At 40.5% G+C, this 288,358-nt stretch overlaps 1 protein-coding gene across 3 annotated transcripts; it reads left to right on the top strand.

Annotated features, from left to right (window-relative positions):
- The first annotated feature begins 98,434 nt into the window (after nucleotides 1-98,434).
- On the top strand, nucleotides 98,435-280,658 carry SLC44A1 (solute carrier family 44 member 1). Of its 3 annotated transcripts, none has more exons than XM_087419364.1 (16): nucleotides 98,440-98,698; nucleotides 149,003-149,092; nucleotides 158,196-158,338; nucleotides 185,633-185,769; nucleotides 199,045-199,138; nucleotides 206,269-206,438; nucleotides 208,320-208,409; nucleotides 211,930-212,069; nucleotides 213,229-213,415; nucleotides 214,900-215,065; nucleotides 215,812-215,968; nucleotides 216,680-216,763; nucleotides 227,007-227,144; nucleotides 233,948-234,184; nucleotides 236,557-236,637; nucleotides 280,629-280,658. In XM_087419364.1, exons 1-16 carry the CDS (start codon nucleotides 98,663-98,665, stop codon nucleotides 280,641-280,643), a joined length of 1,965 nt encoding a protein of 654 aa, XP_087275490.1. In that variant the 5' UTR covers nucleotides 98,440-98,662; the 3' UTR covers nucleotides 280,644-280,658. The 3 variants fall into 3 exon arrangements, with proteins under 3 accessions (XP_087275488.1, XP_087275490.1, XP_087275489.1); XM_087419363.1 differs by lacking the exon at nucleotides 280,629-280,658 and adding an exon at nucleotides 239,607-241,960 and having other exon boundaries at nucleotides 98,441-98,698; XM_087419362.1 differs by lacking the exon at nucleotides 280,629-280,658 and having other exon boundaries at nucleotides 98,435-98,698; nucleotides 236,557-237,500.
- The last annotated feature ends 7,700 nt before the right edge of the window (nucleotides 280,659-288,358 follow it).

The raw sequence follows: 288,358 nt of genomic DNA, 5'->3' as shown, positions 1-288,358 counted from the left end.
GGGTTGCTGAACCAAGAGAAGTCACATTCAAAGCTGCTTGAGAAGAAGGAAGATCACCCAGAGATTTGGACTTGGAGCTAAATTAGCTGGTAAAGACTACAAATTGTTTTTGCTTTGGGGAGGCGGTGAATATATTCTAGTGATCTGTATGATGGCTGTGTTATTTTGGCCTGGAACATTTTTGGAATATTATTTGTAAGACGAGAGTTTGTATTAGTCTGAGTAGTCAAGGGGTAGATAACAGTAGACGGTGGTAAAATATTTTCCCTCCCAGGAAGCTTTCATATGTTCCTTCTATTAAAAGATTCCACTACTCTGGCCATGCGCTGGGCAAATGATCCAGGTCTGGCCAATTCTCCCGGCAATAGTAATGGTTCAAGGTGCACCATGGGACACAAGCAAAACCAACTAGAATTCTTCATCAAGACTGAAATAGAGACTCTGGGAGAAAGGTATTTTTTTCTTTTCTCTGAGGTTTCTAAGCTAGGACTACCAGCAGCCATGTCCATACGGAAAAGTAGGAGACAATGACACCAACACACAAAGAGGAGCAAATGCAAGTAGAGACAATAATGAGAGGAGGAGAAAGAATTCCTGGTTGTATGGAGGCCTTAGCTCTAGTCCCTGAAGCCTTGATTCTTACAGTTCTTCCTTCAGTTCTGTGAACTACTCTATCCCTGCTCTGTGATCCAGAAAACCACCCACCTTGCCTGTGGAAGCTAGTTTAAATTGGCTTCCATCACTTTAAAGAGTCCTTACTAATAAATGCCCAGAATTATGTGGTACTCAGAGAAATAAACAAAAGTTTAGTTTTTTTTGTTGTTTTTTCACCAAAACTGTAATACATGCCTAGGGTAAAAATTCAAACAGTACACAAAGGTATATTATGTAATTATAAAATAAGTCTTCCGCCTACCACCCCCAGAGCCCCTCTGCAGAGGCAAAAACTGTTAACAATTTCTTGTGTATCCTTCTAGGAATTTTCTTGAATTAACTTTATAGCACTCTAAAGGGACAGGAGGGAAGGAAGGGAGTAAGATATATGGTTCCCAGATCTAGCTCATCAAAGCAGAGATGTATCAATATTATCTCTATTTTTTCCCTTTTCTGATTATAATGAGTTTAAATTTGCAGTTGTAAGACTGTCTTACCATGAACTTTTATGTTTTATATTTTCAAGGAAAATCTCAACAGGGAAGTACTAGCTAATGAGTTTTGTTTTGTCATCATGTAGGGCTTTTACAGCATACTTTAAAACACCCAACATCTTGAAACAATTAACAAAACCATTGAACTTCACAGAAAGTTGGTTTGTTTTTTTAAGGCCTATAAACATAGAGAAATTTATTTTTAACTCTGTATCCATGCTGCCTAGTTTGAGATTTCTCTCCTGCAAAATAATCAAGAGATCAGACAATCTATGCTGTCACTATGGTTTCATTTTTTTTGTCTTTAAATTTGAGGGGCAAAAGAAATTGCTAAAAGACCATATTTAAAGGTACTGCTGATTAAAATACATTATGCAAGTAGTTACACAATACACACACATATGACCAAAAACAGATGCTGCACAACACCGTGAATGTATTAAATGCCATTGAATTATTCACTTTAAAATCGTTAATTTTCTATTATGTGAATCTCACCTCAATAATAAAAAAAAAATGATGCTTAAGAGAGTTTGACATTTTGTAAAGCAAATCTAAATTAAAAGATTTTTTAAAGTCATCATTTATGACAAAAATAAGAACTAACCTTTGTTGAGAACCTACTCTGGGCAAGACTGTGCTAAAAGTTTTCTGATAAACAGTAGACATAATAAGTAGATTATTATAGTATGTTAGAAAGGATAGCTACAATGAGGAAAGAAGTAGAATAGGGTAAGAAAGATTAGAATAGACAGGGGGCAGGGGACAGTGTTAAATAGGGTGGTCCTGGTAGGCCTCATTGAGAAGGTAACATTTAAGAAAAGACTCAAAGAATGAGAGGGAGTTGATCAAGCTGATATCAGATTTCTGGGAAAAGAACATTCCAGGAAGAAGGAAGAGCCAGTGCAAAGGCCTTGAGGTAGTGAGAACATGTGGGACATGACTAACATGTTCAAGAAACAGCAAGGTCAGCATGACTAGAATGGAGTAAACAAAGGAGAAAGTGATAGGAGATGAGATCAGAGAGGCAATTGAGGGCCTGAAGCCCTTGGAGGCCATGATGAAGACTTTGGCTTTTACTCTGAGTAAATTGGGAAGCCAAAGCAGACTTTAAGAGCCATGGCTGAAACTGAAGACTATGCTGAGAATAAACTGGAGGGAGGGAAGAAGAGGGGGCAATGGTAGAATCAGAGAGACCTAGTAGGAGGCTATTTCTGTACCCCAAGTGAAAGACAATGATAGCTATGACCAGGAAAGTAAAAATAGAGATGGTAGAAATGGTCAGATTCTCAATTTATTCTGAAAATGGAGCTCACAGAATTTCTGATAGATTGGATATGAGGTGTGAAAGAAAGAGAAGAGTCAAGGATGAGTTCAAGGTTTGGAACTTGAACAACTGAAAGGAGAGAGGTGCCATGCACTAAAATGAAGATGGCTTTGAGTGAAGCCAGTTTGAAAGAGGGATGGGCAGTGGGAGGGGAGGGGGCAAGAGTAATGATCAGAAGTTCCGTTTGGGACAAGTTGGATTTGAAATGTCTATTAGAGGGCCGGCCCCGTGGCTTGGCGGTTAAGTGCGCGCACTGTGCTGCCGGCGGCCCGGGTTCGGATCCCGGGTGCGCACTGACGCACCGCTCCTCTGGCCATGCTGGGGCCGCGTCCCACATACGGCAACTAGAAGGATGTGCAGCTATGACAGACAACTATCTGCTGGGGCTTTGGGGGAAAAATAAATAAATAAAAAATCTTTAAAAAAAAAAAAAAAAAAGAAATGTCTATTAGAAAAACCTGAAATGTCTATTAGAAAACCAAGTAGAGATATCTGAAAGAATTGAGGTGGCTTTTGGAAGTCTTGAGCTATTCAGTCCCTAAGCCTCCTTATGAAGCAATAATATTTAATTATGGTGATATCTATCAAACCCAATGCTTTTTTTTTCCCTAAAGATCAAAGTCCTGACCCCGATCTACTGTCAAATTGTAACATGGTTTTTCCTTACTTCTCTTCACTTTGCATCCCCCTGCTTGTTTTTCTAGATGGAAACATTAATTTATTTGAGCCAATGTGTATCACTCTTTTTAAAAAGATGCTACTGCAACTTACTGCTATTTTAAGAAAACTATGACTAAATCTTTTACAATTACGTTAAAAGAGTCTATAAATGGTGGTTGTCGAGGTTTATTTTCCCAGACTGTACAAGAGATCTAGCCCAGTGAAGTGTGACACCTCCCAAAAGGAACCTAGCCTCTTATGACTGGGATATATCTGACATGAGTTAGAACAACTATATTCAGTCTCCTAGGAGGCAATATTTGGAATCTGACTGAATGTGGGTAAGAAAATTGGTAATAATAGAGACAAGATGAATCAATAAAAATTACCCCAACCATTAATCCGTAGTTTATGCAATTAGTTTCAAACTTTCTTCCACACCAAACCTCTTAAAAAACAAAAACACAATACAATGAAACCAAATGGATTTTCAGCTTGGGTATGCACAAGGCACTGTGAGCATCTCACAGCCATGCAGAGCAGGCAGAGCAGACAAAGCAAAATTCTGGCCCTGGATGTACACAGCCCGATCTTCAGCAGAAGGAACAGGCCCAGCTGCAAAGGCAAATACCAGGCTGGCAGCCAGATGAGTGAGGCACAATGGCCAAAGGACAAGGCACAAAGCCCAAGCATGATTGAAGCAACTGGTCCAATCAAATGAGTGGAGCACAAAGGAGAAGAATCCAAGCGTCCTGTCTGCTCTCCCTAGGCAGGCAGGCAGGCAGACAGGTGGGAGGTTATTTGTCATCAAATTGTCCACGTGCAGCAATAGACCGGTATACAGATCCAGTTCCAGTCCCAGGGAGAAGAGTTGGCAAGTGCCACATAGGATGTCAGAGCCCAGTCCCAGGCTGAGTTCAGTGCCAATGTCCAGTCCTAAAAGGGGACAGCGACTTTGGGCAGGAGAACTAGAGATCAGGTATAAGCCAGATCTGTGGTTTGGGCCAACAACGGACAGGGAGAAGGACAGATGTCACTTGGAAAAATATGTCACTAGACCATCAAACCCCAAGTTCAGGTGGATGACAGGCCACCAGGTCCTACCAATGGCACTGAGGTGGTTGATCTACTTCCTACCTGAATTGGTTTGGACTCAGAAATAGGGAGGTGGGGGTGGGGAGCAGGGGCAGAGATGGAGGGCAATTGAAAGTGAAATGCATCAATGGGCCCAAAAGGGAGCAGCTGGGCAACATAAAGACATGGAAACTGAGGCAGGAGACCAATAGGTTTGAGTTATTCTGCTTGCTCATGCATCATGCCCCCTCTGATAGAGGTGCTAATGGGAAAGAAATGGTTACAATTGAATACCCACTTGGAAATCTAAGGGGGTAACATTAAGAAATATTCATTCCACCAACATTTATTGAGCACCTACTATATTCATAGCTCTTGCTTTCGAGCATGCAAAATGCCACAGACATGATGTCTGCCCTCAAGTATCCTACAGTACAGCAAGCATGATAAAAGATCCACAAAAATAACCATGTGATAAGTCCTAGCCAAATGCTGTGGAGCACAGATGAAAAATGAAGCCAGTCAAAAGAACAAAAAAGTCTCATAAGCTTCTTAGGAAGAGACCACAGCCATTTTTGCCTGGACAACACAATTCTAGCTGTTGTTCTATCAAAGATTTCAATAGCCTCCATGTGGTACCAACTGCATCTAACTCTAGGTCTGAAGTCACAGCCATTCTGAGTTTAGCCACATCCACCTCAACTATCTTTAAGTCTTGGGCATTGTGGTCTTATAACAGAGGGAGCCCAAAACTCCGTATAACAGGACTGAAAATTCCTAGCTCTGTCACTTACTACATAAGTAGCCATGTCCACATTTCCTAACCTGCCTGAACTTCAGTTTTATTCCCCATAAAGCAAGAGTAAAGACAACACATACTTCAAAGGGCTCTTTCAAGGATTAAGTGAAATAATGTATGTGAAAGTGTTTTGTGAACTGAAAAAACACATCATTTTAATGGGGTCCCAACTTGAGCCTAAACTGAGTTCAGCCCTACCTGATGTGTTTGATGAACTGGTACATGGGGTGTGGGGAGTCACTCCACGTGAGGATGAGGAAGTGTTTTTACTTATATGCCAGAAAAAGGGACAAAGATGGGTGGGAAGCTTCAGACACCTATGCCCAGCTGGCACCAGGGCCGAAAGTCAGAGCTCAGTGGAGAGAAGGCCTCCATGCGGAAGCTGAGGGAGCTGTTTCCACCAGGCGACACTACTGCTTTAGGGCCTAATGACCAACTAAGATGCAAAGTAAGGCAGGAGTGGAGGGGCTGGCGGGTACAGGTGGGAAGGAGTGAGGTGGGGAGCGCTCTTCCCAGCACAGGGAGAACTCCAGAGCATTCAATGCTGCCTAGTCACCTGGAGAGTTTCCACATGAGGGGAAAGTATTCTTGGTGCAAACATGAGCACATAAGGCACCCACCACACCTCACTCCCAAGCTGCCAAGTGATCAGAGATATTGCCAAAATGAGTGTGAGAGGAAGAATGAAAGCAGTACTTGCGAGCGGCCATGAACTGCTCCTAGCGGACGAAGTCTCAGAGGCAAGAGTCAGCAATATATAGGTCATTGCCCCTAATATGATCCCAACAGTGATACTCACAGGTTGGTGAGGCCTGGAGAAATTCAAGTCACATCATTACGAGGTTAGACTGAGTGTTCGATGCCATGTGAGTTCAGGTGCCTTTATATGCCGTTTCTAGTCACTTCTATTGCTTCGTTTTTTCATTCTCAGGGAGCCTGAGAATGGAGGTGTGTTATCCAGGAAAGCTAGAAGTGCCTTCTCTTGATGAAGACCACCCAAAAGTGAGCCAAGGCATTGGAAAGCACCCAACTTATGCTTTCAACAAATGCTGCTGAAATCAGCTGTGGCATCCAGTAAACCATTTCTCCTGGCTCTCATCTCAGTGTTTCCAAGTCCGGAAGAAGAGGGAAGGGCAGGTAGAAGGATGTGTGAGATTATGACATGGGAGCTGCATGGTGGGTTGGCAAAGGAGAGAACAGAAACAACAACTGTATGCCAGCAAGAAAATGTGAAACATCCCTTTTAAGTGGAGATGGAGGTGGAAGGACAGTGCAGGGAGCTAGGGGCAAAAGTGAGCCAGAGAAAACAAAATGCATCCCCTCTAAAGATACGGCAGGAGGTCTGGCCAAGGGTGGGGACGCTGGGTTTTTATTCCTTCCCTGCAGCCCACCCCCATTAAGTCTAGAATTCTGGGTCAAGCATCTCAAGGGGTGCCTCGGACGTGCCCAGCATTGGACATACCACACAGACGCCTGCATTCACTCAACAAGGAGAGAGTAAATAATTCATCCAAGGTCTGCCAAGATAGCTCTCTGGCACTATAATGCTCTCTGAGGTTGAAGGTTGGCTCTTGCCAGACAGGGAGGAGCCCAGCAAACAACAGAGGTCTCCTTAGCAATTTGGGATCTCTGTCCAAACGCCAGCTCACAGGCCACCCTGACCAGTCCAGCAGTATCTGTGTCCCTCCAGTATGCCTTGGCTCAGCTTCATCCAGCAAATTGCTGCCTCTGACAGAGTTGATGCTCATTTCCCTGGCCCATACTGGGTGCCAATCATGGTTCTGAATAAAGGAGACATGGCCCCTGACTGCCTTGGAAGAGCTCAGTCTTAGGACAGATTAGGTGGGAGGTGTCAAACCCATGGGTCCCAAAATGGGCAGTGAGTGGCTAATGGGTGAGTGGACAAGTGTAGGTTTGGGGAGAGAGTGGGGTTTCATGGAGGTGGAGTTATTTCAGAGGAGTTTTAAATAGTAAGCCGGAGCTCACCAGGCAGGAAAGGAAGTAAAGAGGAATAACTAACTTTGGTAGAGCTTACTATGTGCCAGGCAACGTGAAAAGAGCATTTCAGGCAGAGAGAATAGCACGTACAGTCTTAAAAATGTGAAAGTGCATGATATATTTATAGAAGGTGAACTCTGTGTAGATAATGATTAGTGCATTGTCGAAGCTGTCAAAAGATAAGGCTAGAAAGGCAAATAGGAAGTGAAAAGGCCCCCAAAATTTAAAAAATACATATATTTATGCATAGGTCTAGAAAGATAAATACCAGTATGCTAACACTGGTTATGGTGATGAAGATTCTGGTGAGTTTCATATTTACTTTTTTAAGTATCTATGTTTTTTTTCCTTTTCTTTTTCACCAACAAAAAGAAAAGAGGCTGAGGAGGTGGGCGGGTCTGAATAACATCTTAGAAAGTGCGCACTTGATTCTTCAGGCACTGGGGAGCCACGGAAATTCTCTGGGGGAAGACTGAGTCATCAAGAACTGCTAAGGTGGGAGGCCCTCGGTGACTGACTTCATCCATCTTTCCCCAGCACCGTCTTCCTTGTGCCACCTGCAGACGCAGAAGTCAAGCCTGTAGGATTAAACCTCTCAGGCCATGAGATGGGAGGCCGCCGGCAATGAGCAGAGGCACAGTCAATGGGAGCGCATTTGTCTGTCCACACAGAGTCCGCAAAACTTGACAGTGGGCACAAAACAACCTGGCTCTGCCCCAAGCACAAAAACAAGAGGGAAAAAAGGACAGGTGGCAAAGCATTCACAAAAGCTAGAAAAAAAGGCAGATTATTTTTTTCTACAATGTAGGACCTTTTATTCCTAGAAAATAAAATCCTGTCTGAGCAAATGCCAGGAAAACGATTAAGGGCTCAATTTAGACTGGGAGGCTTGGCCGGGCACTGCTGAGCAGAGAGCTAAACAATGTCAGCCCCACTCTCTGTGCACATCACGTTTGGGGTGAGTGGCCCAAGCCCCAGCCAGGCCTCTCGCCGCCAGTTTCGCAAAATTACAGTTAAGCTTTGGCCACTTGGTTTCAGTTAAAAGGACTGTGTGGAAGGAAGGATAAAAGGCTGTTGCGTGTAGACTAGCTACTGCATCTGAGGACTGAGAAGAGATGCAGGATGGTGCCGGGCCCTGCAGAAACACTTCTTCTCTGCGGTTCTCAGGCTCTCCAGCCTGACCCAGGAAGGGCACGAGATGAGGGAGCAGTGTGGGCTGGTTTTGGAGTTAGACAGGCCTGGGCTGAAGCCTCCATTCTACTGCTCATGGGGAACTTTAGGCGAGATTTTAATTTCTCCAAGCCCCAGTGTCTTCATCTATAAAGTAGAGATAGTAATTTATAGAATTATTGTGGGGATAAAATAATATGATATATATAAATTAGGCAATAAAGTAGGCTCTTAGTAGCTAGTAATTTCTTCCTTTCCCTTTTTTTCTCCAGGACCTCCTAAACCAAAGATTCGTGGTGCAGTGGGAAAAGCATGAGATTAGAGGTTGGGAAACTAGTGTCCTAGTCCTTGGTCAATTACTAATGAGCTGTGGTGGCCTTGGGCAAGTCACTCAGTCTCGCTGGGCCTCACTTTCTCCTGCTGAAAAATGTGGGTCTTCGATTAAATAATCTCTAAGGGCCCCTTCTAGCCAGCTCTGGTGGTCTAGTGGTTAAGATTCAGCACTCTCATCTCTGTGGCCCAGGTTTATTTTCTGGTCAGGGAACCACACCACCCATCTGTCAGTTGTCATGCTGTGGTGGCAGTGTGTTGCTGTGATGCTGAAAACTATGCCACCAGTATTTCAAACACCAGCAGGGGCACCCACGGTGGGCAGGTTTCAGCAGAGCTTCTAGACTAAGACAGACTAGGAAGAAGGACCTGGCCACCCACTTCTGAACCAGCCATGAAAATCCTATGAACAGCAGCGGAGCATTGTCTGATAGAGCACCGGAAAAGGAAGGTGAAAAAAGACCAAGCAGGGTTCCACTCTGCTTACACAGGGTCACTAGGAGTCAGAATCGACTCCACGGCACTACCAACAACAAAAGGCCCCTTCTATCTCTGACTTTCAATATTAATTATAATAACTACTACCATTAAGCAGTTGCTATGTGCCAGGCATGTTGCTCAGCAATGCATATGCATTACCTTATCAAGTATGATTATCCCTATTCTACAAGTGAAGAAAATGTGGTTTACAAGAGCTTAGGAACTTGTCCCAGATTGCATTGCTAGTAAGGACAGGCCAGGAAGTGTTTGCCCTGACTTACTTTTTTTAACTAATTAACGTATCTCCAGGGTTCCAAGTCTTTTTACTGAACAGGTAATAAAATCCAACCACTCTGCAGGCTCTAGGTCAGGTTTACACAGCTGCCTATTCTTGGAACTGTAGCTGGGATTTCAGGCCTGAGGAATACTGATCCACTTGTAGCAGCGTGAAACAGGCCCCACAGAGAGAGAAACTCATATCAGGAGGTGGAAAGGAGGTGCTACAAATGAAAGTCCTGGGGCTTTCAATCGGGCCAGAGAGAGGGCATTGTGGTAGGGACCCAGGGAGCTAGGCAGACAGGCAGTTGTCAGCCAAGTGAGCAAGCAGTCAGCAGTCAGGGTCAGCACAGCAAGGCTGGCAGAGGCCTCTCAGTGGCCAAACACGAGTTCAAGCAAAGATGTAGACCATCTGGACTACAGCACTGGAGAGTAAGTGGGCAAGAGGGAGAGCTGTGACTCGGTAGCCAGCTGTTCTCCCTGAGGACACAAGGGCTCAGTCTGACTGGCAACAAGGAGACTCAGGAAGAAATATCAGAGCCCAGAACCCAGGAAGGGAACCCAGGCCATGAAACTCAGGGCTGAGTAAGTGATGGTTGCTAAGCCCTATATCAATTGTCTATTGCTCCATGACAAAGTGCCCAAAAACTCAGTGGTTTAAAACAACAAAGATGTATTATTTCTCACAATTTTGCAGGTTGCCTGGGCTCAGATGGGCAGTTCTTCAGCTCCATGTAGTGTCAGCTGGGTTCACTCACGTGGCTACACTCAGCTAGGAGCTCAGCTGGGGCTAGACCATCAAAGATGGCTTTACTCACGTGTCTGGCAGTGGGTGCTGGCTGTCAGCTGAGACACCTCAGTTCTTTGTCACATGGCCTCTCATCTTCCAGGGCCTCTCTCCAGATGGTCTCTCCACCAGAATAGCCTGGACTTCTTTACATGACAGGTGGCTTCTAAGAGGGCAAAATCAGAAACAGGTCAATATACAAAGAATCAATTGTATTTCTTTATACTAGCAATGAACAATTTGAAACTGAAATTTTAAAAACAGTACCATTGGCAATTCCAAAACATGAAATACTTACGTATAAGCTAAAAACTATAAAACACTGATGAAAGAAATTTTAAGAGAGTTAAATACATGGAAAGATGTAAATACATGGAAAGTTAAATACATGTTCATAGATTGGAAGACTCAATATTGTTAATATGTCAATTCTCCCCAAAGTGATCTCTAGATTTACGGAAATCCAAACATTATTCCAATCAAGGATGAAAGTTTTACAGATATTTACAAGCTGATTTTAAAAAAAGGCAAAGGAACTAGAATAGCCAAACCAATTTTGAAAAAGAACAGCAAGTGAATTCTTAAAGATTTTTTTATTTATTTTTTTTTCCCCCCAAAGCCCCAGTGGATAGTTGTGTGTCGTAGCTGCACATCCTTCTAGTTGCTGTATGTGGGACTCGGCCTCAGGATGAACGGAGAAGTGGTGCCTCGATGCGCACCCGGGATCCGAACCCGGGCCACCAGCATCGCAGCGCACGCACTTAACCACCAAGCCACAGGGCCGGCCCGCAAGTGAATTCTTAAACAACTTCTAGTACATCCATACAATGAAATATCATTGAACAATAAAAATGAATGACAGACTGAAGTACACAACAACTTGGATAAATCTTAAAGGCATTCATTATTCTAAGTGAAACAAACTAGACTCAAATTTTATATACTATATGATTCCATTCATATGCCATTCTGTAAGAGGCAAAAATATAGGAACTTACTATAATCAAGACCATGTGTATTGGGGATAGGATAGATAGACAGATCAATGGGACAGAATAGAGAGGCCAGGAAAAAAACACATATGGTCAACCGATTATTGACAGAGGTGCAGAGACAGTTAAGTAGAAAAAGGGTAGATATTTTAACAAACAGTGCCAGAATAACTGAACATCAATATACAAAAACATGAATCTTGACCAACACTTCATACCTTGTACAAGATTTAACAAAATTATAGATATAAATGTAAAATTAGAAAACTTTTAGGGGCTGGCCCGGTGGCACAGCAGTTAAGTTCGCACGCTCCGCTTCAGTGGCCCAGGGTTCACAGGTGCAGATCCCAGGCGCAGACCGACGCACCACTTGTCAAGCCACGCTGTGGCGGCATCCCATATAAAGTAGAGGAAGATGGGCACGGAGGTTAGCCCAGGGCCAATCTTCCTCAGCAAAAAAGAGGAGGATTGGCAACAGATGTTAGCTTAGGGCTGATCTTCCTCACAAAAAAAAAAAAGAAAACTTATAGGAGAAAATATTTGTGACCTTGCGTTAGGCAAAGAGTTCTTAGTAGGTCAACAAAGCACAATATATAAAAGAAAAACATTGATAAATTGGACTTAAAATTAAAAATTTTGCTCTATTAAAGACATTGTGGAAGACATCATTCTGGAAAAGGCAAAAATACAGGGGCATAGACTAGATCAGTAGTTGCCAGGGGCTAAGAGTTGATGGAGGGTTTGACTACAAAGAGGTAGTATCAGGGAATTTTGGGGAGAAAACTCTTTATATTCTGACTGTGTTAGTAGTTACATGACTTTGTGTACTTGTCAAAATCACAAAACTATACAACAACAACAAAAGTAAATTTTACTGTATGGATATTTAAAAATATATATATATCTTAAATAAAATTCAGCCAAAAAAATATCAAGTCAATATTCTTCCAGACCCACCCTGGAGAGAATACCGAGTATTATCCCCATAGCAAACAAATATTTTGAAATGTTCAACCTCCCTGTTAATAAAAAATAAAGATTTAATCTAAGAAATGCTATTTTGCCTCTCCATTACACATATTTAGAAACTTTTAATAATACCCAGTACTGGCAAAGGTATGATAAAATGGGCACAATCAAATGCAATGAGTAGGCATGTGAATCGGTACATCCTTCTTGGAAGGCAAAATGGCAATACGTATCAAGAGCCTTAAAAGTGTCCTTACCCCTTGGAAAAGTAAAGCCACTTGTAAGAATCAATCCTCAGGAAATCATCAGAGATTCAGATGAGGATCTTTATCTTTTCCGCATTGAAACGCTATCTCCCTCATCACAGGGATAGATGTGCAGCGGGTCCTAAACAAATGGTGCCGACTATCTGGATGGCAACTGACTTCCCTAAAACATCTGCTTCCAGCCAGGAGCCTAGCAGGAAGAGAAGCTTTCTACCACTTGGGCCTGTTTGATCAGGATGCTGCTTCTATGTAACAGCGTTCAATGATCCTCTACACTCACTGTGAATGACTACAGCAGTGGTTACATTCCTAATGAGTTAGCAAGTGATGCCCCTGGCCATGCCCATAGAGACAGCAGGGATCCTCATCCAGACTGACTGCTTCATGAGAGACAAACCTAGGAGACCAGATGGGAGACAATCAAAGAGGCAAGAGAGTTGCTTCAGCAAACACTGGGGACTGCTGGGAAAGCCAGGGAATTTGGGCTGAGAGGACACTTCAAGATGGAGAAAGACCCTGACATAGGACACAGGGTCTAGGCCTTATGTCCAGACCCTACCAGTGATGCCCATGCCCTAATAACAATTGCTTTCTTTAATCTCAGCTAATGTTCCATTAATCCCCTTGCTCTGTTATTATCTGGACACTGCAACTCCACTTCCCAACTCTAGCTGAGTGGCTGCCTTCTACAACAGCCTCTGCCCTGGCCACAGTGCTTCAGGGACCCTGTCAGTCCTGCTACCTGGCCTTTCTCCTCTGCCCCCAGGCTCCTCCAGCCCTGACCCTACCCACCATCTACCCCACGCACACCTTTCACGCTCCCTTAGACATTACAACAGGCACTGTGCGGGCTTGATTGATGGGACCAAGCTATTGAGGAAGCAAGGAATCTTTCCATAATAGTGTCTGTTAAATTGGAGAACACTGATTCTGTATACTGACTGTAATGACAAGAGTGACCATTCCTAACATTTATTGAGTAAACACTCACTGTGTGCTAGGCACTGTGCCAAGTGCTCTACATGCATTATAAATTATTACAATTTAATTCATACAGCAATATTATGAGGTGGGTACTGGTATTATCATTATTAACATCCTCATTTTACATAGAAGGAATTGAAAGCTCAGAAAGGAATTTTCCCAGAACAAGAGGGCTAATAAGCAAACCAAAAATTTAACTTTCAACACATTTAGGAAGTATTAATAGAGGCCAGATGATACTATGCTAGGCATGTGGGCTGTAGGGTGAACAAGACAGATCCAGTTCCTGCCCTCAAGAAACCCACTGTCTAGTAGATCAGGTAAACCTCTACAGCTGCCCTAATTAGCCACAGAGCAAGGATTCAAAGGCATGTTTTCTATGCCAAAGCCCAAGCATATACATACAACGCTTTCTGCCTCTCTCTTACTGGAAATAGTCTCTTGCTGAGAAACATAAAGTCCTGGAAGTTCTTGGGCTGAAGTGAGCTACATACCTGTATGACCAAGTGTTGACAATGAGTATATATTGTGTATGAAAGTACAGGACACATGGAATGTTTTTTTAAGGCTTTGCTCAAATGTCACCTTCTCTATGAGGCCACACTAACCATGTGCCTCCTATCAGTACTTTCAACCTGTCTTTCCTTGCTCACTTTTTCCATCATACTTATCACTTTCTTTTATAACATATTATTTATCATGCCTATTGTTCACTATGTGTTTCCTCACACTTTAATATAAGCTCCCCAGGGGCAGAGAATCCTTACCTGTTTTGTTCACTGAGTTATCCCCAGTGCCTAGACCAAGCCTGACACACAGAAAGTACCCAGTAATTATTTTTCGTGTGAATCAATGAAGGTGAAAATTATGTACAGGTTTAGCAGACAGATGGTGCTAATTACACGGAAGCCAAGACCTGGAAAGAAGAATCGAGCGGGGAACTAAGTTCCCAGTCGGTAGGATGAGAGTTAACCTCCTAACAGTCAAGAGAGGTGTGCAGGGAGAACCAGAAAGGGATGGCCAAAGCAGATCACAGCTAGAAAGCAGGAGACTCTGCAGGAGGTGGAGTGGCTATGCTTCTCTGTACTCAGAAGCACGTCAGATCTCTGACAGCCAGGAAGCCAGGGTGGATCAGGAAGTGTACGGCCATCTGTGTTCTGCAAGAATCCAGGGAGTCAGGGGGTCAGATGAGCAGTCAGGGTTTGGGGATCAAAGCAGGCAAAGGCTGAAATCCAGGAAGTCTGGAAGGGCAAGATAATAGTACCCATCCACCAAAACACAAAGAAGAGCTTAATCTGGAGGCAGGGAGTGTGGGAGCTAAGGTTGCTTTCAAGTTTTCTCCCAGGAGGTGTGTGGTCCTTAGGACTGCAGGAGTGAGCAGGGAAGGGGGTATGGTTTAATGGTATGCTACAGCTACAAAGAGCTGATTGTGCTCTCTCTTCCCAGCTTCAAGTTTAGTGGCTTCACATCTGTAGCATAAAATTGACCATGGTGGAAGTATTGACACCATGGAAATTGGCAAATGCTATAAATCAGGGATTGTTTGCTTGTTTGTTGGGTAGCTAGTTGTTCAGTTTACCAGCACACCACTGGTATAGTTTATCATAGAACTGAGGCTGCAGACAGGCTCTGCTCCTGGCTGGAAGAAGGGGATGGAATTGCAGGTAGGTACTTAGGCTAAGGCACACTCCATGGAAAGCACCTGTGCCCTTGGGTAACTGCAGATAGAGCAAGGAACCAACTTAAAAGAACCCTTCCCTGGGGTCCTCCTATTCACTATAGAACTTACACAGGGATTCTTTTTCTTAAATTTGGAAACCAGAGATTCATTTGAACCCATTTATTCGTGCATTCAACAAGTACTGATAGAGGACTATCATGTGCTAGGCTAGCACTAGACTGTAGGGGGAGCAAGACAGATTTGTTCCTATCCTCATGGAATTTATTACCTAACATAGAAGACCACAAATTATGGCCCGAGGGCCTCATGTGGCTTGTGACCTCTTTTAATACAGCCTTCAAGTTAAGGATGGTTTTTACATTTTTTAAAAGATTATAAAGAAGAAGGAAGGGGAGGAGGGATAGAGACCACGAGTGGCCTGCAAAGCTGAAAATATTTACTATCTGGCCCTTTACAAAAAAAGTTTGCCAACCTTTGGTCTAGCAACTGAGATAAACCTTACTCCTACAGCTCCCCTAATCAGACGTTAAAAAGGCAAGGTTTGAGCCAGGACTTGGCCTGAGGAAAGAACCACAAGTAGAGGAGGTGATGCTGACACTTACAAGAAGTGAGGCTGGATGTCTCCTGGGCTACAGCTCAGTGTTAGCTGATCAGAAATGTGTATTTGTGGGGCTGGCCTGGTGGCGCAGGCAGTTAAGTGCGCGGCGCCCGGGGTTCGCTGGTTCGGATCCCGGGTGCACACCGACGCACCGCCTGGCAAGCCATGCTGTGGCGGCATCCCATATAAAGTGGAGGAAGATGAGCATGGATGTTAGCCCAGGGCCAGCCTTCCTCAGCAAAAAAGAGGAGCATTGGCAGATGTTAGCTCAGGGCCAATCATCCTCACAAAAAAAAAAAGAAAGAAAGAAACGTGTATTTGCAAATATTTGGCTGGGTGGGCCAGAGGCTAAGACTGAGGCATAAAACTTGAGCTCAAGGAGAGTACAGGTTGGGGGTCAGTCCAAGAACACAAGAGGGAACAAAGTCAGATGACCCTAACTGGAGTGAATAGTGAAGGGAGAAATCAATAACAATAGCTAACTCTTCTAGAATGCCTACTATGTACCACATGCTGTTCTAAGCACTTTACTTATATTAACGCATTTAATCCTCCCAACAGCCCTATGAAGTTGGTCCTACTATGACTCCCATTTGACAGATGGGGAAACTGAGGCACAGAGAGGTGAAGTAACTTGCCAACAATCGCATAGCTAATAAGTAATAAAGCCAGGATTTAAAACCAGATAATCTATTTTTAGGATCTTAATCACAGACAGACTCGTAGAGGAAGGAAGGAAAGCAAGCAGAAAAGAAGAATGGAAGAGTGTGGTGATAAGCTGCATCTGAACCCAAAGGATGAACAGGGAAAAGCAGGTCCAGGCCACAGTCAGAGGCAACAGTGAGCATTTCTGAAATCCCTCGACAATCATGGCGGAGCCTTCTCTGTGCCAGGCTCTGAGCCAGATGTTGAGGATACAGAGATGACGCCGACTCGAGCTAGAGGGGAGGCAGTGACAAGTAAACGGGCAATGCTAATACAGTCTGGATTAAGTCCTATAGATGACTGTTGGGCCCAGCAAAGAAAGAAACTCCACCCAGTAAACTTGGGAGCTGCGCCAGTAAGCTTGGAGCCAGGTGCAGGGAGGGATGTGGAGCTTGGGCTGCCTAGTGTCACCTGGATGAACCACCTCCAGAATAGGTCGCAAAGAGAAAGGGCTCAAAGGACAGGTCAGGGCCGGCCCAGTGGTGTAGTAGTTAAGTTTGCGCACTCTGCTTTGGCGGCCCGGTGTTCGGAGGTTCGAATCCCGGCACAGACCAACACACCACTCATCAAGCCATGCTGTGGTGCTGTCCCACATACAAAATGGAGGAAGATGGGCACAGATGTTAGTTCAGAGCCAATCTCCTCAGCAAAAAGAGGAAGATTGGCAATAGATGTTAGCTCAGGGCCAATCTTCCTCACCAAAAAATATAAATAAATAAATAAATTCTATATATTAAAGACTTAAATGGAAAAAAAAAATTTTTTTTTAAAAAGGACAGATGAAGGGACCACTGGAGAGTCCAACAAACATCCTGTGCCAGAAGAGAGAAGCAAAGGCATAAATCCTGAAGAAGGTGGCTCAAAAGCCCAGCAGCTATTAGAAATAGGGGAGGAGGAGCAGGCAGCTAGGGAGCCCAGATCACCCAGCAGAAGCCAGAACAGAGCAAGCAGAGATGGCACAAGGGGACCTAGGCAGGTCTAGGTCTTCATACCATGCAGCCTTCCCTACCTCACAGCTTTATCCCTCATCTTATTTCCTAACACAGCCTCTCCACCAGCCTTATGAACCAGGAACTTGGTGCCCCCTAGTGCTGGGGAAGACCCGTGCAGAGTTAAGTATTTGATGCTAACACTCTTCCCAGGATGAGCTAATAGCCTTCCTCTAAAAGAAAGTGTCAGACTCCCTTTCTCACTCACATTTCTCCCCAGCAACATTCCACCCAGAGCTTAAGGCTGCAGGTGACCTGGCAATGCTGGTGACTTCACCATTCTCCTTCTGAGAACTGAAGTGACTCAGCAGTCATTAAGACCAAGATAATAGTGCAAGTCATCAGCAGTTCTTTGCAGGGCAGAGAAATGTCAGGGTTGTTGGGTGCCTGAATGGAGCCGCAGGTCCTGGAGTTAATATAGCAGAAAAAAATGACAGCGTACAGAGTTGCAGGCTAGTCCAACAATTATCAAGTCCCCAGGGAGCAACAACCAATAAAGACTTGTTGATTCTGCTCTAACAATAGGAAGGGTGGTATGCTAAACCATAGTTCTTCCTTCCTGATTTTCAGCATACGACCAACATGCCTATACAGAGCATTATGGTGCACACAGTTGCTGCTGTGCTATTATATTGGACATCCGTGGGACTGTTTGCCCAGAACTCCCTCCTCCTGGGAAGTACTCACCCCACCCCTACCCACATGGCATCTTCCTATGTGGCCTTGTCTTCCCCCACACATTTGATCAGTCAGGGGTGAGCACTTGACCCAAGGTGGGCCAATCAGAGCCCTTCCTTGGATTCTCCCAACTGGAACAAGAGAATCAGTCTCTCTTTGGTGGTGGAAGTTGAAATATGTAAACTTTAGGAGCTTTTAGTAGCTACATTTACAGCCAAGTAGAGAAATACTGTCTGCAGGAGAGAAGATTAAAATGCAGAGAGAAGCAGAAGTCAGGGAGATAAAAGAGATGCTTGGCAACATCCAAGTCTAGGTACCTGGTTGTCCCTGAGGCCAAGTTCCTGCACTTTGGTTATTAGATTGGTTATTGGATTCCATGAGCAAGTAAATTTGTTTTCTGCCTAAGCTACTTCCAGCTTGAGTTTCTTCTAATTGGTTATAAACAGTGTCTGAATCAACCTAGACTTCTGGTGCCAAGGACTATGTGGCAGCAAGGAAAAAGCAGAGCTCTCCAGAATGCCCCTAAAGAATTCCCTGCTTTGCTCTCTTAAAGAGGGTGCCAGTGTGTAGTGGCAGTCAGTCCCCAGCCCAGCCAGACCACACCAAGTCCAACATGTAAGGAACAAGAAGCATCACCTTCTCCACGCTTATCCACACCTCACAGACCCATGCTTGCTCTAGCATCTCTCTAACTGCTCATTTGCTCAGGCACTCCAACTGCTGTCTACTTGGTCTGTTGCTCTGCATTCCAACTGTTTCATTCCCGACTATTTCTTTCCTTTTACCATGTCTTTGAAGTATTCAAACCTTCCAGCTGGCAAGCTAAGTTAGCCTCTGCCACACAGCATCAAGGGCTGAGCCTAGGTAAGCACAGTCAATCAGTAAATGTTCAATGGTACAGCATAGACTAGAACCACCACAGAAGTCAGAAAAGGAAAAAATCAGTGTGGGGTCTTGTAGAACAAATGACCTTGAATTTGGAGAGATAGAAAGTACATTCCAATCTGGAAAAGATAAACAAAGACATTGAAGCAGAAAAGAGCTTGGGAACAAGAAGACTGGAGACCAGAAATGAGCCTGCCTGGAGTGACTGTTATCAGAATGGGATCAGCATTTACCTGAGAGATAAAATGTAGTCAGATTACACAGGGTCTTAACAATAAAGCAGAGGAGATTAGACCTGATATGTAGGCAGGTATTATGGTAGGTGTTTGATCACAGAAAAGAGAAAAATGATATTTTAGCTATGTATTTCTCATAGAGGATGAGAGAGAGAGCATGTCCCTAGTTTACAAAGAAGACAAAAGAGGGTACAATTCTCTTATTCTCTCTACCAAAAGCATTCTTCTTTTTCCTAAAGGATTCATCATTGATTATTTTGAGACTTTTTGCTGTTGGGGACTGTTCAACAGAGAAATTTAGAAAATACAGACAGGCAAAATAAAAAATGAAAGTTCTCCCAAAACTTCACACACAAAATAAGCATTAAGACATTTATATACATCTTCCCAGAATGATTTACTATATATTTATATATACACACTAATAAAAATTGATTTATGTTATAAAATATGTTTCTTCTGACTTAGCAATATATTTCCCATTGGTTGCTTTTGAGTGGTAAGTTCCTCTATTATATTTAAAATATTATTTGATTCAAAAAAATTAAGTTTACATGTACCTTTTTAGAATTTTATTCCACAGCTCAGATCAGCATTTTCCTAAATTTGTTCTTGCAACAGTTAGAGCTATAAGATATTCTGCCCCAAATAAGGGGGTTATGTTTAGGAGAGGCTTCATCCCTCATGGAAATTAAAAGTTCTTAGGTGTCCTACAATGAACTGATCAAAGCTAAATAAAGTTTGCTCCAGAAAATATCTTCTCAATGAAAATTCATCAATATTAGTATAATTCTCATTGAAATTAATGTATTCAGAAATAGAGAGTTCAAAACACAGTTCTGGTCAAAATATCCTACACCCAACAAAATCATCAAATGAAGCCCCACTTGCTAGGACAATGGTGATTGCCCCATCACCGGAGGAGGCCAGCAATGGCCTCATGGCCACTTCACAAGGACATAGAGACCAGAATTCAAGCATCTGCTTGAAGTTTGATACAGAATTGCTGAGACCTGTGAATATTCATTGAGAGCATTAAAAAAATCTTTCAAATCCAATCACTCATTTGCCAGCCTCAAGCAAGCCATTTCTCCTCTCCAGGTCTCAGTGTCTTCATCCTGAAGAAAGGTCTTTGTGTGAAACCAGGGCTGCCATCCAACTCTGGCCCACAATCACTAGATCCCCTTGGGGTCCCTTTCAACAGTGACATATTCACACCCCCCTGGTCTCCTCGTCTCCTAACTTCCACAGCCTCACTCAGGACCTCCATTCTTTCTCTTTGTGGAGGAAGAAATGGTATAAGCAAACAAAATCAAGAGTTGCTCACGTGTGCACACAGAGCATAAACCCAACAGCTGGAAAACAAAGAAAGTGGGTGAAAGGTGAAGTTGTTTTGCTGAGTGGGTGTCAGAGGTCTGCGTACAAATCCACAGGGAGGATGAAAGCTCCCCAGAGGGCTAACACTTGCTCTGAAAAAGCTGTACACAGAACTTTCATCCCAGCAGCCCAGCCTCACATCCCCTAGCTGGTTTCTTCTAAAAGGCCTAGAAGCAAGGAAAGTCTTGCTTGTTTTTTTTCCCCAGGAAAACAAACAGAAGTTTAAAAAAAAAATTTTTTTTAAGAGAGTAAGGCTCAATCAGAAAGAGATGCTCCTTCCTCCTCAGGAAAAAAACCCTCAGCTGTTCCACTGCAGCCCCAGGGCCCCACACGATTTGGCTGCTCTGAACCCCAGGAACGGTCTTGTTTTGTGTGCTCCTCAGAGCTCAAAGAAACCAATTCTGTGCCCTTCTTTCCTCCTGGTGTTGAACAAGAACAAGGGGAAGCTAAAGGGGATTTTATCTGGGATGTTTTGTAATGTGGAATAAAATATCTTTGAGTGGTAGTCACTTCTTGAGGTGACCTTCCACCCATCCTCCCGGCAAAAATTAAATCTAATTAAGTCTAAGAAAGGCACAGAGCTGAATCCCCGGCTGAACCCCTGAGGATAGGCACTCTGCTCTGAAACCCCCAGGGGTCCTCACTGGCTGCAGAACCGAGCCCATCACTTGTGCCTGAATGAAGTATACAAATTCAACAAGCAGTCTAATATTTTTGGTGCAGTGCCTGAGATCTAGTGTTCCTTTTGTCCATAAAGGCTGTCACTTGAACCTACTGTAAGGTTGGCTGGTTCTGTCACCGTGATATCCTTATGTCCACTTTAGAGAGAACCTGTAAGGCTAGTCCTAGTGCCTAAGGCAGAGAATGGGTCTTCCCCAAAGCCTTAAGAACCAGTTGTAGGACTGTTCTTGTACCTGCTGGCTAATAAACACTCACAGCTTTAGCGGAATTTTGTCTAAGACCTCACCTGGTGTGGAGGTTGTAAAGAAGGGGATCTATAGCCCCCACCAACCTGTAACCACCAGAGGTATGGAGACCAACTCATCCTGGTTTGCCCAGGACTTTCTCAGTTTTAGCACTGAAACTCCCATGTCCCAGAAAACCCCACAGTGCCAGGCAAACCAGGACATTGGTCACCACGTATCTACCAAAAGAATTTCCCAATTGCTCAATGCCAAATTAGCTTGAGTCAGTGTAAAATATCTTGTTTCCCTTCAAATAGCTTCTACAGGCTTAAGTTTCCAAAGGACTAATGTTTTCCTTAAGGACTAAGGGAAAAACGAGGTCTAGAGCCTTGCTACTCAAAGTGTGGTCCACAGATCAACAGCATCTATATCTCCCAGGAGCTTGCTATAAATGCAGAGTCTCAGGCCCCACCTCAGACCTACTGAATTAAAATCTACAATTTAGCAAGGCCTCCAAATGAGACTTTGCACAAGGGCTCCATGCACTCACCCAGAGTCATTTATTGTTTCCGGGTGTGAGGGATGGGAAATAATCTGGGAAAGCAGGTTGGGGAGAGACTGTGGAAGCCCTTGAATATCAGACTGAAGTATTAGCCCTGTATCTTCCCTACTCTCTCTCCTCTCAAGGCTCAGTCAGCTACTAAATCCTTTTTTATTTTCTGAAAGCTAAAGCCCCTCTCTCCCCCTGGCCTCGTCGTCTGGCAGCAGCTGGACTCCCACAGTGCTAGCTGAGAAGGGGGAAGACCCTCCCCCAGCGCTGCATTCAAGTTCAAGCTCTTCTCTCCTGGGACCTTTGAAGGGTCAGAGCCCTGTGTCTTTGGCTTTGGGAACTCAGTCTCTGACAGGGGAAGGCAGAAGAGATAGCCAGAAGTTAAAGGGATGCAGAGCAAGGATCTCTGTTTCCAAATGAAAATTTAGCAAAATGAAGAAAAATGAGAAGTCTGGAGCAATTCTCTTCCATTCTGAGACATAATATGGAGTACTGGTTACTTAATCACTTTGTGCATTGGTATCCTAAGCCACACAATAGGGATAACACTTGTACCAACCTCATAGGTTGTAACGATTCAGTGAAGTAATGCATGCAGAGCTCTTAGATCAGTGCCTAGATCCTACCAGGAGCTCCCTAGAAGGTACTGTCTTGAATTCAACAATTGCCTCTGTCATAATGTGGGAGTTGGAGACATGACTTGCTGAGTGGGGAGCTGGGATGCGGCAGCCAGCCTCCAAGTCCACCCAAGGGACTGTCATCATAGATGCTGGCATTTGCAAATACATTATTCTTTGCTACTTAACATGGTCATCAAATACAGAATGCTAATCAATCAAACACAGGGTGAATTGAGACTTACTGTGTATATTAGTCAGGGGACAGTCAGAGAACCAGAGCCATGATGAGTGATACAGAATAAAGGATGTATTATAGCAGTTAGACTTCAAGCAAAATTGGCATACTACACAGCCACCACACTGTGTATCCCTAGCTTGGCTGGTCAATTTTGAGAACTTCACCAAAAAACTCTTATTCCATATACGACTAAAGCCCAGGAGGCCTCTCTGGGAAGCCTTTCCTTTAGTCCCTCCCTCTTGGAGGCATATCACACACCGCCCTTGGTACACAACTCCAATAGAACCTTATTACTTGTGTTCCAACTATTTGCGTCCACCTCCCCCCCTGGACTCTGTAAGCCCCTTCAGGCCAGAAGCTGTGTTTCATCTCTGTTTCTCCAGCTCCTGGCACGGCTCCTGTCGTATGTTACATCAGACCATGTGAAATCACTGCTATTTTATCACCTTTGATCCGCAAAAAATTGCAATTCCATAAATTTCAGAGTATTAGGAGGCACTGGGCAAATGTGTGCCAAATAAATGAACACAGGACAACCAAATACCCACAAATCCTGGTAAGCATCAAAGAAAGAAAATACTTCAGGTTTTGGTGTGGCCTCAGGCTCCTTTTTACATACCTCAATTATCTTTGTACTCCTGAATGTGGAGGTGCCAATGAGTGATTCCCAACAGGTCAAACACACAGATTTTGCACCATTTTCATGTTTCTGGAGCTTGGCAGTGTCTCCACACAGAAGATGAATGATTCCCCAGGGGTCAAATGCAGTTTTCTGTACCGTTTTAGTGTTTTTGGAGGCTGGCAGTGTCTCCACACAGCTGATAAGTGGCAGATTCCGAGAAGGATGAGATTAACTTCTGAGATGGCAAGAGTCCAAGATGGCTCAGAAGCAGGTGCCGAACTCCGCTTGACTTTCAGTCCCAGCATTGCGGGACAGCAAGGAGCCTCAGAGGTCATGGATCTCAACCATATATCACTTGGAACTGAAAATTAACAGATGCAAAATAACTTTTTTAAAAATCAAGACGTGTCAGTGAAAGGGCGTTTAAAAAATAAGAGGAAAGCAAGAAAGGAAGGAGGTAGCTGGTTACAAACTCCTCAGCACTAGGCAGGTGCACCTGCCAAACACAGCCCTTGGCTTCTACTTCTTCTGGTTCTAAGAGGTCTAAAATTGTGGGGTTTGTCAGGCTCCACCATCCAAACGGACCCCAGCGGCCACCATTTGAAGTTGCAGAGAGGCCTGAGTTGGTGGGTCAGGGAGCGGCTGTTCTGAAACTGCAAAAAAAAGAAAGCTCCAGAGAAACATTATCCATGGAGATGTGCTCCTGCCTGGGCCCAGCCCTGCAATTCCCTGGGTTCTGGCCTCCCTCCTTTCCCCCTTCCCGCTCCTTAGTCCCCATCTCCCCTGACCATCCCTGCCCCCTGCCCTTGGGTACGTGATGATTTGACTCTGGGCCTCCAACCTGGGTCCTGCCTTTTGGGCCTGCCCTAGTTATGGGGACAGGAAAAGTGAGCTAAGAGGAGCTAGTTGCCTTAAACAGGCTACCTCACTTCAACTTCACAACAAAATGCTGAGAGGTAAGGATTACTAGCATCCTTTTAAAGATGAAGAAAAGTTAGGTAATCTGCCTAAGGTTACACAGCTGCTAAAGGATGAAAGAGGAATCAAAACCCATTTGTATCAGGGGGCCGGCCCGATGGTGCAGCAATTAAGTACGCAAGCTCGGCTTCAGCGGCCCGGGGTTTGCAGGTTCGGATCCTGAGCACGCACCAATGCACCGCCTGTCAAGCCACGCTGTGGCGGCGTCCCATATAAAGTAGAGGAAGATGGGCACGGATGTTAGCCCAGGGCCAATCTTCCTCAGCAAAAAGAGGAGGATTGGTAACGGATGTTAGCTCAGGGCTGATCTTCCTCACACACACACAAAAAACCCATTTGTATCAGACTCCAAGGCCATATTCTTTCTACTATGCCACACTGCCTCTCTTTCCATGCATCCTTTCCACCTTTCCTGGAGTCTCATGTGCAGGGTCCTCACCTGATATTCATTCTGACTCCCTCGTCAACCTACAATTCATCCCTTCATCTCCAGCAACTTCCCCTGCTCAGACTCCAGCCAACTCACAACATCTTCCAAGATAGAAGAGCTGCCCACCATTTGTAATCCACAAATGAAGTGAGGGCACCCCTGATCACACCTCACCTGCCTTCCTTGAGTTCCCACTGCTACAAGAAGGGTCCAAATATCTCATCGTGGCATAACTGCGATTCACAATGTGGCCCCTACAGGTCCCTCTGGGCTCACCTCTCACCTGGCTCTTCTATCTTCTCCTTTTTCCACCAGATTTCAACTACACTAAATCTCCTCCCTGAACAAGCTGACTCCAAGACCAAGCAGACATCCGGATGGCCTCCAGTACTTATTGTAATAAGATGGAGAGCTTTTTTTTCTCCTCCCCCAAGTCCCAGTACATGATTGTATATCCTAGTTGTAAGTTGTTCTAGTTCTTCTATGTGAGCCACTGCCACAGCATGGCAACTGACAGACAGGTGGTGTGGTTCCACGACCAGGAAGCAAACCTGGGCTGCTGAAGCAGTGAGCACCAAACTTTAATCACTAGGCCATCAGGGCTGACTCAATGGAGAGCTTTTTATTATCTTGGCATCTGGTACTAGAATTTCTCTTTGGGCAGAACCATGTTTATTGGAAGAATTTCTTGATAACCCCCACTGGTGCAGAAGTTGAGGTCCCAAGGGTCCCAAGTGTGGGTAGTCTGCAGGCTGGGCTCTCCAGAAGTAGATGCTGAGATGGAGTTTGGGGTGCAAGATATTTATTAGGCCAACTCAAATGTACATCAACTGATGAATGGATAAGCAAAATTTAGTATATTTTTATTTCTATACTACATTTTGGAATATTATTCATCCATAAAAATGAAATACTGAAACATGCTATAACATGGATAAACCTTGAAACCATTATGCTAAGTGAAAGCAGTCACAAAAAGCCACATATAGTATGATTCCATTTATATGAAACATCCAGAATAAGCAAATCTATAGAGACAGAAAGTACATTAATGGTTGCCAAGGGCTGAGGGAGAAGATAATGAGGAATGACTGCTAAGGTGTATGAGATTTCTTTCTTGGGAGTCATGAAAATATTCTGGAAATAGCAGTGATCGTTGTACAACTTTGTGAATATATTAAAAACCACTGAGTTGTACACTTCAAAGAGTGACTTTATGGTATGTAAAATTATATCTCAAAGCCTTTTTAAAAATATATTTATTAAGGGGCCGGCCCCATGGCTTAGTGGTTAAGTGCAAGTGCTCCACTACTGGTGGCCCAGGTTAGGATCCTGGGCGCCCACTGATGCACCGCTTCTCCGGCCATGCTGAGGCCACATCCCACGTACAGCAACTAGAAGGATGTACAACTACGACATACAACTATCTACTGGGGCTTTGGGGAAAAAAAAGGAGGAGGATTGGCAATAGACGTTAGCTCAGAGCCAGACTTCCTCAGCAAAAATAGAGGAGGATTAGCATGGATGTTAGCTCAGGGCTGATCTTCCTCACCAAAAAAAAAAAAATATATATATATATATATATATATATATATATTAGGGGTCGATACCTATGAAAAGGAGGAGGAGGAGGCAGGATTGGGAGAGGAAGAATCTGACCTGTTAGCTGACCCAACAGAGCCTCAGCTAAGCAGGCTGGGAGCTCCAGAGCAACTAGTTCCCATCAGACTGTCTCACATGAGGTTGAACTGGCCCAGGCTTTATACCCCCATCTCACTCAGTCATTGGATGTGGGTCACCCTGGGAATGGTGTGACTTTGGGGAAAGTGGCAGCCTGCTGCTGAAGTAGACCCTGAAGGAGCTAACAGTGGGAGACTGTCTGCTGACCCACTCCTTGGAGCTGGGCAACAAGTCCTTCTTAGAAGAGAGTCTGGGTGTAAATACCCTGCAGGCCACTAAGGAAGGAATGCGACAGTTGTTCCAGAAAGGAAAAAGAAGTTGACAGAAGAAAAAGGAGTGAGTGAGACAGAACCAGTGAGATGGCAGAAAGCTGTGCCGTACACAACAGGATCCCACCTTATAACTCCTCACATTGTCACCTAAATTAAGGCACAGACTATAGACCCTTAACATTTTGTCAAATAAGTAATTCTACTCTAACACTCTACCTTTTGCTCTTAGGCTTTCACTTCTCCCTGAGTTCCAGCTACCTGGAGCATTTACTCAACAAAATTTTTTTTTTTTAAGTTTTGTAGGAGAGGAGAGCATCTCCTTTTATCCTTCTCTTCATAGCCTTGTTAAAAGACATTAACGTTAAGGTATAATTTATGAATTAGAGTCAACACTATGCTTAAAATCTACGAACAGTGGTGAACAAGAGGACCAGTGAAAGAAAAAACAAGAGGAAGTCTACCACCAAAACCAAGTTGGACTTAGTATCAGGCGTTGTCTATTAGCTTTTCATAAAAAGCACATCTGGAAAAGCTGCAAGAAGGACTGTATTTCACATATTGTTTTTGGTTAAAACAAGAACAATGGGAAAACCAGCAGGGAAAAATGTAAACTCAGACATCTAATAATAAAAACTTACTTTTGCAAAGGTGCTTTCCATATATCATCCGATTTAGTCCTCTCAACAACTCCCTAAAGTAGGGAGTCCAGAATTATTACTAGAATCATCATTTTATAGGTTAAACTGTAACGTTCAGAGTTTAAGCAACTGGCTCAAGTTTACACAGCAACCAACTAACGGCACCAGGACTTGCCCCCAGAGCTAGTGACTCCAAATGCAATACTCTTTCCATGACTGCACCATGCTGTAGCACAACTGCCGCCACTTCCCTACCTTCTGTGCCCAGAGAAGTAACCATGAGCGAACAGAGAGAAACCTGCTCGCAATTCAAATGCATTTTCCATGAGGCCACAGCCATTTGAGGATTAACTTCCTAGAGGAAGTTTTTCATTAATTAGCATGGCTTTCAGACAACAAACAGAATGAACAGAACTACCTTCTAACTAACTCCAGGGATGAAAGAACTCATTTGTGTGTGGTCTTCAAAAAGTTAAACAGTAAAACCCCAGATAGGCAACCAGTGACCATTTTTAACCCCAGCTATGGCAGGAAGAGGAATTTTAGATAGCAAGATAGAGGACGAAATCATTGAATAAACGGCTTCTATAGAACAGAGTATCATTCAGCCCAGAGTTTTCCCTTCCCAACAAAAGTCACTACAACCACCCTGGGAAATCCAGGGCACTCATGGGCAGTGATGGTAGACACATTTACAGAACTGGAGGAGAGTGATACATCCAGCATTGATACGGATTGTGCAATTAGCAATGAAGAAGAGACAAGATTCCTTGGACAAAAAATATGTTTGAGAAAATAGGACTCAACCAAGTTAGATGGATTTCTTTATTCCAGGACTTCCCAAGAAGGCAATAGCTTATGCAGCAATTTGAGAAATGGTAAGTTGGAGCAATAAATATAGTTGGTGTTGTTTGTAACAAATGCAGAGAAAACCTGATCATTCTGGACTAGTATGACAAATACATGGCTTGTTCATTTCTCCCTCCACCCCCATGGCAGGCATGACTAATTAATCATGTACTCTTTGCCACTGATTCAGATACAGCCTCATAATCTTTAAAACAGCACTCCAAGAAACTGCTACTAGTTATACATAAATGCATTATCAGCTTTGAAACAAAAAAGCCTGGCATAAACTAGCATGGGATGAAGAAATAGACTAGATATTCTTCAGAGTGCAATGGATGAAGAGCACCCAGATCAGGAAAACCTGCTAGGTAACTCCGACAGGAGGAGTTAAGGGACCAGGTGTCATTATATCCTCCACACCTAGCACAGTGCCTGACATATGGTAGGCTCTGGATATGTTTGGTTAACTAATGAGTTAACTCCAAAATCATATGGTAGTGATGATTTTACATAGTCCGTAGTTACTATATATGTATATTAGCCGCTAGGAAAAACGTATATAATTGTTCCCTATTATGGGCTCAGTTTCTTTCTCAGCTATTCTTTCTGCTATCTTTATAATAATCCTAATAAAGAACCTCATCCAGTTTAAAGAAGCACTGTTGGGGCCGGTCCCGTGGCGTAGTGGTTAAGTGCACCCATTCCACTGCTGGCGGCCCGGGTTCAGATTCAGGGCACGCACCAACGCACCACCTGTCAGGCCATGCTGTGGCAGCGTCCCACGTAAAGTGGAGGAAGATCGGCATGGATGTTAGCTCAGGGCCAGTCTTCCTCAGCAAAGAGAGAAGGATTGGCATGGCTGTTAGCTCAGGGCTGATCTTCCTCACACACAAAAAAAATAAAAAAATGAAATAAAGAAGCACTGTCACAGATTAGGCACCTCAAGAAACTCAAAGGTGGGTTTGGAAGCAGTTAACTGTTTTTCCAAGTTGTTTCTTTGCCTTTTCTGTGTTATTGAGATGTAACCACCAACCCTCCTGAAACTGACCAAGCGAGAAACTCAAGGGAGACCTAACCACCAACCATCCTGGAACTGACCATGCCTCACCACAAGAGCTACGCCCATGACCTTTGCCTTATTTTTAATGCAAAGATCTCTGCAGGAGGAGCTTAGGCCTCATTATGTGGAAACATATTCCCCAACTGAGCCTGTGCAAGCAAATACCCGCCTCACCCTTTTGAATACTCATTCCCCAACCAAAATAAAAATTCCTGCTTCCCTTTGTTCAGGGACGCCATGACTTTGGAAACAATTTCTCATGGGCTCCTATTTGCTGCAAATATACTTTGCTTTGTGAGACAACTTCCACTGGTGTAGAGTCTTACTTAACTTAGCAGGAGGCGAGCCCACTTGGTTTGGTAATAGCGTCAGGAACCACAAAGGCTATAACACCAACAGACCTTGGTCTGAATTCGGAATCTACACTTATTTGCTATATAACCTTGAGAGAATTACTCCACCTCTCTGAGCTTCAGTGTCATCAATTGTAAAAAGAGGATAATAATACCTACCTTATGGGGTTGTTATGAGAATTAGGGATTTACTATGCAAAGCAACTAATACAGCTCCTGGTTCTTTTCCTATTTATGCCTCTCCTTGTTTCCAAAAGGATTTAAAGTGGCTTAAAAAGTAAACTACAGGGGCTGGCCCGGTGGCACAGCAGTTAAGTGCACACACTCCGCTTTGGTGGCCTGGGGTTCGCAGGTTCAGATTCTGGCGCGGACCGACGCACCACTTGTCAAGCCATGCTGTGGTGGCGTCCCATATAAAGCAGAGGAAGATGGACATGGATGTTAGGCCAGGGCCAATCTTCCTCAGCAAAAACACGAGGATTGGCATCGGATGTTAGCTCAGGGCTAGTCTTCCTCACAAAAAACAAAAAAAAGTAAACTACAATGAAGTAAAAAAATTTAAATAAAGAGGTAAAAATTTCACAGCAAAGGGAAAACAAGCATCGTAAAAAATAAGAGTAAACAAGGAGTGAGTTACAGCATCTTGCACATAGTAGGCATAAAATAAAATGGTGGTGGTGGTGGTGGCGGTACTAATTTGTTTGTACTAATTTATTAGTTTGTACTAATAACATTAGTCATCATTGCTGCTGCCGTCATTTCTGCCTGGGGAATTCCATTGATCCTTCAAGTCACCATCTGGAGACTAGCCCTACCAGATAGTAAACATAACATAAAACCTCTAAAATTAAAACAGTACGGTACTGGTACATGAATAGACAGACCAAGAGAACAGAACAGAATGTCCATACAAGATTTTAGTATATGATAAAGTTGCATACGTATGTTCATAAAGTTTACGATAAAGTTTAGTCTATGATAAAGTTGCAAGATTTTGAAGACTTCAGATAAAGATGTAGAAACTAAAGCAATGAAAAGTTAAGCAACAAGTTCACAGAGCTAGTAAATTATACAACTGGGATTTGAATGCAGGCATCCTGATTCCAGAGTCCATTTTATTAACCACTAAACAACAAAAGCAAAATGCAGACTAGAAAGACTAATACGCTGCCTTTGGGGTAAAAAGAAGGGAAAAAGAAAAAAAGCTTATTTATGTTTGCTCATGTATGCATACAGAAATTCTGGAAGGATATGCAAGAAACTAATAGCAGCAGTTGGGAGAGCATGGGGATGGGCAGAAGAGTAATGGGGGTTGTGGGAGATATATAAATTTATAAATTTATTTTAAAATATATGCATATACATTTGAACTATATGAATGTATAACATGATCCAAAACTAAAATAAATGCAAAAATAGGAAGAAAATGCTCACCCTGGGCAAGCCTTTTCTGACCCGCCTCCCTCCCATCCCACCAAGCATAGTAAGCCCACTCCTCTTCTATGTCCCTGTATCACCTGTGCCTACATTTTTTCTGGCAAATATCACGTTGCTCTGCCTTCATTTATGCTCCACTCCCCTGCTCACCTCGCACCCAGCCAAGGTGTGAGCTCTTCAAAGACAGGGTTCTGTTTCCTTCATTCCTGTATCCCCAGCAGACGGTGCAGTCCCTGACGTGTGGCAAACATTCAGGACATGGAGAAGTGGAAGTGGGAAAAGAGAAGTGAGGCCAACCAGCCAAGTTTGTGGTATTAGCACTGTAGAAAGGGGAATCAACTGGGTCCTCCATGTAACAATGGGAGTCTGAAGAGGAAGTGAAGAAAGAGGAAAATACAACAAGCCTTGCAGAAAAGGTGTACCCAATCAGCTAACGCAAACAGGTAAAAAGTTACTGTGGGTCGGTGCTAATTACGAGGAAAGGAGGAAGGAGAACCCCCAGCTGAGGAAGAGGTGAGAGCTGAGACCGGCCCTGGAAGGGCAGGAAATGGAGCACACGACTGAGACCCCAGGAGCCAGGGCTCCCGGCCACAGGAGCTTCAGCTGAAGACTCTCCGCCCCTCTGATGACTGAAAATGGGGCAGAGGGCATGTGAAAGATTGACACTGGAGGAGACTCTGAACTTGTATATGCCGACCACACAGTCGGTCTGTTGCTTTCTGTTCATTTCAACTCTTTGCATACACTCATCTGAGGGCTGAAAAAGAGTTCCACATCGGGTCAGGGATGTATTTTCCCCAGCAGAATACATCTCAGATTCCATAGGAAGGAAATTGGCCCACTCCAGGCAGACCACACCCACCCTCTGCAAAGCTGGGCATCTGTAACTGTGCATATCCTTATACTATGAGCCACAGGAATATATTGTTATTTGATTGTGTTAATCATCAAAACCACAGATTCAACAGTCCTTATTTTAGAGATACACACTAGAATTGGTACAAGTGAAGTGAAACAGTGGCTGGGATTTGCTTCAAAAGAATAGCAAAGTAATATGTAAAAATATGAAACTTGGATTGTCCAAACAGTAGCCCTTAGGAAGACAATGTGCTTTATGTTAAGAATGCTTCCCCCTAAGAGGCAAGCCAGTTAAATGAAAAAAGTAAAATCCTGAATAACTATAGGAAGTGTTTGCGGGAGGAAATTTTATTTCATTGCCTCAGCCCTAAGTGGCATTAGCAAATACTGCAAAGTAATGAAAGAGGTCATTAGCAAAGAGCTAGAAACACCTTCCAACATTATGGAAAAAATTCTGACATCTTAATTATATTCTGCCACCTAGTGACAAAGGAAATTTAACATACTTACTTAGCCAGGCTCCAAGAGCAGAGAGGGCTGCCCGCCACCACCTGGACACCAGAGCATGGCCTGACCACTCGGGGACAAGCCTAACCCCGCAAGCATTTGGTGCCCGGCGTCCTCGCGCTGCTTCTGCTCGCAACTCAGAAGACGCTGCAAATACGGTCAACAGCCGAAGGAACTGCTCAATCTGTGGCCGACAGACTTCACACGGAGCCAGAAGGTCCACCCTCTGCCACTAAACACAGTCCACTGGCCCCTTTGCTACCTCCTGCCCATTGCTAAGGGCTTCAAGGGGAAACAAACAGCAAGACTGAGAAGACAAGCGGAAGCTGGGCATTTTAATCCTGAAGTTCTACTGTGAGGAAGGAGAAGCACGAGTAAATGCTTTTACCGCCTTCCTGGGAAACGGGATAACTTTTACTCACAAATCTTTGAGATCAGACAAGATGACGGGCACAAAAACTATTAATTCCCAAATATAAACTGAAAGAGTGGACGTTTTAAAACTGCATTCAGGTTCAATCGCACGCGCCCACCTTCCTCTCAGCGAGCTTCGCCTGACTGGACGGCGCCCCATAATGCATTGCGAGGCGGGTAGGCGGCTGGGGGTGATCCATGGCCGGAAGTAGAACCGTGGCCGCTCTGGCACTCGAGACCATCGAGTTTCTGTGCAAGTAATGGACTCCACAGGATTCTTCAGAGGGCTTGGGATTTTCCTTTGTCGGTCTTCCGGCTGTGTCAGTTTGTGGAAGACCATTCGTGTTACAGTAGTGGCATTTAATACGGAATTTGATCCTGTACAGAAACTCTTCGTTGGCAAGATTAGAGAATATAAATCTAAGCAGCCAGCATCTTGAGGACCTATTATATTGGCCCAGAGGATCAGCAAGAGCTGGAGAGGGAGCGTTTTTAAGCTTAAACAGATGTACAGTAAGGCAGATATAAATATGTTCATTAACTTCAAATTTGAAGACCCCAAACTTGAAAGCATCGAAAAACCCCAGCCCTGAAGAAATAACATAAAATTAATCTGGTTATTTGTTATATATGGATTAGTTGTACAACTAGTAAGTATCAGACTAAACTTATGTTTCACAATTGTAAAAAAAAAAAAAAAGTGCAGGGCCAGCCCCATGGCTTAGCGGTTAAGTGCACATGCTCTGCTACTGGGGGCTCCGCTAGTGGGGGCCCGGTTCAGATCCCGGTTGCGCACCGTCGCACTGCTTCTCCAACCATGCTGAGGCCGCGTCCCACATACAGCAACTAGAAGGATGTGCTGTGACATACAAATATGCACTCGGGCTTTGGGGGAAAAAAGGAGGAGGATTGGCAATAGATGTTAGCTCAGAGCTGGTCTCCCGCAGCAAAAAGAGGAGGATGAGCACGGATGTTTGCTCAGGGCTGATCTTCCTCACACACACACACACACACACACACACACACAAAAAGGTGCATTCAAAGTTATTCATCTTAGATTTATTTCTAGCCCCCATCTTACCCCCTGCAAAGGATGTAAGGGACTTAAAGCAAGAACATACATAATGAAATTTCAAATTATAAATTAAAGCAGAAACCAAAACCATGTAAAAGTAGAACATAAACATAACAGTTATAAGGAAAAACATAGCTGAAAGACAATTCAGTGATAAGAATCATCTGGAGAGAATTTGTTACCAAAATATTGATATTCTAGGAACTTGCTGCTCGAATTGGGGTCACAGGACCAACAGTATCAACATCACCTGGGAGCTGTTCAGAAATTCTGAATCTCAGGCCCTACCCCAGACCTAGTGGATCAGAATCTGCCTTTCAACAAGATTCCCAGGTGACTTATAAGTACATGAAGTTTGAGAAGCGCTGGTCTGGCCCTGCCCCCCATCCCCCCCATGCCCCACCCCCCATCCCCCAACCTAAGACTGAGATTCGGGAGAGCTGTGTGGAGCTCAGGAACCTGTAGTTTTTTAAGCACTCAGAGCTGTTTCTTATTAGGCAAGTTAGGAAATAGTGCTGTAGGTGAATATCAAGTATAGTTTTGAGCTTCCTGGTATACAAAGTAAAATCAGAAAAAAGTAAGCATAGGGGGCCAGCTGGGTGGCGCAAGTTGTTAAGTGCACGTGCTCCACTGCGGCGGCAGGGGTTTGCAGGTTTGGATCCCAGGCTCGCACCAACGTACGGCTTGTTGAGCCATGCTGTGGCCAGTCCCATATAAAGTAGAGGAAGATGGGCACGGATGTTAGCCCAGGGCCAGTCTTCCTCAGCAAAAAAGAGGAGGATTGGCATCGGATGTTAGCTCAGGGCTGGTCTTCCTCACAAAAAAAAAAAAAAAAAGTAAGCGTAATTAGTTCCTCAATGGGAAGCCAAGCATTTTAAGAAATTTTTCCTGTGGGACCTTAAGAATTAAGCACATAATGATCCAGTGGAAAATGTTCTCAATGATTTTTTTGTACCATATATCGCAGCAAATATAATTCTATTATTTCTTATAAATTAATAATTATAATAATAGTATAAATAATAATTATACAATTATTATATAATTATATAAAATTATAGTACTAATTATAATTTCTTATAAATTAATTATTTGGTTATTTCTTATAAATTAATAAACGCTGAAGGTTTAGCATCAGAATAAAGCCTCAATGAAGGCAGTTCTGAGGTAGGGTTAAGCTGATTGTCTAAGTCATAGATCAGCAAACTACCACCCTGCTTTCTAAATAAAGTTTATTAGAGCACAGCCATGCTCATTCATTTACATATTGTCTGTGGATGCTTTCACACTATAATGGCAGACATAAGTAGTTGCAACAGAGACCAAATGGTCTGCAAAGCCTAAAATATTTACTATCTGCCCTTTACAGAAAAAGTTTGCCAACCTGTGCTATGTATGAATTACCCAGGGGAGAACACGGCTTTTAGCCTTTCACGATCATCACTTCTCCCAGCAGGCTTCTGATAGGAATTAGAGATTGTACAGTGATGGAGGTGTAAGAATTCATTTTTTGGATTATTGGTTGATAAACTGCCACTCAAAAAGAAAAAAGGCCAGACTTGTTAAGTTTGCCAATTTCCATGGTATAAATCAAGGTTTTTCAACCTCAGCACTATCAATGTTTTGGGCTGGATAATTCTTTGTTAAGGGGGGCTGTCTTTTGCATCATAGGATATTGAGTAGCATCCCTGGCTTCTACCCACTAGATGTCAGTAGCAACTCCCCAGTTGTGACAACAAAATATGTCTCTAGAGATTGCCATATGGCCCCTAGGGGGCAAAATTGCCCTCGTTGAGAACCAATGGTGTAAATACTCCTGCTATGACCAATTTCAAGTTACCAACTTGACATCACTGACCATGGATGTGGGAAGAGATGTGCACAGTCTTACAAGCCAGAGAACCATCTCAAGCATACCACTGGGTGAGAACATACTTAAAACAGGTAGTAATGTCCTCGCCCTATTTTAAAGATTGAGGTACCTAGCCAAGATCTCCACTTGAATCAAAAGTTACCCCTTCTCGTCGGCCCCGTGGCTTAGCGGTTAAGTGCGCAGCTCTGCTACTGGTGGCCTGGGTTCGGATCCTGGGCGCACACCGACGCACTGCTTCTCCGGCCATGCTGAGGCCATGTGCCATATACAGCAACTAGAAGGATGTGCATCTATGACATACAACTATCTACTGGGGCTTTGGGGGAAAAAAAAAAGCTGTGTGACCTTGAACAAGTTCCTTAACCTCATCAGGTCCCAGTTAAAAAAAAAACAAAACAAAAAAAGTTACCCCTTCTCTACAGAGATGAATCTATTGGCAATTTTTTTTTCTTCCAGTGGTGGCCTGGATCCCTCCACACAAAGTTAGGTCACACAAAGCATGGTTGAGATTATTCTGAACTAGAAAATATCCAAAGGTGATGTTAACAGTCACCCCAATGGTTATTTTTTTTTCCCCCCAAAGCCCCAGTAGATAGTTGTATGTCATAGTTGCACATCCTTCTAGTTGCTGTATGTGGGACTCGGCCTCAGCATGGCTGGACAAGCGGTGCATCAGTGCGCGCCCGGGATCCGAACCCGGGCCACGAGCAGCAGAGCGTGCGCACTTAACCGCTAAGCCACGGGCCGGCCCATCCCCGATGGTTATTAAAAACTCTCAATAATGTATCAGTGAATCATGCGGCTTCCCAGTGGATTTGGCAGGATGAATTAGCCCCAAGAAAACTGAATGGTTGGACTTGTTATATAGATTTGGGTTCAGTTTTATTGTAATTGTTTTTGTTTTGTTATTTATTTAAATAAATTTTGGGAAATGTTTGCTTTGGAATACTTTGCATCAAAAGCACTGACAATGGGGGGGCCAGCCCTGTGGCACAGTGGTTAAGTTCAGCGTACTCCACTTCAGTGGCCTGGGTTTGCACGTTCAGATCCCAGGTGTGGACCTACACCACTCATCAGCCATGCTGTGGCAGCAACCAACATACGAAATAGAGGAAGATTGACACAGATATTAGCTTAAGGCAAATCTTCCTCACCAAAAAAAAAAAAAAAAAAAACACTGACAATGGTTAATTACTCAGAACCAATTACTGAAGCCACTCTTGGGCCATGACATTAAAACTATATCATCAGCACCCAGGAGGACTGTTACCCTCCTGTTCTGGGAGGGCAGGCATCCACATTTACGTACGGTTTCAGGTCATTAGGATATAAGACTATTTCTATTGTGGGGGAAGATGGGGTATGGCCCTCTGCCCTTTCCCTTAAGGTTCTTCTGGCTGGCCAAATAATTAACAAGACAGGTTAGCAGGAGAAAATAATACCAAGTTTAATAACATGTATACATGGGAGAAACCAGGGACACTGGGTTTCTCAACACAGTAGCAGAAATTCTCATCTTAAATACCATCTTCAGCTAAAGACAAAGGAGGATGTTGGAGATGGGGGGTGTCAGTTACAGGAGATTACCATTAAAGCACAGTAAACAAGAGTAAGGTTATTATGCAGATTTAAGTCCTCACCTTCCACATTGATAAGTTTCTAGAAATGAGGTCGTCCCCCTTCTTCCCAATACAGAGGGGGAGATATCTTTACAAATGGAGATTTCCCTTATAAATGTGAATGCTTGTCTGGCAACTCCTCGCAGGGCCATCCAGAGAATGTGGCCAGAGAGACAGAACTTCCAATAAGATGGGCCTGTTGGTGCCTTTCCTATTGTAACATCTATTTTACATTATATTACAGCCATCAGATAGAAGATCTGTCCCAGGAAGGAGTTACTATGTCAAATTCTTTAGTGGGGGAGGTCAAATGTCCGTCAGAGAAAACAATCAAGGTAAAGAGATATATTTCAGGGTGGCCAAATCTTGATCTCCCACACTATCAATCCTGAATTCTTTAGCAGTATCAAAATGCAGATTTTATAGAATCATCAATAACAGAGTGTCTATATTGAGTTCATGATACTTAGAGTGACAGACCAATGGAAGGTCAATAAAGGCTGCAGTTATATTATTCTTGCATATTTCTGCATAATGATCAATGTTACCATTTCTGAGATTTCCTTTCCTCTTCCTAGCTGTGGCCTCCCTGGGTTCCTTGGATGATTAAAGAGACCAAAAGCAGTTTGGATCACAGAATCATAAGAATTTTATCCACTTTGTGATAGCCCCTGGTATCATGTGATTGACAATGTAACCAATTAAACCCATCTCTAAATTCTAAAGATGCACACACGCATGTGCATTCACACACACACACACACACACTCTGAACCATCTACAAATTTGAAGTTCACCTCCAGGCTGGAGGTACTACTGTTCAAGGGTCTCATCTGATTATTTCACCTTCTTATGGGATCTTGGCATCTTGTGACATAGTGTTAACACCTACTCACAAGCATCGAAAAAGTATTCAGGTGGATCTCAGTGCTCCCAACATCTTGGTATCAAGATATTACTTAAGTTTTCATGTCTTCTCCTATAATAACAATAAATAAGATAAGTACCAAAATCTATACATCAAATTTGGGAAAATTGAAGAATCTCAACTTGCATTAGACAGGATAAGTACAAAAAACAGAGATGTTCTAATTATCATAAGGTGACCTTATACAGTGATTTTACATACATGAGCCTGCTGTTACTGCTCTGCTCAGAAACGTCCACAGCTCCTTAGCTTCATTGATTTAAACATAAACTTCTCAGATCCTCCACAATATTGCCTCAATTTATTTTTCTAAGCAGTTTTTCCATTTTTATTACCCAAATATAGGTAAACACCTTTTCAAAAAAGTCTCAAAAAATTCAGAAGTGTGTAGAAAAAAATGTGGTAGCCCCACTTTAGCCTCCCCCACTCCGTTCTCCAGAGGTGACCACTCTCACCAGTTTAGTGGGTATCCAGTCAAGTCTCCTTTTAATGCATTTACCGTATATATGTATGAAAATATGGAAGTCTGTTTTTATAAATGTAACATAAATCCTAACATAAGTCGTATAACTGTCCAACCTCGTTTTTGAGCAGAGCAGAGCAGTATTGTTTGGACAGATGCCAAATACTATGACACATATGGCATTATTACTTAACAATATGCCTTACCTTCCCTTTCAAAATGTATAGATCTGCCTCGTTCTTTTTAAGGACAAACTGATACTCATAAGGTGGATGCTTTAAAGTACAGGACCATCATCCTTTATATGCAATTCCAGATTCCAAAACATTCTGAAAACTGAAAGTTTTTGGAAAGTTTGTAGCAAACATTTAGTGGTAAAATTTGACCTTAATTGACATGAAGCTTTTTAGACATTTTGTTTATCTCATTTAGTAAATAGTCATGATTTTCATGGCAGAAATAATGTGTTTGATTAGAGGGTGTTGCCCCAGACCCCACTAATGATGTTGCATAATAAACAACCAAAAATTCTGAATTATGAAACACATCTGCCCCAAGAGTTTCAAACAAATGATTGTGACCCTATAGTTTGGGGGTTTGAGGGGGTGTGTATGTTTGCAGTTTCTTAAGAAAAGTTTATGAAATATGTAAAACTTACTACTACTAATTAACATTTATTGTGTGCTTATTATATACCAAACACTGTTCCAATGCTTTCCATAAACTAATTAATGCAATCCTCACAACAATACTATAGTGTAAGTAGTATTATGATCTGCATTTTACAGATAAGAAAAACTGAGTTGCAGAGAGGCTAAGTAATCTGTGCAATTTCTACAGTTAGTAATTCACGCAGCTAAAATTGAATCTAAATCAGTTTGGCCCCAGAGTGTGTGCACTCAACCCATCGTGCTATTTTGCCTTAATGCCTTCTGAGAATAGTATAGCAAACATCTAATTAGATCTTAACATTTTGCCCCATTTGCTTGACATCATTTAACAAAAATAAAATCTTACAAATATAATAGACACCCTTTTGTATTGCTGTCCAATCCCATTCCCCTTCCTTCTGTCTTCAGTTTGGTGTTTATCATGGTATGCATTTTTTTGTACTTTTATATAACAACTTATAGTATTGTCTTTCATATTTTAAACTTTACATATAGCAGGGAGGGGGATGCAACTGAAAAAAGACTCATAGGACTTCAAATTACTAGTGTTCTGTTTCTTAAATTAGATAGTGAGTGTATGAGTGTTCATTTCATTGTCACTCTTTAAACTGCACATGTGTTTGCATTTGGTGTTTTATATGCACGATGACTTTAAAAGTTTTAAAGAAGGTTAGTATTAACATAAATAATATTGTAATATTAAATATTGTACCCATTTATTCAATCAAACACTAGTGTTGCTCTGAAGGTATTTTTTAGATGTGATTGCCATCTATAATCAATTGACTTTATATAAAGGAGATTATCTGACATAATCTGGGTGAGTCATATCTAATCAGTTGAAAGGCCTTAAGAACAGAGCTGAAATTTCCCTGAGGAAAAGATATTCCATCTTTGGACTGTAGCATCAGTTCCTGCCCCAGAGGTTCCAGCCTGCCCTTCGTGACAGCCTGCCCTACAGATTTCAGACTTGCCTAGTCAGCCCTCACAATCAAGTAAGCCAATTCCTTGTAATGAATTTTTTTATATTCACACATATCATACTGGACACACATCCTGCTATATATCCTACTAGTTTGTTTCTCTGGTGGAACCGTGACTGATACAGGACAGAAAAAATTATTGGTAGATAATAGCCAAAAACTTCCCAAATTTAGTGAAAAACATTAGGTCACAAATCCAAGAATCTCAACAAACCCTGAGTAGGATAAACAAAAAGAACACCACACCTAAAAGAGTTCAAAGCCAAAGATAAAAAAGCACCTCATCAACTCACATTGATAGGACACATGGAAGAGAATCAGATCTGGAGTGCATTCTGAACTGTTCTGTAGGGCTTGAAGCGGCAAGCCCACCTGGAGAGACTTGCAGAATTCCTAAGGCACTGGTCTAATTTAAATAATCTAACTTGGAGAAGTAGTTAGATCCTGAGGTAAATTCAAGCCCTAAGGGTAAGTGGTACTTCCTCCAAAATGGGGAGAGATTTAGATGTTGAAGGTTTAAAGAAAGAAACATACCTTAGGATGGGATCAAGGGTAGGAACTGGTATTAAGTGCCAAGATACAATGCACCTCCCAATACTCTCTCCCAGAACTTAACCTACCCAACCAGTCACAGAGAGAGCTGGACAACCACTGTTCTCCCCCGCATCTCATGCCCTCCAAAGGCTTACTTTGTGGCAGAGTACAGAAAGCCTGCATTCCCAATAATCTACTAGCTTAGGAAGAAAGAAGGAAAAAGGTGCTGAGCCACCATAATGGGTCCCTTTGCCCAAGCTCAACAATCATGTAAATTACTCTTCCTCTCTTAGGAAGAACAAGAAAAGAGATAGAAATGTTCTACCATGGTTGTGGAGTGGAAATTTTTTCCCCTCTATAGAAATATGGGGAGTGAGGAACAAATTGGTCTCATCTCCCAACTAGATTGTAAATTTCTTAAAGTCCAGGAAACTGACTTAATAAACTTCTGCATCTATCACAGTTTGGAGCAGAGAGCTGGACATACAGTAAAGAGTGAGCAAATATGTATCAACTTGACCATTCCGTACCAAATGTGTGTGTGCTATAAAGACTAAACATAATTTTAATGTATTCTAATTTTACCTAATATTTGAACAGTGATATACAGTTTATAAAACATTTCCGTATACATTATCTCATTCAATCGTCAAAGCAACAGAAGCTGGGTGCCTGAGGGTTACTGTAAATATTCAATAAGAACATGATTACCTTTTGACCTTGCTCCCAACACAAGAAGTAGATGAAAAGAAGCTAATCTTGTCAATTTATTGTTTTCTCGTTTAACCTGAGGGGTGACTCAAGGGTCACAAGGATTTATGAGTTTGTTTTGCAGAAGAAAAAGAATGCCTCCAAGGAAGTTATGATCAACAGATAACCAGCCCCTTGCTGCTGTTGATGCACAGAAGTCGGATTGCCCAAGGACTTATCTGGAGTGAAAGAAACGTAGATTAGCCCTTTCTTTCTCCAAAACTCCTCCTGCCAAGCCCCTTGGCTCTATAAAACCCCCTGCTTTCTTCTCTTGTTAAGGAGGATTTGACAGAACCTATCCTCCTGCCTTCTCATTTTGGCCAATTTGAATAAATCTTTCTCCATCTCCAAGCAAGTGTCTCAGTGATTGGCCTACTGCACATCAGACACACGAACTTGAGATTAGGAGGTTCTGTATCATAACCAGTATTATGAATGAGGAAAATGAGGCTCAGAGGGGAGATACCAGTTGCTCAAAGTCATACAGCTAATAAGAACCTGAGTTGAGACTCAAATTCATATGATCTGTCTCAGATCCAAGTCTATCTCCTTGTGTTTTTGTGGTTTTGTTTTGTTTTGTGAGGAAGATCAGCCCTGAGCTAACATCCATGCTAATCCTCCTCTTTTTGCTGAGGTAACATCTATTGCCAATCCTCCTCCTTTTTTTCCCCAAAGCCCCAGTAGATAGTTGTATGTCATAGTTGCACATCCTTCTAGTTGCTGTATGTGGGACGCGGCCTCAGCATGGCCAGAGAAGCGGTGCATCACTGTGCACCCAGGATCCGAACCCGGGCCGCCAGTAGCGGAGCGCGTGCACTTAACCGCTAAGCCACGGGGCCGGCCCTCCAAGTCTGTCTCTATCATCATACCATGACTACTTCACTATTGCTATTTCTTTGTTAGGCATTTTGACCTCCTTAAAGAAGAGGAGAATGTTGCACATGAAGTCTGAGCCAGCAGCTGTATCCCCAGCTGTCTGAAATGCCTCCACCAGGTTTGGCAACAGCTGTCTCAGCTTGACTTCTCACTGGGTTCCTGTCAGAGCCCCACCTTGGGGAATGACAAGTTTAATGAAGAAAAATCCAACCTTCCACCTGAACTCCTAGCTTTGTAAATGCAACTGACATCTGACAGGCTTGGAGGCACTCACGATAGGGAATGGGGTGACCCCAGCCTCTCAGCTCATAGATTATATGTTTGGCAGCTTTCTCTGCAATTGGCTGGCAACTTTTGTGCCTTCTCCAGATCTTACTTCCTGGTCCCAGTGGTAATTTAGATGCAATTAAAACAAACACTTACTAAGTATTTCCTATATACCAGGCACTGGGGATATACAAAAAGATGAGTAACATACCATTCCTGCCTTGGGGGCACTCAAAGTCCTATAGAAGAGTCAGAAACTTTACACTGCCATTATTTCTATGGAGACAATACCCATTGCCATGGCAAATGGGCCCCTTTTGAAAAGAGAAACTCTAGTGAGACTGCTCAAAAAATTAAATACCATGTTGACTATTTTGTTTGGCAGGAACAACAAGCTCAAATGCCAGCAAGAATCTCAGAAGGGCAAAGGGGATTGAAGAGCTGTGGAAGTGGCACTTTGAAATTAGTATTTGAGAACCAGAGCCTGGTTTTTTAATTTATTTATTTTTATTTTTTTTTTTATTTTTATTTATTTATTTATTTTTCCATCAAAGCCCCAGTAGATAGTTTATGTCATAGCTGCACATCCTTCTAGTTGCTGTGTGTGGGACGCAGCCTCAGCATGGCCGGAGAAGCGGTGCGTTGGTGCACACCCAGGATCCGAACCCAGGCCGCCAGTAGTGGAGTGCGTGCACTTAACCGCTAAGCCACAGGGTTGGCCCGAGCCTCATTTTTTTAATCTTAAAGAATAAGACAGTGATCAGCATGAGCAAAAGCTATGTGAAAGCATGTGGTATTTTAGGGGAAAACAAACAGGGCTGTATCTTTGGAGGACAGGGTACAGGAGGTGAGATGAGAAAGAAAGGTGGTGAAGAGGCTTCAGTCTCACACCAAAATGTTTAGAATATATTCTAAATGGAGCTATAAAGATTTACAAGTTGGGCTTGAGTGAGCATGAGTAGGCATGTGATTTATGAAAATGATGCTAGCACTTAGAAGAGAAACAATGTTGGGAGACTAGTCAGAGGAAATGTTAGAATGTCCCAAGTGAGAGATGATGAGGGCCTAAACCAAGGAGGTTGTAGGGGAATAGAATTCTCTACCTGAAAATGTCTCTCTTTGGATTGATTATTTTTAAGAACAAAAGAATCTGGCAGAAACTTTGACCTTCCTCCTAACCTTCTAAAAGAATTTTTAGACAGAAGGCCTGTTCCAGAAAGGAGCTCTCGCCATATATAACTATAATACAGTATAAACTAGGTGTGGTAGACAGGGAGGAACCTAGCAAGGCCCATTTGATCAAAGTCCTCTCCATGTCTCATTGTCTTTGCAAGGCATGGCAAACATTTGTTTAGCAAACATTTGCTTCCCCATCTCCCTGTGTATTGCCTTCCTCCCCTTTGAAGTCCCAAACCACACCCCCCACATCCTTCTTTGTCTTCAGCTGAAGATGGTGTTTAAGGTGGTGACTTCAGCCATTTTGGTGAGTTACTAAGTTTTCCTGGGTTTCTCCCTTGTATTCATCTTATTAAACTTTGATTTTCTCTTGTTATTCTATATCATGTTAATTTAATTCTTAGACCAGCCAGAAGAACCTAGAAGGGTAGAGGAATATTTCTTCCTCCCCTACAAGGTGGAAATGGAAAGAGGCAAAGAATCAGAAAGATCATTTGGAAGTGGAATAGTCAGGTCTGGGTCAAAGAGAGGTATAAGATATCTAGCCATGTGACTGGGCACTAGGGAAGGTCTGAACTGAGATAGGAAACCCAGAAGAAGAGGTGAAGGAGATGGTTCAAGGGGAAGCTGCTGAATTTGGTTTAGGCTTGCCGTGCTCAATGTGAAGTACATACAGACATCCCAGTGAGGACACTTCATGGGCAGAAAGAAAGTATAGCCCAGGAGTGGAGCAGGCTCACAGATTAAGCCATGAAAGTGCATGAGACCAGGAAACGAGCATAGAGAGAAGGAAAACATGTGAAGGACAAGGCCCTCAGGAACACTGACATTTAAGACACAGATCAGGAATCAAAAGCAGGAAACAGAGAGCAGTCACAGGAAATAAAAGGAGTACCCAGAGACAGCCAGGGCAGAGAAGGAAGGGTGAGCAATAGAAGCAAAAACTGCAGAGAGATCATAGAAGATTAGAGCTAAAATGGGACCTCTGGATTCCCTCTGGAAATTGATAGGTCATTAGATTTAGAAGGAAAAAAAACAGGAGAGGAATAGATGAAATAAGATTGGCAAAATGTTGATCATTATTAAAGCTGAGCCACAGGTACAAGGGTGTTCATTATAATACTCTACTTGTGTACATGGTTGAAGATTATTTTCCAAATAAAAAATTGAAAAATTAAAAACAAATTAATACATAAAAAGAATAAAATAAGGTGTCGTTATTGGCTTCTACAATGAGGGTTTCAGTTGAATATTGAGTAGCAAATAAAAAACAAAGAAGCGGGGCAGCTAGTACTGAATGTCGTATTTTGAGCTTTGTTGGCAATGTGATATAGAGTTGGGGAGGAACTGGACCTTGTGCTTGTATCATTCATTCAGTGTCACTACAGGAAACAGATACACTCAAATTAGGATGGTTCCCCTCGCGTTGAGTAATGGGAGTATTTCTGGTGCAGGAGCAGGGTGTAGGGAAAGCACAAGGAATACTGCGTAACCCTGGTGCTAGCAACAGTGGGGTGTTACCACCCTTTATCATGCAATCTCCGTGGAATGCAGCAATAAGCATGTGTTTCTCGTGGTTGTGTGGGTTGACTGGAGGTCAACTGGCTCAGCTGGGGGCTCTGCTACAAGCTGGTGGCCAGCTGGGCTTGCCTCCTCTCCAAAGATCAAGCTCTGATCTGTTCCACATGGGTTCATTCTAGGGCTCATACTGAAGAGGCAGCAGTGCCCAGGAGAAGCTCTTCTCATGGAGATGGCGGAGGCACAAAAATGGCACACAGAAACATAGCATGCTTCTATAGGCCTGGGCTTGAAACTCACATAAACAATTGGTTCCAGTCACATTCCATTGACTAGAGCAAGTCATAGAGCTAAGCCCAAGGGCAGGAGACAACATACTCCTCCTTTTATGAAAGTAATTGTCACCGGTGTATGGCCTAAGTGGCTCGAAGGAAGGCTTAAAGGTACTTAACACTTCCTCAAGGTTGTTTTTCAGAGTTATGTTAGAGATACCATCATCAACTGGCCTGAACCAGACTGAGCCCCACTGCAAGAGCAGCACCTGTGTAGAGAGCTCGGCGATGACCTAAAACCGCCCTCTGCCTAATTTTAATACTAAAATCTCTGCTCCAGGAGGAGCATAAGCCTTATTAGCATCACATGCAATGTATGTGAGAACATGTTTTCACACTGTGCCTGCGCAAGCTAATACCCACCTCTACACGTGATGATAAAACTTCCATTTTAAATATTCATTCCCCATCTGAAACAAAGGACACCTGCTTCCCTTTGTTCAGAGAGCCACAACTTTGGAAATGATTCCACATGGTCTATTTGCTACAAATAAATTTTACTTTGTGTGATAACTACTTCTGGCGAAGGCTCTGATTTCAGCTCACCAGGAAATGGACCCACTTTGGTCCAGTAACATAACTACAAAGTCACATCAGGCAAAGAGCATGGATACCAGAAAGGGCAAAGAATTGGGGCCAATAATTTAATCTATCGCATGTCCTAGGATCAAGGGAGGGAGTGCTTAGCAGAAGTCAGAAAGAGTCGTGAGAAGAGGGCCCCCTTGAGAGGAGCTCTGACTTTCCATCTGAGAGAGCCTGAGGAGATCCCACAGGGAGGACACTGGGGGAATAAATATCCTGACCTACCCTGGGTCTCCTGCCCAAGCTTCTCACCTGCTGGACCCAGCTGCAACCCAGAAAGCAAAGGAGCTTTCTTTTTTTTTGTTTTTGTGAGGAAGATCAGCCCTGAGCTAACATCCATGCTAATCCTCCTCTTTTTGCTGAGGAAGACCGGCTCTGAGCTAACATCTATTGCCAATCCTCCTCCTTTTTTCTTCCCCAAAGCCCCGGTAGATAGTGGTATGTCATAGTTGCACATCTTTCTAGTTGCTGTATGTGGGACGCGGCCTCAGCATGGCCAGACAAGTGGTGCATCAGTGCGCGATGATCCGAACCCGGGCCGCCAGTAGCCGAGTGCGAGTACTTAACCACTAAGCCATTGGGCCGGCCCAAAAGAGCTTTCTGATGGGGTCCAAACAGGTCTGCCTCTCAGGGCAGGGAGCAGTGTGGGGAAGAGTGAGAGCAAGTCTGGTGGGACCAAAAGAGGATATGGACACAGCACTGGTCAGCTACTAGAAGAGCACAAAGTGAAGGCAGATGGGCAGGCTTGTAGGAGAGGCTCAGCATGTTAATAAAACCCTCATCTTCCTCCAGTACAGCCCAGGAAAATGCGGAACCTGGGAGCTCAGAAGTTGCAGGAGATCCTCTAACCGGCCACACTGCCATCCTGGGCATCTGATCCAGGGGGATGGGCAGGCACTAAGCCCTAAGAGAGAGGTTTTTCCTCTCACAAGGCAGAGGCACAGCTGGAGGTGGAAACAGGCAATTAAGACTGATTGTCTGACTCAGCAATAAAATCAGGCTGCTACAAATAATGATAGTCAAGGGGCGGCAAGTTGCTGGTGGCAGCAAGAGCAAGCAATCAGCGTGGAGATTGACTCTTGAAAGGACCAGAGAAGAGGCTCTGTGTCCAAGGGCTCCAGGGAGCCACCTCCAAAAGGGCACCTTTTACTGAGACCAACCAACACTCCCCCAGTAGGCTGTAAGGAAGCTCTTAATGTTTGTGCTGGTTATGTTTCTGGAGACAAATTAATATAGAATGGAGCCAAAGTAATAATAACAATTGACAGTAAATTTTTAAACACAATAAATATATTATTTTATAAGCAAAGAATCTTTACTACTGGGAGGGGGATTAAAATGAGCCCCTCGAACTAAGTTCTAGATTTTTATATCCAGAGCCCCAAATCAGGGCTACTTGCTTTATGAGGTCACAAAAAAAACTGAAGTATTGCCCCAAGCAGGCCTTAGAAAGGCAGACGTTAGATTACAGTCATCAAGAGCGTGGACTCTGGAGTAGACCACCTGGATTTGTTAACAGTGCTCTGGGTTCTTGTCGTTCCCCAGGATAGAAATCAAGAGAGACCACAGGCAGGAGTGAGGAGTTAGAAAGTTTATTAGCTTGTGCACAAGGGAGCCAATCACGAATAAGGGAGGAAGGGAGAGAGAAGCGAGTGGCTCCCCAAACAGCCGTACTGTGGGGTTTTTATCAGGCTGGGGCGGGGGATTGATACTGAACCTCTTAATCTCAAATTCGTGTGCCTGATGCACAACAAGCCAAACATTGAGGCATCTGTGCTTGGAGATGGAGAAAGGTTTATTTGAATTGGCCAAAATGAGTAGGTGGGAGCTTGGATTCTCTCAAATCTACCTCCTCAAGAATGGAAAGCAGAGCGATTTTATAGAGCTAAGGGGCTTGGCAGGAGGAGCTTTGGGGAAACAAAGGGGTCACTCCCTATAAGCTCTTGGGCAATCTGACTTCTGGGCTTCAATGGCTGCTGATGGCCAGCCATCCAGTGATCACAACCTCCCCAAAGGCATTCTCTTTTTTCTGTAAAACAAGCTCACAAATCCTCTAGACCCCTGAGTCACCCCTCAGGTTAAACAGGAAAACAGCAAATTGACTTAATATCTACAGCAACCCTCAGGTACCTGGCTTCAGGATGTGTCTTCCGTCATGGCATGCAGAGGTGGGGTTGTGCTTGCACCTGCACTCAGGATGTTACTACATGCGTTGCATGTATCATTAGCATGCTAGCTCTCCACCCCTGGGTGCGATTTTTACTATGGTAATGAGGCAAAGGTCACTTTCAGCCAACTCCTGGGTGCTAGGGTGCATGCATAAGCCAGGGAAAGTCCTGAGGCTGTGGAATGTGGATCTTGGTGGTCTCGCTCTGATTCTCCTAGCTTGCTGGTTGGTTAGAGCCTTATCTTGTTAGGTCAGGTGCCTTGCAGTTTCAAGGTAGACGACTCTATCTCGTTAGGCTGGTTCCTGTCTCAGATTCAAATCCCAGCTTGGCTGTTTACTCAAACTTTGAGCCCCAGCGAGTTACTTAACTCTGTGTCTCGGTTTCCCCATCTATAAAATGGAGGTGATAATAATACAGCCTAGAGTTGCTGTGAGTTTAGTGAGTTAATAGATGTCAGCACTTCCTAGGTGTTGGGTACTTAGTTCATGGTATTTGAAGGTTAGCTCTTATTATTATTGGCCCCACTCAGCAGACTCGGGGACAGTCCCCTGCCCCAGATCCAGACAGCATCCCTATCTTCTGCCACCTCACCCTGTGTCACAGGTGGGAGCCTGGGGATAGAGTGTTCCCACCTCTATCTGAGCCTAGCTTTCACCTTGGTTTCAGCTCAGCACCGAGCACCTGTGAGCCAGGATTGCTCTATCACCTAAGGTGGAACCCAGGGGAAATTTCCTTTCTCATGTGCGCTCTGACCATCCCATCCAGCATGGACTTAAGGTTGATGAGAACAATTAAAGGAGCATGAAAGAGGTGCTAGCAGCTGAAATAAATCAGCATTCTAATGGAAGGCATAACAAACCTACTAGAATGACTTTAGTCCAAGGAAAAGGAGGGATTTGACAAAGGCAGTTAGCTCCCTGTGGCCCATACTTCCTGAGTGGTTGAGGCTCCCTGTGTCCCTGAAGCTTTCTGTCTCTGAGCTTTTGCAGGTTGGAGTCCCTCCTTCTTTCCCTCACGCCCTTCTTTCTCCTTCTTCACCTTTCCTTCTATCCCTTCTCCCCGAGCTCCCTCTCTCTTTCTTTTCAAAACCTGCTATACATTGGTTTTTATATACACTTGGCCCTTGGCTGTCTGAGGATCCATAGTTCTCAGTACATAATTTTTTTCCTTTCAATTACAACACCTGGGATCTATTTCAGCTCTGTCACTAACCCACTGTATAATGTTCAGCAATAATAATAGCAAACATATATTATGCTTAATGTGTGTCACTCACTCTTCTAAGTTCTTTATGTATGAAATTAGCTCATTTAGTTGTCAGGGCTACCCTTGAGGTAGGGATTTTTATTACCATTATCTTCATCTGTGGTAAACTAGATTATTATTTACCAAATATTTTGGTTTCCCTCCCTGCGGTGCTCCTGCCTATAGCAGATTTAAACATCTTCACCCCGTTGGACCAAGAAATGACTGTATAATTTTCTTTAGCCAATAAGATAAGGGCAGAAGTGTCATGTGTCATTTCTAGGAAGAAGCTTTAAAAACCAGTGTGTGTGGGGCCGGCCTGGTGGTGTAGTGGTTATGTTTGCATGCTCTGCTTCGGCAGCCCGAGGCTCACTGATTCGGATCCTGGGCGCGGACCTACACACCACTCATCAAGCCATGCTAAGGCGGCATCCCACATACAGCAACTAGAAGGTTGTACAACTATGACATACAACTATCTGCTGGGTTTGGGGAGAAAAAAGGAAAGAAGCAGGAAGATTGGCAACAGATGTTAGCTCAGGGCCAATCTTCCTCAAACAACAAACCAACCAACCAGTGTGTGCTTTGCCATGTCCCCTTTTCACTGTGCCATGATGACTGGCAGTGTCCCAGTGAGTGGCTGCTCTGTCAGCCTGGGTCTGAGGATGAAAGCAACATGGAGCAGAGACATAGCCAACTCACGAAGGACATGCGGTGTGAACAAGAAGGGAGCATTTGTTGTTGCCCGTCATTGAGATTTTTGGAGTTGTTTATTACTGCAGCATAACCTCATCTATCCTGACTCACAAATGCCCATTTTCAGGTAAGGAAACAGAAGCACATTTAGCATGTGTCAGGGAGTCTGGCTCAGATCTGAGCTCCTAACTGCTACACTGCGTGACCTCTGTGAGCCTCAATTCCTGGTTTGTGAGGTAGAGTAATCTGCACCCACGTTGAAAGCAATGACTGCTGTTTCTTTCAGTCCCATCCATCTGCTTCTCACACATTCCATCGCCTGCTTTCTTTTTAGCTTTAAACATGTTAGGCATATTTATGTTACAGCTGATGCTGGTTAGACTCAAGGGAACTGGCAAGTTCACAGCTGCCTATGGATGTTCCCATCATGTTTATAAGCCGAGATCCCTACTTTCCGTGTTCCCAGCTCAGGACCACCTGAAGGAAAGACATGCCAAACCTCTTCTCCTCACCAGGCTTCCTACCTTGGGTGTTTTGGGAGGGATGATGATTGCTTAATACTTGCATTTATTAAGTAACTGCTATGCTCCAACAACTATTCAAATACGATTTCTAATTCTTTTTGTTTGTTTGTTTGCTTTTGTGAGGATGATTAGCCCTGAGCCAACATCTGTCACCAATCCTCCTCTTTTTGCTCAAGAAGATTGGCCCTGGGCTAACATCCGTGCCCATCTTCCTCTACTTTATATGGGAAGCCACCACAGCATGGCTTGACAAACAGTGTGTAGGTCTGCGCCTGGGATCCGAACCTGTGAACCCTGGGCTGCCAAAGGGGAGCGCACGAACTTAACCACTATGCCACAGGGCCGGCCCCTATGATTTCCAGCTCTTAAAGCCACACTACAAAGCAGGTATTATTCCCATTCTTCTTGGCGAGGAAACTGAGGTCCAATAACACTAAATAAGGTGTCTAAGGTCACACACCTAGTATGTTTTAGCCTCCTGATTCCACTTCAGAGCCATCTGACACTAAAGCCTGTGTTCTCTCCACCAGCCTGTTGCAGCAAGCACTGCTCCAGCTGCTCTTCTGGTGCGTTCTCATTTATCATTTGTGACCTTGGAGATATCTCTGTCTTTCAGTATATTCTATGCTAAATAATATTTAAAATACTTCTGAAGAAGGAAGTAAAGGGGCAGTGAGCTGAATCTAGGCAAATTCCTAGGAAAGCCTTAATGTAACAGGAAAACAGAGTCTTGAAAAACAAATAAAATGGCCTTAGCAGTTTGAGGTTTTGTATTTAAATAATAGGACCGAGCACAGTGCTGAGGAGTCTTTGATTCAAATCTTTCTGAGCAACATTAATGCAGCAAACCTCCAAGGGAGGCATCCCAATTAGCCCTATTTTCCAGACGATCAGACTGGGACCCTAAAGTCCGATTTCCTGCCCCTGGTGCTTACCTTGGGACAAAATTATCCCTATTGAGAAGCTATGCACCAAATACCACAAGTACAAATAATTCCCTAATTTTTCCAACAGGTCTACGTTGAGCCATTGATCTTCATTGTGCTTCAATAAATATTTTTTCCTGATAAGGAGCCAATTTGTAATCCAAAGCCAGACATTTTCAGGCCTGGGCTCTTTTAAAAAAAAAACTGTATCATCATAATTATTATTATTTGCTATTGCCATCTGGGTCGCATTTTAAAAAATAAAAGGCTTTCTTGTGCTTCTGGAAGCTACTTCGTCCGGAATACTATGTCCTCAAGACACCCCCTCACAGCATGGCCTCACAAATAGCAAGTCATTAGTGTAGACTTCTCAAAACACTTTCTGCTACATAATCCTATTTTCAACAAAACTCCCAAATCGTAATACCCCCTTATTCACACAGCTGCCATTTACAAGGGCCTACAATATGCCATGCCTAATGCCAGAAGCTGTGAAGAATGCAGAGCTATGCAAGGCACAGTGCCCTCACCCCTCAGTCTAAGGGCATTAAATAAAAATTAGTACTATTATGTGATGTTAAAATTTGGAAGCCATGGAGAGTATTTCACTTTCCAGAGGGAAATCAAGGTTTCTTCTACTCTGCCAAGCCTTGTTGTGCCCCCACAACCAAGGAAAATGGTGTTGGTATGGATTGATCAGGCTTAATATTTCTTGGAACACAGTGCGAAGAAGTGGTGCTCTTGGTGTGAGAAGGAAGGAAAGGAAAGTGCTAGGGCCTCCTGGGGCTCTTTCTGGCCCCTCTTTGCAATCTTCTCACTCCCTAGACTAGAGAGTAAGAGAAGCCTGGGGCTACCTGCCCCCTCCGAAGGACCTTCTGTTTCCCAGAGTGGAACCTAAGGGAAGGCCACTAGGTCAGCCTAGGCTGGCAAGATGCATGCTTGCAATTCTTCAGGAAATGACATTAGGGTATGAGTTGTTAAGAAAAATTATCCAAAATGTGATAAGTTCAAGAGAGTGCAACCTGTCCCTTCAATGTCATACTGAACCATTGTTTAACAGGCCTGTCCAAGAAATATTTAATTTCTCATGAGAAGGTACCATTCTATGACTTTGCTATTGACTATTAATTAAGGCTCAGACTTGGTGACAGTGCATTTTAACTTGTAGATTTGTGACTAGTAGAGATGCAAATGATTTCTGCCTAGTAGATAAGATAACCCCAAAGGTTGTGGTTTTATTGCCTGGTAGGACATTCAACCAGTTTTGTATCTAACCCAGTGATATTATTCTTATGTTCCCTTTTTAAAATTGTCTGCAAGTATCCTGTCCCTCAAATACTCTTTGAACCAGCTTTACCATCTTAATGGTTCCCACACTAATTAATGAGTTAAATAAAATCTCTGATGTGTTTATTCTATATTTTTAAGAGAGCCATGTTTTCAACTTTTGAAATTTATACTTTGAGAGAGACCAGAGATCATTTGAGTGGTAGGGAGAATTCCTTTACCTGGCTTTGTCATCTGGCATTTGTGTCCCTTGGGAACCTCAAAGGGGAGTAGCTGTGGCGGGAAAGGACTCCAGTGTTGGGATCTTAGGTTCTGGTCAAATACCACCCCTATGTCATCTAGTCAAAACCACAAGCAATATATTATAAAAAGCAGAAGTCTAAAATCAAATTATGTGCAACAAAGTAAAGTACTATTGGATAATAACCCAAAATATAAAATAAATAACCGTGAATTCAAACCGATATAAATAAACAATTGAATAAATAAATTAATGGGGGAGAAGAGACAAATCTCCTGGGCAGAAGAATTTCAAATAATTTACATAGGTACTCTGCCCTTAAGGAGGGGGAGCATATCTCCCCACTCCATGTGTGGGCTGCACATGACTTTCTTCCTAAGAGTACAGTATGAAAAGTTCAAAAAAAGAGTAAATTTACAGTGGAGAAGGCTGGTAAACACTAACTCAGCCAGATGATCCAGGTTAACATCAACAGTGATAAGAGACCAACTTGCTTTAACTATACTCAGTAAGTTGTCTGTTTGCAAAAGTAGTTATACAATGCATTAGTAAAACCCACCCTATAGATAACATCTCTGACACTTGGGTCACCATGATAATGGGTGCTTAAGTTTTTCAGGAACTGAGAGTCGACTCCTTGTCCAGTTCAGGCTGGTTAAGACCACCAGACTCATCAACTGGGCCTGCATGGATGACTGATAGGTGACTCTTTGACATCAATGAGCTGAAAACTCTACCCTCAGATCATGCAAATGCTGCCATTTTGTGAACATGTCCTATGAAGAGCCATGAAGCTTGACTACACTTGTGTAGATCATCAATTCCCTCACTTCTCCTTACCTCCAATCATCTATTCCCACACTTCAGACTACCCTGCCCCCTTATCCCATAAATACCCCTAATCCCCATTTTTGGAGAGGCTGATTTGAGATTTGTTCTCCCATCTCCTCGCTTGGCTGCCTTGTGAATAAACACTTTCTCTGCTGCAAACTTGCTGTCTCGGTGTTTGGCATAATTGTGCAGTGGGCAAAACAAACCTGGTTCAGTAATATGATGTCATGAATATGGCGCTTTACCTCTGTAGTCTTCCTCCCCAAAATATATAACTCTGGTCTAATCATGAGAAAACATCAGACAAATCCCAACTGAGGGACATTCTACAAAATACCTCACCAGTACTCCTCAAAACTTTAAAGATCATCATAAACTAGGAAAGTCTAAGAAATTGCCACAGCCAAGAGGAGCTTAAGGAGACATAACTACAAAATGTAATGTGGCATCCTGGATGGGATCCTGGAACAGAAAAAAGAACGTTACAGAAAAACTGAAGAAATCCGGACAAAACATGGACTTTAGTTAACAATAATATGTCAATATTGGTTTATTAATTGTGACAAATGTACCCTACTAATAGATGATAATAATAGGATAAAATGGATGTGGGGCATATGGGAACTCTGTATTATCTTCATAATGTTTCTATAAATCTAAAACTGTTCTAAAATAAAAAGTTTCTTTAAAAATAAATAATAATATCACATACAGATTTTTAAAAAAAATCAGATTAACCTGATTTGACTCCCAATTCCACAGCTTATTGACTATGAACTTGGATAAGTTACTTAATGTTTCTAAGTCTCATCCATAAAATGATGGTAATATTATCTGCTTCACGAGATTGTTATGGGGCTGACATGCAAAAACACCTGGTTCTCTCCACTTTGACTTTAGGTCTATTACAATGCACTTGAATGAACCTGGCAGGGGGAATGCACTCTTTTGCCTGGAAACAGATCTCCTTTGTACCTTCTTGAAACACTCTTTAGCAGTGCCAGGTACAGGGCCCACCCAGCACAAAGCTGAATAAGTGTAACCTCGATTCCCAAAATACAGTTCTAGTGCCCCTGCCCCTGTCTCTGAGGTTCTTGACCTACCAAAAAGAAAGGGTGGTGTGCAAAATGTGGTTGAGCCTGCCTGTGCTTACAGAGAAGAGCAAACCCTGAGTGGAGTATGGTGGGGGAGGGGCTGTCTTCACTTAGATTAAGCCTGAGGGTATTTGGAGGGTGATTAGCTAAGGAGACCAGCCAAGCTTCTTCCCCAGGAACTTCTGTTTGGATGGGAGAGTCAAACAGCACACATCGGGCTTGGAATTTGTTGGAGCAGGCTGCTGGGCAAAGCTGGGGTGCTTCCTGGCATGCCTTTCTGGGCCATGAACTGGGCAGTGGGAAGATGTTAGTTAGATGTTTGATAATGTGGGGGATCAGAATTTGTCACCCCAAAATGTGTCTCTTTGGCTTGATTATTTTTAAGAACAAAAGGCTCAGGAAGAAACTTTGACCTTCCCCCTAACTGCCTACAAGAATTTAAGATAGAACGCCTGGGCTGGCGTCATGGCTCAGGGGTTAAGTGCGTGCGCTCTGCTACTGGCGGCCCAGGTTAGGATCCCAGGCGCGCACTGACACACCGCTTCTCCGGCCATGCTGAGGCCACGTCCCACATACAGCAACTAGAAGGATGTGCAACTATGACATACAACTATCCACTGGGGCTTTGGGGGAAAAAAAGGAGGAGGATTGACGATAGATGTTAGCTCAGAGCCGGTCTTCCTCAGCAAAAAAAGAGGAGGATTAGCACGGATGTTATCTCAAAGCTGATCTTCCTCACACACACACAAAAATGATAGAAGGCCTGTTTCAGGAAGGAGCTAATATCATAGATAACTGTAGTATAATAAACTAGGTGTCATAGACAGGGAGGAACCTAGCAAGGCCCATTTGATCAGAGTCCTCCCCATGTCTCATTGTCTTTGCAAATGGCAAATATTTGTTTACTAAGCATTTACTTTTCCATCTCCATGTGAATTGCCTTCCTCCCCTGGGAAGCCCCAGACCACGACCGTCAACATCCTCCTTTGTTTTTAACTGAAGATAGTATTTAAGGTGGTGGCTTCAGCGATTCTGGTGAGTTACTCAGTTCTCCTAGGTTTCTCTCATGTATACCTGTTGCTAAACTTGTTTGATTTTTTTCTGTTATTCTATCTCATGTCAGTTTAATTCTTAGACCAGCCAGAAGAACCTAGAAGGTAGATGAATATTTCTTCCTCCCCTACAATAAGCTGTCCCTGATAAGTTGTCCCTTTTTCTTATCCTGCTCATGTTAATGCTGTTACTGTGTGCAATAGGTTTCTCACTGCACATTTTAGGGAACTTTGGATGTGGTGGAACTGGTCAGTTGGATCTGCTTTACTCTAAAGAGAAGAGACTCCTGTGCTAGGTTGGCATCAATATTTCCACAGTTTTGTTAACCAGGATTCAGACAACCAGATCCTTTCTCAGAAAGGGAGTTGTACTTACACATGCCTGTTTTATCAGAGATCTACACCAGAGGGCAGTATGGGTGCTCTGTGCTGGAGACACACTTTTCTCCTAGAGAGTACAGCTGAGTAATGGGTCTTCTCTGGGTGTTTTCCTGAGTAATGAAAGAGGAAGGTAGGTGTATTCATTTTCTATTGCTGTGTAACAAATTACCAGAAAGTTGGTAGCTTAAAACAACACCTATTTGTTAGCTGGCAATTCTGAGAGTCAGAAGTTGATCGCTTTCACAATCACAGATACAAGGCAACAGTAGGTGTGTCTGGCTGGGAGAAGTGATTCAGGAAACTAGACTATTTACATTTGAGCCATAGACTTGGCTAGTGAATTCTCTCATGCTACAGCCATTTTAGTCAAGGAAAAGAAAAGGACGGGATTCAGAGTGCTTGTGAAGAGTGCCAAAGAGCAGCTGAATTGGGATTTTGCTAGGTTTGCAAACTTTCCTGGGTGTTCCTGAAATCTGACTTCAGATCAAAGTTTCATTTCCTATAACAGGATACTTGGGACTGTGTTCAATACATCAGCACACTGAAATTTTTCTAAGTCTCGGAAAAAAACCATCCTCACACTAGAACCTTTCTTCTATGATCTAGACTCCCTTGAGGCTGCTCTTTAATCTCTTTTCCAAGCTACCCAGGAAGATCAGGGCTTCAAAATGCAAAAACAGCCAAAATCCTCCCTCCACTTTCCATTGCTGTTGCAATAGACCTATAAATTTTACTTTGGCTTAAAAGGAGGGCACAAGCAGAATTGGGTTTAGTTGTACTGTTCCAGCCTACGACACAGAGAACTTGAAGACTGCCTTTCTCTTCTTAACTTTCTCAAACATGCTGCATTTTCACTTATAAAGAGTAGAAGCAGGGCTGGCCCCGTGGCTTAGCAGTTAAGTGCGCACGCTCCGCTGCTGGCGGCCCGGGTTCGGATCCCGGCGCGCACCGACGCACCGCTTCTCCTGCCATGCTGAGGCAGCGTCCCACATACAGCAACTAGAAGGCTGTGCAGCTGTGACATACAACTATCTACTGGGGCTTTGGGGGGAAAAAATAAATAAATAAAATCTTTAAAGAGTAGAAGCAGCTGAAGTTAGGTCTGTGTTCTCTCTTGGCTGGAGACTTTTTTTACGACCAACTTTGTTAACCAGTAAGGAAGCTTTACTTCTCTCTTACTTGGTATTTAAGATATATGGTGTTCCGCTGTGGAAATTTGGTGAAAAATCATGTGCATTTAAGTAGTACCTTTGGTTCCAAGATGTCAGGAGAGGCCGGATACCTCTATGTCAGTAGATCTTGGGATCCAGTTACCAGGCAGTCACAAGAGAAAGAGAGTGTGAATGGGCTCTTTAAAGAGAAAGAGCAAAGGCTCCTCTTTCTGCCTCTCCGAGTAATAGTCCCATTTATGGGATACGGTTGTTAATCTACAACAGGAAAGGGATGCTAAATCTGGTGAAGAGTGGAAAAGATATTACAATAAGGGAAAAGGATTTAACCAATAAATACTTTGTGGGGAAAAGGCTTATTACTCTGAGTTGACTTTGAGACATTTCATTGCCTACTTCTGTGCTGCCAGCTGGCTTCACACGGAAAATAAAGTCTCCAAAAATACTTTGTGTAAGATTGTTGTTTGTCTTCATTAATTTTCCCTGGTGACCCCGAGTGAGACCACCTCATAAGGAGAGGTAGAGTCCCAGGACAGCCATCTAGCCACTCACTGAATTACCAACGGCCAAATTCTCACAAATAGCCAGTTACCCACTGCTTCCTTTTTGGCAGCCTTGCCTATGGTTGAGGCTACACCCTACTTCCCTACCAAACCTGACTTTGTATTTCTCACTTGTATCTGTGCATTCCCACTCAGAAACCAAGCTGTCCTTGGCCAATGGCACTGTCAGTCCCTATGCCAAAACATAGCAGGCACTTAAGATTCCTTAACTAAACACAACACTGCCTCCTTTATTTCCAAATTATCATTTTCTCTCAGCTGGATGGGATGTATTCCTTCCTTAATGTAGATACAGTTTTCTCTGACTCTGTACCAGGACTTGCTACATGAGTAAAGACAAATTATCCCCACTTTCAATGACATTGCCCCACCTAGGTGTCACATACTTGTAAAGATCCTAAGCATTCATTTTGTTAAACCCACCTTGAGAATAGTTATTCATTAAGCTGTTGCTCCTCAGTTCTAAATGGACATTGGGCTTATTTAGGCCCTTTCTGACAAGTAGACTATCAAAGCATATGGCTCTTTTCTTTACTGACACCACAGCATCTCTCCTTCAGGTTGACACCAGAAAAAACACTTTAAACCTCTAGACACATGAGGGCCCTGAGGAGAGGGAGGAGAGAAGAAGAAAAGGCCAAAAAAGAGGTAGAGTATATTGGAAAAAATGAGATTATGCTGAGAAATAATCCCAAAGCAGACAAATGCCAGGTATAAGAAAAATGTTATTGGCATTCTTGCCTTTCAAAATTTGAACAAACTAAGTGCCCAATATTAGAGGAATGTTTAGGTAAATTACAATCTATCCGTGCAATGGAATATTGTGCAGCGATTAAATGTTTATTTTGAAGAATGTGTTGCAGCAAAGAAAAAATGTTTATGTAAAGATAAGTGAAAAAAAGCAAAACAGAAAATCATATTGTGCTATAATCTACTCATCAATTTGTGTGTCTGTACTACCTTTAGACTGAGAGAAGGGTAAGAATGTGGAGGCAGTCAGATCAAGGGTAGAACCCTGAGGAACCCTGATATCTATGGAATGTTCCAGGAAGGGGCACCTTCAAAGGAGACAGAAAAGATGAAGCAAAGAAGCCATGAAAACGAGTGAACCAAGAGAGCACGAGGTCACAGAAGCTGGGAGAAGATGGCATGTCCAAGGTTGGACACCCTATATCCATTACCACACCTAGTCCTTAGCAAAAGTGGGAGATCCTATTATAACCATTTTGCTATGAGCAAACTTTGAGCAAAGTTTCAAGAGGAACTTAGCAAGTTGGACAACATCCCAGGATAAGGGAGAGAAAGGATTTGAGCTGAGGTCTGCCTCTAAGCAAAGCCCATGCTCTCTGCTTTACGCCAGGCTGCCTCCCTGCCATGTTAGAAATATCTCCTGAGTGTATGAGGTCATGGTTTATGAGGGAGCAGTCAGTTGTATGTTCTGTTCAATAAGTACACTTCTGCTGCAAAGACAGAAGTGGCGAAGAAGGTGAGAGATTGGACCCCAGGGTAATGGATTAGGATGGGGATTGCAAACACTGTTGCCTACAGAGAGGGGAAGTAGTGTGGCAAACTGGAGCATGCACACACTGTCTCAAGGGGGCACAAATTCAGGAATGTGACTCACTGTTGTCAGATATTCCAATTTGTTTAGAGAAGGCAGAAATCTGGATTTTATCTTTCTCTGTGTCATTTTCAATTTTTAAATGTTGGCTTTTTTGTATGTGTGTGTGAGGAGATCAGCCCTGTGCTAACATCCACCAATCCTCCTCTTTTTTGCTGAGGAAGACTGGCCCTGGGCTAACATCCATGCCCATCTTCCTCCACTTTATATGGGATGCTGCCACAGCGTGGCTCGACAAGCCGTGCGTCGGTGCGCGCCCGGGATCTGAACCAGCGAACCCCAGGTAGTTTGTCTTCAGGAACTACACCTTTAGTTGTGCTCATTCTATGCAGAGCCAATCCCAGGCTAGGAGGAAATCCCTGAGCAGGCCTGGGGCGGAGAGGTGGGAGGGGGAGCTTCTCTTTCCATCTTCCTTCCCCGGCTTCTCTCATTGGGCCTATCACTCAACTTTCCATGATGAATGCTTTGTTGGGTTCTGTTCCATGGAGTTACAGGAGCATGGAGTGTCTCTCATCAGAGCCCTTCTTTTCTAGGAAAATAAATGGCCAGCTCTCTGGAGTTGGGGATTTTTTATGTAATGACTTTCCTCTACGAGATTTATTGCAGCAGCTTTGTGAGAGATTTGTAGTAAGTAGTGTTCGGGCTGTAGGTCTTAAATCCTCAATGCCACAGTCATAACTCTGCAGGAAGGAAATGATAGAAGATCACAGTAGCTAATATTACATTATGATGATACTGTCTCCGCAAAAATGATTGCCGTCTTGCTGCTGCTGTCTTACTTAGGAAACGTGAGCTCTTCAAATGTGCTTGAGATATCTATCCCGGTGGTGCTTTGTGAGATCCAGAAGAACCTGCAGACAAGGGGAAGAGAGCAAACATTTACTGAGTGTCTACCACTCTCCTTTTCACATATGGGGAGACTGAGGCTCAAAGAAAGTAAATAATTTTCCCAAGGACCCCAGCTGTAAATCATCTCTGATTTCAAAGCAGATCTTGTTCACCATGCCACGTGGAACATATTTTTACATATAAGAGAATGTCTAATGAATCAAAGTTGATAGGAGTGAATGATGAAATATTTTTTATCATTTTAGGTTTAAACTGAATTGATTTCACTTTTAGACTTAGTGTACAGTGTACGGGAAGTCCAGGAGATAAACAGTCTAAATGACACCATGAAGAAACAATCAGACAAACCCAGACTGTAGAATAAAGACAATCATTCCGGTCACTTCACAAAGTCAATGTCATGGTGAAAAATGTCAGAGTACTCTTCTAGATTAAAAGAGATTGAAAAGACAAATTAACAAATGCAACATATAAACCTTATTTGGATCCTGGTTCCAAATGGAACTATACAAGATATTTTGAGAACAACTGAGGAAATGTGAATATGGACTAGATGTTAGATGATATTAGAGATTATTATTAGTTTTCTTGAGTGTGATAATGGTATTGTGGTTATGCAGGAAAACAACCTTATTCTTAGGAGATATGCGCTAAAGTATCTAGGAGTGAAGTATCATGATGTCTGCCCTTTAATTTCAAGTAATTGATGAAAAATTATGTGTATCTGTATGTGTAAAATATCAATTGTTGAATCTAGGTGGTGAGTATGTAGGTATTCACTATACTATTCTTTCAACTTTTCTGTGCATTTAAATTTTTCATAGTATAAAGTGAAAATATACAAATTTTAAAAACTTGATTGGATTAAGTTGCCTCAGAATGATGGAGAGGGGGCTGCGCTGAATAGGGTAAAAGCATTTTGAAATTCCTTTAGAAGATCAAAACTATGGGCAAACTTACATAGCTTAGATTATGTAATTCTAGAATAGTAAATGTAAGAAATATTTTAAAAGGATAAGTGTATATAATTATAGCCATGTAAAAATACATTTGCAGGTAGACAAGAACTAGAAATATATCTGTTAGGTTAATGGAACTAGAGGTGATCTTTTTAAAAAAATTATGTACTCTTGCTACATCATCTTTTCTATTAATATAATCATCAAAAAGTATGCTCATAGACCAAGATAGAAAAAGATCATAACTCTTTTGCTATGGTGTGGGGTTATAGATGAATATTTTTCTTTTAAGAGTCATCTTTGAATCCCATTGCAAAGAAATATTCTGCATTTTTATAATCTGTAAATGCACTGAATTTATTGCGTTACTAAAAGCAAATCATTGTGGAAACTTCAGCTCCATAATTCTAGCATGGTTAAAAAGATCTGGGAAGGGGCTGGCCCAGTGGCCCGCTGGCCCAGTGGCCCATTGGCCCAGTGGTCAAGTTTACACGCTCCACTTTGGCAGCCTGGGGTTCTCTGGTTTAGATCCCGGGCTCGGATCTACAGACCACTCATTAAGCCACACTGTGGAGGCATCCCATATACAAAGTAGAGGAAGAGTGCATAGATGTTAGCTCAGGACCAATCTTCCTCACCAAAAAAAAAAAAAAAAGATCTGGGAAAAATAACAATAAGTGAAAATTAAATTGTTAAAAATACAAAACAGCTTCAGAAAGCTAGAAGTTTGGGTCATGAATGGCCAAACAAATAGTTTCATCTAAATTAAGAACAACTGTCTAAAACAGGGGTCTGTAAACACAGGCTGGCCACTTGTTGTTGTAAATAAAGTTTTGTTGGAACACAGCCATGCTCATACATTTATGTATTGTCTATGGCTGCTTTCACGTTACAATAGCAGAGTTGAGTGGTTTTGACAGAGACTGTGTGGCACGCAAAGCCTAAAATATCACTCTCTGGTCCTTTGTGAAAAGTTTGCCAAACCCTAGTCTAAAGTATATATGCATATGAAAAAGATTAAACGAGAATATGGAAAAGTAAAGTTGATTTATTATGGTGACCATATTGTTGTGATTATTTATTCACATTCAAAAAATTTACATTGCTATAATGTGGTTTGTTCATTAAATACATATTTTAAGGAAAAAATAATTGAAGAGACATTACTGTTTTAAAATGCGTGAAATGTGATGGGAGAAGCAAATAGCAAATACATATTATATAGTTATTAAAGCCTGACGTGGAAATTCTAATCCTTAGAGCTGAGCCAAAGAAAATAATCAGAAGTACACGGGGACATTACCAAGGTAATTCTCATAGGATTGTTCATAATAACAAAATAGTGGAAATAACAGGGTGGCCATTAAATAAATGATGATGTGTCTATATGATGGAATATTACACAATCACAAAAAATGATACTCTTTAAAAAAGCATTTATTACTTTTGTAATAAGAAAAAAATATTTTTTAAAGGAGAAGATAATGGAAAATGTTCATGATAGTGATATTTAAGTAAAATAAATTACAGAACATTTCAAAATATCTATTTATAAGTATTAGCTACATAAACTTACAAATATATAGAAAAATGTCTGGAAAATGCAAACTATCCCATCAACAGTAGTTTAGGGGCTGGCCCCGTGGCTTAGCGGTTAAGTGCACACACTCCGCAGCTGGTGGCCCCTGTTCGGGTCCGGGCGCCCACTGCTTCTCCGGCCGTGCTGAGGCCACGTCCCACATACTGCAACTAGAAGGATGTGCAGCTATGACATACAACTATCTACTGGGGCTTTGGGGAAAAAAAGAAAGGAGGAGGATTGGCAATAGATGTTAGCTCAGGGCTGGTCTTCCTCATAAAAAAAAAAAAAAAGGATCCAGAAAATGTCAAAATATTAAGTGTTGCTTCTGGGTGATGGCATTGTGGATGATTCTTGCCTTATCTTTTTACACTTATTTCTATCTTCCTGATCTTTCTACAATGACCATATGTTACCTGGATAATCAAGAAATGATTTTAGGGCGGTCCGGTGGTGCAAGCGGTTAAGTGTGCGCGCTCCGCTGCAGTGGCCCGGGGTTCACCGGTTCGGATCCCGGGCACGCACCGACGCACAGCTTATCAAGCCATGCTGTGGCGGCGTCCCATATAAAGTGGAGGAAGATGGGCATGGATGTTAGCCCAGGGCCAGTCTTCCTCAGCAAAAAGAGGAGGATTGGCAGATGTTAGCTCAGGGCTGATCTTCCTCACACACACACACAAAAGAAATGATTTTAAAGTAAGAATTTGTTAAAATAAATTTTTAAAGGAAAAGAATATTATTATAGCTACTACCAATCCATGTTACTAGACTTTTGAATCCCTTTACCTCTGTCTCTGTCTCTGTCTCTCTCTGTCTCACACACACACACACAAACACAGTAATTCCTGACAATAATAATGACTTCTACTATTAAACTCTACTAGGTCATCTATTTCTGTCTCACACTTCCTGGCCTCCATCTCTCACAACTTCGCAAAATCTTATGTATCATTTGAAACCTATGTGTGAGAGAGAAAGGAGGAAGAAGACAAAAGCACAGGCACATATTACCTGCAAGGCTCCTGATATTATGGAAAGGATAAAATACTCAAGTCCTTACAATGGCCAACAAGGCGTACATGATTTGCACTCTCCCCACTCACCGCTACCCCCCGACACACACACTACTCTGATCGCATCTCTCACCACTCTCTGCATCACTCTTACATTTCCTTCAAGTCCCCACTCAAATTTTATCTTATCATGGACACCTAACTTGGGCTTTCACCAACTCCACAGACTTGGTTTCAAGGTATAATCAAAATATGCTTTATTAAGGCTGAGTGAAACTATCATAAAAATGAAAAATTGCTGTGATAGTCAGCTCCCAAGATGGCCTCCTGACATTCACACCTTTGGATAGTCCCCTCCCACACTGAATAGAGCTTATCTGTGTAACCAGTTGGATGCTGCAGACATGACAGACTGTAGCTTCCAAGGCTAGGTCATAAAAGACATTGAAACTTCCACCTTGTTCTCTTGGATCACTAGCCCTGGAGGAAGCCAGCCACCATGCTAGGACACTCAAGGAGCCCTACAGAGGGATCCATGTCGTGAGGAACTGAGGCCTCCTGCCAACATCCAGCATCGACTTGCCATTCATGTGTGCAAGCCACCTTGGAAGCAAATTGTCCAGTTCCAGTCAAGCCTTCATATGACTACCATCCTGGCCAACATTTTGACTAAAATTTCTTCAGTGACCTTGAGCCAGAACTACCCAGCTAAGCTGTTCCCAAATTCCTGACCCACAGATACCATGAGGGATAAAAAAAAATCCTTATTGTTGTTTAACCCACTAAGTTTTGGGGATAATTTATTACACACCAGTAGATAATTAATACACTCACTAACCTAACTCTCAAACTCTTTTAATCCATATAGCTCTAATTCCTTTAAGTGACCCACCCATCCACACAAATCCATACAAACTCAAGTAAAGAAATAGACCACTGTCCCTGGGATTTGTCCAACATACCACTTTACACATCTTCTGGGCCACTCTTTTCTTTTCCTACTTCCCTATGTCTCTAAGCCCCATCTGTCTCTACATCTCAGTGAATAATACTCACCCCAGGCCTATTACGCTCTTAAGGCAGGTTTGGGGCAGATTTCAATCTCCACCCTCTCCCATGATTCTATTATTCTCCATCCAGAACCTCACCCTAAAATCTCAGGGAGGAGACATTTCTCAGTTTTGCCCCCTCCCCTCAGGATCCAGGCAATGTAGGCTGGCCATACCTACCCAGCCTCCCCTGGGGACAAGGATTGAACAGTTTACATGGGAAGTTTATCTTAATGAGTCTCAGTCAACCTGCTGGGTAGATCAGATTTCACAACCCAAACTACTGCTAGGATAGACAGCAATCCCCTCTCCACCAAGGAAGAACAATTTTCAGGTAGAAGAGGGTCAGTCTTGCCCTGACTGTTTCATCATCAGTGTTCTTTAGTTCTCTCTCAGCACACTTCTACTTTCATCATCTACTTCAAATTCCATCGAGAAGCATCCTCAGTATGTACAGAATGAGCCCCTAATTCTAAGAGACATCATGTGTGTGTATCTGTATGTATGGTGTGTATGTGTGTCTGTATGTATGGTGTGTGTGTCTGTATGTCTCTGGGTGCATGCATGTTGTATGTATGTCTGCATTGTGTTTTATGTATATCTATGTCTGTGTATGTCTGTATGCGGGTGTGTATATCTGTATATATACTTTGTGTGTGAGTATGTTGTGTGTATCTGTATGGATGTCATGTGTGCATGTGTGTTGTGTATATCTGTATTATTTTGTGTGTCTGTTGGGTGTATGTGTTTGTGTGTATGATACGTGTGTAATGTGTGTGTGTGCTTGAGCATGCATCCAGCTTCACCAGCCTGGGATTTGTACAATTTCCTTCCGCAAGGACACCTAAAACACAACAGATTCTTAATTTTGATAAGTGTACCACAGTTATGTAAGATGTTGGCATTAGCTGTATACAGAGTACACAGGAATGCTTTTGTAAATCTAAAATATTTCAAAATAAAAAGTTTAAAAAAACAGTTGCCCAGATTAGCAGAAAATTCAAACTTCCCCTCTTCCTTAGGTCTAACACTTCCCAGGGGTGCTTAAGTTTTGTCCAAAGGCGCCATCCTGGTTGTGACTTCCTCCAACTGGAGTTGGAACCAGGCCTGATGCCTGCACAACCACAGCCCAGACGGACAGCTCTCTAACTCAACAAGTTGGCATTCCTACTTGCTAAGCCTGTAATGTGATCACCAACGATTCAGATCCCCTTTCAGACTTGTATACTAAAACATTTAAAAGAAGATGAAAATACAAGAGAATTCTTAGAAAAAGACAGAGGGAAGAAGTACAAATTGAAGGGCCAGTGGCTGATTCAGGCCATAACTGCATTTTTAAGGGAGCAGGGGGTAACACGGGCCTTCTGCTCGACTTTGATTCTGAGAATCTAGGCTGGGCAAAGGGGAGGGCCCAGAGGAGGAGGAGCAGAAAGCTGCCTGCTTAGTGGACGTGGGTCTTAGATATTCAAATCCTCCCTAGACCTGTGTGTGTTGCCATGGGCTTGACATTTTACAGATGGCTATTTGGGGTTTCAATATTTTTCCCTCTACCCCCACCCCACAAGTCAATTAAGACTTCTTTGGGGAACAGTGGGTCTGCCCTGCCCTGCTAGGCTGGAAACAGTGTTCGGCTCCTGGGGGGAATATGGTCTGTCCTCGCTCTCAGCTCACTAAGCAACCTGTTGACGAGCTTGTAATTACCAGAACTGTGTGCTACACAATGAATGTTCTTGGGGATTTTAATGATCGAAGTGAATGAATATGCTTCAACATTTGGAAACATGCTTGCGAAGAATAATTGCTTTAAAGTGTTTCATAAATTGTTGCTAGGAGACCACATCAAGATGGGCCTTTTTACTTACAACTTGAAGTTCAACTGGCAGGAAATTCTCCCATTCAAAATATAGATAAGCAAACAGAACAATTCAAAAAAGAAAGAAAGAAAGACAGAAATTTACTGGCTGTTAGAGAAAATCTTTCCCCCGAAACAAAATGGAGAACAAGAAGCAAGACGATGTTGATGGCAGGTATGAACTTGCATCTCAGTTCTTACTAGTTATTTGATCTTGGGCAATTCTTTTAATGTCTTTTAGTCTCAGTTTTATTATCTGAAAAATGGGGCTATCAATAGCTCACTCATAGGATTAGAGATAACAAACATGTGAACGTACTTAGTACGTAATACTCAATATTTAGTTTATTTAATTATTTATACTCACTTGTTCCAAAACATTCTGAGGGAGCTTACGGAATTATGTCCTGTTTTAGTTTCTGTTCCCCTCAAAGTAGCCCCTGACGCAAGCAATTGGGTACAGGTGGCTATTTGGGAGTTAATGCCAGGAAGTTCAAGTGAGACAGTGAAGAAAGTAAGAATGGGAAGGGAGAAAAGTCACTAAAAGGTGCATCAATGAGCAGGAAAGTCCATTACAGATCAATCCTGCTGGGAACCCTCTGAAGAACCATGGAGAACACATCTCAGAATTCTCCTGCTGAGGGATCAGGAAGCTCAGGTATATATCCCTTGACTCTCGTCTCTCAGCGCCTCCACAATGCCCTGAGAAGTGTGTAATTTGGGGAGGAACAGAAAAAGACCCTCAGGAGGAGAAGCAGGAAACCACAGGCACATGAGGTGGGAACCTGCCAGTGCGCCCAAGAACTATCCCACTCCAGCTGCGTGTGAACTCAGAGGTGGGCCAAATGGCTATGGGGTGGAGCATCAATGAATTCTGCTACACGTAGGATTCAACAAGGTAAAATTAGTTAATGAAGAAATCAAGATCAAATAAAACAGGTGCTCTGTAAATGTTGCTGAATCTATCAAAAGGTTATTTTGTAGAAGCCTGGCTGTCATGACTGATAATATTTTTTTCTTTTTTCTAGACTCCAATCAACCAAACAGCCTGGAACTTGAGCAAGGGTACCATATTAGGGTGGACAATAAATGGTTGAGCAAATCCCTTATATACAACAGTCCCTTGTTGACCAAGATCTAGGGGATCTGAAACATTCTTATGGGGTTTAACTAGGGCTGGACTTTAGGCTTCAAGCATTAAATTTGAACTTTGGGCATCAAACTGTATTTGGAAATTACATCCCATTCTGCATGGGTCAGGAAGGAAGTACTTCAGCTGCTTCCGTGTCTAGCAGTCTCTCCCTTGCCCGACAACCATTTGCCATCTGGATCACTAGCAAGTCAGGCAAAGTTCAAACTTGGCACTCCCTAGTGTGGAGAAGCAAAAGCAGCTAAATGTTACCCTCCAAAGTTTTCTTAGCATGTCTGTTCCCCATTCAGCCCTGAGAAGAGCTTTAGGGGCACCATGATGTCCCCACAGGAATGGAAAGCCATTTTGATGGCATAGACAGGAAGCAAGGGGATAAGGCAGGGCAGTACCCCAGGAGGGGTAAGAAAGGCTGGCAATCCCTCCCTCCAGCCCCCCAACCTCCAGCTCCCCTGCCAGGAATCAGCAAGATAAGATTGTTACCACCCAAAGGGGGTCGTCTGCCCACTGCAAGACATGCCAATAGTCAAGAGGTAATGTGGTAGGAGAGAAAGGGTTTTATTACAGCTTGCTAGCAAGGGAGAGGATGGCTGATTAATGTCCGAGAGAACCATCTTACAGAACAAAGATTCCAGGCCACTTATATAGGGGGCTGGTCTCTGGTGTGTGAGGCATCTGGTCTTAGTTCCTGATAATCTTTTGTTTTGCTGGATATGTATCAGATACCGGAGCAATGCCCTATACCCAGATCTTTCAGTTGTCATTGATGATGGCTATCAGCATATACGCTCTGCCTAGGGGTCATCACATTCCTAAGGATCTCAAAAGAACAAAGTTATTGACTTATAGCAGCTGGGAGGGGCCATAAAATCTACAGAGCATGTATATCTCCCAGAGGGTGCATATCCAGCTGTAGTTAATCAGAGGTCATTCAAAGTTACAGTATGGTTTCTTTTATACAGTATGGCTTCCCTTATGTCAACCTTGTGTTGAGCTGGTATCAACATATGGAAAGGAAAGAAGGAGGGAAGTCAGGAAGGAGGGAAAAACAAGCAGGAGAGAGAGAACCAGACATTATACGCCTCCTGATGGAAGAACACAACACCACTTACAAAGCAGTCTGGCTGAAAAATTGAACTTGAGTTTGATCAAGACTCTAGTTTTAACTACCGATGTACAAGAAATGCAGAGGTTGGAGTAACATGTTAAATGCCACCACAGGGATGAATGCAAAATCCAGGCTGTGGGAAACTCTACAGAACAAACAACCAGGTTTCAAGAAATAAAGATAAACCTACAGAATAAAAGATATATTAACTAACTGCAATGTGTGGATCTTATTTAAATGATAAGGATGATTTTAATCTTCATTCAAACTATTAAAAAATTATGAGTTTATGAGAAACTAAATTTGAATACTGATTTTTTTTTTTGTGAGGAAGATCAGCCCTGAGCTAACATCCATGCTAATCCTCCTCTTTTTGCTGAGGAAGACCGGCTCTGAGCTAACATCTATTGCCAATCCTCCTCCTTTTTTTTTCCCCCCAAAGCCCCACTAGATAGTTGTATGTCATAGTTGCACATCCTTCTAGTTGCTGTATGTGGGATGCGGCCTCACCATGGCCGGAGAAGCGGTGCATCGGTGCGCACCCGGGATCCGAACCCGGGCCGCCAGTAGCAGAGAGCATGCAATTAACTGCTAAGCCACGGGACCGGCCCTGAATACTGATTGAATATTATGATATTATGAATAATATCATGATATTGTTAATTGCTTGGGTCATGTGATAATGGTATTTTAAAATAAAAAGAGTCCATATCATTTATTTTTTATTTTTTTATTTTTTTAAAGATTTTATTTATTTATTTTTTCCCCCCAAAGCCCCAGTAGATAGTTGTATGTCACAGCTGCACATCCTTCTAGTTGCTGTATGTGGGACGCGGCCTCAGCATAGCCGGAGAAGTGGCGTGTCGGTGCGCGCCCGGGATCCGAACCCGGGCCGCCAGCAGCAGAGCGCGAGCACTTAACCGCTAAGCCACGGGGCCGGCCCAGAGTCCATATCATTTAAAGATCCATAATTAAATATTGATGGTGAAATTAAATAATGTCTGGAATATTCTTTAAAAAGAATGCAGGAGTTGGGAGTGGATGATCAGGCTTGGTCATGAGTTGATGATGGACACCTGGGGCTCTTAAGCTATTTTTGTCTAGTTTTGGGGGTGTTCGACATTCTCCATAATAAAAAGTTAAAAATACGAAACAGGGCCAGCCCCAGTGGCCTAGTGATTAAGTTCAGCGCACTCCACTTCAGCAGCCCGGGCTCAGTTCCTGGGCACGGATCTATGCCACTTGTCTGTCAGTGGCCATGCTGTGGTGGCAGCTCACATACAAAAAGAGGAAGACTGGAAACATGTTAGCTCAGGGCAAATCTTCCTCAGCAAAAAAAAAAAAAAAAAAAAAAAAGTACAAAACAACAAAACCCAACAGGAAAGTGGGCTACCTTCAGGACATGACCAGGAGGCACATGAAATGTTTCAGCAAGAAGTGTATTTTGGATCTGAGGATGTATTCTGCTTGTGAGGAAGCTTTGGTTTTTCAGCTCTGAAAAGGATCAGGGTGAAAAACAGAGTGGGGGGAATAGGATGCAACTTCTCAGATTGATGCTGGATCTTAGGGATCCAGCCCCCTGCCATGTGGCCTTCACTCCACTCTGAGGGGACCCACCTTAGGTTTTTCATTAAAACAAGTTTTCCACCCCAGACATGTGAGAGTGCCAGGAGTTACTCCTGCAGGCCTGGCTACGTTTGTGATTATGATGGACGTGGAGTGGAATTCATAAAAGAATTTGATGGGGCCGTGGCATAATGGTTGAGTTCAGCACACTCCACTTCAGCCACCCGGGTTCGCAGGTTCAAATCCTGGGTGCGGCCCTATACCACTCATCGGCCATGCTATGGCGGCGAACCACACATAAAAAAATAGAAGGAGACTGGCATGGATGTCAGCTCAGGGCTAATCCTCCTCAAGCAAAAAAAGAGGAAAATTGGTGGCAGATGTTGGCTCAGGGCCAATCTCCCCAGGCCAAAAAAAAAAAACGAAAAAAGAATTTGGAGCCGTTTACATTTCATTACACTAAAACTACATCAGGAAGCTAAAAAAATTACCAAGAAAATAGTATTATAATAATAACAGTCATAATAATGGCAGCTAACATTTATTGAGAAATGACTTTAGGCTAGGCACTAAGCTACACACTTTATATGTATCATTTATCACAATATCCGTTTGATTACTATCCCTATTTTACAGATAAGGAAAGTGAGCAGTAGAAAGGTGATGTCACTCATCTAAGGTCGCATAGCCCAGATGTAGCTGAGCTAGAATTCAAACCTGCTATATGAGTTTGCTAGGGCTGCCAGAACAAAGTATCACAGACTGGGTGACTTAACAGAAATTAATTTTCTCACAGTTCTGGAAGCTAGAAGTCTGAGAGCAAGGTGTTGGCAGGGTTGATTTTTCTAAGGGCCATGAGGGAAGGATTTGTTCCAGGCCTCTTTCTCTTCCAGGCACAGCCATTTTGATCTCTGAGAATCTCATCACCTGCCTCAGCTCCCCTGATTCTCATGCCTCTGCCCTTTTGCACAAGCTAACCCCTCTACCTGGAAGGCCTTTCCTCACACATCTGCCTAATTCCTCTTCATCTTCCAAAGCTGACAGCAAGGACCCCCTCCTTAGGGAAGCCTTCCCTAACCTGCCAGATTCTTTTTTTTTTTTTTTTTTTTTTTTTTGTGAGGAGATCAGCCCTGTGCTAACATCTGCCAATCCTCCTCTTTTTCTGTTGAGGAAGATTGGCCCTGGGCTAACATCCGTGCCCATCTTTCTCCACTTTATATGGGACGCCGCCACAGCATGGCTTGCCAAACATTGCGTCGGTGTGCGCCCAGGATCCGAACTGGCGAACCCCGGGCCGCCGCAGGGGCGCTTAACTACTTGCACCACCAGGCCGGGCCCCCTGCCAGATTCTTCTGAGCTTCTCTAATGCCGTAGTTTTGTTACTGTGTCCTAAAAATCTCTCATCCAGAGAGAGGGGAGCAATGTCTTAATCCCTATGGAATCTCCAGCAATGGGCCTGGCACCTCACCATGTTGAGGAAATGTTGGACAATTTCATCCTCTGCCTCACTCAGATCCCATAGCATGGGCACACCCCTGAGTGGTGATTGTTTACCTGGACCTTGAACAATCCCTGCAGCCTTGTCCTTCAGCCTTTATAAGTTGTTGGTTTCCATTGTCTAATCATCCTCTGACTTGTAGCTGCCCTAGCCCTGGGCACCATGCCCATTTCTTCAAGCCTGCTGGTACCCTAAGCCTGTCATGTCACAGTATGATAGAATAATCCTCCTTTTACCTGCCTCCACCCAGTGCTCCTTCTCTATCACAGTGTAGAGGAGTAGGACAGTGAGTGTGTGTGTGTGTGTGTGTGAGAGAGAGCGAGAGAGAGAGCCAGATTGGCTTAAGCAAAAAAGGGATGTCATGGGCTTATGAAAGTGAAAAACTCAGAGATAGTGTTCAGCTTCAGTGCAGATACCAGACTCAACCTCTTCACCAATCTCCACAAGATAATCATGGATACTAAACATTTCCTTCCTCTGGCATATTTTACCAAAGATTCATGCATCCCCACGAAGGGTTACATTGTGCAGTAGGCATCTCTCTGCTGTTGCATTGTGTGCACTCGTCCCTCCATCCTCCCGCTCTCCCCCTTCTCTGCCCTCTCTTAGGAGCAATACAATTCCTCTCCCTGTCTCATGCAAAGCAGTTGAGCAGACATTGTTTCTTGATGGAGAAGGCCCTTGGGACTTCACCTTCCACCCCAACTGTCACTTCAAAGTATTTCTTCTAATCAAATAGAGAGCTCTCCCTAAGAGAGTTCTGGTGACCAACATTTTCTCCACCTCATTACTTGTCAGGCCTCACAGTTCTGCCATTTGGCTGTGGATAAAGCTTGTACCTCAGGCCTCAAACCAGAAGAGTTCATGATTAATAGAGCAGAGGGCTTACTCACAGGAAAGCGTCCCTTGGGCCAGGAGCCTGTCCGATTCATCCCGCTGAGTAACCACAGTGTCTGGCACGAGTAATGGATATTTTATACTGTTTCTGGAATATGGAGTAGTTTGAGTGACTAACCAGCATCTTTTATGAGTCAGGGAAAAGATGACGCACAACACATGGAGAAAAGCAAGGCCTAGAAGGGCCTAGAAGGGCCAGAGGCCAGGCAAGATGTACTCAAAGGGAGTCATTTACATGTCCTATCTTGAGTGGAAGGTGACTTCCTGTACCTAGAAAATGTGCCCATTTCTCTGTTTGGTGCTGTCTGTAACTATATATTTCCTTTATATACTTGTTTTTTATTTCATCATATATCCTATAACTACATATACATATCTCTGTTTTTATTTCATTCGTTTTGGAAATACAAGCCTGTAGGAGCTATTTTAAGGGAAATCAAGATGTTCTGAACTGACCCAAGCTAATTTGGCCACTCAGCAACTGCCAGGCTCTTTGGGTAAATATCAGTAGCCTCTATGCTTACAGCTGGGTGGTGGCATCCATCCTCTACCTTACAACCTCCACACCAGGTGAGGTCTCAGACCAAATTCTGCCAAAGCTACAAATGTTTGCTAGCCAGCAGGAACAAGAACAGTCCTACAACTGGGTGTTGCGGCTTTGGGGACCCATGCTCTGCCTTAGGCACTAGAAGTAATGCACATATGATTGGTTCTAAGGTGGACACAAGATGATGACAGGACGAGGCAGCATTTTGTAAGGTCAAGTCAGCCTTCACAAAGGAGAGATGCACAGGGAACACTAGACCTCAATTGCTGTACAAAAGTCTGATTACTGAGCATGCTGGAGCCATACACTCATTCACGCTAGAGCAGTGGGGCTTCTATCTTTCTAACCAACAGTATGTCTTGGACCATCGCTCATTTCATCTGTTCAAAAATATTTCTAATATTCCTTGTATGAATTTAAAAACCTTCAAGTGAGATTTTGATAAGGATATTTGAAGTGTTATGTAGCCATCTTTAGGGAGTTAATTCCTGATAAGAGAATTTCAAAAGCTAACTACCCATCCCAGTGTATATATTAGAGGTCACTTGTACACATATATATTACACCATGTGTAAAAAGTATCTGTAAAGTAAATGACCATGCAGACAATGTAACATTGAAAAATAGTGTCTATTTCATGATAAGACAGGAGTTGCAGGGTTATAAGGAGAAAGTAAAAGGCCCCTTTTGGTAGGGACAGCAGCAGGAATCCAAGTGAGAGAACCTCAGGGAAACGGAGAAGAGGCACAGATGGGGCTGGAGTCTGGCTGAAGGTCTGCTGATAATCCATTAACCATTAAATGACTTAAACATTAAATGACTTGTGTTTGTTTTCATGTTGGAGGCTGTTCCATCCTCCCTGGACTTGAAAGAACTAATTTCATCCCTCCTTTTATAACTCCCCTTTTTAGAAGGCGTGGTTTATTCTCCTGCTGTCAGCACAAATGTAAAAATTAGGAACACATCTGATTGCACCTGTAGTTACCCACTTGTAGCCGCAATTAGCCATAAGCACTCTCCAAAAATGGCAATAGCAGTTAAGCATGCCTGCAATTAAGTAACTGTGGGCATCATTAGTTGCATCGTTAGTCACATGAGTAACTTTTATGGTCGCCATGGCTACCTTCTGATACCAAATTACCCGTCCAGTGAGGGAGCACTTGGGCTGAAAACTGACCCCCCACCACTTCTCCAATTTTGTGAAAATTGTGTGCTTTTTTCTAATTATTTCACACAACTGAATGGGCAATATTTGCAAATACAAACTATTTATGTCAAACCAAAAAGAAATGGTCACTCTGGGCCCTGTGTGTTATCTGTTAATCATTTTTTTTTTCATTTGACATACAACAAAGCAAAGCTAGCTTTTTTTTTCCTGGAAGAATAACTCACTTGTGGTATCTAGGTGACAACATAATCTTTCATTTGTATACTCTGTCCAATAAAGAAGGTGTATTTTATACCATAGTTATCATTTCCCAATTTGAATACCTGCTACAAATTTTCAATTGGAGAGCTTTACTTCCTGTTCGAATTGAAATGATTAGATCTTTTTTCCCCAGAGGGTTTTAATCTGAAAGGGAAATGGGCCCAGACCTAGGAGGATAGTTCCTGCTTGGAGAATGATGATCTGTGGAAATGTCATTGAGAAATGTATTCATATTGAATCACCAGCCTGAGAATGAGACATCGTGTTCTTCCATATCCCAGGAAATATATATTCATGTACTAGATCAGAGTAGGGTAGGGAGATGCGTGTTTTAATTTATATTTATTTATATAATAATTTTAAGATGCTTGATATAACAAGAGATTAATCATTCCTTACTAAGTAGCATGTTTCAGATTTACCCATCCCAGAGATGAGTAGCTAGGACCAATCAACCCCACTTATGTGTTTAGAAAGTATGGAATAAACAGCTGAATAGCTCAGGATCCCTCATCTGTCTATTGGCCTCATTTGCCATTTGAAGAGAGGAAAGAGTCTATCAGGATTTCTGACCCTGGTAACTTTGAATAAAGAAGAAAATCTGTCTCCAGAGCAGTGCTGTCCATCAGAATTTTCTGTGAGGATGGAAATGTTCTATATCTGCACTGTCCAATATGGCAGTCGCTGCCCACATGTGGCTAGTGTGTGCTTGGAATGGGACTAGAATGACTGAGGAACAGATTTTAAATTTTATTTCATTTCAATTAATTTAAATTTAAGTATCTACATGAGGCTAGCGGCTATCATACTGTACAGTGCAGCTCTAAATATGGCTACAGCCAGAAAAAGGAGTCAACAGTGGCTCCAAATATGATCAAAGTGTGATAAACGGACAGCAAAGTATTTGAATCCAAAATCCCAGGCCATGGTTTTGGCTTCACTGCCTCTTAGCTCTACGACCTTGGAAAAAACACTTGTTTCTTAGCCCAAGTTACATTTTAAAGATATCATGCTGATGGTAGGGTGGTGACTGGAGAAAAATCAGAGATCACGATGAACCATCTTGTCTTCCTGTTGCCTGGGTGTCTACGGAAGACTGTTCAGGAGAAGCGAGATGGCAAATGTTCTTACACGAATTAGGACCCTCTGCACTACAAGTGGCAGAAAAACCCAACCTAAACCTACCTTAAGCAAAAAGGGACATGATGGGTTCACATCTTAACCCTTAGATCTAGTGCTGGCTTCAGGCAAGTGGATTCAGGATTCAATTGAAGTCATTTGGATTTAGTTTCTCTCCAATCTCTTGGCTCAGCCTTGTGCTATGCTGGCTGCAACCTTGGGTTCTATATGAAATATGGTAGCAGCAGGCCAAGTCCCTATGAACTCTCAAATCTACCTTCAGGGTAAATATCGAGAGTCTCTGTTGCACATGTCTTATAAGATTCTTCGTTATGGCTCATTGATTCTGAAACAACTAACTAGCCATATCTGAAGTCCATGGTCCCCTCTGGAGCCTGGAGTTGTCTCAGCCATACCCAAGCCACAAGGACTGAGAATGGAGGAAGGGGAGTTTCCCAGAGCTAAAGCAGAGTACTTCTAGGAGGAGGGTGAATTGATGCACCGAGGCAGGAGGCAGAAATCAACGGACATCCTCTAGAGTCCTGCTTCCAGGACTTTGAAAGACAAAAACTCTGACCCCTTGAGTAATCACAGCAGAAATCAATCCAAGTCAATTAAATTCAACTCATTTCAACAAACACACCCTAAGACTACCTGGGAACCTTCTGTTTCTAAGCAGATGCATGCGGTAGCCATGAAAAAGTATCTGGTTTTGGAAATGTATCTGGCCTTCAACTTTCGTACATAATATTGCTTATACAACAGATCAGAGTTAGTATTTTCCACCAGCTGGGTTCTGGGACTTTGTATCCTTTAAGGATTGTGCAAAGAATGGGCAATAGTTCTTCAGAGATTCAATTTCCACTTGACTGAATGATGTGAGTGGCAGAGATCCCAAAGGTCATTCATTCATGCTGATAATACTGCTTGGAAACCCCAAACACATTCTGCCAGTTTGCCTTCTTTACTCCCTGCTATTCTAGGAGGAAAAGGAAGAATTGGGCAGTAAAGTAGCTCTGTTTGTTTATTCGTTCAACAACAATGGCACTACTATGTGCCAAGAACGGTGGTGCTGAAATGGTTGGTGCTGAAAGAGCCATCAAGAAAGCCAGATATTGTAGGAGAGTGTTGTAGGCAGAAAAAGCACTGGGTTTCAAGTCAGAAGACCTGAGTTCAAGTTCTGACTTTGCCTGTAATTATCACTGTGATGTGGAGACAAATGTCTCATTTGGAAGCTTTCTAAAAATCTCTTAAATTGGAAAACTCTCTGATTCCATGAAAGGTTAGATCCCCATTAGCATGACTAAGGCTTGCTGCCTGACCTTTGAGAACTAAAAGAAAAACACTCCCTCACCCTCAGAATTCAGCACACATACCTCCTCTGGGATTCAAGCTGAGAGGATCAAATTAAAGTAGGGGACACAAAAGGAGTTTTTCATTAACTCTTAGAAATTGTTTTTCTCCTTGGGACCAGCTCATTATGAAAGAATCCCAGGGAGCCAGGACACACCCCTACTGCAGGGTGGGGTTCAGAGAAAGAATGGTCTGGCAGAATGAGCAGGAATTTGCCAGCTGGAGGGGCATGGAAGGACATTCAGGCCCTTGATAGGCCTGGGGCAAGACAGACTTGAAGCTGGAGGCTGACAGCAGTGGTGATCGTTTGCCCCTCTGGATCCCCAGGCCTGGGAGTGAAGGAAGGCTGGTTCCCCAGAGGTCACACTTTTCCCAGGTTGGCTCTGCATATCTGCAGTCTCAAGTTCTCTGAGTTCCAGAATCCTGTATCCAATTGCTTATCTAAGATCTCTATGAAACGTCCACCCTGCAAGCAAGCTGGAGCAAGAGCCATGGGGTCCCAGTGTTCTTGGCCTGCTATGCCTTGGACAGAGGCTCCACCTATATGTGGAAGCTGGGCGGAGAAAGGGAGCCATTGACTCTCAGCCACACTCACCAGAGCCAGAGGATGAGAAATACTGGTGGCCTGTCCTTCTATATCCCTTGACTGAGAGATAAAAGTGATACTGAACCTCTTAATCTCAAGTTTGTGTGCCCGATGCACCATAAGCCCATCACTGAGACAATGATGCTCGGAGACGGAGAAAGTTTTATTTGATTTGGCCAAAATGAGAAGGCAGGAGGATAGGTTCTCTCAAATCTACCTTAACAAAAGGAGAAAGCAGGGGCCGGCCCAGTGGCTTAGCAGTTAAACGCGCGTGCTCCGTTGCTGGCGGCCCAGGTTCGGATCCCGGGCGCGCACTGATGCACCGCTTCTCCGGCCATGCTGAGGCCGCATCCCACATGCAGCAACTAGAAGGATGTGAAGCTGTGGCATACAACTCTCTACTGGGGCTTTGGGGGAAAAAATAAATAAATAAAATTAAACAAAAGGAGAAAGCAGGGGTTTTTACAGAGCTAAGGGGCTTTGGTGGAGGAGTTTCAGAGAAACGAAGGGGAAATCTGTGAGGCCGGCCCGTGGTGCAAGTGGTTAAGTGCGCATGCTCCGCTGCGGGGGCCCGGGGTTCGCCGGTTTGGATCCTGGGCGCGCACCAACACACTGCTTGGCAAGCCATGCTGTGGCGGCGTCCCATATAAAGTGGAGGAAGATGGGCACGGATGTTAGCCCAGGGCCAGTCTTCCTCAGCAAAAAAAAAAAAAAAAAAAGAGGAGGAGTGGCAGATGTTAGCACAGGGCTGATCTCCTCACAAAAAAAAATAAATAAATAAAGGGGAAAATCTGTGTTTTTTCACTCCAGATAACCCCTTGGGCAATCTGACTTCTGGGCATCAAGGGCAGCTGGGGGCTGGTTATCTGTTGATCATAACTTTTTTGGAGGCATTCTTTTTCTTCTGCAAAACAAGCTCACATATCCTTGTGACCCTTGAGTTACCCCTTAGGTTAAACAAGAAAACAGTAAATTAACAAGATTAATTTCTTTTCGTCTGTGTCTATGTTGGGAACAAGGTCAAAGGGTAATCATGTTCTTTTTTTTTTAATGAGAATATTTTTATTTTTATTTTATTTATTGTTTTTGTGAGGAAGATCAGCCCTGAGCTAACATCCAATGCCAATCCTCCTCTTTTTGTTGAGGAAGATTGGCCGTGGGCTAACATCTGTGCCTATCTTCCTCTACTTTATACGGGACGCCACCACAGCATGGCTTGACAAGCAGTGTGTTGGTGCACACCCGGGATCTGAACCTGTGAACCCCGGGCAGCTGAAGTGGAGTGCACACACTTAACTGCTGAGCCACCAGGCCGGCCCAGGGTAATCATGTTCTTCTTGAATAATTACAGTAACTCGCAGGTACCTAGCCTCAGGAGGAAAAAGAGCTCCATTTTTCCTGGTGATACCTTCCCAGATTGGAGCTTCTGTCATCAAGCTGAGGTGGGAAGAGGGGAAAGAGCAGGTTGTATCGCAGATTCTTGCTGTTCTTATCAAGATCTAATAGATTTTCTTAACAAATGTTTCTTCATTTGCTATATGTCCTTAGGACAATTTCCAGAGATTTTAATCATTGGGATATATATATAAATAAATAAAATGTTCGCTAGTTATGACTGTTTCTCTGAGGAGTTGGTCCATACTGCTCCTCCATCACTGTTCCAGAAATGGAACTCCTGAGGGATTTAAAGAGGGGTTTTAAGCATGATCAAAAGATCCTTCTGGCTGTTGGGTGGAGGATGGATCAAAGGGAGATCCGAGTGTAAGCAGACATGTCAGTTAGGAGATAAATGGAGCTGTCCAAAAGAGACAAAATAGTGGCTAACATGGTGGTGTGGAGACGGTGAAATGGACAGGGACCATATCTATCTTTTGTTCATTATTGTAATCTTAGCACCTACCACATTAGTAGATACTCAATAAATATTTGTTGAATGAAAGAATGAATGACTACTGCCAACTTTCAGCTTTGGAATTAAATTTACACATTTTCAAGCTTTCTATTATTGACTTCCCTTTTACTCTGATTCTGGAATATGGCAAGACTCGTTTTGTGAAAAGGGATGAAAAATTATAGTAGGAATTCTGGTGTATCAAGAAGCCTTTGTGTATACACAGATAGTCATCTCATCTGAAGCAGGAAAGCTTCACAGAAGAGAGGACATTTGATCAGGGCTTGAAGGATAATGCTGATGATACTATGAAGGAAAAGGGGGTAAATTTCAGACTCTGCTGACTACTTTTTTGAGGAAAGAAACATTTTAATTAGCAGAGAGCCTCTGGAATATTGGCTGCATTTGTTATCCTAATAAATTTATCTTTGTCTTTTCCTCCATTCTTAAGTGTAAATTAAGGAGGTGAGTGATCTGATCTATACAGATCCAGCCAGCTCTAACATTCTAAAAGTCTATGTGTCCATGAATGGAAATCTGGAAGGAATAAATTATGAAAGGAACAAAATGGTCTTCCTACCAGATGCTAAACTTGAACCAGGACCATGTGTTTATTTGGAATATATGTTGTGTTAAAAAGAAACAACAGGCCCAAAATGGAGTCACTTGTGCTAAGCAAACCAAGACTTAAAACCTAACCTAACTGTAGTTAGAACCTTCTCCAGGAATGTAGTATTAACTGCTCCGTGTGGAATTTTCTGGTCAACATTAATAAGGTAATCCTTTCCATCCTCCAAAGGAAGATGAGGTAATCTGTCACATAGACCTCTTCCATCCCCCATAGGTAAATTATCTAAACCTGAAATAATCTTTTTTGTTTATAACTTCCTTGTCTTCCCTTTAAAAACCTTTCCCTTTCTGTAGCCCTTTGGAGCTCCTCTCTATTTGCTAGATGGGATGCTGACCAAATCATGAATTATTCAGTAAATCCAATTAGATCTTTAAAATTTACTCAGTTGAATTTTGTTATTTAACAGCTATTTCCCTCTTACACTTGAACTTCACATCCAAGGAACTATAGTTTAGAAGAGAATAGCGTAAATATGGTTTTATTGAGCAAATCATCATTATCATGGTCACTGGCAGAGATTTAAAAAATTAAGTAACATTTAAATAAATAAACACTAGCCAAATCTGCTGCCCTCTTCCTGTATTTGTTTGATTTCTAATAATGATTTCTATTTTCAATTACTTTTTAAACGTATTTTGGAAGTCAATGAATTCTTTGAAAATCTTATGAAATATATGGGCACCTTTTGACACACACATAGGAAAATGCACATATCCACAAAGTAATGAATGCAATTTGAGGAGGTTCCCCACACCTTAAGAGCCCTGGGTTCCAGAGTAAGTTTATATTGTAATTTACAAAAGGCATTCTTAAATCTTGTTTGACGTTTATAACTCTGTGAGTGAAGCAATATTGGCCCCATCTTACATATAAAGAAACTGGACCGCAGAGGGGTTAACTACTCATCTTTTTCCAGGAAGGTAAGAGAAAGCACTAAGGATGCTTTGCCCCCACCCCCTAGCATGTAGATAGTCTCCCAAGGCAAAGAGGAGGGACATCAAAGCCCAAGTCCTGCCCAAGATTGATTCCCAAAGGAGAGATTCCTTTATCCCAAAAAAGATGGGGCACCAAAGGTTTACACCTCTCCCCTACTTCATGGGCTGCAAGGAAATTGCCTTGTTGCTGAGGCCCAGGTTGAGGTGGGAAAGATTGAAAAGTCATAACAATAACCTACATTCAAAGTTGCAGCCTTCGATCACGTCATTGAATTTGGGTGGTCCAAAAAATTGCAACTTCTGAATTTATTTTAAAATGGTTCTGAATTGGCAATGACTTGGAGGATCTGGCAGAATCAAATGTATATCCTCTCTAGAGGAAAATACCTTCATCCTAGACCGCAAAGGATTCCATGTATAATTTTCAAATATATGAGCAGCACACAGTCAAAACTAATCAAGCACACAAGCAAGGCACCATGAGCAAGAACCTTTAGAAACAGTAGAACAAACAGACAACGTAAATAGACTTGCAGATTTCTGATGTGAGAATTATGAGACCCAGGCTATAAAATAATTATGCCTACTATGTTGTAGTTTTAATAGCTTGGGAAGGGGTATTTTAAAAATATTCCTGGAGAGGGGCCAGCCCGGTGGCGCAAGTGGTTAAGTGTGCGTGCTCTGCTTCGGTGGCCCAGGGTTCACAAGTTCGGATCCTGGGCGTGCACCGATGCACCATTTGCCAAGCCATGCTGTGGTGGCGTCCCATATAAAGTAGAGGAAGATGGGCACAGATGCTATCTCAGGGCCGATCTTCCTCAGCAAAAAGAGAAGGATTGGCAACGGATGTTAGCTCAGGGCTGATCTTCTTCACAAAAAAATAAAAATAAATAAATAAAAAATTCTTGAAGAAAGCTTACTTCCAATTAGAGAAAAAGAATAAGGAACAGGAAATTATAAAAAGTAACCTAACATGTTTGAAAAAGAACCAGAAAGTATGTCTATAAATAAAAATTACAATGACCAAAATTGAGCACTCCGTAATAGCTTAAATATAATTGAATACAGAATAAACGAACTAAAAATAGGTCAGAAGAAGTTACCCAGAATGTCACATAAGAGATAAAAATATAGAAAATATGAGCATTAAGAGACATGGAGGATAGAATGAGAAGTCTGATATACATTTTGAAGCTCCAGAAAGAGAAAGAGACAGGATGGTTGGTATGCCTCTTATATCTCTTTATTTTTTATTATAAAATTATTTAAGCATACATGAAAGAAAAAAGTAGAGAGAATAGTACTATAAACCCCATATGCCCATCACCCAGATTCCACAATTATTAAGATTTTACCACATTTGTTCATTTTCTTTCTTTCTCTTTATGTCTTTGCTGATATATTTTAAAGCAACTCCCAGAGCTCATATCATTGCCCCTAGAAGGAATATTTGAATATTGAATGGCTGAGAATTTTCCAAAACTAATAAAAGATACCATCCACACAGATTCAAAAATTTCAACCATTCCTAAGCAGGATAAACAAAAAGAAATTCACATCTGGACACTTTGTACAGAAACCACAGAATACCAAGACAGAGAAAATCTGAAAAGCAACCCAGGGCTTACATAACTTGCTCAAGGCCATGTGGTTAATAAATGGCAGTCAAACCTCCCTTCGGAATCATTTAGTTCTAAATTCAGCATCTTTCCTCCATACTGCATTAAGCCCCTACACTATAAGCCGCTTGCTCAGGTACCATTCAAAGAGTTGATGTATTTACAGCCTCCGTCAGCATTGGGACCAGAAGAACTAACACTCAGTCCTTTACTGGTTGTTTTTCCCTAAGGATTAAGATTAGGCAGGGACTTTAGAGCTCAATGACATTGTGTCTTCATTTTATAGATGAGAAAAATGAGTCTCAAGTGAAGAGACATGCTGAGGATCCCACAGCTGTCATATCATTGCCTGGATATCCAGGAAGATTACACTTGTGATGAAAACTGCTAACCACGTCCAAAATTTCTGGAGAGAGCAAGCTACAAGGAGAAATTTTTAAAAAGATAGGAAAAAATATTCCATCTGTTTGGAGAAAGTTGGGCTGTGTAAGTATTTCTTTCTTTCATTTCCTAATGAAAGGAATTGGATGTCCTTTAAAAAAAGCAGTCAAAGTAAATGAATGCCTTTTTCCTGGGAAGGTTAGGAGCAATGAAAGAATTGGTAGAATAAAAGCCACTAGCAGCTGAGGGTTAAAGCAGACATGAGTGACGACAATAAAGCAACATGTAATTCCAGCCTAGTTCATCCATTGTTGGAAAGTGTGAATTGTATAGAACCTTTTAATCAAACTTTGTATGGAAGACCAATGATTTGAAGATTCACCAAAAATTCACCAACATTTAAAAAAAAATTATTTTATTGAGGTCATATTGGCTTAAAACATTGTGTACATTTCAGGTGTACATTATTATATTCCAGTTTCTGTATAGACTGCATCGCGTTCACCGCCAATAGACTCGTTTTTATCTGTCACCATACACACGTGTCCCTTTACCCCTTTCGCCCCCCCCACACCAACATTTTTTAAAATAAATTTTTTTCAAATTTTTAGAAGATTTCATATCTTAGAAATTTCACGTTCATGGGCTGCCCCCGTGGCTTAGCGGTTAAGTGCGCGCGTTCCGCTGCTGGCGGCCTGGGTTCAGATCCCGGGCGTGCACCAACGCACCGCTTGTCCAGCCATGCTGAGGCCGCATCCCACATACAGCAACTAAAAGACTGTGCAGCTATGACATACAACTACCTACTGGGGCATTGGGGGAAAAAATAAATTTAAAAAATTAAAAAAAAAGAAATTTCACGTTCTTATTATAGAAATTTCAGAAGATGTTGAAAAATATACACATTAAAACAAAGATCATCACTAATTCATTAACTGAGTTACCATTAGTAATGCATTATTGTTTCCTTCTCATCTTTCTTCCTTATGCATAAATATGTTTTTACAACTATCACTGTAATAAATATCCTCATCCATAAATCTTTGAAAACAATTTTGCTTATTTCCTTTGACTATATTCCTAGAAGTGAAGTTATAAAGGAATAAAATAGCACAGTTGTTAGGGGATTGGGCTTTTAGTCAAACAGAGCTGTATTTGAATACCAGCATTGCCACTTAAGAGCTCAGGCTTATAACCTTGAGCTACTTATATAACTTCTCTAGGTCTCAGTTATCTTCTCTGGAAAAAAAAAGAAAAAATGAAAAATGTGAAAAATAAACCTACTTCATAGGTTCATAGTAAGGATTAAAATAATGGAATGAATGTACAGCTCCTGGGATACATACAATAAGCGATCAATAAATGATTATTATTGTTGTCCTTGGATAACATGACTATAGGGGCTTTTATTGCCTTTTGTATACATTTTTTATACTTTTGTATATTTTCTAAATTAAAAATCATCTATTGCTATTATTTCAGAAAAACATCACTCTTCTGAAAAGATTATGCTACTTCTTTATGGGGGAATTAAGTCATACTTCCATGTTTTTGTTTTTCTCTCTCTCTGCAACACAAAAGTAAAACTCTAGAAATCTCTCTGGTTTCAAAAGACGTGTAGAGAAATAATAATAGCTGACACATGTTCAGAGCTTACAATATGCCAGGAACTTTGCAGTGGTGTGCCAAGGGCGGGGCAGTGGGGGTGGTGGCCCTGGTGCAATAATAGAGGGTGCATTGTCTGTAGAGAATCTTAATAAACAGTCAAGCCTAGTCTGTCTGCTTTTATTATCACCATGTGCCCACAATTTTAAACAATGTCAGTGATAAAATGCTCTTCCCTAAAACATCTTTGGTTGGTCTACCTTCTAAACTGTTGAGTTTTAATAATATGTGTGTGTGTGTGTGTGTGTATATATATATAATGTAATATGTATATACAAACTTATAGGCATATATTTATTATATAATATGTATATATAGATACATATGTTTATTATATGACATGTGTACATAATACTTATTATATAACGTATATACAGTCATGCGCCACATAACGTTTCAGTCAATGATGGACCACATATATGACAGTAAGTTTAGTACCATGTAGCCTAGGTGCGTAGTAGGCAATACCATCTAGGTTTATGTAAGTACACTCTATGATGTTGCACAACAACAAAATCACCTAACGAGGTATCTCTCAGAACGCATCCCCAACATTAAGCAACTCAGGACTGTATATATATTTCAAATGTTTATTCCTTATCTCTTAATAAACTTGTATTCTGAATGGAAGTTAACCCAGAGAACTCCCTAATTACACAGTCACCCTTGACACATGTGGACACAGCATCAAGGGTTTGCTTCAACAGTAAGTTCATAATGGTCAGAAATTGTTCAAGCTCGCTTAGGCATTGTTCGTGACTCCATCCCCTGTGGTATGATATAGCCCCACATTTAAACAGTAACTATAAATAAACAATGATAGCACCGTTGTTCTAAAGATGAAGAAACAAAACTGGAGTAATTGAATTCAGTCATTCTATGTGACAATTTGTCTTTTTAAATTAAAGTTTAAAACTTAAAAGAGTAAAATTGTGAACCGTAAGGTGTATTACCTTGTTTTGTAAGTATATTTTGCTTCACACAAAACATACATTTTAGTTCTTAAAAATTAAACTTATTCTTTCTAATTAATTGTTTTGAAACTAAAGGATAAATTAAGAAAATGAATATTACTGATAATAATTTTGTCATCTAGAGGAGTGAGTTAAAAATGATCCCCTCCAGGTGTCAGACATGCCAGGTACACCACTGTAACCTTGCAAAGTGCTCTCTCACATTTAATAATCACGATGCTGTGTCACAGACGAGGACACAGGTGCTCAGGGAGCTTACGTAACTTGCACAAGGTCCCACAGCTAGTAATTTGCCAAGCTGGTTATCAAACCCACATTTGTCTGACTCCAGAGCCCGAGACTGCAAACAGCGTGTCGGGATATTTGAGTTGCTAAGAAGACAGCAAGGAAGGAATAAAAGTTGTCGCACTTCAGGCTCCTTTTGAAAAAGGAAACTTGCTTAGGGGAGTTCGTTACTTTTGCCGTGAACGCTGGCTCCTAGATTGTAAGTTATCTCTACTGACACTCTCCTAAATAATTGCCCAGAGGCCTGAGAGCATTTACGCATCTTCCCATAGGAAACAATTTACTTTCACTTCCCAGGAGAAAGAGGGCCATTAAGCTTCTAAATAAGACATTTTTTCCTACTACCTGGTCACTTTAATAGATGTTTAATTTTTTTTTTCTAAGTAACATTAAAATAATATAGAGGACCTATTCTCAGAGTTTAGTAGAGGCTACAATGATGAACCAAATGGGCTTTCTCAATAGGCTGATACCTGAAGGCTTCGGTGCTCACTCTATATTAATATGCCTTGACATTTACGTCCTAGAGAGGCTCCAACATTTACAGTGTTTTTAAATGCAAAACTGCTCTCAAGCCACAACTTTTAATTCCACTGTGACATTATTCTTTCCTTTTACCCTAAGTCATGAATGAGTTGTGCTTGGAAACACATGAAGAAAATTGCTGATATCAGGAAAAAGACTGGTAATATAATCAGAACTTTAATGCTAGAAGTGTTGCAATCAGGTTACTGAAGTCTTTCCCCTGGCAAAATGTCAACTAGGATTTTCAGTGAAGTCTCCCTATGGATGGACTTATATCCTAGGAAAACACTTGTGTGACAGACAGAGGGGCAGAAGGAGAAATAATAAGAATTCAGGCTCATACACTCGTTGAGGGAGCGTTACATGTCGTGAATATTCTCATACTTCCATCTTCACAGTGATCTAATGCGTTTTATTCATCCCTATTTTATAGATGGGAAAACTGCTCTCAGCAGACAGGGGAAGGGACTTGCCCAAGGATTCACAACTAGTAAATGGCAAAACGGGTATGCAAACCCTCCTGTCTCAAGTCTGGGGATCTTCCCATGATGCTACAGCTGCCTCCCACGCCATGGCCACTTCTTTCCCCAAAATGGCCTAATGAAGTTATGGGGAAAAAAATGCAGTGGTTAAGAACATGGGCTTTGGAGTCAGACAGCTGGCGTCTGGATGCCAATCCTGATACTTAACAGCCATGTGACGGTGGGCAAATTATTACCACATAGAGCAGTGACAGTAATGTTTACCAAATATCCCATTTCTCCCACAGTTCCTCCCCTTTACTGTCATGTGAGGACATGTGACTAGTACTTGCTAATGAAATGAAACCAAAAAAATGTGTGTCATTTCTGGGCTTGAAGCAGTGAAAAATCCTTGGGTAATTATCCAATTCTTTCTTCTCTGCGAGAAGTTGAAAGACCTCAAGTTACACAGGATGCAGCTAAAATATCTTCGAGCCTCCATAAGCCTGGGTACCTGAATGACTATGTGGAGCAGACACTACCATCCCACCTCTTCCCAGCTGGGCCACCTGCTGTGTCATATATACACTGTGAAGGCCAAATAAATCTTTGTTCTATTAAACCACTTAGATTTAAGGGTAAATTTGTTGCAGCAGCAGAATCCAGTCTATCAAGACTATTTTTTTACACCTCATTTTCCTAATCTCTAAAATAGTGATAATAATTTTTACTTAGTAGAATTATTGTGAGAATGCAATAAGATTCTTATAGGCCACAGCTGAATATATTGTTAAACTAGCAAGAGGCAGGAGGAAAGAGTTCAATATATGGCAATCTTGGTGAATTATTGTCTCTATTTTTTCCAAAAGTAAAGGAAAATAAGCTATATAATCTCCAAAGATTCCTTGCCATCACATGCAATGTTCTGCTACTACTCACCTCTAAATTTCTCTCTGACTTCAGAATTTGGTCATTCGGTTGTTTGACCCCAATTTATTGGTGACTATTCTGTGTCAAATGTTGTGCTAGGATCTGACCTCGAGGACAAGTCATAAGAAGAGATGATCTGGATTTTCTCTAAATTCAAACTGAAGACAGAGCATGTATTTTCTGGGAATAGAGAGAAGATGGTCTGGAGAACTTTGGCATAGTCCCTCTTTCCTACTTTTGAAGAAGCCATAAAATGAAACTCTCCAGGAGGGAGTGTGGGGAGGCTGCTGACAGTCATGAAACGGCCCTTGGGAGGTGAACAGTGTGTCATTTCTGCTTTAGTACTCTTTTTAAATGTCTTTCTACATCCCTGCAACTAGCTGAGGGGGAGTAAGAGAGCAAAGCTGTCAGACCAGCAGCATCTTAATTATGGAATTAGAAATATTTTATGCAATTGACACAGCCTCTACTAAATTACATAGTATTAGGGAAAATGACGCTGACTAGTGTCAATGAGAAAGGAAGAAAGGGGTTCTGAGAAAGAACAGGTGGATTTTGACAGTTTGTCCAATAAAATAATAATAGTTGGGGGTAAAAAAAAACATTAAAAACCAGGCTAATGCTATAATTTTCATTGCCTGACACACATCTCTTAACAGGACTTGAGGGAAGCTGGGAATGACTGAAGCTAAGCTTCAAATTGCTAGTCCAGCCAGCCCTCACAGCCTCCCCGCCTCCCTTTCTCCTTCCTTTTGTTCTGCAGTACCGCACTAGAAGACAAACTATTGGAGCACTTGGGAAGTGAGTGAGTTGGTGGTCAAGTCTGGCTTAATTCCCAGGTAGTCTATGTCCTTTGCTTGGTGGGAGAAATATCAGTTAGTATCCTTGAAGTGGTACCTTGGTATTTTCAAAAAGTTCAGTTACTTCCCATGGCCTAGTAATTTCCTGTCAGGCACAGGAGCATCTGGTTCTACAAGAATTGAGGTCCATTGAGAGCATCCTGAAGACTGAAAGCTTTGGTAAGAATGTGGAGGACTCCTGTCAATCACACTTAGGCATAATTTTGCTGAAATGAGCAGGGGAGTTGATGAGTAGGGGCAACAGCTTTAGCACCTACTGTTTTTATTATTTAATCTCTCCTTCCTCTAGACCTCTCTGTAAGATATCATCATAGTAATATTTTTAAAGCAAAAAACTCCCTCTGTTACCTATTTGCTCCAAATCCTCTGCTCCTCTTGTCTGTAGGAAGTACAAACTCCAAGGTCTATGGATGCTAGGGGGTAATGTAGGTGGGAGAAGCTAGCCCCCATCAGAAGAGACTTTGGAGAGTCTTGGGAACTGTGGCAAACTGTAGAGCTAGTGGCAAGATCTCCCATCCTACATATTCTCCTTATAGTGTGACATCGATATTTCTTCCATCAGGGGTGTGGTGGGGGTGGCATCTATGGTCCCTTCCCTTGAATCTGAATGGGCCTGTGACTATAACAAAAGTCATACTACATGCTCTCTGAGGCTAAGTTATAAAAGGTAATGCAGTGTCAGCCTGGTCCTCTTGGGATGCTCACTCTTGGAACCCAGCCACGATGCTGCAAGGAAGCCCAGGTCACACAGCAAGGCTCCCTGTAAGTATTCTGGTTGACAGCCAATAGCTGGCATCAACCACCAGGCATGTGAGGGACGAAACTCTGAGATGACTCCTGCCCCATCCACGGTGTGTCGGCAACCCCATGAGAGCCCCCACGTGAGAACTGCCTGCCCGAGCCTACCCAGTCCCCAGTACCGTAAGAGATGATCATAAATCACTGTTGTTGTCTTAAGTCAAGAAGTTTCAGTTTGGTTTGTGATGCAACAATAGATATTTTGGGACATCCAACAGGTCTCATTCTTTTCTAAGCCCGCATCTTTGCATAAGTCATTTCATGCCTGCAAACTCTCTTTTTCTCCCCCATCTTCACTTATCGAAAACCTACCTGTTGTTCAAGGACTAGCTCAGTGCCACTTCCTCCATGAAGCCTTTCCTAATCATCACATTTAATAATGATCTATTCTTTCTCTGTCCTCTGGACACTTTGCATAATTTATCCATAATTAAAAGGTCATTTGCGAGGACCTCTTCCCCCTACAGTCATTTTATTAAAATATTTTAATATAGTTTAAAAAACAATATTTTTTTATAATTTTAATATAGTTTAAAAAATATTGTTTGTCAAAACTACAAACAATACAGAAATCTAGAGTTCAAAAAGTGTTTCCCTTCTGTCTTGGTCTACCTCACCCCAATTTACTCCTATCTCCTCTCCAAAGGTAACTGCTCTAACAGAGTGGTGCATATTCCTCATAGCCTCTTCTACAAATACACACACACACAATATTTGCATAAACAGGATTCCATCATAATGCTGTTTTGTAAACTGCTTTTTTAGTCGATGGTATATTGTAGTTATCTTTCCATATCAGTAAATACCAATTTACCTCATACTTTTTAATAGCTGTACAATACTTCCTATCATTTAACCAATTATTTCACCAATATTCTACTTATAGAAATTTGGGTCTTTCCCAATTTTTCCTTATTGAAAGCAAGACTGTATTGCTGTTGGATACGTTCCTAGGAGAAGAATAGCCGAGGTAAAAGAAAGACATCTTTTAAATTTTGATATAAATTCTTAAATTCCTCTCCAGAAAGAGGTAACTGTATCCCCATCAATAGTACATGAGAGTACTGTGACCTTCTCTGACATCAAATATTATTAAGCTTTTAAATCTTTGCCAACTTGTTAGGTGAGGAAAGATAGCTCCTAATTTTTTAACTTACAGTTTTATTGTGAGTGAGGTCGAGCAGCATTTCACATTTTATGAGTCTGCATTTCTTTCACTGTTGATTTTGCCTTCTACGTCCTTTTTCTATGGGGTGTTTTCAGTTTTTTTGTTTTTAATAGGAACTTTTTGCATATTATGGATAATAACTATCTTAGTCTGTTCGGGCTCCTATAAAAAATACCATAGACTGGATGGCTTATAAACAACAGAAACTTATTTCTCACGGTTCTGGAGGCTGGAAGTCCAAGATCAGGGTGCCAACATGGTTGAGTTCTGGTGAGGACTCTCTTTTGGGTTTCAGACTGCCAACTTCTTCCTGTGTCCTCACGTGGTGGAAGGGGTTAGGGACCTCTCTGAAACTTCTTTTTTTTTTTTAATTTTATTTATTTATTTTTTCCCCCAAACCCCCAGTAGATAGTTGTATGTCACAGCTGCACATCCTTCTAGTTGCTGTATGTGGGACGCAGCCTCAGCATGGCTGGAGAAGCGGTGCGTCAGTGCGAGCCCGGGATCGGAACCTGGGCTGCCAGCTTCGGAGTGCGTGCACTTAACCGCTAAGCCACGGGGCCGGCCCTCTGAAACTTCTTAATAAGGCACTGTGGGAGATCAAGATTTGGCCACCCTGAAATATATCTCTTTACCTTGATTGTTTTCTCTGACAGAACTTTGACCTCTCCCACTAACCGTCTAAAGAATTTGACATAGAAGATCTGTTCCAGGAAGGAGTTACTATCTGATGGCTGTAATATAACGTAAAATAGATGTTACTATAGGAAAGGCACCAACAAGCCCATCTTATCAAAAATTCTGTTTCTCTGGCCACATTCTCTAGATGCTCCTGCAAGGAGTTGCCAGACAAACATTTACATTTATAAGAGAAATCTCCATTTGTAAAGGTATCTCCCTCTCTGTACTAGGAAGAGAGGGGGATGACCTCATTTCTAGAAACTTATCAATGTGGTAGGTGAGGCCTTAAATCTGCATAATAACCTTATTCTTGTTTACTGTGTTTTACTGGTAATCTCCTGTAACTGACTCCCCCCACCCCCAACATCCTCCTTTGTCTTTAGCTGAAGATGGTATTTAAGATGAGAATCTCTGCTGTTGTGTTGAGAAACGCAGTGTCCCTGGTTTCTCCCATGTATACATGTTAGTAAACTTGGTATTATTTTCTCCTGCTAACCTGTCTTGTTAATTATTTGGCCAGCCAGAGGAACTTTAAGGGAAAGGGTAGAGGGGGATTCTCCCTCTTCCCCCACAGCACTAATCCCATTCATGAGGGCTCCATTGTCATGACCTAACCACCTCCCAGAAGCCCACCTCCTAAAACTATCATCTTTGAGGGTTAGGATTTCAACATGTGAATTTCAGGGGACAGAAATATTCAGACCATAGCAGTAAACCTTTTACACATCACTTTGCAAGTATTATTTATCCATTTGTCGGTTGTGTTTATTTATGGTACCTTTTGCATCCAGGAGTTTAAAAATGTTTATGTGGTTAATCCTATCTGTCTTTTGCTAAGGTGTTAGACTATAGTGTCTTCCAGCGAAAAGTCATCTATACTTCCAATATGCTATACTTCCAATAAATATATTTTATTCCAGAGGTTTTACAGAAAAAAGCCAAACCATTTTTGAAAAAAATAATCATTTAATATTTCAGATAACCTTTCCTTTGAGACATTCTAGACATTCACAAACCTAAATTCCTAGGAACACATTGACAAAATTCATCTATTCATTGAAGAAATATTTATGACACATTCCTGGATACCAAGCTCTTTTCTAGGCTTTTGGTGCACAGTGAGAACTTGTCCAGTGGAGATAGGCTATAAAGGTTAACAGGGAAAAAATGAAATATAGCATTTTTTACGAACAAAATAAATGGATCTCTGTGGACCTCCTCTGAGCTTATAGAGCATGTACACTCATTCCTCTCATTACATTTAATCTATACTCTAATTCTTGATGTAAATGTCTTTCTGCCTCACTAAAATGTAAACGACTTAAGGGCCAGGAATGTACCTCATTCATCTTGAATCCTTGGCATTTAGCTAGGTATCTGGCTCATTATAATGGCTCAAGAACTATATTGTTAAATAAATGGATTTCTCTACAAGTTGCCTCTTTCCTTCTCCAATGAATATTCAAAATTCTGCCTCCTTCCTCACCCCATCACCTCAAAATAAAAATCAACACTAGTTTTATGTCGGAAATAGCTCAAATCCCTGAGGACTGATGTTTGCACAAGTGATACTTAAACATGCTTAGCTCATAAGGAGGACTCAATTAAAAAATTATTGAGGGGCTGGCCCCGTGGCTTAGCGGTTAAGTGCACACACTCCACTACTGGCGGCCCGGGGTTTGGATCCCGGGCGTGCACCGACGCACCGCTTCTCCGGCCATGCTGAGGCCGCGTCCCACATACAGCAACTAGAAGGATGTGCAACCATGACATACAACTATCTACTGGGGCTTTGGGAAAAAAAAAACAAAAAAAGGAGGAAGATTGGCAATAGATGTTAGCTCAGAGCCGGTCTTCCTCAGCAAAAAAAAAAAAAAAAGAGGAGGATTAGCACGGATGTTAACTCAGGGCTGATCTTCCTCACCAAAAAAAAAAAAATTATTGAATAAATGAATAACTACAGATTAAAAAAATGTCATTCAGAAAAGTAATAGGAGAAATGGTATCCCCCTCCAAACACAAGTTCACAGCCAGCATTTTTAGAGAACTTCTAAGTTTTCTGATCTTACAGTGAAAATCCTAAATAAAAGCCAGAGTTATTAATTAACTCTGGAGAAACATCAACGGTACAAGTGTGGGCAGAAACAAAGTTGCAGAGCTAAGGATTTATGATTTTCGCCAGAGTCTTGCTGGGAACAACGTTGTCTTTTTCTGACACTTGCCTGAGTTCAGGGAAGCTCTTTTCAGGGGTTTCTAACTTCAAGGCTTAACTAGGGGGCTGAGATACATTTCCATCTTCTCAACTAGAGACCTGCTCTTGCCTCTCTGGTAATGAATGAACAGTTACGGCCCTTGGTTACAATTAGTTTTGGCTTTTGGAGCATTTCCCAGGGGTGATATGCGAATGCTTCTTCGAGGAGGAGGTTGTGAGGCAGATCTGGAAGCTGGAGCTCTGCTGAAGCAAATGTGCTCTTGTGGGATGTAGCTGTGAACACAGTATGTGCTAAAATGTAAATAACACAGCCAAAGCACCAAATGCCATTTTTTCCCCTAACTTAGAGGACTATTCTGAGCAGTTTTAGACATACATACATACAGATGCATTTATATTTCTGTTACCTAAAACCTGAAATCATGGGAGCAATGAGTCAGGCTTTATTAAAATCGTTGGAAAGACCATTAGTTCAGTGTTTTCCCTCAATGAGCGACCAGCACCAAGCCTTCCATCTGAAACTGGAAACACTGGAATTCGCATGGCCAGTCATGCAATACTAGCCCACTGGGAAGCGTTTCTGGCCGGCTCAGCTGGCGACCTGCTTTTACTTTGCAGCACCAAGACTGATAGACCTTGTAATTTTATCCTGGTTAGTGTAGATGCTGTTCTTGCATAAGTTTTTACAACCTTCTCTTTTTCTCAAAAGAAAAAGAAAAACAAACCTAAGCCCTTGCTAAGTGGCTTGCCTCTATGACACCTCATGGTGGTGAGATCTGTACCCTGATCATTGGCTTGAGAAAAAAAATTCCTTTTCGCAATTTCTGAATTTGCTGTAGTTTAATTTCATTGACTGCTGTATGTGCTTGTTTATGAGAAAGAGTGAAAAGCAACTGTAATTTGCCCCCTTCTAAATCATCCCTTTTATGAGGCTTCTTTGGGGGGGGGGGGAAGAGAGGGGGATGGGAAAGAGGCTCGTTCTTGGAAGGTACAGAATATCAATTCAGGAGCCGCAGGTAGTTTCTCTCATGCTAATGATGAGGTATAATTTTAAAACATCACATTTATATTCATATATGGCGCATACATACATAATTAGTATATTTACAAAGCACCTTGTAGAATCTTAGAACTCCTAGCTCCATTAACCCTTAAAGGGAAAACTGAAGTTCAGATCAGTCAAGCACAATGGAATGTGCTCCCTTTCAATTATTTTCACCCATCATCCTTGTCTAGGAAAGAGATCTCCAAAAAAGTGAAATACATTTTTTTTTCTGAAGCACTGCCATAGTCTGTTCCGTATTTATCTGCTTCTGCAGTTCTAATTACAAAATAAGCACTAGTTACTACATGGAATAACTACACTAGCCAAAAAGATTTTTATAATCTGAGAGAAATGCTCCCATACTGACTCTGCTAAGAGAAACAACTCCTCTTTCCTTGATTATAAAGAGGGAAGACAGATGGCTTCTTGTTTAAGACTGTAATTTTACTTTCAGCCTCCTCCCTCAGTTAAAAACAAGATGTACTTTGAGGCTTTGAGGGAAAATCTTAAGGGAAGGGTTTTTATTCCTGGCAGCATTGAATAATTCAACAAACATTTGAGAGGGCTGAAGGAGATACAAAGGAGAAAACGCTTTCCCTTGTTCTCAGGGAGTTTATAATCTAATTGTGGAGTTTACAATCAGAATTGGGACTACAGCCATTAAAGTTTTATTTTTTCACTTCTATTTAATGGCCTAATGGTTACTGGTAACACACAGGATTCACCAACCCAGCAGTATGATGGACCCTCTGATCAAATTGAAAAAGAATGCAGAGGAAGAATTAATGATCTCAGGTAGTACTTGCTGAGTGTTTACCAACCTACTAAATGCTTTCTTATTTAATCTTGACAACAGCTCTTCCTGGTCATCCCTATTATTCTCCTTTCACAGAGGATGAGAATGAGGTTTAGAGAAGTGATTCATCTACAGCCACAGACCTAGGAAATGGTATTGGAACACACCAACTAGGAATTCTTCTCTGGCCTTTTCTTTGGCTGTTCCCAGGTTCCCATTTTGACTTTGCTTAGATTCCCTTTCAGTGTACTAAAGTCAACTTACTTCTGTGCTATTCCCTGCCTTAGACTTTGAGTAATCTTTAAAACTCGCTTTTATTTGGCTAGGCCTTCTAGAGTCTCACCGCCTGGCATCTTTGCAAATAAAATTTTTTTTTTTTTTGTGAGGAGATCAGCCCTGTGCTAACATCCGCCAATCCTTCTCTTTTTTTTTTGCTGAGGAAGACAGCCCTGGGCTAACATCTGTGCCCATCTTCCTCCACTTTTATATGGGACACCGCCACAGCGTGGCTTGCCAAGCAGTGCGTCGGTGCGCGCCCGGGATCCGAACCAGCGAACCCCGGGCCGCTGCAGCGGAGCGCGCGCACTTAACCGCTTGCGCCACCGGGCCCGCCCTGCAAATAAAATTTTTTTTTCTTTTCAGATTCTGTCTTTGAAATATTCTTTGACAGGATGTAATGAAACATATAAAAGGCTTATAGTAGCGCCTGGTACGTGGTTCTCTTAATATGAACCCTGATCTTGAGCTTTATTCCTGCCACCTTTTAACTGTTCTCGTCTCACACTATTTCCCAAGGACTCGGGGTTGTAAATTTCTTGACGGTAGTGACCACGCCTACTCTAACCAGCTGCTACCCCACAGTGTATTAATGTAGCAACAAGGACTTGTAAGAGAGCAGAAACTTTGTCTCTTTTGTTCGCCTCTTTATTTCCAGTGCCTACAAGTTACTGAAACTTAGTATGTTCTCAGTAAATATTTTTAATATGAATGAATGAATACGCGCTTGTTTTTTTGTGGACTATCTTGTATAAGAAAGTTTAGTTCAGATCCAATACGTCTGTAAATTGAGAGACCTGGAGAACGTTCCGCTTTTTCCCTATTTTGGCTGTTTATAACAATTTCGACCTTGGGTGCATTTCATTAGGCTCTTAGTCCCCTTCAAGGCTCAGTTTCTACATCAGCAAAATGGGACCAGTAGCAAGAGATGCTTGTTTCTCCTCGTCTTCTATCACGCACTCCTTCTCCAGGGAAGGTTTATTGTGTACGCTTTCCTCTGGATAAAAAAGCAGCCGTCGGAGCAGTAAAAAGCCATTCGGCTCTTCGAGTTGCGCGCCCAGTGGGGCTAGAGAGCAGCTCCGCATGCCTCGCCTGTGCCTCCCGGGTCCGAAAGCAACCCGGCCCCATTTCGGCTGCGAACCCGCCCAGCCCTCGGGTGCCTCAGCCCCGGGCGCCCTCTCGCCCCGAGGCAGCGCTCTGCCTCGGTGCCACGGCTAAATGGGCTCGGCATCGCGCAGGCTCCCACGCGCGCCGAAGTGCCCGGCCTCGTTTCGGCCGCCGCCGCCCCGCCGCCCGCGCGGCGCTGCACTGGGGGCGGGGAGTCTGATGGGAGAAGCGCGCGGCGCTGAGGAGGCGGCGGCCCGGGAGAGGGAGCGGGAGAGGGACTGGGCGCGGGAGGCGGGAGGCGGGGGACAGGGGGAGGCGCCGCCGCCGCCGCCGCCGCCCGCCCCTTTCCGCTGGGGAGCAGCTGCAGCAGCAGGAGCGGAGCAGGAGCCGCGCAGCCGCCGCCGCCGCCGCCGGGGGATGTGGCCGGCGCCCGCCCCGAGCCGCGCCGCCGTCTGAGTACCAGCCGCCGCCCGCGCCGCTGCCGCCGCCGCCGCGCCGTGCGGGGCCAGGCCGCGCCCTCCTCGGGCGCCCGCCGGCTCGCATGCCGAGGGGCTCCGGGGCGTAGCTGCGCGCCCGGCGCCGCCTCCGGGCTCCTCCGGCCCCGCCATGGGCTGCTGCAGCTCCGCCTCCTCCGCCGCGCAGGTGAGGGGCCCCCGCCTCCCGGCCGCCCGCCGGGATGCCTCCCCCGCGCCGTGTCGCGGGCGCCCGCCGCCGATGCCTCCCGCTACCCGCGAGCCTTCCTTCAGCCACATGCACTCCAGAGACCCCCCCCCCCGCCTGTCCCGCCGATGCCCCCGCGCTGGCTCGGCGGCTGCCGACCCGCGGGCGCCTCTGCGCGGCCCCCAGTGCGCGCCCAGCAATCCCCGGCCCCTTTCCGACTTGGCCTCCTCCTCCCGGTCACACCTGAGCGGCCCGTCCCGCCCGTCTGCAGGTAGAGGCAACACAGGCGCCTTCTCTCTGCCCAGGTGGCACCCTTCCCTTGTCTTCCGGGCCTTGCTCCTCTCTTGCCACCTCCGTGGAGTCTTCCCCGTCCCCAGCCACCGACTATTTCCTGTGCTCCCGGGAGGAGTACCCCCAGCACGGGCTCTTTGCCCCTCTCCCACCTTATTCCCGCTTTCGCTCCATTACATATTCTGCCCCTTGTCCCTTGCCCGCCGCCCCCCGTCCGGGTTCAAGTGTTTAAGCGGGTCCTGGAGCCCTTGCCTGGCCCACTTCCCAGATCCCACCCGCTCGCCTCTCACCCCATCCCCCGCTTGTGCCTTGACCCCGGGCACCGCGGCCTCTTCGCCGACCGAGGCCCCTGCGGGAGCGCCGGGACGGGGCTGGGAAGGAGATTGGGCGCGGGGTGGGTGACGGGAGCGTTACGGAAACTCCCTCTTTGTTGCCAGTGTAACAGGAGGAAGAGGTGCCGAATTTAGTTTTTCTGTGGGCACTGGCTGAATGTTGTCGCTGAGGGCTGAGATGCAGAGATTTCTCCCAGCTTCCACCCTGCCCCCATCCAAATTTTGCTAACCTCCCTCTCCCTTGCCAATCCGAACCCTTAACCTGGATGGAAATGTTTAGACAACTGTATAAGGATCAAATGTAATAGGACTTGACTGCTGGCCGCTAATAACTGAGAGGACCTGTTTGTAAATTACCTAATTTAGTGGATTAGTGAGTGTATTTACAAATAAGATAAAAAGCAATCAGGAATACTGCATCAAACTGTCTGGTGGTGGTGTATAAAAAATAGGCTCCGACAACGCCTGGGATGTAATCTCACAGTTTCATTAGCGTAGAATTTAACTGTAATCCTTGATTTGTTTGTTTTGGGGAAGAGACAAGGGCTCTTGTATTTAGAAATAAGGCTGGTCGGTTCTTGGTGAAGAAAGATGCTAGTTTGGGAAAAAAATTCCTCCAGAGATCTAGCATCTGTGATAATGCCAGAAGTGTTTTGCTGCTGCTAAATGACTATATATAACTCAGTTTTAAATAACCTGCATACTTGTTCTGAAAACCTGAGATCTGTTAGAGAGAAAATGACTAGAATTGCAGATGGATGGAGGACATTTATGTTTTATGAAGTACATATCCATCCTGTTTGTCTAGTTCTTTTTCTGGGTGTTTGCTTATCCTTGTGGGTTTTCTTTTTTCTTTTTTTCCCTACTAGGATCATAGGCTGATTGGTTTAGGTAGTTAAACCTTTCTATTGAGTTAGAATAGCAAAGAAAAACTATACGTGGTGGTGTTACGAAGGAGAGGTTGATAAACCAGGGTTTTCATATTAACAGATAAAGGTGTGGAATTCCACAATACCTTTCAAACTGGTTAGGGATTTTTTGGGGGCTGGGGGGATCTAGTTGGTCACTATTCATCTAATAGTTACTGAAATATTATTTTCACCAAAAAGGTACCTTTCATATTGCCTTTCTTTTAAGAACTGGGTTACTTTACATCCTCTTTTGGTGTTGAAATGCCTTTAAGACAGGAAAGTATTGATAGTTTATGGATGGCTTGTTCAGTGTATGAACAATTAAATTTGGGAGAGATGGATGCTGGACCAAAACTCTGCTTTAATAACAGGTCTTGCATTTGACTCCACATGCAAGCTCCGCATCCTACTTTTCGGAATGCTGTCACATACATTTTCTTTGCTTTTTCCTTTTCTTGCAGCCACTGTTTCCTTCGTGCCATGTTCTCCAGACAAGATGCTTGTCATGCACCCCAAGGGGTGCATTTTTTTGTGTGGATTCCTATAACCAATTAGCAGCTGTCACATGCCTTTAAGTTCAGCTTTAGGGAATTGTAGTATTCAGTGGAGCATTGAGGAACAGGTTTTGTGCCAAAGAGCTGGTCATCATTTTTTTTTCTTATTTGAGATTTTGGCATCATTCTTTATTTGTGAAATGTTACCAATCTGTTGGCATTTTCATGCTCCTTTCAGGAGCGTCACCAATTTTAGAATAATATAGTATCCATATGTGTTGTGTTGAAACAAAATAGGGATACAACTCCACATATGAACCTGTACATCACTTTGAACCTCTCTGAGAGGCCTCAATTGTATTTCCGGGCAGAATATGTTTCTTTCATCCCTTTTACTGGATTGTAAGCTTCTTGGGTGGAGGAACTGCTTTTGTTTTCCCCATCTTTGTATCCATTGCATTACCTCACTATACCTTGTATGTAACAGTTGTTCAGCAGTAGTCAATGAACAGAATGTATTTATGCTACCAAGTAGCATTGAATGTGAATCCAGCCCTGACCCCTGTGCTCTTGTACTTCCACGGGCTGCTTGACTAATTCCACCAAGCCATCCTCTTCTAAGCTCAAATTTGAACTAAGTTAAAATTCACCTGCCTTTTCCACATTTCTAACTCTTCTGTCAGTGGTACCATCAGTTTGCAGAATTGAGCAGGTTTTTCCTTTTCTCCTGGTACTCTCCTCAATGCTTCTATTTTAGTTGGAGCAGTGGCTATAACATCTTAAAAGAGCTTGTCTGCAAACTCTAATGATAACCTGCACAGCACATCAAAACAACGAGCTTTGAGGTAATCTGCAGTTCAGTTTAGCTTTTCTCAATGGTATTGTCAGCAATTTTAAAGCCCTGGCAGGTTTTATCAATGTAAATATAGTGTGTTTCCTTTTTGTAGTAGGGTTTCACTTTTGAAATACAATTTATTTTCCCTCATAGTCTCTTGCTATGTTGTAGACTCATAAAAGAACTTATGGTCTTCCAAACTGTGTCATCTCTTGAAGTCTATCCTGGTATTATTTTCATTTTTTGGGTAGTGTCTGGATATCATAATTTGTCATCAAAATAATTACCCTGTTTTAGGATTTAGATCAAAGAAAAGTGTCACATTCTATACTAACTTGTATTTCATTGCTGAAGGAGCAGATTATTGACAAAATAATTATTGGCAAAATAGTGAGTCAGGGCTCTATAGAACTCTTAATTATGTACTACTTTTTATTAGGGACCATTACAAGGTATTTGCTAATACTAGTAATTGCTCAAAACAAGCCAACATATGATAGCCTTTGCCTAAAAATCTCTTTGAAGGGAACATAAAAGTGAGATAGTCTTGAGTTTCTTTTTACAGCACTAATCCTCCCTAAGACTCTTAAAATTTATTCCCAACTCTCCATAATTCGTTTGTTCTTTTATAACCTGACATAATTTCTATTCTTGTAATGTTAAACTTCAAAGGTCACTTGTAAATCTTCAGATTTATGAAATATTCTTTCCCATTGACAAACCGGTTTGAATGAAGGAGGCTTTTGAAAGATTACTTAGCAAATTGCCCTAAGATTTGGTCCTTAATGGCTCCATCATTATTTCTCACAGCAGTGCATTGGAGGCCAGGAGATTTTGCAAGTGCTCTGAAGTTCTGTGTCCTTTGGTTCTAACCTTAGAAATAGTGAGAAGGATGGAGGAGAATCTTTCTGATTGAACAAACTGCCCCTTGTCTGTCTGACTTTGCGAGAGATTGTACTTGTCTACTGTCTTGTCTTGGAGTCTTCAAATTGAGAGCTATAAATTTAACTGTCTTTTTCTAGCTCTCATATCTTGTCTTGGGAGTAATGAAAAACAATCAAGTGGTTCACAAATACTGGTTAACTTTTGAGTGTGTTAACTGTTCCTTAACTGAATTTTAATAATACTGTCGTCTCCATCTGCTTTATGGAATTGCAAGTGAGATGGTAAAAGTGAAATTTGAGGAGTGTAGAGGGAATTACCAACAGAGCCCAAGTTGTTTTACTAAAATATGTCCAGCAAAGTAGACTTGCTTTAACTGGAACAAAAAAGTCATGGCATGCGGACAGCTTTTATTTTTCTTCTGAATGCTGTGCTATTAGCATAGACGATCCACTCCTCAAAATATGGAAATCAAAGTTAATGTTAAAATTGGCTGGAAATAATGTAAAAATGGTAATACTTTTTGTATAGCTATTTTTCACAGCCATTTTCATGTTTTGATTTCTATGGTAACTCTGAAGTTGACTTTGCTTCCGTTGTACAGCGGAGGAAATTGACACTTGGAGTTGAGGAAACTTGGCTGGAGTCACAGAGCTTCTGTGATAGATCCAAACTTTCACCCATCCTCTGAAGCTGAGTCTTGCGCTTCTCTTTCTGTGTTCACATGCATGCTTCCCAAATCTTAAATTGCAGCTCACTTCATCTTTCGAAAAGGTGCACTCAATAAAATTTTGAATTAAGGAATTTCCAAGTTAAATTCATGCCACCATTTTGAACTTCCTGCAGTTACTAGCTGCAGAACAACATAGTATAATATAGTCCAGTTAAAATGTTCCCAGGCGTAGCAAATACCATCAAATACTATTTGATGTGTTCATTCTATCATTTAGAAATGTTATTGGCTTGAGAGGATAATTATTTATCAAAATAGATTCTATATTCTGCTACTGGTAATTGCTTAATAGTTGTTTTTCTATCCCCTCCACCCCCCAAAGAAAGAAATATTTCAATTTTGTAACTTTCGCTCAGATTTTTGGAGCTCTAGGGGATATGAGAGATAAACTAGTCCTACTATCTCGCTTTTCTGTTGAGCTAAACTAGAATTTAGAGATAGGAAGTAGTCTGAGGTCAGAGAGATACGTTAATGAGGCAGCTAGGACTAGAAACCTCCTTAGTCTCTTAATCTCTTGATCTTTCTGTAGTACTGTTAATTCTTAATGTCTGAAGCCTTCTTATCTTCGCAGCCTTGGCTGCACATTGGAAGCACTTAGAGAATTTTCAGAAACGTTGGTGCCTGTGTCTTGCTCCCAGAGATTCTGATTCCATTGGTCCAGGGGTACTGCCTGGGCATCAAAATTTTTTAAAGTTCCCCTTGTGATTCTCATGTGCCACTGAGGTTGGAAACCACTGTTCCCTACCCTTACTTTAGGTTAATTTCATCTCCTCCTATGGTTTCAGTTATAATCTGTATGCTGACAATTCTTGAACAGATTTACTGCATTGAAACAACCTCTGTCCTGGCCTCTGATCATTATATCCAACTGATTACTTAGCACTTCCACTAGAATGTCTTGTAGGTGACTCAAACTCAGGATGTCAAAAACCGAACTCAAAATTTGTATGCACACACACATGCGCACATGTACACACACACACGTCTTTTTCAGTATCTCTGATTTAGTGAATGATACTAGGATCCTGGTGTTGAAACTGGAAACCTGAGGCATGTAGGGAACCTGATTTTCATTTTTCCGTATCTAGTCACCACATCTTGCCTCTTCTACCTTCTAAACCCTGCTGCCAGCACCCTAGTCTAAGCCTCTGTCATCTTTGGCCAGAACCTTGCTTACAAATCTGTACAAATCTCCCTGTATTCATTCACATACCCTTCTAATTTTTCTTCATACTGTAGTCTTTGTGATCTTTAAAAAATCCAAAGGGGCTGGCCCCATGGCGTAGTGGTTAAGTTTGGCGTGCACCACTTTGGCGGCCAGGGTTTGGTTCCCAGGTGTGGACCTACTCCACTCATCAGCCATGCTGTGGTAGTGACCCACATACAAAATAGGGGAAGATTGGCACAGATGTTACCTCAAGGCTAATCTTCCACAGCAAAAAAAAAAAAAAAAAAAAAAGAGGAAGATTGGCAACAGATGTTAGCTCAGGGTGATTCTTCCTCAGCAACAAAAAAACAAAAAATCCAAAGCTGATTGTGTCCTTCTCCCACTTGAAACCCTTTAATGGTTTCTGACTGCTCTTAGGACAAAGACCAGAATCTCTGACCCTAGCCAACGAGACTCTGTGTAGGCTGGTCTCTTGTCTTCCTCCAGCATCATTGTTATCTCACGCCATGCTTCTCACTCTTTGTGCTCTGGCCTCACAGATTCCTCAGTAGATTTTATTTCTTCTTCTTTTAGGGCTTTCGCACATGCTCTTCACTAGTCTGGAAGGCTTTCTGCTTTTCTCCCTGGATTTTGGCTGGCTATTACTTTCAGCCTAAAAGTCACTTCTTTGGGAAAAGCTTCCTGGATCCTTCAAACCAGACTGTGTCTCCTCATTAAACTCTCATAGCCTTATGTATTTTCCCTTTGAGCACTTAAAGCAATAAACAAATAATTATACAGTTAATATTAATGTCTAGACCAGGAATTGGCAAAACTACAGCCCATGGGCCAAATCTGGCAGGCTACCTGTTTTTGTGGGGCTTGCAAGCTAAGAATGCTAAAAATGGTATCTATATTTTTAAATGGTGGAAAAAAATCAAAAGAACATTATTGCATGAGAGATTTATTTCATAAAAATTATATGAAATTTGAAATAAAGTTTTATTGGGATACCACCACACTCATTCGTTTACATATTGTCTATAGTTGCTTTCCTGCTACAATGGCAGAGTTGAGTAGTTAGTTGTGACAGAGACCTTATGGCCTGCAAGTGTAAAGATGTGCTGTGTGGCCCTTGACAGAAAATGTTTACTGACCCCTGGTCTAGACTGAGCTGATGGGGAGAGGGGCCATCTGCTTGTTCATTGCTGTTATTAGTGTCCTGTGCTTAGCTGGTACATGGTAGGTGCTCAGCAAATATTTGAACAAATTAACAAATATGCCTTTCCTTCTATGGATGGATGTAGATGAACTCCTACCTTTGCAATTCTGATGTTTTAAAATTCAGTACAGGGGCCGGCCCCGTAGCTTAGTGGTTAAGTGTGTGCGCTTCGCTGCTAGCAGCCCGGGGTTCGGATCTCGGGCGAGCACCGACCCGCTGCGTGTCAGGCCATGCTGTGGTGGCGTCCCACATAAAGTGGAGGAAGATCGGCCGGCTGTTGGTCCAGGGCTAGTCTTCCTCAGCAGAAGAGGAGGATTGGCAGATGTTAGCTCAGAGCTGATCTTCCTCACAAAAAAAAAAAAAAATTCAATACAAAAATTGTTAAAAAGGACAAATATTTTGAAGAAGATTCTCAACAGAATTTTCAGCAGCAGTCTTGCAGCTTGTCTGTTGCAGCTGTACCTCTCAGGTGTGTTAGCAAGTGTACTTACAGAGGTGTAAGTTACCGGGTCAAGGTGGATGGGAAAAGACTGGTCCACCCCAATAATGGGCCATGTGGATTGACAGTGCTGATGTTTTTATAGCAGGCACAAATGGATGGGACTTGATGTGTAGCGTTATAAAGAAAAAGTATTCGAGCTGGTGAAAATTTCAGTCATTAAAGAGGCATTGTTATATCTGCTGTGGGAATTCACTCTGTGAAAATGGTTAAAGTTTCTGGCATGGTAATATTTCTTCTCTTTTAGTACTTTTTGTTTTCTCCTTCATTTGGGATATGGCATAGCATAAAGTACCAATTTTGAATTTATGTGTTGTATCAAATTTAGTGCTTACTTTTAAAACATAATTTTTGAAAGAGATTTGCATTTTTCAGTATGTTTTAATATACGGGTGGTGGTAGTTTTTCCCCCTTGTTGGATTCGTTTCTGATTTCATGTCAGTTGTATAATAGGATTTACTTAAAAAACATTTGGTTGATAAACCGCTGGAATTTATTTTTTTGTGAAAATACTAATATTACTCTTTTTAGCTGCTCTCTACAATATCTCACAACCAAATATTTAGACATTTATTCAGCAAGGAAAATCTTAAAGGCTATTTTTATTCTAATTTTTAAGGTTGCCAGATACACTGAAAAGTGTTAAACGTAAGTGTTTCATTTCTGGATACATTTATATGATATAAAATAAGGAAAACAGCAAAAAGATGGAAAAACAGATGGTTACTTCAAGATGTTCAAGCAGCAGTGACGTTATTAAAGTTTGCTCTTTTTTGTTGTAGCATTGTGATAATGTGATGATGATAACAATAGTGTAAGATTTTTCATTATGAACAGTTTAGGATGATTCAGCTGTAAGGAATAAAGAAACCTTAAATATAAATAGCTAAAACATTAAGGAAAAATTATCTCAGGTTAGTTGAGAGGTAGGGTGGCTTCCAGGTTGGTTAGTTCAGTGGCTTGATGATGTTGACAAGGACCTGAGTTCTCTGTTTCTCTTTTTGTCGTTTTAAGGAAGGTAGCTTTTCCTCACTAGCTCCCCTCTTGATCCCAAGATGGATGTGGCTCATCTTACCTTCTTTTGTGAGCTGACACTCCAGTGGTTTTCCTTTAGTAGGAATTAGGGAGGGCTGCATATTCATCTCTAAACAGCCTCTAGCAAGGGGGAGGCAAAAGCCCTGGTAATTGGCTTAGACTAACCAGGATTTCCCTCTGAGTCAAGTGGAGGGTGGAGCAACCCCAGAACAGAATTGGACTCTGCCAGCAGTGCAGAGGGTGGGGATGGTGACTGGGTAGGCAGCCAGTAGTATCTGCTACATAGTTTTGCCATTTTCTTCTGCCTATAAAATCACACTTTTATAGTGTTTCCTAACATTTTGCTTATAGCTCCATTATAAATCTTTTCACAGTTCATAGTTGAAAATCACACAATTATCTTCCTATTCCTGCAAGGATTCTGCTCTAGCCACTGCTGAGCTCCTGTCTCTTTTCCCCACCCCCACTGCCTCTTTTCCATTCTGAGGCCAAGATAGCTTCAGGAGGAAGAAGAGCACTTAAGGTTGAAGCAATGGCTGAGTAGCTAATTAGTATTCCTGCAGTCAGTGGTCCCCAAGAGAACCTTGGGGGTTAGTATGACCTCTGCTCTAGCTCTCAATTTCCTTTCCTACCTCTTCTAACTTCTCACTTCTGTATGTGTTTATCTCTGTCTGATTGGTACTCGTTTTTTCCTCTTTCTCCCTAAAGTTTTCTTGTTCCCTCCTTTTCCTCCCACCCTTCCCTGATGCTCTTAAGAAGCCATAATATGGAGTGGAATATACTAGGATAGAGAAGGAAAAAGAGAGTGCCTTTCTTTCCTTTTTGTCTTGTTTAATTTCTTTTTGTTTTTTTTTTTGTATAAGCAATGATAAAACTGAAGATTCACATCATTATTTAGAATATCTTTATGATATAAAGAGCTCACACAGTGCAAGAAATGAAACTCTGCAGCAAAGAGCTAATTTACAGAGGCGAAATAGTACACTAATATGTAAATATATTCAATATTGCTAATAATCAAATTAACTCAAAGCACAAAGACCCCCTTTCACAGCTGTAACTTTGGTGAAAGTTAACAGAATGATATTAATTGCTCATGTGGTTTTGACTCAAGTAAACTTTATTGATTTGATGAATAAATTGGAATGACTCTTGGGTTACTGTTTGATGACATACATTGAAAGCCATTAAAACAAGTTAACACCCTTTATTTAGTAATCCAAAAGTATAGTAAATGCTATATGCAAGAATCTTTCCACGTGGCATTATTTAAAATAGCAAAGGAGTTTAATTTTAAACATAATATTTCTGGTTTGAAATTTTCTTTTCTTAATATAAAATTCAATTGAATTTAGTCTATTAGGCATGGGAGTTGAGATGGAGACTAGTATGTGGGGAGGGGAAGATGAATTTAATTTTGTGTAGACTGAGTTTGAGGTAATACTGATGTTAATACTTTTGTGTAGCAATTTCGCATAAGCAGTGGAAGACCCAGAACTGGATTTCAGAAAATGCTTTAAGTCATGCGCATAGAGGAGATGCTTTAAGGATGAGTAGTGTCCAAGGAGAAGGCAAGGGCGTGAAATATGAGAGCAAACAAGTAGGGAATGAGTACAGGGAAGAGCGATGACCAGTCATTAACTGGGGGTTTCTATGTCCTCATTCCCCAATTGTCTGCTCTCATGTAATGAATTTCCTTTTGTTATCGCAACTCTGAGATGGGTACTAGTGTTAGCCCCATTTTACGGATTAGGAAACCGAGGCTCAAAAAGCTTAGGCACCGTGCCTGAAGTCCCCCAAGTAGTGTAAAGCCGGGAGTAGTTCAAAGCCGGTGCATTTCCTGCTGCCCTGCGTTCCCTTCCCTCTGCCGTACTGAGAACTACTACATTTAAATAGTATCTTAAATGTACTTCAGATACCATTTTCTGTCACTTAAATTCAGAGATTGTTTGCACTGTTTATTCTCCCCTTAAAGTGTATGTGTGTGTGTTGGTTTTAAATCAGTGCACCCCACACGAGAGGTCAGAGTGTGACCATTTGGAGCAGAGTCTGTGGTCTGCGTACGTGGTGGTTATAAACCTCAGACTCTAGGGACCCTTGACTGCTGTGCATTTCCTCCTGGGCCATTCTACATTTTCTTCTAAAAACTTAAGTCTGAACAAGTCTATCATGGCAGTAAGTTTACTAAATGTGACTACATTTGTGCCCTTTCCTCATAACTCAGATTCTCAAGAATGCAGTTTTAAATAAGAAGTAGATATTTAGTCAGTCTTAGGAGATCCATGGCCTCTGAAAGGGTTAATGTGATGGATGCCGACTTGATTTAATACTGAGTACAACAAGGCTCTGGAGAACACTAAGAAGGGAAAGCATGAAGAAAAGGGGCAGAGTGAAGTTGTCTCTGTAGCATAAATGATTAGCATGCACGTTGGGATCTAATTACGAAGGCAGAGATTTTCACCACCAGGGCAAAAGCTGCAATTTTTCTTTTTTACTAAAATGTACTCTAAAAACTCAGCATATTTAAGAGAGTTTTATCCCTTGCTTGCTAGGCCATGAAGTTTTTTCAAATCTCTTTTGCATGTGATTTTGTATTTTCATGACAATTCTGAAAACATCGTGTTGGAAGACAATTCTAAAGACATCAAGTTTTAAAGTCTAGCATATTAAATCTATTTTGAAAGTAGCCATACTTTTACATCAAGAATACGTTTTGGAATAGACACTTGTGGTTGAAGCAGATTCAGTTATGAAGGTTTGGAAATAATACTTTAATAAAGATAGTTCATTTTAAAATTGAATGCAATTCTAGTTTTGGTGATAATTTTAAACAGTGTATACTTGAATCTGAGAAAGGAAGCCAAGACCAAGTGGAAACACGTTTCTCTTGGAGTGGTGGCAAGCACACAGAGCAGGGAGCCTCCTGGGTGGGAAGAGACACTTCCCCATGGCCTGCTACTTACCCGGCTCTGTGCTCCTTGGTGGTGCGCCACGTGCCATCCCTTTAAGGGTACAAGTGTTACTTATGTAAGAATACCTTAACGGTTTCCCCAAGTATGTGCTCCCAAGACACCAGGGCTACAAGGTGGTCCTCCAAGAAAGGGTTCTGAGGTCAGAAAAGTTGGGGAAGTTCTTGTTCATTCCATACCGTCTCCCCCCTGTTTTTAGAGTCCTAGCACATATTAGCATATTAAAGGCTCATTGTCCCACACTGCCCATCCCCACCCCCAGGAAACCAATTTAACTTTGCTTAACTGGCCTTCATTGAATTTATTTGTCCTTAAAAAAAATTTTTTTTTCGTTACATCTTGAGAAACTGTTCTTCTGCAGAACGCACTTTGAGAAACAGTTCTTGAGCTATTCCTCCTCAGTTCCCTTCTCTTACGTGACAACAGAAGTGAGCGTGGCAGCAACAAGAATATTGTTGGGTCAGGTAACCCTTCGGAAGCACTCAGCCGATCTGAAACTGAGTTTGAGCACATCACAAACTTCAACATGTTCTTTAAAATAATGGCCAAATAATGTAAATAAATTTCACATCACTGAAGTATCTTATGATAATTTAAAAGCCTTCATGTATGTGTCTCAGATTTGTAGTTGGAGGTCTCTAAGAAGTTAGGGAAGGGTACGTTGTTTACAGAAGGGTCCTTCAAGTTTGAAACTTCAGAGTCTGAGCTGCGGTGAGGCCAGCTGGGCCAACAGCAAGAGAGGGGACCAGCCATCTGCGCTTGGGAGTGTTGTTCTCCTTTCCTCCAGGGCTGCTGCCGAGACTCTAGGGCGGTTATAATTACCGCTTAACACTCCAAATGGCCATCCAGAGATGGGGCCTGCTGATCGAATGCTGACTATCTTTTGTTGGAGAAAGAATTGAGATGATGTTATAGGGGCTAAGCAAATAACACATCCTCAATAAATGCTTGTTGAATAAATGTGGGGGGATGGGGTATTCAAGAGACTAAAATTTTAGTTTATGATGCTAATGATACTCGTCAAAATTACTATTAAAACAAATATAACCTGTTAATTGAGGGAAACGGGAATGAACCTGAAAATTAAAATAAGCCACTGTTGAAAATGTTTTAAGTTAATTCGGTGATTTTGAACCTGACATTGTTAGCATGTGGCCCTACATTATAATGAAGTCTAGGTGAAGACGGTAATACTAGCCAGGCAGGAAAAAAGGGAGCACATCATAAGCTAGAGACCTGTGGGCCTTGTCGGCATCTAAGCCAGTGCCAGCTAATCAGCTCTGGTGATAGATTTATGAGAATGAAGGGTTCCGGTCCTTTCTGCCATCCCCCCTCCCTTTTTCTTTACTAGCCCACAATGCAGAATGCACAGTGGAAGCTCTTCCGGCCCATCTTCTCACTGCCTGCCCAGGAGCAGAGTGCGTAGATCTACAGATGTTACTTATTTTGTTCAAGTTGTGAGTAGAAGCGTGGAGAGCAGCACTGCAAAAATGACCCCTGCTGGGGCCAGCCCCGTGGCATAGTGGTTAAGTTCAGTGTGCTCTGCTTTGGTGGCCTGAGTTCACAGGTTCGGATCCCAGGCACAGACATAAACCGCTCGTCAGCCATGCTGTGGTGGTGACCCACATATAAAGTAGAGGAAGATTGGCACAGATGTTAGCTCAGGGCTAATCTTCCTCAAACAAAAAAAGAGGAAGATTGGCGGGCTGGCCCCGTGGCTTAGCGGTTAAGTGTGCGCGCTCCGCTGCTGGCGGCCCAGGTTCAGATCCCGGGCGCGCACCGATGCACCGCTTCTCCGGCCATGCTGAGGCTGCGTACCACGTACAGCAACTAGAAGGATGTGCAGCTATGACATACAACTATCTACTGGGGCTTTGGGGGGGGGAATAAATAAAATAAAATCTTTAAACAAAAAAAAGGAAGATTGACAACAGATGTTAGCTCAGGGCTAATCTTCCTCAGCAAAAAAAAAAAAATAAAAAAATTAGACCCCTGCCTATGACTGGGGCGCGGGAGTGGGGAAGCTCCAAGGGCAGTGGGAAGGCACTGAAAATAAAAAAGTAAAAGAATCAAAAATGTTGGTAGAATAAAGAGAAAATTCCAGGCCACTCGTGTGCTTTGGTTTGGTTCAACATTTACTGACTAGTGTGCTGCTCAGGTTGCTAAGTACTGGATTCAACCAAGAATGAGACTTTCCCTCTAGAAGTATACCGTCTATGAAGGGAGATGGTACAGAGGGTTGTAGGGGCTTCCACAGTGTCAGAGCACACCTGAATCTCTATTTCTTAAATAGCCAAAAGTCACACTTTTAGTGACTTTACACACTGGTTTACAGTGTGTAAAGCACTGATAATTTCTTGGTAGATTCTAAACTAATTTTTAAAACTAAGAGCTGGAAATACAAAAGAACTGTAAGGGAACATAGACATGATTTTTTTTTTTTTTTTTTGTGAGGAGGGCTAGCCCTGAGCTAACATCTGATGCCAATCCTCCCCTTTTTTCTTGAGGAAGATTGGCCCTGAGCTAACATCCATGGCCATCTTCCTCTACTTTATATGGGACGTCGCCACAGCATGGCTTAACAAGTGGTGCATCGGTGCGCGCCCGGGGTTCCGAACCTGCGAACCCCGGGCCACCGCAATAGAGCGTGTGCGTTTAACCGCTTGCGCCACCGGGCCGGCCCGAAGACATGATTTTTGAAGTATGATCCATGTCTATTCTTAACTAGTGAGGATGGAGCTCAGTAAACTTTGGGAAAAATTTATTGCATTTGTAGGCACGACAGTATTTCATTACACAGTGTGAAAGAAAAAGTGTCCTTGAGTAGAAAATAAAGCCTCCCTCAAGCCTGTAGACAAGTCACACAGCTCTTGAGGCAGTCCCATAGAAAAGATGGTACCAGTAATATGTTTAATATTTTTATTTCCATGTTGAAATGACCAACATTTAAGATAAGGTGTGATTTTTGTTTTTTGATAGTGCAAGGTTCTAGAAACTTTATTTAAAGTCGAACAAAATTATTATTTTGTTGTTGTTCACTCATTTCTGGTAGCTCTGTTGCTGCTCGTCCACATCTGTTGACTGAGTGACAATCTCTCCCCGTTCACCCTGCCAGGAAGCCCCAGTGCTCTTGTCATGGTCCCAGAGTCTCATACCTGACCAGGTACCGTGAGCCGTTTAATGTCCCACGGCCACTGAACCACCAGGCCCAGAGTGGATTCTTCAGTTCGTCTCTTAGCACTACATCAGACCATCGTCTCATTTCTCTTGCAGCTTTCTCCCACTCAGACATGCATTTTCTCTTCTACTCTTTAAGTATTTACACCTCATCTGCTTCTAAAAATGTTTTAGGTGACTTGTAATCAAATGTAAATATATTTAAGACTTTTGAAAGGAAAAATCAAAAGCTCCAAGGAGGAGGAGGTGGGGTAGAAGGAAGCAGCACGCGTGTCCTAAGTCCCGAAGCTGCTTCACCTCCCAGTGCTTCTGGTCTTACTTCAGAATGGCGCTTATTCAAAAGGGGATTACTACATGGAATCCTTTAACAGAATCCCACAACTGGCAGGGACTTAAGGGGTCTATAGTCCAACCCACCAAGGTGTCACGTTTACTAAGTGGATTTTGTTTGGGCTCTGCCTAAAACCCCCATCAGCAGAGAACTCACTGCTTCCTGAGACTGGCTTTCAGGCAGTTATTAGCAATTTCTTCTTTTCTGCACAGCTGAGCTCTGTGTCCATGTAACGTTATTGTTGGTTCTGATTCTGCATCCATTAGCCAGGTAGAATAACTGAAGATAGAACTGAAATCAGCCTCTATTATGTGCCAAGTTGTGTGTGTGTGTGTGTTTTGGGGAGGAAGATTGTCCCTGAGCTAACATCTGTTCCAGTCTTCCTCTATTTTGTATATGGGATGCTACCACAGCATGGCTTGATGAGCGGTGTGTAGGTCTACGCCCAGGACCCGAATCTGCAAAAGCAGCATGTAGGTCTGTGCCCAGGATCTGAATCTCGAACCCTGGGCTGCTGAACCAGAGCGTGCGAACTTAACCACTACACCACCAGGCCGGCCCGGTGTGTATTTTAAACTTAAAAACCCTTAGTTTGTACAACCATTTCTAAATGTCATGATTCCAGATCCTGTGCTTTTCTGGGTCCCCCTGTTTTTTTCCCCTCTTATGCTTTGATTTTTTTATTTATTTAATTTTTATTTTTATCAAAACTATAGTGCATATATTTTTAAAGAGTGGAACGTTTCTCGCAGGATTTTTTTTAAGCCTCTCCTCCATTTTCCGTTGCCCTGAGGCCATTACTTTTAAATCTTTGAAGTGTCTTTTGCTTTTCCCCTCTATATCTCTAACCTGCATATATTGCTATCTTGATTCTTCAGTTTTCCACACTAATTTTGGGCTCCACCATGGAAGATGAAGACTGAGCTCTCTTCCAACACCGTTCTTTGCCCCTATCCCGTCTACATGCTTCCAGCCCCCTTATCCTTCTGCTGTAGACATATTGTAATTTTGTTTGGATCAGTGTTCAGTCTTTACGTTATGACTCTGTAAATGCTCTTTACGGCTGAGTCCTGTAATATTTCATCATTCCTACATAATCTTTTTTTGCTCTTGGAGATAATAATTGTCTTGTTTTGCTTTCCACCTAGTTTTCTGTGTACTTATGACTAATCGGCCTCTAAATTCTTGCCTACTTGTATGAATTTCTTTGAGTCAGCTCAGATACCTTAGATATTCTTTCAGTTTCAATTTCCTGACGAGATCTTTCTCAAAGCTCCAATCTGGGCTGGCCACTTTTCAGGCTTGCTGCAAAGCTGTCAGTTTGAGATCTCCCTTCACATCATACCGGGGATTCCCTTAGTCTTTCTTGTGTTGGATTCCCAATTACCTGAATCCTATGCACCTTTAAAAAATTTATTAAAAAAAATTTTTTTAAATAGCTGTATGGCTTCCTTATTTTACATATCTGTTTAAGGAAAGTAAAGGAGGGAAGAAAAGGTGAAGTAGGATTGGAGGAAAAAAACTTCATTCTGCCTTCAAACTAGAAAGCCTGGGAAGAGTTCAGAACATCTGTATGTTTGGAATGAGACCAGTGAATCTGGTCAACATGGTGGATTGAACACAGATACTTCTCTCTGCTCCTTCCCCAAAATCCCTGGCATAGCATAAATACAGATCCAGATCACCAGGCATCGTAAGGCCCAGGGATCTCTAAGGGCATTGGTGAGAAGAGAGGCGGAACACGACAGAATTGATTCATAGTCTGTGTCAGGAGTAGGTGAACCCTCAGATCACTTCCCCCACTAAGCAGCTAGGTAACACACTGCCCTGCAATTTTGTATTTTTACATTTTATGCTAAGGTCTAGGATCCATTTTGAGTTCATTTTGGTATGAGGTTTGAGGTATAGGTTAGATTTTGTTTGTTTGCATATGGGTGTCTAATTATTCCAGTACAATTTATTGAAAAGGCTATAGTTTTTCCATTGAATTGCCTTTGCACCTTTTTCAAATATCAACCATCTATGTGTGAGTCTGTTTCTGAATTTTCTAATCTGTTTTATTGATCTGTTTGTCTTAACACTAATACCACAGGTCTTGATTATTTTATAGTGTATGTTGAATTCAGGTGGTGTGAGACCTCTGACTTTTTTCTTCTTTTTGAAAAACTATTTTGGCTATTCTAATTCTTTTGCCTTTCCTTATACATTTTAGAATGAGCTTGTCAATATCTACAAAATAAATCCAGCTGGGATTTTGATTTGGCTTGTGTTGAAACTGTAGATCAATTAGGGAAGAATTGTCAAGTAATGTTGAGTCTTCCAATCTGTGAATGTGGTGTAGTTCTCCATTTATTTAAACCTTTGATTTCTTTCATCAGTGTTCCTGTCCTGGTGTTTTCTTTCTTGGTCTACTCTCTTGATTTGGTAAAATACCTCCTTTAGTAGCTTGCTAAGAAAGGATACATGAAGTAATTTTTTGATACTTTGCATGTTTTTATTTTTACCTCATACATATTTAATATTTGGCTGGATGTAGAATTCTAGATTGGAAATTATTTTCCCTCAGAATTTAAAATGTGTTCCTTTGTCTTCTTGCTTCTAGGGTGGCTGTTGAAGTCTGATGTCATTCCGATTCTTGATTTTTTTGTATGAAACTTGTTTTAGGATCTTCCTTGTAATCCGTGTTCTGATGTTTTTCAGTGATGTGCCTCCTCTGGATCTGTTTTCATTATTATGCTGGACACTGTGGGGTCTTTCAATCTGGAAATTTGTGTTTTGCAGTTGGGAAAATTTTTCCCGAGTTCTTTCTTTGATTCCTTCCCATCTGTTTCCCCATCTATTCTTTAATTTTTTATCTTTTCTTCCATTTCCGAACTCCTTGTCTTCTACTCCATGTTCTGGTAGATTTCCTCAATTTATCCTTTAGTATTTCTATTGCTTTTTTTTTTTTTGGTGAGGAAGATCAGCCCTGAGCTAACATCTGCCAATCCTCCTCTTTTTGCTGAGGAAGACTGGCCCTGGGCTAACATCCATGCCCATTTTCCTCCACTTTATATCGGACGCCGCCACAGCATGGCCTGACAAGCAGTGCGTCGGTGCGTGCCTGGGATCCGAACTGGCGAACCCCAGGCCCCCGCAGCAGAGCGCGAGCACTTAACCCCTTGCACCACTGGGCCGGCCCCTCTATTGCATTTTTATTTCTGCTATGACTGCTTAATTTCCTAGCGTCTTTAATTGTTCTTTTCAGTATTCTTTTTTGTTTTTGCATTGTCTGTTCTTATCTCTCTGTGCATATATCTGTGTGCATTTAAGTTCACTTCTCTTTGTATCTGCATCATTTCTTTCTTCCAACTTTCTTCTCTTTGTCTCTGACTTCGTGTTAAAAGTTTCCTTAAATGTCTGGTGATCCTTAGCTATCTGCTCATTATTTAAGTAGAGGGCTCTAAAAGGTAGTTTGAAAGCCTCGTATTTATTTGGGAGTGGGATTGTTGACTGTGGAGTTCACTGTAGGGTGGTCTGGCTGGCCTGTTTCCTTGGGAAATGCCCAGTGTCAGTATCTTTGGTCTTATCTCTTGGACTGTCAGATTTTCACAAAGAAGTCTCGTTTAGTCTCCTGGAGCATATTAGTCTGGCTGCCAGAGTCCTGGGACCCAAGTAGGGAAGGAAGGTTGGAATGCGAGTTGGTCTCAGTATTTAATATGTAAGCTTCGACTTAATCCTTTTGTTTTCTGTGTGGTACCTCTGCCCACAGCTCTTCTGGGTGGAAGAGGGGCAGTTAGTTGCTCAGCTGCACAGCAAGTCTAACTGCTCTTAAGCAGCCTTTCATCAAATCCTCCCATTTTTAGCTCCGCTGTCACCTCCAGTTCCTGAGATATCTTATACCACTAATTCCTGAGGTTTGGGGGAGTTTGTGGCATAATTGGTTTGCTTCCTGGCTTTTCTCACTGTTGACTCAGAATTTAGCTTTTTGGAGTCTGCTGTGTCAATTATCTCTCTCCTACCTGCTTCCTAGTTCCAAATATTTTAAATCCCTTTACTGTCATCTTAGTGGTGTTTTGGAAAGGAGCAGAGTTAAATGCATGTAGTCAGTTAGTCAGCATTTACTGGAAGTACTACCCAAGTCTCTTTCATCTGTCTGAGTTCTAGTTTAACAGTTTCATTAAAGTGTGGTGCAAAGAAAGAAACTCACTAAACTAGATGTCCTCAGTCCTTTCTTCTGGATTCTTAGTGTTGCCTAAGGCTGAATTAGCCTTTTTAACAACTTTGCTTACATTAGCTTGCAGTCCACCAAAAGCCCTAAGTCATCTTTTTCCCATCCTGATGTTCTTATAAAGTTAGATTTTTAAAAGATAAGTACAAAACTTAAATTTCCCTGGGAAATTTAAAGCTATTGATTTTTGCCCAGTTTGGTAGATTGTTGTGAACTTTTGGAATTCTGACTTATCTGACTATTGCTTTCTCAAATTTTTATTATCTGATAATTTGGTCAGCAAGCCAATTATGTCTTCATATTCGTTTGGGGAGGGACTTGTTGATTGTGGGGTTCGTTTTAGTGTGGTCTGGCTGGCCTGTTTTCCTTTGGAAACCCCCATTGTCATTATCTTTTGGCTTTGGTATTATTTATCACTTTATTTTGTTGTTAAAAATATTTTTTGTTTCTTTTCAGAACCTCTCTATAGTTGGTCAGCTCTTTTCTCGAGACCATTCTAGCAGTTCCAAATATACTTGACCCTTAATTTGGTCCATTTTTCCCCGCCTATCCCCAGAGATAGTATTAGAAATAAGATCAACAAATTTTAATAAAAGTCAGCTATATCGTGTGTTTCCCAACTCTGTTCTCCTAACTATCAAACAAGGACATGACGTGAGCCAGGAATAGCTCTTACTGTTCCATTGCCCACAAACCCTCCTTTGATAACCTGTTCTGGAATTTTACGGGAGGTGAAGTTATGCTCAGTTGAAATTTGTGGTATTCACTTTCTTCCCCTTTCTAAAAAGGAGGATGCTAACATGTTTCTCACTGTTTTATATTCTTGTTCTCTGTCATTGAGGAGGGCATGTAAGTTGTCTAGACCACCAGGGTGTGAACTCTTCCCTGGGAGACAGGAGAGGCAGTGTCTTAACTCTCTGTGTTCTCAGCGTAGTGCACTGGTCTAACGTGTAGAAGACACTCAGTAGATGTTTCAGTAAGCTTGTTTATCTGAAACAGTGTATTTCTGAATTCCCTCACCTATTTACCTGTTAGGGCTTCAGTGTTTGCAGACTGATGTTGAGTCCTACTACATTTTGGTGATAACCTGTAAGGTTGTACTTTTTACTTGTGTTTAAAGTGTCAAGATTTATTGAGAAAAGTCTTTTCACAGAACCTGCTGGTGTTCCAGGTATTGTGCTGGGCTTGGAGATAGAGCAGCAAATAAGACAGCTCCTGTTCTCATGGAGCTCGCCACCCAGTGGGAAGGAGAGGATTAAAGAAACGCTAACATCTATTGGTGGACATTTGGGTTGCCTCCATATCTTGGTTATTGTAAATAATGCTGCAGTGAACATAGAGGTGCATATATCTCTTCGAATGAGTGTTATTGTTTTCTTCAGATAAATACCCAGAAGTGAAATTGCTGGGTCGTATGGTAGTTCTATTTTTAATTTTTTGAGGAACTTCCATACTGTTTTCCATAATGGCTGCACCAATTTACATTCCCATCAACAGTGTTCAAGGGTTTCCTTTTCTCCACATACTCACCACTTGTTATTTTTTGTTTTTTTTGATAATAGCCATTCTGACAGATGTGAGGTATCTGATTGTGGTTTTGAATGAATAAAGAAGATGTGGTATATATGCATACGATAGAATATTACTCAGCCATTAAAAAAAAGAATGAAACCTTGCCATTTGCAACATGGAGGGACCTAGGGAGTATTATGCTAAATGAAATAAGTCAGACAGAGAAAGACAGTGTGTGATCTCACTTATATGTGGAATCTAAAAACCAAAACAAATGAACAAACAAAACAAAACAGAAGCAGACTCACAGATACAGGAAATAAACTGGTGGTTACCAAAGTGGGGAGGGGTTGAGGGTGGGCAAAAGAGGTGAAGGAGATTAAGAGATACAAACTTCCAGTTATAAAATTACTAAGTCGTGAGGATATAATGTACAGCATAAGGAATATAGTCAATAATATTGTAATAACTTTTTGTTTGGTGACAGATAGTAACTAGATTGATCATGGTGATCATTTCATCAAATCACTATCTGAAACTAACACACCTGAAACTAATAGTTTATTGTATGTCAATTATACTTCAATTAAAAAAATCTTTAAAGTATTTAAAATTGAGGGGAAAAAAAAAGTTAACAGTGAAGTTTTGTGCATGACCCATCCCGTGTATGTGTTATATTGACGTTGAAGGTCATCGATGTGATGCTTCCCTTTTTCCAAAAATGTTCTCCCAGGACTGCCTCTGGTCTTTCTTTACATATCCTGACATGTGCTAACTTTGCTGCCACCACCCTAGTCCAAGTCACCATCTTGTGCGTAGATGCCTGCGGTCCTTTCTTCGCATAGCAGCCTCTGTAATCAAAAAGCTACCTCGTGGCCGAGCCGGTGGTGTAGTGGTTAAGTTCGAGCGCTCTGCTTGGGCGGCCCGTGGTTCGCAGCTTTGGATCCCTGGTGTGGAACTACGCACCGCTTATCAAGCCATGATATGGCAGGCGTCCCACATATAAAGTAGAGGAAGATGGGCACAGATGTTAGCCCAGGGCCAGTCTTCCTCAGCAAAAAGAGGAGGATTGGCAACAGATGTCAGCTCGGGGGTAATCTTCCTCACCAAAAAAACAAAAAAAAGCCACCTCAGATCCCATCTCCTCTGAGCTTAGAGCCCTCTGGTAACTTCCATCACACGTAAATATGATATCCAGACTTCCTCTGTGCCTTAATCTGGCTCTGCCTACCTCTTCACCTCTACTCCTACCGTTGTTTTAATTCATTACGTTCTGGCTGAATTCATTGTCTTCAGAAGTGTCGGATCCATCCTTGTCAGGGCCTTCCTCTTCTCTCTGCCTGACTCTACCCTCAGATCTGTCACCTTGCTCCCTCAATTCTGAAACAGCCCTTCTAGCCCAACGCTGTCATTTTCTATTTCTTTACTTGGCTCTATTTTTCTTTAAGCCAATCATCACTGGAAGTCATTTATGTATCTTTATTGGCTTTCTTCCTCCATAAACCAGGGGATTGGTCTGTTTTGTTGATTGTTGTATCCCCAGTCTTGCATCAGGGCCTGGCACCTAGGAGATGCCAATGTTTGTTGAATGAACGATGCATTCTAGTATCAGTTTATGTCGTTTCTTCTACCCCTCCATTTTTGGTTCAAGGCCTTTCTGATGGAGAACTTCTGATGAGATAGGCCAGTTTCCAGGCAAAGGCATTCTTCCAGACTTAATAAGGTGCCGTCTGATAGAGTTAAGTGCTTAATCTTTGTAGTGTCTTAAAAAACTAAATTCTGTTCTTTGATGCCACCTGTGTAACCAGTGGTTAACTTGCCACATGCTTCTTAGTCCTGTTGGAATAATAGATGAAAAGACCAACTGTGGCTCTAAGTCCTTAGATCTTATAATTCCTAGGTACATTTCTCAGATTTCTGCTGCGTTTTTTGTTGTTGTTGTTATTCCGTAATCTTGACAGGCTTCCCCTCACCTCTTAGATTCCTCCTGTTGGACCTTGTTAGACTTGTTAATTTTCTGTGTAGCGTGGGATGATGGTTTTCTAGAAGATTCTGACAAATCCTTAGTCTTATATTTATCCTATAGCTTCTCTGGTACAGATTTTTCATTCCTTTTCTTTTTCCTCTAGTTCCCTGGTATCATTTTTTGGTTTGTTTGTTTTGTTTTAATCACCTGCCTTAATTCCAACTGGGCGTGGAAAAGGCTTTGTGAAGCAGAAGGAATGAGGTTTGGTTTTGAGGATGAATAATAACTTCAGTGGGACATAGGTAAAGGGACTCTGGCCTGTAGGAATGGCATGAGCAAAAGCGTTGAAGTGTACAATGCGTAATGTGTTTGGCAGAGGTGGTTTGGGATGACTGGAGTATGTGTTTATCTATGGTGTGAGATCTGGCTGAAAAGGTAGATTGTGACCTTAAATGCTAGGCTCAGGCTTATGGAGATTCTATACTCTGGTCTCATAATATTTTTGTATTTCTAGTGTAGGAATTATTTTTTTCTTTTTATATATTGGTTAGTTGAAGGTGAAGAACTTTTAATTTTTTTCCCTGTCTTCAACAGCACCTGATATAATAGCTTGCACATAATAGGTGTTCAGTATTGAGTTGAATTGAATTCTGATAAGAGGATTTAATTTTCCCAAGAATCTAGAAGGCCAGACCTTTTCTATTGAATTGATCTAAAAAAGGAAAAAAAATTTTTATTGCATACCTTATATGAGTTTGCACCATGGATATTCATTTTTTGTCACTTTTCCCATTTATAGTATGTGATCACTACAACAGGCAGTGGTGGCATCAAGGAGGAGCCTGGAGGATATTTAGCTTCTTGAGTATCTCCATCAAGTCCCCATTCTTGTGTGTGTGTGTGTGTGTGTGTGTGTGTGTGGAGGACTAGCCCTGAGCTAACATCTGATGCCAATCCTCCTCTTTTTTGCTGAGGAAGATTGGCCCTGGGCTAACATCCGTGCCCATCTTCCTCTACTTTATATGGGACGCTGCCACAGCATGGCCTAACAAGCGGTGCATCGGTGTGCGCCCAGGATCCAAACCTGCGAACCCGGGGCTGCCAAAGCAGGGTGCGCACACTTAACTGCTGTGCCACCAGGCTGGCCCCAAGTCCCCATTCTTTTTTTTTTGTGAGGAAGATCGACCCTGAGCTAACATCTGCCAATCCTCCTCTTTTTGCTGAGGAAGCCTGGCCCTGGGCTAACATCTGTGACCATCTTCCTCCACTTTATATGGGACGCCGCCACAGCATGACTTGACAAGGGGTGCGTCGGTGCGTGCCCGGGATTGGAACTGGCGAACCCTGGGCCGCTGCAGTGAGCGCGGGCACTTAACCGCTTGTGTCACCAGGCTGGCCCCCCAAGTCTCCATTCTTGATAGGGACAGTTAATATTTTCAAAATCTTTAGTGCACATCTTCATGCATCCCCTTCCAATCAGAGAATTGCCTCTGTGTCCCTCAAAGAAGAAAATCTGGGGCCAACTTGAACTATCGTGTGTTAGGTGTAACTGGCCTGTTTACAGATGAGAAAACCAATTGATGGAGATTAAAGGTCTAAGATTATTTAGCTGGTAAGCAAATAACCTGGAATTAGAAACACAGGTCTTAGGTTATTTTCTTTCCTCTATTTTTTGGCTATCCCACATTCCACTTAAGGTTGATGAATGGCCTACTGGCCAGTTGAGAAAAATGTCATTGGTATAGCAATGCCTAGTACATAGGCTGAAAGTGGGCCTTCCCCATCTGCTAACGGATATAGGCAAATTCAAAGCCTCTGGCCTTTCTTGTGACACGTGCATGGAAATAGATAGTAAAAAGAAAAATAAATATTATTTTATACCACATTAAATATTATGTTAAAATAATTTCATTCAACATGTTTAATTTTTAATTTTCTATATTTTCAACAGGGACGTAATTCTCAAAATAGCTTTCTCTATTTGGCATAAACTATTCCTGTTGACCGATAGTTTAGATTAGAGTGAGAGTCAATCAAAATTTATTTCTGGAACATACAGTGTTGATGAATTAGAGGTGGAGGTGTTATTCCTTATTGTCAGACGTAGTTACTACGGACCATGGAGATGAGTGCGCTACAGTTTGCTTTTATTAATACTTGTCAGTTAGGTTCGTCCTTTTTTGTTTTTCCAGTTCTGACTGAGCAGGTGCCCACTGATTTGAAAAATCCATATGTAAACTCAGGATCCTGGGCTCTTGCATCTTTTCATGGTGGATGATTTGTGTAAAATTGCAACTGAGTGAATTTCATCCAAACAATAGGAGTCTCGAAGATGTGAGTCCATTGTGAAAAAGTGTCATGTTCTATGTATGTTGTCTGATTTTTTCCCTGTAGTCACAGAGCAGTGATAGTTTATACCCTTGTATATATCAATATCCTAGTTCATTAACCAGTTTGGCATTGCTCTAAAATTGCTGTTTTGTTTTTTTCTTCAACAGAAGGTATCTAATTTTTTTGTATTCTTAGTAATATTAATTATAAACTACCTTTACTGGCTCTGAAGGTCTTTAGAGATCAAACAGAATTTTTAAATTGCAAGGAACTGTCAGTCCTGTGTCTTCTGTATTTTATCCATGCCCACAGACAGTCACATGTGAATGAGTATGACAGTTCTCTAAGTTATCATTTCTCTATGCATACAAATATGTTTCACAGTGCTAAAAGACAGGGTAGGGTAGGAATACTGACACTGATGTTAGAGGTAAAAATAGTGAATAAAGCGAAGGAAAAACAAAGGATATATCCAACAGTAAGATTTTGCTTATGCTCATTATAGCAAACTCTTATTCATGCAATCATTAGATAAACTACTAATTCTCATTTTCCTGGATATTTTCCTATAAGCAATATGAAGCTTCTCCTTTCCCACTATTATTCTGTTTAGCAGTGTGTCTTTTATACCAGCATTAGATTCAAAGTTCTCTCTGGACTCTGCCCTCAGTTTATTCATCTGACATTTGTCCTCTGGGCAAGGATTGTACTGGAGGCATACTCTGCCAATAAACGTATTTACTCCGGCCTCACTGCTTTTCCTTATGATGTTCTCCTTGTTTGGAATTTCTCTCCCTTCTGTCCAAATGCTGTCCTGATTAGCCAGCTCATATTCCTTCCTTTCAAGAAGCCTTTCTCTTTAGTCCACACCGATCACTCCTTTCTCTGAACACTTAGGATTTAATCATACGTATACATATGTCCTGGGTATTGTTGTCTAAGTGTTTCATGTCCTCTACCTATAGAAAGATTGACCTTTTTTAAAGCACAGAGAGGAGGTCCTATCATTTTGGGCATGAAACAAGTTCTCATGCCTGAAACAAGTTCTCATGCCCAGAATTTAATAACATATTGTTGAATCAAATAACAGTAACTGTTAACTATTTATCAAGTGTTTACTTTGCTAAATGTAGTGCTATGTATTTTACACATATTATCATTAGTCTCACAATGTTACAGATGAGGAATTAAGGACACATTGGTTAAGTGAGTTGCCCCAAGGTCACATAGTAGCTTCTTTGTAGTAGAGCCAGGATTTGTAAACAGGTTTGTAGAGCTTCAAAACCTGTGTTCTTTGTACTCTGTGAAATTCTTTGTATTTCTAGTTCAAACATTTTTGTGTGCGTGTATGAACAACTGAGAATTAAGTAGAAGTCTAAGTTTCCCTGAACGTGATTTTCTTCCTTGACAGACACTGAGTACTGCTACCCTATGTTGTTGTCATGGGGTCCACGTTGTGAAGGATAATAATTTAGTTGTTCCTGTCCTCAAAGCTCTTGAATCTAATGGGTAATATAGACAAACATATTGTTACCTAGATGTAAGGCAGGGTGAAATAAGATCTATACAAGGAAATTAAATAGTTGTGTGGGTCCCTGGAAGAGATTATCATTTCCAGCTAGAGGAATTAGGGCTGGTACCAGAAGTTAGCATTTGTTCTGGGACTTGATGAAAGGGTAGAAGTTGGAAAGAAGATTGTGTTCAGAGTTTGGACTTTGGAACTTGGGAGATTGGGGTTCAAGTTCTTATACCATTGCTTAGTAGCCAGATAACCTTGGGAAAATTAGCTAATAGCTCTGACTTTTCTTCATTTAGTAGCACTTACCCCTAGGGGTTGGTGAGAAGACTATAGGAAAAAATTACATGTAAGTCTGTTAGCATTGTGCCTAGCACATAATAAGCACTCAGAAAATGTTAGCTAAAGAAAGTAATTTTATTAATGAGAAGGGCCTGAACAAAGGCTTGGAGGAAGCTTGGTGGTGGGTATTGAGTTTGAAGAAGGGTTTAGTCTCTTTGGGAATACATATGATGGGACATGGTGGGCTAAGCCTTGAAAGGTAGATTGGAAATTATGACTTCAGTGAATCATTTCACCCTTAGAATATTATTTCCTCCTCTTTAGACAGTAGGTAGAGCCATTAGAGTTTTTTGTGGTTTTTGTTTTGTTTTGACAGAGAAGTGTTGTGTTGTAACCTGAATTTTTGGAAAATAACTTATAAGAATGGGAAAAATAGACGAAAGGTGAGTGGAGGGGTGAAGGGAGACTGGCTGATGATGTAGTAGACAAGGGAAGAACTGATCAGAGTCCAAACCAGTGCAGGTTGCTGGGGACTAAGGGAGAGCAAGAGGGTGAGAGCTTGCAGGAGTAATTCCAGCACGCAGAAACAACCACTGTATGCTTTTAAGTCCCTTCCAAATTTAGAATGTCCTCATACCCAGCATTAGTTGAAATAATGGTTTATTCTAATCTTCACTTCAAGTCTATATAAATGTGATCATTGTTGTTATGTCGAGGTTGTTTTTCTTTCTTTGTTTTTGGGTATTTATGTTTTGTTGTGACAGATCAACGGAAGATATTTTTGTTGTTGTTCGGTGTAACTATTTTTGACAGTTTGCTTATTGAGAGGAGCTGAATTTACCCATTTCTGTAGGCTTTCTTTATTCTGTATTAATAACTAAGTGAAACCAAATTTGTGGCATTGGCTTTTTTTTTTAATAGATCACCCTAAAATGGCTAAAATTTTTCTAGAATTAGCACCCTCTTTTTAATTTTTAATTTGAAATAATTTTAGATTTACAGAAGAGTTGCAGAGTACAGAATGTTCCTGTATTCACTTCATTCAGCTTCTAATGTTAACATCTTACATGACCATGGTACTTTTATTAGAACTAAGAAATTAACATTGGTTCAATACCATTAACTAAACTACAGCCTTTATTCAGATTTTCCTAGTATTTCTGCTGTCATCCTTTTTCTGTCCTAAGGTCCAATCCAGGATCCCACATTACATTTAGCCATCATATCTCCTTGGTTAACTCCTCCAATCTGTGACAATTTCTCAGGCATTCCTTATATTTCATTACCTTGTCCCTGTTGAAAAGTAGGTACCTATGCTTTTTTTTTGTGAGGAAGATCAGCCCTGAGCTAACATCTGTCGCCAATCCTCCTCTTTTTGCTGAGGAAGACTGGCCCTGGGCTAACATCTGTGCCCATCTTCCTCCACTTTATATGGGACGCCACCACAGCATGGCTTGACAAGCGGTGCGTTGGTGCGCGCCCGGGATCTGAACCCTGGGCCGCCACAGCGGAGCGCGCGCACTTAACCACTACGCCACCAGGCCAGCCCCTACCTATGCTTTTAAAGTAATGGATTATATAATTTGAAATCCACACATGTGTGGCCCATGTGCAATTTAAATTCTTAACAATAATGATATAAAACATGTATAATATTAAGATTTTAAAATTAATTCAAAATCAGTTTGAAAAATAATTCTTAAGAAACTTGTTAACCCCAAAAGTGCAAAGTGACAGGCCCGGAGGTAGTGATATAGCATTCTTGATCTAACGATAGGAAAGTGGCATTTAGGAAACAACCACGTTCTACAACTATAGGGTGGATAGTCAGGAATATTTCTTTTTTTTTTTTTTTTTTAATAATTTTATTTATTTACTTAATTTTTCCCCCCAAAGCCCCAGTAGATAGTTGTATGTCGTAGCTGAACATTCTTCTAGTTGCTGTATGTGGGACGTGGCCTCAGCATGGACGGAGAAGCGGTGCGTCGGTGCACGCCCGGGATCCAAACCCCGGCCGCCAGCACTGGAGCGTGTGCACTTAACCGCTAAGCCACGGGGCCGGCCCAGGAATATTTCAATTTATGATGACTCTAGGTTACATCACAGGTGGGGGCTCCAGGGTTGATTTCAGCCCTTTCATGAAAAAGAATATGTTTTCACAGCATCAGGGATAGTAGACACATCCCAGAGTTGAGCACATGTCAAAAGTTTTAGGATTGCTCTAAGCTTTGTAAATTCATCTTCAGAATGTCATGAATGTTGACTTTTTGTTGGTCAGATTTTGCTTTCACTTCTTGCATTTTGTTCCTGAAAACGTGAGCTATGCTAGGGGGACAAATGGTTGTTAATTCAGGCCTGTCACCAGGAGATGCACTTCAGAGGCCACCACAGATGCTGCAAGTGTGATTCGTTCTTTAAAAATTTGTGAATTTCTTTTGAAATTGATTTATAAGATTCTCTACTCTTTAAATTCAATGATTCTGTTGAGTAGGGGGGCTGGTCAGTTGTGGAAGATGAAGGCAGTCTCCAGTTGCTTCTTCACGTGTCCAGTATCTTAAATTCCTTGATGGGCAGGTACTTTATGTCTATTAGCTGACTGGTTAAAAAAGAAATCTCTACTCTCAAGTGGGCTACACTGTGATAAGCAGGTTGTGTTAGATCCAGTGGTGCTATGAGGAATACAGATGTTTCTGCTGCCACACCATATAGGTGAACTGGGAAAATATAAACATACGAAAACAGCAAAACTAAAACCTCAACAACAATTTAAGAATAAACAACCTCGTATTGTGCAAAATCAGAACACTCATATTTCCTTGGTCATATCAGCAGTGCTTCTGTTTTTTTCTCCCCGTGTTCAGATGTCTTGTCACATGGAGGAACAATCTTGTGAGTCACTGGGAGGTCTGACAAGTCAAGCCACTCAAAGCCCTTTAATTCCAAGTGTCCTTAATCTGAGGAAGCAGCTCAGTAAATCTCTTGAACAAGTTTTTACAACCTAGCCATCTGACTGCATTAAAATAAACTGTGCACTGCTCACCTTCTTCTGAGTATTCCTTGAATTTGTGACAGTGAAGGCCACAACCTCATGTCATAATCTGTCGCTTCTTTCATCACATCATGCAGTGAACCTGATTCATTTATTCAGTGAGTAGTTATTGAGCATTTCTATGTGCCAAGAACTGTTTTAGGTACTGGGGACACAGCAGAGAACACCAAGCTTCTTTTCTAGTGGACAAGACAGGTACACAAATAAGTAAAATACACAGTTTAGCAGATGAAGATATGTGCTGCTATGGAGAAAAGTAAGTTAGGGAGGGGGTCTGGGGAGTGTGTGTGTGCGATGTACAATATGGTAGTCAGGAAAAGCCTCACTGAGATGATGACATTTGACCAAAAACCTAAAGGAAGTAAGGGGGCAAGCCAGCTTGATTACCTAGGAAAGGAGCATTCTAGGCAGAGGGAACGGCAAGTGTCGGTCAGGAGATGGAAGCAAGCCTGAGCGGCTGGATGGGCAGCACGCCCAGAGTGGCTGGAGGAGTGTGTGGAAGGAAGGGAACAGGTCACAGATGGTTGGTGCCAGAGCACCTAGGGTGTTGTAAACCACTATAAAAACTTTGGCTTTTGCTCTGAGTGAGGTTGGAGGGCAATGGGGGGTTTTGAGCAGAGGAATAACATGGTCTGGCTTGCTGATGAAAAGGGTCTCATTTTATTGAAACTAGTGTTGATGGGACAAGGATAGAAGCAGGTGGAAGACTATTGCAGAAATTCAGCTGAGAGAGAATGGTGGCTTGACCCAGGATGGTAGCAGTGGAGAAGTGGTGAGAAATGGTCAGACTCTGGACACGTTTGGAACGTAGAGATATCAGCATTTCTTGATGAATGGGGTATATGGTGTGAGAAAGAGAGGCCGTAAGGTTTTTAGTCTGAACACCCGAGAAGGTGGAATTACTGTTTACAGAGATGAGGAAGGTTGTTGATGAGCAGGTTGTGCGGGAGAATATCAGGAGTTTGATGGTAGATGTGCATCGTGAGGGAGAGAGTGGGACCTGAGTGTGGCCAGCCTCATCTCGTGAATATACTTCAGAAATTTGCAGCCTCCCACCCCCATCCCCCGTCTTCACTCTAGATGCTCCATCTGTGATAAATGATTTAAACTTCTCAATATTTAAATCAAGTATCTTAAATTCCTTGATGGGCAGGTACTTTATGTCTATTAGCTGACTGGTTAAAAAAGAAATCTCTACTCTCAAGTGGGCTACACTGTGATAAGCAGGTTGTGTTAGATCCAGTGGTTCTATGAGGAATACAGATGTTTCTGCTGCCACACCATATAGGTGAACCGGGAAAATATAAACATACGAAAACAGCAAAACTAAAACCTCAACAACAATTTAAGAATAAACAACCTCGTATTGTGCAAAATCAGACACTGAAAACAACAGGGTTGATGGGAAAAATAGAGTTGGGACAGAATACTTAAAACTAAGGGCACTTTGTAACCAAGTAGTCCTGATAAAAGTACCAAGAAAGGACTAGCCCAGTTTACTCTACTGGTGTTGGCACCTAGGATCACAGTCAGAAATTCTTTGTGGCTTTAAACCCTGGAGCTCGTGCTTTCACTTTGAGCAGCAGGTCTTGGAGGGTATTTTGCTTCTAATAGAGACCTTTTCATTAAAATTAAAAATCTGATCCAAGATGTAGCCTTCTTAATTAATCCATTGTTTTAATACGGGGAGAAATGTCTTTGCAACTTCCTCAGCTGCATTTGCAGCTTTGCCAGATAGCTTAAAAGAAGGAAAGTGTAATGGTTTTTGAAGCCACTGAATCAGCCACCACTTAAAACCTAAGTCACTTGTGTAGATTTTTCAGCTTTTTTTCCCCCCTTAAGGTCTTCTTTATGTTGCTAAAGCTTTTTCTTTAATAAGCATGAGAAAACTTGAGTCTGATTGCTTGGAAATATTAGCATGCTGGGAAAAAGTGCATGGGAGCCTATGTGACTTCTCCATTATACCAGCATCATTCATCTGTTTGCTAGCCGTGGTGTTATGAGGTCACACGTGTCAAAGAAACATGCTGCGGCAGAACAGACGGTACTGCTGACCTAGGACCCCTCAGAGCTGACATACACCAAGGACCAAACTCAGACCTACCTCCTTCCTGGATAGTCTAGAATTTTTCTGTTTAAAATAGGTATTCAGTAAGAAAAACCCTAAAATTATCTCAATAGTATGCTCAAAAAACATTTGAAAAATTTCAACGTCTGTTCTTTTAAAAAGCTATTTAAGGGGCCAGCCTGGTGGCGCAAGCGGTTAAGTGCGCGTGCTCCGCTGTGGCAGCCCGGGGTTCGCCGGTTCGGATCTCGGGCGCGCACTGACGCACTGCTTGTCAGGCCATGCTGTGGCGGCGTCCCATATAAAGTAGAGGAAGATGGGCATGGATGTTAGCCCAGGGCTAGTCTTCCTTAGCAAAAAAAGAGGAGGATTGGCAGATGTTAGCTCAGGGCCGATCTTCCTCACACACACACACAAAAAAGCTATTTAAAAACCAAGAAGTGAAAACGACGTCTTTAACAAGATCCACTCTCTTGAACCAACAGCCAGTATCATACTTGACAATGACACATTAGAGGATTTTCTGTTTACTTCTGGAACATATAAGCAAGCCTTCTGTTACCATTAATATTGTTCTAGAAGTTCTGACTAGTGCAACATACCATAAAACAAAAATAAGTATAATGGTCAGAAAGGAGATAAAATACAAAAACCAAGAAAATCAACCAAAAATTATTAATGAGGGCTATATATGGTAAGTATACAAAAATCAGTAGCTTTCTCAAGTGTCAACAATAACCAGTTAGAAACATATAATGGAGAAAACATCCCATTCACCATAGTAACAACAAATACAAAATACAGTCATGTGTCACTTAACAACAGGGATGCGTTCTGAGAAATGCATCAATAGATGATTTTGTCATGCGAACATCGTCGAGTGTACTTACACAAACCTAGATGATATAGCCTACTACACACCGAGGCTAATCTTATGGGACCACTGTCACATATGTGGTCCGTTGTTGACCAAATGTCATAATGTAGTGCATGACTGTACCTAGAAATAACCCTAACAAGAAATATGTGCAATCAAAATGAAGAAAACTATAAAGTAAAACTTGAATGAACTGGAGGGACATACCTTGTTCCTGGATCAAAACCTGGAATATTGAGAAGATGTCACTTTTTCCTAATTAATTTATAAATTTAACATGATCTGAGTAAAAATTACATATATTTTTAGAGGGGCTTGACAAAATGATTCTAAGCAATAAACATAAGGGGAGACTAATACCAGATAATAAAACTTAAAGCCATAGCAGTCAACAGTGTGTTACAGTTTAGCATGTGGTCATGAGTTTAGGTGTTGGAGTACTTGGATTCCAGGCCTACCACTTGCCAGGTGTGTGACCATGGCCTACTTAATCTCTCCAAGCCTGAGTTTCCTCACCTGTAAAGCTTGACATTAAATGGTATAATGTAAATAAAGAGCTGAGCAAATTGCTAGTACATGGGAAGTACTCAAACAATGTTAGCCTCTATTTTGTTGTTGAGACAAGAGTAAAATAGGTCACTGGAAGAGAATAGTCTAAACATAAGACCATAGTATAGAGAAGAATTGATTATTTATAAAAGGAGCCATTTTGAGTCAAAGATAATTGATTAAATATTATATTTAGTTAAAAGTTTTTGGATAACTCATACATCAAAATAAATCCCATGAAACCATGAACAAGTAGAAGAAAAAAATATTTATCAAATAGCTGAAGAGCTTAAAAGCAGTGAGAAAAGGTCCAAAGTCAAATTAATTTGGCTATATGAAAATTTATTTCTGTGTAAAAGAAAAACTCATGAATTGGGAGACAAACTGAGGCACAAGTAGTGGTTATTGGTAAATATTTAACAATTAACTGTGCAAGGGAAGAAAGAAAATGCACAGATTTGTCACATTTGTAGATTTCCATGGTATAAATATTCGCACCATACGGGTTTCAGGCTACCAAGGTGAAGTTGGTGAGCAGGAGTTGGGAAGAGATGTGCGTCGTTGGTTCTCATGAGCTGGTGCCAGCTGACTGCAGCACACCACTTGCACAGATGTGGCAGAGCATGCTGAGAAACCACCTAGAGATCACCCCAGGCCAGAGCACGTTCTTGCTTGAAGCTGCCTTCCCCGGGAAGCATTAGATGGAGATAACTGAGAATAAAAATCCACCGTGTTGTATGGAGGGTACCTTGAGCTGGACCTGTACCAGCACAGGCGTCCTGGCCCTGCAAAGAGTCTCCAGGGTGGAAAGAGCCCTGTCGGGTAGCTGGGGCCTACCCTGGGAGCAGCCTCTTTGGGGCCAAATCTTACAGTGGCTGAGGATTAAGGGCAGAGGTGTTGCTAGGCAAACGCTTAGCAGAAAAAGAACAGTTGGACCAGAGCCGAGGGTGTCTCGCCCTTGGTTTCATCTCCTTCTGAAGCCCATGATACTCTTGGCAGTGGTGCATGTCTTTTTCTGTCTCTGCATATTTATATTCTCATCTGTTTTTTATTCTCCTTTCAGTACTGTTCAATTACTGTCTATAATAGTTTTCATTAAGTGTGGTCATCAAATCAATCATGGGGTGGGGTGGTGATGTGCAAAAACGTGAACACTTGTGTCTAGACAGTGATAAGGTGACCCAAGTGATATTTTGTAGTAGACCAGGAGGCCAAAGATGTGTCTCACCATTGTCAGGGAGTCATGGTATTGTCAGGAAGGGAAGCTTCAGGGTATGGAGCCTTGGGGTCCCGTCTCACGTTTGGATGCACGGATTCCATCAGGGGCTTGCACTTTTTATTCCACGATGGACTACTAGCTGGTCATTTGGTAACCCAGTCTTACATGTACCATTTTAGATGGGTTGTTTCTTTGTGATCATATCTGTAGCTCTGATAGAAGGTTGCTTTGTTATAAGGTCAACTTTGTGCAAAGAAGCAGGATTTAATTGGGTTTCAGAGAAGTGGAGACTTTCTGAATATGGGAGAAATATTGTTAAAAGTTGTATGGTTGTTTGAAGCCTATGATTGAGAATCATTACTTTGGGTAGCGCAGAAAGAACCAGTTGGCATGGGGTGGGAGAGGAGTGTGGAGAGAGGGAAAAAGTAGTCACTTTAGGGTGTTAATGAAGATTAATCTTAGGATGTAAGAAAAGTAGCTTTAACAGACATGGAGAGGACTGGCTGGTGGGAAAGATGGGTTGCCAGAATTGGATACAGGCCAGTCAAGGTATAAAATGAGGTCTGCCTGAGCTTGAGACTTGGCTTTGGAAATGGACAAAAATGGTTTCTTATGACTGGGTTGTTTTAATGACTCATTGGGCGTGGAGATTTGCAGATGCTTATGTGTTTAGAGCATTTATTTATTCAAGGTTGGTCTGTATACAGTAATTTTTCTTGGTTAATTTTTTTTTAAGACAAAGTTTAATATCTGTCATTTATAGGGCTATTAAATTGATGATTCAGTGTTCCTCCTCACTTATTTGGGTATTTCTAGTCTTTTTATGTGAGTTTTCTTTAATCACTCTAAAATCTTTAGCTGGTTTTCATTAATTCAGCTTATCCTGAAAACCTTTGCTGATTGTAGAACCATTGTATTTCAGGGTTGGAAGGGACTGTAATAGTCTTCTAATCCAATTGTCAATTTGGTGCTTGAATCCCCTGTATTATTCTTTTCCATTTCAGACTTAAATAATTGACATCTTGATTTTTAGTAGTTGTATTTACCAAAAAGCAGAATTTGGGGGCTTTGTAACAATATAGCATTCTCAGACTCAGCAGTCATTTGGAGATAACCAGTTGGTCATACCTTGGGTGACTGAGGGCCAGATGGTTATCTGATGCTGAAATGTTGGCACCATTCAGTGGCTCCTATTATAGGGTACTCTTACCTCTAACTTTAAACCCCAGGCCGGGGGTGAGAGTGTTGTTCGACTTAGGCCACAGATTCCACGGCCAGGCTAATAAACCCAGGACTCTTATGTTCCCAGGCTTCCTCCATGTTTCTGATCTATTCATGAGCAGGGAGAGGATATTGGTTGTTGGTGGTACAGAACCAACCTCTTTGCTTCCAAAGCTACTTCGCTAAGGCCAGTCTGTAGGTCCAGAAGCTGCCTGTTTGTAAATTATGCTGAAATTCTGAGACAGTTTTCTAGAAGGATTCTAAATTGTAACTCTTTAATATTTTCTGCTTATAGAATTTGAATGCAGAGTACTTTTTCGTGGTTCAGGTTTTATGAAGGAAGCCCGGCTCATGGCTGCCAGGAAGCTTTACCGAGTATCATTGATCTTAGAATTCACCAAGCCCTGGGGCTTTGGAGGCTCAGAAACTTAATTTTGCTAGTACATTTAGAGTGCATCCTTTCATTAATAGTGGATTCATGTAAAACAGTCATAAGACATATATGTCAACTCAGATGGCTAATTTATCAAACTGACATATAGACCAGAGAATTTTTGTCAGCTTAGCTAGTATTAAGGTAAAGAGAAATTATTATTTAAGAATTATCATATTTATTCCTAATAGAAAAGTAGTATGGTTATTTTTTTAAAAATCCAGTCCAAATATGGAAATGTGTAAGTAGAAAGTCCTTTCTGATCCCACCTCATGAGATAACAATTGTTAACAGCTTAGTCTGTGTATATTCATCCGGACTCTTTGCATGTGCCATAACCTCTCTTGCTCTTCTGCTTTCTTTTTCTATAGCTCTCTGGTTATGTTATGTGCATTGCTTGTCAACTTGTGGGAAGCCAGAGGACAGTCAGAAGGTTGCCTAATGACACGAGATCAGATGAAGAGGAGTAGCCTGGGTGACTCATGGTGCTGCAGTAGCCTGAATTGTTTATGCAGCAATCGAGAGGCTGCTGCCCTGGCACCCCCTCCCCAGGACAGGTTGGAAGGGCCGTGCCAATGTTAATCTCTCAGACTCTTATTTTTCAGTATAACTGGCCAAGTACAGATCTTGGCACCTAACAGATACTAAATAAATAATAGCTGTGTAGGTACCTGCTCTGTCTAGTCCCTCTTTTCTGACAAGTACATTCTTTCTGTAGCTGCATTTATACCAAAGTCTAGTTTTGCCTCGGCAGTTGTGTCCTTTGGTCTCCTTAAGATGACTTTTCTTTCTCTACTTTGGTCTATTTTATTTCAGTTCTCTGCAGCCTTTTTTCTCTTTTCCTCTTGTGCTGCCTGCCCAAGGATTGAACTATTGTGTGAAAATCAGCACCTTATCTAGCAATTCTTGTAACTTCTGATTTCTCAGAAAAATGCTTTCTTTCACCAAATTTCATTATTACTCAACTCTTTACCTTAGTCAAACCTATTCTGCTTTTATCTTGTTGTATATCAAATGTAGCTATATTAAAAGTGTTCATAGGGAGTTTATCATGAAATCAGTAGAAGTCCACATGTGAAGTGGACAATGTGGCCCTCTTTTAAGTGTTTTTATGTGATTTCTTTTATACATATAACAACTTTATTGAGATATAATTCATATACCATACAATTCACCCATGTAAAGTACACTATTCAATGGTTTTTAGTACATTCACAGAGTTGTGTAACCATCACCACAATCAATTTTAGAACGTTTTTATCATCCCAAAAAGAAACCCCATACCTATTAACAGTCATTCCCCATTTCCTTTCAACTACCGTTCAACTCTAGGCAAGCACTAATCTACTTTCTGTCTCTATAGATTTGCCTATTCTGGACATTTCATATAAATAGAATTATATAATATGTGGCCTTTTGTGTCTGGCTTCTTTTGCTTATGGTGTTTTCAAGGCGCATCCATGTTGTAGTATGTATCACTACTTCATTTCTTTTTATTCCAAAATTTATATTCCATGCAATGTATATACCACATTGTATTTATCCATCTATCAGTTGATGGGCATTTGTATGTGATTTCTTAATAACAAAGTAGCACTTTAAATATTATTACTCTTGTTGAAATCCAAACAAGTGTTATCAGTAATGTACGTGCAAGTTACAGAAGGCTGGGAGGAGACAAGAGTTTGTTTCTACCTGTTAAACATCACTGCAGCTGTTTTCTTCAAATATCAACAGTCATATTTGGATATTTGGAAATTATCTTTGAAATAATTACTTAACCCTTCTTTGCCTCAGTTTCCTCATCAGTGAAATGGTAATAATAATAGTATCAACTTCATTGGTTTGCTGTGAAAATTAAATGGGTTAATATAGGTAAAGTGTCTAGCACATGGAATATGCTCAGTAATGTTAGCCATAGTCTGCATTTAGTGTTACACAGTCACTAAGTACTTGGAATAAAACATTATTTTGGTGATCATAATTAAGGTTGATCCATGACCCTTTTCCACCTTCAATAAATAATGTGCATTTTTGTCTATCATTTCACCAACCCTCACATGTGAACTCAAATGAATTGTGTATTTATAAAAGGGAGGTGAGATAAGGTAGAACCCAGAGATGAGGCAGGTAAATTAGCCAGAGAAGAGTAGGAAGGTGCAAGTCCAGTACCTGAATCTCTTAAGTTCCAGCGTAGTTCCTTTCATGTGGTAATAATTATTTATTGAATGAGTGTTTTTTTAATAGTTTAGTTGGCTATGAGTTTTAGAATTGAAGTTTTCTTCAGTTCCCTTTAAAAATTTAAGATATAGGAAGCCATTTCAGTTGCTCTTAGTGTGTTATTACTTGAAAGTTACTATTGATTTGTTTCTTACGTTTACCACGATTATCCATACAACTGTGCACTCATTAGTTTCTCCTGGTTGTATTTCCTTTACAACTCGTTTTTCACTTTTCAGGCACATATTTTAGAATGTATACAATATGAGAGCAATTTAAAAATGTTTGAGATGAATGTTTGTGAGAATTCACTTTTTAAGATGCTTTATAGGGAAGAATTTCCCCATAGTCCATTGGGAAAGGGCATCATCAGTGGTTTAGGGCCTGGTCCTAGCTAAGAGCTTTACTTAAGATCATTTAATCCTGAAAACAACAGTGCATGATAATGGGACAGTCATCGTTACTTTACAAGTGGGAAGATCAGGTCAGCCGATCATATTCCTATTTAGAAGAAGAGCTAGGAGTCACACCCTGGTTTGAGTTCCTCCCTCTTGCTACATGGGTGCATCACCTCTCTGATGTTTATTAGACTGTATTACTTCTCTGATGTTGGCAGTTCTCCTGCATTCTTCAGGAGAAATCTTGCTCTTGCCTAGGTGATTCTCAGCATACAGCTTTCTAGTGAAGTTTGAAGTGTTCTCATCTCCTGTCAATAAGTGTCAAATAGAATGGCTTGAACATTTTCTGGTGTGTTTTTTTTTTAACATTTTTTTTAACTTTATTTATTTATTTTGCCCCCCAAAGCCCCAGTAGATAGTTGTATGTCATAGCTGCACATCCTTCTAGTTGCTGTATGTGGGACTCGGCCTCAGTGTGGCCGGAGAAGCGGTGTGTCGGTGCGCGCCCGGGATCCCAACCCGGGCCGCCAGCAGCGGAGCGCGCGCACTTAACCGCTAAGCCACGGGGCCGACCCCTCTGGTGGTTTTGATACTGCCTCTATTTATAGCTGACGTTATACTAAGGAAGTAGAAAAGGAATAATATGGAGAAATAGTAGCCAGTATTTCTCTTTTTCTGTTATTTCTTCTATAATTAAATAGCATTAATGGTAATCAAAAATGAGAAAAATGCATTATAAGTCAAAATAGTTAAAAATTGTGCCATATCCTTCCAATGCTTGTACATTTGCATATACTATTTTACTAGTTTAACCAGAGCATAGCTATAATTTCATACCATGTTTAATACAACTTTTTATCATTATCATTTTTCTATTTTACTGTGCAAAGTTTTCATAATTATTTTTATGGTTGCTTAATATTCCATTCTCATACTTAACTCATTTCTATTATTAGATAGTTAATTTCTAGTTTTTCTCATAATAGCACTATATTGAACATCTCGTGTGCAGCTATTTTAATGTTTTAGATTATTTCCTTGGGATTTTGAAATGTATTGCCAATTTACTTTCCAAAAGTGTCTAACCAATTTACATTGCTTTCAGTTTGTAGTAAAACTACACACAGCACATGGTTGTATACATAATCGTGGTAAGCTTAGTCTTAACCAGTGTTACCAGCCTTTCCTTCTGAAAGTGTTTTTCACTGGGAGCATCATCCTAACCATGAACCCTTGTGCTCTGATTTCCAGAAATGTATTGTGAGAGAGGTTGGCACTGTCTGTATTTGTGTCTCCCAGTGGGTGTATGACCAAATTAGTTTTGGAGAGTCTCACAATAAAGCCTCAGAGAAGTCCTACTCAAAAGATTAGAATTTGTTAGCCTGCATTTTCAAAACTTACGTAAAACTGGAATTTATTTTTCTCACAGAATCCATTAACAAACATCTTTGGGAAAGACCATACTATATAGTATCTGTGGGGAAAGGAGCCAGCCTATGATGCAATAGAATGCTTTTTAAGGAAACGATCTCATGCAGGAGATGCAGTAAGGGTGTTTGCTCTATTATGCCACTCCAGTGGTAAGTGACCTGGCCTTGTTCATTCATTCATTAAATAAATTTACTGAGGGCCGGCAGGTGGCTTAGCGGTTAAGTGCGCGCGCTCCGCTACTGGCGGCCTGGGTTGGGATCCCGGGCGTGCACCGACACACCGCTTCTCCGGCCATGCTGAGGCCACGTCCCACATACAGCAACTAGAAGGATGTGCAACTATGACATACCACTATCTACTGGGGCTTTGGGGAAGAAAAAAAGGAGGAGGATTGGCAACAGATGTTAGCTCAGAGCCAGTCTTCCTCAGCAAAAAAAAAAAAAAGAAGAGGATTGGCACGGATGTTAGCTCAGGGCTGATCTCCCTCAAAAAAACAAAAAAAAAAATTTACTGAGAGCCTACTATGTGCTAGACACTGTTCACCTCCTAGGAATACAGCAGTGAATAAACCAACAAGTCCCTGCCCTGAAGTAGGCACTAAGGTGGGAACAATGGACATGATGTGTTCAGCCACTTACAGAAAGATTCTGTACACATTGTTTTGCATAGAATAGGCTTTCACTTGAAGAATTTTAAGTGCCTCCTGTAAACAATGCCGATCCATGATTTAAACAAAAAATAGACACTTTACCCTCAAGAAGTTCGTAATCTACGGGGGAAGCAAATAATTATAATGTGAAACGATAATTACTGTGATGGTGAGTAAGAATTCTATATTGAGTACCTATGAATTCCTGCTTTAAAAAAATGGTTACAGTATAGTGAGAAAACTCAGTAAATCCACTAGCAGTCTGGAAACTGGCTGTACCGTAGCAGGTGGGAGGTGCAAAGTAGAGCTTTGGTCTTGTCAGTCTGTCCTTGGTGTCATCAAATACTGAAGAAGTTCTGACACTTATAGGATGTGATGGGGAAAAATGAAGCCCATCAAAACTGTATAACTTTTTAACAATTAAATAGTAATTTTGAATTAAAAACATTGCTCACCACTGATTCAGAAGACAAGTTATAAGTACTGTTTGAGGATTACAGACAAGGCTTGTCTGTATAATTTTGATTATGTTTCATTGACGATGGAGGTAAAAGATGCTATGTCACAGAGCAGGATGAACTTGGCCTCTGCCCAGTAACTGTCATGTGCTCATGTGCAGGAAAGGCAGTCACTGAGAAGTCTGGTGTAAGAAGGATGCCTTTGTAACAGGCCTGCAATTTTTTTTAGGACAGTTGGAGGAAGACTGAAGGCATTGGCATCTCTCTCCATGATCGTTCCATCACTATGTAAATGCATAACTTATACAACAGCTCTGGTTGCCATTTTTCCCCTTTTCCTTAAATGGATGAATGTTTGTGATTTAGCATAAAGTTCATGAACTAAGTAAAGCCGTTGGATACAGATGCCTGTATCTTTCCACTCAATGTATCTTATTACGCTTAACTGCCTGTTAAAATCATGCTTTTATTTTTACCTTTCAAATATGAATTGCCATCACCAGGCTTAGCAAATGAAACGGATTACTTATGGTAACTGTAAGTAGTTATGCACTCCAAATCCTTGACAGAGCTTTCCCAAAGGACAGGCAGTGTCTTTCAGAATCCTATTCCAAGATTTTATTTGCAGGTGCTGTGAACAGAAGGCTGAAAGCCTCCATGTTTTATTGCTACCCAACTTCATCAGGTCTGCTCACTCTATTGAAAATTGTGGGAAAAATGATACACATCAGCTCTTTTATTCTTTTGTTACTACTCTACACAAATAAAAGCATATTGGGGAATTTAATGAAGCAGTATGTCCTTGGAGGGAGCTTTGAAGATTGGAGTGTCTATTTGTCTTTAATACTGGAGGCTTTTGTGTAAAACAGATTAGCATGAACAAAATAAAGTCCTCACAGATAGGCTAGTGTTTGCCACATGTGTACTTAAATCACAAAAGTCTACGTAGCAGTGACCTGGGAGATGCATTCAATGACTGCTTTAGAGGCTTTCTGGGTATAGCCAAGGAATAGTTGGGACAATGAGAACTGCAGCAGAGCCACTGGGACTATGAGCCTGTTTTGGAGGTCGTCTGTCCACCAGGACGTAGAGACTGTGATGTTCAAGAAAAAAACTGGGGAGGGGGAAAGGAGGATTTGATTATTCAACAAACTAACAAACACTTGCCAAGGATACATTCTGGGAATCTGTGCTGGACGAGAGGCCACATCTCAGTTTACTGTGGCCTTCACACGCCGAGTTGGCTTTTCGCTGGAATCTGGGAAAGGCAGCGTGGATGGAAACGATGGATCTGGGCTGCAGAGATCTAGGCACATGTGAAGGATGGCATTCGTATGCGTGTCGTTAGGTGTAGACTTCAGATTATTGCACTTCCTGGCCGACAGTTTAACTCTCCTTCTTGCTGGCCTGTAGGAGTGGAAGCATGTGTCGATGTCCTTATCAGGATAATCTTGATTCTGCTTGCATTTCTAAGCTTTAGTACTTAATTACTAGTAATGAATACTCGTGGTATACCTTCAAACTGATTAAAACACCGAAGCATGGGCAGTGCTTTAGTTGTGAACTGCTGGCCCAAATGGCGTAGGAATTGATGCTGGCTTGTCGTTTATTTGCAGAGGTAACACTGCCCGTACACCACTTCTCTTTCTTTGGACCAGCCTCTCAGGCCGCCATTTCTTGTTGCTTTGAATGTAGGAGAAGGCAGTTGTCTGGCTCACTCTGGGGAAATGACAAGGGAGCACGTAGTCAGTTAGCCTGTCAGAAATTCCAAGTTCCAGCAACTGTGGATGTATGTGACCAGATAGTACTTAATGCAGTAGGAAATCTCACCAATGACATCAACATGAAAATATTATTCCCGTAGCTTTGTCAATATAGCACTGCACTAATGTGTCAGAACACAAAGGAAGATATTTTTCTTCTTTTCCAAGACCAAAAGGTCTGTTCCTAACTGGAGCAGCCATAAAATCTTTAACGTAAAGAAATCTTAATGGATACGAAGTGAGAAATGGCTGATTTTTTGTTTTAGACTGACTTAATGTTCTGTTTGTTTACTACTAAACATTTCTGAGTGGAATAATTCTTATTTGGCAGTCAATATTTCTCCATCATAGCTAGCAAGAATTTTTAGTATGTTTTGGACACAAAACACATTCTGTTTTAGACACCACAGGATCATTTTTCAGTTTTTGCCTCAGAAGTTTATGAGGTAATTTCAACAGATCTCACAAATGTTTGCTTAATGGTTCCCCATCTCTGTTCCCGCGGTTTTTTATACATCTCTCTTTTGGCATCACTCACGGTATCATAGTACTTAGTTTGCTTCTCTTGCGATAAACTAGAGCTCAGTGAGGGCAGGGACTATCTTACCTGCTTTTGGATCTCAAGTGCTTTGTGTGGTGCTCAGTATTTATTTGAAGAACCAACAGAATGCTTAAGATTATTGTCTGAAAATCAAGTAACTTCTTGGTATAATTGTAACCTTTTTGTAACACATTTTCCATTATTTTTAAATCTGGTGTATCGAGGAAAGATTCATGGCATTTGGTAATACTATATTACTATAAGAATCTTTTGGGAATCTTTGTATCTCTATATTAATTAGGAGAAAGTCATGCAGACAGTAAGCACAGAATATAAAAAGAGGGCAGGGAGCATTCAGTCTTTGCCATTCAGTATCACCTGGGTGTCTTCTGACCTCTTGGATTTTGGACCCTACCTGCCTCCATATTTGAGACCTAGATGACTCTTTTTGTCTTAACTCTGGATTGTTGCTGTTGCCTCTCTGATCTTTTTCTATCTGCCTAATCCTTCCTGCCCTGCCTACTTCTGTGAACTAGATTCACATCTGCCAGACCTTTTCCTACATGATTGGTCCCCTGGCTTGGCCCACCCTGCCTGCCTTGTTACTGCTGATGCCCTCCACTGATACCTGATTTGACCCAACTGGTTATAACATACCACTTACCAGAACCTTTGTGTGTTACTATTATCTACACATACATTTACTTAGCAACTGTATCTTCATTAGGAATAACATGGAAATTTAGGATAAAACTTTTTTACGGGTTTATTTCTTAAAAAAATACACACTTACTAGAACATATCCAATTCACTGGAAGGCCTTGGGTTTAGCTATTAGGGCTCATAGTGAATGTGGAGTCTAGGACATAGTTGCCTGGACTATGACTTCTGTAGAGATACTATGGAAGCTATTATTTATTTATTTATTTATTTGCATCTGTGATGTGCAAAATGTAGGAAGGAATGTGAAGATGTTAAACGTTGTTCCTCCCTAGCTTTAAGGATATGAATATATGAGGTATACATCAGCTGTAGTCTGACTTAGAATTGGTTTTTAATGGTCTATTACTAGTATTAAAAATTGTAATTCTTGGGGCTGGCCCCGTGGCTTAGCGGTTAAGTGTGCGCGCTCTGCTGCTGACGGCCCGGGTTTGGATCCCGCCACGCACCGACGCACCACTTCTCTGGCCATGCTGAGGCCGTGTCCCACATACAGCAACTAGAAGGATGTGCAGCTATGACATACAACTATCTACTGGGGCTTTGGGGGAAAGAATAAATAAAATTATAAAAAAAAAATTGTAATTCTGCCTTCTAGATTATTACCTTGTATAAGTGTGCAAAAAGAATATATAATGTGAATTTTATATACATATATTCACACCCTTAGTTTTTTAAATTAAAAAAATTTTCCTTATGGAAAATTTCAAACCTTAATTTTACCTGTTTTTGGAAATCTTTGTTTCTTTGTATACGTGCAAGTTTGCCTGGTATCATATTCTTTCTGCCTGAAGAACTTTCTTTAACATTTTTGTAGTTCAAGTTGGCTGGTAATAAATTCTCTTAGGTTTTGATTGTCTGAAAAAGTCTTCATTTCTGAGAGACATTTTCTCTGGGTATAGAATTCTGGATTAATAGTGTTTTTAAAAATCTTTCAGTAATTTAAAGATGTAATTCCATGGTTTTTTGCTTTGCATGGTTTCTGACAAGAAGTTTGCTTAATCTTTGTTTGTCTGTATGTACTGTGTCTTTTTCTCCCTCTGGCTGGCATCAAGATGATCTCTTTATCTTTGGTTTTAAGCAGTTTGAGTATGTGTAGGGTACGTATGTGTGTGCGTATGCACGCACACATGATGTGTGTGTTGTATTTATCCTGCTTGGGATTCTCTGAGCTTCTTGAATCTGCTTTGATTTCTTTTGTTATTTTTGGAAAATTCTCAGTCATTGTTTCTTCAATATTTCCTCTGCCCCATTCTGTCTTCTCCTTCTGGGATTCCAATCACACACATGTTAGACCATTTGATATTGCCCTGTAGTTCTTGGATGCTTTGTGCTGGGTTTTTAATTTTCACTCTTTTTTTCTGTGCGTTTCACTTTGGGTAATTTCTGTTGACCTATCCTTGAGTTGATTGATTCTTTCCTCGGCTGTGTTTAGTCTATGATTAGCCTGACAAAGGTATTCTTCATCTCTGCTACCATGTTTTTTATTTTTAGCATTTCCTTAACTCTTTCTTACAGTTTCCATCTCTCTGCTAGAGTTTGAGGACTCAGGTTTCAGAAATAGATTTTCCACTTATTTTCTCAGAACCTTGGTTTTCTCTTTTACAAAGTAGAAAAATCAGAAATATGTAAGAATAACTAACACAATTGTTTTGAGGATCAAATGAGGTCCTTTGGGTAGGTCCCTTCTTTTCCCTTCCCTGGCTCTCAATCACTCTCATTAAAGGCTTGGACTGGATGATTACTTTGATCCTATTTAGTTCCTAAATTGTAAGATTCTCTGAAGGAGAAAAGACCCAACACTTATTGACAGCCTGTATTAATCTCACGTAGAATTTGAGAAAGGGATAAAAATCACATTTAAAAAGTGCTTTGCAAAACATTTTACTTTTGCCATGTCTATGTGTATTTTAACTGGAAGAAACAGACAGCATTAAATCCAGTTGCCACTTGGTTAAATCTGTTAAAGAGTCATTAAAATTTTTCAACTGTTGGGTTTCCGGACTCACTTGAGAAATTTCATGGCTCATAAAACATCTCACTCTCTTTTTCTGTGCCTATAGATTTTAAATTATTGGGTTGGATCCCAAATTTTGCGATGTGAAGAAAAACTAATGGAGGCTTTTGCTCTTTACTGACTAGAGCATATGAATCATATTCTCATCGGATTTGGCTTTGCAGTCACAAACTTGGGTTCAAATCCTGGTTGCACAGCTGTGAAACCTTGGGCTGATTATTTAACTTTTGAGCCTGAGTTTCCTTATCTGTGAAACGAGGATGATACCTATATCAGAGAGCTGTTTTGAAGATAGGAGACATAATATGTGTAAAGTCTTGGGTGTGGTGCCTAGTTAGTAGTAATCAACAACGGATAGCATTAAAAATTTGCGAAAATGAAATATGCCACTAAAATTTTAGTAAATAGAAGGCGAAAGGGGAACATAATATTCTTTTTATCCCTTTTAGTGGAAAGGTCCACCTGGTAAAAGGATATTTTAACAATAAGGAGAGGGTTAACTGAAAAGTGGGTATTGATGAATAATAATCACCACCAAGAATTAGCGCTTCCTACGTGACACGTGCTCATATTTAATCCTTAGAACGGCCTTATGAAGTAAGCTGCCTCTCCTCTGAGAAGCCTTGCTTTATCTGAGTGAGGTTGACCGCCCCTCGTCTGTGTTCTTCCATTATACTCTGTCACTAGTTTTTATTTTTTATTTTATTTTATTATTTTATCTTATTTTATATTTTATTTTAATTTAATTTAATTTTATTTTAATTTTTTTGTGAGGAAGATCGGTCCTGAGCTGACATCTGCCAATCCTCCTCTTTTTCCTGAGGAAGATTGGCCCTGGGCTAACATCTGTGCCCATTTTCCTCCACTTTAAATGGGACGCCTGCCACAGCATGGTCTGACAAGCGGTGCGTCGGTGCGCGCCCGGGATCCAAACCGGTGACCCCAGGCCGCCGCAGCGGAGCGTGCGCACTTAACCGCTTGTGCCACTGGGCCAGCCCCTGTCATCAGTTTTTACGTGTAACCCCTATCCCCTCTCCACTTCTCATCCCCACTGAAAGGCTTTCTATGTATTTGGTTCAGAAGTGGCCCACAGTAAGTTGAACTGAATTGTTGAAATGTTGAATCTTTGTGTTTTTCTGGTCAATCATGAAGTCCCACTTTCTTTATAATATAGATGAATTTTTTTTGTTTTTGTGAGGAAGATCAGCCCTGAGCTAACATCTGTGCTAATCCTCCTCCTTTTTGCTGAGGAAGACCGGCTCTGAGCTAACATCTATTGCCAATTCTCCTCCTTTTTACCCCCCAAAGCCCCAGTAGATAGTTGTATGTCATAGTTGCACATCCTTCTAGTTGCTGTATGTGGGACGTGGCCTCAGCATGGCCAGAGAAGTGGTGCGTCAATGCGCGCCCAGGATCCGAACCCGGGCCACCAGTAGTGGAGCGTGCGCACTTAACCACTAAGCCACTGGCTGGCCCTAGATGGAAATTTAAGCATTAAAATCTGAGTGTTAGTCTGGAGTAAAAATACTAAGAAAATAGCTGTGGATAAAGAAACTGCTCAATCAGTCTGAGGCTCCTTCCCCACCTTCTCCCATACATAGTATTTGTTGAGATACACAAATATGGTATTTTAAAGAAGCTGTTGCCCTGGAAATTACCTTAGAGTAAATATAATGAATTTCAAAGAGGTGTCCAAATTCTATGTGTGTAAATAATTTTACTGTAATGGGTATTATTCAAGATTGAAATTATTTAATACAAAGAAACATTCTTTATTCATACTGTGAGCAACTGTCTTCCAAAACACAGACCACAATGCAGGCATTCTTATTTGAATAACACAGGGAATGATGTCAAATTATTTTTGCAGGGGTTTTTGTTATAACAAAAATCTTCACAAAACTGCATCATGGATTTTTAGAGTTGGAAGGAACCTAAGAGATCCAATCTAACTCCTTCCTATCACCCCGAGATATGAGGCGGTTTATCTAAAGTCACGGAGCTAACTAATGGCAGAGCAGGGAGAGAACAGAGTCCTTCATCCGTTTGCTGTAGTGTTACATTCCTCTGGAAAAAACTGCCTACTCACTCTTGGTGTTTAATGCTAGTTAGAGTCTTGGGGTAAGGTTTTTTCCATGACTAACTAGTGCTGTTTTGTTTTCTTGTGTGGGTGTCTGGGAGCAAGCTATCCAGGGTGGTGGGTTTTTTTGTTCAACAGTTGAGGCGTGTAAGGCACTAAACAAGGAAAAGGCATTTGTCTGGTTAGCGCTTCAGGGTCAGGAAGAATTGGTTGGTGTTTAAACTCTCTGCCCTCAGCGTTGATAGGCAGGTATTTTAAAGTTGAGTTTCTTAACCTGGGCTCTGAATTCCCAAAAGTTTTATGAAAATTATGCAAATATATGCATACCTCCCAAGAAAAGAATCTGTAGTTTTCATCAGGTTATCCAAGGGTACATAGTTAAAAACTATTGTTTTAGAGGCAGGGAAAGTTAAGCAAACATGATTGAGAACTAGTTCCCCACTCTTGCACTCTAAATGCTACTTATACTAGAGGGCTTTCTTATCTCTAGCCCTCTTCTGCTTCTGCCTTATCCTTCCCAGATGGCTTCCTGGATCTTGTCATGGAAGCTGCTGGAAGACCCAACCTTCTTTTTTTTTTTAAAGCTTCAGTACACGGTTGTGTATCCTAGTTATTAGTTTTATTTTGGTTCTCTTTGTGAGCTGCCGCCACAGTAGGTCACGGGCAGACGGGTGGTGTGGTTCCACGACCGGGAAACGAACCCCGGCCAGGCGGTGAGAGTGGCACATTTTAACCACTTAGACCACCAGGGCTCGACTCAACCTTCCTTTCGCGGGACCTTTTCACATAGTTTTCCCAAGGCTACCTTCTCTCTCTCTCCTCTGTTTTCTGTTTCCAGGAGAGGCTGCGAGACTCAGGGATTTTGGTTCATTAGAAAGCTCAGGAGTGTTATTTCAATTAAATTCTGGTTAAAAGGAATTTGTGAGCTGACATGAGAACCTAAGACTGTTGCTATAAGAAAAAAATGCAATTAAAATTCCAATCAATACTTTGCACATTAACTTTTAGAGTGCCTCTAGTCCTTTAGTTAGGGAAGCTCTGTGTTTGATCTAGAAACTGTGCACTTCCCAGAAACAGAATGAAAATCTGAGGATGGTGGTTTAGGAGTTGCCCAGATCTGTCTATAAAAGTGTTTTAATTTAGTTTTTCCTTCCTGAATTTTATGAGACTTAAAAGAACCTACCCCTGAATAGAATTCATTTTAATGGGCTTCCTTTCTAGAAGAGAACTTATATAAAGGACATTCTAAATTTATAAGACTACCATCTGGACACACAGAGAAAAAGCTACCACTAAGATTGAACTTGGAAGAATTTATTCGTTTGTTTATTCGTTTTAAAAAGCTTCAGAGCCAGCCCGGTGGCATAGTGGTTAAGTTCGTGTGCTCCGCTTTGGCAGCCTGGGGTTCGTGGGTTTGGATTCTGGGTGCGGACCTACACACCACTCATCAAGCCATGCTGTGGCGGTGTCCCACATACAAAATAGAGGAAGATTGGCACAGATGTTAGCTCAGGGCCAATCTTCCTCACCAAAAAAAAAAAAAAAAAAAAAGCCTGTATTGAGTACATATCAAGAACCCTCAGGTATCATGTTAGATGCTGGGAAATGAGAAGTGGATTCTTCCCTTGCGAAGCTCATGATCTGCCAGGGACACAGCTCAACAAATATCAATTCATTATGCTAAATATTCTAATAGCGGTCCCAAAAAAGCATTGGAATCAGCACTCTGCCTGGCCAGGAAGAGGGGTGGGAGTTAGGGTAAACGTCCCAGAAAGGTGACAGATATTTGAGTTGCATCTTAAAGGTTCAGTAGAAACTTGTCAGGCAAAGAAGGGATCTGGGTGCGAATGGTGTGTTTGTGGCTTCCTAATTTTAACGAGATTTAACATTTGCCACTCTCTTATTTTGTATTTTCGATTAGAGCTCCAAACGAGAATGGAAGCCACTGGAGGACCGTAGCTGCACAGACATACCGTGGCTGCTGCTTTTTACCGTCTTCTGCGTTGGGATGGTAAGGAAACTCTCACGGATGGTCAGAACCTGAACTCGTGATCCAAGGGAATGATGGGAGTGATTGTTATTTATCTATTTATTTTTAACCCCTTCTGAATTGCTTAGAAGTGGAGGTCCTAGGATACCATTGAAGCCAGTTATTTTTCTCCCATACAATTCACTGGTATTTGGTGCCTGTTAATTTTTTGAGAGGGTCTACATGAAAACCGAGATCAAAATTAAGGGTCATTCGAACTCTCTGTCTTTGACTAGATCATTTCAGAAAGCCAGGTCATTTGACACGAATTTCTGTGAACTGTGATCTTGCTGGGGTGGTGAGTGGAGCACTGGCCATGGAGTCAAGAGTCCTGAGTATTGATCCAACCCAGTCACACAAACCTGACAATTATTTTTGCAGTTTTCCTCTCAGCGACTTGCTGTTCCTTTGTCTAAAATTAGAGGTTTTGCTCAATGATATCTACAAACAGTGCTTCCAGTTCTGACATTTTTGAGTTCTTCCTAGAGGGGAGGCTGGTTGCTCACTGCTTCTCCTCCTGCCTGTACTAGGCCCCTGCTGCCTGCTGTAATGAGTGGCATCTCTCAGTTAGAGATCAAGAGACCTGGTGATTCTCCAATGGATGCAGAGGATGGAGGAGCAGAGTCCCTGGTGCAAGGTGTTGGGGGTGTGCTTATGCAAATTGCATACCCACTCTGCCCTGCGGGAGCTTCCCACACAGGCTTCAGGGACTTGAGAGTCACTGCCAGTGTGCTGGGCTGGAAAAAAGATAGAAAACAGCTGTTTTAGAGCTAGCTGATGTTGAGAGCTAAAAAGGACTTGGAAATCCCTATTTGGTGCCTCACCCTCATTTTACAGATTAAAAACATCAAACCCAGAGATGGAAATGACCATCCCAAGGCCACACTGCTAGTTAATGGCAGAGCTGGGAACAAGAGCCCCGGTCTCGTAACTTCTAGACCAGTGCTTTTTTCTGCCATCTTGCTTCCCCTTCCTCAAGGGGACTGTGCAGACAGTATTGCTCTCTCTTTCTTAGTCTTTACAACTCAAAACACAATTATGCTACCTCTGGCAGCCTTTTTTCATTTGTGTAGGAGTATTTTTAACCCTTTTTTTCCCCAAACCTTTTATAGAGGTTTTTTTAGGAGAATCTTATTCTGTGTCTCTCTGCAACTGCCCACCTTGCAAATGCCACTTGAGAATCACAGAACAACCCTAATCCTGGCTCGTAGGCATAATTGTAGGTGCCAGCTGTGCCCTGGAACCAAGGAAAAGAAAGCAGTAGCTTTTAACGAGATATAATAAATCCAGTAAAATAAGAGTGTTCATTTTAAAGATAATAGATAGCTCAGTTTCACCAAACCTGGGATATTTAGAAAACATCAAAATACCCATTTCCTAACGTCATACTCCTAAGATATTGTTCAATAGTCCACTTAGTTTAATGGAGTAGCAACTGAAATGCAGTGTGCATGCAGAATGTGGAAGAGAGTCTTTGCTAACAGAATTAGTCCACAACCTCTTCCCACCCCCTGAATTTAACCCCGGGACAAATAGCAGCTGACCTTTCAAAATTATGTTTATAAAAACATGTACTTGCCGCCCAAGGTGCTTTTGATTTTCTGTGCTAAAATAGCTCAGGAAAGTGCATTCATTAATGTTAATAGACTGATTTGGCAGTGACTTGAGAGTAAGGAGCTATTTGTTTACTGAAACGTTTTAATGCAATGGTAATTAATATAATGTTGATTTCAGCACGGTGGTAATTAAGACCCACTGTGTGTACTTTTAAATGCAGGCATAGCGTTATTTGTTTTGGAATGATTCTTTTAAAATGATTGCCTTCATGGAGTTGAGCTAACATCAAGTTTTGCCAAGTGGAAACTGGAGAAATCTCAAAGTTCTGTTGCCCACCATAGTGGCACAACAGTAGTTCAAAGTTTGTCTTCTGAATATTTGTTTTACTGTATGATTTTTTTTGTTATTTTTTTTTCTTTGGATTTCATTCTCTAGTTCTTTTAAGAGAAACATTCCACAAACATTTGTTGAGCATTAACTTAAGGGCACTTTACGCTTTTGTATATGTATTTATCTCATTAAGTTCTCCCAGTTACCCTTCGAGATAGGTTTTATCCCCAGCTTACAGACAGGGTATAGTGAGGTTAAATATTAGCTTGTCCAAGAATATACTGGTAAAAAGTGCCAAAAATAGAATAGAAACTGGAACTTTCTGCCTATCATTCTTTTCAACTAGTGGTCCAACTGTCTGCTTCTTTTACAGTCTTTTTTCTCAGTCATCTTACAGCCTAATATTTAAACCATATCTTTATTCACTGTCTTCAGTTCTTTGCTCACTCCTTGATATCTGTGCTCTGGTTCTGAAATATTTTAAGATCTTGTCACCTTTCACTCATGCTCACCGTTAAATCTTTTTATTTACACATGTTCATCTCTTCATAAGTATTTGTACCTTTTATTTATTCCCTTACTTTCAAGGTTTTTCTATGCTCGAATTGTCTAGAACTTAAGGTATTTTTCAAAGTAAATTGCTATCAGCCGTCTTGAGAGCTATCATCTTCCACATTTGAACTTTCATCAATATTTTGAAACTTTTAAACATGTGCTTACCCTGTTCTGAAAAATTATACATAACATTGTACTTCTAAATTTCTATTTTTCCATTAAAGTAATAAATAAGTCGTTCTCAACTCTAGCTGCATATTACAGTCAGCTGGGATTTTTTAAAAAAATACTCGTTCCTGGGCCCCACCTCAGTGATTCTGATTTAATCTCTGTGGTTCTCATGCACAGCCAGGATTGAGACCCATTGTTGTAGGTACTGATAAACTACTGAAGAGTTTTGAGCAATAGATGATAAGACTGAGTTTAGAAAGATGGCCCTGGTAGTCAGTGTTAAAGATGGCTTGTAAAGCCATTGTAAAGGGGGAGGAGATTTCAGGCAGACCACTCTGGAGGCTGATGCAGCAGTTTAGATGAGTCTAGATAAGAAGTGAAAACCTGAAAAAAGGTAGTGGTAAGGGAGAGGAGGAAAGAGATTGAAGAAGTAGGGTTTGGTGTCATCAGTGTTGCATGCCAGTGCGAGAGAGATTAAGGATGACTAAGAGGGTCTCGTGTTAGGAGTTCAGGGTAGGACTTTTCAGCTCAAATGCTCCTCCAGCTCCTCATAGGTTCCAAACCACAATTTCTGTACATGTGAAGGAATGAGAGTGGGATGGATAAACAGAGTACTACTTTATTAGTAGCCGAGCAGTCTCTGATTATGCCAACAAAGCACTCCTTGGTCAACGTGACTTATAGAGTGAAGCTTGGGCCGTATGGGCTAAAGGTCATTCCCATCTTGGATGGTCTGCCTTCATTCTGTCTCAGGGAGAGGTATATGTAAGAAGAGAGAAGAGAGGTCCCCCCTGGACCAAATCTGCCCAGGTCAGCTTACCACAAAAAGGCAGCAAAGAGAGGAGGCTGGATGGCCCCAGCAGGAGTGCTTACCATGGAACATGGACGATATAGAGACCCCCTGCAATTTACCCCTGATAATTATTGCTGCTTACTATGGACTAGGTGCTGTTTTCTGCACTTGACACAGAAACTCATTTAATTTTCACAACTGCTTAATGAAGTAGATACTATTGTTATCATCATTCCCATTTTACAGAATAAGGAAACAGAGGCACAGAGACATATTAAATAACTTGTCTAAGATTACACAGTGGCAGCACTGAATCCAGGAGAGAAGAGGTAGAAGGCGAGGCCTCAAGAGATAGTCCCTTCCTTGTTGCCTGCAATTGGGAACAATAGAAGAAGTTGTCGGTCAGAACATGGATCTGTAGAACATAGTAACCTCACCTGCCAGTGAAGTGTGGTCTAATCAATATTTCAGACTCTGAGCAAATAGTTTAGCATTATCACTTCTCTAATGCAGAGTTAGGAAGCTCGGGTGATGGCCAGAAGCCTGGGGAGAGGAGACTGAAGAGTCCTCTCACTCCGAATCTTATATGCGCAGCCTAGTAGATAATGATGCTACAAATGGGGATGGAGCGTGCAGGAAAGAGAAGTGGTTTGGGGAAATGTGGAATGAGAAGATGAGTTCTGGACATGTAGAATGCGTGGGTAAGGATAAGCAATTAGAAATGCAGGGTTGGAATTTTGGAGAATGATCTGGACTAGAGCTGGGTTTCGGAGACATCCTTGCATAGTTTGTCTCTTCAGACTGCTCCCAAGAACCTTTTTGATTTTATAGCATTAGTCTAGTTCCCAGAGCATAGTGTTTCTACCTCATTAACTATTGTTGAGCATGCAGCACGAAGTGAGAGACTCAGAGACTCGCTGCAGTGTTTTGTCACCTGTGTGACGATCTGTGCTTTGCCAGGATCACAAAACAGGAAGAACAGCATGCTGAAAATTACCTTAAGGTTTCCTGATCCAAATGACTGCCTACTTTCTGTTAAAGACTTGTTTTTTTTTTTATTTTCTCTTTTAATTGTGGCAAAATATACATGACATAAAATTTACCATTTTAACTATTTTTAAGTGTACAGTTTAGTTAAATCCATTTTGCTTTTAGTCTACTCTTGTTTTTTTATTCTCAGTCGCTATAGGGGACCAAGTGGGTTTATACTTCTCCCTGCAAGTATACCATGAAAAAATTTACTTTGTATCTGCTTTCCCTTAGATTCATAAACTTTTGGAAGAGGAAAGAGTGTTTGAGATGATTAATCTAGTCCCATCATTGTTACAGATAAGGAAACTGAGGCTCAGAGAATTTAATGTGACTTGCCCAAGATCATAAGGAGTATTTGCAGCAGAGCTGGGTTCAGTTCCCTGTCTTCCTTGTCTGTTTTTTTTTTTTCATTTCTCAAGCTGCCCATGAAACTGAGCCTCCCTGATTTTGCTCTCTCATGCCCCATTATTTTCTTCTCTGTTGAGAACATCTCAGTTCTTTTGGGGTGAACTTAATGTATTATAATCCTTTCGTACCTTGCATGGCATCTTGCATTTATATATGCCTAATAAATGCTCATTGAGTGAATATTTCGTAGACTTCCAATCATTCTTGTTTTTCTCTCTCCTCTTTCTTAGAGTAGTGCATCCTATTAAATGTTAAAGAAATCTGGCAGATTGGCAAAAATTAAAAAAATTTTTTTTTAGTTTGCATAAATAATAGTTCTGTATCAGGTGTTCTAATCGTATCCTGTCTGCTGGGTCCTAATAACACGCCTTATCTTAGGGTTCTCAGAAGAGGAGGAACAAGCCAAATTTATTCTGAGGTTTGACAAATTAGTTATTAGGAGATTGGCTGTAAGCACTGATTGAGATAAGGGATGGATAGAGCTAAGGGAGGTAGTATTTGAGAAAACAAGAACCTGGATATAATTTCCTTAATCCCTGGGACAGGGCTGTAAGCATGAGTCTTTTTTTCCCCTATTTTTCTCTGGAAACATTTTGCCATATTCATACCCCATGCCCGCCCACCACACATGTTTTTGTTGACCTTTTTTTCCCCCAAACTAAACTAAGACCTCCTGCCCTGCTTAATTGCAAGGCCCCAGGTGTGAAATTCAAACATGCTTGTGCAATAAAATATGTCCCCTTTTTTGACTAATAGTGAATGAAACTAAGCAAATGCTCTTACTTAAGCTGAACTAAACCTTGCAACGTGAAGGGAAAATGAGCATAGTCCGTTAATTAGCATGTTGTCTTTCTCCTCCTTAGGCAGTAGGTACTTATTAGTTGCCTGTGCTCCACCGTCCCTCTGTGCCTTTATCTGACTCTAGTCACCTCCTGTTTGTGATTAGATTTGTCTGCTCCTCCTCTCTCTCCTAAAATAACCCTTCTGAAAGCACCTCAATAGCTCCGTCATTTTAAGATTTTAGCCATGGTTCTCTTTCTTACTAATAGGCTTACTTTCTCTCTAGTGATTGCTCCCTACTATAGGCTGATAAAAGCTTTCCTCATCCCTCTTATCATTTGCTTCATTATGTGATTTCCTTCTGTTGAATGTCTTCCTCCCCTCTGTGGAGCCATTAAATTATTGAGTGCATTCTGTAAAGTTTCTCTCACCTGATTTTAATTTCATGTACCACATTTTTTCTCATCTGAAACTATATTGCTTCCTGCATTTGGATTTCAGAATTTTTTTTTAAGAGATCGCATTTTTATTTATATTTGGCCTGGTTCTCCATTGTCAGTGCTTGTACCATATGGGAAGTCCTTGAGATAGCAGTCATGGTTTCTTCCTATCTTATTAGCTTACGATTCTCCTTCTTTTCCCCGCTGCAACTTCTCACCCTCTCTACTCTAACGCTTTAGGAAGCTACTAAGAAGTTTAAATGGCCTATGTGAAAATGTGTCAGTGTCCTGTTTTACCACATATATGTAACATTTATAATTTATGCTCTGCCTACATCCCAGAGGGATGTGAGGTGGCTTGTGATAAAAACAACAAAACCCACATGTCCAACAGTGCTATTAAAAAGAGTCAGAAAGGGAAATCAGAAACCATTTAAAGGAATCTGTAACACGAAGTACTTATCAAACATAAGAAGAACATTCCTATGAAAAGTGAAAGGACATAACCTTTTAATTATGCGAGGGCTTTGCTCTTTTAGACTAGTAGTGAAAGACTGTAATTGTGGTGTGAATGGTTCTTTGTAGTAACAAAATTACTGACAATGTTTCTTGCTTTTTCCCCTAGAAATTTTTGTTCTAAAATAGGGAACTGAAGGCATTTTTGACAATTACCGTTGTCAACCTCTTCAGTCTGACTTCCTCATTCAAATTTACCGTAACAGCCACCATTCATTGATTACCTGCCGTGTCCCAGACCTGCGAGGGGTTAGAGATGCATTATCTCATTTAGTCCTCATCATTAGGCTGTGAAATAGATGTTATTACTCTGTGTCAGGGATGAGGAGGAAACAGTCTTAAGTAGGTAATTGGATCAAAGTTACACAGGTAGTAAGTGGTAGAATGAGGGTTTGAATCCAGATCTTTCTGGATTCCCTTTCTATTACTCTGTGATGCTTCTTGTTAAAGAACTGTAGTGGGAAGGTTAGCCATTAAACCTCCTAATATTTATCTCCTCTTATAGTTTTTGTTCAATGTAGGGTGTCCTAATTTGAGGTTCAGAGATACGCTTACAGTGGCGTGCTGATTGGTGCATGTCTATATATGTAGGGGATTAAATATTTTTTTTCTCATGTATTAGTATTGGCTTGAAGTTATGAGGTGGGGCTGATTGCCCTGCATTCTCCTTGGAGGAGTCAGGAGAGAGGGAGGGGGGCAACCGGGTGAGGGTGAATGCGTGAGTACTGACCAGCCTGTGCCTAACCCTGGTACTTGCAGTGAGCTGCTGCTTTGAGGCAGAAGGGTACTAACATTTATTGAGACAGACACTTTGCATGTATTATCTCCTCTAATTCTCACAGCAGCCTTTGTGCTAAGTGGTTTTTAACCCCAACTTATAGGTGGGTAAACTGAGGCATGGAGAATCAAGCAAGTTTGTCTAGTCACACAAGTAGAAAATGGAGTCATCAATATTCCATTGGTCAATGCAGGTTTACCTGACCCGAAAGCCCATGGTCTTTCTCTTAAACATGTGCTTAATTCTAACAACAATAATAGCTAATGTTTATTGAGCTCTTACTGTGTGCCAAGCAGGATTCTTCCACTTTCCTGGATTATTTCCTGTAATCCTTACAGCAGTCTTATAAGTTACGTGCTCATTATCTCCATTTTACAGGGGAGTAAGTGGAGGCTCAGAGAGTTGAAGTCACTTGGCAGGGATGAGAAAGCGAGAGAGTAGCAAATCAGGGATAGTCTCCACTCCGAGTCTGCTCCTTACAAAGTGTACTTACAAGAAGTTTCTGCTAGCTCAGCTACACTCTGTACTCTTCCCGCCTCACTTTCCTTACCTGCACCATAAAAATAGAGGAGTTAGTTAGAAAAAAGAGTGTCTGCCTTTTTAGGAAAGTGTGTTTAAGGGGGAAATACTTTTCTCTGAGGAATTGCCTGTGAGTCCGACATTTACCACTGTAGGCCTGAGACCTCGCAGGGCTGCTTCCATCAGTACTAGTCATGACCCTTGGCTGTGATGAGTTCAACAGTGATAATCTCCGCCTCCATTAGCCACTTTAATAAAGATAACAAAAACTCAACCTTTTAATGACCAAGTTGCAAGAATATTTCTTAACACCAGTCTTTTCTCCCAAGTCAATCAGTTTATCGGTAGTGATTCACCTTACTTCTTGTTCTTAGGCCCAGTAGCCTGCAGTTGAGAAGAAGCTTTGATTGCTTTGTTTTGGTCAGCGCATATTTGACTTAGCAAGCATGATGCGGTTCTGAAGCATCTGCCTTTTGCCTTTGGCACAGTGGTGAAGCATATTCCCCTCAAAGGAAGTGACCTTTGCGCTCACAGATCCAGTGTCTCACTCTCCTTGAGTCTCCAATAGTAAGAGCACGGCGGTGCTTCATGTGTAATTCTTTGGCGTGCAGTATACGGCTTTATTGGAGGAAGGAAACAGAAGTGTTGTGTGCACTGAAGTGATAACAATTCAAAACCCACGTACCCATTGTTCTTTGAATTTTTTTCTTCTGTCCGTTGCTGTTGTTCCTTTAACAGAACTCCTTTACAACCAAATAAAACTAAAGAATGAAGAAAGCTGAGTTTGATTCTGTGCTCTGATCTTTACTAGCTTCTATGCCTTGGGCAGGTTATTTACCCTCTCTGGGCCTCAGTTTCCCCATTATGAGGATTAGAGATAAAATATGGCAAGCACCCAGTACAGAGCCTGGCACAGAGCAGATGTTCAATACAGAGAAGCTGTTATTAGTATTATAAAATGCAAAGATGATCTTATGATGTAAAAGCTTGAGATTTGTTTTGTTATGGTAGTAAACAGTGTTTCCCTGAGGACTTCTTTGTACTGCTTATTTGAAATCCAAGGAGAACAGTGGAATAGTGTTTGCAATAAGGAAAGATAGTTCTTTGTTCCCTTCAACAGACAAAAGAAGCTCATTATCGTGTCAAGTAGTGACTGTTGCTATTGAAATGGTTTATTTGTATGTTTTTTTCTGTCTTTTTCTCTAGGGATTTATTTGTGGCTTTTCAGTAGCAACAGGTGCAGCAGCGAGACTAGTGTCAGGATACGACAGCTATGGAAATATCTGTGGGCAGAAAAATGCAAAGTTGGAAGCAATACCAAACAGTGGCATGGACCACACCCATCGGAAGTGAGTAGACTTGCTCAATGACGAACACTATGGAAACTTTGAAGGGGGGAGAAAATCCTGCTTTTCTTACTGTTATAAAGATAATATCTTACTGAATATTTTTATGTGACTCCTGTTGGTGTTTTTGATTTTTTTTTTTTTTTTAACTATCCACTTGAATCTTCCTGTTTTTGGTCTATAAATACATTTTCCAGGAAACAAAATTAGCTGCCATGTTAAAAGGGGCTACCTTGGTGTTTTCATGTGTAAAGGCTTGATTTGAGAGGGTCACTCTTGTACTCTGTTTTCCCATTAGCCTTTAGGTTGTACACTAAGTTTTACCCAGAAAATAAAATAATATTTTTTTTCCTAAGATTGTACTAATGGGAGACAGAGGGATGATAATGGATTTTGAAACATTAAACTTATAACAAAACATTTTGTGATTCATCATTTATAAGTACACGTTAATTTCCAATTTTATAAAAGATACATTTTCTTTGTCAGACTTTAAAACTTATTTTGGGTTCTCAAGGTTCATCTTTTGGATTTCATGAAATTCCTGACTTAATCACCTTTTTTCTTCAAAAGGGCTATTATTTCATTTTTAATGTCTGGGGAAAATATATTTCATCAAACATATTCTATGTATGATGTCAACATATTTGTTCAAACTGTATATTTATGCCGTATCTAGACTTTATTAGACAGATCTAGTAAATAAAGACAGGTCTTCAGAATTAACCAAACTAGTTTTAAGGTAACAGCTTAACCAATTCAATTAATGAACTTTATAGGAAAAGGCTAGGCAAACAAAAACAGTTTTTAGGCTATAGTTCTATTAGGAAGCATTTTCCAGGGTATAATAACTATATTTATTATTAGATAAATCTGTTGGTTAAATCTGGGTCCCTACTGGAAAGTATAAGATTAATTTGATAGTTTCACAAACTTGAAGAAACTTGGTTAAATTGTTAATCATATCTCAGAGACATTCCTCAGTTTAATGAAGGAATAATGAAGTTCAAATAAGTAAAATTTTAAATAATAATAATGAATACTTGTATAGCATGCCATAGTTGACAAGCGTATGATACCACCCTGAGAGGTGGGTGTAGCAGAGGCCTAGAGAGACTGAAATGACTTTCCCAAAAGTCTGGTGGGCAGCGGAATATCCAACACAGACCATGAACTTTTCTCTTGATGTGCACCTGCATCCCGTGACAGGAGAAGTGAAAATTGGACTCTTAGAGAGTAGTTTGGAGGATTGTTTCACTTATCCTTCTTTTTGATTGCTTCATGAAATTAACGCAAATTTTAGGCCTTGTGTTACTTCTTGTAGCAAGACTACCCGTATATTTTTTGTTTTTACTTTTTATTTTGAAATAAATTTTAGACTCATATAGAAGTTGCAAAAATAGTACAGAGTTTCACATATATTTTTTTCTGTAGGTAGTGTCCATGCTGTCAAATCTTGTGTAACTCTGAATGCTATTGACATGTACCAAACATAAAATATTATCATTTAGATAATTGAGGAGAGAAGAGGAAAAGAGCTCTACTCCTTCAGGTCTACTGCTCACATGAGGTCGTAATCATTTTTATGACTCCCTTTATAACTTGCCGATGACTCCAAGCATATTCTCACCGTAAGATTTGTGTAAATGTCACTCTTCACATTTAATCTTATGGAGGTTCATTTGATCAATTTTTAATTTCAAGTCCTTAGGTTATTCTATGTACATTTTGGCCTCTTGGAAAGAGAGCCTGCTTATTATTCCAAAGAAGTGGTTACTTTTCCCTGAATGCTTAGCATAGTCTGGAGCCATTCATGGAAAGCTGTAGGGGAAATGGTTTCCCGAGTATAGCTATGTCCTAACTCATGTCTACATGTTTAAAATTTATTTTCAATCTCTACTTCTTCTCTGCATGTGAGCATTTTAGTGCTGGCTTATCTAAGTATTTCTATCTATAAATGATAATTTTAAAAAAATGAATGGTGTATTTTTGAACATACCTTTTTCAGGTAAGTTTATACTGTTTGGATTTGAAGAGGCAGAAAGTCTGTATTTGTTACCTTTACTCCATCCTCTTCTTTTTCCTGCCAAATGCATTGGTTTTCTCCTTTCTCACTCATTTCTTCATACATCTTTGGCTTTATTATGAATACCAGACCTTTCCATAGCTATAGAATTGTTTTATACTTGTTTTGTCTGCTATTACCTTAATTTGACCTTGATCACTTTCTCCCATCCCTCATCCTCAGACCCTAATACCTGGTACTTACTAGGACCTGCATACATATTTGTTGAATAAGTTAATGAATGAATCCTCTAAAGTCTTGAATACAACTAAATCCTTCTTGCCTTCATGAGTATTGTTTCCTCGATCAGAAAAAAAAATTCCTCTCGTTCTTCACGTGGCTAAATTCTGTTCTTCATCCTTCAGCTCTCAGAATAAGTGTTACTTCCCAAAAAGGTCTTTTTTGATCTCAGAATTTAAATCAGGTATTTAAAAATACTCTCTCACCGTGTCCTGTAATATGTGTAATTATGCATTTATTTGTGATTATTTGTTTTTGTTTTTGTTTTTTTTTGTGAGTAAGATCAGCCCTGAGCTAACATCCATGCTAATCCTCCTCTTTTTGCTGAGGAAGACCGGCTCTGAGCTAACATCTATTGCCAATCCTCCTCCTTTTTTTTCCCCAAAGCCCCAGTAGTGCACATCCTTCTAGTTGCTGTATGTGGGATGCGGCCTCAGCATGGCCGGAGAAGCGGTGCGTTGGTGCATGCCCGGGATCCGAACCCAGGCCACCAGTAGCAGAGCGCGCGCACTTAACCGCTAAGCTACCCGGCTGGCGCTGTGATTATTTGTTAAATGTTTGTCTGTTCTAAGTTCCATGAGAGCAGAGGTGAGGTCTGTTTTGTTCACTGCTATATTCTCAGTACCTAGAAAGTAGTAGGCACTCACTTAAATGTTTGTTAAATGGGTAAATAAATTTATTATCTTAGAGTATGTTCTAAGAAGTGAATTACTGAGTCAGAGGATCTGAATTGTTAGTGCATGTTGCTGAATGGCTTTCCCTGAGGGCTGCTCCATTTACATTCCCACCAACAGTGTCCGAAATTGCTTTATCATTACTAGTTTTTATTTTTACTCATTTGATCAAACAAAAAATGGTGTTTTATAGTTTTAATTTGCATGTCTTTGATTATTCATGAGCGTGAACCTTTTCCCCCCATCTCTTTATTGGCTTCTCATGAAGACTGTCATGCCAGCATATCTGTTCTTGGTCTTCTTATCTCTAATCTTCTCCATCCTTTATACTGTGATGGGATTAAGTTCTTTAAAATACTTTTTATTGTCAATTCCCTGCTCGGGAGCCTTTCCTTAGTGTTGTTTCCTATAGTATCAAAGAGCCCACTCAGCCCCTGCCCTTCCAGGCTTCCCATAACCAGACCCATTGTACCTATTCAGTCTTCTCTTACTGTTTCTTAGTCTTTCTCTTACTGTAGTAGTATTGTTGTCCCTGCTATTCAGTTGATTCTACCTCTGTGCTGTTCCCTCCACCTCTCTGCCAATCTCAAGTCTTGAAAGACTTCAAGTGGGTCTCATAACTAACCTGTATGTGAAATATTTCAAAGCTAACTTTATCCCATGGTAATCTTTCCTTTATTACCTGAACTTTCCTACCTCACCGTTGTTTTCCTATTGCCTTTAAGTTGTTCTCTAATTATATTGTGTGTTTCTCATTTGCCTGTATTAGTTATCAGTTGCTAGGTAACAATATGCCTTAAACTTAGTGGCTTAAAAGAAGACACATTTATTATCACAGTTTCTGCGGGTCAGGAATCTGGATCGGGCTTAGCTGAGTCTCCTGCTTTGGATTCCCTCACAAGGCTGCAATTAAGGGGTTGGTCAGGGCTGGGGCTCTACTGGGGAAGTCCCCCTTCCAAGCTCATGTGGTTGTTGGCAGTGCACAGTCCTTGAGGATTGTTGAACTGAGAGCCTTAGCTCTTTACTGACAGCGTGGATGTCAATGCATGCTATCTGGGCCTCTCCATATGGCAGCTTACTTCAAAGCTAGCAAGGGAGAGCATCAATAGAGTCATCAATAGAAAGTAGGCTAGCAAGATGGAAGTTACAATCTTACATAATGTAATTATGGAAGTGATATCCTGTCCCCTTTGCCATATCCTACTGATTAGAAGCAAGTCGAAGGTCCCACCCTAACTCAAGAGGAGGGGATTACTCAAGGGCATGAATTCTAGGAGGTGGAGGTAATTAGGCATCTTAGAGTCTGTCTGCCACACTGCCCAGCTCTGTCTCCCTGGAGCACCATGTTTTGTATAACTCTGGATTTGAGCACCCAAGAGTTACTTCAGAAGGGCTTATTGAATTGCAATAAAATCAGAAGGAGCAAAGTCAGGAGAGAAATGGGAGGGGGAATGCCTTTGACCTATTCTAACCAGGAAATATAAGATGCCAAAATGACTATAAGAATTCTATTAGCAGTAAAGAAAAGGCAGTATTTTCTTTCCTTATCATTCTAATTGTAATGTGTTTTTTTCCTCCAGATAATATTTTTCACCTGATAATATATTTACTGTAGTAATCAAGATGTATAGGAACATGGCAGACAATATTTTATGAGATACAGGAAGGCCTCAACTGCAAATGGATTATGTTCCCAAAGTTGATTTTTAAGTTGGTTGCTTGAGATGTATAAAACTTTTCTGCATAGAAACAATGCTATAAATAAGGTTCTAAGGCTGGGTCAACTCAGTAAAGCTCATTTATTTTAGAACCATAAAATGCCAGAGATGAAAGGGATCTTTAAGATTATCTAGTGTGTACTCCTTAAAGCATCCCATCAAATATTTGTGAGTGCCAGCTAGGGCTGGGAGAAGAAAATGGCTTGTTTTGTAGCTGAGCTATGTGATAATGGTGGTAGTGGTACTTGTAGAACAAGGTATGGCTTACAGCCATTTTTTTTTGGTGGTGGAGAGTGGGGTGGTAATAATATATTTTGAACTCTGATTGACAATTCCAAAAACATCTCTTCTGCTACATTCTAGATTGCCTACCATTTTCAAAACCATAAAGCTAGACTTAGAGTGTATGTGCCAATTTTTAAACAGAGAATTATTATTATTATAGAAATTGTTCCTAGAGAGGAAACCCCCTATCTTCCATGTCATTTTGGATAAAGAAGGGATGCCTCTAGTTCTAAGATACCTGACTTAGTGGATATGGGGTCTGTGCTGGGGCAAAGCATCTGGCTCTCTTGGCCCTGGGGAGACGATTGGAGGAGGGGAGGTATTGTGTTTCTACCATGGGCGTTCCCTTGTCCTGGGTGTCTGGGGTGGGATGGGAGAGGCTATGGCACCGTGGCAGTGGCTCTTAGTGTGCATAGGTTATTATGTAGGCATTACTATATCATTATTAGAACTCTGTTCTCCATTCTGTAAACAATCCTAACGTAGAGCTTGGTGTTCACTTCCTTTGTTACCATAAGCAGTTTTCCCAGAGTATCTCACTTATCAATATCGATTTTTTCATAGAGGTTCTAAAGATATATTTTTTGCACAAATCTATCTTTTCTTCTTTATCTTTTTGTCTTTCCTCTAAAGAAGCCATTTAAAGTCCCAATCACTGATAAAGGCTCTGTGGCTCTAAAATGCCTCTCAGATTTCAGATAATCAGTGTTAACAGGTTGTACAGGAAGTAGAGGTCTGAGGAGGTTGATGGCATGCATGTGTGAGTAAAATCTATAGGGGGCATTTTATTTGAGACCTTTTTCAATTACCTTCACAACCTTTAGCAGGATATCTAGTTTGAGTTTTACTTCTTTTCTTTAACTGTCTCATTCCCCAGAAATCCACAGCATAGACTGTTTGTGCTGGAAGGGGCCTTGAGATCCCTGAGCCCCTTCATTTCACAGGTGAAGAAACTGGGGTCTGGGAAACATAAGTGACATGATGAAGACAGTAAGTCAGGACCAGCGCTCCACTCTCCAGGCTGAGTCTAGTGCTCTTTGTGTGACGTCCTGCACTGTCTCTGGTAAGCTACACAGTGATTCTGGTGTTCCACCTTCTTTGCTTTTGGGGCCTCTCCCTCTTAACGTGTAAAGATGAAGGCCACTTGGTAGAACATGGAAAGAAGGGGAAGGTTATATATATATTAATAAAGTTATAAATAAAGAAACTTTGACAGGAACCAAAGCACCTATACAATCTAGGAAGGCTTTGAATAATTTGAAGGCAATCTTGTCTGTTTCCTTCCCTGTCAGATAAAGAATATGAATTTTTTTAGGGGCCAGCCCGGTGGCGCAAGCGGTTAGGTGCGTGCGCTCCGCTGTGGCGGCCTGGGGTTCGCTGGTTCGGATCCCGGGCGCGCACCGACGCACTGCTTGGTGGGCCATGCTGTGGCGGCGTCCCATATAAAGTGGAGGAAGATGGGCACAGATGTTAGCCCAGGGCCGTCTTCCTCAGCAAAAAAAGAGGAGGATTGGCGGATGTTAGCACAGGGCTGATCTCCTCACAAAAAAAAAAAAAAAAAAAGAATATGAATTTTTCTTTTTTTTTTTTTTTTTAATAATTTTATTTATTTATTCCCCCAAAGCCCCAGTAGATAGTTGTATGTCATAGCTGCACATCCTTCTAGTTGCTGTATGTGGGACGCAGCCTCAGCATGGCCAGAGAAGCAGTGCATCGGTGCGTACCTGGGATCTGAACCCCAGGCCGCCAGCAGTGGAGCGCGTGCACTTAACCGCTAAGCCATGGGGCCGGCCCAAGAATATGAATTTTAATGATGAAATGAATTATTCTCCTTTTATATTTGGATATTTTTACCATTTGTATGTTTTATTAATTTTTAATTTTTAATTTTTTGTAAGATTAGCCCTGAGCTAACATCCGATGCCAATCCTCCTCTTTTTGCTGAGGAAGACTGGCCCTGGGCTAACATCCATGCCCATCTTCCTCTATTTTATACGGGACGCCTGCCACAGCATGGCTTGACAAGCGGTGCATCGGTGCACACCTGGGATCTGAACCTGCGAACCACGGGCTGCCGAAGCGGAGTGTGCCCACTTAACCACTATGCCACCGGGCTGGCCTCTGTATGTTTTAAATATTTATTGAAAAAACGTGTAGCTTAAACTGATAATGTTACTTTTTTTTTTTTTTTTTTTGGTGAGGAAGATCAACCCTGAGCTAACATCCGTGCCAATCCTCCTCTTTTTGCTGAGGAAGACTGGCCCTGGGCTAACATCCGTGTCCATCTTCCTCCACTTTATATGAGACACCGCCACAGCATAGCCTGACAAACGGTGCATCAGTGCCCGCCTGGGATCCGAAACCCGGGCCGCCAGCAGCGGAGTGCTCGCACTTAACTGCTACGCCATGGGGCCAGCCCCGATAATGTTACTTTTTAGTAAGATAATTGATTAATAGATAGTAGTCTTATTTTAAAGAAATGGCCTATGTTTATTTTTTCTGCATGGATACAGAATAGGACTTGAGTGACCCCTGATTACCTTCCTTAAATCTCCGAGTTCTGTAGGTTTAGTGTCTCTGGTTCAGTCTACCTCATAATTGATAATTAGCTTATTAACTTTTATAAAGGCTTATTTAGGGGGTTGGTAGTGATATTATACTGATATAGATACTGTGTTGACTCTTTAAACTACTCATGAGAAAATTGCCAAGCTTTCTGGGCCTACTCCATACCATATAACCATCTATTTTAGAAAGAACATTTTTCTTTTGTTAATGTGTAAAACACACCTCTTTTGAAGACCTTTTAAAGAGTTATCAGTTCTTTTTGACTGCATACCTGTTCCTGTTTGAAAAAGAAAAAGAGCTAGGGAAGACAGAAAAAATTTGCTGAAATATTTGCTTTAAGGACCCTTTTAAGCAGTTGAGTTCTTCATGTTTATGTGACAAGGAGTTATTTCTCTTCCTCTCTATGACTGAAGTCAAATTACTGTCTACTGAATGAAGTTAGAATAACTTCAGAATTTTAACAGTGTGGCCAACTTTTGAACTATGGATGGTTTTAATTTTCCTTTATACTTCTTTTTTTCCTAAATTTTCCATAATCAATATATGTTATTTGCATAATGAAAAAAAACTAAAAAGAAAAAAAGGCATTCACAGTCCCTGTCCTTGAAGAGCTTGCTTTCTAGTGAGGAAGAGACAAAATACACAGATAAACTGTGACAGTGCAATGTGAGACATCCTATAAAAGTGTTCTGTATTGAAAGCCGGGTGACTCCAGTTTCCTGGGTTCCTAACAGCAGGCTGGTGGGGAGAGGGAAATAAGGCAATTTGATGGTAGCATTGCGACTTTTATTGTATTAGTTTCTACTGCTGCTCTAACAAATTGCCACAAACTAAGTGGCTTAAAACAACAAAGTTCTGTAGATCAGAAGTCTGTGTAGGGCCGGCCCCGTGGCTTAGCGGTTGGGTGCGCGCGCTCCGCTGCTGGCGGCCCGGGGTTCGGATCCTGGGCGCGCACCGATGCACCGCTTCTCTGGCTATGCTGAGGCCGCGTCCCACATACAGCAACTAGAAGCATGTGCAGCTATGACATACAACTATCTACTGGGGCTTTAAGGGGAAAAAAATAAATAAATAAAATCTTTAAAAAAAAAAAAAAAAAAAAGAAGTCTGTGCACTGCATGGCTCAGCTGATTCCCCTCCAGGTTTCCCAGGGCTTGAAATCCAAGTGTCAGCAGGGCTGCATTCCTTACTAGAAGGTCTGGGGAATGAATTTTCTTCCAAGCTCATTCAGGCTGTTGGCAGAATTTGGTTCCATGTGGCTGTAGGACTGAGGTCACATTTCCTTGCTGGCTATCAGCCAGGGGTCATTCTCAGCTTCTAGAGGCAGCCTATGTATTCTATAGCCTATATTCTATGGCTCATAGTCTCGTTCCTTCAACAGTAGCGGGTCAAACCCTTCGCATGCTTTGATCTCCCTGACCTCCTCTTCTTCAGGGTAGCATCTCAGTTTCAGATTGTCCATGTGGGTCGAAGAATCTCTCAGCCAATAACTGAGGGTTCGCCGACAGAGTCATTTTAAGTAGGATTTTAGAGCCCCAGTTAGGTGGGTTCGGGGTTTGGAGCAGAGCTTGCGTCCTAGCAAGGGAAAAGCCAATAAAGTCTCTGGAAGGAGGGAGTACATAGTAGTGATGGCAGGGGAAGCTGGTGAATGGTTGGTCATGTGGGTTCTTGGGCTGAACAGTGGCTCCAAGAGCCCATCTCTAGTGAGGATGGGATTCTGATTAGAATGCCAAGCTTGGTTCTTGCTGGCTGAAGAACAGCATGGGCTGAGTCTGTAGTTTGGAGTTGTGTAGGCCAGGCTAAAGCTGGGTGAAATCTGGCACACACAGGAAGGAGCTGCTGACCCTGTCTTGTGGAGTTGCAGAGGCGCAGGAGGAGAGGGAGTGCATTTATCCCTTGTGCTAATGCTTGGGTTTTATGGTGTTTGCGGTAAACAAAGCTCACCCAGGCCTCAGTGTTCAGAATTTTTATTGGGGCTCCATTCAGCAGGCATGATTCATTGACCATTGCTCATTCTTGACAGCATCCCAGTAGATCCCCTGCTCGTTCCCACGCTTAGGGATAAGTTTGAACAAATGGAAATGCTCTAAGCCTTTGACAAGTTTGGCTTTGCTTTGAGGGAAAGCACTCTCCTCTCTGCCTCCTGTCGATTACTCTCTGATTCCAGCATTAGCCTACCACCTCTCCTAGTTTGGCTCAACATGAAAAAGAGCAGCCTAGATACTTCACTTGAACTTGTATTTGTGGACTCACTTTCCCATGAATTTACAAGCATTTGGAAACAGTAACATTTATGATGTTCTAAATTGAAACTTATTATTTATGCAAATTTCCCTAAACTTTCATTTTTCTCTCGTGGCACATGTTAGAAGTTGTACAAGTGTACTAAATTTTCAGGAGGGGAATTTATGGAGGCATCTTTGGAAAATATTTTTTGTCATTTCATGTCCACACCAGTCTTTAGCTTGAATTTTTTAAAAACTCTTTACAAAGGTAACATCTATATTGCTAGTATAATTCTACTTGCTATGGATGATACTGCTAGCAATTTGAAAAAAGAGCTCCAACTGCATACCTTAGAAAATGCGGGAGTTGAAAGTTGAAGTGTTTTGCAGATTCTAAACCAGGAAGTAAAGAGCTACTTAACAGAGTTAGATAACATGCATGCACCAAGGCAAGGATGAGATGATTGGTTTTTCTCTCTCTTACCTGCCTAGGTGTGTATACTTGCCATGGCTAGATTAAACAACTGATTACACATGTTCAATCCAGAGTCTCACTACTTGGGTTGGTTCTAAGTTGACCAGGCAGCTGTAAAGATCCTAAAAAGCTTTTGTCATTATACATAAGCCTATAGATATGACCTTTGTAATATACTTTAGGTAATTATTAACCACTTCAACTATGAACTTTATAGTCATCAGTTTGCCATGTATATTTATGTTTATCTAGATGTGAGAGTTTAGGGCAACTGAGAAGTTAGAGGGTACACAGTCCACACATGACCACCCTCATTTCTGACACCAATTGCCAGTTCACTGGTCCACAAGACCACCCTCAGGTTCAGTAATTTGCTGGAAAGACTCAGAGAACTCACTGAAATCTATTATACTCACAGTTACAGTTTATTACAGGGAAGGGCTACAGATTAAAATCAGCCAACAAAAGAAGTGCATAGTGCAGAGCTTCCATTTTTCTCTCCCTGTGGAGTCACAGCATGTTACTTTCCTGGCACTGATGTGTGACAATACATGTGCAGTATTGCCAACTGGGAAGCTCACCCAAGCCTCAGTGTTCAGAATTTTTATTGGGGCTCCATTAAGCAGGCATGATTCATTGGCGACGTGGCTGACTCAGTCTCCAGCCTCTCTGGTCAAGCTGATACCACATGATCCAAGACTCCCAGTCTAGGTAACATTGCTGGTCCTTCTAAGAGTGGTCAACCCCACCCTAAATTCTGTCTGGTGTGGCCCGCCCCCGCCCTAAATCACATTGTTAGACTATCTGCCATGACCCATGGCCCTGGGCAAATAAAAACACTCCTAGAAGGCTTAGAGGTTAACTCCCAGAAGCCAAGGGCAAAGTCCAAACCTCTTTCTGAGTAGGTTAAATTCTTTACTATCCACTAGGGCTCTTTAGGTTAAGTTGGATTTTGTAAAGTGCATGTTCAAGATGGAATTTAAAATATTTTGTTTTATTTTTATAGTTTTATTGAGGTATAACTTACATATAGTAATGTATCCATTTTAAGTATACAGTTAGAGTTTTGGTAACTGTGTATAGTCATGTTCCCTCCACCACAATCCACACTTCTGTCGCCCCCAGAAAATTACCTCGTGCCCCTTTGCAGTCAATCCTCGCCTCCATCCTTCTCCACACGCAACCACTGATCTTTCCATCAGTATAGTTTTGCCTTTTCTAGAATTTCATACACAAGGAATCATATAGTATGTAGTGTTTTGTGTCTGACTTTTTTAACAGAGCATAATGATGTTATTGAGATTCATCCATAAATATATCAGTAATTTGTTCCTTTTAAATTTCCGTTGTGTGGATATACCACATTTTATGTGTTCACCAGGGTTTTGGGTATTTGGGTTTTTCCATATTTAACATTATTTTTTTTTTCTATTGTGAATAACACTGCTTTGAAAATTTGTATACATGTTGTCGTATGGGCGTATATTTCCTTACTCTTGGGTAGATACCTAGGATTGGGAATTGCTGAGCCATGTGGTAAGGGTATATTTAACTTTATAAGAAATTGCCAAACTGTTTTCCAAAGAGGTCGCACCATTTTGCATTCCCACTAGGCAAGTAGGAGGGTTACAGTTGCTTCATCTCCTCACTAACATTTTGTATTGTCAGTCTTTTTAATTAACTATACTAGGGCCGGCTCCGTGGCTTAGCGGTTGAGTGCACGCACTCTGATGCTGGCGGCCCGGGTTCGGATCCCGGGCATGCCCCAAGGCACCACTTCTCCGTCCAACCCGAGGCCGAGTCCCACGTACAGCAACTAGAAGGATGTGAACCTGTGACATGCAACTATCTACTGGGGCTTTGGGGGGAAAAAATGAATAAATAATAAAAATCAAAAAAAAAAAAATAATTAACTATACTAGTGGGTGTGCAGTGGTGTCTCATTGTGGTTTTAATTCAAATATTTCTAGTGACTGATAATGTTAAGCATCTTTTTAAGTGCTGGTGACCATCCATATATATTCTTACGTGAAGTATTTATTCAAATCTTTTGCACATTTTTAAGTAATTAGGTTTGTTTGTTTTAAAATGTTATGGGAGGCCCAGCCACGTGGCTGAGTGGTTAGAGTTCCGAGCGCTCAGCTTCAGTGGCCCGGGTTCGCAGTTTTGGATCCCAGGCGTGGACCTACTCCACTCACCTGCCACGCTGTGGAGGCGTCCCACATACAAAATGGAGGAAGATTGGCACAGATGTTAGCTCAGGGCTAATCTTCCTCAGAAAAAAACACTTATGGAGTTCTTTATATATTCTGGATACAAAACCTTTGTCAGGTATATGTTTTGTAAGTATTTCTCTAGTCTGTGGTTTGGCCTTTTGTTTTCTTGATGGTGTCTTTAGACAAGCAAACATTTTTAATTTTGATGAAGTGTAATTTATCCATTAGATATATTGTAAAAACACGCACACAAAAACATGTCTCTTTAATGGTTCATGCTTTTTGTGTTCTAAGAAATCATTGCTGTACCCTAAAGTCACAAAGATTTTTTTCTATGTTTTCTTCTGGAAGTTTTTTCTTTAGCTCTTATGTTTATGTCTGTGATTCATTTTGATTTAATGTTTGCATACGATGTGAAGATGTCAAGGTTCATCTTTTTTCCCCCCATACAAAACACCAGTTATTCCAGCATCATTTTTTGAAAAGACTATCTTCCCTGTTGAATTACTATGGCACCTTTTTCAAAAATAGATTTTAAGTCTGAGGAAAGGAATGAAAGCATGAAAGGAAGCTAATGGAATTTCTAGTAGTGGCAGGTACCAATATTATGGAAAAATAGTCTATCTAAAATTAAAATAAGGATATCATCTTTTTTATAGCATTGTTTTAAGTAACTGGTTGCAACAAATCATATGAAAGAGATAAATGGAATGTGTGTAGGTCACTCGAGAGAAAAATAATGCTATTTGCCAGTGACAAGGGACTATATCCTGAATGTTTAGGAGATTCAACAAAAACATATCTTGAAATGAGATGCTTAAATCATGGGTTATAAAACATAAGCCAACTGAATTCAGTCATTTTATCAGTAGACAGAATATAATGAAAAAGATAATACTTGTTTTATTAAAAAAAATAAAATGTAACAAGATATACAGCCAAAATCAGAGAATTATAATACTTTAATAGAAAGAAAAGAAAACAAATAATAAGAGAAATATAATCTACTCCTGGCTGAGTAGTCTTAATATAATAAAGATGACAATACTAACAAAGTTAGTTTATAGATTTAATACAATACCAGTTGAGATCCCAATAGGATGTTGGCTTGAACTTGACTGATAGTATAAATCACAGAGTAAAGGATCAGGCAAGAACTTCAGGTGGGAAATGTGTTTAAAAATTATCCTTGTTCACAAAATAATTTGAGAGGATTAGAATTAGGTGCTTATATTGTAAGACAGGTAAATGGGGTAAAAGATCAGGAGCCCTACCCTGGAAGCAGAGAAGAGATTAGACAAAAAAATCTAGGCCAAGTTTAGTTACTGAGGTTGAACACTAAATTAACTGTGGACTTTCTGGCTTTGAAGGCAGAAAGGGGAACTTGTGAGTTTCAAATCCAAAGGCAGACACTGGAAGTCACTTAAGTGGGCCTTTTATGGGGACACACTTTATATGTGTGCCCATAAAAGGAGATAGCTGCTACTCAGTTCTAGTTGATTTTTGGCACGTGGGTAGATGGGCCCAGTGATGCTAACTTTTCAAGCGAAGCTGGAGATTTGTGGTGGTGAGTAGGGGAGCACACATGACCTATTGTCTTTGTCTATTTGGGCTGCTATAACAATATATCACAGATTGGGTGGCTTATAAACAATAGAAATTTCTCTCAGTTCTGGAGGCTGGAAGTCCAAGATCAAGATGCCAGCGTGATCATGTTCTCATGAGGGCCCTCTCTCTGGTTCATAGCTGGCACCTTCTTGCAGTGTCCTCACATGAAGGAAGGGGCTAGGGATCTCTCTGGAACCTCTTTTATAAGGCACTAATCCCATTCATGAGGGCTCTACTCTCATGACCTAATCACTTCCCAGAGGCCCCTAATGCCTCCTAATACCATCACCTCTAGAGGTTAGGATTCAATATATGAATTTGGGAGGGACACATTCAGATCATAGCACCTATTGATCTTCTGATTTTTAAATATTGGGCATTAGTGTACTGGCCAAACAAGACATGTGGAAGGGAGGGATTACTCATTGTCTGAGTGAGGGTTATGTAACTATAGTTCGTATTATCTAATTAATAATTGTGTAGCTTAGAGGAGAACAAAAGTTCTGCCGTTCTAGACCAAAACCTATTCCAAAGTATATTAACAAGATTACCTGAATGTAGGTTAATAACAGTGATGGAAACAAAATAGGAATATCAGAAATAAACTGATAGTGGTTTAATACAGGTGTACATCCGACATATTACGGGTTTGGTTCCAGACCACTACAATAAAGTGAATATTGCAATAAAGCGAGTCACACAAGTTTTTTGGTTTCCTAATGCATATAAAAGTTAAGTTTACAGGGCTGGCCCAGTGGCGTAGGGGTTAAGTTTGCGTGCTCTGCTTTGGTGGCCCAGGGTTCACCGGTTTAGATGCTGGGCTTGGACCTATGCGCTGCTTATCAAGCCATGCTGTTCCATATAAAGTCACATATAAAGTGGAAGATGTTAGCCCAGGGCCAGTCTTCCTTAGGAAAAAGAGGAGGATTGGCAACAGATGTTAGCTCAGGGCTAATCTTCCTCACACACACACATACAAAAAGTTAAGTTTACACTATACTGTAGTCTGTTAAGTGTGCAATAACCTTATGTCTAAAAAACAATGTATATACCTTAATTAAAAAATACATTATTGCTGAAAAATGCTATCTATCATCTGAGCCTTCAATGAGTGGTAATCTTTTTGCTGGTGGAGGGTCTTGTAAAAAACACAGTATTTGTGAAATGCAATAAGTCGGAGCACAATAAGATGAGGTATGCCTGTATATGAGAAATAAACTAAAATAAAAACTGAAAGCAATCAGCGTTTAACAAAAAACATTGTTAAATGATAATATGAAGAAAACTACATTTAGATCTATTTTAATCTCATAGCATACAAAATAAATTCCAGATGAGTTAAATATTTCTTTTTTTTGTGAGGAAGATCAGCCTTGAGCTAACATCCAATGCCAATCCTCCTCTTTTTTTTTTTTCTTTGCTGAGGAAGATTGGCCCTGAGCTAACATCTGTGCCCATCTTCCTCTACTTTATATGGGATGCCGCCACAGCATGGATTGACACGCGTTGTGTTGGTGCACGCCTGGGATCCGAAATTGCGAACCCCAGGCTGCCGAGGCAGAGCGCACACATTTAACCGCTAGCGCCACCTGGCCGGCCCCCAGTTAAATATTTTTAAACAAATATTATAGTTACCTTTGTTGTGCAGAGGAGATCATTTATACATTGTTGCAGCAATAAAGAGATAAAGTAGTACTAAGGTGGGCATGTTTGGTTATCAGAAAGTTTGATTCTCTGATATAAAGATAAAAGCAACACAATGAGAATAGCATTTGTAGTTTTTCTATGATAAGTTAAGATTTTTCATAAGGGTAGATCCAGTGGACAGGTAACCAATGATGGTTTACACTGTAACCTATGACAGTTTACACTGGAGAAAATAACATTATTGTGTTTGGCCTAAAGATCTTCATTTGGAAAATGAAGATAACACTAGTACCTACTTCCTAGGGTGTTTTGGAGGAATAAATATGACAAATGATGTATACTCCTTAGTACATTGCCTGGAACCATAAATGTTAACTGCTATTTATCATAATCATCTTCATTATTATAATCTTCCAAAACAGGTTTCAAAGTTACTTATCAAAACTTTTTAACCCAGGTGGGGAAAACACAGCTATTTTAACCAACTTTCCATCTGTGTAGTTTACAAAGCACTTTCACGTATTCTGTCTCATTGATTCTCACGCTAGCCCTGGGAACTGTTTGAATTTCTCCTCAGTGGGGAGATGGATTCACTCTTCCATAATCACGGCTTGGTCTCGGTCATCACCCTTAATTGCTCCACCTATAAATCCAATTCAAACTAATTCAAGAATTCCCCCTTCTGACCAGTCTTTTCTCCTCCCAGCTCACGTGTTCTTCTTTGCCCATGGAGCCATTCTTTGACTTCTAGTCCTCGATTCCTGTACTTGCTAAGTGCTCTTTTCTCTACTTTTATCTTTATTTCTCTTGTAATATAATTTTTTCATAATGATGTGTCAATATCTAGTCCCTGTCTCTGTCTTACTCTGTGTTTCTCAAAGATTAAAAAGAAATCTATGATGGGCAAAGGATTTGAAGGCACATTTCTCCAAAGAAGAGAGATGAATGGCTAATAAACATATGAAAAGATGCACAGCATCATTGGTCATCAAGGAAATGCAAATCAAAACCACAGTGAGTTACCACTTCACATCCACTAGAATAGTTATAATAGAAAAGACATACAGTTAGAAGTGTTGGCAAGGGTGTGGAGAAATTGGATCCCTCATATATTGCTGGTGGGAACATAAAATGGTGCAGCCACTCTGGAAAATAATCGAACAGTTTCTCAAAGTATTAAACATAGAGTTACCATATGACCTAGCAATTCTACTCCTTGGTGTCTACCCGAGAGAAATAAAACATGTCCGCACAAAGACTTGCATACAAATGTTCATAGCAGCATTAATCATAATAGCCAAGAAGGGACAAAGACACAAATGTGCACCCCCTAGTGAATGGATAAGCAAAATGTGGTATATCAATACAATGGAATATTATTCAGCCATCAAAAGGAATGAAGTACAGTAGACCCCCCCCTTATCCACAGTTTCACTTACCTGCAGTCAGTGTCAGTCTGAAAATATTAAATGGAAAATTTCAGAAGTAAACAATTCATAAGTTTTAAATTGCATGCCATTCTGAGTAGCATGATAAAATCTCACACTGTCCTGCTCCATCCTGCCCGGGACATGAATCATCCCTTTGTCCAGCATATCCACACTGTATATGCAACCTGCCCCTTAGTCACTTAGTAGCCATCTCAGTTATCAATCAACTGTAGTAGTATCGCAGTGCTTGTGCTCAAGTCACCCTTGTTTTACTTAATAATGGTCCCAAAGCACAGGAGTAGGGAGGCTGACAATTTGGATATGCCAAAGAAAAGCCTTAAAGTGCTTCCTTTAAGTGAAAAGGTGAAAGTTCTTGACTTAATAAGGAAAGAAAAAAAAAAAATCGATGTCACCTGCTCCTGACATCCAACCATCGGCATTGTCATGGCTCGATGATCCTCCTTCTGACGTATCATCAGAAGATCAGTAGGACCCTAACACTGTGTGACAGTGCCTATGTCATTCACCTCACTTCATCTCATCACATAGGCATTTATCATCTCACATCATCACAAGAAGAAGGGTGAGTACAGTACAATAAGATATTTCAAGAGAGAGAGACCACATTCACATAACTTTTATTACAGTATATTATGATTGTTCTATTTTATTATTGTTGTTAATCTCTTACTGTGCCTAATTTATAAATTAAACTTTATAGGTATGTATGTATAGGAAAAAACAGTATATATAGGGGTCAGTATCCTTGGTTTCAGACATCCAGTGGGGGTCTTGGAATGAAACTCCCACAGATAAGGGGCAACTACTGTACTGATACATGCTACAACATGGATGAGCCTTGAAAACATGCAAAGTAAAAGAAGGTGGTCACAAAAGACCACATATTATATGATTCCATTCATATGAACTGTTTAGGATAGGCAAATCTATAAAGACAGAAAATAGATCAGTGGTTGCCTAGGGCTGAGGTTAGGGAGTGTGGGGAAGGATCAGGAGTGACTGTTAATGAGTATGAGATTTCTTTTTGGGGTAATGAAATGTTCCAAAATTAGATTGTGGTGATGGATGAATGACTCGGTAAAATATGCCTAAAAATATTGAATTGAATTGTACAGTTTACAGGTGAATCTTATGGTATGTAAAATTATACCTCAACAAAGCTGTTAAACTAAAAAGAAAAATAAATCTCTGGCCATCGGCTCTTAGCACATGTTATTTCTCAGTATGAGTGCTGGAACAAGTTGATTTTGAGAATGCTCTCTCTGACTATGTAGTATTGACAATGAACTTGGGTTTGGGGGTGTTCTTCCAGTTAACTAGATTAAATAGAAAACTTTTTCCTTTTTGTAGCTCTTGTGAAATAGTTTGAAAAGGTGTTTTAATTTGCTTTCTTGTCTCAGTTTAGTATAAGGGACACAATTTGATGTCTGACTCTTGATTACCATTCTGGCAATATTTTCTCCCTTTATAGTACATGTATAAGATGGAGACAGACACTGTAGCAAAATAGGAAGATCATTTTTTCCCCATGCTTTTCCAGCTCCATGCCTTTGTTTTGCAAGTTAGCATCTCTTTTGGCTCTTTGCTCGTCTTTCTTTACTCTTAATTTTAATCTCTTCGGGGGCCTTTGACAGTCCATTCAAAACTGTGAAGTATGAAGTCTCTCTTCAGAAAACTGCACTTCAATTTGCACACCAAATTTTGCTTATAGTTTCAGGAGGGTCACAGATTTCACCCGGGATAAGAACAACTGTATACACTCACTTTGGTCATCTCATGCACTCCTAGAGGTCAGAGTACCATTTATATGCTGATAATTCCAAAATCTCTGTCTCCTGTCCAGGTTGCTCTGCTAGAACACTGCAGCCAACTGTAGAGGTCCACTTGGTCACTCCACAGATACCCCAGACTCAAACTATCTAAAGTTGGAACATGATCTTTGTCCCTCCCTGTTCTGCTCCTCCTCCTGAGGCCCTTGTCTTATTGAACAGAATGGGAGTCCAAACCAGAATGCCCTAGCCACTTTGGTCTAAATCAGATGCTGAGCATCATTGTTTTTTGTTTTTTGTTTTTTTGGTGAGGAAGATTAGCCCTGAGCTAACATCTGTTGCCAATCCTCCTCTTTTTGCTGAGGAAGATTGGCCCTGGGCTAACATCCCTGCCCATTTCCCTCTACTTTATATGTGGGACACCTGCCACAGCATGGCTTGATAAGCAATGTGTAGGTCCACGCCCGGGATCCAAACCTGTGAACCCTGGGCTGCCGAAGCAGAGCACGTAAACTTAACCACTACGCCACTTGGCCGACCCCTTAAGCATCATTCTTAATTTCTTCCTTTCCCTCTACGTATAATGAGTCATCAGGTTTTCTTAATTGTGCCTAAATGCTTTTGAAATCTTTTCATTGCCATTCCCACCTTAGTCCAAGTCACCATTTCTTGGTAGAGATTCAGGAGCCTCCTGACCAGTCTCCTTACTTTTTGTCTTGCTTACCTTTAATTCAGTCTCCACATTGTAGCTGGTGAACTTTCACCGGCTTCTGGTGTCTCTAGGATGAACTCCAAATTTTCTGACATCTTCAGTACCACTTATAAGGCCCTACGTTATCTAGCTCCAGCCTGCCTGTCCAGCCATCTGTCTCTTTCAGATCGGTCTATCTCAACCATCCTGACCTTTTTCATTTTCTCAATTATGCCATGCTGTCTCCCACTATATAAGCCTTTTCATCCTCCGTTTCCTCCCTGCTCCCACCTCTTTTCCTTTAGACTTTGTTAATTCTTACTCCTTCTTTAGGTCCTGGCTTTAGGTGTCCTATCTTCTAGACTCCTGTCCTGACGCTCCATTCATGGGGCCATTTTGATGCATCCTCTGCTATCCTCTTTTCTCTGCTGTAGCATTTACACACCATTTTGTAATTGTCTCTCTACTCTCCCACTGTAAATGCTGGGAAGGGAGACACTTGTTTGTGTTAGTCTTATTTATCACTGTTTTGCTAGTGCTTCTTTAGCCCTGCACCTGGCAGAGGTGTTCAGTAAATTTCTATTGAATGAATGAGAGTGTTTCTTTCTACCAAAATATCTTCTTTCTTACCTTCCCTCTTTACCCCTGCCCTACTTTGCAAAATGTTACACAATTACAATCCATTTATTAATTCAACAGATGAGAATGGAGCTCTCTCCTTATTCCAGGCACTGTTCCAGGCACTGCGGATTTAGTGATATATCAGACACTCAAATATCTCTGCCTTCCGGGAGCTGACATTCTGCTGGTAGAGACAGATAATAAACAGATAAATAAGTAAAGTATACATTGTGTTAGTGAGTGTAAGCGCTGAGGAGAAACAAAGCAGGGAAGATGGAAAAGGCACATCGGAGGAGAGAGGTAGCATTTCACATTGGGTGGCTGGGGAGGCTTCGAGAAGGTGACTTTTGAGTGAAGACTTGAAGCAAGTGAGGGAGCTAGTAATAGCTGTGATGCTATCTGGAGAAAGAGCATTCCAGGTGGGTAGAAGTGCAGAGGCCCGAAGGTGAGAGTGCACCAGAGTGTTTGGGGAACAGAAAGGAGACCAGTGGGAGGTGAGGTCAGAGAGGTGAACATTCTCTGAGTATTGCTGTCTTAATCTGATCCCCGGGCTTCTTCCACAGTTTTAAGTTGTCAGCTCACGGTGCTGTGCATTTACCAGAAAGGACCATGGAAGTTTCTCTTTTTAGCCTGTGAATTAAGGGCTATAGAAGTGCTAGAGTGGAAGGCTGCCATGCTGGTTAAAGTTCAGTGGCTTCTTTGGAGGCTGGTGAGGTGCGTGCTTAGGCATTTCTTTAGCAAGCGCTGCCTCTTTCTCAGGACATTTTTGCCTTTTCCTCATTAGAATTGGGAGGCCGTGGGGAAGTGGGAGGTCACTGTCATCAGCCTCGTGGGGCGTGTCCCACAGTTCACCTCAGACCTTTTCTTCTGTCCTCTGGTCTGTGACCGTGCAGTCTTGGGGGCATCATGAACCTTGTACAATTCTCTCAGCCACTAACTAGAGTTACAATTTTGAAGACAAATTGCTGCTCTCAACTTGTTTCTCTCTCCCCTTAGCTTTGTTCCAGAAAGTCAAGGGCCAACAAAGTTTCAGTTAATTATGTGTTGCAGTTAGTTGTGTTGGGTTAGTGGATCTTTTTACTGACTTTTGTGTGCTAGCCCCATAGCCCTATCCTCGTATAACACAGCCCTTCACGGGGCGGTTGGGTCCCACGCCGACAGGATGACTCGCCTTGTCTTGCTGGCACCCCGCACAGGACGTAAGAGGCTTCCTTTGGGCAGAATTCCACTGTGGGTGGAGTACAGATCCGGGGCTCTCTGCAGCCTCTATTTAGCAGTAGCAGAAGCTTCTGCTAGGCTGTCATGTTTTTCCTTTTGGTGTAATTCACTAATGGCAGCATACTCTGTAGAAAGGGGCTATAAATTGTAAACTGATATGAGGTAATAATTGGAAAAATGATCAGACTCCATTTGATTCCCCTCTGGGGAAAACACGTGTCAGGAATCTCTAAAGCAGAAGGCGACGGAGGGCTTTTCAGCCAGCTTCCCAGCTTTACTGCTGCAGTGCTTCCGTCCTGATTAGAGAGGAGAGAAGCCAAATTCGGCAGGAGGCGGCCAGCAGACCTCGTATCTGCTTGCCACCTTTTGCTCCAAAAAGCGTTGCTGCAGAGAGTTGCCATGGCAGCAGGAGGCAATTTAATGGCAAAGGCTCATCTCTGGAGCAGCGCTGTTGGTGCCCCAGCCTTCCCCTCTCTGGCCTTCAACCCAGGGGGCTAGTTGTACCAGCGCATCACTGCGCCGTGGCCATTTGAAAGCACGTTGCCTAATGGAGTAGAGCTGTAAGATCCTCCAGATTCTAAGGATGGCTACTTCTTCTGTCCCCTGCCTCTCCTTGGCGCATAGCCCTTTGATGTCCCACTCTATAGTCCACCTTATCAAATTATTTTCAGTTCCTTAAATATGCTCTTTCATGCTTCTGTACTTTTATACATGCAGTGTCCTCTGCCTGGAATGTTCCCTTCACCAGCTGTCTGGAAAATTCCTACTCATTTTCAAAATGTGGCTTCAATACTGCCTCCTGCTCCATAATGCTTCCTCTAACCCCTTATCCTCTGTGCAGAATTACACTGTTTCCTCTGCCATCTCAACCTTGCCACGTATCACATGATTTTGAAATGACTCTGTATTTTTGTCTCTTCTCTAGACTGTAAGTTATTTGCATTCAAGAACTGTTTTTTATGAATTTCATATCCCCAGGCCTAGCCCAAGAGTGGGCACATAGTAAACACTTAGTAATGTTTGTTGAATAAATGAAGCGTTTCCATGTCATCCTATTTAATCCTTATCATGAGAGTGTTGCATCCACAGAGAGGACAGCACTGTGCCATGTCCAGGTAGGGCTTCGTCTGCTCTGGGGTTTGACCTGATTTAATCGGCTGACTTGATTGGTCTATAACTCACTCTCCATCACCTTTATTCTCACTTCCCAGTTTGAATTGGAGTGGCAGTGGTGGAAAGAGCAACACTTGGTAGTCAGTCTTCCCAGGGTTCAAGTCATGTGGCCTTCGGTTAGTTACCCAGCTTGTCAATCTCACTTCCCTCTTTGAATTAGGATGTGTGAGGACGGTGCTAAGATGCTGTGTGGCCCAAAGTAAATTCTCGGTAATCTTACTTTCTTTACCTTGCTCTATCTTCTGTGAAAAGGGTGAAAGCACGATAGAAGTTGAAGCTAATTTGGAACCATCCCTGGCATCTTCATCTGCATCAGGTTACTCAGTGTTCATCTTCTTGCTCTGAGCACAGCTGTAAAAGTCTCCCCATTTTGTGGTTCTTGTCCCTCCTCCTGAGCCTCTGTGCATCTGTCCTCTCAAGTTCACTGTGTATAGATATTTTATTTAGATCTCTTATTTAGGTCTCTCTCCTTTCCTTCCTTTTTGGAGATAATTTGTTATTTCAAGAATTATGATTTAAAATGAATTTTTCTCTCCTTCAGTAATTCCCAGAAAGCATCCCAACTGTAATATATATTTACAGGCCTTATCTGCTACCCTCTGTAATGTTTGCCTTACAGTTTGGTCTGAGCATTTTTCTCCATCCCCCTTTTAAGTTCAAAGCCTGCTTAGGCTGTTTTGCACTTCTCTTTGCGAATGTGTTCTTCTCAATATCATGTGATCATGACGAGTGTGTGTTGTATATGCCGAGGCCTGCAGGTGTCTAGCCTGGTTGGCTTGTGGAACATGTTTCTCTTGTTGCTTCTTCTCCTCCTTTCATTCCCAGTTTTAGTGTTTTATTCATTCCAGCTCCTCTAAAGGATATAAAACTTGAAGCTGTTTTTAAGTTATTAATAGGTCTAGTAAAAGATTCACTGAAGATAGCGATGAAAATTTGCTTTTAACTTAAGTTTATGGATTATCTATGACAGTGGTTTCTACACCCTGAAAGCATGGGGCACAGGGGCCAAGGCATGTAATCAGAGTTGCCTGAGGTGCTTTCTCAAAATTCATATGCCCCATCCCTTTCCCGACCATTTGCCTGGTAGAAGAGTGAAAGGAGGCTGAGTGTTTTAATAAACCTTTCTAGAATGTTGTATATCCTCTAACCTGGTGTCTCTCACCCTCTCAGTTGAGAAACACTCATCTGTAGATTTGTTAGTTGTAATCTGGTCTGCCAATTCTATGCTTATTTGAGAGTTGGTTATTTGTTTCATTTTGAAAAAATAAAATTGTTGCATATAGTTCATTTTGTTTAAAGTGAAAACTGAAACTAATGTAAAGATTTATTTACTTGGCTAAGGACATTTTCAAATCAAAAGGCAAGAAAGTGCAGTTTTAATGAATCATAAATTTGCCTGTTTGATACAAGTACTTTTCCTACTCTGTATTCAGTTAAGTGGCAGTTAGTTAAAATATAATTACTTAAACATGTTGCCATGGATTGGATGAACTTCAGAATGCTGGAAACAATATTCAAGTTAATATAGAACAGTTAAAATTATTAATTATGTTTGTAGGAAATATTTTGAGAATAGAGCAGATTGGAAACAGTGAAATTCAGAATCAGAAGGACTAGATTTGAATTTATGCTCTGGCACCTACTAGCTCTCTTGGGCCTTGTAGTTAGTCCCTTGGGGTCTCAGTTTCATCCTCTGTGGAATGGGGACGGCCTCTGTCTCATCAAGTTGTAAGGATTAACTAAAGTCATGAACATGACAGTTCCCAGCACCTAGACATCTAGTAAGTGTTAATAGAATCTGAATTTAAGGCCTATCAATTATTTTAAACATTGTGTATGTGTGTGCACACGTGTTGTGTGTATGTGCATTTGAATATGTGAAATGCATAGAGAATTACATTTACTAAGTTATTAGACTGTGGAAGTGTGTGACTTTTGAGTGTAATGGTATGTATGTATGTGAGTGTATTTCCTGAGGATACCATTTGAAATTATTTTTTTAGTTCTGTTGAAGTAGATTCTTCCAAACTATATACACAGGCTAAAAAATGTGCAGTGTTAATTTTGCGGTGTTATAGTCATTGTAGAATTCTTGTCTCCCTCTTGTGTTGTTTTTCTTATGCTAGATCAGTCCTGGAGACCTACTGAGTTCTTATCAAGGCTAATGACCTAACAGTCATGAATTACTCCCAAACAGATTTTCTTCCAAATGAAAATTAAATATTGGTATTGTAGTCCTGTTTTATGTTCATATCAGAAAGTGTTGAATTTAGTGCCTTACTATCAAAGATAAAATTTGTGAAAGGCAAGTAGTTTACTTAATGATAAGAATCATTGAGTATATACTGCATGCTAGGTGCTTTATGTACATTATCAATAACACTACAACAAGCTGTAAAAGAGATAGTATGCAGTTTTACAGATAAGGAAACTAAGAAGGATAAATATATCCCCCCAGGTCAGAGAACTGTTAAGAAAGAGAACCAGAAAGCGAGCTCAGATGGGTCTGCCCCAGGTGTGGGATAAGGCTGCTGCCCAGTCACTAGGATAAAGCAAGAGAGTGTGCTTTAGGCTATAAAAGAAGTTGGAGATACAGTGAGGGCACTTTGGGCCTGGGAGGGAGTGGAAGGCTGCAGGACAGTCAGACAAGGTATCTGTTCTCAGGAGGCTGTGAAAGGCACTGTCGATGCTCCAGCCAGGGTCTAGCTGCAAAGCCCTGGAAACCTCTGGCTTCCTCTCCTTTTCCTCAAGCCTGTTTTTCTACTGTCATGTGATGATTTCTCCAGACATTTCCCGAGGTGTTGCTCATCACCTAGGACCGTGCGCTTAACTCCTGTCCCCCACCCCAGTTCCATTTCCCACCCTCCCAACCCCCTGCCTAACAGAAACACACAGCAGGATTGTTGTGAGGATAAATGAGTCATTCTATGTAAAGGGTTTAGTACTGTGTCTCGTACATAGTAAGTACTCAATGAATGTTGGCTACCATTATTTTTATTTTTATTGTTAATAGTATTGTTATTAGTGGTGGCGGTGGTAAGTAATTCAAAAGTTTTATGACACCTTCCTCAAGGACCTGAGTGTTCCCCGCCCAGGGACTGGCTTTGTGCAGTTCGTTTCACAATTGGAATTGATTGTTTCCACACAAATGTTGTCAGAAAGTTTTCTCTATGCTCAGTTCCTTGTCATCAGCCACAGAAGCACTCCGCGAATCCCACTTCCACACCACACTTTCTGCCTGGCTTCTTTTCTTTCCTTTTATCTGGGTAGAACATTAATGGTATTGGAGTCACTAACAGGGTTACAGAAATTTCATTTTTTTAGTTTGGTGGTTTGTAGCTTATACCTGATCTTCAGGCTGGGTTCCTGGTCCCCTGCTCCACGGAAGTGTGCCGTGTTCCTCCACGTGCAAAGGCCTCTCTGGTCCATCCCACCCCCCCATCCCCACTTTTTTTAATTTAATTATTTTTCTGGTATCCCTTTATGTTGTCCATCCTAGCACATATATTGACTTGATATTTTTGCTTTTCCGTTTTCTCACCTAATTCTTATATTTGGTTATATTTCCTGATTTGAGTCATATTTCATATAGCGTATTTTTGTATAGAGTTTAACAATGTGGGAAAGGCTGATATATGGTTTTGTAAAACTGTCCATGGACCCAGTAGAATTGAGCCCAGGGCTGGAGGTCCTTCAGCTCTTACCTTGCGTGAAAGTGTTCCTACTTGTCCTCCCTACCTTGATCCATAATGTTAGCCTTTCTTATCTCAGGTAAGAGTGTTTGGCTCTGCAGTCTTTGTCATGTCTGCTACTTTATAACATTTCAAAAAATCTGTTTTAGTGTAATTTCTAATTAATCTTCCCTTTTCTAAAATATAAATGCCCAGGACACAAAAGGGATAATTTAGGATTTGGGGATTTTTTGTTTATACGACGTGGACCTTTTTAATAAAAAATACTTATTGTAGTATTGAATCTCAATTCAAAAGTCATTTGCATTCTTTCTAGAAAATGAGAATTCTAAAAAGTAAAAGAAAGAAAATTAAACTCACTTTATTCTAACACCCAGAGATGACTGTAGAATATTGGTATATTTCCCTCTAGTCTCCATTCAACTTTATATATTCAATTTTATATAATTTTATAATGCATTTTTATAATTATATATACATTAGCTAAAGTTTATATATGCATTTTTATAATTATACATTTTATATATAATCATATATTTGTCAACTAAAGTTTATGTATAAACTATAATTCATGTTAGATAGCAATATTGGGATATTCCAGTAAATTTTTTGATACAAGTTTGACAAAAAAATAAAACTAAAATTAATTATTTAAAAAATACTAAAATAGATACTTTCTGATTATAAAATATGCATTACAAAAATCGAAATATTAGGAAAATAGATCATGAAAAATGTGAGTCCTACAATTCCTCCATCCCCACTGTTAACAATGTATTTGCAAGCAATTATTTTGAAAAAATTTACCTGTGATTAGATTTGTGAAATCTTTGTTCATCTATGATTCAATTTGTGAAGGAGTATGGAATAGATGTTCTTTGCTTTTAGGCTTAGTCAAGTATGCAGTGAACCAGAAAGTGTTTTGTGAAATAATATCTCAATATTTTTCTCCATGCTTTAGGTATGTATTCTTTTTGGATCCATGCAATCTGGACTTGATAAACCGGAAGATCAAGTCTGTAGCACTGTGTGTAGCAGCATGTCCAAGACAAGAACTGAAAACCCTGAGTGATGTTCAGAAGTTTGCAGAGATAAATGGTGAGACATTAGGCCATCTGAGTCTATACCCTGGTCACTTATTCGCTTAAATAGTATGTGTTTGCATTCCAGTATAAATGTATCCTAGCGTTAAATAAATCATCAAAGAACCTTAAGAAGAAAGAGAGAACTGAAAGTACTTTTGGACTTCCTGGATAAAAAATTACTGTAGTCACCTAGGGAGCTTGTTAAAATTCCAGATTCCTGGGCCCCACCCAGGGAAATTCTGACTGAGTAGCTCTTTGGGCTCTGGAAATGTGTACTTTTTACAAATGTCTCAGGTGATTTTGATGTAGCCTGTTTGAGTATTTGGGAATTATTAGACAACTCTATGTAAAATTTTGGTTTTTGTTTTTCTCTTCCTAAGTATTGATTGAAAGCATTTCAATTACTGTAATGTATTTTTACCCCTGGATAACAATGTAATATATATCTATTAAATGAAATTTGAAAAGTTCAGAAAGAAATAATGGAGTGAAACCAAAATTCCACCATTTTTGATATGTTGTTATGTATATGATGTTGTGTTTTGCTTTTTTAATTTAACATTATGTCTTAACCATTTTTCTAAGAATAAAGTTTTGAGAAACTTTGAGGTTAAATATGTGGGAATGAGCTGAGAAAACAAGCGTAGTCAATTTATGAACTCTACCTCTGTTCTCCTGGGTTTCTAATCTCTAGGTGCTATCTTCAGCTCCACATGACTCGCCTCTTCAGAGAATTTTTTTTAACCTCTCTTCGTGGAGGGCCACATACTGATAGCGCCTCCAGTGTTTTTGAACTTCCATGAGGTTTCATGTTTGTATTTTGTGTGTAGGAATCCTCAGAGCTGCCTTAGTCCTGCCCAGATTCACAGGCTACTTCTATTCCTTGGAACCAGGGCTGACTCAGGCATCCACTGGGTATAACTTCTAGCTGGGTAGCGAAATAGCCTAGGGTATAGTAATACACACACCAGCATGGCTCCAGAGTCTTCCAAATGGGAGTGGTAGCCGTCTAGGGGCAGAAGGGCTGCTGCTTTCTGGACTGGCAGTATTCCTGTCCCACCGCTACATGCCTGCAGCATAAAATAGTGAGAAGAGCATGGGATTGATTTGGATCTGGATTCTAATTCTGCTTCTGTCACTGACTGGCTCTGTAATGAGGAACAGAAGGTGTAGCCTTTCTGAGCCTAGATTTTCTCATGTGAAAAAGTGGAGATTTAAAATAATGCTCCTCTTGGGGGCTGACCCGGTGGCATAGCGGTTAAGTTCGCACACTTCACTTCGGCGGTACGGGGTTCGCAGATTCGGATCCCGGGCACAGACCAACACATCGCTTGTAAAGCCATGCTGTGGCGGTGTCCCGTATAAAGTAGAGGAAGATGGGCATGGATGTTAGCCCAGGGCCAATCTTCCTCAGTAAAAAGAGGAGGATTGGCAACAGGTGTTAGCTCAGGGTTAATCTTCCTCACATACACACAAAAAAAATAAAATAAAATAAAATAATGCCCCTCTTTTAGGTGGTTTTAAGGATTAAATGAGATGATGCATGAAGAATACTGGGCACTTGGTGGACACTGAATAAAGAGGCACCCACTACTCTTTAAGATCTCATTTTCTATTCCCATATGATATCCTAACCTGTGTTGATTTGCTGAGTCTCATACCAGAACTATCAGCCCTGTCATGATCAGGTTTCTTAGGGAGGGACGAGTTATTCCTTAAGGGTTTTCTAAAATCTTAGACAATGTGAGCATATACACTGTACTCTGGGAGTTGGTGTCGTTGAGTGGTTCAGAGTGTAAGCTCTGGAGCTAGATTATCTGGGTTCAAATGTTGGTCCTACCCCTTAAAAAGTGAGACCCTGGACAAGTTAGTTGATCTCTCCATGGCTCAGTTTCCCCATCTATGAAATAGGGATAGTATTTGTACCTAAACTACTTCTTAGGGTTGTTATGAGGAGTTAATACATGAAAAATGATTAGAATGGTCTCTGGCAAATAGTAAGTTGCTAAAAAAAAAAGTGTTGGCTACTGCTGTTACATCATCATCATCGTCATCATTATCTTCATCATCATCATCATCTTCATCATCATCATCGTCGTCATCATCATTATTCCACCAATGGAATGTAATAGTCTTACTGCCTCCAGTCTCTATTTCCAGCTCCCTTGCATACTGCTGCCATATTAATATTCCTAGAGCTTCAATCACATTAATCCCTCACTCAGAAATCAGTGGTAAAAAAGTAAAATAGGGGCCAGCCTAGTGGCATGGTGGTTAAGTTTGCGCACTCTACTTTGGCGGCCCTGGGTTTGCAGGTTCGGATCCAGGCACAGACCTAAACACCACATATTAAGCTGTCCTGTGGCAGGCGTCCCACATATAAAGTAGTGGAAGATGGGCACAGATGTTAGCCCAGGGCCAGTCTTCCTCAGCAAAAAGAGGGGGATTGGCAACAGATGTTAGCTCAGGGCTAATCTTCCTCACACACACAAAAAAGTAAAATAAAAGTCTATATATCTTACCCTGGCATTCAAAGCGATGATCTAGTGTTGAACTATCTTCTAACATGTTCTCTTGAAACTACTAGATGTGAGTCTTGGTCCGTTGAACCTGACTTTTCATCTAGAGGGCTAGAAGAAAGCTAGTTCCTTGTCGGCTGTGTTGCCTGCTGTGATGATCCACTGGGGAGAAATGCCCCATGCTGCCCTGCTGGCGTGCTTTGTTTCCAGCCAGTATCCTTCTAAGTGAGTAAGATACTGAGATTGGCCTGTTAAGGTCCTGTTAAGAAGACCCTTCTGGTGAATTGCCCAGCTTTGTATTTCCCACAGTGTCTTGCACAAAGTAGATGTTCAAGAATATTTATGGATAAACAGTATTTCAGAAAACAAACTTCTTAAATTGGTGCCTTGCTACAAAGGCACCCTTAGGCCTTTGAGGCAGCTGTTTGCAAAATAAGTCCACAGATTAGGCATAAAAAAAATAATAATAATGGCACCATCAACAAGCACGGCAATAGAGGATGGAGAAGATAATATTTTTACAGGCAAATAGAAAAACTATAAAATTATAGTAGAGAGGGAGCCTTTGGTGTAGGGGCCTAAACACCTTAATTTTAACAGCAGCCTTAAGTTGAAATTTCTGAATTTCTCAAAAAGAATCTCTATTGTTCTTTGTTGGTAACTTAAAACTGGACCTGGTAAGATTTCATCCCAATATAACTTTTGTTACTGAGAGAATTCCTGCATATCTTCCCACCACCTTTATCTTTCCATCATTTGAGGTGCAAATTGATTTGGAAGAAGCAGGTAATTTTTATTTTTATCTATGTTCACCTGTTGTTACAGCTATATTTCTGTTAGAAAATACACAGGCCCTTTGACCTAAGATCTGTAGTTCTCAATCATTAATTTCAGAGTGGAATATCTTTAAGAGATATTTTAGGTTTAGGTGGGAAATTTCCAAATCTGTAAGAGAGAATTGTTAAAAGTCCATGAAGGAACCCAAATGCATGAGCAAACTGTAAAAGCTCTTATAAGAAAACATAGAGGAAAGCTTCATGACACTGGATTTGGCAATGATTTCTTGGATATGAACCAAAAGCCTAGGCAACAAAAGAAAAAAATAGAGAAATTGGATTATATAAAAATTTAAAATTTCTGTGCCTCAAAGGATGCAGTCAGCTGAGTGAAGAGGCAACCCATGGAAATGGGAGAAAATACTTGCAAATTTTATGTCTGATAAGAGGTTTATGTCCAGAATATATAAAGAACTCCTATAACGTAACAGTAAAAACAAACAACATAATTTAAAAATGGGTAAAGAACTTGAATACTCATTTCTCCAAAGCAGATACATGAATGACCAATAATGACATGAAAAGATGCCAAACCTCACTAATCATCAGGGAAATCCAAATCAAAACGACAGTGAGATGCTGCCTTACACCCATTAAGATGGCAACTATCGAGGAAAAAAAAAAACAAAACTACAAAACAGAAAATAACCGGCCGGCCCTGTGGCTTGGTGGTTAAGTGCGCGCGCTGCGATGCTGGTGGCCCGGGTTCGGATCCCGGGTGCGCATCGAGGCACCACTTCTCCGTTCATCCTGAGGCCGAGTCCCACATACAGCAACTAGAAGGATGTGCAGCTACGACACACAACTATCCACTGGGGCTTTGGGGGGAAAAATAAAATCTTTAAAAAAAAAAAAAAAAAAAGAAAATAACAAATGTTGGTGAGGATATAGAGAAATTGGAATCCTTGTGTACTGTAGAATGGTAGAAATGTAAACTAGTGTGTCCACTATGGAAAACAGTATCAGGTTCCTCTAAAAATTAAAAATTTTACCACAGAGGATTTTTTAGGGCAGTGAAAATATATAATACCTTAATGATGGAAACGTGTCATTATACATTTGTCCGTGCCCATAGAATGTACAACACCGAGAATGAATACTAATGTAAACTATGGACTTTGGGTGATTATGATGTGTCAATGTAGGTTCATCAGTTGTATCAAATGTACTATTCTGGTGGGAGATGTTGATAATGAGGGAGTCTGTGCATATGTGGGGGCAGGAGGTATATGGGAAATCTCTGTACCTTCCTCTCAATTTCGCTGTGAACCTAAAACTGCTCTAAAAAAATTAGTCTTCAAAAAAAATAGATTACTCTATGATCCAGAAATCCCACTTTTAAGTATATTTCCAAAAGAATTGACAGAGGATTTCGAAGAGATATTTGCACATTCATGTTCATTGTAGCATTATTCTGCCAAGAGGTAGAAGCAACCCAAACGTCCATTGAGGGGTGAATGGGTAAAGAAAATGTGGTATATGCGTACAAGGGAGTATTAGCCATAAAAAATAAGGAAATCCTGTCATATGCTACAACATGGATGAACCTTAAAGACATTATGCTAGGTGAAATAAGCCAGTAACAAAAATAAAAATACTGCATGATTTCACTTATAGAGCTATCTGAAGTAGTCAAATTTTTAGAAGGTAGAATAGTGGTTTCCAGGGGTTGGGGGGAGGGGGAAATGGGGAGATGGTGTTTAATGTTGTCGAGTTTCAGTTTTGCCAGATGAAGAAATTCTAAAGCTCTGTTGCACAACAATGTGCATACAGTTAACACTACTATACTGTACATTTAAAAAATGGTTAAGATGGGAAATTTTATGTTATGTGTTTTTATCACAATTGAAAAAAAAAAAGGAAGGAAGTGCTGACACATACTACAATATGGATGAACGTTGAAGACGTTATGTTAAGTGAAATAAGCCAGTCACGAAAGAACAAATACTGTGTGATTCCCTCTGTATGAGGTAGTTGGAGTGGTCAAATTCAGAGACAGAAAGTAGAATGGTTATTGCCAGGGACTGTGGGAGAAAGGAATGAGGAGTTACCGTTTTTTGCCTAAAGAGTTTCAGTTTTGCAAGGTGAAGAGTTCTGGAGATGGACGATGGTGATAGCTGCCCAATAATGTGAATGTACTTAAGGCTACTGAACTGTACACTTAAAAATGGCTAAGATGGTACATTTTTTATGTGTATTTTACCACAATTAAAAAGTTCATGAAAGAGGAAGATCCTTTTTGGGGTAGTAACTTATTAAATGATCATTTTAACCCTTATTTTAAAATACCAGATAAAATAACATTTTTCTTACCAGAATGAAAAGACAATATAAATCCTTTTCGAAGAATTTTATGTTTCCAAAACAATATTTGAAAGTACTTTTTTTTTTTTTAAGATTTTATTTATTTTATTTTTTCCCCCCAAAGCCCCAGTGGATAGCCGTGTGTCGTAGCTGCACATCCTTCTAGTTGCTGCATGTGGGACTTGGCCTCAGGATGAACGGAGAAGTGGTGCCTCGATGCGCACCCGGGATCCGAACCCAGGCCGCCAGCATCGCAGCGCGCGCACTTAACCACCAAGCCACAGGGCCGGCCCTGAAAGTACTTTTTAACACTTACAACCACCCATTCGTGTGAACTTTTATTATCTTTACAAATTATTTAGAATCTTTATAAGGGAAAGTTCTTGGTTCCTGTAGTAATGTAAGAAATACATTTATTAGGCAAATAAAACATTTCTTCAGTTCTTTGTTTCTTTTAGACAAGAGGAAGTTGTTTTCTTGGACCCTTAAGTTGGTGGAATGCTCCTGTCCAGTATGTCTGTCTAGAATAGAAAGTTTGAAAGATATAGCTGGGGATTAGATTGGTTCTTTGGAGTTGCTGCCATATTACAAAGAGCTTGGAAAGGCAAGCAGAAGAATTTAGGTGAATATAAAAGTATGAGTTTTAGTACATGAGTTGTCTGATAGGTATACAAATCTGCATTTTATTATTAAGGTTCATAGTTTATATATGACACAAATATTGTAAATATGTGATGCTGGAGAATAAAACAACTTAAAAACTGCCTTTAAAAATTAAAGTTGCTGAATACCATAAGGAGTCAGTATTAAACTTCTTTAGTTCCTTATCATCTTCCTGCAGTAGTGCGTGAGTTTCCTGGGGGCGGGATCATGCTATATTCATCTCTGAATATCCAAGCCCTAATATATGACCTCACACAGTAGCTGTTCATAAATGTTTTTTGAAGGAACAGTGAACTGAATTTCCCTCTTCATCTCTATTGCCACTTAATAATTTCTTTTCCTCAATACACGTTCTCCTTTGCTCAATTCTGTATCCATGTGAGTTGCCGCCAGCAGGTAAATTGTTTTGCTTCAATCTAACCAGAATTGCCGTGAAATCAGTTCTTTTTATTCCTCTCTAAATAATTCGTTGTATTCATTCATTTATCTCTCTTTCTTATACATACTAAGTGATTATTTATACCTTTTCTCTTAGGCTCTCTTGTTCTTCCTCTTTCCTAACCTTATGCCCTACAGAGAAAACTGAAACCATCTGGCGAGAGCTCCCATGTGAGTTCTTATTTTCAGCAGAGCATGAATTCCATCAGCTTCCCTTCCCTGCAATTTCCGATGAACAGATTTCTTTCCTTCGCTATTATCAATATTTTTGAAAACTCAGATAGTGTATACATTGAGAAAAGAATCCCCCTCTCTCTGAAGCTGACTTCAGCTGTATGTGAGATACTCATCTCAGCCCAGCACACCATGGCAGGTGGTGAAGGGAGGGGAGGTAATGCCTGTTCAGACGGTTCTTCCCCCTCCTCGCTCCCCTCTCTGCTTCTGGCCCCACCACCTCTGGCCCGTAGTCCACGCTTCGCTTTACTCCACTGTCCCCGTTGTTCACCATGGGCATCCGAGCCTAAATAGATAAATCAGATGTAAGCCCCGTGTTTTGTTTCAACGTACCATTTATTCATGCTTACTTTGTGCCATGCACTGTGCCGGATGCTTTGCATGTCATTTCATTCTTTCTACTTGCAATCTAAATTCTAAACAGCAGTTTAGACATGAGAATAACCTGTAAGGTTATTCTTACAGGTTATTCTTATTCTAAGGGCTGACTGCATGTTCTCAGTTGGTGCTAATATTTTACATGGAATTCCTTGTTACCTTTTGCGTTACTCTTATCAAACTATTTTGTAATATATATTCTGTTTTCCCTAACACAGTAGTAACTGGCAGAAATCTTATTTTCCTTTTTTTTGTGCTCCATTTATAGCATGTGAAAAAGCACTCCCATTTAAAAAGAGTGCTTCTTCAATGTCCTGTATTCTGTATAAATTCTGAGAGCTTTGTGACCTGCTGTTTGGACTATGTTCCCATTTTGAGTAGAGACTTGCAGCTTGGTGCTTTCTCGGTGATCACTGTTTTGCCGTTGAAAACCTTGAAAGATTATGTAATGCATTCAGATAAAATTTGTAAATACAATAAGCCTTTGATTATTATTTAGTGTCTAAGTTTAGAGTTAGTATCAATAAATGATCAGTATATTACCCTCTTTCTTACCAGATGGTAGCAATACATCTTAAACCACAGGGTTAATGTGGATTCTTTTTGGCACAGTGAACCAAAAGATTGGACTTGGTATCATTTGTAAATGAATGAAATGATCAGCCCTAGCAACTAATTTAATTGCCTCCAAGTCAGAGGCCAGCAAGGGAAGCTTGATTATTAAAAAAGGAAAAAAAAAATCCTTACATTTGATAATACAATTTTAACTAATTCCTTCATTCAACAAATAATTAATTAGCATTAAGTATGTGCCAGAGAGACAAGGTACAGTCCCCACGTTTAAGGAGCTTGTATTATAGTAGGCAGTCAAACTTCTCTTTGTCCTCCACAATACCTAGTAGAAGTCTTGCACATACGTGTCCAAAATTAATTCACTTAGCAGATACTTGTTGTGTGCCTAGTATGTGCCAGTAGTGGCCGACAGGTGATGTTATACCATGAGCTGGTTAATGGATGCTACTTGGGAATTGCAAGTATGTCCATGCTTTTCATTAGTTACTAGAAATTAAATTGGAAAATTGTCTTGCATTGTTGCAGCATATAAATATATAACACTTTTCTAATTAGAGAGAGAGAAAGGGGTTAAACTCATTGGACTTCACACAGCAATGTAATTTGTTTTTCATAATGAAAACTGTTCTACATTGAGAGATTTTCTTTTTTTATTAACTACAACTTTCTAAATCACCAATTTTAAGGAATCTTTTTTTCCTTAATTTGAGTGTATCCTACAGATATCACTGTGATTAGCACATCAAAATTTTAAAGCAAGAAGAATTAGCCTCTAACTTACCAGTTCTTTGTTTTGTATCTTCGTTTCAAATAATTTCGTGTTTTAGACCAGTGGTTCTCAACTAAGGGTAATTTAGCTGTCCTCTCTCTCCCAGACATTTAGCAGTGTCTGGAGACATTTTTGCTTGTCACAACCGGGTGAGGGGCTAGGGGATAGAGACCAGGGATGCTGCTATACATCCTGCAATGCACACGACAGCCCTCTACAACCAAGAATTGCCCAGCCCAAAAAGTCATCAGACCAAGGTTGAGAAATTCCAGTTTAGGTAGTATACTTTGTAATGAATGGTGAAAAGCATAGAAACATTATATATAACATGTAACACCAAAATATAAGAGATTAGAAATAGCTATTTCATTTTTTTTTTTCAATCAGGATGTCTGTTTTATTCAACAGATGGCTTTTTAGTGCTGTCTATGTGCCAGGAGATAGAAGTTCCAGATATTTTGAAGGCATAAGGTCCCAGTTCTCAAACAGCTTACATTCTAAAAATAGAGATGATGTGTAAACCAAGAAGTTACAAAATAATCTGCTAAATTTATAATAGAGCTAAGCAGTAAATGGCTTTATTTGGGTGCATCAGAGGCAGCTTGACAGAGGAGGTGAAGCTTGAGTAGTTGGTAGAAATTCTTCTCAAACTTGAACACTCACTCAGATGCTAGTTAGGAAAGGACAGCCCAAGCAGAGGGAACAGCATGTGAAAAAGCCTGGAACCTGGTGAAACAGCAAGAATTGTAAGTCCTTCGTTATGTTAAGATGAGGCTAGAGTTTTAGATAGAGGCCTGCTTTAGTTTGGAATTTATCCTGAGGGCAGGGATGTAATACAACTAATACCCAATTTACAGAGACCCTTCTGAAGGTTGTGTGCAGGATAGAGATGAGAAACCCTTTGGGAGAGTAGTTTAACTGACCCAATAAGAGCGCATGAAGATCTGAGATAACACGGAAAGGTCTCTTTCTCGGGACGTGGCATCTTGAATGGTATGGGAATGCGGTAGATAAAGAGGATACAGGATGACTTCCATGTTTCATGTTGGGGAATTCGTGGGTGGTGGAGCCATTAACCAGGATAGAAGATATATGGGAGGAGGCAGAGCAGATTTGGAGAGTGGATGATGGAAATGTTTTTTTTCAAACATGTTGTTTTTGTGGTATCTGTGGAACGTATGTTTTTTGCCCAGGAGCTTGTTGAATACTTGTCTGATTATGATTATTAGGAATGACACGGAGGAAGCATTGTGGCCTGAGAGTAAAGAATTCTATTTCTCAATTTGCCAGTGATTGCTTATAAAGCCTTGGAAGTATTACTTATGTTTCTCATCTGTAGTGTTTGGAGCGTGGTGATGGAAACATACCTCCTGAGGGGGTTGTTATAAGTGATATTGAGCTAAAGAATAAATAATTGAATGTTATAAGGCATTTGAAAAATTGTAGTAGTTAAACATTCTGGGGGCTATAGCAACCATTTACCAAGATAAATGTTTATATACCCAAGTTAGGTTCCTAAGATCACTCATTTTGATGGCCTTTGAATAACATTGGCTGAGTTGCATGGATTGCCTCTGGTGTGGTTTAGATAAGGTTTATTTTTTGTTTTAGACTTTTCATTACTCAAGTATCGTTTTTCCCTGCTTTTTGCATTAGAAGAAAATCATTGTCTTACTATTTATGACCAAGCCTCTTGTGCTAAGTATTGTTTATACTTATATTATAAAAAAAATTAAAAAAGACACTACCTTAAAAATGTTCACTGAAAATGCATTAGCTAATAAGCAGGAAAAGAAAAACTTTCGTAAAATGTTTGCCATTACTGGGTTATTTTAATGTTCTTCATTGAGGCTTCCCTGTCTATCAGCCCTTTGAGTGGAAGCAGTTTAGGGTTTCTTCTGATTGTTACTACGAACACATTGTCAAGATCTTTTTCCTTTAATCTATTTAGTACTGGCGTGTGTCCCAGAATACCATCAGAGATAAGGCTATTATCCTTTCATTGGCTGTTATCCTGGGAAAGTATTTATAGAATTGAACTCTGTCGCATCTGCTGACCTCCTTTTACGTGAAGAAAGGTGGGGATGGAGATGATGTTCCCTGAATTCACATGGAGCGGTGCGTGTGACAGCACTGACACAAAGGGCTTTCGTTAGGGCCTTTTAGATTGTGCAAATCGATTCCATCTTAGACTCTGAAAGAAGTTGACAATTCAGATCAGGATGGTGATGATCATGTTGGGTGCTCTGCAGTTATTGGCATAGTTGCTATTTTTTTGTGGGCAATTCTGTAACAGGACTCCCAGCTATTTCAGGATTATCTAAAATGTTTGCTTGCCATTGCTGTCGTGTTTTCTCTAAAATTGCTATAAGTAGAATCTAGTGGCATTAGCGTCAACATGAAAGACTAATTTCAGAAGAGTTAGGTATTTAATATTCATGCTTAACTGAAAAAATGTCATTAAAATGGAAAAGAATGATCAAAAACAGCTTCAAAAACTTAGTTTCCTATTGAGTCTATCTGAAGAAGCTGAAGAAACATGAAGAACAGTGCCTTGTAACTTTCAAGTATCTCTTTAAACATATTTTACATTGTCAAATTACTTGAATTATATTTATATAAAATAGATGCTACATGTGTTTATGTAAGTATGCTACTAAGGGCCATATATTTAAACATTTAACAAGTTGATTGCTGGTTTGGAGGCAGCATTACTGAATTCAGTGCAGGTTTGTGGCTTTCTAAAAATTCTTTTGATTGATAGAACAAGATACAAATGAAATAAAATCACTCCTAATTTTGTTGTCCCAGCAAATCTTTTTTCTCTGTGTTTCCTTCCAGTTCCTTCTCACATCCTTACACGATGTTTTCATAATTAATTCAATGTTAAATTTGCCATTTTCACTTCATATTATATTTTAAACTTTTTCCATGGTGGTGCAGTCTAAAAGTCCATTATTGCTATAATATAAATGCAAAGCTATTCTATTTCTATTTATTTATTTGTGTGAGGAAGATTAGCCCTGAGCTAACACCTGTTGCCAATCCTCCTCTTTTTGCTGAGGAAGATTGGCCCTGGGCTAATATCCGTGCCCATCTTCCTCTACTTTATGTGGGACACCGTCACAGCATGGCTTGATAAGTGGTGCATAGGTCCGTGCCTGGGATCCGAACCTGCGAACCCTGGACCACCAGAAGCAGAGCGTGCAAACTTAACCACTGCGCCACTGGGCTGGCCCCTTTATTTGTATTTAATAATAAAATATTTGACCAAATTTGTAATCTGTAGGAACTTCAATTAATGTAAACAGTTTACATGATATAATGCAGCAGGTCCTCAGCAAAATTAGAACTAGAGCCTAGATCGCCTCAGTTACCGAAATCTATTGTACAATGAACAACTAGTATTCTAGTTACTGTCTTACAAAATTAGTAGGTCAGTAAAATAGGACTTATCAAGGATTTGGTGGGCTGTCTCTATCTGAATTTTATATATTGTTTAGGTGTGTATTAGCTATATAGTTAGAGAAATTGGTGGTGGTTTGCATAACTAATCTAGGATTGAATTTAAGCTGTTTTTAAACTATCTGAAAACTGGAAATCATTTTATCAATTTACTGACTTTATCAATTTGTTCAGTTTATTTACAGTTAGTGTTTCCTGCCTTTTAAATAAGAAAAAAATAATGTATTATCTGAATGCATATGCTCTACATGCAGTGATTTTAAATATTTAGTAATGGAAAACATACGAAAGAGAGATGGCTTGTGTAGTTGAGGATGGGTTTTGTAGTCAGAGATCTAGGGTTTAATCCCAGCTCAGCTGCTTAGTAACTGTGTCATCTGGGACAGGTTATTTACCTTATCTCTTAGTGTCTATTTCCTCCTCTGTAAAGTGGGCTTAATAATGCCTGCCTAATAGAGTTGTGGTAAATGACGTAATTAATATATATATGGAGTGAGAGGAGAGGCTCACCCCACCAGTGACTTTCTAAGAGTTCCCAGCAAGATGGGAGGAGGAGACAGCTCCCTCACCCATCCCCAACACTCCTCTTGGGAGGAGAAATTTGCATGGGGAACAGAACAAGCCTCAGGGATGAGCTGCTCTTGTCCTAACCCTCAGAAGCACGGGGACTGGCAAAAACTCCTCGTTTATTCAGTGGGAGAATTTTATCATGTTTGTTTTGTTCGGTTGTTTGGAGACATTCCTGGATGCAGTTTGGTCAGTTACAATTAAAACTTGACTCTTTAAAATATATACTTATATATACATACATACATATATATATGTATATCTCATCTTATATAAGGCCTAACATATGGCAGACACTCGATAAAGGTAGTACTACTGTTGTTATTACCCTTAATATTATTAATTAAAATTTGTACATAAATTACCAGGGAAGAATCATTTTTAAATTATTGAGGACTGACACTATAGACCATATCAAATTGTTATTAATTCTATAATGTTTGAAAGTTGTATATGTTAACATTAACATATAAAATTAAAGTGAATTAAAAAAAGAATGTTTTCAGACTCTGCCAGTTAACATACAGCTTTTCTTTCGACAGGCTCAGCACTATGTAGCTACGATCTAAAGCCTTCTGAATATACTACATCTTCAAAAGCTTCTGTTCTTTGCCCCAAACTACCAGTTCCAGCGAGGTAAATTTTATTGTATTTTGTTAGCTTGTGACTTTTCTTTCTGTAGGTAGATTTTAAACTGTGTGTGTTATTCTGAGCAAAGAGTCACTGGATGATACCTGTGGCCCAGGTCCAGTACTTTTACAACAAAATTTTAAAAGCGGTAATAGAAATGACAACGTGTATTTCATATCTTAAAAAAAACACACAAACAACTTTTCTTATCTCGGATATTTTCAATTTCTTTTGGGGGTTCACTTTTTTTTAATGCCATAATTTTTTACATACACAAAACTACTGAATCATTATAAAATCTACAACAAAACTAGAAGCCAAATCTCACAGTCTCCAAAGATTCTTTGAAGTGGATCCTAGTAGTACTTACTGGGATTAATTTTTAACTAACGTAGTTTGTAAATTTAAAAACTATGCCAGTGATTATTCTCCATAGTTTTCAGGCTATATCCTTTAGGTACATTCTCTATTGTAGGCTGTTTACCATATCTTATCCAAGGTCATTTTCAACAAACATTTATTGTTAAGTACCTACTGCATATAATGGATATAAAGATGAAACAAGAAATGTTCTTTGTTTGGAGGGATCTCACAGTAGTTTATAAGTAAAGCAAATTTTAAAATTATACATAGATTTTTAAAAAAGGAAATAAATTCTCAAGCATTGTAGAATATATCCTCAGAATTAAGTGTAGTACAGGGTTTAGAGCATGTCTAGTCTTGAGAACCTTAGTGTGTATCACTAACCATGTATGACATGAGTTGACTTCTCCAGGAATGCTGAATCAAAACCACTTTTATTGTATCTCAGTGTATTATAGCAAGCCATTGGTTAAAATTTGGAGACTGGTGTCTCCTTTCCTTTGGCTTGTTTATGGGTGTAACTAGTGCTTTATTAACTTGAATTTGAAATTTTCTGTTGAAAAGTAGACAAAGGATATATCAGTTACATTGATTTCCAGCTCTTTCAGTCTTGTCAAGTTGCTATTGAAATAAAAATTTAAAGCCTGTGGATATAAAAATGAAAGGACTGTTTTAAAAGATACTAAGTAAGAAGGACCTACAAATTTTGGGCTTAGAACAATAGGCAAAGAGACTCCATTCATGAAAATGGAGAATATTAGGGAGGCTGTGACAGTAAAGAAAAGGAGGTCCTTTGAATAGAGTCATAGAAGAACATTTATCAGTATAAAAACAAGAAAAGCTGTGTCCTCTTATCTACTCAACGGTTAAAGCCTCTTTTAAATGCATCCCTTGAGTATAGAGTCACTATTTTAAGGCATAAACGTTTATAAAAGCATGACCAGAAAGCCTTGCTTTGAGAAGGAGGTTGCTCTGCTCCTATATAATATGGATGGGGCAGGGATAGGGGGGCAGCTCGTATTGCAAATCCTCCTCTACCTCTGATCTCTGACTCTACCGTGTTGAGAACTGCCTGTTCCTGATTATCCTGGTCATCTCCAGTCTTGGCTGCACACACACGCACATCTCATACAGCATCCTAAGGGCATTCACTAGAAGACAAAACAGTAGTAGGGGCGTGGGTTTTAGACATGGACAGACTAGGCTTCTAACAAGGTCATCCACTAATGTCTTAGTAATCCAAGATGCAATGATGAACCTATTCCATCTGAAAACTGACTATATACTATGTTTATGCTGTATTTAAAGGTCCTCATGGTTTACTTATTTTAGTACCTCACAGTCTAAGTATCTTATCACTTTTGTCTGAACTCAGCCTTTTGGAAAGTAAAGGAGAAGGAAAAGTTGATAGAAGAAAGGCAAATTAGGGCCTTGTATTTGGCAAGCAAAGTGAAAGGATTCGAAAACAAGAATAAATTTGTTTTAATAAAAAACTCAGGGCACTACTCTGTTCCACACATAGTATTAGTTACCAAATCTCCAAAGATGAGTAAGATCTAGTCTCTGCCTTAAAAAAAGTAGGGGCTATGTTTTTTGTGACTTTTTAAATATACTCCAAAAGACCAGCACTAGGCAAACCTGTGATGCAGGCAAATGGCCCTCAGCATCTTTCCCATCTCTTTTGCTGTTCTTCTAGGAGCATCCTAGTGGAGTAGAAAGAGCTAAACTTTGAGTCCAGATAGGCCCGGGGGTGAATTCTGTGTCACCACTTTCTATTTGTCAGCTTGAGCAAGCCTCTTAACCTCTCTGTAAGCCAAGTTTCCTCATATGTAAAATGAGAATATTAAGACCTCTGTCATAGAATTGTTGTAAAAATTAAATAAGATAATATGTGTTAAATATCCATTATTATGCGTGGCATTTGGCTTAGGGAATGTTATTTCACTCAACCTCTAGAGCCTCCCTTTTCCCCCCAACCTTCTTGAATACCCAGACACCATCTGCAGCTGAAGGCAGTGCCCATTTTAGAGGAGAGCAATTGTAGACTAGTCTGCAATAAAACACTAGCACTACATAATTGCCAAAGGGTGGTTATTCCTAAGAGCTTTGGAATTTTAAAAGCAAATGCCTAGAAAGGGCCATATTTTATCCAAATTCATAACTCTCTATTGGTGAAGTGCTAAGCATGGTAGCAGCAGGGAGACTAGCTAGCCCACATACTTGCAATGCTCAAGGGTTTAGGTGCAGCTGGAAAGAACTGCAATGCTAGGAACAGATTACACAAATTCAGTTTATTCATCAAACATTGATTTTGGTGCCTCTGGATGCCAGAAAGGATATTTGGTGTTGGGGAATTAATAACATGATATGGAAATGAGAAACTAATAGCCAAGAAAAAAAATGTTACCTATTTATCTTTATTAAATGAAGGATTCAAGGTAAATTAACATTTTTAAGTTGTCTACTGTGTGCCAGCCACCACAAGCTTCTCATATGTATTATCTCATTTAACCCTCACAAAAGCCTATATTGTCCCTAATTTATATATGAGGAAATAGAAGAGAGGTTAAATGAATTATCCAAGGCCTCACAACTAATTATTAGAAATCAGATTTTGAATCTAAGATCTTGTAAAGTCTATACCACAGTTAGTTTAAAAAAAAGTACAGGAATGAAAGAAGAGAGAAAAGGAATGAAATGTATGAAAACTTTGTATTTTGTATGAAAACAAAATATTGCCATTAGATTCTTGACTTACTTATTTCCTGCCTTTCCTGTGCTATAGAGATATTACTGGAACCCTTTATTATTATTCTTTCTTAAATAAAACATTTAATTAGAAATCAAGTGTAATTGCTTATTTATAACCTGAAGTGTTAAAATAATTGTGGGAGATGTACACTCCTGTCTTCTCTTATGAAGGCGTATGGATAAGAAATATTAGGGATTGTTTGTCACAATACTTTGAGGGAGCTCATTAACTGTGATAGTCTGACTTAAAGGTAACAAAGGGACAGTATGTTTGCCAAGGTAAGATACAATTTTCCTATGAGTGGCTAATTTTTAAAAAATCTTTAAAAGACTCATTATAAATTCGTTTTGTTCTTGTTGACTAATGTTTCAATAATGTGAAACAGCATCAGTTCGTAATGGGACTACATTGACTTCTTAAAGATTCAATATTCTGTGGGCTTCGAAAGGTAGAAAAATCTTACTATAAATAGAATTTTTTATGCTTGTCCTCTTAATTAAGAGGCAGAAAGTGTGTTATTTAGGTTAGACACTAAAGTAGAAATAATCTCATATAGCGGGTTCTCAGAAGTATTATTTTCTGAGAGGTATATGAAATCAGCTAACTCATCTCTTCTTAGATTCATTATATCACATGGGATTTAAATGGTAAAATATAAGACAAACCATTTCAATGCCATGATTACTTAGATTTTTTAATAAGAACATAAACTCGTCATGGTTGGTCAAATTGTTCTGTTAGGGGAAAAGTTGAGAAAAAAGAATGACATACAAGGGAATCTAGTGCTTTATAATTTAAAGTGAAGTATTTAATTTTATTTTTTACTACTCTGTCTAAACATCATCTTCTCTTTTTTTTGGCTTCTATTTTTGTTGTTCCTTACCAGTAAGAGCAGATTTTGACCATCAGGTAGACGATGTAGTTAATCAGCTTGTGCTAATTTTATAACCTTCAAATTTAGATCTGTCAGGGATTTTTTTTTTTTAACTGACATAGATTAAATTATAAGGGACTATTGATATTGTGCGCCACTTCTTTGAAAGATCCTTGTAAAGCACTCCTTCCAACTGGCCAAGTGTTTATATACAGTGTAAAAATGACTTGAAGGGGTAGAGCAGATATTACTCAGCATTTCCTCTTAAATAAAAATGAAGGATTCGAATTTTAATAGTATAATCCTTCCCTTTTCAAATCACCTATCCTCATTCTAAGTCTGAAAAGCAGAAAAATACTAAAGGTATTGGGCATGCTGCTCCTATTAATTTACAATTATTGATCTGTGGGTGGGCTCTTTATTATTATTATTACTAAGATCTGAAAAGACTTACAGAGGACTTACTCCTGCCCTTTCAACTAACAGATGGAGGAACTGAGAGAGAGAGAGAGGTGGAATGACATGCAGCTGTGTAACATTAGGAGAGTCACCTGGTGCTTTTGAACCCAAGTCCAGTTTTCTTTCCTTTATCACAGGCTCCACTCTCTTTTGGAAATGATGTGTATTTCTCTTTGAGTATAAAAATACATCAACATCCTGTTAGGATATGGGAGACGTAAGTGGAGCCACCTCTGGACAGCAGATAAAGTTCTCTTATAGTTCTCTGACAGGAAAAAGGAAGCGGGAGAGCAGAGCCAAGAAAATTGGTGGATATTAAAAATAAGAAAAAGACATCAGCATCCTTAAGGTGGATCTATGTTATGTTCAAGGTTGGAGGCAAGTGAATTATACAGAGGCTACTGCAGTGATGATAAGGTAATAAATAAAGCAAATAAAGATGTAGATAATCAAGGAGCAGAGAGGACTTTAGTTTTGAAGGACAAAGAACCAGGCTTTAGTTAAAAATATGGTTAGAAGTCCTTAGGGGCGAGCCTGGTGGCGTAGTGGTTAAGTTTGCATGCTCCGCTTCGGCAGCCCGGGGTTCTCAGGTTCGGATCCCAGGCATGGACCGACGCACTGCTTGTCAAGCCACGCTGTAGCAGCATCTCATATAAAGTAGAGGAAAGTGGGCATAGATGTTAGCCCAGGGCCAATCTTCCTCACACACACAAAAAATATATGTGGTTAGAAGTCCTAAGACAGGGACATTAACCTGGTAGGGACAGTATCTAGATAGCATCAGGAGAAAAACAGTTACAGGTCACAACAAAGTTGTCAGTTTAAAGGTTTCTTTCCCAAATCTACCTCCATTGACTTAGGAACTTATAGTTCTTCCTATTTGATTCGTTCCTGTATTATTTCTAACTAAATCCATTTCATTTAAAAGTTTTCTGTAATTTAATATCTTTTTACATCATTAGTGAAACAACTTTTGGTCAAAAAAATGATAGTCTGCATACCTGTAATTCAGGCATTACTCAGAATGCTCTGGTTTTCTGCAGTTTCTGACACAATATCAAATCTTTGGCGTTAACTTGCACTGACACCATTTTGGAGGTATATACAAATACACCACAGGCTACAAGAGGCAAATTTTTTTAAATGAACAAAAATCATGTCATGTTGTCACATCATCATTTTTGGATACATTTTACTGAAGCATAACTAAGATAAGGCTAGATCTTTAAAATTATATTATCTATTGTTCCATGTAGATAAACAGCGTAGAAGGTGTTGCTTATTCTTACTCCCAGTGGTACTCATTTACCAACATGTAAGAAAAATCAATACACAGTTCACTTATAGTCTTATTGTTTTTTGAGGAAGGAAACAAAGATAGTGTTTTGCTTCGGGTCATATAAGGTTGCTTGGCTGAGATTAGGAACCTTGGAATTTGGTGTTCAACGATATAATCTTATCCACTAATTTGACCAGAATACAGTGCCAACCAAGAATGAAAACACACTTATATCATTACAGTCAAAAATGTTATGTTACAGCTGTGACTGATAGTCCCACAAATAACTCTCAGAATGTGAGATTCGTGTTAGTGATGGCTAAATTTTAAATTAATGCACACGTAAGTGTGTATTCATGCATGGACGCACATACGGGCTCTCTTAGAATCTTAACAATTCACAACTGAGAGCGTGTTCGTGGAGCTTTGTTTAAAATCTCTCATTGATTAGATGTATACCATGCTCTCAGAAGCTAAAGTGGAACCATATTATAACAAACCAGATTTATGTCACAGTTCACACACGGTTTTGTTCCTTCACAGGTAAAAGCTGCAGTCAGAATAAGCCTGATAGAACTGATTACCTCTTTTTTAGACACAAATAATCTCATAATAATAATAACATGTAAAAAGAAAGGAAAATAGCCCAGAATCCCATCACCCTAACAAATCAGGGATTTTTCATTTGTTTATATTTTTTCTGTTCTTATTCTTATGGATATATCCTTTATACAGAGGTGCAATCATCACATTAGACATAAATTTTTGTTTTTTCCCCTTGTACTATTACGTCGTGTTTCCATACATTAGTATTCATGGTTATTGTTTTAAATAGATGCATATTATGCTGTATATTGAGGTCTCAGAGTGACTAATTTATATGAGAGTTATTAAGCTTCTGCCCCAAACAAACATTCCTCTATATGCTGTTCTGATAGAGGAAACAGTCTGTTGACGGTGGCACATTTCGAGCAAAAGCATGTGTGCCTTTTATTTTTAAATAGCTTGTTCGTTTTCAGTTCAATGAAGTATATGTTTGTAAGTTTTGTCATCTGCCATTGATTGATATAGATGTGAAGGCTGAGGAGTTCAAGTGTTTGGTTTTGCTCTTGGTGGTTTTATATGTGCGTACGTGTGTGTATACGTGTGTGTTTCTTTTCAGAAGGGGCGGGTAATGTCTTCTGTTGGAATATGCACTCCACCCTCTGTGATAAGGTTGTGGTAAGATTTGCGTCACTGCCCATGACAGTCATCTTCATAGCATTAAGCTCACAGCTCTTAGCTCCCATATGATGTGTGGAGGGTGGAGTGTATTGCAGTCATATTCACCTTTCATTTGTGTGTTTGATGTGGCATTTATACTAAGTAGGAGTAATTTTTTTTCTGATTTTTTTTTCTTGTGTCACCAGTGCACCTATTCCATTCTTCCATCGCTGTGCTCCTGTGAACATTTCCTGCTATGCCAAGTTTGCAGAGGCCCTGATCACCTTTGTCAGTGACAATAGTGTCTTACACAGGCTGATTAGTGGAGTAATGACCAGCAAAGAAATTATATTGGGACTTTGCTTGTTATCACTAGGTAATTGTTTTTCTCATTATTAGCTATTGCATAGTACTGCAGTAGAAGACTGTTCTGTCTTTTAACCAAAATATGAATACAACTGGGGATACTTGTCAAATGTTTAACTTCCCATAGCCAAAATAATTGTTTCAGATTATATATAGTTAAAAATATATACATAGTTTAAAAATTTATGTATATATATCTGAAACTCATTTCCCTTCTTTTTCTTTCATTGGAGAAAACTGGTGTTTTCCCAAACTTTGGTTACTAAGTCTATAATAACCTTTAATATGATAGCAGGAGGCTTCTTTTAATGAATCAACGCCCCTTTGTTTTTAGTTATGATTCAAAAAGTCTTATTTGCTTATAACAAGAGGCCACATATTCTCTTATATATTTTCATTAAAGAACACAGATTTCTGATAGATTACTTTTGAAATATGTAATTTTTTTTTCATTGCTACAATTCATAATAACACAGTATTGCTGGAAAAATTAGGAAATCTCCACTTGTTAGCCGTTGAGTTTTCTGACCAATAAGTAGATAATGTAATCAAATAAAAATGTTATTTTCAAGATGTAAATTCCCTATATCATCCTAGGACTATATGTAGCCATATCAGAATATAGAAACCTTTTTAGTTGGGTAGGAACCAAACAACTATTTCATTATATAAGTAAAATGAGTATTTATACCTGTTAACAACAGTTATAGACACTGAGAAGACTAGCTGTATTTCCGTCTTGTCATGAGAGAGTATTTTCTTTTTGCTTAGGTAGTACTTGACTCAATTGAAATAATGCTGTCCATATGAAAAACTATTTCTGTGATTTTGAAACGCTCCCATTTGTTTTTGGTTCCTGTACATTTGTTGCAAAAGTGAGTACTTTAATAATGTTACCTAGTGACAGGTCCCAACCATTTATTTGGCTTTGCAAATGGCCCAGAGAAACTTGACTGTTAGTCTAGTTTTATATAAAAATTATTTGGCTTTTGAAATAGTAGAATACTTTAACCAAGAAGAAAAAGTCCAAACCGTAAAAATAGTGATAATAATGTTAAGCCATGGGAATTCCATTTTTTATTACAATGGTTCTCTTTTAAGGCTTAAGATCTTTGGTCATTTGTCTGTGAAATAGGCCTTTAGATACTTAAAGATGAACAAATTATAATTTCAGAAATGAATTTCCCCATGCAAGGGTTAAATCCTCCCAGTTTCTTTTTTGAGATTTTCACTCAAGATTTTAGCACGTTGGAATTTAGTTTGGGGTGGATAGAGGAGTTGGCTAAATAACTCAAACTTAGCCTCGCTCCTTTTTGAAGAGCTTCTCAATCGGGACCCCTGACCTCAGTTGAGAAATGAGGCCAGAGGAATTTTGGCCTCAGTGGGCTTCAGGATATTATTCTATAGGGTCAGATCATCTCTTAGAGTGTTAGAGGAGAAACAACCAGAAAAAGATACAGTGTAGTGGCTAATTTTACTGATCTCTGTCTATGTGTGATAATTTTCTGGTCACCAACATGACATGTCATTCTCTACTTTGTGTGTGGGTATGTGTGTTTGCATGTGAGTTCTCATGTCTTCCCGTGGTGAATCCACAACAGCCCTGTGCTGTTTTTGAGTCACCATGTGCATTTGCATGTATTCTTTCCTGTCGTTTGTTTATAAACCCACAGTTAGGTGCCTTTGGTTTCAAGTGATGCTATTCAAGTGGCACAAGTACCAAAGTCCAAGTGCAAAAGCAGCCAGTTTCCTTTCTTACCTAAATTGGGATTAAGAACTTGTCAATAGCAACAAATTATTTTCCTAGGAGGAAACAATTGAGAGTTTCTCTTTATATTGTCCAATGTTTTCAAATAATATTCTATGTGTTCTCTGTTTATCTTCCCTGCAGTTCTATCCATGATTTTGATGGTGATAATCAGGTATATATCAAGAGTCCTTGTGTGGATCTTAACAATTCTGGTCATACTGGGTTCACTTGGTAAGCTGCTTATTCCTTTGTTTTTTAGTAATTAGAATTGAGAGTTCAAGTTTGCTTTTAACAATCCCTCAATTCAGAACTACTTTGTTTTAAATAATTTTCCTCTTATAAGACCTGTGAATTCAATTATAAACTGTAAAAAGACTGGTAGGTGGATTAGATTGAGGTCAGTTCACTGTGAGATCACTAAATCAAATAAAATGGCAAGATCATTGACGTTTGGAGTAAAAGCAAGTGGAGATATTTTTTAAAAGGGGCTAACGTTTTTCTGTCTGTATCAGTTTTGTGGGAAGAGCCCAAGAGAAAAGAAAGCGATTGAGGCTCTGTTCTGCTTCTTGCTCTGTAATTGTCACTGGATTCCTCCCGTGTTCCCTGCCTGGCAAGTGAAGGGAGCCTTTGCTAATCAACTCTTGATTATCTAAGATTGTCTTTGCCTTACACATGTGAATATTGAATTTGTGGCATGTAAAATTCTTGAGGTACGCTATGTTCCCATGTGTCTGTACTTTATTTCAGAGAAGAACTTGAAGACCAGCCTAAATTTTGTTCCTTGGCCCATAACCTGTCTCACTTACCTAGATGTTTATAATTTTTTAACTTATCCTTATAATGTAAACTTTTTGTCTAGTTCTGAATCTTAACTAAGTTTGCCTATGATCTCTTTTTAGGGGGATCTTTTTCAACTTTGAAAAGTTTTCTTTATTTCTGTATTTGATTATTGTTTCTGTTCCAGTGGTTTTCTTCTTAAGGTCATATTCATTATTCTGCTATCATCTTCTAAATTATCATTTTAATCCTTTTGCCATTTTGTTTACATTCAGGAAGAACTCCTCAAGTTTATCTTCCATATCGCTGATTTAGTTTTCTTCACTCTGAGTTCTGTACTCGACTACCTAATTTTGTTATTTCAATTTCATCTTATTTGTAGTTCTTCGTTCTCTTAGCCATCTTTCTTTTCATTTCAGCTTGTAGCCTTCATATCTGATTCTGTGTTTAGATGGTGTCTTAGTCAGTTTGGGTTGCTGTAACAAAGTGCCATAGACTGGATGCCTTGTCAACAACAAACATTTATTTCTTACCGTTCTGGAGGCTGGGAAGTTTAAGATCAAGGCACCAGCAGATTTGGTGTCCGGTGAGGACTGGCTTCCTGTTCTGGCCATCTTCTTGCTGTGTCCTCATATGGCGGAAGTGGGGAGGAGCTCTCTGAGGTCTCTTTTATGAGGGCACTGATCCCATTCAGGAGGATTCCTCTCCTATGACCTAATCACCTCCCATAGGCCCACCTCCAAGTACCATCACGTTGGGGATTAGGATTTCAATATGTATATGAGTTTTGGGGGGACACAAACATTCAATTTATAATAGATGGATAGTGTTTATAATAAAAGTTGACTTGAATCCCAGCTCTGCCACTTACTAGGTATGTGACATTTGGCATGCTTTCCTAAATTTCAGTTGTACCACTTGTAAAGTGAAGCTAATACTGCCCACTTAATAGTATTGTAGTGATTAAACTTGGTCACATCTGTTGCGCAGTTCCTGGCACAAATTTAAATGTTTAATAAATGATATCTTCTGTGGCTGTTGTGAACAGTGTCCTTCTTGATGTCATCATTATTTTCTCAATCTATTTTCCTTGAATTTCAGGCTTTCTGTTATAACTTTTTATTCCTGTTTGTAGAGAATGCATTTTATTCCATTTTTTGAGAATATTAAACAGTTTTCTGGGCCGGCCCCATGGCTTAGCGGTTAAGTGCACGCGCTCTGCTACTGGCGGCCCGAGTTCGGATCCCGGGTGCGCACCGACGCACCGCTTCTCCGGCCACGCTGAGGCCGCGTCCCACATACGGCAACTAGAAGGATGTGCAACTATGACATACAACTATCTACTGGGCTTTGGGGAAGGAAAAAAAAAAAAAAGGAGGAGGATTGGCAATAGATGTTAGCTCAGAGCCGATCTTCCTCAGCAAAAAGAGGAGGATTAGCACGGATGTTAGCTCAGGGCTGATCTCCCTCACCAAAAAAAAAAAAAAAAAAAGCTGACTTTAAAAAAAAAACGGTTTTCTAAACAATTTTCTTGAACCTTCAAGATTTCAAAATAGAAGTGTTTCCCTTTCTCTGAAATAGTTTTCATAGACTCCTGGTTGTTGTGGTTTGTTTACCCATCTTCAATAAAAGAAAAATTCATGCTCAGTGTTTGCCAACAGGTAAGGTTGGAATTTCCCCTTGACACCATTCACTCTTGAGTGCAGATGGAGGGCAGGTTGATTTGCATAGATCTCAGCCCAGTTTCATATCTCCCAGGCATTTATTTCGTCCACCTGTGTATACACATCTCTACTCTGAATCTTCCGTTTCCATACCATGGCCTACAAGGCCTTACAGTATGATCTGGTCCCCAGCTCCTCCTCTGCCCACATCTCTTATCGCTTTCCCCCTTGCTCATTGCTGTAGCCACAGTGGCCTCCTCCTATCAGGCATGGTGGTCCCATCTCAGCATCTTAGAACTTGCTCTTACCTCTTGCCTGGAAAACTCTTTCCTTAGATAGTTTCATAGATTGCTTTCTCCCTGTCTTTGGTTCTTTTGCTCAAATACCAGCTCCCCAGTGAGGCCTTGCTTACCCATCTTATATAAAATTGCAGCGCTTCCCCAGCCCCAGCACTTTCTGTCCTCTTTCCAGGTGACTTTTTTCTTAGACTTGGTATACTATGTTTTCACTTGTTTCCCTATTTTTTTGTTTTCCCATTACTATATAAGCTCCATAAGCGGAGAGGGTGGGGACTTGGTTTTGTTCAGGGCTCTATCTCAGCACCTAGAACAGTAGATGGTACAGGCACTCGGAACGTTTGCTGAATGGATTGAAAGAAGGTGTCTGGTGCAGCTCTCTTATATGGAGGCAGGTTTGCCTCTCTTCTTCAGTTTAGTTCTCAGAATCTCTGAACCGGTAATGAACGTAAAAACTCCCATCCCTACTGCCCACTGCTATCAAGCTATCAAAGATTTCCTACCTTTGGTGGGGACTGCTCTTTTGATCTTCATTTATTCATTGTGCAGATAACTGCACGACTGTGTCAGTGCCCGGCTCTGGGGTTATTGTGATGAGTACAACAGAGAAGATCTTTGCCTTCTTCAGCTGCATTGCTAATTTCTATGACCCTTACTTGCTTCCTACAGGCTCCCCAGCTTAAACAGGTGCTGAGGCTCTCTTTGTGACCATTTCCTCTCAGGAGTCTGTCTGGCTGGCTGTCTCTCAGCCTCAGAGTCAATAATAGATAAAGTTGAAGGAAGTTCATTTGATACACTGAATGATTTGTAAGTGCTTAATGTGGAAGATGATAGTGGAGTAATTGGAGCTCCCCTTATGAAGGCAAAAAGTTATAGCCACGCACCTCCCAGCCAAATGGATTGTTGCTGCGTTAGTCCCACGATGATTTGTAGGGAGGGTCCGGAAAATTAAGGATTTATGTTACACATTTTCTTGTGCTAATTATTGCAAAAACAATTCTTTTTTGTCTCCAGGTGGCACAGGTGTACTGTGGTGGCTGTATGCAAAGCAAAGAAGGTCTCCCAAAGAAACAGTTATTCCTGAACAGCTTCAGATAGCTGAAGACAATCTTCGGGCCCTCCTCATCTATGCCATTTCAGCCACAGTGTTCACAGTGAGTGTAGGCTGAGCTGTATCTTTCAGGTCCATGTTTTTACTTACCGGAGATCATTAATGAAGCATGCCTAGCTATTGCATGCCTAACCCTGATCTCCGTTACATGCAGTCTCTGTCCCACAGTGCAGGACGCACACAGAAGTCTTCAGAAGGCTTCCCTAATTGATGAGTGCTGTTTGATGCAACGTTTTGTTCTGCGCTGCCTGCTTTTTGAGAGAGGATTTTCACCTAGAATATTTACATTATCATTTGCTAGGAAGAACATATTTCTGATTGTCATAAGACAATGTAATTACTTTTTTAAAAACAGTTTCTTTACTACAGAAAAGTATGTTAAGAAATAGGCCACCTCATATCATTCCATTTACTTGTTCACTAGTATTTTCCCATTTTTTTCCTTTTAAACACTTCTTTTAACAACATTATTTTAAAAACATAGGTGAGCTTCGCTGCCAGGCCACTATACAGTAAAATTACTAGTTAACATGTGGTTAAATAATCTATACTCATATCTTTGGTTCATCACCTTCTCCTCTTTGAGATAAGGGAAAAAAACCTCAGTCCACTTCTTGGAGTAAGTTTTTTTTTTTTTGAGCAGTAGAAACAAAAAATAAAGCCACCATAAAACCATTGGTGTGAAAAGATAGTTGCTTGCTATTATTGTACAGATATTTATTAGTCATCTTTTAAGTACGATTCTCTGTGCCAGGTGCCAGGGCGAGGTGAGGGGGGCCAGAGGGTGAATCTGGCATGGACCCTGCTCTTAAGGAGCTCTTAGCCCAATAAAAGAAATGAAGTACAAATACCTCCTGCGCTTTTGTAGTCGTGGTATGTGGTCCTCTCCTCTATTTTCAGAGTGACAAGCGTGTATCTATTCAAATAAGTTGAGTCTCATCCTGACTGACAAACAACATGTTTTGATTCGTAATGAATGGAGAAAAGGATTATGTTTAGTTTAAAGGACATTTTCATATACAGTTGAAAATGATAAGTGTTGTAAGAGAGAGACAGACTGATAAAGTATTATTGGGATTCAGAGAATGTACTTCCCCATTTTGGAATGAAAGGTTATGTTAAAAATTTCCACCATTGTTTGGTTTCTATTTTTACTGCTTAAAACAGTAACTGAAACCATTCCCTCCATTCTCTCCATACAGGTTATCTTGTTCCTGATAATGTTGGTTATGCGCAAACGTGTTGCTCTCACCATCGCCTTGTTCCATGTGGCTGGCAAGGTCTTCATTCACTTGCCACTGCTAGTCTTCCAACCCTTTTGGACTTTCTTTGCCCTTGTCCTCTTTTGGGTGTACTGGATCATGACACTTCTTTTTCTTGGCACTGCTGGTAAGAAGACATGTTGTTTCTTTCTCTTAGTGGTGAATCTGGTTTGCATTAAAATATTTTAAAACATCAGAGAGCTATAATTCTTAAGACATTTATTGACTAAGGTTTCATAACCATCAGAACTAGTAGTGGTTATGGCTCTTCAAAACCCATTCCCTCATCATGATTTTTAGATCATCTTAGCAAAGTGGGTCTCAACCAGATAAGGCCTGGAATTGCATCCTAGTTTTGAGATGGTCATGGATTTGAAGTAAACTTCTGTACTGACTCAGATATTTGGATTTATTCTGAAATGAACTAATGAATACAGTGCTATTCTGGAGTTGCCTCAAACCCCATTTATAGTCAAAATCAACTTGCTGCCTTGGGATTTTCTAGTTTGGAAATGACCTGAACCTAGGGGGAGCTCCTAGTGATGGTAGAGTTCATAGTTAGACTGTCAGAATTGCTTGTAGCCATAGTTAATATCAAAGCTTATGCCTAAATGGAATTAATTGTGAGGAGTGGTGTAAGGATTGTGAGCTTGTATGTAACTTCTTTGGCCATTCAGTACACATTCACCAATTGACTATAATATTAATTTCTGTACTTTGCTAATAATTTAGATCTAAAATTATTGGATAAGTAATAGCTCTGAAAAAAAAATTGAAGTATTTGAAAATTCACGCATAACCAAATAATTGATAATGTGATGGTAGTTACAATCAAATGATTAAACCAAATTAAACCAAATAATTGATAATGTAAGAACTATATTCAAATGGGACAACTTTTTTTTGTGTGTGTGTGAGAAAGATCGGCCCTGAGCTAACATCTGCCAATCCTCCTCTTTTTGCTGAGGAAGACTGGCCCTGGGCTAACATCCATACCCATCTTCCTCCACTTTATATGGGATGCCACCACAGCATGGCCTGACAAGCGGTGTGTCGGTGCGCACCTGGGATCTGAACCCCGGGCCACCGCAGAGCAGCACGCACACTTAACCGCTATACCACCGGGCCGGCCCCGAAATAGGACAACTTTTAAAAGCTATATGTGATACCTTAGGGGAAAACAAAATGCATAATCGTATAATGTTTGGCTTCACAACTTTTCAAGCAATAATTATTTTTGTCCCTTAATGAAATAGCATTGTGACCATAAAGTTTGTGGTTTGGGGGTAGGGACCTGTTGTTGGAAATGAGATTAATCTTTTCCATTTAGTAGCCATTATTTCTTCATTTAAAGATTTTATTTATTTTATTTTTTGCCCCCAAAGCCCCAGTAGATAGTTGTATGTCATAGCTGCACACCCTTGTAGTTGCTGTATGTGGGACTCGGCCCCAGGATGGACAGAGAAGTGGTGCCTCAATGCGCACCCGGGATCCGAACCCGGGCTGCCAGCATCGCAGTGCGCGCACTTAACCACCAAGCCACAGGGCCGGCCCGTATTTCTTCATTTATACTTTATGTGCTTCTCCTTTCCTTCCTTGGTATTTTCCTAGGCAGTGCTGTTCAGAATGACGAAGGCTTTGTGGAGTTCAGAATTTCCGGGCCTCTGCAGTACATGTGGTGGTACCATGCGGTGGGCTTGATTTGGATCAGTGAATTTATTCTAGCATGTCAGCAGATGACTGTGGCAGGAGCTGTGGTAACATACTACTTTACGAGGTGAGAATTTATACTGTCAGAAAACTTAAGATCATCTAAGTGATTGTGTCTGAAGGACATGGAACTGAGGCTGGTAAGAGCTTCATTTCTTTAAAAAGTAATTGAAAGTGAATATGACAAAATGTTATAGTTGACAAGTCTGGGAGGTAGGAAAATGGGAGGTTATTATTTTATTCTTTATATTTTTTGTAACTTTCTCAAAAAATGAAGCAGAACAGCAAATCATGATATAACTTAAATTGTGTTTAGCGGAAGAATAAATCTTGTAGTAGTGTCTTATATAGTTTTGCATTATATAAAAGTCCATCAAAGGACAGCAAGCTTTTTTAATTTGTTTGGATCAGAACAAGTGTTGTGACTCCCTTTCCTGACTTCAGAGCTGAAATAAGCTCTAGGCGTTATGATTTTCTATTATAATAAGGTGCCGGATCTAGATTGAATATCTTTTTAAGTTCCATTTTCTAATTGTACAATTAACTCCATAAGTATTTACTAATAAGAGCTTTCAAAGCACAGTTTTATTTAACTTAAAGTATTAGAGCATAAAAACCCCATGAAACTACCATAGAGAAAGGAAACATTAATTTTATATGGTACATCTGTTGCATATTACTTTGCTGTTTTGTTGTAAAGCTAGACTAGGAAAAATGAACTGATTTTTCACTGCATTGGACTCTAAACCGTTCCTGTGTTTCCATCCTGGTCTAGCCTTGTTTTAATTGTCTTTTTGGTCATTTTTAAAATAGGGATAAAAGGAATTTGCCATTTACACCAATTTTGGCATCAGTGAATCGCCTTATTCGTTATCACCTTGGTACTGTGGCCAAAGGATCTTTCATTATCACATTGGTCAAAATTCCACGAATGATCCTTATGTACATGCACAGTCAGCTCAAAGGAAAGGTAAGGAAAAAATACTTTTCTGGACTTTCTGTGGGCATATTCCGGACCTCGGTTCTGCATGTAAAGCTCCCGACAACGTTGAGTCCACAGTTGCGAACGTTTTCTTCCAAGTCCTTGCAAAGTAGAATCCTGTCCTCCCGCTTGTCTCCTGCTCTTGTGCTCCATATGCTCTGGCAGAATCCATCTGATCACTGGTTTCCCAAAGGGTCCTATGCTTCTCTTCCTCTGTGTTGACTCACCTTCCTCCTTGGAACCTCTTCCCTGTCCTTGACTGTGGAAATAACATGCATTTCAACATAGCTTAGCTCAAATGCCACCCCTTCCTAGAAACCTTCCCTCATTCCTCCCATCTCCCCAATGATGTTGTCTCTCTCTGTTCTCCCCTCTCATAGTGCTAGTATCTATATCGTATTCTGATTCTAACCTTTTAAATGTTTAGCTTTTTTTTTTTCCTCCTCCTAGATTATAAGTTTCTTGCTGGTCTTATATACCTTACTGCGTCTTGTATGCAGTAGGTAATAAATAAACGTTGAGTTAAACTGATTAAAAAGAATTCAGCCATTACATTTTGAGGAAAAAAAAGGGTGGGTGTGGAGGCTTTCAAGCATAAGTTGTGATTTTTAAAAATTTTATTTTTCATATAGTTAGAATATTCTATATGATGGTTTGATTCTTTGGTTTTTAATTATTTCTGTTTTTCGTCCTTTCTAGGAAAATGCTTGTGCTCGATGTGTGCTGAAATCTTGCATTTGTTGCCTTTGGTGTCTTGAAAAGTGCCTAAATTATTTAAATCAGGTAAAATATTTTAAAAATAAATCTAACATTCACTTTCAAAGATAGATTTATTGTTTCTTTTTCCAAGATACAATAATTGAACTTAGTTGAAAGATGTTATGTTTATCTTATGGTGTTGTACATTGTATATATCTATTTCAATCATATTTTTAAAAGTAACATATGTTCTTACCAAGGCTCATAACTAATTAATTGTAATACATGGATAAAATATCATTAGAGTTCATCTTTCAGGAAAGACATTTATCTCTTAGCCTTTAATTCACCTTTGATTTTTCCTCAGAATCTGTCTACTCTAGCCATAGTTCTTTAATTCTTTTAAATGTTGTTTGAAAGCTTTAATTTAGTCAAAAGCTCTTGTGAGACTCCTTTTTGCAACTGTCTGCTATTATTGAAAACTAGTGTGCTTTCTATGCTGATACTTTTTTTTTTTTTGGCCCAACTGCAAAGACTAGGGTACTAGCCTGGGAAACATTATCAAAGGAAGTGCTATTTCTAAGGTCAATGGAGGAATTGATACTTAGGGGATAACAGTTCTTAGGGGAGTGGGTTGGTTCTCTGTCTTTCTGTATCTGAGCATGCAGGGCTTGCTATGAAGCACTCTTTCTATCTTTTCTTCATCTTTTTTTTTTTTTTTTTTTTTTTTTTTTTACTGCTTCTTTCCATTCCCTGAATATCAATTCTAAAGTACTGATGCCCTCATCTAATAGACCAGAGATAAAAATTGACTTTCTCACCATTTACTTCTGAGTGATTGAAGAGTAGCATTGTACTTTCCATTCACTCAAGGATAGTCAAAGGATGATAGTCCTGTGGCCATGGTGTTGAGCATGCCTGGAGTTCGCTTTATTGGAGTTCCATGGTTAATATGAAAAAGTAGGTATGAGATTTCATTAGGAAAATACATTCTTGTAGATCATAATACTCTGTGGATGTAAAGTGCTTGGAAGGTCATTATTAAAATAACGAGTAAGAGCCATAACAATCGGAAAAAGTATGTTCTTTAAAATTTGGTTTGGGACCAAGTTATCCTTATCAAAAAAATTGATGGATGCACTAAAGATAATCATCATTATGTTTTGTACCCATCACTAAATAGCTTATCCTCAGAGAGATATGCTAAACCCAGCTCTCTATTCTCAGTTCCCACCATCTTCCTACAGGTACCTTTTGCTCTCACAGTTTCCCACATGTGCCCAGAACGACTTCCTTCTAACACTTGACTAATTCCTACTGATCCTTAATGATTCCGCCTGAGCATCACCTCCAAGGAGCCTTCCCTCATCACCCCAGTCCCTCCACTGCCCTTTTACAACACCAGTTCATGCCTCTGAAAACACTAAGGACACTCTATGGAAATTGTCTATTTACTTCTTTATCGCCAGCTTTAGACTTTCAACTCCTTAAAGACAGAGATCTTATCTTATTTTTGTCTCTCCAGAAACTATCACAGTGCCTGGTACACTATAGGTGGTCTTTAAATATTTTCTGAATGAGTTATTAATCAGTGAATATTTGCATTAAAAAAGACTAATAGGATGATATAAAAGTGTAAGAAAGAGTCTCAAAAGGGAGATGTGCAGTTAGACTGAAGGAAGAAAACAAGTCACATGATGTCAAGATGGTCAGTCACCAGGGGAAAAAATCCAAAGTTTTCAGCTCACCCCAAGCTAAACATTAATGATTTAATATGGATAGTTCTGAGATGTATATCCAAACTGCGTGTTGGTCTTTCTTGTACAGGTCTTGTCCATTTTGGGTCTTCATTAGGTAGGCATGATGTTTGAAGATTCAAGGGAAGCATTAAAATAGTAATAAATCAAATACGTGAGCGAATTAGAGAGAGTGCTTCTGAACTAATCCTTAGTAGTTCTGTTCGGGAACGTGACGTGCTGCGATGTGGGGGCTGATTGCCAGTGGTGCTTCATGTCAACATATTGAAGATATTAGAAAACTTCCTGCCATGACAGGTTAAGCATAAAAATCGGTTGCCAGTGGAATTTTTTTAACCCTTGTTCCTGTGGAATGTTTCAGAGCTGGGTGGGCACTCATCTTTTTGAAGTCTAAGATGATGAGGATCATGGCAGCACTGGATAGATGAGCTCCAGAGACTTTTCTAAAATTCAAAAAAACAGTAGTGTATAAGGGTATGATGTGCGGTGCCTGAAGGGGCGCCCTCTCAGTGCTGTCACACATTCCGTGGTTTTGAGCTTCGTGCTCTGCTTGAGATCAAGCCGTAGCTGGCACCCAGATGAGAGAGTCGGCTCACACCTTTCATTTTGTCTCTGTTACTTATCAATGCTTTCTGAAAATGAAGTTCCTTTTTTCCACACACGTAGGATTGAGCCCACACTTTTATAGCCTTGTCGGAGAGGGTACAATGTATAATTAGGGGGATGTAGAGTGGAGAGAGCCAGATGTTGAAGATGCGTTTCAATTCTAACAGTGTAACTGTTTGGTAAGCTTAATGGAACTTCTGAGTCACAGTTTCCTTCTTCAGAAAGTGGAGGAAAATATACCTATCCTCACAGGCTTTAGGGCAGGATGAAATATAATGCAGATATATCAACACTTACAGTGCCTGGCTCTTGGTAGGCACCTAGTAAGTGTTGTTATCGCTCTCCCCCATTTTATTGTTTTATAAAGAACTCCCAATGTTTTACTCTAAGATAAGAGAGCTGTGGCAAAGATAATCCAAAAGGTAGTTCTAAAGATGTGTCTATTTTCTCTACAAATAAATGTAATATAAAATACTGAAGAGTTTGGAAAACCAAGACAACAAAACATCACCCATAATCTCACCATGCTAACAAAGTAGTTACTTTCATTAAAATACATATTATTAGCTTTGACAAAAAGTTTGTAATATTTCACTTCAGTGTAGTAAAGTCTGATAGTCTATAAACCTCATCTGTAAAATGGGGATAATGATAGTGTCTGTACTGCCCATTACTGTAAGGATGAAGAGAGAGAGAGTCTACAGCGCTCTGTAGGCATGCTGGGACACAGCAGGCCCTCAGAGCATGGCGACTCTTATCCTGTAGTACTGCCACAGTTTCTTTTACATTTTTTAACGTGCAGCGGTGTTTATTTTTCTCTTGTCCAGTCTTTCAAACTTTTCTTTTATGGTTTCTTGGTTGGCTTTTATGCTTACAAAGGTTTTCCCCACCTCAAGATCAAATAATTTATATAGTTCTTTAGAGGTTTGCTTTTTTTTTTTGGCTTGAGGAAGATTGTCCCTGAGCTGACATCTGTGCCCATCTTCCTCTACTTTGTATGCGGGATGCCGCCACAGCATGGCTTGACTGAGTGGTGTATAGGTCCGCACCCAGGATCCAAACCCATGAACCCCAGGCAGCTGAAGTGGAGCGGGCAAACCTAACCACTACGTGACCGGGGCGGCCTTCCCTCCCACCCGACTCCCCTTTTTTTTTAAATGCTTAACTCTTTTGTTTGTCTGGGATTTGATCAGTTGTCCCAGGACCAGTTAGTGATTAATCTCTTCTGCTGTGAAATGCCAGTTTAATCATGTATTAATTCTTATATATCATGCTTCACTCTGTCTCAGGACTTTCTTTTCTGTACCATTGATCTGCCTATTCTTATACCAGTACTGCAATATTTAATTTATTATAGCTTCATTATATATCTCAAGTATCTTATGAGGCAAATCCTTCTCATTCTTATTTTTCGATTTCTTGTCTATTCACCTGTTTACTCTCTGAAATTATGTTTAGATTATTCAGTAGAGTTAAGTGAAATAATAATACTAATTATAAAGCCAGCTGACATTTATTGAGCACTTACCATGGGCCAGGCAGGCACTGTGGCTCACACATTACATGCAAATCTCCCATTTAGAGTTCTGTTTTGTCTAGTACTCTTTGGAAATAGTTAACAATGAGTTAGTTAATGTCCCTTTCTGTCGTTTTTTTCTCCTGTCCTTTCTTTTGCTGTCACTCCTAAGATCAGCATGCACCCTGAAGTTAAAAGCCTTTGAGTAGGTTAGACAACGCAAACCCCTGCAGGGCCAGTTGAGGTCCATTACATTACTGATGTGAGTGAGTGCAGCAGGCAGGGTCCAAGGCAATAGAGAGTGGTAGAGACTGTGCTAAACTGGAGAGCTCATATTCCATCCAAACAGGGCAGTCACTACTTAGCTCTAGTATATTGTTGCCATGGGAGAGTTTATAGGCACCTTCTAACTCTTCCAGTTTCCCAAGAGAAGCCAGGATTCTGGATGTTTGCATTTTATCTCCTGCCATTAAAATGTTGACAGCTAATTAAAAAAAAAAAAATAACTCTGAGTGAGCCAGAGCAAATAGGTCTTTGGGCCACACAATGTCAGTTGTCCATGGGCCACCAGTTTGTTGCCACTGCTCTAGAGAATTTAGAGGATAATAGTAGAAAAGAGTGTTGGTAGGCGGGTAGAGGAGGCCGGACTCATTTTGCAGCACAATATGAAATTCCATAATCCAAAACCATGCTCCAATGCCAGACAGCATGGAAAATATAGCTGGCTTCAAAAAAGAGCTTTAGATTTTTAAAATAAGCCATTAACTATTTATAGCATAGATGCTAGAATTTTGTAAATAAATAGAGTAAACTGTGAACTGCTCTTTGTTTCTGCAGGTGCTTATCTTAATGTGACGTGAAGGTGATTGTACATCTAATCTAACAGAAAGAATTCACTTTAAGTAGAGAGATTGTTACAACTAGAATCTGTTTCTTTTGGTCATTGGATTACTCAGACTTTGGTGGGGTTCTTTGTTGTTGTTAGTGCCATGGAGTGGATTCTGGCTCCTAGCAACCCTGTGTAATGCTCTGCTGCTCTTCATAGGGTCTTCATGGCCAGTTTTTTTCGGAAGTGGGTGGCCAGGTCCTTCCTACTCTGTCTTAGTCTGGAAGCTCCACTGAAAGCTGTCCACCATGCGTGATCCTACTTATATTCGAAATCCTGGTGGCATAGCTTTCAGCATCACAGAAACACGTACCCACCACAGTATGACAACCGATGGATGGGTGGTGTGGTTCCCTGATCAGGAAACAAACCCAGGCTGTGGCAATGAGAGCGCAGAATCTTGACCACTTAACCACCAGGGCCGGCTAGGCCTCAGTTTACTTTGACACCATTCGGAGATAGTATATTTAACACTGGAGGGTATCTGATCTCTGGCTGATAAGCTCTTAGGATTATAAAGCTTTTCTCTACATAGTAAGAGTGAGAGTCATAGAGAATATTATTTGATCACTTTCTACCTGATACTATACTAAACACTTTATATACATTATCACTTTCTTTCCACAACTCTGAGGAAGGCTCATTTCCTCTGTTTTATAGATGAGAAAATTGAGACTGGCATCTTTTGGCAGATCACATGCCCTAGAGGTGGAGGAAGTTTTCAAATCTAAGTTTGCCTAGCTCTTGCCATGATATCGCACTGCCTCTCATATAAATATATACATGTTTTTGTGTAACATATAGAAAATTAAAATATAGTTTATTATAGAGAATATGCAGACATCTCAAATTTTTATGTATCATGCTGTAAACTAAGACAAGTGATGGTTTTAAAGACAATCTATTTAATTTAAGATTTGCAACATATTTTTAATTCTTATACCCCTTAAAAAGTCTAAGAATTTAGAACCAAACTGAATGAAATATATAGTAGAGGTTGGACTTTGTGGCTTCTCCATCCCCCACTCAAAATAAGAAAGGGATCATTTAATTGCCTTTTCCCTTATTTAATTTACAATGATCCACACATAGAGTGGCACATACCTATTTACCTTTTCCTACCATTGCTGTCTACCTTGCCCCTATTAAGTGAGTTATTATGTAAAGATTTTAAACTTTAAGAGAATTTCTGGGTAAGTGAAGAAAGGAAAGAAGGTGTGAAAATGTGACAGCCGTGCAGGCCTGGGTTACCTGCATGGTGACCCTCTGCCCTAAGATATTTTCTTCTACATGACCAGTGCTTTTTCACTTTATCATGTCAGTCAAGAAGCTACTAGTGACCGCTTGGCTAATAATAGGCATCCTTTTAAAAAGATTCCTGGATGGTGTTCATCTTTTATCTTGCTTCTGGGAGTTGAATAGTCTCAAGCCTGTGTCCTGCCTGAGCAGATGTTAAACATCGGCTAAATGGTAATCATTGATGCCTCCCCGTGGGCAGGTTAGCTCCGGATCAGGAAGGCTGTCTGAGAAGGAGGTAGGTGGGCTCTACAAATCTCAACTAAGTGGTCTGCAGAAAGTTCAGAGAACAGTAATAGCTAAAACCATAAACGACTCAATTTCTGAAGAACTTGAACGTGAATCCTTTTAGACTAGGAGGTATAGAAGTGGAGGAAAAATTCCTTGGCCTGCAGTGATCTGTAGCACGTTTTTCTTCCTGAAGAGGTCGTCTTGACCTTCCTGCCTTGGGAGTGAGAGAAAGAGCTTATAAATCATCCACTTAGTTTTTTCAGAGAGGTTGAATACAAAAGAGTTGCACAGATCTGTAGGAATATTTCCAATAAGCCTAAATTTCTATGAGCATATCCAAGCCTGGAACTGATGAGTGGAGAAAAGAAATCACTGCTGCCTCCTTCCATGTCTACAAATAAATAGGCTACCACTCTAAAAGTAGATGGAATGGGCAGGGCTGGGTGGGGAGAGAAGAAAAAAGCAGCAGAGGAGGAATAATTCTCACACTGAAGCTTCTGAAAATTAATGAGGGCAACAAAAAAGCTTTTATAGTTTGGTTTGGAAGTGTTGGGCCCTCTCCAGGAGTCAGCTGGTCTGATGATCACAGAGGAGAGATTGGAGGTGTGTGGATCCTCTCTTGCCTCTATCTCTCCTTTCAGGGAAAGTCATTTTCAAACTGGAAAGGGTAGAATGGCATAGGTGAGAGTGAGTTGTCGGTCCTCATTGAGGGGGCGTGATTTCAGACAGTACCCAGTTGATTTAAATGGGTTATCCAATATCCTTGATTCTAGACATTATAATGCTTTTTTTTACTTCAGGAAGCTTCTCATAATCAATATACATAGTTAATATGGTGGGATATTTTCCCCTGAAAACTTGTTATTAAAGAACTGGTTCATTAGTCTCTTATCATGTCTTAGAATAGGGGAAATAAGGTATTTCTCTCCAGGGAAGTTTTATCTCAGTTCACTAAAGACATTTGTCAGTTGTTGAACTGAAGAATTATAGTGCAAGATCCTACAAGACTGGAAGTTGTGGAGAAAGGTACTAAAAGACTAGAAAAATGGTCAAATGTGTTTGTATTTCAAAAGGGATAAGGAGATGGTTTCCATAGACTGTAAAGGAGGTTGATATTGATCCTGGGCAATATTCTAGAACAGGGGTCAGCAAAGTTTTTCTGCAAAGGACTGGATAGTAAATATTTTTGGCTTTATGGGCCATATAGTCTCTCTCACAGTTGCTCAGTTCTGCCATTGTAGCATGAAAACAGCCATAAACAATATGGAAACAAATGAACGTGGCTGCGATCCAGTACAACTTTATTTACAAAAGTAGGCAGCGGGCCAGATTGGGCACACAGGTTGTAGTTTGATGACTTCTGCTCTGGAATAAATTATTAAATGGGTTTTTTTGTGAGGACATAGGGAACTGGTGAGAACCGGGAACTAATCTGGGTTCTTTGAGAGTAGACCAGGCTTGGGAAGTTCTCCATTGTTTTTTCAGCAGAATTGCTATTACACAAGATCAAGAGTATAGTTGATGTTGATGTCATTGAGGCATTTGGCAAAATGTTTCGAAAGAGGCTTTGTAGAAGATGAAGAAACGTGGACCACTCCAGTTAGGTAGTTAACTCTTTGGTGCCTCCTATCTTTAACTGATGAGAAGCACTGGCAGATGACAATGTAAGAGAGCAAGCAGCAAATGAATGCTACCAGAACAACTTAATAGTATGAGTTCTTTAAAATATTGTATATATTAACTTTTGAGATAAAAAGACCTGTAAACATAATGTAGTAATCTATTCTGATAATAAATTACCCTAATTTGTATAATGGGATTTCATACATTAAAGTCATACTATGTTTCTCAAAGGGCACCATGATTTCCTACTGCTCCGTTACTGAAAAAGTTAATGAGCCACAAGTAGTGACCTACTCAGTACAGTACTCTTTCCTTGGCCCTGAAATGTTCTGCATTTTTAATCAGTGAATTTAATCATATAATGGCAAATTAAATTTTTGATAACTCAAACCTCATCTTCATACCAGGCTCCTAATAACTAACTAACAAGCATACATTTGGAACATTCATAAATTAAAGACTATCTCTCCCAAGCTCAGTGTTTAAAACTTTATAGACAACACAATATAAAGTAAGTCCTTTGTGTCTAGCAGTTTTCCAGCACCTTCAACATTTTGGACTCACCAATAATTTTTTAGGTCAGCACTAAACCAAAAATTCCTCAGGACCATAAGTTTTAGTCACAAAGCTCATATACTTTCCCTTCCTAAGACTCAGACGTATTTGAGGTTATAATACTTATTCACATTTCTCAGAAAATGCCAATGCTATTCTAGAATGTACTGTAAAAAAGAAGGGAAAAAAGTCATAGTCTGTGACTGGTGGGTCAAAGAGGACATGGGGCAGCAGAAGCAGCTATAATTGAATCAAAGTGTGTCAGCTGGAACTCAGTACTACAAAGGACACAAAGCCAGCTCAGTCTGGCCTAAAAAAGAGAAAGAGTGAAAAAGGGGGGTGGAGGGGGGAGAGGGGAGAGACTCTTAGCAATTTATTAGCTTCTGTAACTGAGAAGACCAGAAATCTGGCTAGTTGCTAATCGTGCAAACGTTGTCACCAAGTGCAAGCCCCTGGTTTCTTTCTGCTCTGACTTCTGTGATGTTAGCCTCACCCTCAGTTTCACACTGTGAGCTCCAGCAGCTCCAGGTTCTTCCCATTATGTTGACAAAACAGCCAAGATGAGGAAGATTGGCACAGATGTTAGTTCAGGGCTAATCTTCCTCGCCAAAAAACCCAAACCAAACCAAAACAAAAAACAGCCAAGGCAGTTCATACCCTTACACCTTGCTGTCCGGGAAAATGAGAGAGAGGCTCTGTGAGGAGTGCCTATGGAAGAGAAAAGAAACTTCTTTTTCCCCAGAAGCCCCAGGGAACATCTTTACTTTCATTGGCTCTGATTAGTTTATGTACCAATCCCTGAACCAATCATGTGGCCAGGTGGGTAGAACATGCCGATTGATTGGCTTATATCAGTCAAGGCCTACCCCACCAGAGCTGGAGGTGGTGTCAGTCCCACTCAGAATGGGGACGGGCTGTTTTCTCAAAGGGGATTTGGGGTCCTGCTCCTAGGAAGGAGGCGTTTGAAATGTTGGGCAACAAACAACTGTCTACTACAATAACCGTGAGAAGTGACATCATAGAAGAAAGCACCAAGGAGGTGATGATAGGTTCCAGATGAAACAGCACAGCAATCTTATGACTTTACACATTTGTGTAACTTTTAAGGCATCGCTAAAATGATAATATTGCGTCACAGATATTCACAGTGATGCACCTGAGACATCTAGGAAAGGTTAAATTGTTTGATTTACTAAGACAGAGAAGAAGTTAATGGATGTTGGAAAGATTTGTGTGTATTTTAATAAATATCAGTGTTTTTAAAGGACCAAAACTAAGCCAGCTGAAAAGCCCTTTACCATATTAGATATTTCTGTTGTTGTTGAGGTCATATTGGTTTATAACATCGTGTAATTTCAGGTGTACATTATTATTTATCAGTTTCTGTATAGACTGCATCGTGCTCCCCGCCAATAGGTATATATATTTTTTTAATGTCTCATATTTCTTTGTGCTTAATCTTAATCTGTACCTCATCAAAGCCATGGGTTTACCTGTGAATTTTTTTTTGTTTTTTTTGTGAGGAAGATCGACCCTGAGCTAACATCCAATGCTAATCCTCCTCTTTTTGCTGAGGAAGATTGGCCCTGGGCTAACATCTGTGCCCATCTTCCTCCACTTTATATGGGATGCCGCCGTAGCGTGTCTTGACAAGTGGTGCATAGGTGCGTGCCTGGGATCCGAACCCGAGAACGCTGGGCCGCCGAACCAGAGTGCGCACGCTTAACCACTATGCCACCAGGTCTGCCCCTAATTGTGAAATATTTTTATAAGCTATACTTTAACTATGTTTAGTTTATATCTTAATAGAGTAAGATTATGTTTATTAGTGAAAATATTGCTTTTGCTTTTGTCCAGAATGCATACACAGCCACAGCTATCAATAGCACCAACTTCTGCACCTCAGCGAAGGATGCCTTTGTCATTCTCGTGGAGAATGCTTTGCGAGTGGCTGCCATCAACACAGTGGGGGATTTCATGTTATTCCTAGGCAAGGTAAGACCAAGTGTATTATCTGAGACCTACAGTAAATTTTTGCATATATATGTATTTGCTCTTTAATTTCAAAAATATATAACCCGTCAAAAAACTAAAAGTAACATAATATGAAGCAAGTACCTACAAAGCCCTTAATATGCATCAGACACTGTTCTAAGTACTTTACATGAATTGTGCTCATTTAATCCTTACAACAGATTTGTAAAGGAAGTTCTATTATTATCCTCATTTTACAGATGGAGAAACTGAGGTACAGAGCAGTTAAGTAATATGCCCATGTTTCTCCTTACATATTTTCAACTGTAAAGAAGTAAGAAACAGTCTGCGTAGTGGTTGGGGATACTGCATCTGGAGCCTGAATGCCTGGATGTAAACCTGGCTCTGTCACTAGCTGTGTGACCTGAGGCAGGGTCCATAACCACTCTGTGCCTCAGTTTGCTCATCTATAGAATTGGGATAATAGTAGTGCCCAACCCCTAGGGTTGTGAGGATTAGACCAGTTAATACATGTAGGGTACCTAAGACAGTGCGCGACACATTGTAAGTTCTTGATGAATTTGAGTTGTCGGCGTTGTTACTGTATATAAACCCCTTTAAAATAGAGCCGTTAGGGAATGAGGCTTAATGAGTGTCTGAGAAGAGGTCATTTTTTTCTATACTATTAAAATCTGCAAAATTAACATTATAATTGGATTTCATGGTATCTGTATTTCAAACCACAAAATATTCAGAAAATTTTAAAAATTGAATTAATAAAAAGACACCACCGCTGTAACCTAATAACAACTATCATTTTTATATATTCCCTCCCAATGTTTTTCCACAGGCTTATATTTCTATGGTATGACAGTCATAGTGTACATTCCTGTTTGTTCTGCCCTTTTCACATCATATTATCATACACATTTTTCATATTGTGTTGATAATTTTCATAATTACTCATTATCATGATGGTCAATGTTCCATCAAATACTATTCCTAAATAGTCTCTTAATACTGAACACTTAGATTACTCCAGCCATTATGCTTTTAAAATGCTTTGAAAAGGAAAAAATTGATGGAGAAAGGCATTGATAGCACTGTGTGGTTTAAGTTCTTAGGCAACGGTCATCTAAAAAGAATTATAAAACTCCGAGGATAGTTTGTTTTGAAAATTTGTGATTAAACGTACATTATGACTGTTGGATTTGTTCTTGTCATGTTTTTACAGTAAGAGGAAATTTTTTATGGTGAAGATTGAATGAGTTAATCCCTGTTAAGGACTAAGTACAGTGCCTGACACTGTTATTAACGATTATTTATATGCTATGCAACTAATTCAGGAGGGCTTCAAATTCTTTGTTTATTTTATAACTTATCCCTACTGCTAAGAAAGATAAGAAGCAACTTAAAATAAAAACCTATATACACAGAGCAATTAAAATAAAAGGGAAATAAGAAGCCATATGGAGGAATGAGGAAGAAAATTATGTTAAGTGGCAACCTTGGATCATTTTGGTGATTTTGGTAAACTCTGATTGAGATATTTGCTGGGCACCAGGTACTGAGGGAGGTGCTATTTATGTGGAATGTTGTATGTGGTCCTCCCCTGTAGGGTGAGCTATTAATATTATCTTCATTTTATAGCAGAGGAAACCAAAGTTTAGAGACCTAAGTAGGTTGCCCAAATTTAGAGAACTAGAATGTGGCAGAGCTGGAGTTCAGACTCAGGTCTGTCTGACGTCTGAGTTTTCGGTCGCTGTGTGCTGTAATTGCTTCAACAATTTGCTTGAACAATATCATCAGTTGATAAACAATCTACTGCTTATCAATAGAGAAATGGTTGGAAATAATAGTCAACAGACTGTTATTCACCTATTAAACCATGTTTTTTATTGAGTTTATAGTATGATAACACATATAATATGATAAGTGAAAAGGCCGAGTAAAACTACTAGACTGTCCCAGTACTGTTTAAAAATGTGCCTAAGAAGAAGAATCAAAAGTAATATCTCAAAGTGTTAATAATGATTGTCTTTGGATGTTGAAAATATGAGTGATTCCAAGCCCCTCCCCCTACTTTACCATAATAAGGTAAAATTCTCTATATTAAGTATGCTTTCCTTTTATAATGGAAAAATATATAGATGATAAAATACAATGTTTTAAAATTGGCTTTGAGTTTTTCAGCAGCCTACTGACCTGTCCATCAAAATTTTTTCTTTAGGTTTATCATAACCTTTCATTCATTCAACAAATATCTATAGAGTGACTACTTGTAATGTGCTAGGGGCTATTCTAGGTGCTGGTTATATAGTAGTCAATAAAGAGAATTTAAAATCCAGTACAAAAGACAGTTTTGTATCCCTCTTTTCACTTAGTATTATATTATGAGCATTTCCTATTTTATTAAAAATGTTTTAAACATGGTTGTAGAATTGCTGTATCATCTATGAGCGTTTCCTATTTTATTAAAAATGTTTTAAACATGGTTGTACAATTGCTGTATCATCATTTATTTAACCAAGCCTCTGGGGTTTTGTTACACTTAAACTGTTCTCAAGTTTTTACTAATATAAAATATGCTACAGTGAAACCTTTGTATACAAATCCTTGTCCACATCAGTACTTATTTCCTGAGTTCGGAATCCTAGAAGTGGGATTAATGAATCAGAGTACATAACAGGGGTCTTGATATACATTGCTAAATTGCTTTCCCGGAAGGTATAATTTTGAATAATATAATTGTATATTTTTCAAAAAATGACTTTCTTTTTTTTTTTAAAGAAAAGCCAGAAATGGCTCCCAGTCACTTATCTTTTTTTTTTTTTTTTTTTTTTTGGTGAGGAAGATTGACCCTGAGCTAACATCCGTTGCCAAACTTCCTCTTTTTTTTGCTGAGGAAGATTAGCTTTAAGCTAACATCCGTGCCCATCTTCCTCTATTTTATATGTGGCATGCCGCCACACCATGGCTTGATGAGCGGTGCATAGGTCTGCACCCGGGATCTGAACCTGCGAACCCTGGGCTGCCAAAGTGGAGTGCATGCACTTAACCACTACACCAGCAGGCTGGCCCCCTAAAAAATTACTTTTAACACCATGAAAGATAAACATTTTTTCTAATCGAGAAATCCAAAAAGGAGAAAAATAAGAGGGAAAAAATCTTCTGGATTTCCAACATACTAAGATAAATTCTTTAGTTTTCCTTTTTTTAAAAACATAGTTCTGATCACAGAATACACAAAAGTAAATCTATGTAATGAAACATAGTTCATTACAGTTAAGTGGCTGCTAGTGTGCAGAAATAGTTTCTGATCAGGTAGTGCAACTAGATAGATCATAATAAACATTGTAAAAGACAGTGTCAGGAACGAACTATTGATACAACAACTTGGATGAATTATGCTATGTGAAAAATGCCAATCCCAGGAGATTAAATACTGTATGATTCCATTTATATAACATTCTTGAAATGACAACATTATGGAAATGGAGAACAGATTTGTGGTCGCCCAGTTAGAGATGGCATTGGGGGGAAGTAGGAGTACCTATAAAAGGTTAAAATGAAGAATCTTTGTGATGATGGAAATGTTCTGTGTCTTGACTGTATCAATATCAGTGTCCGTCCTGGTTGTGACATTGTACTATAGTTTTACAAGATGTTGCCATTGGAAGGAACTGGGTAAAGGGTACATGGAATCATTCTCTGTTATTTCTTACAACTCCATGGGAATTCACAGTTGTCTCAAAATTTAAAATTTACTTTAAAAAACTCTGAATTTAAAAAAAACACAAAAGATAGTGTGATGGATTCCATTTCTTGGAGCCCCAGGGGTTTCATGGAATGCTAAGTTAGATTGGGAAAGGACCTTAGCTCTTCTAGTTTAGTGGCTTGTGACCTGTGATCATTGGCCTGTAGGGTCCTTAAAGGTAAGACTAGAGATTTGCAAGCTATTTAAACATTTTTAAGTCTTGTAGATATTGCATATTTGCCCCAATAAAACTATACAAAGAAAAAAAGTCTTAAGTTTCATCGCTTCTGTGTGAAATTATTTTACCTCTATTTGATAATACTTTTTCTAACACTAATTATATGTTCTAGTTGACAGTTTATTTGGCTTTGATTAATAAAAGAGGAAAATTCTATTTTATTAGTAACCAAATCTTCCAAACCTGGATTCTGTGGGAAAAGAGCATCATAAATGCAAGATTTGTGGTGGAAAAAAAGAAAGAAACTAAGATTGCCAGGCACTGTGTTAAATGCTTTCAGAATTCTTATTTTAACAATTATGGGATGTGTGTACTATTATTGTCTTAAAGATGGAAAAACAGGCTGAGAAAGGTTAAATGAACTTGCTTAGAGTCACAAAACTAAGAAGTATTAACTCTGTGATTCAAATCCACATCTCTCTCTCCAAAACTAGCATCCTTTCCTTCCTGCCTCTCGCATCCTACCCTATGTAGGAATCTCTTCTGTTATATCACCAATAATTTATCCTCTGGAACGGGAGTGTCTAAACTTTTTAAATCATGCATCCTATTAGAAAAAAAAATTGAGCACACTTCCCCAATATATTTGCATTGATTTCTTAATGATATATGTACAGCTTTTACTAATATATGCATTATAAAGTGTAATATAAAACGAAATTTAAATATGTGAGAAATATAAGTAGAAGTCTCAGGTGATCCTCTTGAATAGATGCTCCCTTGAGTATGTGTACCCTACCATGGAGACCACTGATACAGACCAGCACTTGTGGTAGGCTGTGGACTTTTATCAGAATCTTTTAAAGATTTTATTTATTTATTTTTCCCCCAAAGCCCCAGTACATAGTTGTCTGTCGTAGCTGCACATCCCTCTAGTTGCTGTATGTGGGACGCGGCCTCAGCATGGCTGGAGGAGTGGTGCCTCGGTGCGCACCCGGGATCTGAATCCGGGCCGCCGGCAGCGGAGCGCACGCACTTAACCGCTAAGCCACAGGGCCGGCCCTATCAGAATCTTTTAAAATGAATGTTGCTGGGCTTTATCTTAGATCCAACCAGTCAGACTCTGGGGGTAGGGCCCAGGAATCTGCATTGTTCACAGACTCCTCAAGTGATACCTAGCCCCTCTGTAGTTTGAAAACCCAGTAATGTATCCTCTGCTTGAATAAGTGCATGACACCCTTTCATCATATTTGGGAGTAATTATGACATTTCTTTGACGTTTTTGGCTAAACATCACTAATTCTTGAAGTTGTTTCTCATGTGACAATGTCCAGCCTTCCACCTCAGCAGCTTTTGTCTCAGCGTCTTGTTTGTCTGAACCACACCTTCTACCTGTAATTGTCTTTAACATTTCAAATGTGGTTTAACTTATAGTCGCATAGTGAGAGCATAAAGAACCTCAGTCCTCCCATGGGGTGTATAAAAAACTTGAAGCAGTTAAGAAATAGCTCACTCTAAAATTAAAACCAAAAGAGTGAAAGAAAATGGGTGTAATTAGCTATCTCTGGAAATAACCCCAGAAAATAAGTCATTATAAGAGAATATTCATAAGTGTTTGCCACTAAATGTTTGGGGGGTCTTTCGGATCTTGGGCAGACCCAGATTTGTTCCCTAAAATCATCTGAGAGAGGGATTGATTTATAGCTTAAACAATATATTGTCTAATGCATTATGACTCTTGATGAAGATAATCTTGAATGAGAGATGCTTTCATGTTGATAAATAGTAGGGAAAAGGCCAAAGAAGAATTCTCAGTCTAGCTGTCCTCAGCACTGGACCGGGAAAGGCTGCTGTGGTTCTGGAGCACTATTTCTTTTCCTTTGTTATTTAAAACTTGATACTTGGCCAAGTAAAGGGCTGGGCAAGAGTGTGTCTGGGATTCAGTATGACCTATTACTGCTTTGTATCAGTACTCAAGTATTTGCTGAGTTGTTACCTGGAAAGAGCCCTGGAGTTGGCATTGGAAGACCATTATTTGGGTGGTGTCTGCTCTTCTACTCTGTGACCTTGAGCAGGTCGGCTAGCATCTCTGAACTTGTTTCCCAATCTATAAAATGACGATGATAACATTTGCCATAAACTATTCATAGGGTTATTGAAAAGCTGAAATAAAATGTATTAAAGGAACCACAAAAAATTTAAAGTGCTACGTGTGAGGTGATGAAGCATCAGAGTAGGTGGTTCATAACAATAAGCAACTTGGCTATTTCTTTTATTCTTATAGCATGGATGTTTTTGGCAACCTCTTTCCACACAGATAGTGCAAATCTAAACTTCATGGCAAGTCACATTAAATTTACCACATATTCTATGTGAGATAAAATATGAAACAAAGAAAAAGCTCTTAGAGATGGTTGTTGCAGCATTATTTATATCTGAAAACAATATAAATCACCAACTGTAGGAGAATGGTTAAATAAATTTTAAATCACCCATAAGATGAAATTATGTAACTGAATAAGTATTTATGAAACATTTATAAGGATACTATAATTATTAATGAAGAGCTTTTAATGATTTGTTTATATAATACTATTTCATATATGTAAAAATGCTTAGAAAAGAATACATCGCAATACCCTGAAATGTCAATAATTTTCTTCTGAGTGCTAAGAGTGTATAATTTTTTTTCTGAAATATGCATACATTTATCTTAAAAATTGTATTGTGTATATGGGTATATATGGATTATACTTTTTAATTTGAGATGAAGTGGACTCACGCAACCATCATTTATAAATAGTAAAGAGAATTTTAAGTCTGCGAAAGATAAAGTAGTGGTTTTCTACAGTAGGATATTAAATGTGGTCTTTGCTCTCTCTGCTTCAGGTGCTGATAGTCTGCAGCACAGGTTTGGCTGGGATTATGCTGCTCAACTACCAGCAAGATTACACAGTATGGGTGCTGCCTCTGATCATCGTCTGCCTCTTTGCTTTCCTAGTCGCTCATTGCTTCCTGTCCATTTACGAAATGGTAGTGGATGTATTATTCTTGTGTTTTGCCATTGATACAAAATACAATGATGGGAGCCCTGGCAGAGAATTCTATATGGATAAAGTACTGATGGTAAGTACTTCAAATGCCCTCTACTGCTTTAGGGATAAAATTACTAATAAAAATATTTTGTAAAACATTATTCCCTACATTTAATTCTCATTTTATGCACTGAGTAATTCAGAATTAAACCTGTAGCACTCATGGATGAGGTTAGTCTTGGGGAACACCCTTGCAGGACATTTGATCTTGTCCAAAATGTCCATAAAATGTTTGGTCCATCAGACATTTGGTCTACGGCAGAAGGTCCTTGATATGTGCTCATACTTGGTTCTCTCCAAAACATCCATGGAGAAGTTGAGTCCACGCCAAAAGGTCCTTGATATTTGGTCCTGTCCAAGACCATTTGGCATGGACCAAATATGCTCATGGAAATTTTGGACAGGACCAAATGTCAAGGACCTTTTAGGGTGGACCAAATGTCTTATGCACCAAATGTCTTTATGGATGTTTTAGACAGAACCAAATATCAAGGACCATTTGGCATGGACCAAATATCTGATAATTGAGGAAATCAAGAAAGAAGGCCTTCTTGTCATAGGCAGGACATGGATTTCAAATCCACCTAGCTAGAGCAGTACCCATTAATAGTCCTGAGTTCACACTATTCCATACTGCTGTTCCTCTCTTTGCAGTTAGATGGTTTTGCATTGACTTTTTAAACTTGACTTTTAGCCCTTGAATTGGAACATTGGACCACTAGTACCCTAAGTGTCCTTTCCTGAAGTGGGGCTCAAAGACAAAAAGTCTTATTTCTCAGGTTGTAGTGCCTACCTGTATTTCTCCATCCACCACCTTTCCAAATATTATTGCTATCAACTCCATTAAAACCCATTATCCTGAGTATGCTAGGCCAAATTGAAGGTGTTTTGTGATGAATACATGTTAACAGACCCATGACTGGTAGATTGTATTGTTTTCCATTAGTCAAGATCTCAACCTTTGCACAGATCTTATATTCAGATTCTTTATAGTTATGTAGCCTCTGCAGCTTCCCTATATTAGAACCTCAATTAAATTTTTTGAAAAATTTAGAAACCGTGTTAAAATGGTTTAAATACTATTATCATCAATGTCAAATGCTACCAAATTAAAGATGCTTCTCCTCCATCCCCCCCCCAGGCCCCAGTACATAGTTGTATATTCTAGTTGTAGGTCCGTCTAGTTCTTCTATGTGACCTGCCACCACAGAATGGTTACTGACAGACGAGTGGTGTGGATTTGCGCCCGGGCAGCAAACCTGGGCCACTGAAGCAGAGCACACTGAACTTTTAACCACTAGGCCATCAGGGCTGGCTCTAAAGATGCTTTTTAGTAATAGGACTTTGCTATTAAGCTGTGAAATATTCCTATGTTGAGAATAAGTAATATTGAAGACTAAACATTACACATTGAAATAACAAATCATCTTTCAGGAGTGTGATTTATCTACTTAAATCTAAAATAAATGTATTAATAAATAGGCTAGATTTTTTTTAATAGCAAAAATTACAAATGATTTAACTGACTTACTGGGTACTGATTATCACTTTTACTGAGAGAATCATCAACTAAATTTTGGACGTTAAAATTTCTAAATTGTAATTCTAACGGGTTATTTTCATAATGGAATTTGACCTATGAGCATTGCATCTCTCTCATGATTAAGGCATTCAGAAGAAGAGTTGGTTTTTGTTTTTTAAGGCACTGATTGAAAGCAGAGTAAAAAAATATTTTATAGAGAAATATAGTTTTCTCTGTAAGAATGATGAGGATATTTAATGAAGAAGTGCTCTATAAACTCTGACAGAATGGAAACGTTTCCTTTGGGGCATAATCCCATTTTCACTACTTCTGACCACAGGTTCTCGTTGTTACTTTCTGTCCTCCTGCTTTACAGAGTAATTTCAAGGCCAGATAGAGTTTTTTGAAGTAGCTTATTTATGATTTGGTAAATGGTTTTAGTAGTATCGGTGCTTTCTTTTACCTTCTAGGGTTATTTTAAAGAGGAGGCTTATGGAGTAAAATGTTCTTGTTTTTCCATGTAACCTTGATATGGAAAAAGTAAAACCACAAATAAAACAATATTCTAAGTATGGGAAATTAGTCTTTTTTAAAAACCTTAGGTATTTTCTCTTCCGGATAGAACGAACGTTCTCTCTTTGAGCCTAAGTGAGATTGTCACAATGAATGGATGGCAAAAAGATTTTGTCCCAACAGATTGCAGTCCATCCCCACAGATTTAGCAGCTCCTGTGAGTGATACTAAATATTATTTATTGCTATGGCTTTAAGCCATCCATTTACCAATATTGAGTCAAAAATGTAAATGTTCTTTAGAATTCATCCACCAACCGAAATCTGAAAGGACCTAAGAATGCATGCGATTTGGTCCATATTTTGCAGGAGTTTGTGGAGAACAGTAGGAAAGCAATGAAAGAAGCTGGTAAGGGAGGCGTTGCCGATGCGAGAGAGCTAAAACCAATGGTAGGTGGACGTGAGGAGGTGGCCGCCCTCCCCGAATTTCACTTTCACTTCCTGTCTCTCTCTGTCTTCACTGACTGCACTTCCTCGGGAGAAGCTTTTGTTATCTGTATCACGCAGGACCTGCTGCTCTTTCTGTTTGTGTGTTTACCCATCACTTGGATGGCAGAATTCTTGTCACAACTTAGACCACCCTCTGTAAAAGTAAGCTGAAAGGAGCCGCATCTTCGGTGTTCCTGGCGGGCTTGGGGATATTTTTGTCCCTAAGTTGAAATTGCTGTTTCTACTTTTTTCTTTTTAACTGTCAGTGTTTAGTTTTCCTCGGACTGAGCATTTGTTTGCGTGCTTGAACTGGCAGTTTGATTTTTATCATTTTGGAAGGTGATGATAGCAATTCCTTTCAACTTGCTCAAATTCATATTCCACTTTTTTATAGTATTGGTTTGTTTGTGTTGCTTTTGTTTTATAATGTTTTTGTTTATGTTTGTTCGGTTATATTTTTCTGTTCCCTGGTTGTACTTTCTTTGTTTCTTGAGCTATTTTTCAGTAGCAAACAAGGCTCTTTCCATCAACACCCACATTCCCACTCAGTAAGACGACCTGCCCTTCTCTGACCTCAGCTTAACTGTGAGAAGGATAAATTATCTCTGGTCAGTGATAGATGTATGTATATATAACCACTCTACTATCATTTGAAAAAAGCAACTTAAAGTTAGTCAGTCTAAGAGAATCCCAAGTTGCTTCCCCATAGATATTCTCACTGTTGCATAACGACAGACGTCTTTAGCATATATTGGTCTAATTACTGCTTATTTTACAGATGTATTGTTCTTAAATAGCATGTTTATTTCAAAATACTATATAATTGTCTACATCCTTACACAGTTCATTTTAAATAATGTGCTTTCTAATCAGAAGTGTGAGGTGAGGATTCTCTTTTCTTTCTTATTTATACTTTAATAAATGGTTCTATTTATAGGTTTCTGACATAAGAAATACATAGTATAAAACAAGCCCATGTAAGTATGTAAGAGTAAAGAAAATGGGTTCATTTAAGTTGGGGGGAGGAGGCTATAAGTATATGCAAAATAATTGCTTGTTCAACCTAAATTAAAGCCTCAGCAGAATGTTTAGATATAAACTCTTTCCTCTGTAACCCCTTCCAGTGTCTGATTTGGTGTTCCTCTAACAGTATTGATAATTATAAAGTCAAAACTTCATTGTTTAGATTCCCAAGGCACAGATCACTCTAATCATAAGTAAAAGGATGTAGAATGGCCATGTAGCTCTTAGTTTTAAGTCTGCATCAGCCAGAACTGGATTGAGTGGGGAGGGGCACCTGTCAGCAATCCGTCTAGTCAGGTTCCTGCCTCCCTCCTCCTTTCTGCATCCGTCTTCTTCCACATAGGCTGAGCGGGATGGCTGTGAAGATTCTGCCAACCCTGTGATGGCATGGGAAAATGAGGAAGGCTTCCTTCTGGCCACTGCTTGGTTGTCCTAATTGTTCAGGAAATAAGGTTCCAAGCCTAAAACTTAAGACATATAAAATCTTAAAATGTAAACCATCCTTTCTCCCATTTTCTGGCTTTCCAGTGGTTGAAGTTTCCATTATTAAATCATTCTTCAGTAAAAAGCATTTAAAAAAGGGGAGAAGTATTTGGAAGTTTAGGACTAACTCATCTGACCATGAACTGGCCTGTATTTCTGTATTATTCTTTAGTGAAAGACAGATGAATTGTAGTAGGCCAGAATGCGCATATACCTTCTCTTACCTAAACCCCTAATTCGTAGGTAATAATACTGGGAGAATTGCCCAGGTTATGTGGCATTCTACAAGAAGCCAAACATTTACGAAGATTTTTTTTTTCCCTAATATTACTTTCAGTTTTAAATTAATGTCCCTTAACTCAAACAGTACATTAAAATCTTCATTTTTTGTTTTAATTTTATGTTGTTCATCAGTTCATTGCTTGCAATTAATGGCAAAACCCTCTGCTATGTCTCAAAATACATCTTTTATGTGCATTGTTCTTCTGGTGGTTTGGACATTGTAGCACTTGGTTCCTAAGAGTGATGTTTTAAGTGGTTAAAAAACTCCCCAGGAGAGAAGTGTGAAATGTTGCTGACAGGGTAGTTAAATTTTTTAAGCACATCAGTACCTCTAATTCTTATCTCTCTTTCGTAGTGTGCGTGAGAGTTGACCCCTACCACCACCACCATCTTCAGTGTGTCCCTAAAGAATTATCTGAGAAATTCCCCCCTGATGTTTGAGGATTGGTAGAATTTAGGATTGCTTATTTGTATTTGCTTGGTTTAATTCCCATGTTATTCCCTTAGATGAAAGTTCTGTAAAAGAGCGTCATACGTATTTTGCCGTATCTGTAGAAACAAGAGTTCGCTGTCCATCTTCTTCCTTAATGGGATATTTTAATTTAGGGTTTATTTTCAGCCTATAAAATAATGTTCAGGAAAATGAGGTTTTAAATTTTCCTTTTGACAGGGGATCATTGAAGTAAATATGAGTCCTTCCAGTTTTCCTCTTGGATTTTTTCTTGAGAGAGCCTCACTTGTTAGGGAAACTTTGAGAGTTTGTGAAGTCTTTCTATAAATCTTTGAAAATGATTTTAGAAATATTTACCAAATGTAATATGGAAGTTTAAGAAAGAGACATTCTGGCCATCTGCTTGTGCAGAAAAGAAGGTACAGAGGAAAGGGAGAAAAAAACCTGGCCACTATAGCGACATAGACCAGAGATGTACTCTCTGTGTATCTCAAAGATGATCCAGAAGGAAGTGTGACTTGCAATATGCATAGGAGTTTCAGCCCCTGGAATAGAGGTTCAGGGGAGAAGGATTCTCAGTTCGTTTTGCTTTGTTGCTGTTTGTGACCATCTGTGTATTTGTGACATCATTTATGACCTCCTTTTAATGGTAATTGTCTAAGATTATACTCTGTATGACTTTGTTTTCTAGGCTTCGGGAGCAAGTTCTGCTTGAACCTAGCCGACGGTTATGGAACCCATTGACATTCCAAAACAATATACACACATAACTATGTATTTGTGTGTGTGGGTGTGTGTATATATGTATATGTATGTGTGTATGTATATGTATATGTATATACACACACACACATAATCAGCCAAAATCAGAGAAAAGGAACAGGGATTTAATACCTTTTTTATGCTTATTTTTGTCAAACATATACTCCTTTCATACGGGTGGCTTTTACAAGGCAACTGCCGTCATTTAATGTTTTCAATGGTAATTGTCTTAATGGAAATGTTAAGATTCATATCTGATTAACATTTTTAATAACTTAGAGGAGATTTTAACTTTAGTTATTTAAATTAGGTAAAATTATTGTACTGAATCTTCTGTCTAAAGTTGATTCAGGGGTGATTTCCCTGACGTGTGCGTAAAATCAAGATCTTATTTGACTGATGCATAAGTCCTAGTGGGACAAGACTAGGCATATGCTTTCAGATAAATAAGAAATTCCTCCAATCAGTTTTCCCCAATCAAAGAAGCCATGTCATTTTACTTTTAGAAACATACAAGTGGACCCAATGTGGGAATTTTCATAATAGCTCATGCATTTGTCAGCCAACATTAAAAAGTAACCAACTCCTCAGGTATTTGTAGTTTACCCTAATGCTTCTATAAGAGAGTAGGTCAAAAAGAAAAGGGTAGATAATCTTTCTTATGCAAACTTTTTTCTTCTATTTTGTCTTTTTCATTTTTGACGTCAGTAGCATCCTCCACACATTTGTGTGCCTGATTTGGAAGGAACCTGGGGCACCCAGCAAGTTCAGCCTTTAAATTTCTGTGTATTGATTTGCAGATTAAGTAATGCTGGGAGGAATAAAGAAGGGAGAGAAACATAGAACACAAAGCATTAAAAATTCCAGTGCTTGGGCTTCTGCTTCAGAGGAACTTCAGTGGTTTAGGGCTAAATGGCCATTTTATTCAAATGCTTGCTGTAAAATCTGAAAACAGACGGGCAGGTGCTCCTCTCCTTGGCAATTCATTAAGTATTCAGAATTCTACAATGGGTTTAACTAAAGAATTGGTTAATGTCTTGATCTTCACGTGTTGAACGTTCTTTTTGTTTGGGGATGGGTTTTGGGTTTTTTGGGTTTTTTTATTCCTGAAGCTTACCAGATATGAATGGCTAATATTCCATTGTTCTGCTTATTGTAATGGTGAATGCTTTAAGAAAAAAAAAAAGTGTGATTTGCTAAGAATAATTCATGATCTGTTTATGCGATAACTCCTTTTTGTTACAATTTTTTTAAAAAAAGCTATTTTTGTTAATGTAAAGTAAATATTTCAGAGCAAATTTTTTAAACTTATTGCACTAAATACAGGCTCTGTACAAAAAAAAAAAAAAGCCTCAGCATTTTATCATTCCATGGAAGGAGAATCTTTTGAAAGAAAGCATTGCCTCCTACCAGAATTAGACAGTAAACTAGACTGGTATTATGGAAATGCATACAATTAATGTCACTAGGGCTTAATTAGCACCTGTTTGCTAATGTGCTTCCTTTCAAAGGGTTGGACCTTTAAATTGCTGCAAAAGGTAAATTGTATTTTTTTTTAAGTATCCGTGTTCTTTACTCTAGCTAGGCTAAAATTTGCTAAATGCCTTGGTTTCTTTTCAAAGCTCATGTAATATTTCTGATTTTTCAGAATATTTGCAATAAGGGTCTGGATTTTTTAAAAAACAAAAACAACACACAATTAAGAGCTCATGTCTTGGCAAGATCTGGGAAACTAACATTGTGAGAGTAGCTATTTTGAAACAGTACTTCTCCAGAAGTTAACATCTAATGTCACCAAACAGTATCGTTGTACTCTTCTATCTCATTTGAAATGGAATAAATATAATTATGTCACTAACAATTATCCAAATAGATGAGAGAGCAAATCATGTAAGAAAATTCAGAATACCTTCTGTTTCGTAGCCACACAAATTTTGGACATTAAGAAACATTGGGAACTAAATTTAGGATTGGCAAAAGTCTGGAAGATGGGTATCAAAACAGAAGACATTCCAGGAGCTAGCTATTAAGTGACCTGATGGAAGTCTTGAATTTGGAAATTAGGTTCTACTCACGTGGACATCTCAGCATCATGGACTCTTGCTGCTCCCTGTTCCGTATGCTCACAATCTCAGCTATTTGGAAGCCACCAGGAATGCTTTCTAATTATCATTTGCAACTAGAACTGTAATCAGAAAGAAATTTTGTATTTTTGTATAACTTGATTGTGTGCCATTTTATATAACAGGTCCTGTTTTACAAATAAATTTTGTTTTACTAACATTGTGTTTAGAAATTATGATCTATGTGTAACCATGTCATTTGAGTTCCAAATTAATTGCCAGGCTGTTTTCCCTAAGCATATGTGTGTGCACAAAGGTAGATATATGCAAATATGCATATATATGACACAGGCATGCACAGAGTGAGATTTGATATATAGAATATCACTCTCGTATGAGGTTCATTCCTTGGTTCATTTTATAAAGCCTCACAGAGACTTTTTAGCAATATATAAATGTTTTGAAGTTATGTTTGGATATTCCTGCTGCCTCTTTCATTCATTGCAAGTCATTCTTTAGCTAGCTATGGGCTGCCTTATTGCTGTTTGCTCACGGCCTCCATCTTCTGCCCAAGTGAGAACAATAGATGAAGAACAAAAATTATCTGTGAAATGTGGTTCCCTGGATAATTTGATAAACCATTGACTCTGTGTTGTGGTTTTTGTCTTTTTTTGTGGTAGATCTTCAAAACTGTACTCAGGACTCCTATCTCCAGAATTAAAGTTAGGGTCCTCTATTGTAAGTGGTGATCACTGTGACCAGAGGACCATTATGGTTTCTGGCATCAGATAATTAAGGCTCTGGTGCATGATTTAGACTTTCTAGGCTCTTGCCTCAAAAGTGAGCTCTGCTGTAATATAATATGGAAAGGAAAAGGTTATATTTCAGCATAAATCCAAGAGACCGGTCTTCTACGGGAGGCTCACCGGTGCGTTAGGTAAACATTAGGAATTTGGCTAGGGCATTGAGATTGTCTAATCCTTGCATGGATGAGCAGAGCTCAAAGCAGGTTGTTCCTTTAAACCATTTAATGCAAAGTTTAGTGTTTAAGATTAAAGCTTTTATCCTATCCTATACCATAATTAAGTCCTAAGTTACAGCAATTTAAGTAGCTTAACTGTGTGTTGGTCCCCAAATTTTTTCCATAATGGTTGAGGAGGAGGCACTCACTGAGTCTATTTGAAAATTATGCTGGAAATAAGTTTTTCCTTTGTAGAGATGCTCCCTTGCTCATTTTTTCTTTTTACAGCAAAGGGCATTAAGCTGCCAATTCCCAATACCACTGACCTTGGTATCTGCCAAGGGCACCTTTGTCTTCCCAGGGCAGTTTCAGGATTTCACCCCAGTAAGGGGTAGTGAGGAGATGACTGCGTCCCTTGTCCTGGTCCTCAGCTGCTTTAAACCAGAGTAATGCTTCTCCCACTGTCTTCCTCAACCAGCTACGGGAACTGCCGGCACCAGATATTTGTGAGGCCATGTCAGTGCCCCCGAGGCTTCCACCATTTCCACCCTGCACCACTACTAGCTAATAAAGGCCATTTCAGGAGGTCCCCCCGCCTGCAAAGCAGAATTCTGGGGTCAATTCCAAAACCAGAGCTGCCAATTATGGTGACCTGAACATTTTATTTTATTTTTGGATAGCAATCTTCTGATTTGAATTTTTGGAGTTTTCAGTAGCCTTAACATAGGCTCTGAGAAGTTTCCTTCAGAAAGGTCTTTAAGCTTGTACCTTTGAATAAGTTCTCTACTGCTTTATCTGCCGCTACTTAAAAAAACAAAAATCCTCAGACTCTGGAGGCTTATTAGTGCACCTGCCACAGTTAATTTCTGTACTCTTTCTTATATTCCATCTGATAGATAGGAGTGCGCTGTAATGGCTTGCCTAGAGTTGTTAAGATGTGGCCTGTGAATATATATTGGAAAATTGTGGGTTCATAAGTAAATGCAGATAGCAGAGACTTGTGTATTATATATTCACAGCATAGAATGCCTTTTGCTTTAGATGCATATTCATGTATCTCTGTGTACTAAGGATGGTTGTTAGCTCTTTTGGAAAGTAGGCACTGTTCATATACAGTGGCTACTTTTAGAATTAGCTCATCTTTGCTTAATGGCACATAGCCCAAATTTTGAAAAAGCAAGACCCTTGAGTGTGCCAAGAGAAAATCTAAAGCTAGCAAACTTGAAAAAAAAACCAACTAAGCATGTTGTATACACTTATCAATTTAAAATAGCACACTTTCCCCATTCAAAGTTCACAAATTTGAGCCAAATTCTTATTCTCCAGGTTTTAAGAGGAAAATTTTAATCCGATATTTAAATCTTTGAAGGTATCTTTCTTATAGAAAACTTCAATGCAAAGTTTTTAAACTTGAGAATTTCTGTGGAAAACCTTTCTTTTCTATAGAAATACTATAGTACCCTTTTTTCCTCCCCATCTCCTTGATTTTTATCTGTGAAAAAAGACAAATGATGTTTTAGTTTCAATATTGCATGAACGGTTATCAACTTTTGTAAATTACATGGACAGGATTTAAGTTTGATATTTTCTAAAGGAATTCATTAGTAAATTTGTGGAAAAGACATGAAATTATTGGGAACCCAAATCTTAGGCTATTTTATTCAGTTTTGATAATCAGTTTTATGACTTAAATGATTTCCTGAGGAATAAACATCCAGACCAAGGAGTTCAGAATAATCGAGCTTTCAGACTCCTTATGGTCTAGTCAGGATCAAGCTGGACGTGAAAACATTGTAATTTCCAAATGTTTCAGAAATTTTCACCTTTATTTGCTAAGACCTGAATTTAATATTTGATATTCTAAAGCAGGTTCTTAATCTTTTGAGGGGACCATGGGCCGCCTTTGAGAAGCTTATGAAAGCAATGGACTGTCTTTCTCTCACATGCACATAGCACATCTATGAATATTTAAAATGCTAGTAAAATTTCAGGGCCCTCAGACTGCCAGCCTCCACCCCACCGTCCCCTCAGGGCCTGAGGAACACACGTCAAAGGGTGCTCTACAGTTGGTTTGATAGTGTGTTTGAAATGAGGTAGGGATAGGCCTCCACTGAACATACTTTTAAGATGATATTTACCAACTTCTGGCCTGGAATCATTTTTATAACTTGAAGATTTTAATTTACCAGCTTTGGAAATAGAAACCACACTGGTCTGAGTGAATAACAAGATGGCCAACACTAAATCTTCAAGACAGTAAGATTTCTTTCCCTGGAGGTGTGAGAATATGTGTGTCCTGGTGCAATTTTTGGTAAGGTACCAAATTATTTGTAATGGACAAGAAAATCCAAGAAGAAATGAATAGGGAGTCCTTGTGATTATCCATCTACCAAAACACTTGATTCTTTTTTTTTTTGTAGCTCAGATATGACATTGGCACAGGGTTATCAGTAGATCACTATCTAAAAATATATCAGTCAACATGGCTGAAAACAGTTGAAGATGATGATAAATTAGCAAACTCAGTGTAGTCCACAGTTGACAAAACAGTTGTGGTGGAAAGCTGGAGAAATAGATGCTGGCAGGAAAAATTCAAAAGTTGTTTTTTCTCCCTTCGTAAATCAGGGAGGTATTTCCTGTTTTGAGTGTTTTCAGTGACTCACTAGAGCAGCCTTGGACCACTGCCAGTGGGATTGTTCCTGACTCCCCCAATCCACCCCATCTTCCTTCTTTAGGGAGCACATGGATTTCTTCACATCTGTACCTTATTATTAGGTAAGGGTGCTGGATCTCCATGGAGGGCCCTCAGGGCCCTTGAAAAAGCAGGCAGAAACTCTTAAAGGAGTTTGAAGCTCTTTTAAGATTTGATTCCAGTGGGTCATGATTTATAGTCAAACATCAAACCGTTACCTACATTTTCAAGCTGAAGAAAGCATGGAAATCTCATAACTGGCTGGTGAAGAAAGGGGAAATTCAGCTCCCTACCCCACCCACACCCAGAAGAGCTTTAATGAGCCTTCCACAGTAGTAAATGGAGAGACCACGGGTGGAAATTCCCAAATTGGGTGAAAAAGGGCCAAAGTCTAACGTAAGTATATACGTTTGATATGTCCTTTCATCATAGAAGTGTCTGACTTAAAGGGAATGTTCTGACCTTCACACATCAATCTGATCCACCCATCTCGTCAGCTAGGAGTATAGTTTTAATTAGTTATTTTTTGAGGAATATGTGTTAAACCGTTCCATGTGAGGGAAAGTAAGTATTGAAAGGAAGTCTTGAAGAATAAATGGGCACAGAACTGGAGTGAAGCTATAGCCGGCATGCCACAGACCATTCCACCTGCTACTAGAAAATGCGAGCACTCTTATTATTCACCATGTTGATCATCAGGCCAGGATTTTTTTCATAGATTGTATTAGGTAACTCAGGAATGAGACAATAATAGGACAGATTTGGAGGCTGATAATTTGAGACAGACAATTAAGTAAAATTTCCCCATCCTCTGGGTTTCAGTCCTCTTGTTTTTGTTAGTTTCAATTTCAGAGACATCACATGGGGAAAGTTACCTTTCTTCTATGTAGCTTTAGTGCTACCAGATTATGTTGGATTGTTGAGGTTTTCTGGTTTCTTTCCTCCTATAAAAGGGTACTGCAAGCTCCGTAATGAAAAGAAGTTTCAGTTATACTGTCTCAGAAGCTTCTTGACCACCGAATGCGCTTTAGATAGATCTTGTACCCAATGAAGTAAGTTCAGTGGGTTGTTAGCTGATTTGATTATAGGAGGAAAAAACTTTACAGCTAACAGAAAGGCGGGGTAAAGAGTGTGGCGGGCACCTAACAAAATGACAGTGTTCTGGAAAAACAACCAAAGACAAAAGCATACCTTCTGAAGACCAAAGGTCCAACACCAAGGACTTGCTGGCACAGCCTTTCTGAACTCCTGGAGTTTAGAATAGGCTTCTAGCATAAGGCAGCCCAGTTTTGAAGATCAGTCATTGCAATAGGGACCTTCTATTGATCTCTCAGGCTCTGAGCCTTCACATCCAGTGTCTGGCCTGGCCCAGTGTACGGGGTGATATGAACAGAAATGCCATCAGTGTGTGTTGTTTTCTCACTGCTGTGTAAATCTAGCATGAGAAGTATGTTGTGGTGCCGCATATTTCTCAATCTGATGCCTTTTTTGTCTTTTTTTTTTTTGCCATTTGCATCCTATTTCATAGTGTCAAAATGAATTTTTGTATCCCGTCCTGTCTTTGTCCATTACGAACTGTGGGATCACAGTGAAGCCTTCCATGAATTCCATAGTTTGGGATCTTTTACCTTAGCATTATTTTGAGTTTTTCCTTCTTACGGTGTCACTACACTGTATTCAGGTGGGGAAACAAACATGTAGGTGCTTGAACATGCCCCACAGACATGGTTGCAGCCCTAGTATCTATGACTGTCATTACTGACACAGTGCAGACTTTACAGACAGAGCGTTATGCTCTCAGAGGACTTTAAAAATATATATATTAAGCAATTAATTTTCTCGAGTTATCAAATCTTGCTGGGAAATTAACTTCCAAGAGCTCTGAATTGGATGGCATTCCATCTGGCTTCAGAGTACAATGAGCCTATATGACATGGAGCTTTGAAATGTTTTTCTTGTGCAGAAATATGAACTAGAAAAAAAGTGCTGATCTAATGCTAAGTTTTCTCTGTGTACTGACTCAGTTGCCAGAATTATAATGAAAACTGTATTTTAGTCTAACAATGTATAGAATTTTTTATGTAATAAATAAAATTTTATAGGAAAGAATGTCATTGTCTACTGTGTCCTAACACTTTCCCATTCCCAGGATGGTGATTAATAATGTAGAGGAGGAAAATAACTTTTCCCCCTACTCTTCTGAATTCTTAGGTGAGACCCCTGAAATAGAAGACAGATTAACAAGAGAAAAACACAGAAATTTATTAACATGTATACCTCATGAATACGTGAGAGATACCCAGGGAAAAATGAGTAACTCTCCAACGTGGCTTAGAATTCAAGCTTAAATACGATCTTCATAGGGAAAGGGGAGGGGGGAGGTAGGCCTCTCGGGAAGTAAATGATTCTTAGGAAAGATGAATGGGCCCTTACAAGAATAGATGGAGGTATGATAGTTTGTGAGAAAACGTGTCTGGGTGTGGTGTTGATTTCTAGTCTCCTCTCCTATGATAAGAGTCAATCTTCTCTGGTGAATGAAACTCCCGAGAAGGGGATTGATGATAATTGAGATCCTTTTGGAGGATCTGTCTTTAGGGAGATAAGGAGAGTTCAGAGAAAGCCTCTTCCTGCATTTGTTGCTTTTCAAGTGCCAACAGCTCAAAATGATCAATTTCCAAAGCGGCATTTTTTTGAGGTGGCGTGTCCTGAACCCCTACAGTCATATTTTGCGGTGGCATATTCTTCTACTCTTCGGTAAAAAGTGATCGTGGGCAACATCTTCCTTTCAGATTAGGTCAGTATGCTGCAAGGGTGCCCTAGAATTTCCTAGCTATGCCTTTCTGGCATCTCTCAGCATGTCCTGGGGTTCTTGAAGTATGAAATATAAATGTACTAAAAACTCATTTCTGAAATACAGAGCTCACCCACTGCCCGGCCAGGCTTCCTAGCTGGAGTCTGAGTCGCCCTGTGAATGCTAAGGTTGCAACTGAATTCAATCATCAGGCAGAGTAGAAAAACCTGTTAGATAACATTTACCATGGAAAACACTCGTGCCTCGTATGGTGCCCTGCACATAAATTGAAGCCTGGATCTGTGAAAAGTTAGTGGGTTTGTGAAACTGTGGGATGCCAAAATTTAGGCGGTAGCTGTGCCCCATTAAAGTTTGGAAAAATCAAGTTTCTTTAAAACTCATCGTATTTTAAATGATATTGGGGACTAAGGAAGGGATGAAGACCTTTTGCAATACCAAAAAACCTCTTCTAATTCATTTTGTAATTTTAGATTTTTCTTGAGATGCTGCTGTGCAAACTGCACATTAGCGAATGTGTGTAATGCCCAGATCATAGCACTGGATGTTTATCGATACCATCTTGCCGAAAGGAGTTGTTATAGAACATTTGTGGAGCGTCCTCAGAGACTAGAGATGTTTGAGATACTGAAGAATATTAACCAGTCGGGACTGTTCATTTTTTTTTTTTTTCATGAGGAAGATTTGCCCAGAACTAACATCTGCCAGGCTTCCTCTATTTTATATGTGGGTTGCCACCACAGCATGGCTGACGAGTGGTGTAGGTCTGCTCCCAGGATCCGAACCTTGGCCGCAAAAGCAGAGCACACCAAGCTTAACCTCTACGCCACAGGGCCAGCCCTGTTCATTGTTTTTTTTTTGGGTGGTTCTGGTGCAGATTTACATGATTTCTTGTTATATGGACCACCTAGTGATTAAAGAGCCTGTGAAAAGCCTGACATCTCCTGAAAGTCACCCCCAAACTTTTTCCTTCTGTCTAGCTGTGGAAAGTGTACTCTGTGTTCAGTCTCAAATTTTAGGACATAAAGAAAAATCTAGAGGATTTCTTTTAGGAGGCATACTACTTGTGCACTCTAGGTTAATATGGGAGCTATGATTCAAATGTGAGCTTCTTCAAATAGCTGTATAGCTCAAAGCTTTTACAGGTGTTGAAAGATTCAGAAAGAAGCCAGTGTCCTAGGAGGCTCCTTGGCCTTATCGCTGTGATCATATCCTGTGGAACTAACCCATGAGACCAGGCCTCTTCACATTATTTTTTTAGTTGTGGCAAGTAGCAGTGAAAGTAAGAAATGCTTTGTGCTTATAATTTGATATTGTGCATTTACTGTCCAAATCCTGAGAAAAATAACTTTAAAAGATACACCTAGGTTAAATTTAGATTCTAGAAAAAGCAAAGGTAAGCTATTAGACCATTTCCTGGGCTTATCAGCAATTTCAATAGAAGTCTTAAAGCTCGCTAGGTAGTTATAAGCTCCCTGACCAGGTATGTTGGACTAGAGAGGAGACAGTAAGGAATTGCCTTCAAGGCAAAACAAAAGGGCTTTCAGTCATCCAAAGTCATCCTGTATCCTTACACGGAGACAGGATATTAGGGGTTTGTGATTGGTGTGCTCTCTCCATCTCCCAGAAAGGATTCTCGTAGGCTACAACAAAATAAAAACAATGTTAACACAAAAATTAAAAAAAAAAAAAAAGGCAAGTGAAAATTGAGAAAAGGAGATTAGCTGTTTAAGAAACCCCAGGCTGAGCATAAGACTGAATTCCAAGTTTTCTGTCAGTCCTGCAAAGTGGAAATCAAGAAAGTACCTAGTTTTACATTTCTAATAAAAGGAAGCATTAAATAGAACTTCAACAGGAGGGACTGGGCAGGCATAAAAATGATGTAAGTAATATTTAATGACTTGGAATAATGTCTACAGTATAGCCAATGAAAAGGGATAAAGCCGTATTTATAGCATGATCTCATTTATGTAAAATCAATATTTTTATACATTTTTGAATGACTGAAGGTATAGTAGATGCTCTCTTAACTAATTCTGTAGGCATTGGTAGTTGATCAGTTAATTGAAAAATTTGGTTAAGGAGGAGAATCATTATAAATGAAATGTTTTTTAAAAAACTACAAGTAAATATTCATTGGCCAATCTTTGACACAGGTATAATTCTTTTTTTTTTAAATGACTTTTTGTGTGTGTGTGTGTGAGGAAGATCAGCCCTGAGCTAACATCCATGCTAATCCTCCTCTTTTTGCTGAGGAAGACCGGCACTGAGCTAACATCTATTGCCTATCCTCCTCCTTTTTTTTTTTTCCCCCAAAGCCCCAGTAGATAGTTGTATGTCATAGTTGCACATCCTTCTAGTTGCTGTACATGGGACGCAGCCTCAGCATGGCCAGACAAGCGGTGTGTTGGTGCGCGCCTGGGATCCGAACCCGGGCTGCCAGTAGCAGAGCGCGCGCAATTAACCGCTAAGCCACGGGGCCGGCCCCAGGTATAATTCTTTTTTATGACTTTTTGACTCCTCTGAAGTTGTCTGCTGTCTTTTTTGTATGAAGCACCCCAATAATGTAACCACTCAAAAATATAATCATGTGAAATATTGATTTCTTTCAAATGGATCAGGAATTTAGAGATGCTTATGAAGTCAGCTGCGTATAGACTCCCAGATTTTTATAATTTCTTTCCAATGTTTATAATTCTCACACACACATAATTTGAGAATAGTATTTTTAGGATCTTATCTTTAGAGTCTTTCCAAGGCATTCAACTTAGTTTTCATAGAAATTACTCTCTTCATACTCGTTGTTTTTATCAATATACATAATATTTAAATATACCGTTAGAATAACCACTGTACCTGGCTTAACATGGGAGTAAACACACCTGACTCTTGCTAAGCACAGTCACTGATGCTGAGAACAGGGTACCCTGGGCCCTGAGCGTGGGCCCCTCTCTGGGAACATGCAGCCAGCTGTGGACATCAGCCAGTGTATTCTACAGAGGATCAGAGAATGTCAGTTAATCTGGCAAGATGGTTAAGTGGAAGTCGACTAAGAAAGCCACCCTTTTTACACCAGAATGATAATTATGGTTATCTCTGTGTTATGGGATTATGGATAATGTAATTTTTTTTTCTTGGCTTATCTGTATGTTTAAAATATTCCTGTATAGTGTTTTAATATGCAAAAATACAGTTACATTAAAAGCAAATAGCCAGGTAAGTATAATAAAATGACAGTAACTAAACCAGTGTGATAATAGAACAACAGAATAGAAGAGAAAGTGCACAAAACAAATTCTATTATTTATAAGAATTTAATAAAAGCCAAGGATATACCTCACATGGATAAGAAAGGAAAGAATTCATTTAATAAGTAGTGCTTAGGACAATTGGCTTTCAGTTTGAAAGCAAATCTAAGTCAAATCTAAATGGATTAAGGAATTCTTTTTTTTTTTTTTTCCACTGGGGAAGATTCACCCTGAGCTAACATCTGTTGCCAATCTTCCTCTCTTTGTACGTGACCCGCCACCGCAGCATGGCCACTGAGGAGTGGTGTAGGTCCACACCTGGGAACTGAACCCAGGCTACCAAAGTGGAGTGCGCTGAACTTAACCAGTAGGCCACTGGGGCTGGCCCAGGAATTATTTTTTTTCAATTAGACATGGGGAAGGAGTAGGGAAGACTTCATAAATGTAGAAGGATTAGAAAAAAATAGAAATGGTAACTGATGGGAGTTGGTGAGAGCCACATCTCACATATTGTAGAAAATATGAGTGAGGCCCATTTCAGGTGCATTTACTAAGCATGTCTACAGCAGTGTGCTAAGTGTATCCACTTTCATTCAAGAAGTGTTTCCTGAGACCTCCTTGGTCAGCCAGATTTATATTCTGGGAACTCAGTAGTAAATATCCACTCCCTGATCTTAAGTAGCTCACAGCCTAATGAGGGAGATAGACAGCAGTGAGGATTATGATGAGAAGCACAGGGTGCTTTGGGAGCACGTAGGGAGGTGTTGGGGTCATTAGGAGAAGCTATCTGAGCTGAGTCTTGAAGGATGAGCAGGAATTAGCCAGACGATGAAAGGGAAGGTGGGGAGAGGGGAGGGGAGAAGATTCTACCCAGATAAATAGCATGGACGATAATATAGCAACATGAAGAATGCCAGTCATTCAAGATGTCCAGAGCCAGGAATATGTGTATATGCAGCAAGAGATGCCACTGGAGAGGATACAGGAGTCTCATGAGCGTTCAGACCCAAACTGAGCTGTCAAGAGCCTGTGATGGCATTGGAAGGGAAACTCAAAAGAGGGAGGAGACATGGGAGAGAGGAGGTCGGGGAAAGAGGAAGATTCCAGTGGGAAATCTAACAGGCCTGGTGACTAATTAGATCTGGGAGGAAGATAAAAGAAATCACGGAGGCCTACACTCAGCCTGGTGTATGCCACCTCTTCATTTAAAGACAGGGCCTTACAATGCATGGTCAGGTTCATCAGGCTCGGATTCTCTAATTCACTGAATATTGGAAATATCTACCTTTTGTTCTCAATGCTGTCTGACGCAAAATCTCTGTAATGATAAAAAGGAGCCAGTTGGAGAAGAGTTGGAGAGCCTGAAGCTATTTCTCTGTGCCAGCAAAATTTTTTCCCACTCCCTGATGAATGAAATCCATCTAATTTCTGGTTTTCATCTAAGAGACCCCAACCTGACAATGGCTTGTGTGGCTTAGGTAACTTTGTCTCAATGGCTCTAACTCGGCTCTTCTGCATTGTCTCCTTAACCATCTGTGTGCTTCTATGCTAACAAGAAATACATGCAATGTATTTTTAGAGTATGTAAATTCACATATTTGTGCTCCATTTTTTTCCCAAAAAGTTATATACACAATAATATTATTGAAGTAAAAATAGAAAAGCAAGAACATAAACAAGAAGAAACAAATATGCTAGACTCGAGGACTAATATGGTCACAGTACAATGAGACATTAAATACTTTGAGCTTCTTTTGAGCTTCCTTGTTTTCCTGAAAAGAAAACACCAAGATTTATAGAATTTTGTTCTTTGACAGAAGAAGGTATATGTATTTTTCAAGTTGCTGTGAAAGCAAAAATAATCTGCATGTGGCTCTTCAATTGGAGTTTGGAGGTGCTGAGCTGGTAAAGTCTGAGCATGTAACTTCCTGATTCTTTAACTGGATTTATTACCTCATCCTTATCCACCTCACCCTCTATTAGGACTTATAGGACACATCCTTAAGAAGAAATAAAACAGTAAGGTAGTGTTTGTTTATTCCAAAGACATTTACTGAGTCCTATATTTGCTAAGGATACAGAAATGAGAGACCCAGTCTTTGCCTTCCAAAATCTCAGTCTGTTTAGGAAGGGGTGAGCAGATGATTGTAGTATCATCTTCCAGCTTCTCCACTGGGCGGGCATTAACTCAGGAGTAGCATAGAGACTATCTAAAGGGGGGGACGGGGGAGGCGTGCAGGGAGACAGGGATGTAATAAGGCAAAGAAGCCTTTTGAGAAAGGGAGGTCGTGTTCCAAGCAGAGAGAACAGCATGTATGAAGCAATGACGTGTCTGTGAATCTGTACTGAAGAGTGGTGTGGAGACATGAAATTGGAGAAGTCAGTAGGGATCAGATCTCCAGGGTCTTGTGGGCCATACTAAGGGACTTAATTTTATGCTGAAGAACATGGGGACTCACTGAAGGATTTTGAGCAAGGGAGCCCTTGATGATATTGGCATTTTAGGGGGAAAAATCACTGTGACAGCAATGGGGGCAACTTAACCTGATAAAGGGTGTTTATGAAAACCCACGGCTAACGTCATACTCAATGGTGAAAGACTGAAAGCTTTCTCCCTGAGATCAATAACAAGACAAGCATGCCTACTCTTGCCATTTCTATCCAACATTGTACTGAAGGCTCTAGCCACGGCAATTAGGTCAGAAAAGAAATAAAAAGCACCCAAATTAGAAAGGAAGAAGTAAAATGATCTCTCTTCTCAGATGACATTCTCTTGTATATAGAAAATCATAAAGAATTCACACACACACACAATTAGATTTAATAAAAGAATTAAGCATTGTTGTGGGATACAAGATCAACACACAAAATCAGTTTTATTTCTATGCACTAGCAATGAACAATCTAAAAAGAAATGAAGAAAATTCTATTCATAATAGCATCAATAGAATAAAACACTGAGAAATAAATTTAACCAAGGAGGTGCAAGACATTTACATTGGAAGCTACAAAATACCCATTGAAAAAAATGAAAGAAGACATACATAGGGGCCAGCCCCATGGCATAATGGTTAAGTTCATCATGCTCTGCTTCAGCGGCCTGGGTTCGGTTACGGGCTTGGACCTACACCACTCATCAGCAGACATGCTGTGGTGGCAACCTGCATGCAAAATAAAGGAGGATTGGCATGGATGTTAGCTCAAGGCAAATCTTCCTCAAGCAAAAGGAGGAAGATTGGCAACAGATGTTAGCTCAGGGTGAATCTTCCTCAGCAGAAAAAAAAAGGCATAAGTAAATGGGAAGACATTCATGTTTGTGGATTGGAAGAGTTAATATTGTTAGGATGGTAATACTACCCAAAACGATCTACAGATTCCATGCAATTCCTGTCAAAGTCCCAATGGTCTTTGTATGTATAAGTGAAAATGGTAATTCAAAAATTCATATGGAATTGCAAGGGATGCCATATAGCCAAAAAATCTTGAAAAAGAAGAATAAAGTTGAATTACCACTTCTTGATTTTAAAACTTACTACAAAGTTATGGTAATCAAAATAATGTGGTACTGACATATGGATAGACAATGGAATAGAATTAAAAGTACAGAAATAAAAGTATGTGTCTATTGTCAACTGATTTTCAGCAAGATTGCCAAGACCATTCAATGAAGAAAGAGTAGTCTTTTCAATAAGTAATGCTTGTACAACTTGATATCTACATGCAGAAAAATGAAGTTGGACCCTTACCTCACATCATATACAAAATGGATCAAAGACCCAAATATAAGAGCTGTGGATTTGGATATAAGAGCAATGACCTTGGATTTGGCAATGGTTTCTTGGATATGAAAGCAAAACACAAGCAACAAAAGAAAAATGAGTCAATTGGACTTCATGAAAATTAAAAACTTTTTGCTTCAAAGGATTCTATTTTTTAAAGTATGAAAAGGCAACCCACAGAATTCAACCTGAGGTCTGTCTTGCTGCAAAGCCCTGGGACTTTCCCAGTCTACAGCACTCCGTGCTGCCATGATGTTTCTCTGGGCTGCCTGACGTGCTCTCCCCATCTAGGTTGGATCTCCTGTTTTTCTTCAGCATCAGCCTGGTTCTGGGATCTGATTCTGTTTATCCAAATTAAAAAGGACAAGGCTTTCAGGAGCCAAGCCGACCTGAGAGGAAATATGGGTGGAATGGCCGTTAATTGAAGGACCAAGCCTAAGGCTTGCTAATTAATTTCAACCCAAGGGAGGATTCCAGTAGAGGAGCGGACTCCGGATGTGAGAACAAAAATCCCAAAATAGCAGTTGGTGAAATAAGACAGAAGTTCTCTCTCTGGCACATTGCCCAAAGGCAGTGCATTCTAGTGATTCATGAGGAGCATGAGCTGCCATTCCAGCACACCTGTGTCCCTTATAAGCTGAATGACCTTGGGCTTCAGCCTCTCTCGGCCTCCGTGTACCCACCTATGTAATAGAGTAGTAATAGTGCCGAACTTGAGAGATTTTGTGATGATTAACTACGTTATTACATGGAAAGTGCATAGGGCAGTGGCTGGCCCATAGTGAATGTTCCATAAATATTAACTCATTGTTGGTCTTTTGCCTTTTTCTCAGTCTTGGATGGTAACAGTCACCTGATCTTTAAATGGACATATAGCCATCCTGAACAAAGACTACATTTCCCAGCCTCCCTTGCAGCTAAGTTGTGCCCATGTGACTCAGTTCTGGCCAGTGGGATTTAAGTCAAAATGACATGTAACTACTAGGAAATGTCTTTAAAGGGAAGAGCCACTGCCCCTTTCTCAACTTCCTCTTCCCTGCCAGCTGGAATTCAGACATGATGGCTAGAGGTCCAGCAGTCATCCTGGACAACGAGGTGACCTTGAGACAAAGACATGCATGATGGAGCAACAAGGTAGAAGGTGCCTATATCCCTGACACTTGGGCATACCATGTCAACTTGGGCTGACAGCCTCCAGACTTCTTGAATAAACTTCTGTCTTATGTTAGCAACTGTTATTTGAGATTTTTTTTTTCATTACAGCTGAACACAATCCTTACTAATACCAAAGATATATCATATTTTAAGGTGACTTAGAACTCAGAACGCTAGCTGTATAGTTCATTGGGTAACAGCCAGAGCTCGGGAGCAATGGACTAATCTGACAGCATGGAGTTTAGCAGTGATAAGGCAAAGTGCTTCCTTGGGTCCATAAAACCAGCCTTCATTGCCCAAATGAGGTTGATATGGCCTGGGGGGTCTTCTGAATGGATGTCTTATAAAGGAAATGGCACAGTGCCCGTCGCAGGGTAGTGCTCAGTGGTGTGTGTCCCCTGTGCCCCACCCCTTGCCCACAGCATCTGATTTCAAGGCTCCCTCTGTAGGAACTGACAGTGGGACATTTCAGTTCAGGGGATTTTAGGCTCTGTTAATTGCGTCGTGTACAGCAGGGGAAGGAGATGACTATGCACTGCTTTTTTAGGTGAGTCCCACCTGGAATGTAAATAAATGGGAGTGTTTTCAGAGACAAGCCCGGAAAAGACATCTACTTGGAAAAGAGACATCCTGGGGTGGGGGAAAGGAAAAGAAATGATCACTGTATTCGAATGTCTGAAGGGATGTTACAGAAAAAAAGCCCCCCTTGGGGGCTTGTCCTAAGCCCCCAAGGGGATCTAATGGTTGGAAAGACAGATTTCATCAGTCAATTAACATGTTAATCACCTGATCTTACTATCAGGCTGTGCAGTGACTACTAATTGCCCTACCCAGTATCTGTTCTACCTTTCTTCCTCGTGAATATAACCCACATGTTGTTCTGGTCAGCAAAGTGCCCAACTAAAATACCCGCCTTCCCACACTTCCTTGAAGTTTGAGGTGGCCATGTGACATAGTTCTGGTTAATGAGAGGTAGCTGAAGTCTAATGGGGAGTTCCAAGAAGGTTTTGCCTTCTCGATATAAATGCCACCCAACCTCCTAGTTTCTCCCTTCTTCGGCCTGTCTGCAGATGTGATGCCCAGAGGAGCAGCAGCCATCTTACAAGGGTGAAAAAAAATCACACGCAAAAGATGGTGGAACAGAAAAATAGAAGGAGCCTGGTTTCCGGAGGACACTCTTGCCCAGCTTTCCTCACTTGGGCTTGCTGTCTTCTGGGCTTCCGGTTACACAAGAAAAATTAATCCTTTCCTTGTTTAAGCCACTGTAACAAGTTTCTTGTCAATGCAGCTGAGATGCAGTCCTACCAAAGGCACCATGCTAAGTTCTAGGAGGGAAAAGCCTTTCTTGTGGAGCCACTGGCTTTTCCTGCTTGTTGGACAGGATGTGAAGTAGGACTTCCTACAAACTGGAGCAGTCTCAAGACTGAGTTCTGGGAGGGAAGTGATCCCCCCCACACACACCAGCCCGCCGGAGGAATGCATGCAGAGGCTGTGGGGCACTTTTGCAGCTGCGATGTTGTAAAGCAGTATTGAGTGGGGAGTGAAAGGTTGGATTCAATGACCTTTAAAGTCCTTTCTAGAACAAAAGCTTTTCTAATGGTCAGAAAGTTAAAAAAAAAAACAGATGGATTCAGAGCATAGTAAGATAGTGTTTTTCAGCTGTAGTCTACAGCGAGATATACAATTTTCATTACAGTTTCTAAGAAAGCACTCTTTCTCAACCCCCGTGGGTAACTGTATCATGGCAATTTCAAGTTTCTACTGGAATTTTAGTTTACGTTTTATTTGTAGTAATGTAATTTATCCCACTTTTTACTAATAGAATTTTTATTTATCATGGATTTACAAAGTTAACATGGCAGTGAAACAGAAGCATTTTGATTTTCAAATACTAATGGATTTATTATTTTTGTCTGTGTTTTAAAGAATCAATCTTGGGAACAAGATTCCTTCCCAACTATATTAATGGAATGTTTATGTCCTATAAGCTAACCATTAGAGATCAATTTATTGGCAAAATTTCTGTAAACATGTGAGTGTTCTCACATGAAAAGGAGGACCTTTTTTGTCTCACGGTGGAAGCCAGGTTCTTTGATGGGGTGAACATGAGAAAGGATAGGTTGAGTCTTTACTGGATTCTATGCCTGATCCCTTGGTGATCTCGAGCCTGAGGTAGGAAGATGCGCTGCACGGCTCTGCGAAGGTACCCGATGGTGGCTAGCAAGTTCTAAGAGCTCAACAGGTGTTTGTTAAATGAGTGAACAAATGAGTCCCTTTCCAGCCTGACTGCGTCTGAGTTGAGGCTGTGAGACGATACTGTACAGTCTATGTGGGTGCAAAGCAGTGTTTCTCAAAGTGCGTTACCACGAGGGTTGGCGGGATGATAAGAAGGTGGTGCTTAAAATGGAAATTACTTGGAGCCCCACCCGGACTTACTGAATCAGAATCTCTGCAACTGGGGCTTAGGAATCTGCATTTTTAACCCCCCACCCACCCTTCCCGAATATGATTCTCCTGTATAATAAACTTTGCGAACTATGGGCGTGTGTACTGGCTGTTCCAGCTGAAGCTTCCACAGAGGGACTGGGCCTTAGGAGGCAGCAGGAACTCCAGCTGGAGCAGGATTTTTAGTGATGGTTCTTGAGAAGGCAGCCACCGCAAATGTGATGGTCTCTGGCGACACCTGCTGGTTGAGAATAACAGTTAGCAAACGCTCAACCCCTCAAACTACACAGGTGTTTTCTGCGTTTTAATGTTTGAATTCTAACAGTGATGATTAATATACCCAAAGCCCCAGGCATCTGGGGGACCCCCGCTTTTATATCTGCATTCTATTTTCACTAGCTTCAGGTAGAATCAACATATACGTGAAGAATATAGTCCTTCAATTATCTTACATGTTTCTTAGAAGAAATAGTCTAAATATCATGCTCATTTGAAACATTGACAACTTTTGGATTTCTTCTGAAAGGATTTACTGAACTCTTTGACTAGGGAACTTATTCTTTGTGGTTGTTTTAGAGAAATAGTGAGAAGCCAGCTTTTATCTCTCCTTGAAGACTCCAGGCAAAACAAAGAAAAAATGTTTCGTGATACCTTAGAGTAATTGGCTCCTTTCCTTTACTGAGCACCTACTATAGCCAGCCTTCCTCTCAGGGAGCTCACAGGTCAGGGATGGAGAGGGGGCAGGTGTGGTCAGGGCAGTGGAAGCGTGTGTAATGTGTAGAAGCAGTTGGGGAGAAGGTGTAAGGCGAGGCCTGGGAAAAATGCGTTCTTCCAAATTCTATGCAGACATTACCAGGTGAGAAGTTCCTAGAAGAGAGACTGGTATGTGCTAAGACACAGAGGTGAGAAACGGCCTTTGGGGTGTACACACTTGGAAGGGGGTCACCTACAAATAACTTGCTCTTGTAAAGTGTGAGGCTGGAAGTGATGGGAGTTGGGGCCAATGAGTCAAGCCAGGCCTCACCCACCTGCCAAGACGGTTAGATTTCACCCACTGAAGTGTGTACATTTAAGATTTGCTTTTTATCAGACTGTTTATTTCATTGGTATATCAATACACAAAGTATAGCATCTCCTTTTTATCTGAAGATGGTCACATCCAACTGAGTCCAAATTCCGGATTAAGATTGTCTCTAGGAGTTGAGAATTTCATGCCGATTGAACACAAGGTCCCAGTCCATTTGGAAAGTCTCTTAGCGTCCTGGGAACGAGATTTGGCCTGTGGGCTATACCGGGGGGTCATGTTGTGGAGCTAGATCTGTGCCTTTTATTTCAGAGCTTCTGCACTGCCTCTCCTTCCTGTCCTAACAGGGCACCGCGCCCTCCCCCCCAACCGCACCCCCCCGCCCAACACACACAACATTGCCCGCCACGCAGACCCCAGGAACATCCCACAGGTGTCCTTATAGGGCCAAAAGCTGAGCACTGGTTCGTATTCAGAGCCTGAGGCATGAAATAAACCAATTCATTATTTTGTGCATAATTTTTCACCTTTTAAAAATAATAAATGATAATGGATATATTTCCATGTTGCTTTTCACAGTAGGGTGAGGTGCTCACCTTGTGGTCGTGCTACACAATCGAGACCGTCCCTCATGAAAGATGGACAAACACAATCTCTCCGTTTCTCCCCCTCCCTTCTGCTTGGTTTGAGCCACACTGTGCGTGCACTTACACACCCGGTGTGGTCCGTGCACTTACACACCCGGCGTGGTCTAGTGGAAGAAGCGTGGGACTTGGAATCTGAGGGGCTTTTATTTGAGTCTCGCTTCTCCACCCCCATTATGTCGGCAAGTCACTTAACTTTTCCTCTTTCTTTGCCTGGCAAAAGGAGCTAATAATACCTTCCTCGCTTGAGGATTGGGTGAGAAAAATATATATAAAATGCCTGAGACCAGTGCCCAAAACACAGCAGGTCCTTAATAAATGATAGCTCCTTTGCCTTCTTTTTCTATCCTTCCCTTGATACCAGTGAGTCATCAAAAGACCAGGAAGCACACAGCCACAGTGGTAAGTAGCCCTTAGTTCATGCTGTTCTGTGCTGTTCTATGGGGTTTTCCTCTGAAACAGGTTAATTAGATAAGAGACCTTTTCTTAGCCTACAGATTTTCTGTCCCAGTCTCTCTATAGTGATTTTGAGCTCTTTCAAGTATAGAGTCTGACGGTCATTAGCCAGCCACCCACCCTCCCTACCCCCTTGCTGTTCTGAAGGGAATCCAGTTCTGTCAATATTTGCTCACCACTGGACAAGGGCCACAACCCCGATGTGATGCCCAAAGCCAGGCTCTCTTGACCTATGGGTGGGATGTCCTCGTCTGCACAGATAAGCAGCTTGTGCCCTCTCCAAATCAGGAGAGGGTCTTTTAGCCACTGGTGCCAAAGTGTGACTTTTTCACTGGCAGATATTACCTAACAGACTGATTTTTCTTGCTCATTAACCAAGTCAACAGCCCAAAGACGTGACTCTCAAAGATTTGGTCCAAAGTTAACCTTTGACTTAAAGGGACAACATTTTGGAGGACAGTCCCCATTGCACGTTTTCTGTTCTCATCTACTCTTAATATCCTGGAAATGCTGAGATATTGGCAGATTGCGACTGAATAAAGTTTGGCAGTGAACATGACAGTCAAGACAGAGCCAAATGACAAAAGACTGAAAAGCCACAAAAGAAAAAGACTCACAAGCCAAAGAACCCTAATGTTAGCACAGAGAGGTGTGGTAGGAAACGTGCTCATTTGCACATCGTTAGTACTTCTGAATGGCACTAATATAAATGCCTGTCCACAGGCGGCTACAAGACAGAGCTGGTGACTAACATGGGGAGATGATGATGGTGAAGTATTACCCTGCTTTCTTTGTACTTGAAGGATGTTCAAAGTATGTTCAAAGTAATGTTTATTTTAGTGTTTAATAAGCTCAAAGGGTAGGAAAGGGAATTGTATCTTTGCTGTAGTTTTACAGAGCGAATGTCTTCCAGGAAATACCCAAATCAGAAGAAAAAGCTTTGGACAGAACATATGTCCAAATCTGGGATTGAGAAGGTATGAACATGCTGTGCTCCTGGAATCCTCTTGTTTGCTCTGGAACTCCTAACATACAGGTACAGCCAACTGGTAATTATTAATAGAAATTAATTTAGTAATTCCTACCTTCTAAGCGGTTCAGAAGTGCTCTTAGAAGGCAGCCTGTCTCCATGCCGGCTGCTGTGGTGGTTAAAGAGCAGAATCTGCTGCTTTGCCCTTCCAAGGTGCTCTGTGCTCTGTCTTCTGGAGCAGCTGGTGCCTGGAGGGCTTTCAAAAGCCCTTCAATCGTTGGATCAGAGGTCTCTTTTGTCTGCCATTCCTCTGTACAGATGCCACGGTCTCCAGAGCCCTTCCCATCCAGCATCCCTTGTTCCCGATGGAATGCACCCTGTTGCCTGCAGCACCCCAACGTTTTGGCAAGAAGAGAGGGGAGACACCAAATATCCTATTTTACTTCTTGTTAGATTCCTAGGAAGAGGGAGGACGTTAAAGCACTTGACTAAATAAAAGTCATGGTCATCTGTAACTTTTATCATTTACAAAATGGTGGCCTCCGATTGGGAATGGAAATTAAAGTTACCACCACATTCTTTAACTCGTCCTGGAGACGTGGTGGGGTATGAGGGGAATTACAAAGACTCTTTTCTTTTACTGAGAATCACACATCCCTTTTTTATACGTTTCTTTTTTTTCTCCCAAAGTGAGGAAGTCTGCAAAGTGCCAGGAAGTTGAGCTGATCATAGTACGATGCTTATTTAAATAGGATGCTCTAAATAGATCTGCTGTTTTGTTGCTTCAATATCCTACTGAGCAAAGAACTGCAAGAGACCATTCAGAAAGACACAGATCTATAGCATAATTTTGGTAAATAACAAGTGTTCAGCAAATGTTGAATAAACTAACAAATATCTAGAATTCCAGAGGTTCAACCACATAGTATATTTTAAAAAGGCAGATATTAAGCCTTTTAAAAATCATTTTACTTCAAGTTATTTTTCATTATAAAAGCATACCTGGGTATGATTCCTCTGGTTTTCAAATAGATGGTCTGATACATAAAATGCATTAATGTTTGATGAATCAGATATGCTAGCATGGCGCCCATTGCTCCTGGAACAGCCACTGTTTACTGAACATTTACTAAGTGAAAGCTGCTGTACTGTGGGCTTATGTGCCATATCTCTTCAAATCCTTATTTATAAGAATCATGAGATTAGAATTGTTCCCATTTTAACAATGAGAACACAATGACTCCCAGACTTAAGTAACTTACTAGAGGGCAGAGAGCCTCTAGCAAGTTACTTAAGTAAGTGTTACAGCCACGGTCGTTAACAGAGCTCTGAAGTATAGGGGTTTATATGACAGCCCATGTTTAGAGAAGAGAGCAACAATGCTCATAATCAAGTCCTGCACTGGTTCACAATGCTCCGGGAATCTCCTTTTCATTCTTTTGGCACATAGATGCATTATCATTATTTTCCAGCCTTGTATAGGGCCTAAGTCTTCCAATAACTAGCAGTAAATATGGTGTTGTGCTCGCTGAAGTCTTTTACTAAGTGCCAGTTGAGAGGAGAATAGATGTTGTTGGGTTGGACTCTCCTGTGTGAGTTACAACAATAAGGAAGTCCACCAGCGCCTGTTTTTCCTCAAGGTCAGAGTCAAATCTAGCAACTTAGGTGCTCAAGCCAAGCAGTATGAAAGGTATTCTCAAATCAAGAGGTGGTGCTGGCCCTAGTGTCACAAAGGGGCCTCATGCTGGGAACTCCTGACCTGACCTGGGCTCTGCTCCGTCCTTCTCTATCAGCTGCCCCGAGACAGCTGGCTAGGGCAATCCTGCCTCACGGCCTGGAGAGGTGATGTGTCCATTGGCTAAGAGGATAAAGTTTGCATAATATTTTAAAAACTTCTTATAAAATGGTACCCTGTAAATTATAGTTCCTTGGGGTAAAGCCTGGTCTCAGTGTCCTATTTGTGGTCTGCACAAAGGTAAACATTTTTTTTCCCAAATTCTCAGAGTGGCATCACCAATCTAAATGAACAAGGAATTTTAACTTATTTGGCCTGCTATCTGGAGCTAAAGAAGAAATTTGTGGGTAGGATATCCATGTCATCCAATTCAAAACTGTAGAACCTTCCATGGCTCCATGGCTCTTCCTTCTCCCCAGTCATCTCCCCGCATGCAGCAAGGAACAAAGCTAGATTTATCTCAGGCCCTGTGTGGGACATGGTAGCTACTTGACAAAAGTTTAGTTGTTGAATGGACAAAGGAAAAGTGGGAGGGAGGGAAGGAAGGAGAAAGAGGGAGGGAGACTTAGAACATCAGTATTCAAAATCTACCCTAATGTTAACAGCGCGAGGAAACAGCTCTTTTAAAAGTTATTTGGCAATGTGTATTAAAAATCTAAAGAATATGCACAGCCTTTAACCCAGCAAATCTGTATTTAGAAATTAAGGGTGTGTGAAAAGATTTTACTGCAAATCAGAGTATTGTTCCTAATTATACAATGTTTCGGCCAACCTAACAGTCCAACAATAGGGAATGAGGTCAATGGGTTACGACACGTCCACAGCTGTTCTTCCCCTGGTCTTTCCCATCTCAGTCAATAACACCACTGTTAAACCAGTTGCTCAAGCTGGAAACCTAGAATCATTCTTAAATTTTGTTCCCTCTCTTTCAACCTGTCATTCCAAGTCCTATCGTTTTCCAAAATATACAGGGAGTCATCATATAGATGCTTTCAAGGGTTTACTCACCACAGATAAGAGGAAACACGTTGTTCAAGTGGCCGGGTAAGTGGGCATTGATGACCCCACCAACATCGTGGAAGGTGAAATTAATTTAACTGAGACCATAGAGAAACATGGACAAGGAAGTGTTAGAAAACAATGATATGGGGTTGTACACGTGAAACTTAGATTCTGTACTATACTTGATGGATGATTCAAGAGATTTTGCAGAGTTAATTTAGACTAGATGCAATCAGTACCTCCTGTAGACCCTGAGCATCAGGGTCCTCACTCTTACCCTCCTTCCTCTGGACCCCTTCCACAGGGCAAGGAGTCCATGAGGCTGAGGGAATGTGCCCACCCAAAGCTCACTTCTTCCTCGCAAGACCACATGGGAGAAACCCAGGACCCTAGAACTCCCTCCCCAAACAAGGCTTGCCTGGGTCTCTCCTCCAGGTGCTTCCTCCTAAGGGAGGATCCTGGCTGTGGCAGGTGGTGTGGACGGAGCTTGGACTAGTGGGCTCAGGTGTTGACAGGTGAGTGTGAGCAGCCTCTCACAGTGCGGCCTGGAGCAAGGGGTGGGAAAAGAATGGGAGCAGGGTCTTCCATTTGTCCTCTTGCCTCAGATCCCACGAATGTTAGCAGCCACCCTGGATGCAATGTTTATTTCTGACTATCATGACTGACCAACACCCGCCTCCGTTATATCTCATATCCAGCTATTACTCTACGCTACTCCAAGCCCCATCATCTCTCTCTTTTTTTTTTTTGTGAGGAAGATCAGCCCTGAGCTAACATCCATGCTAATCCTCCTCTTTTTGCTGAGGAAGACCGGCCCTGAGCTAACATCTATTGCCAATCCTCGGCCTTTTTCTCCCCAGGGCCCCGGTAGATAGTTGTAGGTCATAGTTGCACATCCTTCTAGTTGCTGTATGTGGGACGCGGCCTCAGCATGGTGGGACAAGTGGTGTGTCGGTGCGCGCCCGGGATCCAAACCCGGGCCGCTAGTAGCGGAGCGCACGCACTTAACCTCTAAGCCACAGGGCCGGCCACCTAAGCCCCATCATCTCTTGTTTGGGTTATTCCTGTACTCCCCTAACTAGTCTCCCATCTTACACTCCTGCTGCCCAATCCATTCTGCTACACAGAACAGGCAGAGTAAGCATTCTAAAATATAAATCAGATCGTGTTACTGCCACAGACTGAAAGTACCGTACATATACCTTGCCACGGCATAGAGGGCCTCTAGCTTCCTCTGTCTCAGCCTCAGTAAGTGCAAGCTACATTGACCATCTTTCAGTTTCTACTGCTTGCTGAGAAGTTTTCCGCCTCAGGGCCTTCAAATATGCTTCTCTCTCTGCCTCGAACGTTCTTCCTCAGCTTTCACATGCCAGATTCCTCATCTTCAAGTCCAAATTTACTCTATTCCCTCAGACAGACCTTCTGCAACCAATTTGTGTACCCCTGCTATTTTCTCTCGTAGTGTCCTGTTCTTTTCCTTCACGGCATTTCATCACAAGTCAGGCTGCTGTATTTATTTTGCTTGCTTGTTTGTCCAATGCCTGTTTCCCCCATCAAATTGTAACCATCATATTGAATAATGTATATATCAGAACTTAACACTGTGTAGTACACCTGTGCAATTAGTCTATATAATGGAATACCATTTACTCATAAAAATAATGTTTTTGATGGGTATTACTGGCATAGAAAGTTGTACATAATATAATTTTAAATGAAAAAAAGCAGGTTATGTAGTAATATAAACCCATTTTGTTTTAAAAAATGTAAATATATACTATACATGTTTACATATGTATTTCTCATATGTGTGTGGTAAAAAAAGTCTGCAAGGTGTTACAGTGCTTATCTGGGTTGGGAAATTGTGAGTGCAGTTTACTTAATTTTGCTTCTCATTTAAAATACCGATTGTGTATTATTTTCATAATAAGAATATATGTTAATTTTTGTAACTAAATAAATACACTAAAATCTATCTGTACAGAAACTATCACAGTAAACTGACATTTTTCTGCAAGCAGTCTCGATGTCCAGCATTGAGGGAATGTTGAGCCTGGGAACAGCACATCCATTCAATAAAATGTTAGGTAGCCATTAAAAATCAGTGGGAAGAATGTCACAGCATGGAAAATGCTAATTATATAATATTAACTTAGAAATGAAAAGAAAATGAGATGAAATAAAAAGAATTTTTAAATGATGTTATTGCTTACAGTGATAGAATTATGGTGATTTTTTTTGTTTGCCTAAGCTCCTTTAACATCCCTGTCTACATTTAAAATTTGTATTTTTAACGTAAGTATGTGCTTGAACAACTTATGTATTATCCCACCTTGTTAGATGTTAGGTTTTATTGGTAAGAATATTTGTGTAATTTAGCCTTTCTATGTAAATTGCTTCAAAATAAAATCTCAAATTTGCTGGGATATGTAATGCATCACCAATTCCACAAGGTGACAGTATCATAGTGATTAAGCAACATTGGAGAATTTGCTGCGGTTAGTGCATTTACTCCTAACGTTATTTTTCCTTATGTTTGATCTTAGATTTACATTGACATTTACATTCCTTTCAAGTCCCAAGAATGTAATGTATTTTATGGTTCTTATTATAAAATTGTAAGTTAAATAATTCCACTGACTGGGAGAATGTGAAAGTCTCTGCCCACCCATTTTCTTCCCCACTACTTCTTCGTTTTCTACAACTTTTTCATTTTTAAAAATAATAAATAATATCAATTGCTATTTCTTGAAAATCTTTGATGAGTGAGTCGTCGTGCTGGGTCTTTATATACATCACCTCATTTACTCTTGCAGAGTAGATGTTGTTCTTCCCGTTTTACAGATGAGAAAACAGAGGCTAAGAGAAGACTGGTAATTTCCCCAAAGTCACACAGTTACTAGTTGCCAGAGCCTGAATTCAAGCCCAGTGTCTGTAAAGAAACTGTTAAGTGAAGAAATTGGTGAATAAGCAAATAAATGAGTAAATAAATAAAATGACTATGTATAAATGAATAGATGGATTGAAGAAATCGTTTTGCTCATTATGGATAATAAAAAATACCAGTTACAACAATAAAGTTAAAAAATAAACACAAAATATGCAAGTATGAAAAAATAACCATATTCTCATAACCCAAAGATAATAACTACTAGTCGTCTGGCACATTTCCTTTGTGTGTGTGTGTTTATGTGTTATCTATCTATTTATCTATCACATATCTACCTAATTCAGGTCATATTAAAAATAAAAAGCAAATGAGATATATATTAAATAATTTCTATCTCCTGTTTTCCCTTAACATAATACGTGAAAATTTCCCTCCTGTAATTAAAAATTCCTTGAAAGTAAGACTAATAGATTTATAATATTCTTTCATTTGAATGTACTGTATTTTATTTATTTCCTATAATTGAATTTAGCAGTTTCCTCTCAAAATTAGGAGATTATTAATGATGCTAAAATGATCAGCTTTGTATAGAAATCTTTATCTTTATCTCTGCCCATTGTTAAGGGTACATTCCTAGAACTTGAATGACTTATTATTAGACTTATTGAATAACTTATTAGCCTTATAAAAGGCTCTTGTTAAGTTACAATTTTTAACCTGATTGTTAAAGTAACAAATTTTCATTTCAAATCATTGTAGCAAATATTTCCAGAGAAGAGAGAAAAACTATGCTGCATCCCTTTAATTAGAATAACTAGTTTTGGGCCGGCCCCGTGGCTTAGTGGTTAAGTGCGTGTGCTCCGATGCTGGCGGCCCGGGTTCGGATCCTGGGCGCGCACCGACGCACTGCTTCTCTGGCCATGCTGAGGCCGCGTCCCACATACAGCAACTAGAAGAATGTGCAACTATGACATACAACTGTCTACTGGGGCTTTGCGGGAAAAAAAAAAAAAAAAAGAATAACTAGTTTTATGATTTTTGTGTATTTCCTGCTAGATTTATATATTTATATATCTCTGCCTATAATATTTCTCCACATATATATACCCATTTTCACAGAGTTGATAATAAAATATATAAAGTTTCATATCCTGTCCTTGTCATTTAACATTATATAATATTTTATATGTATAAGTATACATATAATAAGCATGTTTCATATCATTAAATATTCTTCAAAAACATGATCTTTAATAGTGGATTTATATTCTCTTATATTAATGTTTTATTATTAAACTTTGAGATTATTTATAGTCTTTTTATTGTAGAGATATATTTGTCATGTGCTAATTATTTCTTTAAGATAGACTTCTGGAAATATTACTAAATACAAATAATATTATGGTACTTCTTTATGAATGTTGATACATATGCCAAATTGCTCTCCAGAAAGGTTCTACCAATTTACATTTATACTAAAGTCTGTGAATGTCCCCATTGCCCACTCCTGGCAGATATCAGGACATCATTGTCATTTACCTCTGAAAACCCTAAAGGCAAAAGATGACAGTCCTTTGTTGTTTTCATTTGCATTTCTTATTAGTGAATTGAATATTTTGCATTAATTTATCATCATCTTATATGTCCTTTTCTGTCAACTCTCTATTCATGTCCTTTGTCAATTTTGCTATTCAGACATCACTGCTTTTCTTACTGATCGATAAAAGATTTTTATATATTAGGGATATTAGCACTTTTTCAGTCACATTTATGGCAAATATTTTATCTTCTTTATAATTTGTCTTTTAATTTTGTTAGTGATATTTTTATCTATAAATGATTTAAATTTTTATAGTAGACAAATTGATAATTTATTTTGTGTTTTCTTCCCCTTTTTTAATTCAAAAGTCCTTCCTTGGGCCAGCCCCGTGGCATAGTGGTTAAGTTCAGTGTGCTCTGCTTCTGAAGCCCAGGTTTCCGGGTTGGGATCCCAGGTGCAGACCTTGGCGTCAGCCATGCTGTGGCAGTGACCCACATGCAAAATAGAGGAGGATTTGCACAGATGTTGGCTCAGGGCTAATCTTCCTCAAGCAAAAAAAGAGGAAGATTGGCGACAGATGTTAGCTCAGGGTGAATCTTTCTCAGCAAAAAAAAAGTCCTTCCTTAACCACCAAAACAATAAATACTTACCTATATTTTCTTCAATTAAATATAAATTTTTTCTCTTTTTCAAATTAAGGTATAATTTATTTTCTATTTTTAATGGTTTTGTTTCTTTCATTTTTCATATTTATTAATAGGGGAAAATAATTTTATAATGTAATATGGAGCAAGCTGCATTTGAATATTTAACAAATTTCCTCCAAATCATTTATTAGTGTTTTATCCCTTCCCCCACTGATTTGTGAAGATGTTTTATCATATGTAGTAGACCCTTAATAATCTGAGAAGTATAGTAGTTAAGAGTTTGGACTTGGTGATCAGCCACATCTGCGTTCAGATCCTGGCTCTGCTATTTTTCTGTTTCGGCAAGTTAATTAAGCCCATTGAATCCTCAGTTCCCTCATCTATAAAAGACAGACTGTAGGGGCTGGCGCGGTGGCGCAAGCAGTTGAGTGGGCGCGCTCCGCTGCGGCGGCCGGGGGTTCGCTGATTCGGATCCCGGGCGCGCACCGACACACTGCTTGGCAAGCCATGCTGTGGCAGCGTCCCATATAAAGTGGAGGAAGATGGGCACAGATGTTAGCCCAGGGCCGTCTTCCTCAGCTAAAAAAGAGGAGGATTGGCGGATGTTAGCACAGGGCTGATCTCCTCACAAAAAAAAAAAAAAAAAAAAGACGGACTGTAGGGAGGATTCCATTATATGTCCACGTAGAGCATTTAGCATGGAGTGTGCGACCTGGAAAACACTCTAAAAAGAACATATTAGTTGCTATGATTATGACCATGATACTGATAAAGTTATTCCATACTTTAATAAATCCCGATGTTCTTGAAAGATATAGAAAGCTTTAATAAGTGACTGGGAGTTTACCTGAAAAATAAAACGAAGCTGCATTCACTTCTCCACAATGGGCATTAGCGTGGCTCTCCCACAGCCAAGTGATATACTTCTGCATCCACGGGACACATGATTCATATCATGCTTTAGAAGGAAGATCTGGAAGGATGGAAAACCAGATTATCTCAAAGGTTGGAGGGATTTGAGGGTGGGGTTTTTCTGAATTACTTTATTTCTTTTACAATAATTATGTATATTTATGGAAAAACAATAAAGATGTTTCCATTGGAAAAATGCATCCCTCAACAAAGTTAGAGCGGAACTATCATTCAAGGTTTAGAGCTCGTTGCAAACAGTAAGAAAATCAACACTTTGCAAATGCAGTGATGCCTTTTAGGAACTGTTTCCAGGTATATCTCTTGTTTCATTGCACTCTCCATGGTTTCTTGTACCAGTTTTATTTATTGTAGTTTTAGATAGCACTTTCATCTCTGTAAGGGCGGTTCCCTACACTAATCTTCATTTTGAAATTTTCCTTAAAACTCTTGCCCATTTTTCTTCCCGGTGAAATTTAGATTCACCCTAGGCTTTCCATTTGCCTGTGGCCTCCACTTGGATTTCTAATGAGCATGTCACACTTAACATTGCCAAACCAAACTCCTTTCTCAGTAAATGGCAACATTGTGCTTCCGTTTGCTGAAAATGAAAGGCATGGAATGATCCTTGACCACTCATCTCTCGTACCCCATGTCCAGTCCATCAGCAAATCCTGGAGACTCTATTTTTCCATAGAGATCCATAATCCAATCACTCTCACCTCCTCCACTGCTACCACCCTTTATTTCTTGCCTAAAAAATTGCAATCGGGGGCTGGCCCGATGGTGTAGTGGTTAAGTTTGTGCACTCTGCTTCGGCGGCCCGGAGTTCATGGGTGTTGATCCCTGGCGCAGACCTGCGTGCCACTTACCGAGCCAAGCTGTGGCGGGCATCCCACCTATAAAGTAGAGGAAGATAGGCATGGTTGTTAGCCCAGGACCAATCTTCCTCAGCAAAAAAAAGGAGGATTGGCAACAGATGTTAGCTCAGGGCTAATCTTCCTCACCAAAAAAAAAAAAAATTGCAAGTGGTTCCTAACTCATCTTCCTGCTTTCAGCCTTGTCCCCCTACTTATTATTCTCAACACAGGAGTCGGAGTGATCCTTTTAAAGTCTAAGTCAGATCTCCTCACGCCTCTGCTCAAAACTCTCCAGTGTCTTGCCATCTCACTCAGAATAAAATTCACAGTCCCTACATGGTTCACCCCCACCCATCCACCTATTACTGCTCTCTGATCATTTCCCCCTACTCTCCCCTCATTCACTCTGCTCCAGCCCCAAGATTCCTGGCCCCTGGCTGTTCTTTGTATAACCAGGCATATCGGAGAGCCTTTGCACTTGCTTCCACATGTCTCATGCCCTCATTTGCTGCAGGTCTCAGTACAAATGTTACCTTATCAGTGAGGCTCTGCTTGAACTACTTATGTAAAATCGTAACCCCACCACCGCATTCCCGGTCTGGTTAATATCCTTTATTTTTCTATATAGCCACTTATTATCCTTTGACATATAAAATCACGTATTAACTGTTTACTGTCTGTCAAAAAGGTCTCTGCAGTTTTAATTAGAAGACTATTCATTATATAAATTAACTTGGAAAAAAAATAATTTTTTAAATAATTATTCTTCCCATGAAGAACTTTGGTATTATCTCAATTTTGTTGAAATCTTCTTTCCTGTCTCTTAGTGTGTGTGTGTGAGTGCCTTAATTACAGTTCTTATCATGTAGGGCTAAAACATTTCTTACTAAAGTTTTTCATTGTTATTTTCTTTCTCTTTTTTTATTGAAATTATAGTTCAAATATCATAAAATTCGTGGTTTTTAGCATATTCACAAAGCTGTGCAACCACGACTACAATCTAACTCCAGAACATTTTCATCATCCAAAAAAGAAGCCCCATGCCTTTTAGCAGTCGATGCCTATTCTCATCACTCAGGACCTGGCAACCACTAATCTACTTTATTTCTCTATGAATTTGCCTATTCTGGATATTTCATAGAATAAATACAAAATAGAATAAATAAAATGTAAATGTAATAGATGTAATAAAATGTAAATGTAATAGACAGATAACAAAATGTAAAATGTAAATAGAATCATACAATATGTCGATTTTTTTTGTCTGGCTTCTTTCACTTAGTGTCATGTTTTCAAGGTTCAACCAAGTTGTGGCATATACCAGTATTTCACTCCTTTTTATGGCTGAGTAATATTCCCTTGTGTAATATACCCCATATTGTTTATCTGTTCATCAGTTGATGGCTATTTGGGTTGTTTGCACCTTTTAGCTGTTATGAATAATGCTGCTATGAACATCCGTATACGAGTTGTTTTGTGGATCTGTTTTCAATTATCTTGTGTATATATCTAGGAGTAGAATTCCTAGGTCATATTGTAACTGTGTTTAACTGTTTGAGGAACTGTCAAACTGTCTTACACAGCAGCTGCACCATTTTACATTCCCAATGGCTATGTATGAGGGTTCCAGATTTCTCCACATCTGGCCAAAATATATTTTCCGTCTTTTTGATTATAGCCATCCTGGTGAGTGTGAAGTGTTATCTCATTTTGGTTTCGTTTTGCATTTTCCTAATGACTAATGATTTTAAGGACCTTTCCATGTGTTCATTGGCCATTTGTATATCATCTCAAGAGAAATATCTATTCAGGTCCCTTGCCCATTTTTTAAATTGGGTTGTTTGTTTTTTTGTTGTTGAATATAAGAGTTCTTTATATATTCTGGGTCCTAGATCCTTATCAGATACATGATTTGCAAATATTTTCTTTTCACTTTCTTATAGTGTCTTTTGAAGCATAAAACTGTATAATTTTGATGAAGTACAATTATCTATCTTTTCTTTGGTTGCTTGTTCTTTTGTTGTCATGTCTCAGAAACCACTGCCTAATCCAAGGTCGTAAAGACTTAGCCCTGTTTTCTTCTGAGAGATTTATCATTTTAGCTTATACATTTAGGTCTTTGATCTATTTTTGGTTAATTTTGTACATGGTGTGAGGTATATTAGCTTTCTTCTTTTGCATGTAGATATCCAGTTGTCCCATCACCCTTTGTTGAATGACTGTTCTTTCCCCATTAAACAGTCTTGATACTCTTGTCAAGGTCAAAATCAATGGACTGTGGATGTATGGGTTTATTCCTGGACTAGCAATTCTATTCCATTGGTCTATATGTCTTAGCCGAGCTAAGTGTCTCTAACAAGTACCTGGAGTATAGTTGAACACTGGCCCATGCTTCTTACCTGTCACCTGGCATGGTAGGAAATGGACGTCCTCTTCTGGGACATGAGGACCGTAAGAAGGGGATGCACCTGAAAAGAGGGTGGAACTCTGATCAGTTCCAAGAGTCTCCTTAGAGACAAATTGACGAATAAGGCCCAAATTCCAGTCCATATAGCGTGGCTAAAAGAATTTGCAGCCTAGTAAATTTTAGGCAGATATAACTCCTGACACCCATCTCAGCACCCTCAAATTTATCTGATAAATGTTTATTGAGCCCCTACTCTGTACTGTGCACAATAAATTGATTTGACCTTGATTTGAGGACTTTTATTTCTAGCATACTTCCAACATAAACTATTTGCAAAGTTACCAAAAACAGTAAGTTGACTATATGAAATTATCATGTTTTATACGTTAAAAACAGTTGAATGGTGGCTCTAGTTTTTGAGCAGTTGATTTATAGCCCTGCTCTTTGTCAATAATTAACTAGTAAGCCAACTATCAGTTTGGGCCACTCCTTGTTAAAGGTAATGAAACCTTGTTATTTGTGTATAAGAGAATGCTTGTCTTTCTGTTCTGCTTTGTTCAAGGTAGGTGGGGGAGGCATCTGCAAGATTGTATAAGACTTATCCAAAGTGATATCAGATTATTAACAAGCAAAGTGTAAAGAAGGGGGCCAGAGACAATGATTCCCTGGACCTGGAAGCTTTGTCCTTCTGTCTTGAGGACCCAAAGCTTCCTTGCAGTATGATCTGTCTGAACAACCAACGATTGATCCCTCTCTTCCTCTTTACAGGTACCAAAGATCCTAGAATAGCATAGTATAGTTTGTGTCTGGTAATGTTCAATCTTGATGGCAGCTGGAACAAGCATCATAACCCTGAACCTTGGAACGAAGATGGCTTTCTGCTCAGCACAAGTTCTATTACAATGCATTACAGTGAACTCAGAAAGATGGCCCAGACTTTTAAATGAAATTATTCCTTTTTAAGTTGATTAAAATTGAGCCTTCCATTTGACATTATAAAAATTAAGAACTTTGGTTCATCAAAAGACAAAAAGGCAAGCCACAGACTGGAAAAATGATATTTGTAAAACACATTTGATAAAGGACTCCTATCCAAAATTAATAAAGGCCTTTTGCAAATCAATAAGAAAAAGACAGACAACACAAATTGCTAAAAGACTTGAATAGGCACTTCACAAAAGAGGATAGTCAAATGCCCAGTGAGCATATAAAATGATGCTTAACATCTTTAGTTATCAGGGACGTACAAATTAAAATCACAATGAGATACCACTACCCGCCCACCAGAATGGCTAAAATTAAAGGTGTTGGCTAGGTTGCAGGGCAGCTGGAACTCTCACATACTGCTCATGGGAAAATAAATCAGTACGAACACACTGGAAACTTGTTTGGCTGTATTGTTAAGGCTAAAAATAAAAATATGTCCTAAGATCCAGCAAGTCCATTCCTGGGTATGTACCAAATAGAAATGTATGCACATGTGCACCCAAAGACATGTTCAATAATGTTCATGGAAGGATTATTTGTAAGAGCCCAAAACTGGAAACAACTCAAGAGTCCACAACAGTCGAATAGATTAATAAACTGAGGTATATTCATACAATGATATACTACACAGAAATGAAAAAGAATGAACTACAGCTAACTTGAAACAACATGAAAAAATCTCACAGGAATAATGTTGAGCAAAAAGCTAGACACAAAAGAGTACGCACAGTGTGACTTCATTTAAATCAAGTTTAAGAACAGGCAAAACTGAGCTATGGTAAAAGAGAACAGAAGAATGGTTACTTTGACGAGTGTTTTGACTGGGAGGGCACAGGAGGGAGTCTTTTTAGGTGCTGGAAATATCCTCTGTTAATCTGGATGGTGTTACATGGATACATACATGTATAAAAATTTGTTAGCCGTGTGTGCTTAAGATTTGTGTACTTTATTGTATTTACGTTATAATTAAAATTTTAAAAGGCATATTAAAAAACTAAAGTTTTCCAGACATCATCCTCTATTCTGTGAAGTCAGGCAAATGCTTCTTCTCATCCCCAGCAGACAACTAGAGGGGTATTCTCTGAAGAGGGTAAAACAGGACTTGGGGGGATTAAGTGGAAGTGGAATCAGGGGGATTAAGTGGAAGTCTGCATACAGAAGGTAGAGGACCTGAGGCCTTCTTCCCCCTCTTAGCCCCCGGAATGCTAGCAACCAGGCCTTCACCCACCAACCAGGAGATTGGAAGATTATTGTCTGGGGAATCTGACTAGGCCAAGGGAAAATACCTTAGGATGTTAACACCAGGAGTTCGCCAATTGAACCCTAGCCAGATCACCCTAGAGTGAAGCACTTCAATTACAAAATCTACTCACAAATAAAAAACTTCCAATTAAGAATTAACAGACCCTTAAGGCAAGTCTCTACCATGAAAGAAACCAAAAGAAGGAAAACAACAACAACAACAAAATGACTTGGAAGAAACAGACTGTAAGGTAGAATAAAACTTTTTAAAAAATTACTAAATTAAGATAGATAATAGAAAAGATTATATCTATGAAAATAGCTTGTTATTTAAAAGAGGAAGAATCAGAGAGGGAAAAAAAAGAGCTCTTGAAAATTAAAAATAGAATAAAAATGTAAAACTTAATAGAAGAGTTTCAAGATGAATTAGAGCAAATCTCTCAGAAAGTAGGACAAAAACAACAAGATGGAAAAGATAAAATGTTAGCGATCCATTCCAGCGGATTCGACATCCAGATAATAGGCACTCCAGAGAGGTGGGAGGTGGGGACAAAGGGAGGGAGGAGGGGAGAGAAGGAGACAAGAAAGAATCAGGAATCAGAATGACAATGGCTTTCTCCACAGAGCACTGGGAACTAAAAGAAAATGGAAGGTCACTTTCAAAATTCTGAGGGAAAATGATTTCCATTATAGAATTCTCTACCTGTCCAAACTATGAAATAAATGTGAAGGTAGAATAAAGACATTTCAGACATGCAAGGGATTTACATGGACTCATACCAATCACAGCAAGACCATAATCAAAGAAAATTGATCACTGTAAATGTTTTCTACATAAAAGAGAGATAATAATCATGATAAACTGTTTTTATTTCAAGGAAATAGAGTGAGAAAAAATTAAGTCAAAAGAAAGCAGGATGAAATAAAAATAATAATTATAATAATAAATGACAGTAAAAATTTGAAACCATTTAGATTCACTTTTTATTCAACAAATATGTGCTGAATGTCTACTTTTTGTTTTAAATGCTGAGGGTACAGGGGTGAAGAAAACAGACAAAAGTCTTTCCTCTCATAGAGCACATTAGGGAAATGTTTGAATAATAATTATACATATACTTAATGAAATATTATATAACCATTAAAAATTTACATGAATACCAGAAACATAGGAAATGTGTATAATATAATATGAGGTTAAAAAAACACAAACTATGGACAAAGGCAAAAGGGAAGTCATAAACCTGAAAATAGGTATGCTAGGATGGTGAAATTATGAATGAATTTTTCTTTTTTCAAAATTCCCTTTACTTTTATGTTGGGTTTTCTAACAAAGGGAAACATCAAAAATTAAAAAAAATAAAATTAATAAAAATCTTATGTTGCCTGTTTAAAATTCTATGCCAAGTATTTCACTTGGGAAGAGTTGCTGTCACTTTTCAAATATTTTTATTATCTGAAATCTTGATAACTATTAACCCTTTGCAGGATGCCAATTTAAATTCAGGTGCCATCTAAGAAATTCTTCTAAGAAGGGGTTTCTCTTCCTTAAGAGAGAGAATGGGAAATTACCCACTCCTGATGGGAAAAACATGGCCACTTTGTTAGATGGTATCATGAACTTTTTCTTCTACTCCAGCTTTGCAGGGAAAGATGAGGGTGTCGGAAGGAAGGCAGATCCAAGTGTCAAATTGGAGGCTAGAAAGAGGGATTAAACCTTGCCTGTTAATTAGCTCCATGAGCTAATGGGCTCTATGAGTAGGGTGAATAGACTCCCTATAATTGAACCAGAGAAAAGTCATTAGCAGCTTAGGGGCAGCTGATACTATAGTTTTCCATAAAATACACTCTAATAGTCCTGGCCCGTGAGGGAATAATGCCAGCAGTGATGTTACTGAGGTCCTTTCCACAGGCAGTAGTGAAAGCTCATTTTAGCACCAAGTGTTTGTGTCAAACACGAGATTTCAGGAATCTTCATGTGGGTTACTGTCTAGAGAATTCCTTTATACTGTATAGGAAGCAAAGCTTTCTTGGACCAGCTAATTAGATGTAGCCTTGGACACGAAATCTGAGAAGGGTGTTCTGGGCTCCCAAGGGATCTGACACAAAGAGAAAATTCAGGAAGCCTTAAAGTGAATGTTCTTATCACGTCTTGGGATGAGTTAGATGCTGTAGTTTTTTCGTGTTCAAGGGTAGTAGGAAAGATATTGCATCAAAGTGTCATATAAAATCTTATTCGATAAGACTATATACTTTATTTACATTTGGCTTTTTCTTTGGTGAGAAAGATTCACTCTGAGCTAACATCTGTTGCCAATATTCCTCTTTTTGTTTGCTTGAGGAAGATTGTCCCTGAGCTAACATCTGTGCCAGTCTTCCTCTATTTTGTATGTGGGTCACTGCCACAGCATGGCTTCATGAGTGGTGTAGATCATCGCCCAAGATCCAAACCTGTGAACCCCAGGCCACCACAGTGGAGTGTGTGAATTCAGCTACTGTACCACCAGGCTGGCCCCTATGTTTGGCTTTTTAAATAATATTTTAAAATTTAAAAATACGAGGAAAGCTAAATGTAATGTGATCTCCTAGATGGGATCTTGAAATAGAAAAGGACATTAGGGAAAATAAATGAAATTTGAATAAAGTATGGAGTTTAGTTAATAAATATGTACCAGTGTGGGTTCATTAGTTGTGACAAATGTGCCATAGTGATGTAAGGTGTTAAACAATAGGGGAAACTAGGTGTGGAGCATGTGGGAACTCTCTGTATTATCTTTGCAACTTTTCTGTAAACCTAAAACTATTATAAAATTAAAAAGTTTATTTAAATAAAAAAATGAGAAAGAACTTTTATCTCAGTCTCAGACAAATCACAGCTTTGGCACAAGCCTAGTGTTCAGGCCACATGACAGTAACTAAGCATCAACCACTATCGGATGTCAGGTTAATCATAGGGTCTGTTATTTTCAGCGATGGGGAAAAAAATCATGACAGTTGAAGCTGCAAGTCAAAATATGTAAAATCCTAAAACATGGAGCTGATGACACAGCAAAGTTTAGATAAAGTGTCGTGGAAAATAGGAAGCCACTGTAATTTCTTGAGTGAGGAGCTGATGTGGTGAGAGCAATGATTTAGGGATTTATTTTATTAGCAGTTTGCAAAATGGATTGAAGTTGGGGAGGAATCTGAGGCGGGGGATCAGCACAGCGGCAATAACTGGCACGTGAAACAAAAGTCTCGAAACTGAAACCTAAAATGAAACTTGCAAGGATTTCAAGCAATGTTATTCTTACTGCCACATACAACCTGGTTTAGGCACCTGGGGACAAGCAGAGCCTATTGTGGAGACAAGTGTGTCTGGCGATCTTAGCCTGTCTCCGTTAGATTTTGACTCATAGAACTAGTTTACGTCTCCTCGTTCCAAGTCCAGGCTCTCTTGGCAGCTGGTCAAGACTGTATCTTGTCACCTCTACTTGTTCTGCAGTGGCCCCGTGCTTCTGTGATAGTCAAGCTTGAGTCAACACTTCTATTTTATTTTTAACCCATCCTAGTGGATTTTTAAAAACTTTCTATTTGGAAATGATTTCAAACTTATAGAAAAGCTGCAAGAATAAAAATGGTACACAGAACACCATAGACTCTTGTTACACTTATTGTTAAACATTTATTTTTTTCTCTCTATACAGATACATGAATGTATGTACACCTAGTATTTTTGAAGCATTTAAGAATAATTCGCATATAGCATGGCCCTTTAGTCCTAACTGCTTCCATGTGTATTTCCTAAGAATGAGGATATCCTTTTACAAACCACAATATAGTTGTCAACTTCAGTACATTTTGTCAGTTGCTGTTTCTTGAATTGAACTCAACTATGGGAACACCCGTTTTCCTGGTCTCACCTGTCCCACTGCTGAGTCACAAGAGTGAAAACTCCAAAGTTTCATGTGAATTTCAGGTTTGGGTCTTTGAGAATACCATAGAATCAGATTTTCCGTGTTAGTTTTGAATTTGCTTCCTTAGGTGTTTGTTTGATTCAGTTGTTCAGCTATTCTAAAAACGTCTTTGTCAAAGAATAATACTGACACAAATAATAGCTATAGCATTCTTTACTATGTGTCAGGCACTGTTCTAAGCACTTTATTAATGCATTTAATTCTCACAACAACTTTAAAGGAACATACCATGATTATCTTCATTTTATATACGGGGAAATGTAGGCACAGAAGTTAAATAACTTACTCACAAATATACAGCTGATAAGGGGGTAAAATCAAGATTTGAACTCAGATTCTCAGATATCTTCCTTATTTGTTAATCTAAGTGTGTGTGTGTGTGTGTGTGTGTGTGTGTGTGTATTTAGCCTCTTACATTTCAGTTTCTTCCCTAAAGATTATCCCCGTAATTTCTTGTTATTGATTGCTTCTCATGTCTCGTGTTCCCCTAGGAGAGAAGCATTCATTTTCTTGATGTGTTTATTTTCCAGCTGAAGAAAAGGTGACTGGTCCCATGAGCCCGGAAGAGTGAACTCAGAGGAGGCTGTTTACACGAGATTCTCCCACTCACCAGCTGTTGAGAGTCTGAGGATGAAGAGCAGGATCGTATTACTTCAATGGAAGCGTGCGACCATGTTCCCAAGCCACCAACAGCCAAGTGGATTTGGTACAGTGGGGCTGCCTAATAAATGATTCATCAGAAGTATTTGATACAAATCTGTCTTGCAGCAGTGTCTTCAAATTTAGTGTTGCCTTCTTATCTAGCCTCGTGTATAAGTGATCCCGGCTGCTTCTCGCTCTAGCGCCTGTACTGGCCTGAAGGCTGGATCCACCCTGGAATTCTCTCCATTCAGGCTGGATCTGTTCTGTTTGACTGCTATTTATAGAGCCATAGTGGATTAATAATTATTTATTGAGTGCCTGTTCCATGCTAGTCATTAGGCTGGGTGCTTCACCAACATTTAATCCTCACAAAAACCCTGTGAGGTTGCACCTATCATCTCTATTTTGCCCACGAGCAAACTGGGCTCAGAGAGGTTGTGTGCTGGGATCACACAGTTGGCAGAGTCAGGGCTCAAATCTTGATCTAGATCCAAAGACCCTTCACTTTAACACTCTGCTTTGCCCATCATTGCTCCAGAGATCATTGGCCCATCACATCATCACTGGTCTTCCTCTCATCAATAGAGGTGGGGATGGCGGTGGATGTGTATGGGAAGTGTCTGAGAGGGAGGATCAGGGAGACTGTAGAGGCACAGAAGAATCACAGAATTATTTTCTAAGAAAAATAACAAAATGTTCTTTTAGATCAGGAGTTGATAAACTGTAGTCTGTGAGTCAAATCCAGCCCCCAACCTATTTTGGTAAGGTTTTATGGGAACACAGCCACACTCAGTCGTTTATGTCCTGTCTATGGCTGCTTTCTCTCTACAGTGGCAGAGTTGCATAGTAGTGACAGAGACCAACCATATGGCCTACAATGCCTAAAATGTTGACTATTTGGGCCTTTCCAGAAAAAGTTTGCTGACCTCTGTTTTAGATGATTTAGGAGGAAAGCCAACAGTTTTCTTTAAGGCCAATTTATTATTTTTTCCATTTGACTGAAAAACTAAAGATTTGTAATGCTAAGATACTCACTGTATTCTAATGGTGGTGGAGTGGGGGATGGGGCAGGGGGCTGTAGGGATCTAACCAGGGAAGGTGGAGGGACAGGGAGTAGAAGGGAGAGGTCTGGGTCTCTGGATCCCCAGTCAACTCCTCACCCCAGACTCATCCCACTTCTGTCTTTCCTATTCCTCCTGCCAAATCAAGCTTCCCAAAATAACTCATTGCTCATGAACTTGTAAGTGGCCTCCCACTTGCAACATGCTCAAATCCAACACCGTAACCTGAAATTTAGAGAACATAACAATCTGACCCCTACTAATCTCTCTCTCTGTCCCTTTTTCTTTTTTCTGTTTTTTAATCATGAGGAAGTCATGCCAAATTTGAGTTTATATTTCAAAGCCAATTCACTTGTCTTTGATTTGCTTTCATGTAAGCAGAAAAGTAAACATCTAGTACTTGTAGGTAGTATATTTCATAACAGGAAACCAGGCTGAGCTTCCATATATGATGCCACTCACCTAAGCTACAAGTTATAAACGAAATAAAAATTTATAAATGTATTAGTTACTTTTCTACAGTAGACATTATGCAATTGTATTTAGAAAAAAATATTCTAGCTAAGGTTTTGTTTTGTTTTTAAGTTGTAATATCATAAGCTTTCTCCCACATTGCTCTGTATTTTTCTTAAAGATAATTTTATTTCAATTATTTTATTGAGATCATAATGGTTTGTAACATTGTATAATTTTGGGTGTACATTATTATTTATCAATTTCTGTATAGACTGCATCGTGCTTACCACCAGTAGTCTAATTTTTATCCATCACCATACATATGAGCCCCTTTACCCCTTTTGCCCATCCCCCAACCCCCTTCCCCTCTGGTAACCACTAATCTGTTCTCTTTATCCATGTGTTTGTTTATCTTCCACATATGAGTGAAATCACGCAGTATTTGTTTTTCTCTGTCTGGCTTATTTTGCTTAACATCACCCTCAAGGTCCATCCATATTATTGCAAATGGGATGATTTTGTCTTTTTTATGGCTGAGTAGTATTCCTTTGTATATATATACCACATCTTCTTTATCCATTCATCCATAGAAGGGCACTTGGGTTGCTTCCATGTCTTGGCTATTGTGAATAATGCTGCAATGAACATAGGGGTGCATAAATCTCTTTGGCTTGTCGATTTCAAGTTTAAGATAATTTTTTATGGCTGCAGAATATTCCATCTCCTGTATGTTCCAAAGTTTTCCTCCTACTTCCCCAGCATTTGGGCATTGAAGGTTGCTATTTCCATTCATTTCATCTCCATTTCCTGGAGTTGTTCTCATTTTTTCTTACCTTTGCTCAGACTGGTTCCTTGGCTTGGAAAGGCTCCTCTCTTCCCTTCTGTCTGCTTGTCTTAAATCCTACCCTTCCAGCTTAAATCCTGTCACCTTCCCTTTTCAAACTCCTATTGATATGGAAAAGTTCAGATTGACTTTCAGAATGAGAGATGGATTTCACGAGACTTATTTCCCTAGGAAGTGCTGACACAGTACCACCTGAACCTGACAGCCATGGCATTGCAGTATCGGAGGGCTCACAGACACCATTATTTCCTGGTGCTGAACTCAGGAGAATGGCTCATTTTAGGAAATAGTAATAGATAGCTAACATTTATTATGTACTTTGTTTATGTCAGGCATTATTCTAAGCACTTTACATCTATTGATATTTCTCTTCATGACAACCCTTTCAAGCGGGTGCTGTTAATACTCTCATTTTACAAATAAGAAAGTTGAGGTACAGAGAGGTTAAGAAATTGCCTAAGGCCACACAGCTGGTAAATGGTAGACTTGACATTTGAACTCAGATAGTCTGGTATCAGGGTCTGGGTACTCAGCCAATGCAATAGAAGTGCAGTCATTCACTATGGCCCTTTATCTCCCTAGTCTCAATCACCCGCTCTCAATCTGGCCCATACCATTTTCACAGCATATGCAGACGGAGAGGGGCTGCTGAGTAATTTTCTTACCAGGAACAATGAGCCTGTTCCTCTGTGTTGGAGAGACCTGGCTGGGTGCCAGCATCCTTTCACAATGAGGAGATCAACAGGCAGATAAATTTGCTTTGTTCTTGGTCATTCTCTGAATATGATGAGTCCAGAGACATTTTCAGAGCCACATCAGGATGTGATGGAAACACCTGTGTCTGCCAGACCTCACTCATCTGTGTCCCCAGTGTCTAGCATAAAGCAGGCCATCACACATGGAGAAGGTATTGTGACATAGTAACATCGTAATGGCTGGAGTTGAGTTAACTCTCTTGCACTCTCCCAGGAAGGAGTGGGGCCTCTTGCAATGGATCATATGAGAGTGGGGGTGGGGAGAAGAGATTCAGAGTGCATTCCAGAGGTGAGTACAATTGCAAGGCTGAGTCAGAAAGAGAATAAATAGTTATTGGCCTCTAGTATGCAGAATGATAGAACCTGAGGGTTCAGAAAGATGTTGAAGGTTATCTCTGCCAGGTACCCTTCCAGTGACTGATCCTGCTGTGACAGCTCTGCCAAGGAAATGCCCAGCCCCTTCTTGGATACCTCCACTGATGGGGAGCTCACTACCAAACAAAGTCCATTCCAGCTTTGTATGGCTCTGTTAGAAAGTTGGACTTCTTGTTGAGTGGAAATCTATCTTCCTGTAGCTTCCACCAATTGGGTCTAATTCTAGCATCTGTGGGATGCTAGAAAACAAGTGTGCTCCCTCTTCCACACAAGGGCCCTAGAGAAATTTGAAGTAAATGATCATGTCTCCCCTGAGTTTTTCTTCTCCAGGCTAAATATTCACAGGTGCTTTTTATTTTTCTTTTTATGTGGAGATGTTTATTTTTATTTTCTCTCTTTCTTCAGTGAAGTATAACTGACATACAATATCATAGTTTCAGGTGTGCATCATAGTGATTCAATATTTGTATACATTACAAAATGATCACCACGGTAAGTCTAGTTACCATCTGTCACCATACAAAGTTATTACAATATTATTGTCTATATTCCCTATGACATTTATTTTATAACTAGAAGTTAGTACGTCTTCACAGGTGCTTTAATTCTGTCTCTTCTCACATGCTTTCCAGGCCCTTTGCCAGCAAGGTTCGTGACCACTGACTGCCTCCCACTTTTTTTTTTGTGAGGGAGATCAGCCCTGAGCTAACATCCATGCTAATCCTCCTCTTTTTGCTGAGGAAGACTGGCTCTGAGCTAACATCTATAGCCAATCCTCCTCCTTTTTTCCCCCCAAAGTCCCAGGAAATAGTTGTATGTCGTAGTTGCACATCCTTCTAGTTGCTGCATGTGGGACGCGGCCTCAGCATGGCCCAACAAGCCGTGCGTCTGTGCGTGCCCAGGATCCGAACCCGGGCTGCCAGTAGCGGAGTGCGCGCACTTAACCGTTAAGCCACGGGGCCGGCCCTGCCTCCCACTTTCTTAGAGCTCTCCAAGTATGTGGCTAGACCACTCCACTGAGCGCCAGCCAATGTCAGAACAGAACCATCCTTTCCCTCCTATGAGAACTCAAATGTCGATAACAAGTTCCTAGGGTCAGAAATTAGTACTCTGAGTTCCAAGCGGTTCCAGGGCTTTTGGGGAAGTTTGGTTTTTAGTCAAAAGGGGGCAGGAAAAACAGAATTAATTAGGTTTCTATGGTTGGGAAGAGACAAGAATAGCTAATATTTTTTGAGCGCTCATTACATGCCAGACACTGCTAAACACTTAACATGAATTATCTCTTTGAATCCACACAACAACCCTTGTAGGTTTTCCTGTTAGGATGCCTATTTCTCGGCTGAAGAAAGTGAGGTTTAGAGAAGCTCAGGGTTTTCCTGGGCTAGGTGGCATATGCTACGACTCAGGCCAGGTATTGACAGGGAGCAATGGGTGAAGATTTGGGGCTTCAACAAAGAACAGCATCCGGCCAGTGATTATGCCTCAGAAAAGCCAGGTATAACAGTGAAAAGGGGAGGTAGGGATGAGAATAGGACTCCTAAGGCCCCAAAGACCCAGAGGGACAAAGCCACGCAAGGGTGGCCCAGAAGGATATGATGTGCAGGGGACTAATAATAGTAACAGCTACCATTTGTTAAATGCGTTCTAAACCAGGCATTTTGCATACATAATCTCCTTTAATCCTCACAACAACCATAACTGGGAATTCCTACTATTATGATCACTATGTTAAAGATGAGGAAATTGAGGCTTATTGAGGTTAAGTGACTCACTGAAGTCTACACGACTGGTAAGCGGCAGTGTCAGGATTTAAATTCAGATGGCTAACTCCAGGCCCACGGCCCTATACTGACTCCCAAAGGGGAAGACTGTTGGCAACACTTAAGGCAAGGAACTTTCTCTCCCAAGAGATGGAGGATTCTCAGAATTTATGAGTGAATTCAGGGCTGCAGGCAATGCCTGGCATAAGAGGACAGGGAACCTGGTTCTGGAAGAGACAACTTTGCCAGGCTCTTTACATCAGAGGTGCCCACCCTGAGGCTGTCCTATTTGAGATTTCCTCAGACAGGCGGTCCCGGAGGCCCAGGAACCTCAATCAAATAAATATCCATGACTAGATATGCTGTCTCAGAATCAGAAACCTGAGTTGAACCGTTATGCCTCTGTAGTTCCTTTTAACAATTTGCTTTCTCTAGGTTCAGTGGCTCTCAAGCTTTAGTGCGCATCAGAATCACCTGGAGGACTTGTTAAAACACAGATTGCTGGACCCCACCCCTAGACTTTCTGATTTAGTAGGTCAGGGGATGAAGCCTGAGAATTTGCACTTCTGACAAGTTACCAGGTATCCCTGATGCAGCTGGTCCGGGGATCACATTTGAGAACAATGGCTTTAGTTTATTAGTAAAGCTGCTTTTGAAAACTTCTAAAGCAACCTGGCTGTGAAAAGGTTAAGTATGAAAAGGCAAAGGACTTGCCCATAAGCCAGAGCAGCGGGAGTGGGCTGGGGGTGAGACCTAGTGCCCAGCTAGGTGAGTGACTGCGGCGAGACCGCCCATATGGGCTGGGGAAGATAGAAGTCACAGCCAGAAGAGACTAGCTGTTCCTGGACAGGAACGAGGGGAAGCAGAAGGCCCGGAGTGAGCGGGGCAGGGGAGCCAGACTGGCCACAGAGCCAGAGATCTGGCGAGGGCAGAAGTCAAATAGGGTAGAGCTCTTGTCAAAAACTGCAGGCTCCTGGCTGGGCTGCAGGGAAAGAACGAGGGGAGCGAGGAGGCAAGGAGCCAGGAATGAGCTCTTGGGAGGTGACCTGCGACAGAATCTGGCGATCACATTTCAGCTGTGACTTACTGTCTCCAAAGCCTCTTTCTGCCTCCTCCTGTGGTTATGCCCACCTGTCATAAAGTGCCCAGGAGGTGCCCTCTGACAGTAGTGAGGTGAAGTCCTTGCAGCAAGAGAACTGGGCTCAGTGCTAAATGCCGTTTCTTCCCCTTAGTGGCGGGTCCCACAGTGGCAGGCAGGGGTAGGGCTGGGGAGCTCACAGTCGGGAGGTTTGACCTCTGATGTTCTCCAACCTCTAGGCTGCCTTTCTCCTTCATGGGAAACTGACTCAGCTGCAGTGCGTGCCCAGTGCGGAGAACGGCCTCTGTGGCTGCAGCAGTGCACTAGTGGCTGGGTGCCTGGCTGCTCCCACTGCTCCTCATGGAATTAGGGCAGCTTGGATAGGAGCCTCCTTTCTCTTGGTACCAAGAAAGGGAGCATCTCTTTGCAAGACTGCATGCCATTACTCCTTTCAGCTGCAGGAGCAAAACTGTGCACGTAAGGCCTCCCTGGACCCTGGCCTTCAAGCACTACCCATCTAGCCTGAACCAAGTTCCTGTTTTCCCTTTTATGCCCTTCATCCTGTTTCTTGTACATGTCTGTCCAGCTAAAAAAGGATTTATTGAGTGCATACTAGATGGCAGGCGCTGTGCTGGGGATACAGGTAGGGGTAAAAGAAATCTCAACTCTCAAGGAAATCACAGTATAGTCGGGGAGACCCATGTATAGAGGTAATTACAGCCTTGTAGGATAAATGCTGTTTCTTAAACGTAGAGCTCGTGCCCTCTCAGGGCCTTTGTATTTGCTATTCCTTCTGTCTAGAATGTTCTTCCCCAGACCTTTGTATGCCTTATTCTCACTTCACTCAGGTCACTCCTGAGAGGCCTTCCCTGACCTTCCTATGGGAAATGGAGCCCTCACAGTTCTGAGTCCATTTACCCCATGTAATATTTCTTTATAGCGCCTCTAACCACCTCATGTTATTTATTTACCTATCTATCTATGTATCTATCTATGTATCTATCTATCGGTCAGCCTCCCATACTAGATTGTAAGCTCTCCAAGTGAGAGCAAGGCCTTGTCACTGCTGAATTCTCCATTTGCAGAGCTGGTACCTAACAGGTACTCAATATATATTTCCCTTTTGTTCATTCATTATAAAGGATTGCCCAGGTGAACTTTTCTGAGCCTCTCCAGAGTCATCAGAATGGAGGATGAAGCCTGTCTCCTTGGAGAAGAACATTTTCAAGCCTTCCTTCCCAAGCTTTCTACAATCTGGACTGTCTCCTCAGTTGAGACTGAGCAGGTCC

This window comes from Ceratotherium simum, chromosome 29, assembly GCF_057802395.1.
Source record: "Ceratotherium simum simum isolate JZ-2026a chromosome 29, ASM5780239v1, whole genome shotgun sequence".
Lineage (NCBI taxonomy): Eukaryota > Metazoa > Chordata > Mammalia > Perissodactyla > Rhinocerotidae > Ceratotherium > Ceratotherium simum.
Note: the sequence above shows the minus strand (reverse complement) of the source record. Positions and strands in the feature narration are given on the sequence as shown.

Excerpts from the sequence above, each read along its gene's own strand:
- SLC44A1 (XM_087419362.1), top strand. The coding sequence starts at position 98,663 with ATGGGCTGCTGCAGCTCCGCCTCCTCCGCCGCGCAG. Across the intron at positions 208,410-211,929 it reads GGTCATACTGGGTTCACTTG|GTGGCACAGGTGTACTGTGG; the intron begins GTAAGCTGCTTA and ends TTTTGTCTCCAG. Across the intron at positions 212,070-213,228 it reads TTTCAGCCACAGTGTTCACA|GTTATCTTGTTCCTGATAAT; the intron begins GTGAGTGTAGGC and ends CTCTCCATACAG.